This window comes from Taudactylus pleione, unplaced genomic scaffold, assembly GCF_031769625.1.
Source record: "Taudactylus pleione unplaced genomic scaffold, aTauple2 ptg000363l, whole genome shotgun sequence".
Taxonomy (NCBI): Eukaryota; Metazoa; Chordata; class Amphibia; order Anura; family Myobatrachidae; genus Taudactylus; species Taudactylus pleione.
Window position 1 is genome coordinate 2097024 of NW_028284764.1, and position 288358 is coordinate 2385381.

The 288358-nt window shown below is 47.0% G+C and overlaps 1 protein-coding gene and 1 pseudogene across 2 annotated transcripts; both read left to right on the forward strand.

Moving 5' to 3' along the window:
• Positions 1 to 20083: 20083 nt before the first annotated feature.
• LOC148508512 (5S ribosomal RNA) lies at positions 20084 to 20201 on the forward strand (annotated as a pseudogene).
• Positions 20202 to 25511: 5310 nt separating this feature from the next.
• Positions 25512 to 160843, forward strand: LOC148508513 (inositol-trisphosphate 3-kinase B-like). Of its 2 annotated transcripts, none has more exons than XM_088444436.1 (8): positions 25512 to 25870; positions 42067 to 43297; positions 122185 to 122284; positions 122614 to 122827; positions 134726 to 134930; positions 143147 to 143248; positions 145414 to 145485; positions 160277 to 160843. In XM_088444436.1, exons 2-8 carry the CDS (start codon positions 42218 to 42220, stop codon positions 160490 to 160492), a joined length of 1989 nt encoding a protein of 662 aa, XP_088300562.1. In that variant the 5' UTR covers positions 25512 to 25870; positions 42067 to 42217; the 3' UTR covers positions 160493 to 160843. The 2 variants fall into 2 exon arrangements, with proteins under 2 accessions (XP_088300562.1, XP_088300563.1); XM_088444437.1 differs by lacking the exon at positions 25512 to 25870 and adding an exon at positions 41811 to 41874.
• The last annotated feature ends 127515 nt before the right edge of the window (positions 160844 to 288358 follow it).

The following is a 288358-nucleotide window of genomic DNA, read 5'->3' on the forward strand; positions in this document are numbered from 1 at the left end:
GGGGGCGTGCTGTCAATCAACATTGACAGCACGCCCCCTTTGATCGGACACAACGAGCGAAGGAAAGTCCTTCGCTCGTCGTGTCTGGCGCATGCGCACGACGGAGCTCCCTCCGTCGTGCGCATGCTCAGTGCAGACCATCGACCCACTTGCGAGCGTACAGCCGCTCGCGAGTGGGTCTGAATCAGGCCCATGGGCCGGTCAGCTGTGGGCCCATCTGGCCAAATAAAAGCAAAACAACGAGGGGAAGATATATCAAGTCTTTTAGAGTTGCCCAGGGCAACCAATCAGCTTCTGTCATTTATCTAGCACAGTAATGACAGGAGACTGATTGGATGCTTAGGGAAATTTTTCCACTTAATCGCTTTCCAAGGGGTCTATTCAGCAACAGTGATGATGTTGCCCACAATATTATCGGGCAACATCGTCACGAATAATTATCAATTGTCACAGTTTTAGTAAGCTATTCAGCAAGATTTTGAGCAGGGACAGCGGTTGCGGTAACGCGCTGTCCCTGCGATGTTACAGAAAGGATTGTTTTTGGTTTCCAAAAACAATCTCTTCTGTTTGTTCCTCTGTGCATGCTCAGTCATGCGCTCGGGAACAGTCTGCGTCCTGGCCTCCCAGTAACCGCGGGGGTAAGTAGAGCTCCAGTCTGTCCAAATAGATTGACATGTGTATACAGGCTTTATACTAGCCTGTATACATGTATATTTATGTGCTTTTATATTTAAAATGTATATATACATTTTAAATATAATAGCACATAAATATACATGTATACAGGCTAGTATAAAGCCTGTATACACATGTCAATCACTTTCGGCAGGTTTAATAGGCTCTAGTTGGCCTTACCTGCTGGCGGTCACCGGGAAGCAGGGACTGAGACTGGACGGGCTTACAAGATGCTGCAGGGACTTACGGGAAATATTCCCTCTGTCCCTGCAGTTTTCTAGAAATTTAAGGCATTTTCTTCATATAACGCCATTCTGAATGGCGTTATGTAAAGTAATGATTTATCGAGTGATTTAACACTTTTTGCTATGCTGAATAGCAAAAAGCGTTAAAGCACTGTAGAGATCAATGGGAGATCCCTACGGTCCGGTATTCAGCGAGATGGTAATTAGTGGAGAAGATAATTGCATTATCTTCTCCATTAACCCATTGCTGTATAGGGGATTTACATAAAAAATACGGAAATCATAGCTTCCGTATTTTTTATGTAAAAAAAATCAATGCTGAATAGACCCCAGAGGGCTCTATTTATTATCATTAATTTTACTAAAATAAAGTGAAAAAGGTTGTTTTCACACCCTTTTCACATTATTTTATTTTCACCTAAATTTACTAAAGGGCAATTGGAGCACAATTCGTAAAATTCTACTCCAACCCCTAATTATCACATATTTTTAGTAAACTGATCGCATTTCCCATAATTGTAATGGGAAATGCGATCTGTGTGGTAGTTACTAAAAATAAATTGTGAAAAAATACCGGGGGAAGCCCTGGAGGTGACGTTATACAAGGTTTCCCCCAGTTACCTGACTCCTGCTCCGCTCTAACATACAGAGCAGAGCCTGGAGCCGGCCCCAGTGATCAGCTGTGTGGTCTAAACAGACCACATGCTGATCACTGCTGAAAAAAAAAAAAAAAATAGTAAAAAAAAAATAACTTACCTGAGTCCAGGGACCAGAGATCGGGGCTCCGGTGATGTCCTTCCTGCGGTCAGCTGGACTCCCATCAGCTGACCGGGTCCCAGTGCAGGATGGGAGATCAGCTGACTGGAGCCACAGAGGACATCACCGGAGCCCTGATCACCAGAAGCAAGTGTAATTAAGGGGTGCTGCGGGACTCGTGGGGGGGGGGCGCGATCACGCGGGGGGGCTTAGCGGCAGCTGATCGGCACATGCGCGGGCACTTGTCACAGTATTTCTTGCGAAAAATACAGTGATAAGTGTGCGGAGGGGATTCGCAGGGATAGAGCTTTATCACAATTTTTAGTAAATCCCTGAGATATTGACTGAGTCAGTAATATCACACAACAATCTGCATTCTAAGGGCCTCATTTACTAACGAGTTTTATCACCACAACGAGTGATAAATGTCACTGTGTATGATAAATGGTGCTCCAGCCAATCAGCTTCCAACTGTCAACTGTTAGAAAAATGACAGTTGGGAGCTGATTGGCTGGAGCACCCTTTATCATACACAGTGACATTTATCACTCGTTTTGGCGATAAAACTCATTAGTAAATGGAGGTCTCAATGCGGATTGTAGCAAACAGACCCCCAAGGGTTGATGCATCTCACCCTGAAAGTGGAAGCATTCACAAAAAGAGCGTAAATGCACATAATAATAATGCAGGGGCTCTTACTGTATGTGCACATGAAGCCCCTGCATTGGTGTGACTTATCCTCCTGGAGAAATTGTTTCACAAAGCCCATTAAATCCACTTTATGGATCCTAAATCTATAATTGTGCCAGGGCACAGCTATCATAACATCAAGCTGTTCATGTGTTACCGCAGCGCGCTATAGGAGGCGCAGATCTATGGGCTCCTCAGTGATCAGAACTGTGGGCCTATTTATGATTTCCACCCCAACTGCGGCAATAAGTTATTATTATCGCCCGCATTTATGGAAAACATAATGGGGTATATGCGAGTTGCAGGGAGTCGCGAGATGTAGACGATTTAACTGTTAGATTTAAAGCGACACTCATTAAAAAGGCAAAACCAGGCTGCCTACAACTTGCCGGCTATTACATACATGTTCCCCATTGTTGCGGTAACTAAGAGTGGTTCAGCAGCCCCAGCGATATTGACCCAGAGCAGGAAGAGCACAATGCAAAGGGATTTTACTTCTATTGATTATAACAAAAACAAAACAAAAAATCTAAGTACACACTAAAAAAGAAACACATATATATTTTTTTCATTGCTGCAATAAAAAAAGCTATATTTTCAGAATAAAGCATTTTATGAAAGCTTCTGTTCTGTTACCAGCATCCTGAGATCACATAAGAGATATTACGGCTGAGATAAATGTTATGAAGACATTAGATAGAGCAATGCGACTAGAATCGAGCCCTTATTAACTTCAGCGGGTTTTGTATTGAGACGCTCACCAACAGATTTGCAAAACCAAGCGACTGCGCACAAAGATAAAGCATCGGTCGCAGATCAGTCGGTCATCGGACTTCTGAGTAACCCTGTAATTGCGCAGAATTGGCGCAAGAACTGAGATGCTGGAGCCATTTTTAATGGATCGCAGTCGCAGGCTGAGACATGCCCCGGAAATGGTCGCAACATGTCTGTGTTTGAGACCACCTCCCCCCCATTACCGCCCACAATCGGTCTCAGCCTGTTAATCACTTTGCCAATAAATCCTCCCTTGAAGCATGCGCAGTGCGACTCAGACATGCACAGATCACCGATAATCGCTCAACTGCCTAAACAGCGGTGTTGCGTCCATCTGATTCAGAGACGCACGCAATCCGCACGCAATGGCGATGTTCATGTAGTTGAACGATTATTTGCAACTGCACAAATGAATTCAGAAAACCCCTGCGGCGCCTGAGTTACACAGAGTGTGCGCACAAAGGCGCTGTTACGACCGGGACAGGCAGTATCAGATATGGGGTGGTAAAGTGATGGGCGTCCTTGGGCGGTGGCCTAAAGTCGGTGTTATGGGCGTCAGTGAAAACGACCATAGTGAAAAGGAGAAATTGGTGTCTAGGCAAAGCCAGTAAGTGTCCATTGCCAGTGGTGCTGAGAAGGGGATGAGGCAGGTACAACGTACCCAGGCATGGGACTCTTTAGGTATCCTCCAGAATCTGGCATTTTAGGGAGACATCCGGAAAATATTAATTGATAAATAGGCCACAAAGATTGTAAGTCAAGACTTTTTTTTCCCCTCCGAGAGGACCCCACTTGCTTCTCAGCCCATAACACTCGTATGGAAGCAGTCAGGGCTTTATTCAGAGGTGGCCGTACGGTCTACGACCGCACGGCCGCCTCGATGTTTGTCTAGTGCGCATGCGCACGAGGGAGTCGGCTCCTTCGTGTGCATGCGTGAGACCCGCTATGACCGACAGCGCCGGTCGTAGCGGGTCTCTTTCCAAAGGGGACGAGCTGTCGATGTTGATTGACAGCTCGCCCCGTTTGGAAGGCGGGCCAGGGGGGTGGCAGCCCAAATGGAGGCGTTCCCATGGGAACGCCTGCCGTTTGGGGGAGGCCCCACTGACATCACTAGTGATGTCAGTGGCGAACTTCCGGCTCTGACAGAGCCAGAAGCTCTCCGGGGCTTACGACAAGTGAGACCCTACCCTAGGGTCTCGTCGTAAGCCCCGATGGTCGCGATGGTCAATGACCATCGCGACCATCACCCTAGCGATCGTTAGAGCTGTGGGTGTTAACCCACAGCCTAACGACCGAAACAGAGGCGGGCGGTCAGGATGCAAGCGGCCGCCCAGTTTGTGAGCGACCGCTTGCATCCTCCGACCGCCTCTGAATGAGGCCCTCAGAGCCTTGTGTACATGGGATAGTCACACTCCCATTAACGTTGCGGTGAGTCTGCTCTTTCCCTCAGTTGGAGCTGTGTATTGCTGAAGTTGCTTACTCATTTGCACGTACAGGTGTTGGACCTAAGGCTCTGAGCCCCACATTGTGTTTCAGCTCTGAAAAAAAGCATTTTACAAGGGCAGAGGTGGCCGCAGTCTACAAACCCCACCTATTGCTCTCCCCCATGTACCCCTATTAGAATGTATTACTGAGCGGGGATCCCTAGAGCTGCACTAATGACAATCCAACAGCCGCTAAAAAGGAATCGCAAGCACAATAAATGCGAGGAGGATGATGTAAATATCAGATTTAAAATGTGCAGAGAGATTTAGATTTGGGAGGGAGGTGTCCAAACTGACATCTACATTGCAATGTAAGAATAAAGCTGTGCAGTATTTTTGGGCTACATGCAGAAGTAGCCAGTATTTACCCTACATGCCAAATAAATGTATGTATTTACACCCCTTACACTGCAACATGGAATGTCCAGGTTCACAGTTACCTGCAATATCCTTACTCTATGTTAGGATCTGTGTTTTATTGTGGACCGGGGGTGGAAACAGGAGCAGATACCGGTGGAGATTTAAACTGAAAGGTGGGTTGTTCAATGTGACTGTTGGTAGACATGAACAATAATAATACTGATTAACATCTGTGACCGAAGGAACAATAGTGATGCAACGAATGAATGTCCAGATCAGTGACAGAACAAAAATAAAAGTCTTGATTAACTGAGGTTGTGGAGCTAAAGGAAAAGTCCAGTAAGTCAGTGGTAATAGCAGGGTAGGGAATCTGGGAACACTGTGATAACAGCTGAAAGGGAAATCAGGTAATGCTGAGGTGATGGCTGAACAAGGTTAAACCGGAAATGCTGAAAACTCAGGTGCAGGCTGGAGTAGGTAATTGGGCACTACAGGTTCAGGAAGGAATGGGTAGGTTTGGGAACATCAGGTTTAAGAAGGAGTGGGTAGATAGAAGGAGCAGGACTTGATCCACAGGCGGAAGCTAGGCAGGGTAGCATGGTGCAGGGAGCCAGGGACCAACAAGGAGTTAGGGCAAGCACCGTAGCACAAGACTAAGGTCAGGAGCGCAGGAACTCTCTCATAGCTGATGCTGAAACACACGTTGCACTGGCAACTACAGGGAGCTCTAAACCCCCTTAAGTACCCAGCAGCAGAGCGTGACTGGCTGTAGAGATCACCTGACGCATCAGGATAGGCCCACTATGTCAAATGACCTGAGACAAAATAGCCGCTCCCATGTACCTGTGATGCTGAGACACTGCTAGACTTACCCTTGCCAGGATGGCCCAGCGCTGGCAGACTCCCGCACACACACAATGCCAGTCTCCACGCACCAGCTCCCTCACTGGAAGGACCGCGCCACAGCGTCCCCACCGGCAAGGACTGCAACCTCCACACCGCGAAACCCTGGTCGTGACACTCTATTACCAAAGCTGAATCAGGCCCTCAGTCCTTGCACAGTCAGACACAAGGCTGTACACCAGGGAAGGGCTTGTAGCAGCATTTGCATAAAGTCACAGACAACCAACCGGCAAAAGACGCGAGGGCGGGATGCAGCTGCGTCTGATTCAGAATCCGTCTCTACAGTATGTGTCTATTCTGTAATCATTGTACTGTTCTTAAATGTTGCTACAATTGTGCAAACGTGCACACACTGCTACAATTGTGCAAGCAACAGGCATCCCGTTGACTTGCACCTTGCTTTAGCAGACATTATGGAGCCACAAATAAGTGGATGTCTGCAACTGAGCTGTGCACTGGTAAAGATCCATGTGCATCTCCTGGTGAGAATGTGTGAGAGAGGGGGTCTCTCTATTGGATCAAATTGGTAGGGGAGTGGAGAGCATGGATCAACATTGGCATTGACATGACTGGGACAAAGACACTGGTTAGATATAGAAGTGTGTAATGTGCAGTGTGGTGATCCCCAGGGTTATGTCACATTTTTGCTAATATTGTGTGAGATTTGTAGTTCTTATATACAACTAGCTGGAGTACCTGGCGTTGCCCGGGATTTTAAGAATGTTTGTCTACACATCATCCTCCAACAAACCTCTCCTTAGGCAGGCCTCACGAAAAGTGTGACAAACTTCCCCATCTACAGTCCTAAGATCTTCGAAGGAAGTAGGACCTGTAATGGTGTAAAGCAAACTTTGGAGATAGAAGCATTCAAAATTTGTAGGATGTACAGTGTAAACACGGCCAAGAGCTTCTGTTGCTCTGATACCAGGATGACCATCTACAGCGACTCCCTGATTTCTCCGCAGAAAAACTTTTGGAGAAGCATTCCATGTGTAATATTTTGACAGCTCACAGTACAGCAGGGTCCTTGCAAAGTCATAATTTTGACACAGTTGGAAGAAAGAAGTGAATGTTGTTGCGTAATTTGGTATAGTCAGAGAGCTGAGAATGCTGGCAAAGCGTGCTAAAGGTCTTTTGGATAATAAACATTAAGATCATGAGAAAACATGACAACACAAAACGCTCGCTCCGAGGCCCTACCCATATGCCGTGAGGCCCCACAATGAGCGTCCAGCAAAAATTGTGTTTTTTAATTAACTCAAAATTAACAGTAATTAATTTCGATTTAGTAGAGAAGATAGAAAAGAAAAAATAGTAGATAAGTGAAATCCTTTTGTAATTCCGTACCTGACCTGTAGAGGGTGAATGCTATGCAAAAATTGTGGTTTTTCATTAATTCAAAATTAACAGTAATTCATTTCGATTTCAAATTTTTTAATTTGCATACGCTGTGTTTTAATACGCTCGTATGTAAAATTTCACGATCGTGGCTTGTAAACTGTGGATTTGTATAGAAAGACAGAAGGACAAATTTTTGCTTGTATATAGTAGGTAAGAGGGTGCGTCTTTTGATCACTATTTGCCTAGTAGATTTATTTAACCCACATAGATGTTCCAGGTAGGCCAGAGACGAAACATAAGGATGGACTATAGTCAGATTAGTCAGCTGGCATGTGAACAAAAGCAAGACATACCCCAGTACCCTCACAGGAAGTAATTCAGGGTGCTCTCAGACAGGCAGAAATACGCAAACGCGGGATGTAGTCATGAGGCCGGCGGCCATGCTCAAATCCGGCAGCGGAATCCCGTCAAGGGATTGAACATAGGCGTCAAAATACCAAAATACTATGTTAATCCTGACGCCAGAATGCCGAGGACGTCAGCCCGAGCGAAGGTAAGTTCGGGGCACCCTTAGCGTTAGTCGCGGGGGAGGGGGGAGGTTAAGATTAGAGAGTCTAGCGGGGTTAGGGTTAGATTTTGGGGGGGGGATTAGGGTTAGGCACCCATAGGGGGGAGGGTTAGGGTTAGACACCCCCAGGGAGAGATTAGGGTTAGGCACCCCCCAGGGAGGGTTAGGTTATAGGGAGCGGTAAGAGGGGGTTAGGGTTAGGCACCCCCTAAGAGGCAGACATGCTGACAGTACTAGAGTAGAAGACAGGGTTACAGTTCAGACACTCTTACAGGACAGACAGAGACACAAGCAATACTGAGAGACAGTCACACTGACAATGCTAGAGGATGGGTTCACAGATCAGACATACACACTGACAGGACACACACACATACACTGACAGTGCTCACTCACCCCCTTCTTCCTGCAGATTATGCAGCTACTAAGCATGGCCAATGACCATCGATGGTTAGCAACACTTGACAAATTACATTTAACCCTGTACCCGTTGTGCCATGTCACCCCCGCCCCTCCCCTGATTGGCCTGCCTTGGTCACTTGACTCACAGATGCCCATTGATGGTTCAAACCACCATTGGTTTCCTGCCATCGATGGTGATCGCTTCGATGGCCATCCTTAGCAGCTACATACTCTGGTTAGGGGAGTTCCCTCCTCCCTGAGCTGAGTAAAACTCAAAGAAAAAAAGAAGTAGCGCCAAAGCTGCTAATAAACAGAATATAATAACTATATACTCCAATCTGCAATCCTGTATCACAAAGGAGAATATATTATTCAACAATAAAAACATAAAAAAACCTATATAGACATAAATACAACAATGTATCAATAAAAAGGAAATCACTAAAAAAGCTCTAAATTAATTCAAATCGGTTCATACAATGTGCTATGGTGATATAGAAACATGCACAGTGGGCCTGATTCAGAGACGGACGCTTGCTCTGAATCAGGGCTTTTTTTTTTTTTGGAGAGGCCTCCTGGCAGCTCGCATTGCTGTGAGTGACCACCCACAGCTATAGCGAGCGGCCAAGTTGATGGTCGCAATGGTCAAGACCATTGCAACCATCGGGCTTGCGACAAGACCCTTGTGGTAGGGTCTCGTGGCCGCAAGCCCCAGAGAGCTACTGGCTCTAATAAAGCCGGAAGCTCTCCCACTGACATCACTGGTGATGTCAGTGGGGCCGCCCCCAAACAGCAGGCATCCGTTTGGCCAGCCACCCCCCCGGCCCGCCCACCAAACGGGGCAAGCTGTCACTCACCATTGACAGCTCGCCCCCCTTTGGTACAAGACCCGGAGCGACGGAGCACCCGTTGGTAGCCGGGTCTCGCGCATGCGCACGACGGAGCCAGCTCCGTCGTGCGCATGCCCAGTGGGCTAACATCGACCCGGTTGTGAGCGCTCACCGCTTGCGACCGGGTCTGAATCATAGCTGTGGGTGACCATAGCTGTGGGCGAGCGGCCTGGCGATGGTTGCAATTATCGCAACCATCGGGCTTGCGACGAGACCCTTGTGGTAGGGACTCGGTTCCCGCAAGCCCGAGTGAACTTCCTGCTCTAGTAGAGCAGGAAGTTCACGACTGACATCACGAGAGATGTCAGTAGGGGCGTCCACAAACGGCAGGCGTTTCTTCGGGAACGCTTCCAGCCACCCCCCCTTCCCCGCCTGCAAAACGGGGCGAGCTGTCGATCAACATCTACAGCCGCCCCGTTTTGTAGCGAGCCCCGGAGCAAGTCAAGCTCTCACTCGCTCCAGCGCTCGCGAGCGGGTCTGAATCAGGCCCACTTTGTCAAAATATTAAAAACATGTTCAGGAAATGTATACATCGTATCATAAATACTGTAGCAAAATGTGATGGCGAAACAATAAACTGAGTCACTCAGCGCTGTTGGAACAGTCGCTATATGAATTGGTGACCCATAAATACTTAGAAAGTAACCTAAACAGTCAAATTCTTGTAGGGGTAACCACGTCTACGGAGACCCAGTGTGCCCCGGCGCTGTGTACCACCAGCCGCTGCATGCACTGGTATCGGCCAGCTGTATCAGAGGAGACACCCAGTGATGTTGTGCAGCTTGTACATACTGATATAGCCTACTGATAGGGTGGTCACAATCGGTGCAGCGCGGATGTGAAAGTGACTGATAGCGCACAGGGTGAATCCTGAACCAAGATGCTGGGTTTATAAAAATGCAGGTGCGTCAGGACCGTTCTCTGGGTGTGCCCTAGTGAGCCTCTGTGAGCGTCTTAGGTGAGCATAGAGCCGCTCAGATGCTGGATGTGCCACCAATGGCCCTGATTCAGACCCACTCGCGAGCGGCTGTCCGCTCGCAAGTGGGTCGATGTTCTGCACTGAGCATGCGCACGACGGAGGGAGCTCCGTCGTGCGCATGCGCCAGACGCGACGAGCGAAGGAAAGTCCTTCGCTCGTTGTGTCTGATCAAAGGGGGCGTGCTATCGATGTTGATTGACAGCACGCCCCCTTTGGTGGGCGTGCCGGGGGCGTGCCTCCCTGACGGGGGCGTTCCCACGGGAACGCCTCCCGTCAGAAGCCGGCCCACTGACATCACTAGTGATGTCAGTGGGAGTGATTTTGGCTCTGATAGAGCCAAAATCACTCCGGAGCTTGCGGTTGAAAACCTCAACTGCAGGCTCCGGCTCGCAGTTTCGATGGTCGCGATGGTCACGACCATCGCGGCCATCAAACTGCACGCTCGTATAGGCTGTGGGTGGTGACCCACAGCTATATGAGCGTCCAGGAGGACGCTCCATTTTTATGGAGGGCGGCCCTCATTCAGAGCGTGCGCTCTGCTCAGAGCGTACGGCTCTGAATGAGGGCCAATATTCCCTATATTTGGTCTTTTGTACATAAGCGGCAGATGTGCGATGCTGAAGGTGGGCGTCTCTGTGCACAAATCGCCACAGCTAAGTCATTAGCATATTTACGCAAGCCCGCTGCGTCCGAAATCGCAGTTGCATCCACCGCTGTATCAGGCCCATAGACCTTATTTTCCACCTTCTAAAACCTGTTGGTTTCTGCCCTCAGAAAGAATCAGTGACTTTGGGCCTGATTCAGAGCCGCTCGTAAGCGGCCGCTCGTTCGTTCCGAGCTATGTTTACCCAACTGCGCATGCGTACGGATCGTAATATGCATGCGCGAACCAGTCATTGCAGCCGAAAATCGTTTGTTCGCTAAATAGCGAATGCCTGCTATTTTGAGTGACAGGAGGAGGCGTATGTGGGTGGTAACAGGGGAAGGTGCTTGAAAACGGGGAGTGGAGATCTGAACGCAGGCGTGCTTAAAGGTCAAAACGGGCGTTTTATGGGTGTGTATAATTAATACAGCAGCGTCATTGACCACGTCACTGGGTTATTTTATAGTCAGAACTGCTCGCAAGATTGCGGTAGGAAAAAACAACCACAAGAATAGCGAGCAGTTCATACGCTGGTCGATGTACTTGATTAATCTAATAAATAGCGGACATGACATAGGATGCGAGCAGCCAGGGGGCGTAGTTTTCCAAAAAACGACCGCATGAACGGTTCATTTGAATAGCCGGCCCCTTTTTTCTGAACGAGCGAGCGCAAATAGCGTCCGGCTCTGAATCAGGCCCTTTATCTCTACATTGCAGGTTGCTCACAATCCCACGCTGTCATATAGAAATACGCACTAGACTTACGTTCTCCGCACCAGGTGGTTCTCCGCACCAGGCAAGTAGCTGATAATACAGAAGACTAATACATAAATGATCTTACACATGTCCCTACTATAATGCACATGTTACACGCAAACGTTTACAGAAAGGAAAACAGTCATAAGTGGACTTGTTATAAATTGAACACTTTTCATTGCTATAAACAACCTGGAGTGCCAGCGATTTTCACATATACAATAGTGCTGGCACTCAGCATAGGGAAACATACTGTATATAGTTTATATACGCATCCTCTGCTGGTTATTATACTTTCTAGTTTAGACCTGTCATCACCATGTAAATTGGTGTTTTGAAAACCACAAATAACAGTTTGCCTGGATAATTAGCTCCCTAATCCTGCCTGAGCCCTGTACGAGTACAAAGCTTTAATACGCAGCTCTGCCGCACAAATTCCATATGGGTGGCAGTCAGGATGCCAACGGTCCAAATACCGACCGTCGGCATCCCGACTGTCTAATCCTAGCAAGGGTCTAATGACAGGCATCAAATCCCGACGCCTGTCATTTTACCTATGCCGGGAGCCAGACGCCCGGCATACCGATCGAAGGTAAGCCGGGGCGCCAGGCGCGGATAGCCGCAGGGGGGGAGGGTTAGGTTAGGGGCTCCCGGGGGGGGACTTAGGGGAAGGAGGGGTTTAGGGTTAGGCACACCCCCCCCTGTGACGTTTAGGCTGCGGGGAAGGGGGGGGGGTAGGTTTAGGCACTTACAGGGGGGGTTAGGCACTTAGGGGGGAGGTTAGGGTTAGGGGGGGCGTTAGGTTAGCAAATAGAGAAAATACCTGTCGGGATCTTCACTGTCGGTGCATCCGGCGGTGTTCCATACCGATCCCTGCCATATATTGGTGTATATACACCGGGGAAAATTCACATCTTAGTGGATAAATATTGTAATAAAAAAAAGTGTACACTATTGGTCCTTCTGGGAGGGGGAATATAGCTGAAAGCTTTCTCTGTGGTCTCTAATTTTCCACATATTGCTCCCACATACAAAAATAAGATTTCATTGTCCAAGATGAAATATTAAAATGGGCTTCAAATTGTATGACGTGAACTTTTAGGTATAGGGGGTGGGCACAGAGGGGGTCATTCAGAGGCGGTCGGAGGATGCAAGCGGTCGCTCAGAAACTGGGCAACCACTTCCATCCTGACCGCCGCCTCTGTTGCGGTTGTTAGGCTGTGGGTTAACACCCACAGCTCTAATGACCGCTCGGGTGATGGTCGCGATCGGGGCTTACGACAAGACCCTAGGGTAGGGTCTTACTTGGCGTAAGCCCTCGGAGAGCTTCTGGCTCTGTCAGAGCCGGAAGTTCTCCACTGACATCACTAGTGATGTCAGTGGGGCCTCCCCCAAACGGCAGGCCCATGGGAACGCCTCCGTTTGGGCTGCCACACCCCCGGCCCGCCTTCCAAACGGGGCGAGCTGTCAATCAACATCGATAGCTCGCCCCCTTTGGAAAGAGACCCGCTACGACCAGCGCTGTCGGTCGTAGCGGGTTTCACGCATGCGCACGAGGGAGCCGGCTCCCTCATGCGCATGCGCACTGGCAAAACATCGAGGCGGCCGTGCGGTCGTAGACCGTACGGCCGCCTCTGAATAAGGTCCAGAGTCCCCATCATGCCCAATCAAAGCTATATCATACTTGCTTACCCTCCAGGAATGTTCGGGAGGCTCCCGAAAATCGCATGACGCTCCCAGCCACCTGGAAAGGCGGACAAGTCTCCCGAAGGCTGGGGCCCCAGTGAAGTGGGCAGCACAACCGGCCAATGACGCAATACTCGTTGAAACTCGTCACCATGGCTCTGCCCCCTGCCGCACCACAATGCTTTGCATAGTGGGGCTATGATGTCGTGATCGTGTCATCACGCCCCGAGACCTGCCCTTTTCAGTCGAGACGCGCCCACCCCCACCGAACCCTGCCCACCGCAGTGCCGACCTGGCTGTCTCCCCTGGTACATTTCTGCCCTTGTCCTTTAAGAAGTCCCGAACAAGCAAAATTGTACATGAATTAAGGGCGTTCTCATAGCGTGATGGTAGGAGGGACTTTGAAGAGAAGTTTTGATTTCTTCTGTCTGAACCTACAGTCCAGTTAAAGGCTGCACAGATCACCCACCTGGGGCGGTTCCCAAACAGAGGTGTGCAGATATATATGTGCCAAGCGTACCAGCGGGCACATTCTCTGGTTTGTGAATGAGCCCTATTGAGTCTGCAAAGCAAAACAAAGGGGATCGGTATGAAATACTGCTGGACGCATGTCCGGGGGTTCGAATCCCGACTCTTGAAGACCGGCAGAGAAGATCCCGACAGGTAAGTATTTTCTATATTCACTAACCTAACCCCCCCCTAACCCTAACCCTCCCTTAGGGGTGCCTAACCCTAACCTCCCCCCCAAGTGCTTAAACCTAACCCTCCCTTGCCCGCAGACTAAACCTAAGTCTCCCGGGGTGTGCCTAACCCTAACCTCCCCCCGGGGGTGTCTAACCCTAATCTCCCCTAGCCTAACCCTAACCCTCCCGGGGGGTGCCTAACCCTAAGTCCCCCCCAGGAGTCCCTAACCCCCTGCGCCCGGCTTACCTTCGATCGGTATGCCAGGCATCGGGCTCCCAGCGTAGGTAAAATTATACCCCTGCCGGGATTAGACAGACGGAAAGCTGGCGGTCGGCATTTCGACCGTCGGCTTCCCAACTGCATCCTAAACAAAGATTGTCAGATACGGATAAGCTCTCTCACGGAAATGTGTCTGGAGGGTTTCTGCCCAGGAGAGACAGCTAGGAGCTCTCTACAGTGACTGTTGCAAAATCCTCTTTTCTTTTAAAGGTAATAGTTGCTACTGATGCTCCGTGTACCCGAGGCCTGAGCCAAGCTCACATCCGTAGCCGTCTCCTGCATCGCGGAAAGTCATTAGCTGAGACAAGTCCATGCTCATCCCTTTGTTCTGTACAAACAAAGGAGATCTCCGCAGGTGAACGAGCCACACACAATGTCATCACATATGTTCAGCCTGAGCATGGATTCAAATACATGTATTTAGCACTTTCATTCCTAATTTGGATGAGTAGGATTAAAGTTGTCTTAATTTAGCGTAACTTGAATTTGCTTATTACAGCAACATTAACCCTGTCAGTTAAAGCCTGATAGAAGAGGAAAGCAATGGCGATTACGTGCGCAGATCGAGCGCTTGTTTGCCATTGAGCATGCGTGTGAGCCGCACTGCGTGTGCGCTGCGATCGCATTGTGAGTACGGGGGCACATAGGGCAGTCCCTCTAATGTGCACGGCGTAGGCATGTGCTCGCCCCACAAAAGGGGCATGGTCTCACCACAAAGGGACGTGACCGCGAGTAGTGGGGGCGTGGCCTCGCTGCACGCCCCCGTTTTTTAGTGTCCCGGCCGAGCAGAGCGCTGGGAGGCAGCGCTACTCAGCCTGGTTTTGCCGCCGGATCGGCCCATCTGGCCATCGGCCCTTCTGGAATTTGCAAGTCTAGCCCTGGTAACTGTACGTACTATGGGCCTGTTTCAGCAAGGAACGCGAATAAGTTTGCAGCTGTGAAACCGTACGAAACGCAGCTAGGAATGTATGCTAATGTCTGCCACATCGCAGCCGGCATAGACGCCAACTGCTGCTTTCTCACATCCGCAGTACGTCGCACTCCGGCGTATACCATCGTTATCATCAATACACATCGGCCCGTCACGCACACTTTACACCAGGCCTGACCAACCGCAGAAACTGCAATTCTCTGCGCACACAGCAGTGTGTACTCCAGTGGCGTAAGCAATCGCAGTAGCTAATTTATGCACGCCCATGAAACGGCGTTCAAACGGACAAACGCGTCTGCATTTTTATGACCACTCCCCAGTCGCTACCCCCAAACGCTCACAGCTTGTTAATCACTCTGCAATGGATTCCTCAGCGCGTCCGTAAATCATAGTGTGAACGAAGCAGCACGAGCAGTGCGGCTTATATGCATGCGCACTGGTGAACAACCGGTCGATCTGCGTACGCAGTTGCATGTGCGAACGCTGTTGAATCGCTGTTGAGCCTTTCTTATTATAGTGCCTCCACCCGAATGATTTCATGCTTGTGGGGACATGGTTTCTCCCACCAGGGGATGACACGGGAGACCCCTTGTACTGTATACAAGTGTCACTCAATATTATAACACAGTGGGCCTGGTTCAGAGATGGACGCTCTGAAAGAGCGCTCGCTCTGAATCAGGGCGGTTTTTTTTGCTCGGCCTCCTGGCCGCTCACATAGCTGTGGGTGACCACCCACAGCTATTGTGAGAGGCCAGGTTGATGGCCGCGATGGTCAAGACCATCGCGACCATCGGGCTTGCGATGAGACCCTTGTGGTAGGATCTCGTGGCCGGCTCTAATAGAGCTCTAATGGAGCCGGAAGCTCACCCAGTGACATCACTAGTGATGTCAGTGGGGCCGCCCCCAAACGGCAGGCGTTCCTTCGGGAACGCCTCCGTTTTGCCAGCCCCCCCCCCCGTGCCCACCTACCAAACGAGGCGAGCTAGCGATCACCATCGGCAGCTCGCCCCCTTTGGTGCGAGACCCGGAGCGATGGAGCACCCGTCACTAGCCGGCTCCATCGTGCGCATGTCCGGTGGGCAAACATCGACCCGGTTGCGAGCGCTCAGCGCTTACGACCGTGTTTGAATCAGGCCCAGTGTGTATAACGTTGGTGCACATATGATAACACTGGTCATGTATTGGTGGCAATTAACCACAAATGTCTCTGGGTGGAATGGTTGATGCAGGTTTATACAAAGTGTATACTCTGTGCAGACGGCGCTTTAAACTGACTGCTGACTCACAAGGGTCTCGTCGCAAGCCCGATGGTCGCGATGGTCTTGACCATTGCGACCATCAACCTGGCCGCCCACTATAGCAGTGGGTGATCACCCACAGCTATGCGAGCGGCCAGGAGGCCGCTCCAAAAAACAACAAAAAAACACCCTGATTCAGAGCGAGCGCTCTGTCAGAGCGTCCGACTCTGAATCAGGCCCAGAGTCCAGCGGTGGGGGCTCCAGACCAGTCCTCCTTTTGATTGCAGTCCTTTCCCTTGGCAAAACATTGCCCACATCCAATGCACGTGTCAGTAACTATGACAGCTATTTACTTCTAATGACACACAAGGTGAGCGCACAACATGCTGTGTATGTTTTTCCGCTTCCTGTTGTTTTTTTTTTTTATACAGCAAGGACCATTTGTGTACAGTGCACACGCCACAGAAAGAAGTGCGCAAACAGAGCCAGGTAAACACCGGTGAGCAGCTAAGGGCTGCATAATAGGACATACAGTATATAAGAACACATCCAGCACATAAACACACAGCTTCATAAATCAGTGTCTATAGGGTATTCATGGACACCATGGTGCAGATTATATGCTAAAAACACTGCCGTATAAACATAAGAGACTGTATTATAAAAGCCCTCTTCCTTCACTACAGTAATTCTCCCGAGGACATATTCTATGTATAAAGAAATTTATATACAACATAAAAAAATACATGCTCCCAATGACAAAACAGAAATGCAAATATTACTGGCTCTTTATGAGCTATTATGGTGGCTGTAGCGCTTAGTGCTGGCTTGCCGGCGCGCCCTGACTGTCCGGTAGACTTCCCAAATAGTGGGTGATCTTCCGGACTCATGAGGAAGCCTGGCAATCTGTCTAAAGCCAGGTGAGACGGACAAGCGGAACCCAGCATGATGATGCAATGTTCAGCATCGTGCTCCGTAAATTGCGTAGTGGTACTGCGAGTTACATCATCACGCAACTGTGGTGGGGCCAAGCCATACGTCCATACGGCACTCGGCACAGATGAGCTACCCTTCATCTACTTCCAAACTGTGGGCTTGATTCACAGATGTACACTAACGCATTCGCAGCCGGGATCCCGTACGCAGCTGCTGTGTGAAAATCCGTTAATGCTGTAGCCACTTGGAACTGTATTGAGACGCCACCGGCAGCTTCTCAGATCCAAGCAAGCGCGTACAAAGTACACGCAGCGGCAGCCGCAGATCCTTCAATAATTGACCATCTGAGTGACCCTACGGTCGCGCAGAATAGCCGCGGGAACTGAGACACTGGCGCCATGTTTTCTGCGTATGAGATTGCATTTAGAGGCTGATACATGCCCTGAAAACAACAGCGTTTTTCTGTCGCTACCCGTGTCCACCCCCAAACGGTCACTGACTGTCAATCACTTTGCAAAGGATTTCTCACTGCAAGCGGCATTGCTGAGGTACCTTGGCGCATGTGCGCAGTGTGACCGTGACACATGCGTAGTAGACCGGTAATCGCTCCATTAAGATAATAACGCCATTGCGCACATCTGTGAATCCGGCGCTGTGTTCCTTTGGCCATCCCATTTAATTAAATCATCTTTTTTTTATTTTTATTAAATCATCTTTTTTGTGTTTTTGGTTTATTTTTGGGTTCAGTAATTTTTTGCCTCCATAACCCACATTTCTAGTTTATTTTAGACTACTCTGATCTTAATATTAGATGGGAAGTGTTTTGTTCGTACTATCTTTGACGTTACAATGACCTGGGGGGCACTACGGCACTACACATAACCCCCAATCTGACAATGATTTTATGATTTCAACTGAATAATCAAATATGCCCTAACGGAGCCGGACACCCCTGGACTACATTTTAAAATTTGAGGTGGGCCCAGCAATGCCGATCCTCCATCCCCCGGGACTTCGTTGTGCACGCACCCTCCCTGCGGCACAGCAGGCAGCGCCGATAGCTATCAGAGATAGTAATAGCTCTCATCATGCTGGACATTCTAGGACCGTGTTGGCTAACCTTGACACTCCAGCTGTTATGGAACTACATAACCCAGCATGCACTGCTACAGTTTTGCTATTAGGGCATGCTGGGATATATAGGCCCTGATTCAGAGCCGGACGCAAGTGGCTGCTCGTTCGCTCCGAGCGATGTTTGCCCAACTGCGCATGCGTACGGATCGTAATACGCATGCGCGAACCACTCAGTGCGGCCGAAATTCATGTGCTCGCAAAATAGCGAATGCCTGATAATTTGAGAGACAGAAAGAGGCGTATGCGAGCGGCCAGGGGGCGTATTTTACAAAAAAACGACCGCAAGTTTTGTTCGCTCGTTCAGACATAGAGGCGTGAACAGACCACAAAGAGCGAACGGTTCATTTGAATAGCCACCCCTTGTTTTAGAACGAACGACCGCAAATAGCGAGTGGCTCTGAATGAGGGCCATAGTTCCACAACAGCTGGAGTGACAAGGTTAGCCAACACTGTTCTAGGAGATGCTTCATTCATGCTAGAGAGTGAAAAAGATCACACAGGGGGAAATGTACTAAGCTATGAGATAAAAGGGCCTGATTCAGACCCGGTTGTTATAAGCGTACGCTCGCACTAGGCGTATGCAAATTTGTCAAAGTGACGCCACGGGAAGCCAACGCTCGCCAAGGCATAAGCACGCCCACCATGTCTTATAGTTTATCTAAACTATTTCCTGCTGCATAGATCTTCATTCCCAAAATGTTGGGACGTCTTTCCACTGCAGGAGTTATACTTTATTTAGGGGGGCATAGTACTATGCATATGTACTGAGATTGTCAGTCTCATAAATTGTTCCCCTTACTTGCAGATCAAGCTGTATGCATAACATCTATATGAATATTATGACATTGGTGATCGCATATGATACATATTTTCCTTAATGAGTAGCATACTAATTGCTGCCTTGTAACCTCACTCTCCCTCCTGTGTACCTTACTAAATGAATGGACCACATAGTATGGATGTATATTAGGAAACTGAAACATTGAGATAAAAGGGTTCATTTTTTCAAGATATATATCTGCTCCCGAAATTTCCTTTGGAGCTTATTTTATGTTCTATGTTTTTTGTGTATTGTATTTGAATCCCATTCTATTAACTCATTGTACATTCTAACAGCGGATTATTCTGCTACAGTAGTACATGAGGAAACTGTAACATTGAGACTGAAAGGTTCCCTCCAAGATACTTGTGCTTCAGAATTACCCTGGAGCTAATTTTATACCTTCTTGTGCAAATGTATGTGAACCCTAATTTATCAGCTCATTGATAAGATTAATAACAGATTATCTGTGATCCATACATACCAAATAACTTTATTACTGTGATATTTTTATGACATCTTTGACATCTTTGACCAACTGAGAGTGTTTATTTTGCGATACTCTATTATTACTCAGAGTGAGCTACATAGGAGATGTCATTTGTACATATGCGTTACATCCAATTATTGCAGATATCCTACTAGGATTAAAAGGCGTTTTCTTACACTTTCTTGTTACAATAATTATATATCAAGAAAACACCTACTTTGTCAGTACGGTCTATTTCGACAATGTTGACGCACAAATTATAAGTGTAACAATGAAATTATGCTCATGCGTAAACTTTTTTGGTACACGATTTTTATAATAAAAAAGGACTTCTCACTGTACTAGTCCTACATCCATCATTTGGTTGTGTCTCTGCTCTGACCTAGGTGGGGGTATTCTACCCTTCCTCATATGACTATTACTACAGCCATACATCACCAAAATGCCCAATCTCGTCTGATCTTGGAAGCTAAAAGGTGATAGGCCTGGTTAGTACTTGGAAGGGAGACCCCCAGGGAATACCAGGTGCCGTAGATTAAAGAGGAATATTTGGGGACCCCAAGGATGTCAGTCAGAGCACCACGAACCATATCTTTATTCGTATATCCAATTTATGATTAAAACATCTTTACCTTTTTTGACAAAAAATATCATACCCATTGGAATGATTATTAATTGTTAAGTATTTCGCCAGAGGATCACCACAGGATCTCATTAGATCCTTATATATTTATATATTTTTATAGTTTCGTCTTTTTTCGGGGGATTTTGGTACCTTATATTTTATCTATTTATATTCAATAAAAGTTAAATTTTATTATATTTTTCTAAGTGTGCCCCAACAACTAGCCCTACTTTCCTCTCTTTGTGTGTATTGTCTTTTGGGCTATGGGAGCACCACCAACAATTTTCTGAATGATCTTATTTGAAAGCAATGATCACGTATGGTTGGTCCTTTGTGGATACTATTGATCTAATTCGAGAAAACCCGCTCTGTTCAGAATCTTCCCTCTCTTTGTGTGTACTATGACGCTGCCTGTTAATTATGCAAGCCTCAAAAATGGCGTTAGAACACTCGGACACGCCTGCGTTCGCATCTCCAACACATCGCTTTTACTGGACTGCCCCCGTCACCACCCACAAAACGGCCTCTCGTATCACTCACTCTGCTGGGGTGGCTTTGCTGGGCGAGCGAGCGGTCAATAAATGCACTGTGTATTTCGCGCGGGCGCACTGCGATGCATACGCATGCGCAGATTAGCAAACATCGGCAATAGCGAGCGCATTCCAGATACCGTCCGGGTCTCAATCAGGCCCAAAGTGCAGTAAGATAAAGTACCAACCAATCAGCTCCTGTCACTTTACATGCTTGAAAAGTGACAGTTAGGAGCTGATTAGTTGGTACTTTATCTCTCTCCAAGGCTCAGTACATCTACTCCACAGACCTTTGTTCTTTGTGAGGAAATAATACCTACATTGAGCCTAATTTACAGTTGTACCTTATGCTGCAGTTTTCGCAGTTTAGAGATTATCGGAAGTCTGCCCATGCGTCTGAGTCACCTTGTGCATGCGCCAAGGTAAATTACCGTAGTTGCTTGCAGGGAGTATTTATTCGCGGTGTGATTGGCAGTCAGGGAGTGTACGATCCAATTACAGACACATGATCAACCCACGAACATCCCCGTGGCGGCAATTAGCGCTCATTTCTGTTTGGGGGGTGTCAGCAGAAGCGAGTGTTGGCTGGTGTTGCCTGCAAGTTGTGGCGCTGGTTCATTGCAGTTCTGGAACAGAATAGCTCTGGGCCCTTTTCCAGGAAACAGACTGCTGAAACCCGGCAAGGGTTAAATGACAGGCGTCGAAATCTCGACGCCTGTCATTCTACCTACGCCGGGAGACCGGTGCCCGGCATCCCGATCGAAGGGATGCTGGGCGCAGGGCATGAACAGCTGCGGGGGGAGGGGTTAGGTTTAGGGCTCCTGGAGGAAACTTAGGGTTAGGCCCCCCCCCCCCCCGGGAGGTTAGGGTCAGGCTAGGGGGCGTTAGGGTTAGGCACCCCCAGGGGGAGGTTAGGGTTAGGCACCCCCCGGGAGACCCGGTGGGGAAGGGGGGGTTATGTGCCAGGATTTGAACCGTGCGGCTGGCAGGATAACATACTGTTTCCCCTGTTCCCATGGGAATGGACCATGGGATTAAACCTGTGGCCAATTGAATCTGCCCGATAGAGACTGCCGCAGACTTAAATGTACGCCCGTTTATGTGAGTTTCCACTGCGCATGCTGGTAAAATGTACTCATAAAATGAGCAAATGCACACGGAGAAGTGGAACAGAGTGGGTGAAGGGCCCTTCTCGCATAGGTGGCGTTCAGTGACGGTGTGTTCACACAAATGCGCTGTTTCTCCATACAAGTTTCATTTTAGTAAGTATGCTTGTTTTACTTCCAACTTTGCATTGACCTCATAGTAATTACTGTACCTGTACATAACACACTATAACTGCCTGCAGGGGACAGGGAGAACAAAGATGTACAGTATGAGACACAGGAATGTTCTAAGAGAAATATCAGCAAGTTATAAGTTACTACAAGTTTTCAAAGTTGTTTCCCCGATGTTTATCAAGTTAACAACTCTCCGTGGTCCACAGGAACATTGAGAAATAACTTCAGACACCAGCAATGCGGCTGATTAGCTCATCTTGTGAGGGCATTTACAATAGAATGTACAGGAGACAGAAACAGACAGAAAACTAACTGTGAACCCGATTTAGGGGTGTACAAAAGCCCGACGGTTAACGTACATATCCGATTGTTGTGGGTCTGCGCATGTGCAGAACCGGTCCTGCGTCATCGCTTGCAGTCCCCCCTTAGCCACAGAACAATTGACATGCTGCAGTTTTTGAGGGAGGTGGAGTGGGGGCAGCAACCAGGACTGTTGTACAAAACGCGGTCGTGTCGCCCCATTTGTAGGCGTGCCAAGCCCAATGGTCGCGATGGTGATCCGGACGCTGCACTCAGATTGCTGATGAATGCATGGGGTGTTTATTTCCTACAGATGCCTCCTGCTGCATTTGCATTCTAGTCGGACGGTACTGCACAGCTGCTTCCCGCCGCTTCCCTGCGGCTGTGCAGTAGAAGAGCCGTAATGCGGTCGCAATATTTTTCATGTGGCAGAAATACAGAGAGTACTGGCATGTGAGATGTACAGTATTACAGGACAGGTGCCGAGAAAATTTGTCCACAATATAAAGGGGAACGTAAAGTAATAATGCAGTAACACTTATGGCCACCAGGGTGTGATAGAGAGCCTTTTCATTTCATCTTCATTACATAATACAGTTTATTGACTATACTGTGACATGATTTATATATGCTATAATTAGTATATAGTCATTATATTGACTTGGTTGAAATGTCGAAAGTGAAAATGGCCACATTCACAATATCATTTATATTCATGCCACTCTCTACTCCATTCACTGGCTGCCGTTAAGCTGGATAATCTATTTCAAGATTGGCTTACTGACTTTCATAGCCATACATAACCAGGTAACCAGGGCCCAAGGTACCTGAAGCAGTATCTGATTCCTTACTGCTCCATTCAGTTACTGTGATCTGTAGATGGACTATGATTACAGTACCTAGAATCTCCCTGAATTCATCTGTTGGTTGAGCTTTTAGCTTTGAGGCTCCACCTCTATGGAACTCGCCTCCCCGCACAGTTCGAGAGGCCTCCACTCTAGAATGCTGCAAAAATAGACTCAAGACTTTCCTGGTTCTCACGCGTTTCACTAATATCCCTTCACTAATGTTTCTCTTTAAATGTTAAGCATATTTACTGTTTCCTGATGTAAGGGGGACATACAAGGGGAAACAATGATTTTTAGGAGTTCATTAAAGCTGCACCAGCTATCTTTATTACATGAGCTGGAGGCACCAGGCACTGAGAGGGGGCTGGACACAAAGTACAACCCTTACAATGCTGTGACCATGCCACCCTTTGCTTTGGCACACACCATAGGGAAATGGTCTATGACATTAGCCATAACACCCTCCAACAGCCATGCCCCCCAGTACCTGGGAAGGCCTAATGTCTTAGCGGCCCAGGCTTTGTGAAGGCACGGCGCTGGGGGCTTAGCTTCAGATAAAGGATAGCCGTCTGAAGGGTGGCCTAATTTTTGCTGGCATTGTTACTTGCCTGACAATGGTATGTAACCAACATTTCTAAACTATTCGGTGGTTTCAGCCATTAATGGTACACTCCTGCGCTAATGAGAGAGATAGTTTGCGCAAGTGAAAAGCACCACTGCCGCTGGGTTAGGATTTCTCCATACAGTGTATTGCATCACGAAATCTCAGGAGAACACACATGGTAAGGAGGCAATGGCGACAACCAGCTCGGTAATCAACAGGCAACTACCAGAACATACCTAAAAAAACAAATCATATGGACAAACTTGGTTCTACTCACAATTTGTCTGAGTCCTAGAACTGTTGGAATGATGTGTGATCAGGTGTTGATATCGCAGAGTAATATAGGCACACACCAGCGGATGACTCAAACTACGAGCACTGGTGTTGTTCTATTGAAAGATAACATGCAGTTGTACTCACTGTTACATGCACACTAATAATGGAGCGGAGCAGGTTCCTATACAGCACACCAGCCGGTGAGTGTATGCTGCAAATGATATAGGGGGGCAGGGATGTTGGAACAGTTCTATATACAGGTATTAGTCAGGTCTCTCACATGGAGCTAAGGGGAAGACTTCTGTCTCCCACCATGGTGCTTATGTAATAGGGTGTGAGATTGTGCCGCTGCGGGAATTCATGCAAGTGTTCCTGTATTTTTAAAGCAGCAATAATTTTTAAAGGCAGCAGCGGCTGGGACTTGTACTGAGACGCCCACCTGAGCCATCGCAGGTGTCCGCAACATCTGACGCAGATCAGGCAAACATCGACTCCAGAATGGTTGCCATAACTGAGATGCCGGAGCCATGTTAACTGCGTTGGGTGATCGCAGACGCAGGATGTGAGACGTCCACAAAATGGTCAAGTCACACATGCGCACATGGCAAGTTTTTGTATACAGTTCATGCACAGTATACACTTTTATTGCGTATGTCCGTCCTATTTTGAGTCGTATAGAACTTGGCCTGATCCGTCGTCCCGTGATATAGGGCGTTTCATAGTGGGAACTGGGCGGTGACAATGTGTTCGCACATAACCGCCAAGACTGGTGGGAGTGTCGTTGGCGTGTATCTAAAGTTCTGCGCGTCCGGGGAAGGGAAGCCTGTTGCCGCCACTTCCCGTTACCACTCCCCAACGCTGCCGGCCTATCCATCACACTGCGATTAAAAAGTCCCAGCCAGCGACTACGGTAAAGCATTTTGACGCTTTCGCAGTGCGGCTCACAGGCATGCGCAGTTTACCAATAATCGCTCAACTGCGAAAACATCGTCATAGCGTTCATCCCTGAATCAGACCCATAGATTACTCGGAATCCCTGAGCGCCGCTTTCTTGCGCAGGCTGCTTCTTATTACTGCAGAGCATCACAATGTGTCAGTAAAAGAGAAAATAAAATGACAGCTGTCTGTACATTTTCCAGTAATGTCAGAAAAAAAATAAAATAAAATAAATTATATATATATATATATTCCAGACTTTGGCAACCCCAGGAAAATACCCTGGACTTGGGTCAGAGATGCTGCCAGCCCCAGGCAAGGATCTTGCACACCCCCTATTCCTCCCTCCTCTCCCCCCTTCCTGCTGTAATTTAGTGATTGGATAGGAAATGCTAGAAGACTGCTCTGTGCCTCTATCACAGACTCAGGCAGTGGAAACAGGCTGAGGAGGCTGCTGGCTGCTTTGTGTGAGCTGCTGCCTGGGTGCAGCCTCGCTGACTGTGACAATGGAAACTTCTTCAGTTCCCTCCTGACCAGCCCTAGTACAAGGAAGCGAGTTCAGCCCCAGACAAACTTCTCAACTTCCTTCCTGTACTACATTCTGCTACATTGTATACAGCAGCAGCAGCAGCAGCAGCAGCACAGGCTCTGCACAGAGAGAGAGAGGAGCTATGGGCTGCCAGCCTGGGCGAAGAGACTGAGGGACTCTGAAAGCAGGGACTGTGTCACTGGCTGCTGTTATAGGGGACTGAGTGCTGGGGAGGAAGCCCTGCTGCACTGTCCTGGCTAAGGACACTTATCACCCAGGTAAGTGCTGGCTCCATCCTGGGCACAGAGTGGGCAGAACCCTGCAGCGATCACACTCACACACATCTACCTGTGGGGTACATGGTAACATGAGACTTATTTCTCTATCTTGCTTTATCTTCCATGCAAAACAGCATGCACTACAATTCCACCCTGATGTCCCCCTTGCCTGTGGGTAAGGGGGGCATCAGGATGGCATTGCTAATTCCCCATCACATTGCTGGTACAGACACAGGGTTGCTTGCAATCTGGCACTGTTACGTAACTTTACACACAAGGGAAGAGGTTGGGATTTTGCTAAGAACAAGATGATTTTCATGGAAATACTGGAGGCAGCACGTTGGGGGCTGATAGAGCTGCTGGGGGTCCTGTCGCTCCCCCATAAATTATAAAGAACGTGGCCAGTAGCTAAACTTATTTTTAAGGATAATGTGTTTATTTCACTGCAAGAGGTTCTACAGAGTCCGGGGGAAGAGAGGTCCCTAAACCTTGGAAATATGTTTTTACTGATCATTAAATAATAAACTGAATTCAGCAATTTTTACTGACACGCTGGGGGTGATGCAGAATGGTCGCTACGCCAGGTGGCGCAGCGTTGCTTATGTGGATTTGCCCCAAAATTGGGCATACGCAAATGCTCAATCGAAGGAGGGAGAAGGGGGCATTGAGACAGGGGGCGCTGGCATGTAGGCCCAGAACAGAAAAGCGGTGTTGGCGCAAATGCGAACACATTTGCGGGGGAAAAGGTGCAAATGCGCCTGGAGACATATTACATGCGAGAGGTTAATGGCAGGTGCAAATAGATGATGACAGTCATTGGGTCTAGCAAACTGATTGCGATTGCTGGTTTGCCATCATTTTGTTGACACTGATTGGTGGTCTTCATGTCACTCGGGCGCAGATTACACTTTTGCGTTTAAGCAATTTATGATTCTAGTTAGCGAGACGTATATTTAATAAATGGTTTACAACATGGATGTGAGTGGCACAAGAGAGCCTGTGACATGTCCAGGCGTAAACCAGACGCATATGCGGCGGTTGCCGATTGGAGCATAGCTATTCATATAGGTGGAAAATACACCGTTTAGTAATGTGCGTCAAATTTGCATCAATCCCTGTATTTACCTTAAAATGAAAATCTGTTCAGTCTATTTGACATGGGGCGTGTCAGGAATGGCAAATTAGATGTTAATAACCTCACAGTTACAGTACTAGAGCTCAAGTCACTTATGTATTGTATGTTTTGCATGACATTTGGTCTTATCGGTACTATTTTATATGTTAGTTAATATCTTACTTACTAATAAATATATATTTGGTCTTTGACAAAAAATAAAATGGATCGATATTCCTGGCTGTCAGTAAACGTCCTGATATTCAGCAAAATAAAAATAATTGCGACAGCAAAATAAATTGTACTTTATGGTGAAATGTTTCTACCAGCTTTGTGCCCGGCGAGGTGACGTCTATCCAGGTAGATAGATGGATAATCTGCTGATGTTTGTGAATTTATTTATACACTAAGCAGCAATGTGATTTGCAGAACTGCACTAGTCACCGACAATGGGAGGCGTAACTGAGCCAGAAGAAGGGGGACATCATCAGTCTATCGCTACACGAGACATAGACATGATGCGATGACATGTTGCTATGTTACACGGATTGTACACAGAGGTGTAGCGGGCAGCTCTGCATCGTGCAAAGGGCAGGTCTGTAATCTAACCATTGTTCAATAAGACTGGCAAGAAAAGAGTTAAATTGGAATGTGTGAGATAAGTGCCCCTTGGGATTAACCCTTTCTTGCGTTTGCTGTAACACTTTGCAGCCTGCTCTGGAGGCCAATGCACTAATATGGGAGAAATTGCTTCACTCAGAACTCTATAATGCATCTACTAAGCAAAGCGCAGCGCTAAGTAACGTACAAACCGCGCAAACTGGGCCCTTAGTACTCATCCCACAATGATGCAGGATAATGAATAAAACAAACAATGAATCTGGATATATGTTACACACTGAACAAATGAAAAGAAGACGCACTATGCTTCCCAAAAAAACTGCGCAGAGTTTAAGCGATTGCACTGCGCAATAGGTTGGGGCCCAGATAGTTTCATGGCACGTTTTATGTAGCGCTGTGATGGCCATTTTTAATCACACAGGGTCTTATGCTGCATACACACGGGACAATTTTCCTGAACGATAACGATATCGTTCATATCGTTCATTTTTATGCAGTGAACGATCGACCAACGATGCGCGTTCCCAGATGAGCGATAATGATAACGTTCATCGTCCGTACATGCAGGCCAACTTGGACGATATCGTCAACTTTGCCTGTTGAGAGATGTGACAGGATGACTTCACTGACAGATATCTTTCATGTCATTGGTGGTACAGATCGTACTGTGGGCCTGATTCAGAGCCGCTCGTAAGAGGCCGCTCGTTCGCTCCGAGCGATGTTCGCACAACTGCGCATGCGTATGGGTTGTAATACGCATGCGCGAACCAGTCATTGCGGTCGGAAATTGTGTGCTCGCAAAATAGCGAATGCCTGCTAATATGAGTGACAGAATGAGGCGTTTGTGGGTGGTAACAGGGGAAGGTGCTTGAAAACAGGGAGTGGTGATCCGAACGCAGGCGTGCCAAACGGTCAAAACGGGCGTTTTAAGGGTGTGCATAATTAATACAGCAGCATCATTGACCACGTCACTTGGTTGTTTCTTAGCCTGAACTGTTCGCATGATTGCAGTAGGAAAATCCAACCACAAGCACTGCGAGCAGTTCAGACGCCTTTCGATGTACTCGATTAATCTAGTAAATAGCGGAGATGACGTAGGATGCGAGCGGCCAGGGGGCGTGTTTACAAAATAGCGAGCGCATGTTTCGTTCGCTCGCTCAGACATAGAGGCGTCAACAGACCGCAAAGAGCGAGCGCTCAATTTAAATAGCCGGCCCCTTTTTCTGAACGAGCGAGCGCAAATAGCGTCCGGCTCTGAATCAGGCCCTGTGTGTATACAGCTTAATACAGTGGTGCGCGGTTCATGCCCGGCTGCGATTTCTTGCGGATTTTGGCGAATATGCGAATGTCAGCTTGAGCATTCCTCTTGTGTACTTCTGTGCGACGGACTGGGCAGAAATCACCTCCTGTCACTTTACAGGCTGTGGGGCCCATTTATCTAGGAGTTTTATTATATGCCACGAGTTTTGAAATGATAACTGGTGCTCTAGCCAATCGGCTCCCAACTGTTATTTTTCAAATAGATGACAGCTGGGAGCTGATTGGCTGGAGCATCGTTATCATACGCAATGAGTTTTAAAACTCGCTGCGTATGATAAAACTTGTTGATCAATGAGCCTCTGTGTTTGAAAAATGACAGGAGCGTATTGGTTGGTACTTTATCTCTCTCAACTTTATCTCTTTCCAGACTTAGTACATCGTGAGTGTAGGACTTACCATGGACATCGCTGTTTGTGTGCTCAGGTTCTGTCCCGCACACTTCTGCTTACTGTATGGACCTTTTTCATAGGGATCATCGATCCTTATTCTTAGCTCCTTTGTGGACGCGTTGCCCTGCGCTTTCTGAGCATTCAGGGCCTGATTTTGGGTTGCACGCAGTTGCGAATGCGGAGGGTTTTTAGTGGTCTTTAGCAAACTGTGCAAGCGTCACGGCCTGCATACGCCAGTTAAAGCAGTTTTGAGGGATTCCGAATCGTACGTATCTCGGATGCTTCTCGCTTATGGCTGGATCAGTGTTATTATATGGCGACGGGAGCGGTAACGAGCGTTTCCACGTGCAATAAGTTTGCCATGGGTGGGTACCCCTGGGTTGTGTCCAGTGGCGGCTCCAGGGGTGGGGCTGCAGCGCAGTCCAAAATTCAAATAGGGGAACCACACCAACTGCCAGTGGCATTTGGGGTGGCAGTTGGTGTGTTTCATCTATTTGAATTTTGGACTGTGCTGCAGCCCCACCCCTGGAGGCACCGCTGGTTGCGTCCTATCCTGGGGTGAGTGTATACGGAGATCCGTCAGAGTCGTATCCCCTGCTCCAGGGCTAGGGCTGGAACGAATGCAGATGACCGGGATGGCGGCTGCTCTCACAGCTGACGGGCCTGGGGGTGGTGCCGTCACCTAGATGCGCTCGACTCTGAATACCGGCGGATTATCTCAAGCGACTTCCGATCGCAGGATGCGGCTGAAGTTGAGACTGCACTACGTGTGATCCAGAATCTGGAGAGGGGTTGGGGTAATCTGTGCCCCTCTTTGGCCATTGGTCCTAATCAAAATGCGAGATAGCCTAATGGATGGTCCGGCTATGGTCACTAGGTAACACTCTACCTGTACACTTTCTCCGGTAAGTGGCGCTGATGCAGAGTGGTGGACCGTAGGTGGAAGCTGACATTTGTTTTTTTTATCTGCCCTATTTTTCCAGCAGGATCCAATTTATTAGGGAAAAAAATCTGCCTCCTGGTGTCTTCTTGGAAACCCCCCCCCCAAAAAACAACATTTAGCATAGGGATCAGTGATCCCTATCCCGATGTCAGTTAGTCTTCTGTTTATGGCATGATGTTTTTGAAGACTTTAGACATGTTACATTCTGCCCTGTGGATTATGGGCCTGACTCATTACCGATCGCAACTGCGAATGCAATAGCAATTACTCACGCAGTTCCACTGCGATAATATGCTAATCCATTGCGATCGCTATGCCGTCACAGCACAACATAAGGACGCCCGCTTTACCTTACACACATCTGTAATCCTTAGCAAGACTGCGAAACCATCAGTAACAGTGAGTACCATCGCAGCCTCACGCACAGTGGCACAAGCTCTGACTTTACTCAGGAATTGCTAATTGCACGCCTGCGTTTCGCTGATCACCTCCGGTCACCACCCACAAACGGCACTTCCTGTCAATCACCCTGTGATGCAGAGGCGTATCTATAATGGGTGCAGGCTGTGCGGTGCACACTGGCCCCTGGGTTCCGTAGATGGCCCGCACCGCGCACCCTGCACCCATATTATCTAAAACTTACCTCTCCGAGGTCCTGCGTCGGGTCTCTCAGCGCTGCTGAAAATGCTGGAAAATGGCCACCGCGCAGTGTTTTACCCACATGCTGTGAGGAAATCGCCAGGAAACTGGCGGCCACGCCATTTCCCCCGGCGATCTGTGCATGCGCAGTAGACTCTGGGCACACTCTAGTGATGCATCCGCACGCAACAATCGGCAGGTTGTGTGCTTATTAGCAGTTGCGATCCTTGCTGGATCAGGCCCAATGTGTATCCTAAAAATCTCCGACGTTCCCTCTTTCTGGAAAGGAGCAGGTTATGGCTCTTTGTTACGTACTTTGGGTCGCCCCTGACAGGTCCCCTGTATATTACGCTAAACTACGTAGAGAAGACTACCGGGCATTAACTCAACCGGTTATGCAGATGATATAAACTGGTTACCTTATCTGACATCAGGGTTTATTAGAACTATTTTGGTTCACAAGGAACTTCGTAGTGCTGGAGTTTTTTGTTTATGAAACAAGTGCCAGCTGCTGGGGAATTCCTGGTATATCCTGCGCGGGCATAGCTCTCCGCAATACAAACATTAAGTCCTTGTGATAGAACCATCAAACTGGTTCTACCAGTGGTGAGCTGCCAAATTTTAGGTTAGTGTTCTGTGACTGATGAGGGAGAAGACCAGCTATTTCATTTAATGTTCTAAAGGTGGAAATTCTAATAATCTTACAGGTTTATACCTCAGTTTACTACATTTAATTTTGAGCTTCTAAAAATGAGGGCGTTACTGTACCGATATTATATTCCTTGGCCACCCAGATACGTCTTCAGGTTATTTTCTGTTGATGCCAGGTAATGAGCCTTCCTCGAAAATATGCAAATGTTGCAGCCGCCTGTTTTTAAAAACGAGATGCCCACTGGCGCTTCCACAACTCCAAGCGACTGATTAGAAGGTGGGCGCCAGTGCATTCGTAGCTTTAATCCTGTACGCAGCGTGTGTGTGAAAATACGCTAATGCATTCAGCTGCCTGGAAATGTATTGAGACGCCAAATGGCGGATTTAACGCAGGGGTTGCAGATCCTGCGATAATCGACCATCTCAGTAGCCCACTGGTTGTGCAGATTTGGCGCGGAAGCTGAGACACTGGCGCCAAATGTTCTGTGTATGGGCTCTCGATAGTATAATGAGACACCCCCCCAAAACGGCTGCGTTTTTGCCGCCATTCCCCGTAACTGTTCCCAAATGGTTCCTGAAAGTCAATCACTTTGCAAAGAAATCCCCACTGCGAAGCATCGTCGCTAAGGAACCTTGACGCGTGCACAGTGCGACCGTGACACGTGCTCAGTTGGCCGATAATCGCTCAGTGGCGTAAATAGTGGCATCACGTCTAAATGTGAATCAGGCCCAGTTTACAAAGACTCAGCAGTGGTCGGAGATCAAACGATAATCGGCCTTCTGAGTAACCCTGTGGTCCGCGCAGGATGGGCAGCGGGACTGATGAGCCGGAGCCATTTATACTGCATACGGGATCGTAGTCACAGGCTGAAAAAATGCCCCGAAAACGGTCGCACCACCCCTGATTTTGAGTCGCCGCCCCTTGTTCCTGCCCCCAAACGCATCTCTGCTTGCCAACCACTTTGCAAATAAATCCTTACTGCGAGCGACAATGAAAATGAAGCTTGATGCATACGCAGTTAAATATCGCCATTGCGTCCATGTCTGGATCAGGCCCTCAGTTTGCACTTAAACTATAAGTGTGGTTTGCGTTTGAACCCCCTCCCCCCAAAAAAACCAAAAGAACCAATTTGTGGTTGGTTGGATAAGTTTGCGTCCAAATCTTCATGCATGGCAAATCACCATCATCATTTTGTGACTTGCGCCCGTGGTCCATCACCCGCAAGTTTCTCATCTCGTGAGATGCCCATATGTGCCAGTGCCCCAGTCTTCATAAGTCACATCTGCCTCAACACGTCCTCACCGTGATTTAACCATGCTCAACCCCCACCCCCCATCCTTCCTCCTATTCGCCTCTTCCATCGCAGAAAGCCGCAAGTGGTCGTAAGGGCAAGATGCGTCTTACTTATATAATGGGCTAAAAACATGAGTGGTGCTTTGTGAGCAAAATGAGTATTTCACGCAGATAAAACGTGCGTTTCCCCCACTAGCTGCTAAGTGTTATATATTATATCTAATCTCGCTATCTCGGGTGTCCAGCGTGAAATCTGAGTGACAGTAGGAGAATGTAAAATGAATAACCATAGACCTGTGCCCAGATCTGCTAACGTCATCCTCATTTGTAACATTATGTCCTCATTCAGAGCCGTTCGCTATTTGCGGTCGTTCGTTTAAAAACAAGGGGTGGCTATTCAAATGATCCGTACGCACATTGCAGTCTGTTCACACCTCTAAGTCTGAACGAACGAGCAAAACATACGCTCGTTTATTTGTTAAAAACGCCCCCTGGCCGCTCGCACCATACGTCATGTCCGCTATTTATTAGATTAATCGAGTACATCGACCAGCGTATGAACTGCTCGCTATTCTTGTGGTTGGTGTTTGCTACCACAAATTTGCGAGCAGTTCTGGCTATAAAATAACCCAGTGACGTGGTCAATGACGCTGCTGTTTTAAATATACACACCCATAAAACGCCCGTTTTGACCTTTAAGCACGCCTGCGTTCGGATCTCCACTCCCCATTTTCAAGCACCTTCCCCTGTTACCACCCACATACGCCTCATTCTGTCACTCAAAATAGCAGGCACTCGCTATATAGCGTACAAACGATTTTCGGCCGCACTGACTGGTTCGCGCATGCGTACTAAAAACCGTACGCATGCGCAGATGTGCAAACATCGCTCGGAACGAGCGTACTGCCGCTAACGAGCGGCTCTGAATGAGGGCCATAATGTCCCTATTTTTCCTCATTATTTTACTATTGCAGTATAAGATGAAACAAACTAGTTGATTAATCAACGTTAAATGTGATAACATTGATTATAACATCGATTAATCATTCCAGCCCCGGCTGTAGAATATCAAAAAGTGAAATAAATAGGAGACAAATGCTAGAATAACTTACGTAGCTCAGCCAATTGGAAATAGTTACACAAGTAATTAGATTTTATGTACGGAACTGGATATTGCCCATGCAGCCTGCTCCTCGTTACTTTGCAGTATCTTCCTAATCGTTAACACAAATTAACTCCCACGGAGACTCATCTTTAAGACATTTGTAAGAACTCTTCGCTTTCATGTGCATATACGGAATTAAGGAGTGAGTTACAGATGTGTCCACGTACATCTATCCTCCATGTGCTACAAGTCGCATGAACGCCGTGCGGCACGGTAGCACTGAGCGTATTTTCGTGCAGCTTTTTCCCTTAAAAAGTGTGACTTATTCGCAAAGCGAAGCGTTGGACGCACGAGCAGCTTCTGCTGATGTAAACGATGGGTATGCCTATATTCTGTGTGCGACTGCGGCTGCATCTGCATGCGAAACGCTGCGTTACAGTGTGACAGCCGCTGATCGCGTTGCGTATAAGACGCATTAAAAAGTTGCATGAAAAAAAGACGCTTGACGCTACCGAGTCGCAGCATGGCTCACTAAGTGCTGTTTAACGTGGCCAGATGTGTGTGTACCAGGGGCGTATCTATAATGGGTGCAGGGTGTGCAATGTACACGGGCCCCCGGGTTTAGGTGGGGCCCGCACCGCACACCCTGCACCCATATTACTTAAAACTTACATCTCCGAGGTCCTGTGCCCGCCGCAACCATTTTTCCGGTGTTTTGCGCATGTGCAGTAGACTCAGGGCACACTCCAGTGCCCAGAGTTTACTAATGCTCCGGTAGCTGGCCATCCGCATCAGTCGGCTGCCGGCCGCCAGGCAGAGAGGAGGGGGCCCCGGTCGGGAAATTCACACGGGCCCCCTATTCTCTAAAGACGCCCCTGATGTGGACACATCTGTATATATGCCGGAGGTGGGCATGCTATGGCACCTCAGCGGCTGTGGAACTACAAGTCTCAGCATGCATTAACAACAAACATCAGCATGAGGTTCTCGGCTACCTGTGTAGTCTGTGTATTTAGGGCAGCCTCGCCTTTGCAAACAACTATACATAATCCCGATAACATTTTTATATATTTTATACATATTATGCTTGTAGATTCATTTTAAATATGTATATGTATGTACAGTATATGCAGGAAATAAACAGATATAAGAAGAAATACTGTAAAAAGTCTTAGGGGTAAATTTACTAAAGTGAGAGTTTTTAGAAGTGAGTTTAAAAGTGATGTTGCCCATAGCAACCAATCAGATTCTACTTAACATTTAACTAGCACCTTCTAGAAGATAATAGCTAGAATCCTATTGGTTGCTATGGGCAACATCACTTCTAAAACTCACTTCTAACAACACTCACTTTAGTAAATGTACTCCTTAAAGTAAAACCGTGTTATGTGGGAGGAAATATGTCAAAGAGAATTGACCGGGGACTGTGGCTGGAAATTAGGGATATTTTGGTAACTATGTTATGAGATAATTGAATCTGTGAACATTTTCACCGACACCTCATTGCGGGCTCGTTCACACCTGTGCGCTGTCAGTGCGCCCCTCAGCTGTGAGATAACACCTCAAACGTGTGAGAGGCAATAATCATCCGCAACATACCAGCAAAAATATATTGTGATTGGCAATGCCTAGCACATGTAAATACATTGTTAGACATTTCAAGTCCTGTCATATACTGGGGAGATGTATCAAATCTTAGAGAAAGATAAAGTGAAGTTGCCCATGGCAACCAGTCAGCTTCTAACTGTCATTTTATTGACTGTCCTAGATAAATGACAGAAGCCGATTGGTTGCAACTTCTCCACCTTATCTCTCTCGAAGGTTTGATACATCTCCCCCTAAGGTAGGAAAACGTTTGCATATATGTTTGTGACTGTTATTATAAGTTTTTTTTTATTATAGAAGGCAAATTGTATTTTATGTTTAGTGGCTATTTACGTAGAAAGCGCTCACGGAACTATGGGGCTGATTCAGAGCCGCTCGTAAGCGGACGCTCGTTCGCTCCGAGCGATGTTTGCACAACTGCGCATGCGTATGGGTCGAAATGCGCATGCGCCAACAAGTCATTGCGGTCGGAAATCGAGCACTCGCAAAATAGCGAGTGCCTGCTAATTTGAGTGACAGGATGAGGCGTTTGTGGGTGGTAACAGGGGAAGGTGCTTGTAAAACGGGGAGTGGAGATCCGAACGCAGGCGTGCCAAACGGTCAAAACGGGCATTTTAAGGGTGTGCATAATTAACAAAGCAGCGTCATCGGCCACGTCACTTGGTTGTTTCTTAGCCTGAACTGTTCGCATGTTTGCGGTAGGAAAATCCAACCACAAGCACTGCGAGCAGTTTAGACACCTTTCGATTTACTCGATTAATCTAATAAATAGCGGAGATGACGTAGGATGCGAGCTGCCAGGGGGTATGTTTACAAAATAGCGAGCGCATGTTTCGTTCGCTCGCTCAGACATAGAGGCGTCAACAGACCGCAAAGAGCGAGCGCTCAATTTAAATAGCCGGCCCCTTTTTCTGAACGAGCGAGCGCAAATAGCGTCCGGCTCTGAATTAGGCCCTATGTTATAAAGCAGTAAAACGTAAATGGTGACCCAGGGGGAGGGGGAGGTTCTCTTTAAAAGCTAAGTATCTACTATGGTCCCACCCTTACGTGACATATTTGGTTATACAGTATGATCTGCACTCTCCGTGATACAAAGACTGCTGACATTTCTGGCATGGTTCTACAAGTCTCTTCCTGTACCCTGACATCATATATTGTTATATAATTACTGATATTAAGCGCTGAGCAGGTACGTGCCCTTTGTCAGTGCTGAGACATATTCCCCACCTGCTGACAACCTGTTTCACCCCCATTAGAGCTCCTGAGATACAGAGTAATGTTTTCAGTTCAGCTGCCGAAGTTCTGCAGAATTCACAAAGGGAGACTTATCAGGCTTCTTCCATTGCAAAGGACAAAGGTATAAGAAGAATTGCAGTGACTTGATATTCTCATTAATTGTCCTCATTGTTTCATTATAACAATAATAAAGGAACTCCTATTGCTGGGAGTTGCATTATTAATTGATGTTTAAAGCGGCAAACAAGGTCGCTGGAAAAGCCACCTCAGAGCTAATTAGGTCCCTTTATTTTAACCGATGTACGGGAGCAATGTGATAGTACCAGAGAAATGCCAGAATGTTGATACAAATATAACAGAGTTTTGGGCTAGAACCGAGGGCGCATAAACTTCTAGTCAGGGATAGAGGGGTTAATAAAGTTAAGGGGGTGTTGGTGTTTGTTTGACAGTGGGTCGGCAGCTGTGATAGGATGAGAGGTTAGGGGGCGTGTTATGTGAGAGGGTGTGGTGATAGGATGAGAGGTTAGGAGGCGTGTTATGTGAGAGGGTGTGGTGATAGGATGAGAGGTTAGGGGGCGTGTTATGTGAGAGGGTGTGGTGATAGGATGAGAGGTTAGGGGGCGTGTTATGTGAGAGGGTGTGGTGATAGGATGAGAGGTTAGGGGGCGTGTTATGTGAGAGGGTGTGGTGATAGGATGAGAGGTTAGAGGGTGTGTTATGTGAGAGGGTGTGGTGATAGGATGAGAGGTTAGGGGGCGTGTTATGTGAGAGGGTGTGGTGATAGGATGAGAGGTTAGGAGGCATGTTATGTGAGAGGGTGTGGTGATAGGATGAGAGGTTAGGGGGCGTGTTATGTGAGAGGGTGTGGTGATAGGATGAGAGGTTAGGGGGCGTGTTATGTGAGAGGGTGTGGTAATAGGATGACAGGTTAGGGCGCGTGTTATGTGAGAGGGTGTGGTGATAGGATGAGAGGTTAGAGGGTGTGTTATGTGAGAGGGTGTGGTGATAGGATGAGAGGTTAGGGGGCGTGTTATGTGAGAGGGTGTGGTGATAGGATGAGAGGTTAGGGGGCGTGTTATGTGAGAGGGTGTGGTGATAGGATGAGAGGTTAGGGGGCGTGTTATGTGGTAGGGTGTGGTGATAGGATGAGAGGTTAGGGGGCGTGTTATGTGAGAGGGTGTGGTGATAGGATGAGAGGTTAGGGGGCGTGTTATGTGAGAGGGTGTGGGGAATCTGATGTTGTAAAATCTGCATCTTGAATTTGATCTCCCACCCTTCCTCCCCTATTGCGTCTTGTGTCGGCTTTATTTCATAGCAGGGAAAAACCGGCAATATTGAATCGTCCATCTTGCGGCAGTATGAGCGGTGCGCACCCCTTCAATGCACTGATAGGCTGATTCCACCCTATTGGGGTCAGCGGCTCCTCTCGACTGAGCAGGATGAATGGTGCGTTGGCATGAGTGTTGGGTCCGCATCACTTGCTTTGAAAGGGATAGTTGGCCCTTGCAAGTTTTAAGTTCACACTTACCCTTGTCTGGGATAGTTGGCCCTCATAAGTTGTGATATCCTTTTGGCCTAAGACAAGTGGATGCTGGATGTTTGCCGTTCTTTCTCCTGCCACCATACCTACCATGTAACTAAATAAAGCTGACCACTTGTTTTTTAAATGGCATAACTTCGTCTCGTGTGTTTATTTTAATTAAGTATAGTTTAAGTTTATGGGTCACATCTATCATCTGACGATAGAAAGTTTATGTGTTACTGCAAATATCCCCGATACCGATACTTACTGTAGGCTGGTTACACATCAGAACGACTTATATCCCAGGTGACCCTAGGCTCGATGAAACGATATAGCGGTCCGCCATAGACACTGTGTGATTGCACAATATAGCCTTCCATCCTCCACCTACCTGCACGCCGTCAGCGTCGTCCCCCCATTTGGCGCGCGGCACATCCGACAGGGCAACGTCGCTGACGACATATGCACACCCGATTGTGCGTGCACATTAGACGATATGTCATTCCGATCCGTGTCAGAATTATATATTGTCCAAATATATCGTCTAATGTGTACGGGGCCTTACACGTTTTAATTCGTCAGACAATTTCTGTTTACAGGGGATCAATCATTAAAAACAATTAAGGCTTAGGGCGGAATTGAATTAGGCGCGGTAATTTACCGTATGTGGAAAAGGGTGTAAGCCTCGGGCGCTGTTGAATTACAACCCCCTTTTCCTTGTGCAGTAAAATTGCGCCTAATGCGCGTTAACCCATAGGTTCCGGATATGTACACACAGCTATGGGTTAACGCGTTCGTGGCACCTGTCACAAGGGCACTTATTTCTGTTCAGGCCACCCTCTTTGGTGCCTAACTCTAACCCCCCCCCCAAGTGCCTGAATCTATCCTCCCCCTCCCTGCACCCTAAACATAACCCTCTCTCCTTAGTGCCTAATCCTAATCTCCCCCCTAGTACCTGAACCTAACCTCCCCCTCCCTGCACCCTAACCCTCCCCCTAGTGCCTAACCCTAACCTCCCCCCCAGTGCCTGAACCTAACCTCCCCCTCCCTGCACCCTAACCCTCCCCCTAGTGCCTAACCCTAACCTCCCCCCAATGTCTGAACCTAACCTCCCCCTCACTGCACCCTAACCCTCCCCCTAGTGCCTAACCCTAACCTCCCCCCCAATGCCTGAACCTAACCTCCCCCTCACTGCACCCGAACCCTCCCCCCCTAGAGTCTAACCCTGACCTCCCCCCAATGCCTGAACCTAACCTCCCCCTCACTGCACCCTAACCCTCCCCCTAGTGCCTAACCCTAACCTCCCCCCCAATGACTGAACCTAACCTACCCCTCACTGCACCCTAACCCTCCCCCTAGTACCTAACCCTAACCTCCCCCCCAATGCCTGAACCTAACCTCCCCCTCACTGCACCATAATATAACCCTCTCTCCTTAGTGCCTAATCCTAACCTCCCCCTAGTGCCTGACCATAACTCCCCCTCCCTGCACCCTAACCCTCCCCCTAGTGCCTAACCCCTAAACCTAACCCTCCCCCCTACCCTGCTACTTATCTTCAGTATCCTGGCGGTCGGGATGCCTGCGCCGGGATTGTGAGAGGTGTCAGGATTACGGCGCCGGTAATATCAGCGCCGGCATCCCGGCCACGTGGAACATGGAAAGCAGAACTGCAAACAGTGAAATACATATTTCTGTTTTATTTAATATGCCTTAGTATTTTAATTTTTTTTGTAAATATTCCTATAAAAAACAAGCGGTTACCTTTTACTTACACCATCTGACGTAGATCTCCCTGTGCGCTGTGGGGCTGCTGTAATGTACATTACTCAAATAAAAACATTCACAAAAATTGCGTTTACATGCAAAGTGTCTCTAGATGCAGGTGACGTACAGAAGCTCCATCTTTCACCTGCGCTATATTAGGCGCAAATAACACACCTCCTAACTTGCGTATTTGCGCTTCTGTGCTGGTCTATGTGGGCTCGATTTGCGCGACCTCAATATAAATTTTGCGTACAGGAGAACCTCATTCCACTCCAGCCCTTTCTGTCGCATGGATCGATGCGTCCATATTGCGCGTAGCTCATTTTCTGAGCAAACTCATTGTGAACTCGCGCATGGTCTGCTGCGCAAATGTTCAGCCCACATATGCGTAATTGAGGAACAGGCTTTTTCCATGCTGCAATTTGCGCAGGAGAAAACATGTAAACTACAGTATATTGGTATCTCAACTGGGCCACTTAGAGTACATTAATCTGGGACGGTGGGGAAGAGATTTTGCTGCACACAGCTCACTTACACACTTACACACTCAGCAGCTTGGCTGGTGTAAATGCTTCCATGGTGCGTGCATGTGCACGAATGCACACACTTTTATATATATTTATTATTTATTTATGATCAGTTATTTATATAGCGCACACATATTCCGCAGCGCTTTATAGAGAATGTTTGGCCATTCACATCAGTCCCTGTCCCAGTGGAGCTTACAATCTATGGATCTGATTCAGACCCACTCGCTAGGATGCGTTCGCTCGCAGCTAGCCAGTTTTTGCATTGTGTGTGTGCATACGCATCGCAGTGTGCGTGCGCGAACCAGTGCGAGAGAAGGGGAAGCGTTCACTTGCTGCGTATAGACAGCCCAGCAGAGTGAGTGACAGGAGAAGCCGTTTGTGGGTGGTGACAGGGGAGAGTGGAGGTGTGGACGCAGGCGTGCCTGAGCGTCTTAACGCCGTTTCAGAGGTGTACAGAATTTAGAGACAGCGTCATAGTACACGTCACCTGGCTGGTTTTTACACTGAAGTGCTTGCAGTGCTTGCGGTAGGGTATGGTCAGCCACAAGCGCTGCAATCGCATCCGATGGTACTGATGGTTGCATACACTTCCTGAAGATGACGTGCGCAAGTGGACGTCTCAAGACAGGCTGGTATGCGTCTGCATACACAGAGCAATCGCTCGCCAAGACATAGTGGCCATGCGATCGCCTGCCTTCCCAAATTTGCATGTGCATCGCGCGGGCGAGAGCATCGAGCGAGCGGGTCTGAATGGGGTCCTATATTCCCTACCACATGCTCACACACAAACACGCTAAGGTTATTTTTTGTTGGGAGCCAATTAATCTACCAGTATATTTTTTGGCATGTGGGAGGAAACCCATGCAAGCACAGGGAGAATATACAAACTCCACACTGTTAGGGACGTAGTGAGAATCGAACCCACGACCTCAGTGCCGTGAGGCAGTGATGCTAACCATTACACCAACTGTGCTGCCCATATATATATATATTATTTATTTATTATTATTATTATTTTTTTATTATTATTATTTTTATTTATTTTTAGTTTTTATTATTATTATTTTTTCGTATTATTTTTATTTATTTTTAATTTTTTTTTTATTATTTTTTTTTCTTATAGGCAAACTTTTTTCTCTTTAAAAGCTGCTGTCTCGTGCTGTACTTTGCATGTGTGATTATACAGTGTTCTCTGCATTCCCTGTGACATGAACGTTGCTCACATTTCTGACATGGCTCTGCAAGCCCGTTCCTGTACCTCTACAACGCAGGTACTAAGTGCTGGGCAGGTACATGCAAATTGCAAAGGCGATACCTTTTGTCAGCATGATCTGGTCGTCTACTCCTGTAGCTTCAGACTCTTTTTTTTTTTTTTTTATGACCTCTTGCTTAGTCAAAACAGATAGTCGCCCAGTGCCAGAGCTTAGTAATTTACATTTTCCTCTCTCTTTTCTCATTTACAGCTGATTTGTTTATGGAGGTTTGGGCCGGAGACCAGCTCATTTCGTCTCTGCAGAGCTTTCCAAGCAATGTTGTTAAGTCATTGGGATACCTACACGTGAGCCCCTGGTGCACGGCGAGCGCTGCGTCTATAGCTCCCGTCCGCACAGTACTATGGCTGTATATTGCTATGCCCTGAACAGCTTGGTTATGATGAATAACAGCGGTGTGACGAAGACGAGCCAGAGACCAGTGCTGCCTGTGCCGGAGAGACGAAGTACCTATTGCCCACTGTTGGTCCGGCCATCGCTGCCGCTCCACAGCCCCGGGCCATCTAGTCCTGGGATCACTCCTAGGAGCAACAACTCTTTCGTTTTCCCTGATTCGGGAGAGAGACCTACGTCTAGAAGTCGCAGTCCAAGTTGGAATGGCAGAGATGGGTATTCGCCGAGAATGCCCAGGGCTGGGAGGTGCCCCTCCCCACTTCGACTTTACGGTGGTAATGTGGGAGAGGCTGTTTCCGTGATCGACTCACGTTCGGGGAACTTGCTGGGGTTTGGGCAGGGTCATGGCTCTGGATCTGGAACGGGACTTGTTGATTCTGAAGAGAAGCGGCGGATATCTCAGATACAGCGGGAGCTTCAGAACGTCCAAGTCAATCAGGTTGTGGGACTTTTTGAAGCTCACATTCAAGCACAAAGCAGCCCAGTTTCCCCTGGGCTCAGAAGTCCTCGTCTGGGCAGTAGGTCCCCTTCACCTATGCGACGCAACAGGCGGGAGGAGACTGTGTTTTGCTTTGGTCATGATACGGGGCACAAAGCATCTTTGCCAAACCAGGAAGGAGCTTTGGTTCCGTCATCTCCATCGGTGGTTGCTAGAGTTCCGACAGTGGTCGCTGCTGGTGAGAAGGACATTTGTAGAACTAACAATGGAACAAATACAGAGCAAACATTCAACGCTTCTATTCAGCTGGAAGCCACCTGCAAGCCTGGCTCACCTGGGATAACTTCTCCGGGACCTATTCCTGCCGTCATAGTGACTGACCATGGGGAGGAACAAGAAGATCAAGCGGACAGCAATAGCCCTAGCATCGGCCCAACTAACTTGCCTAGGAAATTATCATCTTCTTCTGCTTCTTCTACCGGCTTCTCATCCTCTTGGGACGAGTCGGAAGACGACGTGTCCAGCGATCCCGATCGATCCCCAGAAAACAGCACCCCGTTTCTTCAGACCATTGAGCAGAAGCCCAGGGTGGTAAGTGTACATTAAGATAAAATATGATGTTACTCAGATATTTTTTATATCATACAGCTGGGTGCGGTCTACAGTGAGTATTCAAATCGGTATCTGGATGGTCGATAGACAGTAACTAGAAAGACAGTAACTAGATAGAAATGTTTTAAAAATAAATTAAAACGTAGATAAAAAATATATAATTCACAAAAAGAGACAGTAGATATATCGTGCACTGAGGCCCTGATTCAGAGCCGGACGCTCTGACAGAGCGCTCGCTCTGAATCAGGGCTCCTTTTTTATTTTATGGAGCTGCCTCCTGGCCGCTCGCATTGCTGTGGATTGCCACCCACAGCTAATGCGAGCAGCCGGGATGATGGTCGCGATGGTCAAGACCATCGCGACCATCGGGCTTGCGACGAGACCCTTGTGGTAGTCCCCCAAACAGAGCCGAAAGCTCTCCCACTGACATCACTTGTGATGTCAGTGGGGCCGCCCCCCAGACGGTAGGCGTTCTCATGGGAACGCCTCCGTCTCGGCAGAAACCCCCCCCGGCCCGCCCACCAAAGGGGGCGTGCTGTCACTCAACATCGACAGCACGCCCCCTTTGGTATGAGACCCGGAGCTATCCGGGTCTCGCGCATGTGCACCACGGAGCCGGCTCTGTCATGCGCATGTGCACTGGGCCAACATCGAATGAATCAGGCCCTGAGTCCAAGATTTTCAGTTCAGTGAACGATATATTTTTTATCTCCGTTTTATTTTATTTTTAAAACATTTCTTATTTAATAAATGCTTATGTTTGATGTCTAATCATGTCTCATCACGAAAGACGTGAGCTTAAATTAGCTATTGGTTGTATCTGAGCAGCGCCTATGTACAGGTAACAATCCATTTTAGAAAATGTTGCTGTTATTTTGGTACCACTAGGGAAAGCTTTTTACCCTACACGGCCTGCTTACACTCAGAAGCGCCCAGTTTCACATATACACCACATTTTTAGTAACTAGATAGACACCAGAAGTTAGACAGTGAATAGTTTGACAGGGTTAAAAGGTTGACAAGTAATTGGTCGACAGTGCATAAGGTTGACAGAGTTAAAAGGTCGACATGGTCAATAGGTTGACATGCAAATGGTCGACACAAACAAAAACGGTTGACACATGGTTTTTCGTGATTTTTAGGGTTATGGTTAGGCACTTGGCTGAGGGTTAGGGTTAGATTGCGGAAGGGCAGGGTTAGGCACTGGGGGAGGGTTAGGGTTAGGCACTAGGGGGAGGTTAAGGATTAGGGTTAAAATAACAAAAAAAAAACATATCAACTTTTTAACCTTCGCGACCTTTTGTCCCTGTCGACATGTTGCCTGTCTACCTTCTGGTGTCTATCAAATGTCTGTCTATCTAGAATGATACTATCTATCAATTTACACCCATATGAACTGTAGACCTGGAAAATTTGCTGATGTGTTATGTTTTTTATTTTGCTGGTGCTGTTATATCTGTGAATGTGATTTATTTCAATGTATTTTTTATTTTTTTGGATGTTGAATGGCAGATAGTGGATGGGAAAACTTATTTTAGATGTTTAAGTGCTATGTACAAACAAAGGGCAGGTAATTGTATTATCGATTTGCTTTGCTTGTTTAGTTGTTTGGTATTCTGAGGGGATGAGATTAAAAACTCGGGTATGCAAGTTTAAATGGCCGGTACATGGAAATTCACTAAATATAACAAAAGGGGGCTCATTCAAATGGCAGCGATGTACGGGCAATGCCGTTGAATTGCTGTTCTGGCACCCTATATACTTCGCCCCTACATTGTGTATTTTACCTGCAAGCTCCTTGGGGAAGTACAGAAAAATCTACAATGTAATCCTTTTGTATTTATGTGGTTTGTGCGCACTGCGCATATGACACATTGCACCTAAATAAATTGACCCGAACGTGTTTTGTTACTTTCAAAGGTAGTAAGTGGTCATTTTATTTCATTACCCGTGAGGACATTTAGGGGCCTATTCATCATCGAAGGCAGTATTGAACTCGCTGCGAGGTATACTTAAGTATCCAACTCGCAGCGGGGCAAACGTGACACCGGAGCAATTCGGAGTTTGCTGAATATCAGGGGGTTCTATCGGACCCCTGATGATGAATGCCCCGGTAACTAATATATGTGGAAATGTACCGGGCCATTTATCGTATGATGAATAGGCCCCTAAGTGTTTTTTAGCCCCATGGTGCCCCTGTACATCCAGGACTGTTCTCACCCCCGGAAGAGAGCACGCACTGCAGTGCCTGCAGATCCTGGCCTTGGTCTCCAGGGCTAGCGTGTCCCTCGTTCTGCCTGCAGGTGACAGGCTGTGATTGACGAACTCTTCTGCGATACATCTGCCAGGAATGTTAACGCTGGTTCCCAGGGATGAGAGCCTTCATATGGGGCTGCGCTCTTACAGTCACTTACGGAGCGGAGTCCTGTGTTGACGGCACTGGGCATTTTGGGGGATGGGTGCATGGAACCGCTATAATAGCACAGGTGCGTTATAAGAAATAGGAATGGAGGCGCTAATTGCCGTCTGATGTATTTCCCAAGAGGGAGGAAGCATCACAGACCTGTACAATGCACTGAGGGAAAAGTAAGCTGCTCCAGCGCCCTGATTCTGTGAGGCCCCGTCTGTTGTAGCTCTCTAATTTGGGGGCATAGGCTGGTCCAGTGATCTGATTCTGTTAGGCCCCGTCTGTTGTAGTGCTGCAATTTGTGGATGCAGGCTGGTCCAGCGCCCTGATTCTGTAAGGCCCTGTCTGTTGCAGTGCTCTAATTTGGGGGCCCAGGCTGGTTCATTACCATGATTCTGTAAGGCCCCATCTGTTGCAGTGCTCTAATTTGGGGGCACAGGTTGGTTCAGTACCATGATTCTGTGAGGCCCCATCTGTTGTAGCTCTCTAATTTGGGGTCACAGGCTGGTCCAGTGATCTAATTCTGTTAGGCCCCGTCTGTTGTAGTGCTGCAATTTGTGGACACAGGCTGGTCCGGCGCCCTGATTCTGTAAGGCCCCGTCTGTTGCAGTGCTCTAATTTGGGGGCCCAGGCTGGTTCATTTCCATGATTCTGTAAGGCCCCGTCTGTTGTAGCTCCAACTCTAGGGAGAGTCCTGGTGGTTCCGAACTTCTTCCATTTACGGATGACATTTTTTAGACATTCTGAATGTGTCGGCATTTTAACCATACCGACCTAAGGGTCTCATTCAGACCCGCTCGCAAGCGGGTCAATGTTGAGGCCCTGCGCACGCGCAGCTTCCACACTGCCCGTGCGCATGCCCCGGAGCGAGAGAGAAATTCTCTCGCTCCGGGACTCACTACAAAAGGGGCGGCTGTCAATGGTGATCGACAGCTCATCCCATTTTGTAGGTGGGGCGGGGGGGTGGCTGGCTCTGAACAAAGAAGCGGCCGCCCTCATTCAGAGCGAGCGTTCGCATTTTGCGAGCGGCTCTGAATGAGGTCCTAAGTGTATGTAGGCATATTGGTTGTTGACATAATGTCCATGTTGACCTTCCAAATGTCAACTAGTCATGCCACACTTGACAGGGCACTATTACGTGGTTACCCCATGCATGTTCAGAGGAAATAATAATACAATTTTGCACCTGAGACGGGACGGGTTCTTTTCTGCGGGGCAATCGTATTAATTACAGCCGGCGACTAACATCACTGATGCGGACCCATCCCTACCTATGACTGTTGCTACCTGTGCTCTGTAAAATTATCAAAAATCACACATTGTGCTGCTGTGTCTCAGCGGTCTAGTTACTAAGCAGTGTTAGGAGACAGAGTGAAAAGAGATAAGGTGCCAGCCAATCAGCTCCCAACTGTCATCGCTGTGTCTAAAAATGACAGCTGGGAGCTGATTGGCTGGCACCTTATCACTTTTCACTCTGTCTCCTAACACTGCTTAGTAACTAGACCCCCTCAGTTATTTCCCACTGAGGCTCAGCTGCAATCCAATTGTTAGCAATTCTATTGTTGCTACGTTCGGACGCGATTAGCCGCGGGAGCACACATTTATGCTCGCACCCTCTGGAGATGACGAACAAAAAAGTGCCATAAGTCCGAAGTTTTGAACATATCATATGTGCATTAGAGCTGGGCAGCCTGCCTCACCAGTTTCGGTGGAACTGCACATGTCCCAGCATACACTGCCAATTTGTGACATGCTGGGACTTGTAGTACCACAACAGTTGGAAAGTTACAGGCTAACTGACTCTACTCAATGCCGGTGGTAGGAAACTTGTTATACTTGAAGGTTCTCACGGGTGGCCCTGTAAACTTTAAAAGGGCCACATAGTACCCTTAATGTTAGTAATAAATTAGAACAATTACATATATTAATAAAAAAATCCCCATATCTGTAATACTAAAATATCAGCAGTGTTCCAAGCTATAAGAAAGAAATCTGACAATAAAGCAGGAAAGATCCGGGGGCCCTAGGTGACAGCTCGGAGGACCGTACGCGGTCCCAGTGGCCACCTGTTGGTCATCGCTCCTCTAGAAGAAGCAATTTGTGGAAACTGGCGTTCCCCTTCTCTCTGCCCTCTTATATATAATACTTCTGCTGTAAGTAACAATTAGGCTCCCTCCTCTGCAGCACATTTTTAAACAACAGACTTCATACAGTATGTCACGACGAGACGCGTTTTGACCTCTGAGGGGAAACGGTCGGAGAAAAAATAGAATAAGGCTATTTCTGCTCAAACGTATATAAATCTCTCTATATGAAATTGATGCAATGGGTTTTTAAAGTCCTGCCAAACAAAATATACTTCCACACAAATTGGACTCTGGCCTGGAAATGTCTCTTCAATCCGGCGTGCCCTGTCTGTCACAGGAAGTGTAGCCACCGGTATTTTAAAGGGGAAGTATGTCTTTTAAAACTTTTGTTATGGTACATGGTTTTATCCACTGAGATATGCGAAATGGGAGGAGATTCAATTAGCAGCGTGGTTCCATCCGAGCATCATGTGCTACAATGCGTGATATGCGGCAGTAAAACCTTTTTTGCTCACGAACAAGGCATACTTGCCAACTCTCCCTCATTGTCAGGGAGACTCCCTGAAATAGTAGCAATCTCCCTGTCTCCCTGAAGAGTCTAGCAATCTCCCTCATTTCATCCTTACCCCCATTTTGAAGCTGTTATATTAAAAAACAGAGATATATACATTCAAATGGGATCATTAGTGTCATTTCCTTGCATTGGTTATTATAAGGCACAATGATCCCTATAAATTTCTGAATAGTATCTGTGTGTTTCATCAACAAACAGATCTTACTAACTGCTTTTGGGCTGGTTACATTTGGATGTAAGTCAGGTTTAGGACACGCCTCTCAGATTTATCAGTACACGCCCATCACATGTAGGACACGCCTCTCAGATTTATCAGTACACGCCCACTGTAACACGCGCTCATAGGTGCTGCTCTCACAATCTCCCTGAAATGCTTTTTCAAAAGTAGGCAAGTATGAAACAAGGTTCTCCTCCCGTAATCGTCCACAATGTGCCCATGGAACGCGTTCTTATTTGTACTGGAATTACCGTGCGGCGTTAGCTCCTGGGTTAAATGCCCGAATCTATTCAGTTACGGCCCGTGGTAAGCCTGCGAATAGCGTAGAGGGTGCATTTAATTTTTCCTTGCAGCTCCGGACTAGTCGTGGCAGTAATTTGTAATACCTCTGGAACTTAACCCAGGGACTAAAGCTATTCACGGGCTTACCGAGTGCCGTAGATGAATAGCTCCGGACACTTAACCCTGGGGGCTTAAGCTGCGTGGTAAAGCCTGCCGCTACTTACATCTGCCCCTTTGAATATTATTTTGGTTGCTATGTGAGACACACTTTTGGTTTTATAATTTGAGTTGTCTGGGGAAAAATAGTGCTATGTAAATAAAATGATTAATATCACTATAAATATTCTTGCTATTGTTAAGAGATGTGCGGTTCCCGAAATCCGAAATCCACCCAAATTTCGTGAATCCGGTTCTGATCTCCTGAGGAGATCCGGATAAATTCGAGTCGCGGTTCTGAACTTCCCGCGGTTCGGCATCCAGATTTTAAATCCGGATTTCAGGTTTTGAATTGCAAAAATTGCATGATTTTAACTGGTTTTTTTTTTTAAACTTTTTATCATTTAAATAATAAAAAAAAAAAAAACCCAGATCCAAAACCAAACCTAAACCAAATCACTTTAAGGATGTTTTTTTGCGAAACCAAAACACAAAGATGTATCAAGATCCAAAACCAAAACTTGGGGGTCAGCGCACATCTCCACTATTATTATTCATTGAAAGTTCAAGATGCACGTTAACAAACTCATCCAGCGCCTAGTGTGAGACCCCCAGGGCATTAAGGCTTCAACAGTGCGAGGAGAGCAGGGGGGGCCCTTTAAATTGAAACTAAAGTGTGATGTGTCCCTGTTTTCCGGCACTCCAGTGTAGCATCTCTAAGCTGCCCATCCACTAGATGATTAAGTTGGGCGATTGAACGATAACAATATCGTTATCGTTCAGTCGTTTGCAAATCATTTGCAAAAATGTCTAAAACGACCAGCGATGCGCGCTCCCGCTCGTCATTTAGACATCTATCATCGGGGCAAACATGCTGGACAAGGTCAGGTTGAGCATATTTGCAGATGATTGATGCCCCTACACTGACCGACTGCTCGTTCAGTGTAGGCACGTCACAGACTGACAAACGACTGCACCATTACAATGTCGTAATCGTGCAGTAGTTTGCCAGTCTTCTAGTGGATGGGCACCTTTAGACAGAAAATGCAGCTCACATAACGTAGATTGTGCACAAAATTTGTATTTCCTTTCAAGGAGATATTTGTTGAGGTGCTTGGCGTCCTAGGAGGCTTCTGTGTTCTTGCTCCTTGCCTGGGGGGTGTGTGCCGAGCAGCTTTCACGCAGACAGGCCAGCATGCTCCTTGTACTGGTCACATCACTGTGCCAGATGGGCAGCAGGGCACCAGATTTCCAGATGTGCACTTGTTTATTTTCTTGCAGAGTTTTTTTTTTTTTTTCAATATTTTTTTTAATTCAAAGTACAAGATATACCTTTAGTCTCGCGTTCCTGCTCTGTATAACTCGCTCCAGCATACTTATTTCTTGCAACTGAGTGGATTACAGAGAAAAACTCAATTGAACATTCTGAATTATTTATTATATTTGCATGCAGGGTAAATGCTGGCTGCTTTTGCATGTAGCCACAAATGCTGGACAGCTTTATTGTTTCACTACAACTTAGATCTGAGTTATTACACGCCCCTCCCAAACCTTAATCACCCGGCACATTTTACATCTGTGTCTCTACGTGTGGTACAGTAGCTGCGAGTGACTGTGAGACCAGGGGTGTATCTACCCATTGGCCAGGATGGCATTCGCCAGGGGCGCCGGCCAAGGGGGGGCGCCATCCGGGGGTGCCTCCCGTGGCCAGGGGTAGAATCAACACAGGGCCGCTAGGACTGCAGTCCCGGGTACGCCCCTGGGACAGCAGGGATGAGGCGCACATGACGTCATGCGCGCCTTGTTAAAAAATAAAATAAAATAAAAATATTTATTCTATGTACCAGGCAGCCGCTGGCAAGTGATGGCGACTGCCCGGACCTTGACATCTATGAACTTCGGTATGCGATGGCGGCTGCTTGGTAGGTACATAGAATAAAGCTTTTTTTTTTTGTAACAAGGCGCGCGTGACTTCATGACGTCATGTGCGCCTCATCGCTGCTGCTGCACTGAGGAGCCGCCGAGCCACAGGCTGAAGTTTGTAAGTATTTGTGGGCTGCAGGGGGCCGGTGGCTGGATGATGGGGGCCAGGGACTGGAGCCGGGGGCTGGACGCGTGGGGCCAGGGACTGGAGCAGGGGGGGACAGGGACTGGAGCCCCACATTACAGGCAGGCTAATGGCTGGGGAGACAGGAGGGGGGTGACTGGGGAAATAGAAGTAGGATGGTGGGGCTGGGGAGACAGGAGGGTGATGGCTGGGGAGACAAAAGTGGGATGGTGGGGCTGGGGAGACAGGAGAGGGATGGCTGGGGAGACAGAAGGGGGATGGTGGGGCTGGAGAGACAGGAGAGGAATGGCTGGGAGACAGAATTGGGATGGTGGGGCTGGGGAGACAGGAGAGGGATGGCTGGGGAGACAGGGGGTGACTGGGGAGACAGGAGGTGACGACTGGGGAGACAGGAGGGTGACGACTGGGGAGACAGGAGGGTGATGGCTGGGGAAACAGGAGGGGGATGGTGGGGCTGGGGAGACAGGAGGGTGATGACTGGGGAGATAGGAGGGGGATGGTGGGGCTGGGGAGACAGGAGGGTGATGGCTGGGGAGACAGGAGGGGGATGGTGGGGCTGGGGAGACAGGATGGGGATGCTGGGGAGACAAAAAGGGGTCTGCCTGAAGAAACAGAAGGGGGTGCTGGCTGATAAAACAAGGAGGTTGGCTGGGGATACAGAAGGAGGGTTAGCTGTGGCTGTAGAGACGTTATAAGTACAGAGTAATTATTTAGAAAATATGGGTGGAGGGGGGCGCCAGTCCATTACTTTGCCAGGGGCGCTCGGACCCCTAGATACACCCCTGTGTGAGACGGCCGCCAGTGTTGTCAGTTGTAGAAGACGGAGGAAGTGTTCCGGCTCCTGAGTACGGTGATACCTGTTCCTGTAATTTAGGGGTCAGGGAACTTTTTTACCTTTTACCCCAAAATATATATAGATACGCCGACGTTTCCCCATATAATGCCCCTGTAGTAGTGCCCCATATAGTGCCCCTGTAGCATACTTACCTACCTTTAATAATCTCTTCCCGGGAGAAGCCCGGGTAAGAGAAGCAGCAGGGGACGATGGGGGCGGGGCCTAACGATTTGCGTCATTAAGCCCCGGCCCCTCGCGGCAAAACTGCCGCGATTGGGTAAAATTTACATAGGAGACCCGCGATCGCCGCGGGTATTCACCTCATTCTGCCCACTTCACTAGGAAGTGGGCAGAATGCGGAAGAAATGCCTACCCTTCCAGGGGTGCGGGGGGTTACCCGAAAAATCGTGAGCCTCCCGCGAAAACCGGGAGGGTAGGCATGTATGCCCCTGTAGTAGTGCCCCGATATAATGCTCCTGTAGTAGTGCCCCGATATAATGCTCCTGTAGTAGTGCCCCCATAGAGTGCCCCTGTAGTAGTGCCCCCATATAGTGCCCCTGTAGTAGTGCCCCCATATAGTGCCCCTGTAGTAGTGCCCCATATAATGCCCCTGTAGTAGTGCCCCCATATAGTGCCCCTGTAGTAGTGCCCCAGTAGTAGTGCCCCCATATAGTGCCCCTGTAGTAGTGCCCCCATATAATGCCCCTGTAGTAGTGCCCCCATAAAGTGCCCCCGTAGTGCCGCTTGTACAAAAAAAAAAAAAAACCACTTACCTTATTCCCCGCTCCGGCATTCGCCACCGTCCTGTCCGCCCGGCTGCTTCTCGGAACTATGGGAGAGACGTCATGACGTCTCTCCCATAGTGCGCATGGAGAGAGGCGGAAGCTGGAGTTCAGAAGAGAACTCCAGTCTCTGGCTAACACGGCGCTGCAGGGAAGGAGCCGGGTGCCCGCTGGTAATAACATCCGGCTTAGAGCCCCCCTGCGGCACAGCCGGACATGCATATGAATCATTCTATATTAGAATGATTCATATGCATGCCCGGCTGTCCGTCCATTACCCCCAGGAATTTCATTTATACCCCATGTGGGGCAATTTACCCCTGTTCCCTGACCACTGCTGTAATCGGATATAGTTGAGGAATAACTGTTTCCGAAGAACGCCATAAATAGCCTTACGGGGTCTACGTACTAAGGGCCTAATTCAGGTTGGATCGCAGTTGCTATTAACCACGCAATCGGCCGACTTGCGTACTGCGCATGCATCGCAGTGCGTGAACCGGCCACTGTGATCGGGAGTGCGATCGCAGGGGCTACACAGACCCATCGCAGAGTGATTGACAGTAAGTGCTGTTTGTGAGAGGTGACGGGGGGGGGGGGGGGTTGGCGAAATGCAGTTGTGCCAGTGCATTTGGACGCCGTTGTAGGGGCGTGCATAAATTATCCACTGCGATGCCATACGCAGCTTGGCCTTTCACTACGTGCGATGAGGTTAGCGGGTAAGGTCAGAGCTTGTGCAAGTGTGCGTGAGGCTGCGATGGTTCTCGATAGTACCGATGGTTTCGCAGTCTTGCTAAACATTACGGATGTGTGTAAGGTAAGGTGGGCGTCCTTATGTTGTGCTGCGACGGCATAGCAATCGCAATGGATTAGCATATCATCGCAGTGAGACTCCGTGCGTAATCAGTACCATTAGTGTTCCTTTGTATCTCTTTTGAAATGATTGTGTTGTTTTTCTTAAGAAATTGTGAGGTATTTTCCAGTGGATTGTTGATTTAGGAACTTGCATCATAGAAATCCATCATCTAATGAACGAGAACAGCTAAAGGAGAACAATAATAAAAAAATGAATAAACCAGGTAGTTTTTTTTACTTTTTATTTACTGCTTGAGATTAAATGAATATCTACACATAGCAGCCATTCTCCACTGAGTGCCTCATATTAAAAGTGACATGGTGGTCTATACAAGTGTAGGTTTGGTGTAGGAAACACATGGAAGAGATGTATCAAATTGCCCAATGCAACCAATCAGCTCCTGGCTGTCATTTATGTAGCTCAGTCTATGAAATAACAGTTAGAAGCTGATAGGTGGCTTTGGGCAACTCCCCCACTTTATCTCTCTCCAAGGCTTGATACATCTCCCCTATATTATGATAAACCTAAGCTAATTGGTATCTTAGCATAGCTCATATTTGGGTCAGTAAACTGGATTATCCGTGGTTAATATAAATGAGACTGCTCGCTGAAGGGGCTGCCCAATTTCTGACACTCTAATTATGGAAGGGCCTCTTCATCCTTACCACACTCTACCTTCCATTCGGAGACTTATCAAACCTTCTAAAGACCACAGGTGGAGGCGTTGCCCATATTTAACCAGTCAGCTTCTGGCTATCGTTTTATAGTATGTTCTAGATAAATGATAGCTAGAAGCTGATTGGTCATATTACCAGTATTTTGTGTGTGGGATAGAACTGTCCCAATCAGGTCAGTGGGACAGAGCCTTAAATTTGGGACTGTCCTGCCTATATCTGATCAGTTGGGAGGTACAGTATTCTCTTTGTTAAGGTGAGTATACACGGTACGATTAAAATGCACGATATGAACGATAACGATATCGATCATATCGGTATTGTTCATATCGTGCATTTTTCGGTGCCTCCAACCCACCAACAACCTGCGATGCATAAAGACATAAAGATATCGTTCATCGACCATGCATGCAGGCCAATCTGGATGATATCGACCAGGTTACTATAGGGACCCGCCATTGTTGATCGCGGGTCGCTAGCCGTTATTGGTGAGTTGGTGGTGTGCTGGATGACCGATATCGATCATCCAGCACACCCGGGAGATCATTCAATGATATCGTTGACGATCGTCCCGTTTGTATGCACCATTAGAGAAAGTAGACAATCTACCTTACGAGCGTCTGCTTTGTACCCAGCAGACATTCCTTTGCAGCGGCTGCTGTCCCAAGATGGCGGCATCGCTATTGTCACCGCAAGTATTTGCAATGGGCCTGGCTCCAGCTGTAAGGATAAGGGAAGGGTCAGAGGTCACCAGCGGAACATGAAAATAAATCATTATTTTAAGCCTGGAGAAAACAGCTTCCACAAAATATTAAGATGTAACATGCGCAATGCTGTAAGGCACAAGTATGATATTTATAGAACAGGTTCCATTTAAATTTCAATAATTAATATATTGGCTTAGGGAGGCGAATGAATACTTATATTAAGAAATTAATATTATTTATTAATTATATTAAGTGGGGATTAATATTTTATGAAGACAATATTATTTATTTATTATATTAAGTGGGCAATATTATTTTATGGAGACAATATTATTTATTTATTATATTAAGTGGGGATTAATATTTTATGAAGACAATATTATTTATTTATTATATTAAGTGGGCATTATTATTTTATGGAGACAATATTATTTATATATTAATAATTATTTATTATATTAATAATATTATTTGACTGTTAATGTGGGCAAAAAAATATATAAATTTATGACCGGTGCAACAGATTTTAGTGCTATAAATTAATAAATGGAACCCCTCCTGTTTTCTGGTCATTTGCCTAACTCACAGTTTGGAGGTTGAAACCGCTGGTGATGTGCCGCAATATTGACAACGTGCCGCGATACCGATGCACAAAGCGATGTTTATTACATTTACTCCTTAGATTGTGAGATTTTAAACTCATTTGGTTAAGGACTATCTCCTCCCTCTGTTCCTTGCTATTTGAGTTTGTTTGCAGTATGATCCCCCATAATGTACAGCACTGTGTAGTGAGTCAGTGCTTTATAAATAAAATATAATTATTAATAATAATATAGGATTTAACAGCTGAAAATTGCTGATCACCGGGTTGCTCTTAAGTCACTGATGATTTTTTTTTAAATGTTGAGTCTTACGGGTAAATTTACTAAATTGAGAGTTTTTAGAAGTGAGTTTTAAAAGTGACTGGTTGCAATGGGCAACATCACTTTTAAAACTCACTTCTAAAAACTCTCACTGTAGTAAATTTACCCCATATAGTGTATATATTTGTACTTGTGCTGGGTGGGAGTGGTGGAAAAACCACGGCGATCTTTAATTATTTGTATAATGCATTTTTTAGTATTATTATTATATATTGGATGTGATGGTGGTGGCTGGGGCTGCGAAAGTTTTCGGTGGTAGCTGCATGTTTGCATTGGCAGCTGGGGCTGCACATGTTTGCGCTGGCGGCTGGGACTGCGCATGTTTGCGCTGTCGGCTGGGACTGCGCATCTTTCCACTGATGAGGACAACAGGTGCAAATGGCAAAAATCAACACGAGGAGTCCAAATTTAAATTAGCACCTGCCAGGCCGACGCAATATTGTGTGTTTATGCACGGCAGCCTAATTTGCCTTTGTTGCATTTATTAAACCTTTACGTCTGCCAGTAGAAATGTTTCCAGCTTTGCAGCATCTGACAAGCAGAGAAAGTGAATTATAATGCAGGGCATTCCCTGAGTCAGTTCACCAACACAGAACAACTCTTGTTGTTTGTCCAACCTCCGTGAAGTCGTTTGCAGATTTCATTTGGGTAGCACAGTAGCATTAATTGAGATTTAACAATGAAGCTGGCTGTCTGCCTCTTCTAAGAAAGGGTTAAATGTGTTTACGATGAGGCATTCGCTGTTTTTATGCTCTGACGTTACGTCATACTATATAGCACGGCGGCCTCCTGTATTCGGGTGGGCAGAGCGTGGGTGAGTACGGAGTGAAAACTTCACCTTGCATGTGGTTACCAGCCTTGCAGAAACTTTCTGTGCAATCTGAGCACAGATGCAAAGCACTGAATGCAGGGATGGGGACGTGCCGAGCATCAATTAGAAGCCAGAAAAGATTTCAGCAAGCGGATGGGAGTTCTCAGCCTCTCGGGTGCACGATATTTAGGGTGGCTCAATGCAAATTATAACATTACAGTGTCGTACGGTAAAAGTGTCCAAGGGGGAGATGTTCCAAACCTAAGAGAACAGGGGACAAAACTTAAATATAAAAAAGGGAACATGGGTTCAGTATAGGTCAGCGCCTCAACCATTAAACAAGTCTTGTGCGCATCAAATCTAACTAAACAGATTGTCACTGTGCGCTTATGTATCTGTTAATATAGTAACACAAGAAAACGAGGTGAGCAAGAGACATAATATAATTCTAACGCTGCATACACACACAACGATTTAGTAAACGATTTTCGCTAATTTTTTCAAGGAAATGAAAATCGTTTACTAACATCGTTCATTTACTAAATGTAATGAGCGATTTTTTTTAACTACAAACGATATTTGCATATTCCCTTACTGAAAATCGTTCAGTTGGTCAGTCTGACTGAACTACAAACTACAAACGTGAACGCGCATGAACGATAATCGTTCGTCGTTTTAACTCAGTAAGTGAACGATTTTTTCAACGATTGAACGATAAATGATATCGTTATCGATAATCGTTCAAAAAAATCGTTGTGTGTGTGTATGCACCTTAACACATGCAAAAACCTAATAGATAGATAATAATGTAACATGGGGAAGGGGAAAAAAAACAAGAGGGAAAGAGAGATGGGGAGGGGGTGAGGGGAGTGGTTTGGGATTTAGGGTGATGTATATGAAAAGAGAAGCAGCAAAATATCAAAATGACGTTCACCACACGTTGTATAATAAGACACATAGAAAATAATTAAAATGTAAAAAAAAAGGGTAACCTGGGAGAGGTTACCATAAAGCAGAGGTGGGGAACCATTTTTCTGCCGAGGGCCATTTTGATATATATAACATTATTCACGGGCCGGGTGCAGGCCACACCCTCTCAGTGTGACGTCATACAGGGGTGGGGTCACAATTGCCAGTGAGTACAGCAATGCCTGGAGCATCCTGAGGATGCTCAGGGGAGCTGTAAGGGCAGCGGTGTGACCGTCTGAAGCGTCCTAAGGACGTTCCAGGCGGCACTGCTGCATAGATTCTGGCTACAGGGTGCCATTATAAGCACCCTGCTAGCCAGGTGAGGCTAACAGAAAAAAGCTCCAAGGGCCAGACCAAATGATTCCGAATGCCTTATATGGCCCCCGGGCCTGAGGTTCCCCATCCCTGCCATAAAGGTACCAATCAGTGTTTTCAAATAAATTGAGAATGTGCTGCTGGGTAGAAGTGTCCTCTTTTTCAAACGCAGGTTTGAATCTGCGTTTATTTGCTCGCTGGATGTGACGCTGCAACTATTCATGAAAAACGAGACTATATCTATTTTCAGGTTTCTGCGCAAAAGGTTTGTATCCCTATTGTATTTGGTCTTCAAAGCTGGTCATGTATGGAAATGCACAATATATACCGGTGAGCAATTGAGATTATAATATAGGCTGGAGGCAGAAGTAATGTGCTGGATTGGGCATATCTGTGTTGTACTTGAATAATTACTGGAACTGTCATTTTTCTAATACCCCCTAAGCCACTTGTGATGTAATGGTGTTCGACACTCCCCCTCGGCGCCATGCGCAGAGGAACGCTGAACAAGACATAGCTGACCAGCTTTGGGGGAAATTCAATTCAACGCAAATTGAATGGCGCCGGGAGGGAGCTCCCGGAGCTATTCAATTCAGTGCACTGTTATGTCGGTGAATGCCGGTTCTCGCGACTTAACAAGGGTGTTAAGGCGCAGGAACCAGCATTCTCTGACTAAAGTGCTTAGCACCGCGCTAAGCAGTAAAACAGCTGCGCGCCCGGTACTTTTGCCGGATTTCTCCTCGCATCCCCAGGGGGGGGGTGCGAGAAGAATTCCTTAGACCGCCCAAACAGCGCGGTGTATAGAATAGCTTCGGGAGCTCCCTCCCTCGGCTATTCAACATCGCACTGAATTGAATTCCCCTTTTTGTGGTCTATATGCCAAACCTTGGGCAGAGACAAAATGGATGGAGATAAACGAGATAAAGTACGAATTGCGTTATTGTGCTACCTCTCCCCGCAGTGTAATTGCTGCATTAAACCAAGTGTGTCATGTGTGCAAATCACTTAATAACTATAATATAACAATAAATAAAGGCATGGAGACTTCGGTGGCAAAGAAAGGACGGCCAAGATCAGCCCAATCTACACCAAGGTGTACAAACACAACTATTTAACCCCAATGAACAACAAAGGTATCCACTTGACATTCTAACATGATTACCCACCCGTTTGGCTGATGACACTGCCCCCCCCGCTAGGGTGGTACAGCCAACTGCCAGTCAACAAAGCAAGTACACCTAAATGAAATAATTGCACCCGGACTGGCGACCTGCTGTTCTTTCCTGCCGCAAAATAGCCAACGATCAACCACCAAACCAACATGCTCAAAAAAAGGGAAGGGAGGGTGGGACGACTGGAAGAAAGTGGCTTTGGCCGACAGCCAAAGTCTATTAAATACACTCAGACAACAGAACGCCCTTGCGCTGCCATAAACTGCTAAGTCCAGTGATCAGCGCCTATGTCAGCCCCCATCCTAGAGGTTTAAAACAACTTTTTTTCTTATGTCAGTCATTTGGTTTCTCTTTGAAGCAGAGGCGGGGCAGTGAGGATGCAAACCGTATTGTTACGCCAATTGCGCTTGCCTCTTGGTCCTTCTTAAAAATCGGTTGTTATGGGGGAGATGTATCAAACCTTAGAGAGAGATAAAGTGGAGGGAGATAAACTTGTCTATGTACTAAGCCTTGAAGAGAGATAAAGTACCAACCCATCTGCTCCTAACTGTCATTGTACTGGCTGTGTTTTAAAAATGACAGTTAGGAGCTGATTGGTTGGTCATTTATTTATCTCCACTTTTATCTCTCTCCAAGGCTTAAGGCTCATACACACATAACGATATGCTCCATGAGCGATATCGTTAAGTGTTTCCCCTGCACTACCGGGCTCAGTGTCGTTAACGATATCGTTCAGTTACGGCACGCTCCCTCATCCCCGAACTTGCAGAAATTTATAACGTCAAGGTTGTCTTGCAAGTAGGGGCGGTGAAAGACATCGTTAACGATATCTTGCATACACACTGGACGGTATTGAACGCGATGAACGATAACGATATTGTTATCGTTCAATTTATCGTCTACTGTGTACGCGGCTTAAGTACATCTAGCCCAAAGTACCAACCAATCAACTCACAACTGTCATTTCTCAAACATGGGGGGTAAATGTACTAAGCCTTGAAGAGAGATAAACTGGCAACCAATCAGCTGATAACTAAATAAATCATCAGGAAAATCGGAAAATGGAAAATAGTAATAATAAATAATAATAATAAAACATTTGGTGTGTGTGTCTTGTGATTTTCTTTTTAGCATTTCCACGGTGGGGGTACCAGTGCCAGCAGCCTGTTGGCACTTGTAGTTCTACAAGTGCCGCAGGGCAGGCACGCCGGTACCTGTAGTCCCACTGCTGCAAACAATCCAGGGATGCAAGGGGACCCCATTTATTGGAGGGTACCTACTTTCCGAGCATTGCCAGCACTGGGCTGACCAGTTTGGGGCTGGTTTAATGCTTTGGCAGGAAGACCCCACAGTGTGTGTCTTCCTGGTGTGGCATTGCCACCCTGGCCGGTTCAGCCAAGCCGGTTTATCCCCCCGATTTTCCAGGACCAGACCAGGCTAAAAGGTCCAGGGCTGAGTATGGATTTAGGGGGACCCCACACCATTTTTTTATTTTTAACTGTTTATTTAGTTTTTAAGCTTAGGAAGCTCTTCTTTTTTACGTGTTTAAATTTGTTTAACGGCTTAGGACATATACCCCACAGTCTGTAACACAGGAGCTGAATGGTAGGTACTTTATCTCTCTCTGTATCTCGCTCTAAGTTTTGATACATCTCCCCCTCTATTACGATGATTTGTTTAGGAATATTGACCCAGCCCACAAAAATGGCTGCCTCCGCTGGATATATGCGACGGGTTCACTTTAAGACAAATGGGAACGTGTGCGATGCTATTTACGGAAACTGCTTGTGAAGTTTGATGATGTCGTATTTTGTGCAGTTTGTGATTAAAATCGAAACTTTCTCTTTTACACAAAACACAATAAAAGTGACCTCACCGAATTTCCCGCTGCAGTAACAATATAATGGAAAGCAAAACTTATAATTATAGCTAAAACTATCTCAGATCTTTATAGGCGCCAGGAGAGAAGCCCCTAAGGTACAATTTATCTTATAATAGCTATAAAGCGCTTAACTAGTCCCCTGTCTTAAGTTATTGGAAGTTTATTTTTTTGGTAATAGTAATTCAGATTTAAAGAGTCACTAAACCGACAATACCAACTGATCCTATAGGAAAAGGTTCCTTGTAGCATTTACAAATATATATTCCACTAGTTTATTCACCGCAGTCTCCGCCCCGCCAGCTGTCTTCTGTTCTATACCCTACGCCGCCCCATCCTGCCACTCTTCTCTCAGTCCCCTCCATTCAGTATCCTTCACTGGGCGCTATTACATGAAACGCGTCACAGAGGGGAAATCATTATAAATCAGTTATATACAGCGCCTTGCAAAAGTATTCACACCCTTTGCATTTTTCATGTTTTGTTGCCTCAAAACCTGGAATTAAACTGGATTGTTTGAAGGTGTGCATTATTTCATTCACAGAACATGCCTACAACTGTGACGTTGGGTTCTTTTTTTACATTGTGAATCAAACAACATTTAGGTAACATAACAGAAAACTTCAGCGTGCATAACTATTCACCCCCTAAAGTCAGTACTTTGCCGAGCCACCTTTTGCGGCAATTACAGCTGCAAGTCGCTTTGGATAAGTGTCTATGAGCTTGCCGCATCTTGCCCCTGGGATTTTTGCCCATTCCTCAAGGCAAAACTGCTCCAGCTCCTTCATGTTGGATGGTTTCCACTTGTGAACAGCACTCTTCAAGTCTGACCACAGATTCTCACTTGGATTGAGATCTGGGCTGTGACTAGGCCATTCCAACACATTTAGATGTTTCCCCTTAAACCTCTCGAGTGTTGCTTTAGCAGTATGCTTCGGGTCATTGTCCTGCTGGAAGGTGAACCTCCGTCCCAGTCTCAAATCACCGGCAGATTGAAACAGGTTTTGCTCAAGAATATCCCTGTGTTTAGCACCATCCATCTTTCCCTCGGAATCGGTATGATTTACCGCCGGACCCTTGCAACGCGGTTGGAATCCTGACACCAGGAGGTCGGCAGAGAAGGAAATCCCGACCGTCCCCAGGTAAGTATTAGCTATCCTATTTCTAACCCCATAACCCTAACCCTCCTTTAGGGTGCCTAACCCTAACCCTCCTTTAGGGTGCCTAACCCTAACCCTCCTTTAGGGTGCCTAACCCTAACCTTCCCCACCAGTGCCTAACCCTAATCCCCCCTCTAAGTGCCTAAACCTAACCCTCCCTTCCCCGCCGCCTAAACCTAAGTCCCCCGGGGGGTGCCTAACCCTAACCCTCCCTCCGGGGTGCCTAACCGTAACCCTCCCTTCCCCTAGCCTAACCCTAACCTCCAGGGGGGTGCCTAACCCTAAGTCCCCCCCGGGAGCCCTAAACCTAAGGGTTGTCCACAGCGGCGCCCGGCATCACTTCCATCGGGATGCCGGGCACCGGTCTCCCGGCGTCGGTAAAATGACAGGTGTCTAGATTTAGACGCCTGTCATTTAACCCTCGCCGGGATAAAGCAGTCGGAATTAGGTCCACCGGCTTCCCAACTGCATACCCTTTCCCTCGACTCGAATCAGTTTCCCAGTCCCTGCTGCTGAAAAACATCCCCACAGCATGATGCTGCCACCACCATGTTTCACTGTGGGGATGGTGTTCTTGGGGTGATGGGATTTGTTGGGTTTGCGCCAGACATAGCGTTTTCCATACATTTGATGAGTCGCCCACATGCCTTTTGGCAAACTCAAATCGTGTCTTCTTATTTTTATCACTAAGTGATGGCTTTTTTCTGGCCACTCTTCCATAAAGCCCAGCTCTATGGAGTGTACGGCTTATTGTGGTCACATGCACAGATGCACCAGTCTCTGCTGTGGAACTCTGCAGCTCCTTCAGGGTTACCTTTGGTCTCTGTGCTGCCTCTCTGATTAATGCTCTCCTTGCCCGGGCTGTGAGTTTTGGTGGGGGGCCCTCTCTTGGCAGGTTTATTGTGGTACCATGCGATGATGATGGATTTGATGGTGCTCTGGGGGATCATCAAAGATCTGGATATTTTTTTATAACCCAACCCAGAATTGTACTTCTCAACAACTTTGTCCCTGACTTGTTTGGAGAGCTCCTTGGTCTTCATGGTGTGATGCCTCTTGCTTAGTGGTGTTGCAACCTCTGGGGCCTTTCAGAAAAGGTGTGTTTATACTGACAGATCATGTGACACTTAGATGTCACACAGGGGGGCTTCATCTCACTAATTATGTGACTTCTGAAGGTAATTGGTTGCACCAGAACTTTTGAGGGGCTTCATAGAAAAGGGGGGTGATTACATATGCACATGCCAATTTTCTGAATTTTATTTATAAAGATTCTTTTTTATATATATTTTTATCATTTCACTTCACCAAATTAGACTATTTTGTGCAGATCCATCACATAAAATTCAGATAAAAAAAATAAATTACAGGTCATTATGTAACAAAAAAAGGTAAAAAGCCAAGTTGGGTGAATACTTTTGCAAGGCACTGTACATACTGGTACAATCCTTAAGTTTAGATGATTCATCAGATAATAAAATTAAGTTTTGCAAATCATTTCCAAATCATGAAATGATTCATGCGTTAGGTAAAGCATACTTACAGACCTAAACTTTGGCGCCAGATGAATGGCGCAACAGGTAGCGATTCTCTGACTTATGTACTTTTTCCCAAATTTCACGTCTGTGTCGCATAGTAGCCACAGAGTCATTTATAATGTCCTGGGCACTTAGGGGGTGGCAGTCGGGATGCTGACGGTCCAAATGCCGACCGTCAGCATCCCGACGATCTAATCCTGGCAGGGGTCTAATGACAGGCGTCAAAATCCCGACGCCTGTCATTTTACCTACGCCTGGAGCCCGACGCCCGGCATACCGAATGAAGGTAAGCTGTGCGGCAGGCGCGGACAGCCACGCGGGGGGGAGGGTTAGAATTTGGGCTCCCGGGGGGGGGACTTAAGGTTAGGCACCCCCCCTGGGAGGGTTAGGCTAGGGGAAGGGAGGGTTAGGGTTAGACTAGGCCGGGGAAGGGGAGGTTAGGGTTAGGCACCCCCTGAGAGATTTAGGTTTAGGCTGCGGGGAAGGTGGGGTTAGGTTTAGGCACTTACAGGGGGGTTAGAGTTAGGCACTTGGGGGGGGAGGTTAGGGTAGGCAACCCTAAGAGAGGGCTACGGTTGGGGGGGGGTTAGGTTAGTTAGTACTTACCTTAACAGCTGTCGGGATCTTCACTGGTGGCGGGCTTCCGGCGTCAGGATTTGAACCGCCGGACATAGGTCCGGCGGTATTTCATACCTGTCCCCACTTAGGACTCATATTGTTGTTGAAATGGAGTGTGTATAAAGTTGCAGATTTAACACGAGGATGCGTGGCACGGCTCACTCATATCGGACCTCCGTCTGTAGCCTTTTTACCTAAGTTACCATCTGTAATGACAGACCCGGTATCCGGTGCATCTATGTATTATAATCATGTCTTGAGTGTCTTCAGACACCCCCACCGATCGCGCCATCTAAACTTGCACCCTGCACCCCTGTGCGCAGACAATTGGGACGCATGCGCAGTGGGACTTAGACACACGAGCAGTAGAAAGACATTGTTCCACTCCGTTCGGCATTGGCAGTGCGGGCGACTCAGATGCAAGCCCATTGTCTGCTACATGGCTTTGTGTGGATGACTTTTCTCACCTACGTCTATTCTCAGCGCTATTTTGGTATTATTGAATTCTGATGACTTGAGGGCCCTCCCTTTTTTTTGGGGGGGGGGGAGGAAGTGTGGAGCTATATTTACCATATGAACCAATCAGCTTCTCGTAATTTTCTGAAGTGCCCTTTAGACAAATGACAGCTAGATTATGGTTGCTGTGGGCAACAAATCCATACTTCCTTTTTTATAAAGTTATAGTAAATGTACGCCTTGAACTGTTTCAACTGTTTCTATTTTTTTAACCCTTGGAGAAAGATAAAGTGGAAGGAGATAAATTACCAACCAATCAGCTCCTAACTGTCACTTTACAGGCTGTGGGCCTCATTTATACACGAGTTTTATCATTCATAATGGTGCTCCAGACAATCGGCTCCCAACTGTCATCTGTTTGAAAAATGATAGTTGGGAGCTGATTGGCTGGAGCACCATTTATCATACACAACGAGTTTTATCACTCGTTGTGAATGATAAAACTCGTGGATAAGTGAGGCCCACACCCTGTAAAGTGAAAGGAGCTGATTGGTTGGTACTTTATCTCCATTCACTTTATCTCTATCCAAGGCTTCAAAACAAAATCAGTTCAAGGGGTACATTTACTATAACTTTGTAAAAAAGGAAGTATATTATGCACACTGTAATATAATATTGATTTCGCTAAAATTGCGTCCTGTATTTTCACTAGATTTAAAAAAAAAAAATGAACATAGCACAACGCTAACTTACCGGAATAGACATTATTTGGCAAATGCAGACGGATCTCACGGATATCTGCATACTGCGGGTGCCTCGTTCCATGCATACGCACACGGACGGTGAGTGAACTGTCCCGTTAACGTATCTCCCTTTGCATTAAATCGGTGGATACTGTACGGGCGCACGGAACAGACCCGTCTCAGGGGTGTGTAGGCTGACTTCCTGAAAAGCCCTCACAAAATGCGACCAGCTAATAATCAGCTCCTAATTATTTCACAGTTGTTTTAGGTCTCTGCTTTGCTTTCCCCACAGTACTGCGTGTGAAGCATATCTATCGAGGAAATATTCCCTGAAGGACAACAATCGGTTTTAATCTCCTATATTTATGAATAGATGGAGTCTCGGAAATTCGTGTACTTTTAGCAGCCATCTAAAATTAAAGCTAATTATTTAAATGCGTTCTCGGAAGAGTTGGGATGATTGTTTAACAGAGACTGAATAAGTGTGTAAGGGCACCTACACATTTGACCTGTTTTGGTGATCAGAATTCAGATGACAGATAAACGGGCACCTGATAACTGCCATTACTGTAGTCACTGTTTTTCTTTGAAGCCATTTTTTACGTCCACAATTTTGTGCATTTTTGTAAATCAAGAAGAATAATTGTATCAAATAAACTCCTGGACTATTTTATATCCATGCTTTGGTGCTGGATTTTCTCCTTGTAGGCATTTTATGGGGTCAATCCAATTAGGTGCGAATTGCGAGCAGCAAGTTTGTTTCATGAAACTTACAGACTTTGCACGAATGCCCGCACACAAGAATTCTCCAATCCCATTAAAAATGCTTATTTGCGGTACTCGCGGCAGAGGTTTGCGAATTGACTGCCAAATGTGGTATGAGAGAAGTGTATGAAAAAGTGGGGAGGCCATCCTGAATGCCCCAAAACTGATAATTTCAATAGCAGGACCGTATAGAAGTCTGTTTGTGGGCATTAGGAAAGTACTGAAGATTTTTATAATGGTAATAAAATGGCTGATTTGTGCTTTTTTTTTAAATGCAAAAAAAAATGTTATAAAAGCAAGCATTATTTGTGTAATCTCAAACGAATTAGACGAAAATGCAGAAAAAAAAAAAAACAGGAAAAAAAAATGATTTTGGGGTACTTTGAAAGCACTTTAAAAAATTGTAAAAAAAAAATTTATTTATTTTTTAATTTAAAAAAAAATATATATAATTAAATTTGGGGTGCCTAAACTAATGTAAAAGTTGATTTGGGGGTAATTTGAGGGCATTTTTTTTTTACCACAAAAAATTACATGTAATTATTGGACTAATTAAGATAATTGTAAACTTCCAATTGCCTAGTTAGTCATTAGGGGGGTGTCCAAGGGGTTCGGTACATTGTCTCGACTTTTTAACCTTAATTGGATTTTCCTTTCCATCTCTCACCCTCAGAGAGGTGCGAATTGGTTCAGTGCGAGTTACTAATTGGATTGGAAAATGCAAATTCAAAGAGAAAATAGCAAGTTGCACCTCATAATTCGCTCCTATTTGGATTGACCCCTATATGTTTATTTAGTAGACTTTTATGAGACAAAGTTGGATGAGGCATGTAATAGCCGTTGTTACAAGGTGCATTATTAGGTTTGTGCTTTTTTCATAACCAGATCCGTAAATTTTTTATGTTTTAGCAAAATATTCTCCAGTCAGGCTTCAGCAAATCTCCATTTTTATTAGACATGATGTTTCATTTTTTTGTCAGATTGATATGAAATGTCTTTATATTCAGTTCCTGATAGCCAATATTGGTGGGTGCTGCTAGGGATATAAACCAAGGAATCTACGAGTGAGTGATCCAATTTGATTGGAATGAAAAGTAATTTAAACAGGATCAATTTAAGTTCTTCCTGTCTGTATAGTCATACAAGGAGCGTTTACACAAAGCAAAGCCCGGAGGGTGATGCCCAGGCTGCCATCTTACAGTTATGTACAAAAATGCTTTAAAAATCGGAATCTCCTAACAGGCCGGTCCCTACTGGACATTGGTGGTGCACTAGTTGTTGGTGTGGGCTGTCCTGTGTGCTAATACTCCTGTGACCCAAATCATTCAGAGCCAAGGTCGATAATGTTCTAATTACAATATGCTCGGCTGAATTCAATAATTGCTGTTCAAGATAGCTTGTCAACATGAGTTTCCCAATTCATTGGAGATTATATAAATTACGAATAAATGCGTAAAAAAACAGGAAAAAAAATATTTTTTATGGGCTAAACATATTACAGATACAGAAAAAGAAATATAGGTGTTTATAATAATTTAGACCAATATATGAAAGGAAGACTCTAAAATTAGATAAAGAGAGAGAGAGAGAGAAAAAGAGAGAGAACGAGAGAGAACGAGAGGTATGAGATAGATAGATAGATAGATAGATAGATAGATAGATAGATAGATAGATAGGAGGTAGATCGATCGATTTAACTATCTATCTATCTATCTATCTATATATACTGCTTCGGTTGCATATTACGATACTATACTCAGGGCTCGACAAATCCCGGGGGCCAGGTCGACATGGCTACCAGATATTGCTGCCTGGCTTCCAGATTTTGCAGTGAGGGAGAAAGCAGATCCTCATCAGCTCCGGCGGAGATTCGTGCCTATAGGATTGCGGTGTTCATATCATGCACATGAGTGCATGTGCTGAGTGTCGCCTGCGGTGACTGCTGTGCCTGTGTCCGTCCCGGCCTGCACTGACTCCTCTCCATCCTGGCCTGCTCTGATCCCTGCTGTCTGTCCCAGTCTACGCTGATCCTCCTGTACGTCACGGCTGCCTACTGTCTCCTATCTCCGGCTGCATAGAGCTCTCCTGTAGTAGGGTCTATACGTGGCCAGGGATTGCGGAGCGGCTTCATAGGGATAGTGGTGTGACCATGAGGGGAGGGGGGTTTTGTTGTACATTCTGGCACCATTATTTTAGGTGAAATGTGGTCCGTTATTACTGGAGGGTGGGAGGTGGAGCAGGGGAGCTGTGCAGAGCAGTGAGGGGGCCTCCATGTTACTGTATCCATTCAACTGTGACCATTTTGTGGATTAGTATAGTGTGTATAACAGTTGCATAACACACAGAGCTGTGCTCCTCACTCACTCCTGTCATTTTTTGGGGAGGACGGTGGTCTGGCTCCTACACTTTCATCCTGGCTCCTAGATTTAAGAAAAATTTGTCAAGCCCTGCTATACTACTCAGCTCGTGCATGTCAAATCTACGAATATTCTGATTCCAACGAACCTGGGCCAAGCGGATATTTTGCTGAACGATAATGATTTAAGCTGACAGGAGTAACTCGGTGAAAGAGTAGTTTGAATGGAAGCCAACATTGCACTGACCGTTCCCTGTACAGGGCATCCCTTGTTATGTGGGGTTGCCTGTTCTGTTTGCATAGCTAAATGCATCGTGTGTGCTCAGTCACAGGCTTCTCCACGGAAAGCTTTGACCTTTCATCTGGAAATGTGTGACTTGAGTACAGACTCTGTGAAATTTGAAATTTGTTAAAGTGTCACGACTTTTTTTTTTTTATACTTTCAAACCAGAATTTACCTGCTCAGTATGACATTTACATCATTTCGTATTTGGATGGAAACTGTAGCACGTTTCACTGGTGGAATTTTGCCTTATGTGGTTCTCAGTCCTGACCCAACCGCAAGACACGGCAAAATGGGTTTACTGTTCCAGACAAAATATTTCTAACATAAATCTCAGTGGCAGTCTAGACGATAAAAAGTAAACCTTGTTTTTCTTGGATAGTTTCTTCAGGCTCCTGTGAATGATTTATGGTTCTGCACGGCTTACGCAGTGTCACGTGACTACCATGGCAACCACAGGCACATGATGTAGTGAGCAGAGAGGCTTTGAATAGCCCCTCTGAGCTATATCTTTATTGTATAATAAAAAATGATCACCCTTATTCTACCTCCTCTGCTGTGTTCTGTGTGAAATATTTTAAAAAATGTAGACAATGACTTGCATGTTTAAAGGGTACTTTGCTTCCTATTTAAAGAGAATTGCTGGTTGAAATGAAAGAAATAAGGAAGTTGCTAATCTATATTATTTTGTACTATATTTATTTTTAAAGTGGGAGTTGGAGGGAAGGTAATTGTTTCCTTTCTAGGAGAGTGATGTTAGCAAATGGGAACAGGAGGGAACTACATTATGATTCTGTGTAAGTGAATAACCCAAAAAATCCAGTTTTGGGGGTACTCATTATTTTTGAATAGGAAGGGCCAGGTTCACAGTTGCATGCAAGTTGGTCGCCGATGCGGCCAAATTGTTCGCCCAGAATAAATGTGGACCTTTGCCAGATTCAGAGCTGGCCCCTATCCATCCTATGGTGAAAGTAGCTGCTATCACTCTCAGCACGCATTTACACCAGTCCTATCCTTGGTGCGAGTCGAAATACGTATGAAATCAGCTGGATCACCTCTATATGAGTCGCGAATTAGGCTTCGCGCCCACAGCACGCTCTCTGGACAGTTATCCTGCAGGTGAGAGCCCGCTGCCGCCCATTTGCCCTCAGCTGCATGTGGTGATGCAGCAGAGATGTGTACAGATTGCCTGTAGTTCCTCAAAGCTGAGTCTGACCGGCTACACAGCCCTAACAATCGCAAGATCTTCCCGCAAAACAGACTTGCGTCTCAACCACGATGTGTTCATCAAACTATTTTCACTCCGCAGGCAAATTATTAGTATAATTAGTGTAAAGAGTAAAGGGGAGATTTGCCAAGATGATATGTGAGGGTATCTACATTGTACAACAACAGTGTGTTTCTGGATTTTAAGCAGGCACTTTCAGGCAGAAATATTATTTAAAGTAACTAAGTTATTCCAGTAAGCTTCAGTAACCACCATAACCAGTTCAATTATGTTAAATCATTTTGAATGCTTTGACCTTTTAACAGGCATGCATACAGCCATTAGACTGCAACGCTCCCATTCGACATTTTCTGAAATGATTGCTTTAAATATTGCGCAGATAGTCATTTTAACATCCTTAGCTTATACTATTCTTTTAATAATATCCGTAAATATTAAATATTTTTACAATGTATCAGGGAGACGGATCACCTGGGCGGATTTGCGTAAACGTTGGAATTCTGCAGTTTCCTTCCCATTGCTTCAGTCTAGTAATAATCCTTAATAATAACAGAAACCGTCCTATACATCCCTGCTTTAGGAAATGTGTTTTGTGTGCGCCTCGGACAAAGGAGCGTTTGTCATGTTGAGCGAGCGGCAAATAAATGAGGCTTCTTTCCTGTTGAATGTTTCACTGACAGCTGGACAATTAGCAGCCTATGCTTTGTACACTACAAAGCCCCTGAGAAACGCAGCCAACGGTAATTATTATTATTACTGCTGGCCAGGACGTTACTGCGTATGGACAATATCACTAGTCAGGTTTCATTATCCAGCGAAATGCTAACAGTCGGCTCTCTCTAGTCATCTTAGCACAGTTAAAGAGTTTCTAAGCTGTAAGCAGAAGGCGTCTCATCTCATCGCACCTCATAGAAGTCACTAACGCAGTTATGTCATATATTATCCTGAAAGATTGACTAAAAATAAGTTAGCGGTGCTTGCTATTTATACTGAACCACTGCTTCAAATCTCCCGCTGCCTGGCTCAAGTCGGGGACTTATCAGGTCAGCCATGGATTTGAAAACAGCGTATGACGCAGTCACATGACACAGCTTTTACAGATGCCACTGTCACTCATTAGCCTCTGAGCCAGCCCATCCTACAGAGAGAAGACTGTGCCGGCCCACCCTACAGAGAGAAGACTGAGCCGGCCCACCCTACAGAGAGAAGACTGAGCCGGCCCACCCTACAGAGAGAAGACTGAGCCGGCCCATCCTACAGAGAGAAGACTGAGCCGGCCCACCCTACAGAGAGAAGACTGAGCCGGCCCACCCTACAGAGAGAAGACTGAGCCGGCCCACCCTACAGAGAGAAGACTGAGCCGGCCCACCCTACAGAGAGAAGACTGAGCCGACCCACCCTACAGAGCCAGCTGCTCTCTAGGGTGAGAGCCAGTCCTATTGTGATGCCCACCGGGTTCTGCAAAAGGAGCACTATCGATCGGACAACGGCCACATCATGGGACATTCGATTAACCGTATGGTTGCTCAGAATGTCCATTGGTACATGGCCGTCCGTACTAGTGGAAATGCGTCTTGCAATGCAGTCCTTGACACCGGCATGGCCCAGACACTCCTGCTGACAAAACCACCCCTCAGCTCAGGAAATTGCATGGGTCTCCATGCAATTCTAAAGTACGTCCCCCTGCACCAGCCATCGTTGGTGCAGGGGGACGAGTGACCACATATTCTAGCACAGGGGAGGAAGTGACACGACATTAGAGCAGATTGCTGTATCTCAGGGCTGGAGCACAAGTACAGCCCATCCTCCTCCTCCTTGTGACGCCTGTATTAATAATGAGCACTAATTTAGTGTTTAGCATATAATGCGTAATAATGCATCCCAGCTCATGGTCAGAAGAGGCCTCCGCAGGGCAGGGTACTCAGTATAGGGATGGCCATATGAAGAGCGGGACTGAATTGTTCCCGTTTTGCCATCATTGATACATGCCTAACGATGGTATGTAGCCACCATTTTTAAACAATTGAAACCGTGTGCGCAAATTTCAGAGATAACTTGCGCATGCATTATACAGCTCGGACATGTCTCCATTTGGCGAACACAGCAGAAAACAGTGTAAAATCCTCCAAGCTCATGCCATACAATAAACCCTACCCCAAGCATGCTGTCAAAGTGTCATCCTTGACTCTGAACTGTCCTACCCAGCAAGTAACTTTGCACCTGGACAAAACCATGCTGCACTGCAGATGGGGCAGATGTAACGTGCAGAGAGAGTTAGATTTGTCAGTGGGGTGTCCAAAACTCAGATATAAATTGCAGTGTAAAAATAAACCTGTCCAGAATTTGTGGGCTACTTGCAATACAAACATAATAAATTATATTTTTTTTTTTATATAAATTTGCACACCTTGTATTGCAGCATAGTTTGTCTCGATGCAAAGTTACTTACTCGTTATTTTTGCCTTGCTCCCAACTCATAAAAATCCGTCCCCAGAATCTTCTACTTTTCTTATAGAAACTACTCGGGATGTTTACAAATATAATTGTAAACATCTGTCGGAAAGAAATTCAAAATGTAAATATTTACAACTCAAAAATGACTTAAAATAAAGTGCAAAGTGGACACAACTCTTAATATAACATTAATATCAAACCGATGTGAGACTCCCTCGGAGCGTATGGAAAACCCAGCAAGAAACATACAAATATATAAATGAAGATGTGGTAATAATGTCTCAGTGTAGCGTATAATATGTTCCTGAAACAAAAAGGCATTAAAACAACATAGCAGTGAAATTGTATCCAGTCAATAAAATCAATAGCCTGAAAACTGGTTTCGTAATATTTTTCAAACCAGCGTAATTGTGTAACAGCAGTTGTATGCTTATGGTGCGTACACACTACCCGATATTTTGAACGACTGAACGATAACGATATCGTTATCGTTCAGGACCCACTAGACGATATCGCTCATGGAGTGAATTGTGTAGCGTGTATGCCCCTTTAGACAGAGAGAGGTTGCTTATAAAATTAAGGGAAATGCATGGTTCTGTTAGTAAACCCTCCACAATCACATTAAGGCATTATAATGCATTAGATCGATTTGTATCACAGCTGATCACCACGAGATAGGGTAACCGAAAGCCGCCTGGCCTGCCCCTCTGGGCCTTCTCTGCTTTCGGTGGCGTTTCTATGTCTCGCTGTGTTCATCGGAAAATTAATATAAATATTGACAAATTTACACAGTACCTTTTCTAGATCCCTCTTCTGAATTGGTTTGATGTTGCCCATCTCGATAAAAAGTCCGGCCCCAGAAAAATCCCCAAAGAAACCCCCCCCTCCCACCGCAGAGTATCATGGAAGACAGTAATGGATCAAATCTAGGAGTCCATTTTGTTAAAAACTTTTTTTGGTGTAATGGAGAGAGACTTGTGTTGAATTTACTTGGACCAGCGTCCATAATACCGCACCGCTGGGCTGTCAGTGGTACTTACTCTTGTTCATTACATAGCCTAGGCCGGGTGATCTGTTTTTTTCAGTATGGGGCAGTTAGCCTCTGTGATTGGGGAGGTGGGGGGATTTTTAGTTCACTCCCATCCAGAGCCGTAACTAGGCTTTCTACTTCAGGGTCCATAGGGGATCCACAGGATACCTTGGGTATAGGTGTGACGTCAGTCGCAGGGCACCAAAGAGTTAAGCTTTCAGCCTCCCAGGATGCACTAGGTCCCCCTCCTATACCCCGCCCCCGGGCCAAGGCACCTCAGTTTAGTTTGGTGCCCGGCCGGCGTCAGGTGCACCTGTCGGAGTGGGGGCTAGAAGAGCCCCTGAAGCTTTCTTCAGTGCAGCTGTGGCTGCACATCTGGATGTACAGCATGGACAGTCAGTCCTGACGTCCATGCTGTCTTCCCTACACCCCCGCCGGTACCAGAACGCCGGTACCGATCCGGGGATGCTGGTGAGCATCTGGGGTCACAGCTAGCGGTGACCCCAGATGTTCGGACCATGGCCGGATCCAAGGGGGACAAAGGTAAGCAGCGGGGTCCCGCGGTGGGTCCCCGCTGGTCACATGGTCCTAAGTCCCCAGGCAGGGGGCTCCCTGGGGACTGGCTGCAGCGTGGAGCCAGGTACTGAACCTGCGCTTTCCACTACCCCCTGGGACAGCGGACCGCAGCAGAGCGGTAGCGCTGCGGCGTCCCAGGGATTAAATGCATGCCAGGGGAGCGCGCCTTCCCTGTCTCACAGCCGGCGCCTCCCCCGCTGCACACAGCCCTCTCTGCACTGTGCTGACTGGTCCTGTGTCAGCGCTCCTCCCCCAGGCCAGCTTCTCTCTGCTCCTCGGCGGCCATCTTCTCTGCAACGCATGGTGAACGCTGCTGGAAGCCTGGAAGGAAGCATCGTGGTCTGGGTCCCCCCGCATACCTCTCCTCCGCTGTGGCTCAGGTCTGTGTATGCAGCGCTGTGTCCTACCAGGCCCTGTGTCTGTGTAGTTGAGTGATCAGCGCTGTTAGTGCAGGAATTGTTATTTCTCTGCATTGTATGTGACTGTGCTAGCGCTGCTGCCTGTAACTTTATCTTCTCAAAACTGTCAGCTTTATTACTGTCCCTGTTCTTTCTGCTAAAGCCCTTGCAGTGCGGTGCTGCAGGGTGGTCTCTCGCCTATTTAATACTTAATTGGTGAGAGAGGTCACATACGTGGTGCCATCATGTCTGAAAGTGATTTTCCCCTCCGGCTACAGTGTACTACGTGCAAAGTACCGTTAGCGGAGGGGGAGGGTAGCGCGGAGGGCCTTTGCCGGCAGTGTTTGTCCATGGCGCGGCCTATTACGGTTACAGCACCGGTACAGGAGCCGCCCTGGGCTTGTTTCGCTCAGGCGTTAACAGCTTTAGTGGGCCAGTTAGCTCCGCAGCCCGCGTTTACTCCTATGGGTTTGTCCCAGCAGTCTGTGGTGTCGTCACCCATGCAGGGGTTCCCACGACAATTGGTGGTACCCCACAGTCTCCCTATTTCCCCGCTCCCGGGTTCTCAGGAGCCAGCGTGGGTTAACTCCCTGACGAGTTCTGTACAGCACTTGTCGGATGTGTTGCAAGGGGAGTCTGTGATGCGGCCTCATAAAAGGCCGGTGGCGTCTCTGTCCGCTCCTTATGAGGATGACGAAGGGACGTCTGATGATGGGGAGATTCTGGATCCTTACAATCAGGAACCTCTCCATACTAAGGACGCTGATGCTAAGTCCAAAGTATATATTCCTGGACTTATTCGGGCGGTCCGCACAGCCTTGGTGATTGAGGACGAAGTTCCCCCAGCGGCTAAATCTAAGTATGCCTTTTTCAAAGATGTGAAGGGCGATGCCACAGTCTTTCCTCTTTCGGGTCAGTTGGTGGACCATTTAGAGGAGGCGTGGAAACAACCTGGCAAAAGATACCAGCAGCAGAGACGCCTGGCGGTGGCTTATCCGTTCGCGGATAATTATTTTGCTAAGTGGGAATCCCCTCCACAGGTGGATTATCACGTGACCCGTCTTGTCCGTAGTGCCACATTGCCGATGCCATCCATGTCCTCCCTTAAGGATGCTACGGACCGCAAGGTAGAAATCTGCCTGAAGTCCGCTTATTCCCTTGCAGGGGGGGCAGCACGGCCGGCTATGGCCATTTGCTGGGTTGCCAGAGCGATGGAGCGCTGGGCGGATTCATTAGAGGCTTCTTTTGAATCCGACTGTCCGGCCGAACAGGCGGAGTTGATTGGCAATCTCCGTGATTCGGCCACCTACATCAACGAGGCGGCTCTAGACATTAGTACTCTGGTGTCTAGAATTTCTTCAGCAGCGGTAGCTGCTCGTCGCACCTTGTGGCTGCGATCCTGGAAGGCGGACGCAGATTCCAAGAAAGGTCTGGAAGCGTTGCCGTTTACCGGAGAAGTTCTCTTCGGTCCGGATCTGGATAAGATTGTGGCCACGCTGGCGGCAGCCAAATCTGCTTGTCTCCCGTCGGCCGCTGCTCCTTCTGGTTCTGGACCATCGTCCTTTCGGTCATCTAGGGCCCAGGGCAGGCCCAAACCACAGTCGTTTCCTCGACAGGCTGGCCCTAAGAAATCGGTCAAGCCCCGGAAACAGGCATGGAGTACCAGACGTCCGGCCCCCAAGCCAGATGACAAGCCTGCGGCCTGACGGTCCGGGCCTCCCTTTGGGGGATCCCAGGGTGGGAGGCCGCCTGCTGCAGTTCTCCCGGTGTTGGTCATTCACTACGTCAGACACTTGGGTTCTGGAGGTGGTTTCCCACGGGTACGCCCTCTCCTTCCGGCACAGACCCCCGGCTCGATTCTTCACCACGGGTCTACCATCAGACCGGAACAAGGCTACGGAGCTGCGGAAGGTATTGCACACTATGCTCCAGGCTGGAGTTATAGTGCCTGTTCCATTCTCCCAGAGGGGCCAGGGTTTCTATTCAAATCTATTTTTGGTACAGAAACCCAATGGGTCATATCGTCCGATTCTCAACCTCAAAGCACTCCACAAGTCTTTGCGGGTCCCGAAGTTTCGGATGGAGACCCTACGGTCCATCATTCTGGCGCTGGAACCTGGGGACTACATGGTGTCATTGGACATACAGGACGCTTACCTGCATGTCCCTATTCTTTTGCGCCATCAAGAGTTCCTTCGGTTTGCAATCCGCAGCGACCACTTCCAGTTTCGGGCGTTACCTTTTGGCCTGGCGACAGCACCACGTGTTTTCACCAAGGTGATGGCGGTCATGGCGGCTTCTCTGGGGCTGCAAGGAGTCCGCATGTTGCCGTACTTGGACGACCTGTTATTGGTGGCAGGATCTCCAGAGCTCCTGTTACACCACTTGGACCTGACCATTGCACTGCTGCAACGGCACGGCTGGCTAATCAACTGGCAGAAGTCCACTCTAATCCCGTCTCGGAGGATTCTGCATCTTGGAGCCTTATTGGACTCGGGACAGCAAAGGATCTTCGTGACGGAGGACAAGATCTCTGCTTTACAGTCAAGGGTGTGCAGTTGTCTGCACAGCCGCCGGGTGTCCTTACACTCGGCGATGAGGTTACTGGGCTCCATGGTGTCGGTGTTCGACATGGTGGAATACGCCCAGTTTCACTCCAGACCTCTGCAGCACCTGATCCTGTCCAAGTGGAACGGGCTGCCTCAGTCTCTGATGTTCCAGACGATTGTGCTCACCCCGGAGGTTCGCCTGTCCCTTGCGTGGTGGTTAAAGACGACCCACCTCAACAAGGGACGTCCGTTCTGGGTTCCAAATTGGGTCCTGTTGACAACGGACGCCAGTCTTCGGGGCTGGGGAGCAGTTTCGGGTCCACACTTGTTCCAGGGCAGGTGGACGCCGACAGAAGCGGAGCTTCCAATAAATATCTTGGAACTCCGTGCGGTCTTCAATGCTCTCCTGCAGGCACAGCGGTTTCTCCAGGGTCACCCGGTGCAGGTCCAGTCGTACAACGCTACCACCGTGGCCTACATAAACAGGCAAGGAGGAACTCGCAGTCGGGCGGCTCTCGTAGAGGTCTCTCGGATCCTGGTTTGGGCGGAGCGCAATCTTCCGGCCATATCAGCGGTCTTCATCCCGGGAGTGCTAAATTGGGAGGCGGACTTTCTAAGTCGCCAGGACGTTCATCCAGGGGAATGGTCCCTGCACCCGGACGTTTTTCAACTACTGGTGGACAGGTGGGGTCTTCCAGAAATCGACCTCATGGCGTCCCGGCACAACAACAAGTTGCCGGTGTACGGGTCTCGCACAAGAGACGAAGGGGCGTCTCTGGTGGATGCTCTGTCCGTCCGGTGGACGTTCCGGTTCGCATACCTGTTCCCTCCGGTCTCCCTTCTTCCACGGGTAATCCGGAAATTCAAACAGGAAGGAGGGACGCTCCTGTTGATAGCTCCCGCGTGGCCCAGACGGCACTGGTTCTCAGACCTTCAGGGTCTGTCCGTGGACAGTCCTCTGCGGTTGCTGCTACGACCGGACCTTCTGTCTCAGGGTCCTTGCCTTCACCCGGACCTGACTCGGCTGTCTTTGACGGCGTGGCTGTTGAGACGGCCATGCTGAGGTCCTGGGGGTTTTCCAGCTCTGTGGTGCGTACCATGTTACGAGCTCGGAAACCGTCTTCCGCGAGGATATACCATCGCGTGTGGCATACGTTCTTCCAGTGGTGTCAACCGAGAGGTTATGCACCGCGGGAGTTTCGTCTGTCTCGGATTCTCGCCTTCCTGCAAGCGGGACTAGATCAGGGGCTTCGCCTTGCTTCTTTGAAGGTACAGGTTTCGACCCTATCTGTCTGGTTTCACCGTAGGATTGCTACAATCCCGGATGTGCGCACCTTTATGCAAGGTGTTCTCCGTATTCAGCCGCCCTTTGTTCCACCTGTGGCGCCTTGGGATTTGGCTGTGGTCCTGAGGGCTCTCCAAGGACCGCCGTTTGAACCACTGGGCTCAGTGGATATTAAATGGCTAACAGCTAAGACTGTTTTCCTTCTGGCCATTGCTTCGGCCAGACATGTTTCTGAGTTAGGGGCTCTTTCTTGTAGACCCCCTTTCTTGGTTTTGCATGGGAACAGGGCAGTGCTCCGCACTCGGCCCGAGTTTCTTCCCAAAGTTGTTTCCCAGTTTCATGTTAATGAGGAAATAGTTGTTCCGGCCTTTAACTCACCAGGATTTTTCCGTGGGTGAGGCCTCTTTGGATGTTGTGCGGGCCTAAAGGACTTATGTTGACCACACTTCTTCGTTTAGGAAGTCGGACGCTTTGTTTGTCCTCTATGGCTTCCGTAAAAAGGGTTGGCCTGCTTCAAAGCAAACTTTGGCAGCCTGGATCCGTATGGCTATTTCTGAAGCTTATCTTCATGAAGGCCTACCGGTCCCTCCTTCTCTGAAGGCTCATTCCACTAGGTCTGTGGGTCCTTCGTGGGCAGCTCGACGTGGTGCCTCGGCAGTTCAGATCTGCAAGGCTGCTACGTGGTCTTCTGTCCATACCTTCGTGAGGTATTACAGGTTTGACACCTTCGCCTCTCAGGATGCTTCCTTCGGGCGGCGGATTCTCCTTTCTGCACAGGAGCGTCCCCACCCTTAAAGGATACTGCTTTGGGACATCCCCAAGGTATCCTGTGGATACCCTATGGACCCTGAAGTAGAAAATATGAGATATGGTAAGAACTTACCCTTGTTATCTCTATTTCTACGAAGTCCATAGGGTTCCACAGGACTCCTGTCGCACCTGTGCTGCAGATGGGCTTTGCTCTGGTCACCGGTTTTCCGTCTCCCTCTGGTGAGAATGTGATTCTTGTATGTGTCCAGATCTTTGTTCTCTCTCTTCCTTCTCCTCCTCCGGCCTATGGCTTGGTAACTAACTGAGGTGCCTTGGCCCGGGGGCGGGGTATAGGAGGGGGACCTAGTGCATCCTGGGAGGCTGAAAGCTTAACTCTTTGGTGCCCTGCGACTGACGTCACACCTATACCCAAGGTATCCTGTGGAACCCTATGGACTTCGTAGAAATAGAGATAACAAGGGTAAGTTCTTACCATATCTCATATTTTTTGGTGCCCTGTGCCAGAAAGAGCATTGGCGCCCCCCTCATTTTTCAAAGGGACATAATACACCCAAAAAAGGGCCATGGCTTCATGGGGAAGGGCCAGGGAAGCGATAGGAGAAGCCAGGAGATGCTGGGGATGAAATAAGAGGAAGCTACAAGCAAGAATGATAATAAACAGAAATTTGATAGGCCCAAACAGCGCCCCCTGCCCTGCGGTGCCCTGTGCCATGGCACCGGCCGCACTACCCTAGCTACGGCCCTGCTCCCATCCAATGGCACCAGCTCTGTGCTGATCAGCCTGGTTAATAATATTGCCACCTCCGTGTTATAGTGGTTACCAGTCCAGGCTGTCAGGCATTGGGGCTCATTAAGGAATTATTTCTTATTTATGTATATATTTTTTAATTTTAGCAAGGCAGTGAAGGGACATGGGGACCGTATTACAGATGATAATATTACATGTATCAATGGCTTTTTGGAAAGATGATTTTCCAACCCAATACAATATGGAGGCGCAGAACAGGTCCCATTTAGAGTACGTCGTCACAGAGCTGCGCGTAAAAGAAGGCCCCTAAAAATACACCCTCCCTTTTCATTGTAATAATCTTGCTTCCTATACTAAGAGTTTGTTTCTGCACCGCTACATAAATCGAGGCGTCCCTTCTTTGTACATCTCTAGGAACGTTGTTGCTCCGCCTCCAGGCAACTCCTTCCCTCAGCTGGTGAAACCGGCGATCCTCTACGAATCAACATGCGGAGTGGTGCCAACACTGCATCCGCACGGTGAGGGAGCCATTTTGTGCTTCATAAATGACCGCCACAGTGTGCAGGTCAAACTGGGTTTCTTACTGGTAAGTGCACGTCAGCGTGTGTTCCTACCAGTTTTGCAGTACGGTCTGTGAGCATGGACGGGGTCTCTGTATAAAATATATGTTCTCTCTCTGAAGTGATAGAAAATTCACAGTAAACGCCGGTTCATCAGTGGATTGTGTGTGCACCGCTACAATGGAAAATGAAGGGTTCCATTTTCCTGTTTCAAACGAGTGTTTCCCCTTGGGGTGAGAAACCACTTCCTCCTGAGCATCAAATAACACAATATTCAGAAATACATTATGAATTTCTCAGTGTTCTCCCTGTGTTCCGCTGAATAAAGAGATGGAATGATATTACATAATGGAAAATTTACTTAAATGTAGCACAAGAAAAGAGAATATATTGTTAATTTGTTAAAGTTTTGTTACTTAAATTCATGTCAGCGTAGATTGCAGTAAACTTAACAGGGACTCAAAAGCCTCCAGTTATATAGCTCAGCTCAGAGCTGCTAAACCATGCAATATTTTAGGTCAAAAATGCAAAAATGTTTTTGATTGAAAGGGTATGTACTAAAGGAGAAGGAAGTTGGGCTTTGATGCGACTTAAGATTGTTCCACCTATCGCACAATTTTTACTAAAGTGCAGGGTTTTTAGAAGTGGAGTTGTTGCCCATAGCTACCGATCAGATTCTACTTATCATATATCTAGCACCTTCTAGAAGACAATAGCTGGAATCTGATTGGTTGCTATGGACAACAACTCCAGTTCTAAAAACTTGCACTTTAGTACATATACCCCTAAGAGGCATTTTAAGGTTTAGGAGGTGGCTTCTCAACATGTAGATTAGGCTACCAAGGTGCAATCCCTGCTCTCATAGTTGCTGCCCATGCAAACTAGCAGTGCATTTATGTCACATCAAAAGTCAAACCTTCGAGCAAATTAGAACCACCTCACTCAGGGGCCTATTCATCATAACTAATAATTCTCTGGAGGTAATTAGGTTTAGAACTCACATGGAGTTCTACCTAATTACCGGAGGAATTCATCATTCCTCCTCCCTATAACTATCTATTCCGAAAAGCTGTCATTTTTGCGATGGCAGCTTTTCGGGAAACAGATATTTTTCCCTGTCTGCTGTAACTTACCGCAGCTGTAATCAGTGCTGCGCATGCGCCGTTACATCCGTAAAAGCAGCGCATGCGCAGCACTGCCTACAGCTGCGGTAATTGTGTGTGCCTCCCCCCAACCATTCCCCCTCCCCTGCACTCACCTCCCCCCTCCCCCCAACTTACCTGTCCGCTGCAGCCGCCTCCGGCTCCGTCTGCTGTGCTGACACTGTGTTCTCCCGGCAGAAAACAGTAAAGTTCAGAAAAAGCAAAAAAAAAAAGGGAGAACACAGTGTCAGTAAAGCAGACGGAGCCTGAGAAGCGACCAGGGAGCGCCAGAGGGAGCTCCGGAGGACCTGCCCAGCTGACAGCAGGTAAGTGTAACTATAGTAACACCATCAAGTGTGCTATAGTAACACCATCAAATTCCGAAAATACATAATTTTCGGAATTTGATGAATAGCATAATTTTCATATCCCCATACTAATGTACTAATGTATGGGGAGTGTGGAAATTAACGCAGGCGGACTTAACCAGCAGATATTAGTGATATCTCCTGTGTTAAGTGTCTTCATGAATACTAAAATAACGGTAATTAAGAAAAATGTCCTTAAAACCGTTATTTTAGTGTTGATGAATAGGCCCCTCATTCATTTAAACTGTGCAGATTTTCCCCTAAAACACAGCTGGGTTGAGTCTTGTTTGAAGCTTAAATTAACTATGAAGGTGATGAGAAGTGGGAATCTGTGAATCACACATCTTCATTATGTGTATCTGAATTTACATTGTGCAAAGTGTGCAAAGAATGGATGGTGCAAAAATGTATCTGTGTTATTTGTGACCTGGGACAAAAGTGAAGTGCTTTTTTTTGTTTTCTTTTCTTTTTGGAGTGGAAATGGTTTTGCAGCCCCCACAGTGCAAGAAATGCCACTAAATGTGGCTCTTTATCTTATTTCAGTACTATCTCTACGGAAGATGAAATCTAGTTTTTATACTCGTTTGCCAAACTGCGCCCTTCGGCCAGCGAAACCGCCCTCTGCTCCGCAATTGCAGACATCTCGCCCCACGTCTCTATGCAAAATGTCTCCCTGCGCTCTGTATGTGCATTGGGTCCACTTTAAACATGTCTCACAATGCAGCTCCCTGATTCTGAGGGGACAGCCCCCCGGTGGCCAGGACTGCTGGGAATGTTGTGAGGTAAGTCCCACCGACAACTGGTGTGTGCAACAGTGCAAGTGCAAGTGCACTCCTCCATCACTACATGGCCACGCCCCCATCATGGGTAGCCACACCCCCAAAAACTAGAATGTTGGCTAGTGCGCTTTAACTGTGAGCGAATTCAATGTTTATTTTTTTCTTTATATTTTTTTTATTTTGCGCAAAGTATATTACAGAGTAAAGGGGCGTACACACTAGATGATATGCTCCCTGAGCGATATCGTCTAGTGTGTCCCCGGCAGGCTGTGCTCAATGTCGTTCATGACATTGAGCACACCCGCTGAACGATATCATTAACGATATCGTTCAATGCCGGGCTCTCTCCCCCATTCTCCAACATGCAGCAACCTGACGACATCGTCAGGTTGGCCTGCATGTTTACTCGATAAATGATAATGACGAACGACCCGCGGGAACGCGCGTCATCGTTATCGTTCATCGTTTTGGTGTTAAAAATGGACGATAAAGTGGACGACTGAATGATAACGATATCGTTATCGTTCAGTCGTCCACTTTAATCGCCCAGTGTCTACGCACCTTAACAGCAGTGAGGAAAATGCGTTTATCCATTAATATGCTCCACTGGGACTGACTACATTGATGATGTGACCAGTGTTTCGCATTAATAGGGATTGTATCTCTCCTAATATTGCAGGTATTTGCCTGGGATGCGGGCAGTTGTTATGATGGGAGGAGCTTTAATGTTAACTACATCCGCGTTCCCATGACATGAGATGTTCAGAATAGCGGTGTTTCCACTCACCCTGGCCATGGGATAATGGATAATTCCACTGTTTAAAATGTGATTTAACACATTGGATGAATGACCTTCGTGTCATATAGAGCCTGAGGCATCTAACACCACAATCCTCCTGCATCAGTGTGGCCGGAATCTCACCTAGGGGCACCCTCCTCCTCCTTCCTCCATCAATGGACAGTGCCATCTGGCACAATTCACTGAACATTTAAAGCACAACCTTTAAACGTTCCAAATGGAAATATGTAATTCCTATAAGTAAATGAGAGGAGAAGCCGGTTGCAGTGTACAGGAGACTTACTGTAAGAGTTATATTCCGGAAGGACAATTATCCAAAACGCACAGCAAAATAGATGTAATGGTTAAATAATATTATTATTGTTTATTTATATAGCATGTACATATTACGCTGATTTTGACAGAGGGTGTGATCCAGAGCCGGACGCTCTGACAGAGCGCTCGCTCTGAATCAGGGCCGGCCCTCTGGTTTTGCAGAACCGGTCCTTGCCGCTCGCATAGCAGTGGGTATAGCGAGCGGCCATGATGATGGTCGCGATGGTCAAGACCATCGCGTCCATCGTGCTTGCGACGAGACCCTTGTGGTAGGGTCTCGTTGCCGCAAGCCCAAGAGTGCTTTCAGCTCAAACAGAGCCGAAAGCTCTCCCACTGACATCACTTGTGATGTCAGTGGGGCCGGCCACAGACGGTAGGTGTTCCCATGAGAACGCCTCCGTCTGGGCAGCCATGCCCCTGGGCCGCCCACCAAAGGGGGCGTGCTGTCACTTAACATTGACAGCACGCCCCCTTTGGTACAAGACCCGGAGCAACGTCCGGGTCTTGCGCATGCGCACGACGGAGCCGGCTCCGTCGTGCGCATGCACACTGGTCCACCATCGACCCGCTTGCGAGCGCATAGTACTCGCGAGCGGGTCTGAATCAGGCCCAGAGACCAATTACCATTATGTGTTCGGATTGTGGAAGGAAACTGGAGTATCCGTAGGAAACCCATATATGAGATACATATCTGATACATCAATATTCAATACAAAAATAGATATAAAATAAAGTTACATAGATAGATAGATAGAGAGAAAGAGAGAGATAGATAGATCGATAGATAGATAGATAGATAGATGTGAGATAGATAGATAGATAGATATGAGATAGATATATAGATATGAGATAGATAGAGAGATAGATAGATAGATAGATAGATAGATAGATAGATAGATAGATAGATATGAGATAGCTAGATAGATAGATAGATAGATAGATATGAGATAGATAGATAGATAGATAGATAGATATGGGATAGATAGATATGAGATAGATAGATTGATGGATAGATATGGGATAGATAGATAGATATGATATAGATGAGATAGATAGATAGATAGATATATAGATATGGGATAGATAGATAAACATACAGACAGATATGAGATAGATAGATAGATAGATATGAGATAGATAGATGAACATGCAGACATCCTCCCTTAATGCTGTTTGTGTTCCTGTACCTGGATGACCTCGCTGAAGTCCCCGATGTGAGATGGCCGTGTCTAGGAATACTTGCAGGAAGTTCGCATAGTCATTGTAGTTGTGCTCTGTCCAACAGGCTGTTGACATAAAATTCGGCCACAGATTAAAACAAAGGAAATGTTGGCTCTATAGTTTATAGTGTACAGAGGTTATTCTCTCTGGAAAACACATTTAATGAAAAAAAATATATATTTGTATCTCGGTAGATAGAAGATAGAGGATTTCTACGTTCTAAGTCCTTGTGATCTGTATATGTGCAGCACTGCGTGTGTGCGAGCATATATTACACTGTATGTAACCTCATTGCCGGTCTTGCTGCTTTTCTTCTGGTGAGCCGGCTGCCGCACATGGTGCCATTGGGATAGTCAGCTTGGCTGCTTCCAAACAAATTATACCAACATACAGCTGTGTCCTCGTAGTTGTTGCAGTCCCGCTAAGCAGGCCCTCTCTGCGCACCAGGTCTTGCGCGATTCTATTTCCGCTGAGCATCTTTTTTTGCTCCGTTTTTGTTTGCACCAGGAGACTGCGCTGATTGATTTGACGTGCGACACTTGTATATATCTCTGTGTGACTGAGTCTCTGAATCTGTATAGAAAGCGCTAAGATGCAGCAGCCGCGTTTTTTTTCCACGCCAAGTTCCGTTGTGCTTCATTTACAGACTCAGTCGCACACAGGTATACAAGTCTCACATATCACATTAATCTGTGCAGTCTCCTGTTGCGTCCTAGTTGCTCAACATTGCGAGTAAAACGCATTTCTCGGAGAAAAAGACGCTCGGCGCAAGCTGAGCCGGACGGGACCTGGAGACTCATTCACGCAAGGCGTATTAAAGCTAGGTGCATGAGGAAACATCTGTAGCTACATCCAGGGCGGGATGTATCAAACCTTATTGTTACGGCCAGCTCTGGAATCCCGTGGCGTTTCTGTTATCGCAAATGTATCAACAAAGTTTCAGGAAAAAAAAAAGATCACGTCTTTGTAATCTCGCAGTACTTCCGTGACGTTTGGCACCCCATAGTATTGTGACGGCATTACCGCGTTTGCAGATGTATCAAACTGTGCGGTGGTGTTTACAGTAGATTAATAGCTCTAATAATATCGCTATCTTGAGCTGGCGAATTTAATGGAAGTTCCGATTGCTTTGTATAGTCTAGTCCTATTTCTGCAAGTTAATATTTTTATATGTGTCTAGTGTGTAATAAAACAAATTTGTCCATTGTCTTGTGTGTTTTTTGTAAATAGTACCTAAATATATGTCTGTATTGTGTATGTGTGTGTATATGTGTATATATATATATATAAATATATATATATAGTGTATATGTATAAATGTGTACATATATATATATATATATATATATACATGTATGTATGTATATATATATATATATATATATATACTAGCTGAAGTGTCTGGCATTGCCCGGGATTTTAAGAACGTCTGTTTACACATCATCCTCCAACAAACCTCTCCTTATGCTGGGCATACACTACCAGATAAAATGTCTGTCAGACCGACAGACATTTTATCTGGCCGGCTGCCAGCCGCAGATGTCACCGGCATACACTGAGATTTCTCTCACAGTGTATTCGGCAGACATCTGCGCTCCGCCCCCAGGGGAGGAGACATTTCCCTGTAATGTCTGTCTGTTGGCTGCGCTGGGCATACACTGCCCGATGCGGCCGACAGTTTACCGTGAAATATCGCATCGGACGGGCATGCTGGACAATCCAGCATGCCCGACCGAGCAATATTTAACCCTTGGTCGCCCCCCCCACATGCTACAATTGTCGCGGCGATCCGCCGATATCGGGCGGATCGTCCCGATAATTGTAGCGTGTATGGCCAGCATTAGGCAGGCCTCACGAGAAGTGTGACAAACTTCCCCATCCACAGTCCTAAGGTCTTCGAAGGAAGTAGGACCTGTAACGGTGTAAAGCAAACTTCGGAGATAGAAGCATTCCAAATTTGTTGGATGTTCAGTGTAAACACGGCCAAGAGCTTCTGTTGCTCTGATACCAGGATGACTGTGTGTTCTCCTGGTTCCTGGATCGCATTACGAAATGCACAGCAACTACTTCCAGTTCCTTGTGCAGCTGTTTCCGGCATTCAGGGTCTTCACGGTGTATAAGATTATTCCAATCAGTTTTACCCTTCAGGGGCTGACAAAGGAATGAACCGGAAGTAGCTTCTGTGCGTTCCATAGTGCGGTCCAGCAGCCAAGGAGGTAGACAAAAAATTTTGGTCGCCACTGTTGACACCATCTAGTTGTGTAACCTCATGCATGAGCAAGTATAAATAAAAATTTGTGCTGCATAGCTGCGTTTTTGCATCCCAGTATAGTTGCCATCTTTATGGGCCTGATTCTAAATCAGATGGATCTTTCCTCCTGGATGCAGATAGCATTTCTTACCATATTCAGACTCATAATAAGCCTGGATTCAGTGGTGCAACTATGAATTTTGATCCCCCCTGCCAAAAAGTTTCTGATGCCTATGGCATTTTGGTAGAATGAATACAGGGCCGTTGATATGCAATTTGGCTCCCAGTGCAAAATTAAAAATGTGCCCCCACCCCCATAGACAGTTTACAGTATTTTTCATGTTCCTCGTTATAATAATGCCCCTTACGCATTATGCCACACACCATAATGCCCCTTACACATTATGCCACACACTGTAATGCCTATTACCCCCACAAAGGGTTGCTGCTAGATCCTATGTGGAGAAAGGACCTCTGTGATGTTGCAGTCACGTGACCGCTGCAGGAGGGCCAGATCGCTCCTGTGTTACCATCCACATGGGCATACAGGGTGAAACGGCGAGCGTAGCGAGCCCGCGAGGGGACAGCTTTTGACCCTCGTTATCATCACTGCCCCTCCCCCTTTGATGACAGGTCACGTGGGTGTGATGTCACTGGTCCCTTGGAGCTGTGTAGTCTAGACCTAACCATTACCAAAGTGCCACTTAAATATTTGCCCCACAGTAAGGCTTCTAAATACTTTTAAATTACCTGCCCATTGTCAGGGGTCTCATGCTTGTTGTCAGGGGTCTCATGCTCGTTGCCAGGGGTTTCAAGCTCATTGCCAGGGGTTTCACACTCGTTGCCAGGGGTTCTATGCTGGTTGTCAGGGGATCTATGCTCGTTGCCAGGGGTTTCATGCTCGTTGAAAGGGGTTTCATGCTTGTTGTCAGGGGATCTATGCTAGTTTCCAGGGGATCTATGCTTGTTGCCAGGGGTTTCACACTCGTTGCCAGGGGTTCTATGCTCGTTGCCAGGGGTTTCACGCTCGTTGCCAGGGGTTTCACACTCGTTGCCAGGGGTTCTATGCTCGTTGCCAGGGGATCTATGCTCGTTGCCAGGGGTTTCATGCTCGTTGCCAGGGGTTTCATGCTTGTTGTCAGGGGTTTCACGCTCGTTGCCAGAGGTTTCACGCTCGTTGCCAGGGGTTTCAAGCTCGTTGCCAGGGGTTTCACACTTGTTGCCAGGGGATCTATGCTCGTTTCCAGGGGATCTATGCTTGTTGCCAAGGGTTTCACACTGGTTGCCAGGGGTTCTATGCTCGTTGCCAGGGGTTTCACGCTCGTTGTCAAGGGTTTCACGCTCGTTGCCAGGGTTTCTATGCTCGTTGCCAGAGGTGCTATTCTCGTTGCCAGGGATTTTATGGGAGAAGATGCAGCTTTCTGCATCTTCTCCCGGCAGCGCCAGTGTTCACGGTGCTATGCACTTGCCTAACAGACGCTAGAGATCCAGTAGGACCTCTAGCATCTGTCTCCTCCTAGGCGGCGGCCATTTTTGGAGGGCCGTTTTCAGCAGATTCCAATACGGACGGCTAGTCTGCATGGAATCTACAGCCCCAAAGCCATCCCGGCCCACAAGCCTCCGCTCCCCCAAGCCAACGCAGGGTCTGCGGGGGCAGTAGTTACGCCACTGCCTGGCTTAATATCAATATTGGTTATAAATTAATACAGCATTTAAAATGTACTGTAAGCTCCTCGCGAGAGCCATAGTGAATGATGTTCAAAGACTTAGATTATATGCTACAGAATAAAATTCCATAATTCCTTAGTATGTAGCAAAATGCATGTTATAAAATCAAATTATGAAATGAAACAAAAATAACATTTTAATATTTTTATTATTGACATTGCAGATTACCCAAGGAGAATGGTGTCCAAATCTGCATCTAACAATAAACCAAACAGGACAATGCTTTTATTCTTCTTTGGTGTTTTAGGTGTAGAACCATGAGAGATCTTGGCTTATAAACTGTGGCTTGTAGATAGTAGAGACAGAAAAGAAAAATTAGTAGATAAGCTAAATCCCTTTCTAATTCCATACCTGACCTGTAGAGGGCGATTGCTATGCAAAAATTGTGTTCTTTAATTAATTAAAAATGAACAGTAATTAATTTTCATTTAAAAATTGTTTTAGTTGCCTTCGCCGTGTTTTAATACGCTCGTATGTAAAATTTCACGATCTTGGCTTGTAAACTGTGGATTTGAAGACAGAAGGACAAATTTTCGCTTTTATATAGTAGAGATATATGTATGTATATATATATATATATATATATATATATATAGTAGATATATATACACAGCAGTTGCAGCTGGCACTCCATAGGGCTGAAGAAAATATATAGCGTCTGGTGCCTTCCTTAATTACCTATCCCAAAGGTGGGAAGGAAATCATATTACTTTCAACAGTGGACGGCCCTGACGACGACTTCACAGAGGGCCTGATTCAGAGGCGCTCGCAAAAAGCGAGCGCTCGCTCTGAATCAGGGCGTGCGCAGGTTTTTTTAGTTGCGGCCTCTTGGCCGCCCGCATAGCTGTGGGCTACCACCCACAGCTATTGCGAGCGGCCATGATGATGGTCGCGATGGTCAAGACCATCGCGACCATCGGGCTTGCGACGAGACCCTTGTGGTAGAGTCTCATGGCTGCAAACCCCAGAGAGCTTCTGGCTCAAATAGAGCCGGAAACTCTCTCACTGACATCACTGGGAACGCCATGGGAACGCCTCCGTTTGTGAAGCCACCCCCCCCGCCACGCCTACAAAATGGAGCGAGCTGTTGATCAAGATCGACAGCCGCCCCTTTTGTAGTGAGTCCCGGAGCGAGCGCTTTTTGCGCTCGCTCCGGGGCTCGCGCACGCGCAGGGCACACGCCACGCGTGCGCACTGTGCCACCATCGACCCGCTTGCGAGTGCAATTCGCTTGCAAGCGGGTCTGAATCAGGCCCTGAGGACAATTCATTTATTGTATCCTGAGGAAACAACTAATACAAGAGTTTTGAAACGTTGATATTATTAATATGAGTACGTCCTCTGTGAAGTCGTCGTGAGTGCCGCCACTGTTGCATATATATATATATATATATATATATACCATATTTTGGTGCATGGAGATAAAAGTCGCATGACCACAGGGTTTCAGATGACCAGATAGCCGTTCCAGAATCCCGTCACTCTCATCCCACAACCAGCGTCACCTAAATTAAATAGCAGGTTTTGGTTGTTGGTCTCTGTTTGTGTTCTTCAATAGGGGGAAGGGTTAGGGTTAACGTGCACGGAGGGTTAGGTTTGGGCATATCGTCTTCACTACATGTGACCGAAACGGATAACCTCACTTCCTTTTATTAATACATACTACTATAAGCACTGCGGTAATTACAGTAATCCGGGACGATACAGATATGAAGGTAATGCGGTACTATTGCACAAGTTATGCAATATTTTATACATCCCGCCCATAGTAATTGTAATCCGCGCAAAACAGAATATGCTGGCGCCATAAAAAATAAATAATTATTAATAAATACTTGGCATGTTTTAATTATCGGGCACGCTGGAAAATGCAGATCTACAGCTTAGGATATATGTTGTGCTGTGATTAACTCTGGCTCCCCACAATCTTCCCCTGATGCCCCAATCTGTAATTCTGCCTGCTGGCCAAATCAGACACAAACCAGATTGCTGTAATGTGCATCAGTGGCACCGGGAGCTCAGCTACTGTAGCAAGGTGAGCCGCGGTCTTTGCCTTCAGACATCCGATTTTCCCTTAGAACTTAGAGGCCTATAGTACCAACCAAGCAGCTGCTAACTGTCATTTTTTTTGTCAGTAAAGTGACAGGAGCTGAATGGTTGGTACTTTATCTCTGTCCATTTTGTTTCCCTCCAAGGCTCAGTACATAGACCCCTTTTAAGTGTTCACCGGTACTCAGTTACCACCATATTATAGCTTATAGTCGCTAACTAGTAAATACAAGGTGGGGCCATTAAATAACGAGTCTGTACTTGTAAAAAATAAACCATACTGCGTGAGTTAAAAGGGAGTGGGGGGAACATTGACCTTGGGCTATCCCCAAACGGTCCTGCAGCTTTCGCCCCTCTCGCACAGATAGTTTGCTGTCACACAGCGTTCAAAGAAGTTATGTTTTTTTCCCGTGCGTCATAAAAATGCTTAGTTCAAAAGTAGAACATGGTAACTTAAAATGTTTCCTTATGCTAACCGAGGCAGATTGTATGTCGGGTAGACGTGTGTTTCAGTGGCATACAAGATTTGGTGACGGTCGTGAGGGTGTCGAGGATGACAAGCGTCCCGGAAGACCTTGCACATCAAAAACTGATAAAAATTTAGAAAAAATGTAGAAAACCGTTCGAATTGACCATCGACTCAGCATCTGAATGATGAAACAACTTTTCTACAAAAATGTTCTAGCAACTTTGCGGGAAAGAATGAGAAGACAGAGGCCGGAACTGTGGAAAAATGGTTCCATCCTCCATCAGGACAACGCACCAGCCCCCACAGCTCTCTCTGTGACGCAGTGTCTGGCTGAGATACAGATAGCAGAGCTAGAACACCCTCCATACTCGCCAGGCCTAGCACCGTGTGACTTCTTTCTTTTGCCTAAAGTCAAATCTGTGGGAACCCGTTTTGCATCTGTTACTGAGGTAAAGAAGAAAACGACGGAGCTGACGAGTTCAAATGTACTTAATACAATTAAACATAAATTATAGCATCAGTCTCGTTACTTAATAGCCTCACCTCGTATGGCTGCAGCTCATTAGGAACAAATTGGCCAGAGTGGTCTATAAATAGAGGTGTCTTCCACACTGAACGTTTTTACAACATTTGGCGCAAAGGCTACAGACGCGAATGAGGCGCTCCAAGATGAGTACTGTATTTTTCTTTAAATTTTGCTAACTCGCATCACAAATGCAACAAAAATCCACTCGCAGTGCGCCAGAGACGCTGGCGTAGGAATTGGCAGATACCTACCTGCTGTGAAAATGTTATTTGTTGTAAAACGTCTTGCTGTAATCAATACATATAATTAACATTGCAACTTAGAGCCGTATTCAATTTGAGCGGACCCGCAATACTTTTTCGCCTCCCAGGACTTTTCACATACTTTGCGTGTTTTGCAGGCGGAAAAGTATCGTGCGCGTGCCCGCATATCGCCATATTCAATTTGAAAGTAGGCAAAAACGGGATCCGGCGAAACTTAAACAAGCGGAAAGTCCTGTCAGATTTGGGGAAATCAGCCTGACAGCCCACAAAAGATGCTCTGACTTGGTATGGTACCCCCCTGATTTGGCTTGCTGAAGGTATTTGGTGTTTTTAAACGGGCTCAATAGCTGCTAAATAGCGTTTTTGTATAAGTTGTACAGAATAGTATTCTGGGTTTTTTTTGCAGAAAATAACTTATCCCAGCAAATTTGGGTATTTGAAAATGGGGGCCAGCATATTTTAAAGTTTAGTTAAGTTTAAAAAAACGTAAAAAATCCACCTGCCACAAGCCCCTGCAATCAAAAAAACACCTGGGGCATACTTGGGGCCCCCCCCAGAGTCAAGTTCGCTAGTTTTTAACTTTGTCCCCCAACGTTTTTTTTTTTCGCCCCCAAATTAAAAGTAATTTTTTGGGGTGTCATTAAGTGTGTTTTTTTTATTTTTTGACACAGTTTACCTTTGGGGGACTGTCTGAAGGCTGCACGGGGGTTCCCAATTCTGCACTTTTTTCCGCCTGCTATTCATAAGCGAAAACTTTTTCGCGTATTACATTGCATTAACTTTCCGCCCAGGCGGAAAGTCTTTCAAATTGAATACGGCGATACTTTTCCGCCTGGCGAAATGACGTCATCGGCGAAAAGTTTCTGCCAAAAACACACGAAAACGGCTTTTCGCCTCAAATTGAATACGGGCCTTTGTCTGTAATTTAAAGTTTTAAGGCATTTTGAACTTAGACATGTAATTTATAGGGTACCTAGACCAATTTACCAGGGCCGAAACTAGCTATGGGCGACCGGTGCCATCTCATAGACAGCAGAGGCACTGTCGCCGCCCAACGGCCGTTGCTCGTAGCTAGCAGGGTGCCCCGGATGGGCGCCCTGCAGCCAGCTTGCTGCCAGGATTGCTGTTGCAGCACCTGCAGACCCTCCAGACGGGAATCCTGCACACTATATGCAGCCTATCGGGCAGCGCTGCACTTACCTGAGCTGCCGGTCACGTTCCCTTTGTACGACTTCATGATGTCGCAGACGCAGTGGGCGGGACTGGCACAGGTCACTGATGTGCCCAGTTACGGTCCTGCAAATTAGGCATTCTAAGAATTAGATTGTCTGTCTGGTTTGTTTGTTCCGGGTTAAATAAAAAACTACTGAACTGATTTTGATAAAACCGTCACTGTTCTATTTAGTCTATATCAGGGAATACAGAGGGCTACTTATCATTGTGCCTGTACTCAAAGGGGGTAAGTAGTAACGAAAAAAACACAACTGTGCAAAGGGCCGGATGGCTTTTACTTTAAATGAAAGCTTTATACCCGCCCAATTCATATGACAAAATCACTGTGTTAGAATAAGTTAATATTTCCTGCTCTTGCAGTGCATCAACCGATAACTTCAATGTAGCAATGACGTCTTTTATTGTATCTTGATTATCAATGTGATTTACAATGACGTTATACAAGCTACTTAATATCACGTACGCAGGGTTGTACCAGGGTAAACATTTCTGTCGTCTGTCCACTAAGCATGTTACATGTTATTGGAAATTCAGATAAAATAAATATTAGCAGTCACTTTCCTGTACATGGAAATTCCATTTCTGTGGTTAGTAAAACTGTCACTTGTTAAACATTTTACTTTTTAAAAAAATTTTTTTTTTTAAAAGCACTTGTTAAATTAAATAGCCATAAAAATAAAGTATCCGTTTATCGTACAGGTACATGAATGTTTTGTGACAGGTCCTGGTAGTGATTTTTTTATTTTTTTTTTGAGGTAAGTAAAATATATTTTACATTAACTACAGACACATCAGTAAAAATCTAAATTTTACTTAAAAGCGCAGTAAACTGAGCTTCCCCTGCAGGTAATGGCAGAAATAGTTGTTTCATTTGGAATTAGCACAGGCCATTGGGCCCGTTCTGAGTTGCAGTCCGCCCCGATTGCATACGCTTTGCATGTACAGGACTGATTTTGGCTTTTTCCCAAGTGCATCTATGCACCACCCTTACCCATGCGCTTGGTTTTATAGCAGTCACCATCATTGGTGCGTACCTGTACCAAGCCTATGACGGGCGTAAGACATGCATCTAAAAACCGCTATGCATACGGCTTCAGACGGTCTCAAAGCCACGCGATAAACGTTTTGGACATGTGTAATGTGGCCATGCGCCTTGTCACCGCGAATTGGAAGTAGCCTTCGGTACCATGTCTTGCTGCTGTTATTAACAAGATATGGTACATTGCTTCTATGGAAGATGTAGCAGGTCTCTCTCTGGACTATGGGGGTCATTCAGACCCGCTCGTGAGCGGCAGTACGCTCGCAAGCGGGTCGATATCCCCCACTGCGCATGCACAGGACGGAGGGAGCTCCGTCGTGCGCATGCGCGAGACCCGGAGAGCGACGGGCTCTCCATCGCTCTGGGTCTCGCACCAAAGGGGGCGTGCTGTCGATGTTGATTGACAGCACGCCCCCTTTGGTGGGCGTGCCTGCCAGACGGAGGCGTTCCCATGGGAACGCCTAACGTCTCAAGCCGGCCCCACTGACATCACTAGTGATGTCAGTGGGAGTGATTTTGGCTCTGATAGAGCCAAAATCACTCCAGGGCTTGTGGCAGGGAAACCCTACCGCAGGGTCTCCGTCACAAGTCTGATGGTCGCGATGGTCTTGACCATCGCGACCATCATCATGGACGCTCGCATAAGCTGTGGGTGGTAACCCACAGCTATGCGAGCGTCCATGAGGACGCTCCTAAAACAGGTAGGAGGGCCCTGATTCAGAGCGAGCGCTCTGGTCAGAGCGTTCAGCTCTGAATCAGGCCCTATATCGCAGTATACCATGGTGTTTGGGAACCATAACAACTGACCCCGACCCCTATCTGGGATGATATATAGGGGGTAGATTTACTAAAATGTCAATAAAAGGAAAAGTTCTGTTACCAATTGTAAAACGCAACGGAATATGCTGGTGTTATAGCCAATTGTAACCAGATTAGAGCTATCATTTATCAAGTAGCAAGTACAAAATAATTGCTGGAATGGTAGAATCTGATTGGACATAGGATCTCATTCAGAGTCTCTCGCTAGATGCGATTTCTCGCCCCCAGCGTATGCAATTTGTCAAAGTGACGACATGGAAAGCGATCGCTCGCCAAGGCATAAGCACGCCCACCATGTCTTAGCAAGCGGCCAGCGTACGCCCAAACGCACAGGCAGAGCCGCCCACCAGCACACGTCATCTCCAGGAAGTGTATTAAAACATTGGTACATCGAGGACAATTGGAAGCAATCGCAGCGCTTGTGGTAGCCTTACCCTACCGCAAGCACTGCGAGGACTTCAGTGTAAAAAACAGGCATGTGACGTGTACTATGACGCTGCGTGTTAATTATGCCTCTAAAACGGCGTTGAAACACTCAGGCACGCCTGCGTTCCCACGTCCACTCCCCCGTTATTAGTGTCTGGCACCTGTTACCACCCAAAAATGGCCTCTCCTGTCATTCATTTCCCTGGGCTGTCTTTGCTGGGCGAGCGAGCGGCCTGCGATCGCACAGAGTAGTTCACGCACGCGCAGAGCAAAGCATCGGGCCGCTGGCGAGCGCACAGCACTAGCGAGAGACTCTGAATGAGGTCCATACTCTCCTTGTTTCCTTTTTAGAAGTTCAGGAGAGTTTTGCTCCATCTAGACTGTTGCACCCATACACAGAGATACATACACATCTTTATTCTTTATTGGGAGGGATGGAAGGGCATATAATGACCCCCACCAACCCCAGCCACATGTGATGGTTACTGTTGCATGCTAGATACAGATGTGTCCTCATTCATCTAACCTCAATACGCCACACAGCGCGACTTGCCTGGAGAGAGTGAGCCGCCAGATCCTGTGTTACTTTGCTAGCATCAGGCGTCTTTTAATACTGAAAATGTGTCTAAACGCAATGCGATGCGACCATGACGCACCAGCAGACTGTGCTGATTCATTTGATATGCGACACTTGTATATCTGTCTATAACTGAGTCTGTATATGAAGCACAACGGAACTTGGAATAAAAAAAGCTGCAGCCGTACATTGCAGCACTTCCTATACAGGGCCTGATTCAGCACAGATCACAAGCGCCAAAGCGCACACAGACGGCCAATGTTTACGGTCTGCGCATGCATATGTACCACAGTGCGCGTGCGCGAACTCTTCACTGCGATGAGAATAGTAGGCGAAGGCTGGATAAGCGTGAGAATGTGTAAGATTCTGGTGTTTTTGCTGTATGGCTGTTTGACGGGCAGTTTTTGGTGCTGTATGGTCAGCTGGTTGGTAGAGCCAATGATATTGCTCGAGGGAGTGGTCAGATGATCAGTATATATTGGCTGGTTTGTATGTAGACGGCCTCTTTTTCTGTAGCTTTGAAACCCTCCATCCCAGCCGTTACTGGTTTTTGTTGTGTCACACTAACCTTTCTTTTCCAAATTTAGGGGAGGCGCAGCATGGCGGGAGTACGCTGCAGCTCAGTGGCTTTATGTGGCGCAAGATAACTTTGTGGGGGCACTTGCCCTCAATGAACCCAGCAAATTTGTCCTTCTCCGTGCAGGGGGACCCGGGCGCTTTTGTACGGAAGCGTCTTGGATTGGCCCAGGAGGGAAGTGGGACCCTCGCATCGTTAGTGCGTCTAGAGGGGGGATGTTTCAGTCGTTCCCCAAGTATTTGAGCGAAGTGAAAGCTGGAACTGAGGGCCTGATTCAGAGCCGGACCACCCAGAGCTTATGCGAGCGGCCAAAAAGATGGTCGCGATGGTCAAGACCATCGCGACCACCGGGCTTGCGACGAGACCCTGCGGTAGGGTCTCGCTGCCGCAAGCCCAGGAGTGCTTTTGGCTCTATCAGAGCCAAAAATATAGCCATAGCTATGTGCAGTCCCAGCTATTCATAGGCGAAACTTTTTCGCCGGGTCCATTGCTTTGACTTTCCGCATGGGCAAAAAGTATTTTGAATTGAATACGGGGATAAGTTTCCACCTGGCCAAATGCCGTCATCGGCGATGCTTTTGTAAATGCGTGTATGTGGCAGATGCGATTGCCCCATGTAAATCTAGCTCCATGTAACGCAACCCTCGCTGGTTCTTATTCACATTAATTAACAGAGCAACGGCCATCGTAGCTCCCACTAATTGTACTTCAGCAAATCCGAGTATGTAGGGGAATGAGGCCATGCTTTGTCCAGTGGCTTATGTAAGTTATACAGCTCCTGCCAACTTTCATCCATTCTCTGCGCAAATCCAGCGTGAGCTGCCCGGCAGGCCTGTGAATCCCGTGAAATATGGATCTGTTGACATATGTAGCATAGGATGGAAACGTAAACTGAGGCTCAGCTGAACAAGTGTGCTTTGTGCACCGCTGGCAAACATTGCTGCTATTTATAAAGCCAGGGCTCCGACACAAAGCAAACGCTGTCGGTGTGTGTTCGCTGACCGGTGGGAGTTCCCTCATTGGTGCTGTGTACGGGACACCCATTGTGGTGACATAAGAGGGAGACAATGGCTCCCAGCAGTAACGCTGCTTCCGTCATCTTTGTGGGGGAAATGTCATGCGGCTTCAATGTGCGATTCATTCTGGCAGATGATGTGGTACAGTTATTAAAGGGCCAGCGTTCTCCGGAGGAATGACTCAGGGATAGAGTCTAGGCTGAGTTCCTATTTATAAATATATCATTGTACATTTTGCTGCACAGCCGGGCTGACATAGAGATGAAAGTCTGCCGGCTTGCGAAGCGTTTCTTGCATACGTTTGCACTGCGCGCACGCCCTGAAAAAGGTCTGCACGGAAGTACGGGGCGATGCAGATTCATGCGCATTTTGATTGCATATACATTTACAACCGAGCCTTTCGTGTGAAGGGGCGATCTCACGTAGGAAGGGACGGAAATTGAGTATTCTGCTCACATGGACGTAAGTAAAAATATGCCTGTTAGGAGGCGTGCGTATTGTGGGCCTGATTCAGAGGCGCTCGCTAAAAGCGAGCGCTCGCTCTGAATCAGGGCGGCCGCTTTTTTTTTTTTTTTTTACCCGGCCTCCTGGCCGCTCGCTAAGCTGTGGGTGACCACCCACAACTTTTGCGAACTGCCAGGTGATGGTCGCGATTATTGCGACGAGACCCTTGTGGTAGGGTCTCGTCAGCCGCAAGCCCCAGTAAGCTTCCTGCTCAAATAGCCCACAAACGGCAGGCGTTCCTTCAGAAACGCCTGTTTGTTCAGCCACCCTCCCTCCTTGCTTCCAAAACAGGGCGAGCTGTCGATAAACATCGACAGCCGCCCCGTTTGTAGCGAGCCCTGGAGCGAGTGAATTTCTCACTCGCTCCGGGGCTCGCGCACACCGCCCCTGCGCAGTGCCCCACCATCGACCCGCTTGCGAGCGCATAGCGCTTGCGAGCGTGTCTGAATGAGGCCCTTTTTCTGGTATAGGATGGGTACAAGTTCACATTGCTGCTCATGACTTGCAGCAAACCAGGCGAATATGCACATTTTACATCTGCCCCACCTGCAGTGCAGCAAGGTGCAAACTTCCTTTTCTCCCAACTCAGAATCAATTCCTCTATAATCTATATAATAAAGGGGATCCGTCACCATCGTGCCCCCACACCTAACCCTCCCCCTCCCCCACCACTTGCCAACGGTTCCCACTGTTGCTATAGTAGGACCCGGACACCATACGAGAGTTCGCGGCTGGGCGAGGAGACGTCCGCGGTCAGGGGAGGCAGAGACTAGCGATATTTCGAATAATGGGTCACAAATACTAATAAGTAATAAGCTAATGAGAAATCCAAAGCAGCCTTCCCTTTAAGTTTCATTTTCACATGTGCTTTTGTTAGTGCGAGGTAACGCACCCGAGGACTGGAGGGCGACCACTTGTTATTATAGGGATACTTGGAGAATTATAACTCTGATGATGGCTAGTGTAAAAGCAGGCGCATATACTACACATTTTATGCATGCTTCTCTTGTGCAATACATTCTCAGTTTCAACTCTACATCCGACTCATTATGTTTATTTATTTACAGCAGATATTATTATTATTATTATTAAATTATTAATATTATCTACAATTGTAATAATGTGTGGTTGCAATCATCCCCCATTGCTTTTAAATAACTGGTACATTAATATTGGAAGAAATTTCTGATGACGCTGCAGCTGTCCAAGTGGAACTGTCCAATGTGAGATAACTGCTGGGAAAATCCTCGGCCGATCAGCGGTATAATTCCCCCGGCCTCATAGGCTGGAGCATGTTACTCCACCACTTGCCAGAACAGCCGAGACGCACCGGCCCCTGGATCAACTATACCGGCACCTGCATCATTTCTACAGCAATCTCATTGTGCCACTTTCCATTGGGCGCAAGGCGATGGGTACATTCTCTGATTACCCTCCTGTATTTTCTTACAGTCTCTAAGAGGTATATAGCACCAGCCAGCTTTAATATGGAAGGATAAAATAGAATTAGTGAGTGTATCTAACCCCTCCTGAGAAGGAAATCTACCGATGCAGACCCTGGCCTCGTCGCTCTCGGAAAACAAGGTTGACGTGCCCACTTTTTTGGGAATGCAGGCCGTCATTGCCCCCCAAATGCTTCTGCCTGTCAATCAGGCAGGGGCTTGGGGGAACCTCATTTGTGGAATTTGATGGTGAGAGCGGACGCCATTCTCTTATGGTGTCCGTTCTTGATCCCCTGCTTCTGCCTATGGGAAGGAGTCCCAGTTTGCGAAGTGGCATCCATCCGGATCCCTCCACCCTTGTTCTGCTCTCTGTCGCTGCTGGGTTCAGGCATGCATACAACCACTGCCATGTCAGACTTGGCAGTGCTAACTTTCACTGCTACCCCCCTACACACCCCTCACTTCTGCCAAAGGGAACGTCCAATTTAATGAGTTATTTTGTGGTAGCAATTTCTTCGCTTTTGCAACTGGATTGGACCTTTTGTGACTTCTGCGGGGAGTCTGATGTGTTCAAAATAAATGCATAGGGCTGCGTAGCTCAGATCCTCAGACATGTCCTCAGCTGGGATGAATTGCTAGTTGTGTCCCTGTATTTGTGTTTTCCCAGTCACTTCTATCTGCTTGGAAAGACATGCCAGGCGCTGGTTGGGGTAAAATCTGAGTTGTACATCTCCTTTTCTGCCTGTTACATGCTGTACCAGGGAAGAGCGTTGAGCCTGATTGTCCTGTTGAGGCTTGCACTCCAGTTACAATAAGAGTAGGGGGGAGTTAGGGGGATAAGCAAAACAAAGTTGTCCTTATCTTTTTCCATTCTTTACCTGCGCACGGTAAGAATAGTCGCTCAGGGAAACCCTTTCAGAGATGAAGAAAGCACTGGCAGGGATGGAAAATTCAATAGTGATTTGTTCTGCTATTTTAAGGGCAGAGTAAATAGACGGAGGCTTGCGGGATTGTTCTCAGGGGCAATGGCTGTGACATTTGTTAAATTAGAGCCTTACAACGCAATGTTTGACCAAGGATTGGGGATCACGTTTTTTTTTTTTTGTTCTCGGTATATGTCAAATGCTTGTCAGGTCTATATCTAGAGCAAGGGTATCCAACATGCGGCCCGTCAGCTGCTATGGAACTGCACATCTCAGCATACCCTGCTACAGTTGTAGCATGTCTTAATAGCATGACATGCTGGGATTTGTAGTACCACAGCAGCTGGAGTGCCGCATGTTGAACACCCCTGATCTACAGAGTGAGGCTTGTGGGGTCTGTAATATCGGAAACCTCGTTTACAAGAACAAAGAGAAACTGTTATGTAAGCGATGACATGGTGGGATTGATGTAATTAACCACCAGACAACAACAAGTTTTTCGAGGAACAAATACCACATGACAGTCTTATATGGATATGTCATTGTACATGCAGATCCACGGACGCCGCTATTTGGCATTCATTTATAGAAAAGACTATGGGCCTGATTCAGCAAAGAACGCAGTTGCTAACACGCCTGCAATTGGTCGATAAATTTGCATTGCGCATGCTCATGCATTGCAGTGCGCGTATGCGAACTAGCAGTTTCGATGGGAACTGCGATTGCAGAGGCTGTGCAGTCCCAGCGCTGAGTAATTGACAGGAAGTGCCGTTTGTGGGTGGTTACGGGGGGTGGTCGGGCGAACGCAGGCGTGCCAGTGTGTTTCAACGCCGTTGCAGGGGTGTGCATAAAATTATCCACTGCATGGCCATAAGCAGCCATAGCACTGATAGCGTGCGTGGATGTTAGCAATTTCTGAGTAAGGTCAGGGCTTGTGCAGGTGTACATATGGGTCCGATGTTACCGATGATTTCACTATGGGCCTGGTTCAGAGCCACTCGTAAGCGGCAGTTCGTTCGCTCCGAGCGATGTTTGCCCAACTGCGCATGCGTACGGATCGTTATATGCATGCGCGAACCAGTCAGTGCGGCCTAAATTCATGTGCTCGCAATTTGAGTGACAGGGTGAGGCGTATGTGGGTGGTAACGGGAAGGTGCTTGAAAACGGGGAGTGGAGATCCGATCGCAGGCGTGCTTAAAGGTCAAAACAGGCGTTTTATGGGTGTGCATAATTAAAACAGCAGCATCATCGACCACGTCACTGGGTTATTTTATAGCCAGAACTGCTCGCAAAATTGTGGTAGCAAAAACCAACCACAAGAATAGCGAGCAGTTCATACCCTGGTCGATGTACTCGATTACTCGATTAATCTAATAAATAGTGGACATGACGTAGGATGCGAGCGGCCAGGGGGCGTAGTTTCCCAAAAAACGACCGCAAGTTTTGTTCGCTCGTTCAGACCTAGAGGCGTGAACAGACCGCAAACAGCGAACGGTTCATTTGAATAGCCACCCCTATTTTCTGGACGAGCGAGCGCTAATTGCGTCCGGCTCTGAATCAGGCCCTATGTCCCTACAGTAGTATACAGATGTAAGGGGAAATGGGCGTCCTTATGTCAGGATGCAAACGCAATGTGAATGCAAACATTTATATATCACCGCTGATATTAGCAACTGCAGCGCGTGCGTATAAGCAGAATAGCGAGCCGTGCTAAATCAGGCCCTATGAGCTAAACAATATACTGTATGTGATAGATGCTCTCGTGTACAGTTTCTCACTCCCTACGGTTTACTGATGCTCCCTGTATTGATCAGTCTGAAGCTGCCTAAAGCGTTAACCAAACAAAGACCCTGTTGTGGTTACTATGACAGCAGCCACAGTCTGATCGCTAGAGGGAGCTTCAGTGAACTGTAGGAGTTTTTCAGCATCACTGCTGCTGCACGGGCCACCGCCAGGGTTACTGAGGAGAATACGGAACCCGCGGCAGCTGCACCACTATTGTACATTATGCTCTCAGGTTTTCATGTTAGCCTGAGGCGCTTCTCCAACTAAACAGGCATACAATGACTGACTGTCAGGAAAACTTGCTTATATCAGGATTGCACTCTGCGCTGTCACAGTAGCCTAAATGATATGCAAAAGATTTGATCAGGACACTGTCCTACAGATGACGGCGTTTCTTCAGCTGTGAAGCGATGCATTCTACCATCTGGGTTCTGTTTGGAAATTGGTCCGGACACAAAATGACTGCATTGTTAGTACACCGTGTAGACAAAAGTGATTGGACACTGCAAATAGATCAACCAGATGTTAGTGACGTCAGTACTGTGTAGGCCCGCCATGTGCTGTGATTACTGCAAACACCCTTCTTGACAAACTGCCCACAAGTTCCTGGACAGCAGCAGGCGGTATGTTTTGCCATTCCGCCTTACGTACGGTGACCAACTGGGACACTGAGGAAGGTCGAGTTGGCCTAGAACGCACCCGTCGCATCAATTCATCCCAGAGGTTCTCAATGGGGTTAAGATCTGGACTTTGAGCTGGCCAGTCCATCTGGGTTACAGAATATTCTGTATACCAGTCCAGTGTTGCCCTGGAAACATGACAGGTGCCATTGTCGCCCTGATAAACACATTTGTTGTTTCCGTAGAACTGCCCCAATGTAGGGAGCACAGAGTTATCGAGATCATCTCTATACTTCTCAGAGTTGCATTATGACTAGTGGAACATACCCAGGGCTGTAGAGAGCCACGGCGGGCCCAGGTACAGAGGGGGCGTGGCCTAATCGCGGGAGGTGTGGCCATGCTCCCTCAAGCAAAACAAAAACAAAAAAACAGTTTTGCAGTAAGCCCCTCAGCCCGGCGCAAAGCCAGGGGGGCGTGATCAGTGTGATCGCTCCCCCCCACAGGCAAAGGAGATTGCTGTGGCTGCAGACGAGCAGTCTCCCACTGCAGCTCAGCACACGCTGTGTGCTGGGCTGCTGAGTAAGAGAGAAGGGTGGGGGGAGCGGCGCCGGACCTGGCCCCCGCCAGGCCCCTCAGGAAGCCCGGACCCGGGTAATCTGTACCCGCTCCCCCCCCCTCTCGGCGCCACTGACCATACCAAACCAGCTGAAACGCAGGGGTGGATACCTTTCCAAGAATAGCTAGATGCAAGGGTTGAAGTTTATGAAAAAATTACGTTTTAATCTGATATCCCAGGAAGAGGAGTTATATTGTGCAGATGCTCACATACATACACAAATACACACATACACGCATACATACATATACACACATACATACATACATACATTACGTACACACACATACTTACATACATACACACATACAGTACATACATACAGATTTAGGCACTAGGGGTGGCAGGTTAGGTTTAAGGAGGGAGGGGTAGGGAGTGGGGGAGGTTTAGGATACCGACCAACAAGTGTCTGTATCCTAACCCTGTTGGGATGTCGACGTCGGAATTCTGACCGCCGGGCAGTGTCGGACTGGAGCATGAAAGGCCCACCAGGGGAATGCAATGGTAGGGGCCCATGCTTTGGGGTGTGGTCAGTTAATACAGGGGATGAGGTCAGCCCCCCACAGTGGCTTGGACTGACATTGGCCATGAAACTGACCCTACAATAGAGTAACAATGTATAATTTGAGTGCACAGTCTGGAACCTGACATTAGAGCAAGTGTTGGGGCCCTGAGGCAGTGGGGCCCACCGGGGATTTCCCCTGTACCCCTGTGGTCCAGTCCAACCCTGCCGCCGAGATCCCATGTCCAGCAGACCCATTGCAGGGTGATTGAGAGGAAGTGCCGTTTGTGGGTGGCAAGGGGGGGGGGTCGCCCGAACGCAGGCATGCCAGTGCGTTTGCACGCCGTTGCAGGGGCGTGCATAAATTATCCTCTGCGATCCCATACACAGTGTGAGGTTTCATAGCGTGCATGGCTGTTAGCAATTCCTGAGTAAGGTCAGGGCTTGTGCAAGTGTGTGTATGAGTCCGATGGTACTCCATTGTACCGATGCTAAGCATTACGGATGTGCTGAGTTTGCATTGCAATCACAGTGGTTTGGCTTGCTATCGCAGTTGAACTGCCTGTGTGCGCAGTATTGCGATCCGTAGTGAGGCAGCCCTACAAAGTGGGACTGTCCACGGAAATCAGATGCCCTGTTTTACACTAATACTAAGGGCCGGCTGAATGAAACCTTTCTATACCTCCTGTACAGTGCACTTGTTTCCAGATCACACTTTTTAACTGTAAAATCTATACAGAGAAAAGGTAAATCGTCTTCCCATAGGAAGAGACACTATAATGAGATTTGCAATTAGTTTAGTATCAGGGAACGGCGGCTCGTGAGCATCCTTTCTCCTCGTACAGATGGCGCGCTACTCTCTGCTCACCCCGACACTGCGGGCAGTCATCGCTCTGTATATTGTCGGCCTCCTCAGAGAAACAAATGACCTATTTCATGTATTTTTCCCTGTCATTTTAATCGCTGTCTCTTTTATGTATTAATTAGCTGATTAAAAAAGACCTTTTTATAGCCGCCGCCCTCTAATTCATTTATTGATATAAATAAATTCTGCCATCAATTATTTATACCCACTGATCAAGAGTAGGGCCAGGTGGCGTATTCATGCGATAGAGAACATTTACCCCCTCCCATGTTCTGGCATGGATATAACGCATCTGTTATCAAACATAGAATTTAGAATACATGAGCAGATGACAATCGATGGCTGGAAATCGCATTTCTCAAATGTTTTCCTATTAAATTAAAATGTATTCATTTATTTTAAATATAATTTTTTTAAAAATTTTTTTATTTATCATTCAACTAATTAATCAGCCAACTTTTACTCGTTATGAAATGGTTCACTCACTTAATGGACAGACTAATTGTACATTTTCTTAGTTTTAGATTTAAGTCCACCGTGCTCTCCTTAAATCCTTGGCTGCAGCTTGTAATGTTCGTAGAAAAGGGCTCCTCTAACAGAGCAGACACAATGTGACTGACAGCTTGGCGGACTTGCTTTTTCCCATGCATCAATGTGGCAGATTCATACACAGTTGCAGGACCAGTGATGTCACAGCAGCTCGCATGACTGCATGCTGGGCTATATGACCTCTACCTGAGGTCTAGGTACAATCCATTCAGCTCCTAACTGTCACTTTACAGGCTATGTTTGAAAAATGACAGTTAGGAGCTGATTGAATGGTACTCTTGCCAACTGATTACTTCCTCCCACTCCCGCCTCCAAGATTTTGCCAGCGCTGCTTCCTAACTCTGGAACTCTCTCCCTATCAGACTCTCCACTTCTCAACACATATTCAAACGGGCTCTCAAAATTCACTACTTCATCAAAGCCTTCCAGCTCTCATCCTAACCTGCTGCTCCATGCTTCTTCCTCATTGTCTACCCCATCTGTGTCACCCCTGTTTGTATGCCCCTCCCCTTTATAATGTAAGCTCTCACGAGCAGGGCCCTCTTCCTTCATGTGTTTCTCCTTCTCCCCACAAGGGCACCTAACACTTGGTGTCTGACGCCCTGCTGCTTATTCTGGGTGCTATGATCGCTATTGCAGCAATATTTATAAACTTTGCCCTTGTCCTGCATTGCTTGGTACTGTAAGTCGATGTTTTTGCTCATTTGTTTATGTACTTTGTGAGGCGCTGCGGAACCCTAGGGGGCGCCATATAAATAAAGGATAATAATAATAATTATAGTACATAGACCCCTTGATTTGGACAGTGGGCCTAATTCAGACCCGCTCGCGAGCGTAGGACGCTCGTAAGCGGGTCGATGGTGCCCTAATGCGCATGCGCACGACAGAGGGAGCTCCGTCGTGCGCATGCGCGAGACCCGGAGAGCGACAGACAAGCTGTCGCTCGTGGTCTCGCACCAAAGGGGGCGTGCTGTCGATGGTGACTGACAGCACGCCCCCTTTGGTTGGCGTGCCGGGGGCGTGGCTGCTAGACGGAGGCGTTCCCATGGGAACGCCTACCGTCTGGGTCCAGCCACACTGACTTCAGTAGTGATGTCAGTGGGAATGATTTTGGCTCTGATAGAGCCAAAATCACTCCAGGGCTTGCGGCCACGAGACCCTACCGCAGGGTCTCGTCGCAAGCTTGATGGTCTTGACCATTGCGACCATCATCATGGACGCTCGCTATAGCTGTGGGTGGTAACCAACAGCTATGCGAGCATTCAAGAGGCCGCTCCATTTTCAGGTAGGAGGGCCCTGATTCAGAGCGAGCGCTCTGGTCAGAGCGTCCGGCTCTGAATCAGGCCCAGTGTCCTAAAGAAGAGGGAGGAGCTAAAGCTGTCTATAATGGAGTAGGGGGGTAATACTTTAGGTTTATCCTAATCTGGAGTGGTATGTTAGGGTAACGCTAAACAGCGCAATCTATCTGATCATTCATATAGGAAGATTTTCCATTTTTGGAGTTCACCGATCCCTTAAAGCAGACTCCTCACCTATACACCTCATACTTGTCAACTTTTAATTTCTCCAGGAGAAGCCCATAGAGGAGTTGCAGATGACCTCTCTTTTGCAGGGCCGGGCTCTTCATATGATTAGGCCCCGCCCCATTGCATCAAAATGCCACGAAACGTGGTTCCCCATCCTGCCCTCATCGGTGGGAGATCTACCCATTATTCTGGGGTCCATGGGACTGAAAAATCGGAAGCCTCCCGGACCCTCCGGGGGAGAATAGGTAAGTGCATTTACCATTTTGTATGCTGAGCCAGTTATTCAACCACAGTTCACTAGGAGCTAGTGACAGAACTGAGGCTTAGCGCCTCATGTATCAATGCTGCTACTAGTACTCAGTGAAATGATAAGCTGTACTCTCGTCGCTATTGGCTCAGCCAACAAAATGGCTGTCTTTGTGCCTCATGCCTAAACGTCATAAATAAAATCATAGACTGCATGCTGGTAAATGTTGCTCGCAAAGCAGCTGCCTCCGCTGTGTAGGAGACGTATGTGTTTTAGTGGGTGTGGTATAAAATGTCGACACCAGGATGTTGACATGGTCTGAATGTTATGTGCACAGTGTCTTACCCTAGCACTGACATGTCGAGATAGTGACAATATCGTCATTTTCACTGTCGACATTCATGCCATGTTGATTTTTTCTGGTGTCGACATTCTGAATGAAGACATAATGACTACTAACAATTCTACCTTTGAACCTCTATATACCCTTGCCTATACCTTCTAATATCCTACCTATAAACCTCTAAGTATGACGCTAATTTGCGTACGCAGTCATACAGTAAATAAAGACTCCAGACCTAGAACCTGTGGTTCCAAAGCACAAAGTATTATTCAAGTAAAAGTACAGCAGTTACACGCTATGATCCTCATATAATCTTAGCGCAAAGAGATTATACAGACCCAAGTACAATTATACATACGCAGCGCTCTCTGGTCCAGATGTTAGGCATCAGCAAGAAACCTCTCGTCAATCAGCATTCAGCACAAAGACCAGGAACCCAGGGTCAGAGTACACATATTTATACCCCCCAGGAATAAACAACACAATAGAGAAGTTTGTTGCTAATACCATTGGTCCTAAAGGAGAGGGCATATGTTACAAGGCATCTAACAGGTTGGTTCAAATAGACACAACCCAGCCTCTAACAACTGGTGGTCTCTGGTTTCCTGCCTCATGCAACATCCTAACAGTTGTTCATATAATGTACATTTTGTTGCTTGAAGTCTCTGCGGTCCATAAGTTGAGAATGCATGTTGCGATCTCTCCATCGATATTACCGGAATACTGGTGAGAGAGTACGCATCAGTACAATTCCAAACATGGCTTACTTATCATGTATAAAACCTTAGTTACGAAATAACCTTTATTTCATAGCAATTATAGTAAATGTGCATACTTGAATCTTATACCTTAAAGCTTATGGAACCTTGTATGTGAATATGTAAGGTGTGAGTATGTGGGGTTAGATGCGTGTGCATGGAGCTAATATTCAGCGTTTTCATACAGGGTCTTATGCATTCGCTAATATGCGACTAGTTAACAGCGCAATTGTGCGTATTAATGTGTGTATGAGAAATGGTGCACTTAAATCTCACTTAAACTAAGTGAACACCTAGCAGTGTAGAATGCTGAGCCTTATAGTTCCATGACTCGCTCATGCCCCAGCAGACCCTACCCTTTTCAGGCTACAAAATACTGGTCTTTGTTCTCCCAGGGCCTGTGTGAATGCAAATTAGCACAGCTACAAGACCCAAACCTCAGATAACACTCTTGGCTTTGAAGGTATTTTATTGTAGGAAGCCTGCTAATGTAAGGTGCTACAAATGACCCTCTTGCTATATTCGAGCAGGGCCACCTGGAGTGAGAGCAGACGTTATGTCCATGAAGCTTGTCTTCACAGGCTAGTTGTCACGTAGCCATTTGCTCTGTTTAGCTAATGCAATCCAATTTTGACATACTGTACAGTCGTTTCTGAAATATATCCTTTAGGGGAATTATAATAATACACACACTTTGTCCAGAGCATCCAAACTACGTAAAGTCATGAAATGGGCTTTTGATGAATCGCCGTAACTTATGGCGATGGTCACAGATGCAATCGCATGGTGCTAATAGTAATATCGCCACATGTACTAAAGTGTGAGTTTATCTAAAATGGCGCTTAGGCGGCCATTCGCAAAATTCCAGCTTCGACACTACATACCAGCTTTAGCATGTTATTGGAAGCGGTAGGTAGATATATAGCACTTGTTGCAGAGTGACGTTTGGGTTATGTCGGTCGGGTTTAGCCTTTCATTATCCTGCCTTGGCAATCTATATGCATTAGCATCCTGTATGGAAGCAGACTCTATGACAGGGGCTCGTAAGTAGGGAACATACTGTATGGCCCGTATTCAATTTGAGCTGAGCAGCGATACTTTTTCGTCTCCCAGACTTTTCGCCTACATCGCGTGTTTTGCAAGCGGAAAAGCATAGCACGCGTATCGCCGTATTCAATTTGAAATTAGGCAAAATCGGGACCCGGCGAAACATAAACAAGCGGAAAGTACTGTCAGGTTTGGGGAAATCAGCCTGACACCCCCCAAAAGATGCTCTGACATGGGGGTTCCCTATGGTACCCCCCGATTTGGCTTGCTGAAGGTATTTGGTGTTTTTAAACGGGCTCAATAGCTGCTAAATAGCGTTTTTGTATAAGTGGTGCAGAATAGTACTCAGGAGGTTTTTTTGCAGAAAATAACTTATCCCAGCAAATTTGGGGTACTTGAAAATGGGGGTCAGCATATTTTAAAGTTGCTAAAGTTAAGTTGAAAAAATCATGAAAAAACCACCTGCCGCAAGCCCCTGCAATGGTAAAAACTCCTGGGGCATACTAGGGGACCCCCCCAGAGTCTAGTTCACTAGTTTTTATCTTTGTCCCCCAACTTTTATTTTTTTCGCCCCCAAAATCAAAGTGATTTTTTGGGGTGTCCTTAAGTATTTTCTTTTATTTTTTTTACAGTTTACCTTTGGGGGACTGTCTGAAGGCTGCACGGGGGTTCCCGCAACGTTGCACCCCAAAACCCCAATTCTGTACTTTTTTCCGCCTGCTATTCATAGGCGAATCTTTCTCGCCTATTACACTGCATTGAGGCGGAAAGTCTTCCAAATTGAATAGGGAGTAAAATCAAAACAGGCGAAAATGACGTCATTGGCGAAAAAGTTTTCGCCAAAAACACACAAAAACTAGTTTTTGGGTGTAAATTAAATATACGGCCCTATGCCTCTGATTTAAATACTGTTTAACGGTGTTCTTACATTTGCTGAAAAGAGCTATAAACTGTCCTCTCCTGTAACTTGCGCTGATCTTATATATACATCTTGGAATCTCTCCAACCATCTGATAACACTTTGTGCTCGCATGTCTGTATGTGGCAGTGTAGCATTCCTAGAAAACAGCATCCCAGGGATTATCGCAGCCAAATACACAACGAGTGTCAGCGTGCAGGAAGCTTTGTGTAACCGCAGCATAATGTGAGTGGGAATCCTGCGTCTGTACCCAATACCCTCCGGTGACATGAGGAAAAGCTGTGCTGGGAGGCTGCAGCAGTGACATGGAGCAGAGTTAGGGTCCCCTCTATGGGTACATGAGGTGGGGTGTTATTGTATTATACATGTATAGGCGACGGCAGGTAAGGAGAGGGTCTCCCAGCTTTATAATATAGATAGAAAATGTAGAATGAATAAGGGGCAGACAGAATAATAAAGGGGAAAGGAAAAGGCTTGTTAGACTAACGTTACATCTCTTGCACGTATTAGAGCGTTTTTTGCGATACTTATAATGTGATGAGAGGACAGCGGCACAAATCATGAAAGTCTCTCTGTACAGATGGGATGCAGCTTATTGCAGTCACTGTTACTGCTGGTGGGTCATTTGGCTCCAGCGGTGTCATCTGGGTCCAGTGGTCAGCTGATGGCGACTTTGGGCATCCAGCGGTAATGAGCACCCCTAACCCTCCTCTAGTGCCCTGCCCTAACTTTTCCCCTATTGCTAAACCCTAATTTTTCCCCCCTGCAGCCTAACCCTCCCCCTAGTGATTAACCCTCCTCTCCCGAAGCATAACCTTTCCCCTAGTGCCTAACCCTACTCTCCCGTAGCCTAACCCTCCCCCTAGTGACTAACACTCCTCTTCCGTAGCCTAACCCTCCCCCTAGTGACTAACACTTCTCTCCCGTAGTCTAACTCTCCGGCTAGGGACTAACCCTCCTCTCCCGTAGCATAACCCTCCCCCTAGTGCCTTGCAATCTTCTCCCATAGCCTAAATCTCCCCCTAGTGCCTAACCCTCCTCTCCCGTGGCCTAACCCTCCCCCTAGTGCCTAACCCACCTCTCCTGTAGCCTAACCCTCCCCCTAGTGCTTAACCCACCTCTCCCATAGCCTAACCCTCCCCCTAGTGACTAACACTCCTCTCCCGTAGCCTAACCCTCCCCCTAGTGACTAACCCACCTCTCCTGTAGCCTAACCCTCCCCCTAGTGCCTAACCCACCTCTCCCATAGCCTAACCCTCCCCCTAGTGACTAACACTCCTCTCCCGTAGCCTAAACCTTCCCCTAGTGACTAACCCACCTCTCCCGTAGCCTAACCCTCCCCCTAGTGACTAACCCACCTCTCCTGTAGCCTAAACCTCCCCCTAGTGACTAACACTCCTCTCCCGTAGCCTAACCCTCCCCCTAGTGTCTAACCCACCTCTCCCGTAGTCTAACCATCCCCGTAGTGACTAACCCTCCTCTCCCATAGCCTAAATCTCCTCCTAGTTCCTAACCCTCCTCTCATATAGCCTAACCCTCCCTCTAGTGCCTAACCCTCCTCTCACATAGCCTAACCCTCCCCCTAGTGCCTAACCCTCCTCTCCCATAGCCTAAATCTCCTCCTAGTGCCTAACCCTTCTCTCCCGTAGCCTAAACCTCCCCCTAGTGACAAACACTCCTCTCCTGTAGCCTAACCCTCCCCCTAGTGACTAACACTCCTCTCCCATAGCCTAAATCTCCTCCTAGTACCTAACCCTCCTCTCCTGCAGCCTAACCCTCCCCCGAGTGCCTAACCCTCCTCTCCCATAGCCTAACCCTCCCCCTAGTGCCTAACCCACCTCTCCCGTAGCCTAACCCTCCCTCTAGTGACTAACCCTCTCTCCCGTAGCCTAACCCTCCCCCTAGTGACTAACCCACCTCTCCCGTAGCCTAACCCTCCCCCTAGTGCCTAATCCTCCTCTCCCACAGCCTAAGGCTCCCCCTAGTGCCTAACCCTCCTCTCCCGTAGCCTAACTCTCCCCCCAATGCCTAATCCTCCTCTCCCGTAGCCTAACCCTCCCCTAGTGCCTAACCCTACTCTCCCGTAGCCTAACCGTCCCCCTAGTGCCTAATCCTCCTTTCACGTAGCCTAACCCTCTCCTGTAGCCTAACCCTCCCCCTAGTGCCTAACCCACCTCTCCCATAGCCTAACCCTCCCCCTAGTGCCTAACACTCCTCTCCCATAGCCTAAATCTCCTTCTAGTGCCTAACCCTTCTCTTCCACAGCCTAACCCTATCCCACCCACTAGTACCTACAGATGTGTCCTTATACATCTAGCCTCCATATGCCTGGCGTGAGTGAGCCGTCTAGGACGCACAAACAGACTGCGCTGAGTAATGTGATATGTGACACCTGTATATCTGTGTGCTCCTGAGTCTGTACATGGGAGACTGCGCTGGGTAATGTGATATGTGACACCTGTATATCTGTGTGCTCCTGAGTCTGTATATGGGAGACTGTGCTGATTAATGTGATATGTGACACCTGTATATCTGTGTGCTCCTGAGTCTGTATATGGGAGACTGCGCTGAGTAATGTGATATGTGACACCTGTATATCTGTGTGCTCCTGAGTCTGTATATGGGAGACTGCGCTGAGTAATGTGATATGTGACACCTGTATGTCTGTGTGCTCCTGAGTCTGTATATGGGAAACTGCGCTGAGTAATGTGATATGTGACACCTGTATATCTGTGTGCTCCTGAGTCTGTATATGGGAGACTGCGCTGAGTAATGTGATATGTGACACCTGTATATCTGTGTGCTCCTGAGTCTGTATATGGGAGACTGCGCTGAGTAATGTGATATGTGACACCTGTATATCTGTGTGCTCCTGAATGTGTATATGGGAGACTGCGCTGAGTAATGTGACATGTGACACCTGTATATCTGTGTGCTCCTGAGTCTGTATATGGGAGACTGTGCTGAGTAATGTGATATGTGACACCTGTATATCTGTGTGCTCCTGAGTCTGTATATGGAAGACTGCGCTGAGTGATGTGATATGTGACACCTGTATATCTGTGTGCTCCTGAGTCTGTATATGGGAGACTGCGCTGAGTAATGTGATATGTGACACCTGTATATCTGTGTGCTCCTGAGTCTGTATATGGGAGACTGCGTTGAGTAATGTGATATGTGACACCTGTATATCTGAGTCTGTATAAGGGAGACTGCTCTGAGTAATGTGATATGTGACACCTGTATATCTGTGTGCTCCTGAGTCTGTATATGGGAGACTGCTCTGAGTAATGTGATATGTGACACCTGTATATCTGTGTGCTCCTGAATGTGTATACGGGAGACTGCGCTGAGTAATGTGACATGTGACACCTGTATATCTGTGTGCTCCTGAGTCTGTATATGGGAGACTGCGCTGAGTAATGTGATATGTGACACCTGTATATCTGTGTGCTCCTGAATGTGTATATGGGAGACTGCGCTGAGTAATGTGACATGTGACACCTGTATATCTGTGTGCTCCTGAGTCTGTATATGGGAGACTGTGCTGAGTAATGTGATATGTGACACCTGTATATCTGTGTGCTCCTGAGTCTGTATATAGGAGACTGCGCTGAGTAATGTGATATGTGACACCTGTATATCTGTGTGCTCCTGAATGTGTATATGGGAGACTGCTCTGAGTGATGTGATATGTGACACCTGTATATCTGTGTGTTCCTGAGTCTGTATATGGGAGACTGCGCTGAGTAATGTGATATGTGACACCTGTATATCTGTGTGCTCCTGAGTCTGTATATGGGAGACTGTGCTGAGTAATGTGATATGTGACACCTGTATATCTGTGTGCTCCTGAGTCTGTATATGGAAGACTGCGCTGAGTGATGTGATATGTGACACCTGTATATCTGTGTGCTCCTGAGTCTGTATAAGGGAGACTGCGCTGAGTAATGTGATATGTGACACCTGTATATCTGTGTGCTCCTGAGTCTGTATATGGGAGACTGCGTTGAGTAATGTGATATGTGACACCTGTATATCTGAGTCTGTATAAGGGAGACTGCGCTGAGTAATGTGATATGTGACACCTGTATATCTGTGTGCTCCTGAGTCTGTATATGAGAGACTGCTCTGAGTAATGTGATATGTGACACCTGTATATCTGTGTGCTCCTGAGTCTGTATATGGGAGACTGCTCTGAGTAATGTGATATGTGACACCTGTATATCTGTGTGCTCCTGAGTCTGTATATGGAGACTGCGCTGAGTAATGTGATATGTGACACCTGTATATCTGTGTGCTCCTGAGTCTGTATATGGGAGACTGCGCTGAGTAATGTGATATGTGACACCTGTATATCTGTGTGCTCCTGAGTCTGTATATAGGAGACTGCGCTGAGTAATGTGATATGTGACACCTGTATATCTGTGTGCTCCTGTGTCTGTATATGGGAGACTGCGCTGAGTAATGTGATATGTGACACCTGTATATCTGTGTGCTCCTGAGTCTGTATAAGGGAGACTGCGCTGAGTAATGTGATATGTGACACCTGTATATCTGTTTGCTCCTGAGTCTGTATATGGGAGACTGCGTTGAGTAATGTGATATGTGACACCTGTATATCTGAGTCTGTATAAGGGAGACTGCTCTGAGTAATGTGATATGTGACACCTGTATATCTGTGTGCTCCTGAGTCTGTATATGGGAGACTGCTCTGAGTAATGTGATATGTGACACCTGTATATCTGTGTGCTCCTGAGTCTGTATATGGAGACTGCGCTGAGTAATGTGATATGTGACACCTGTATATCTGTGTGTTCCTGAGTCTGTATATGGGAGACTGCGCTGAGTAATGTGATATGTGACACCTGTATATCTGTGTGCTCCTGAGTCTGTATATAGGAGACTGCGCTGAGTAATGTGATATGTGACACCTGTATATCTGTGTGCACCTGAGTCTGTATATGGGAGACTGCGCTGAGTAATGTGATATGTGACACCTGTAGATCTGTGTGCTCCTGAGTCTGTATATGGGAGACTGTGCTGAGTAATGTGATATGTGACACCTGTATATCTGTGTGCTCCTGAGTCTGTATATGGGAGACTGCGCTGAGTAATGTGATATGTGACACCTGTATATCTGTGTGCTCCTGAGTCTGTATATAGGAGACTGCGCTGAGTGATGTGATATGTGACACCTGTATATCTGTGTGCTCCTGAGTCTGTATATGGGAGACTGCGCTGAGTAATGTGATGTGTGACACCTGTATATCTGTGTGCTCCTGAGTCTGTATATAGGAGACTGCGCTGAGTAATGTGATATGTGACACCTGTATATCTGTGTGCTCCTGAGTCTGTATATAGGAGACTGCGCTGAGTGATGTGATATGTGACACCTGTATATCTGTGTGCTCCTGAGTCTGTATATGGGAGACTGTGCTGAGTAATGTGATATGTGACACCTGTATATCTGTGTGCTCCTGAGTCTGTATATGGGAGACTGTGCTGAGTAATGTGATATGTGACACCTGTATATCTGTGTGCTCCTGAGTCTGTATATGGGAGACTGTGCTGAGTAATGTGATATGTGACACCTGTATATCTGTGTGCTCCTGAGTCTGTATATGGGAGACTGCGCTGAGTAATCTGATATGTGACACCTGTATATCTGTGTGCTCCTGAGTCTGTATATAGGAGACTGTGCTGAGTAATGTGATATGTGACACCTGTATATCTGTGTGCTCCTGAGTCTGTATATGGAGACTGCGCTGAGTAATGTGATATGTGACACCTGTATATCTGTGTGCTCCTGAGTCTGTATACGAAGCACAACGGTACTTGGAATGAAATAAGCTGCACTGCTACATTTAATACTTCGTATACAGATTAAAGGGGCCGAGTTCAATTCAATTTGAAGCTGAATAGGTGCGGCAGGGAGCTCCCGAAGCTATTCTATACACCACACTGCTTGTGGCGGCTAAAGGATTTCTTCTCGCAACGCACTTTAGTCAGAGAATGCCGGTTCTCGCGCCTAAACACTCAGGTTATATCGCGAGAACCGTTATTCTCTGACTTAACATTCCCGAAAAAGGCACACAGCGCGTTGTATTGAATAGCTCCCTCCCGCGGCTATTCATCTTCGCATTGAATTGAATTCGGCCCATAGACTCAGTCACACACAGATATACTTCTGTCACATATCAAATTAATCAGCACAGATTGCTGGTACGTCCTAGTCACATCGCATTTAGGCAAAAAAAGGACACCCGACGCTAGCAGAGTCTTACAGGACCAGGCGCGCCGAGAGGGGCTTTTTGCCGTCACTGCGGCAAAGACGAGTGAGGGCACAACTGTTACTCTAACCCACCCCCTAGTGCCAAACCCTAACCCTCCGCACCCGCAGCCTAGTCCTAACTGTTGGCATTCCGAGACTCTGGGATTTCACGTGTCGACATTTCAGTTATCGACATTGTGAACATGTCAACTGCAGATGTCAACGTGTTACATATCGACATTTCATCATTGTCGACATAATAACTGTCGGTATCGACATGTCGGCATTACGATTGTTGACATTGTAAATGTCGACGCGATGACTGTCTCCCTGTATCCATAATTACACGAGTAGGCCTAGTTAATGCATGTACCTATAGGCTGAGCTAATGTACCTTACATGATGGATGGAAGACAAGGGGAGGGAGGGACCTGCTTTCTAACATTCTAAAAGAGACCCAGTACTACAGCCTTACAATTAATATGTACTGTAGATGACATTGCTCCTGGTACCGATTTCTGATAGTGTTTGTGTGTTCTTGAAGGTGTTAAACTTCGCTAGATCTGGTGCAGATCACACCAGGACAATACTGAGACTTGTAACTCCCAGGACTGTCTCAGTGATCCTTTCCCTATGAAGATACACATCTTCCAGGATTCTCTCAACCCTGGAAACAATAGGTGTGGCTGGGAAACAACATGTACAAACAACACCCAAAGACAACAATGGCCTAAAGCTTCGGAAGATTTCAGCCGCTGTGGCTATTGAGCTGGAATATCAGATTTAATGTCATCGCATTCTGTAATCACAATACTGGACGTGTACGGTTACATGTTATTTAAAGTGTATACTTTATTGCGGATGCTAGAGAGGTGCGCAGACCGCCGTGTTTTGGTTGTGGTTTTGGATCTGGAGTCGTCTTCATGTTTTGGTTTTGGGTCTGAGTTTTTTTTTCTTAAATTGATAAAAAGTTTAAATAAAAACAAAAAACAGCTAAATTCATGTAATTTTTGCAATCCAAAACCTGAAATTCGGATTTAAAATCCGAATTCCGAACAGCAAGAAGATCAGGTCTCGGGTCTGTCTGCAACTCATCAGGAGATGAGAAACTCCACTTTTCGGGTGAATTTAGACAACCACGGGAGGATACCGTTACCAAAACAAGCATTAAAATGAAAACAAAATGCCTTACTCTGGTAATTAGACAAACAGAGTGATTTTGAGAGAATTCGGTGGGATCAACCAATCAGGTTCTAATTGTCATGTTTGAAACATGACAGTTAGGAGCTGATTGGTTGGTACTTTATTTTTTCCACTTTATCTCTCTCCAAGCTTTGATACATCTACCCCTTAAAATTTTGTAGTTTTGCAAAATAACCAATCATCTTCTGTCATTTCAAAGACTGCTAAATAAATGAGTTGGATCTGTATCAAGGCTTGGGGGTAAATTTACTAAGATTCGAGTTTGGTCGATCTCGGGTGAGTTTAGGCATTTTTTTCAACTCGCAAATTTACTAAAGACAAACTCGGGTGAGATTTCTCTCTTTTCAATGAAAAACGGGTGAGATTGCAAACTCGGATAAACTCACCATCGGCCAAACTCGGAAGTTCTTTTCATGAAAAGATACAACTCAGGAATTTACCAAGATTCGAGATTACAATCTCGGGTGTAATTGTAGCAAACTCGCAGCTAAATTGAAGTTTCAAACAATTCCTGAGCTGCGAGTTTGGCAGAAACATACACAGATCAATGTGTTTCATGTATGTTTCTGCATGGAAATACTATCTAAAGGGTTAACATAACAAAAAAATGACGTATGGTCCCCCCCCCCGAAAAGCATGACCAGCCCCAAACTGCTTAGCCAGTCCTGGTTCCTAAAAATACAAAAAAAGAACTAGTAGGGTCCCCCTAATTTTAAAACCAGCACTGGACTCAAATCTGGCCAGGGTATAATGCCACATCCAGGGGACCCTTTCACTGGGTCTCCCCAGCCAAAGCATTATCACCCCAAGCTGGTCAGCCCAAGCCGGGGACCTCCTCAATAAATGGGTCCCCCTCTCCCCAGCACCTTCCATTGTTATTTTGTAAAGACCCGGGGATGCTATGGAGAGCAACGCAAGGACGGAGGTGAGTATAGGATTTTTTTTTACAGGTACACCCATTGAATTGCTACTTGGAGAAAGGGACCACGTTGTGTGTTAATTTTATTTTTTTTACAGTGGGGGTATGGGTGCCGGTCGCCTGCTGGCGCTTGTAGTTCCACTAAGTGCCAAAGGCAGGCCCGCTGGCACCTGTAGTTCCACGGTAAAAAACAATAGTTACTATCTATTTTCACCACTATTATCCCCGTACCGACAGCCTAGGGGTGTGGGGAAGAGACCAGGACCAACCTAAGCCTGGGGTCCTCGGGAGAGGGGGACCCCTTTATTGGGGGTCACCTTCCCTGAGCTGACCGGCTTGGGGTGATAATGCTTTGACTGGGTAGACCTGGTGAAAGGGTCCCCTGGCTGTGGCATGACACCCCTGCCGTATTTGAGTCCGGTGCTGGTTTTAAAAATAGGGGGACCACTACGTATTTTTCCCAACTATGTTATGCTAATTATGTATTCAACATGTGAGTGCAGTTTGCTTATTACTGCACTATGAGGCCTGAAGGAGGATCCCTCCTCGCACTCCGGACCCTCCTCTCATAGGTTGTAGTGGGCTGCCACCATCTGCAGATGGCGCTAGTTCCCGCATTCAATCTCCGAAAACTTTTCTTTTTCGGATATTGATACATCGAACATTCTTAAAATGACCATAGAAAGGTATTGTGGGTCTTTGGGCCGAGTGTGCGCTATGATGCGCTTCATTGGCGCAGGAAATATTTGCATTGGGGTTGATTGTTCATACATAGGTCCCATACTGAAGTTACATTTCAGGAAATTACGGGCAAACTCTTGTTTCCACAGGATTACAGAGTGAGGAGAGTTTGATAAATAGGCCCCTAATTATATTAATTTGTGGGAGGGGGATGTGTTCTGTCGATGCTGCAACCTGTGTGTAAATATCCCATATTAGGATTGGACGGCTGGGTGTAGAGTGAGTACACTGTGTACAGCAGGTCGTACATAAGAGGTGATGTAACACTGCAGTTCCAGCCAGCATGTTGTTTCCGGCATACGGGGGGATACACATTCCATGCCGGGTTACGTATCCAGACCGCTGTTATTCTCTGCATGTTCCCCTCCAAGAATCAGCCTTTAATCTCCTTTGTTTGAGTTGCAAACTGTAACACTGCTACAATTCTTTATTTGGTACTTGTGGTTTATTTCATGTCATTTTTTTTTTTTCTTGTTGCATTCTCTTTGAAGTAATTTTATATACTCTCCATCATAGACCTTATTTCTCAGTCTCCGTATTCCTAATTCTGTTTTTTCCTGAAAGATCTTCTTACATAAACAGTGTGGCGGTAAAAATGCGCTGTTGTTAGTAAAGTCTTATAATGTTGGCTATTGGTTAGTAGCTCCAGTGATGTTCTCAGTTATTCGCCATCGGTCATGTCAGTGGCGTTATTCATTTATGCGCCAGCTCTACAGATACACCAAACATCTGTGTGGCTGAGGACTATAATTAAATGAAGACTCTAATGCTTGCTCTTTAATCATGATTATAATGAATGATACAGGGGGAGATGTACTAAGCTCTGAAAAATGATAAACTGGAGAGTGATAAACCACCAGCCAATCAGCTGCCAACTGTCATTTTTCAAACACAGCCTGTAACATGACAGTTAGGAGCTGAGTGGCTGGTCGTTTATCACTCTCCAGTTTATTACTTTTCAGAGCTTAGTACATCTCCCCTAAGATACATAAAGTGGACAGAGATAAAGGCCAGAATGTACTAAAGGAAAAATGCGGTAAAAACCCTCTTTTCAACGTTTTTACCGCATTTCCATATGTACTAAGCCCCGGACGCACTTTTATCGGTGCAGAGTGTAATGCCAGAAAAACCTGGCATTACCCTATAGAAGCCTATGGGCTTCTTACCACACCCCGCACCCGACGCTTCGCCGCCGCCACGCAGTCGCCCAGCACTGGACCCCACTAACCTGCTCTCCATGGTTGCCGTCCCGTGCTCCGGCTGGGTCCTCCGCCTCCTCCTAATCTTCCGGGTGCAGGGAGGAGGAGGAGGTGCCCGGGGCTTCCTGCACAGGTCACCAGCAGGAAGCTCCCGGAGCTTGAAAGGGGCGGGGTCACCCTTCAAGCTGTCCTTTGCGATACTAATCGCATATGTTAGTACATATGTGATTAGTAAGGTTGCGGTGACTAGCTGAATGGTCACCGCAACCTTAGTACATCCCGGCCAAAGTACCAACCAATCAACTCCTAACTGCCATGTTACAGGCTGTGCTTGAAAAGTGACAGGAGCTGATTGGTTGGTGCTTTATCTCTGTCCAAGGCTTAGTACATCTCCCCCACAGTGGGCCAGATTCAGAGGGACACGCAGATAGAATCGTGACTGCATTTATTGTGCAGCAGTGCCTGCGTCTTATGCTAATGCAGCCACCGATTTCTTTAAAACTGAGACACCCACATGCAGCGCTTTGCACCTGTGGAAAGACGACACCATTGAATGCGCCATGGAAACTTGCACGAGCACTATGGCAGGTGTAATTTCTCAGCCTCAGAGTATGGCATTCTGTAGCAAACGTTGCAAACGCAAACGCTGTCAGCGACACGCCCGTGTCTGGTTGGCCACCCCCCTGTCTCACCTTCCGGGAATCCAAGGCTCTTGCATCAAACTTCGTTCTGCGTCTCCCTGCGGTAACCATGGGGACTCGTGCGCAGTACTTCCAGCATCGGCCAGCTGCGTGCGTACTGACATATGCTTGCAGTTAGTGTGCACCACTGAATCAGCCTAGGTATGTATTATGAAAGCAATTTGTACTGTAAATAGTGTTGAGTTTAGGTATTGTCACTAGGGGATATAATCAGAGTTTGTGCTCGGATTTACATTGTTCTGCGTTTTTTCCATGGAAATTCTGTTTTTTTTAATTTGTTCATAAATTTCACCGTAGTAGTTTCTTTGTGCAAGTGGTGTCAGAGAGTGTAATGTTTTCCCATGTTCTTTTTTTCAGAGCAAATCATGGAGGAAAATCAAGAACATGGTACACTGGTCGCCCTTCGTTATGTCATTCAAGAAGAAATACCCCTGGGTACAGCTGGCAGGACATGCAGGTACCATACACAAATACATCACAGTGCACCTCGTCCTCTACACACATTGGAGGTGGCCATTTTGTTGGCTGAACCAATGTTCATGAGACCGCAATTCACTAGGAACCAGTGACATCACTTGTGCCCTTCCAGACAGCCATTTTTTTGGGGGGTAAACCAATATTCTTGTGAACGCGGTATCATTTGTATAAGAAGTAGTGACAACACTATAAGTTGAGCTCCAACAAAATGGCTGCCCGACAGTGTGTGGACAAAGATGTGCTACAGTGAATCGCGTGCTACAGAGGGTCTAACTGAATGACTTTGACTTTGTTTTCTTGGATTTTCAGGTAGTTTTAAGTCTGCAGCCAATGGTAAAATCCTGAAAAAGCACTGTGAGTGCGAGCAGCGATGTCTGAGCCAGCTGATGAGCGATGTGCTGAGAGCGTACGTTCCTGCCTACCACGGGGACATTCTGAAAGATGGAGAGAGGTACAACCAGATGGATGATCTGCTCTCCGAGTTTGAGAGTCCTTGTGTCATGGATTGCAAGATGGGTGTCAGGTGAGGCTTGTTTAACATTTATACAGCTCACCCTGCAATGTTCAGGGTGGGTTTAAGGTTATAGGTGCATACACACGTAACGATTTTGTTACCAACGATTTTCTGAACGATTTTCTGTCAGATTATCTGTCAGATTTTTTAAAGTGTAATGAACGATTTTTTTGAACTACAAACAATTTTTGCATATTCCCTTAATGAAAATCGTTCAGTTGGTCAGTCTGACTAAACTACAAACGTGAACGCGCATTAACGGTAATCGTTCATCATTTTAACTCAGAAAGTGAACGATTTTTTCAATGATTGAACGATAAACGATATCGTTATCGATAATCGTTCAAAAAATCGTTGTGTGTGTATGCACCTTTAGTGGTAGAAAGAAAAGCTCCTTTGGTGACCTGCCTGCATAGGTAGGGATCATATTGAAGAGGTAGGGATCAGAGAGACAGGCTTATGGTTAAGGCATGCAGTTTTGCTTACATACATACTGTAAATAATGATAATATATACCTACACTTACATCTAGCATACAGAACAAGAGAAGTTGTACTGTGCACTTAATGAATGAATACAGCTACAATGCATTCCAGTATACAAAGCTAGGGAAGTGGTGCTGTGTACTTGGTCATTATGCACAAACAGCCCAGGACCCAACGATATAACGGTCTTTGTAAATAAGGGCCCGCTGACTATAGTCTCGCACTGTGTGCCTCGGATACGGACAGATCTGTGCTGCATTCTGGTTTTGCTGTCAGTAAGCAAGGACTCAATTTCACTTCAGGTTTTCATTGGATTCCTCCAGAAAGATTTATCGCCTGAAAATGTGATCAGGGTTATACAAATTATTTGAGCGGGGCAGTAGCCGTTCCCTCACAGCGGTGCAGAGTATTTACAGGTGTCAGCTGAGATAGAGATGCCCAGCATGGGGAGAGTTAATGGAGCTGTCGGAGGCCTGTCAGAGCGTGGGTGGGCGCTGTATATAGACGGAGGAAGCTGCTGTGCATGTGTGATATCTGCGTCCTTGTGCTGCCCGACCACAGTCTTTAATACACACCCATGGATAGAATGAAAGGGGGACCATAGAAATGTGTATTACTGTCGTTTGTAGGAGAGAAATATCAGCTATGTATCACGCCCACTGTTCATTCTCCTGCTTAAGCGCTCTCTCTCTCTCGATTTGGTTACCAGGAGATGGCTTGTGAAACCCCCTTTACTCTAACATCACCAATCCCCCCATGCATGTACACTGAATATAATTTGAAAAGAGAGCCACCTCTCTGCAAAACTTCAAACGGGCCCATCTGTGTCACTGCTGTTTGTCTACCCTTTAGAACAGGGATGGGGAACCTCAGGCCCGGGGGGCCGTTTAAGGCCCATGGAATCATTTGTTCTGGCCCTTTGAGCTTTTTCTGCAGCGTGCCTATAATGGCCCCCTGCAGCCAGAATCTATGCAGCAGTGCCGCCTGGGGCGTCCTTAGGACGCTTCATACGGTCACACCGCTTCCCTTACAGCTCCCCGAAGCATCCTCAGTATGCACCAGGCACTGCTGTAATCACTGGCGATAGTGGCCTCGCCCCCGTGTGACATCACACAGAGGGGGCAAGGCCTGCACAAGGCCCGCAAATAATGTTCTATATATCAAAATGGCCCTCGGCAGAAAAAAGGTTCCCTACCCCTGCTATAGAATGTAAGCTCTCAAGAGCAGGGGCCTCTTCTCCCATGTGCTTTTTCTTCCCCTACTATTATTTACGGAACCTGACCCCTGACTCCTGCCACCGTACTACTTATTGGAGTGTTATGACCGCTGTTTCAGCAATGCATATATATCATGTACTTGTAATGCATTGTCTTCCTCTGTTCTCTTGTTCTGCTGAATTGTTTATGAACTTTGTTAGGCGCTGCGGAACCCGTGTAGCGCCATATATACAGTGCATCCGGAAAGTATTCATAATGCTTCACTTTTTTTCCACATTTTGTTATGTTACAGCAGTGATTTTCAACCTTTTCCAACTTGGGGCACACAGCGTAAGATTTGAAATTTGCCAAGGAACACCATCCGGCAATGCGTCGTGCGAGACAGATGAAAAAACATACACATTGGCCTCCGCAGGAATAAAACACACATACATTGGCCTCCGCGGGAATAAACACACATACATTGCCTCCGCAGGAATAAAACACACATACATTGGCCTTCGCAGGAATAAAACACACATACATTGGCCTCCGCAGGAATAAACACACATACATTGGCCTCCGCAGGAATAAACACACATACATTGGCCTCCGCAGGAATAAACACACATACATTGGCCCCAGAAAAATAAAACTCACATACTTTGGCCCCCACAGGAATAAAACACACATACATTGACCCTCACAGAAAAAAATAACATTGGCTGGCCCCCACAGAAACAAAAACACTCCCACAGAAAAACATGCCTGATCCCTACTAACACATAAAACATGGCTGGACCCCAAAGACTCAAAAAACAACACATTGCTCTCCACTAACAACCGGCCACGGCACACTAGTGTGCCGCGGCACATCGGTTGAAAACCGCTGTGTTACAGCCTTATTCCAAAATGGAATAAATTAATTTTTGTCCTCAAAATCCTATACACAATACAAAATCCTATACACCTATACATAATGACAACGTGTAAAAAGTTTTATTGATATTTTTGGAAATTTAATAAAATGAAAAAACTAAGAAATCACATGTACATTAGTATTCACAGCCTTTGCCATGAAGCTCAAAATTGAGCTCAGGTGCATCCTGTTTCCACTGATCTTCCTTGAGATGTTCCTACAGCTTAATTGGATTCTACCTGTGGTAAATTCAGTTGTTTGGACATGATTTTGAAAGGCATACACCTGCCTATATAAGGTCCCACACTTGACAGTGCATGTCAGAGCACAAACCAAGCATGAAGTCCATGGAAATGTCTGTTGACCTCCGAGACAGGATTGTCATCTGGGGAAGGGTACAGAAAAATATCTCTGCTTTGAAGGTCCCAATGAGCACAGTGGCCTCCATCATCTGTAAATGAAAGAAGTTCGGAAACAACAGGACTCTTCCTAGAGTTGGCCGGCCGTCTAAACTGAGCGATCGTGGGAGAAAGGCCCTAGTCAGGGAGGTGACCAAGAACCCGATAGTCACTCTGTCAGAGCTTACAGCATTCCTCTGTGGAGAGAGGAGAACCTTCCAGAAGGACAACCATCTGCAGAAATCCATCAATCAGGCCCGTATGGTAGAGTGGCCAGTTGGAAGCCACTCATTAGAAAAAAGCACATGGCAGCCCATCTGGAGTTTGCCAAAATGCATCTGAAGGACTCTCAGACCATGAGAAACAAAATTCTCTGGTCTGATGAGACAAAGATTGAACTCTTTGACGTCAATGCCAGGCGTTATGTTTGGAGGAAATCAAGGACCGCTCATCACCAGGCCAATACCATCCCTACAGTGAAGCATGGTGGTGGCAGCATCATGCTGTGGGGATGTTTTTCAGTGGCAGAACTGGGAGACTAGTCAGGATAGAGGGAAAGATGAATGCAGCAATGTACAGACACATCCTGGATGAAAACCTGCTCCAGAGCACTCTTGACCTCAGACTGGGGCGACGGTTCATCTCTCAGCAGGACAACGACCCTAAGCACATAGCCAAGATATCAAAAGAGTGGCTACAGAACAACTCTGTGAATGTCCTTGAGTGGCCCAGCCAGAGCCCAGTCTTGAATCCGATTGAACATCTCTGGAGAGATCTGAAAATGGCTGTGCACTGACCCTTTTTGTATATGGCATCACATACAAAAAGACTCGAGGCTGTAATTGCTGCCAAAAGTGCATCAACAAAGTATTGAGCAAAGGTTGTGAATACTTATGTACATGTGATTTCTTAGTTTTGTTTTTTTTAAATTAAATTTGCAAAAATCTCAAAAAAACTTTTTACACGTTGTCATTATGGGGTATTGTGTGTAGAATTTGAGGACAAAAATTATTGTATTCCATTTTGGAATAAGGCTGTAACATAACATAAAATGTGGAAAAAGTGAAGCGCTGTGAATACTTTCCGGATGCACTGTAATAATAATTAAACAAACAATATTTACATGAAAGATAAAATAATAATCACAATACAATTACTACATCAGTGTATTTGAAATTAATTAATGTTTAAGTCAACTTCCTTAGACAGTGTTAAATAATTACTTAAATTATATATAATTACTGAGCCCATCCTACTTACATACTTGCTAACACCTCTGTGTACACACACCCAATTCAATCCCGAATAATCAAATAATACGTAATGCCTGCCCTAACCATAACTAGAACAATAAGACAGTTGTAATGTGAACTCACGTTGCCGCTGGTGTTGGTGCGCTATGACCCGGGTTGTAGTTATAATTCTGTTGAAGACTTTGGGGGGAGGGGGATGTAATAGCCTCCAATTAAAAACAAAACTGGCGAATTTCCGGCAAGTTTTAAATAAACCTATGTAATCGAATGTGACTAGAGGCAAACTCTCCAGAAATCCACCAGACATAGGGGCCTATTCATCATAACTAAAAATTCGATGGAGGTAATTAGGTTTAGAACTGGCATGGAGTTCTACCTAATTCCCGGAGGAATTCATCATTCCTCCTCTCCATAACTATCTATTCCGAAAAGCTGTCATTTTTGCGATGACAGCTTTTCAGGAAATAGATAGTTATCACTATCTACACTAACTTACCGCAGCTGGAATCCGTGCTGCGCATGCGCTGTTACATCTGTAAAACCAGCGCATGCGCAGCACTGCCTACAGCTGGGGTAATTTTGTGTCCCCCCAACCCCTCCTCCTCCCTCCCCCCTCCGCATACCTCCCCCCTGTCCCGCACTTACTTGCCCGCTGCAGCGCCTCCGGCTCCGTCCTGCTGTTCTGACACGTGTTCTCCCAGCAGCACACTGTACAGTTTAGAGGGAAAAAAAAAATGGGTTTTTTTTCTAAACTTTATTGTGTTCTGCTGGGAGAACACAGTGTCCAAGCAGCCTCCGGAGCCAGAGAACGTACCAGAGCACCGGAGGGAGACGCCGGGGGACCTGCCCACGCTGACACAGGTAAGTGTCACCTGCTATACACCACCTCACAGTGGCGAATAGTAACTCCATCAAATTCCGAAAATACATAATTTTCGGAATTTGATGAATACCATAATTTCCACATCCCCATACTAATGTACTTATGTATGGAGAGTGTGGAAATTAAAGCAGGCGGATGTAACCAGGAGATATCAGTGATATCTCCTGTGTTAAGTCTCTTCATGATTACTAAAATAACATTAATTAAGGAAAATGTCCTTAAAAACGTTATTTTAGTGTTGATGAATAGGCCCCTCACTCTTCATTAGATACAAGTCGCCATCTTGGCCGGCAAGATTGCCCAGACTGCAATGCATTTTATGCTATCCATCTGGGCAGAGCATAATAGAGAGCCAAATTAAACATATGTATTACTTTACCACTAATATACACTCAATTACGGGGGATATAGAATATCTTGATGGGTCATAATTATTTACTCAGTTTATAATTATTCCCTGCCTCTGTCTCTTGTTTTCTGGCGATGACCTTCTTAGAAGTCCCCTGTCGCTTGTTTACTTGCTGTGTGACACGGGGGCTACACACGTACTAACTGTTCTTTCTGGCGCAATCCCCCTAATGCATAAAGGTAGGAGGAGATGTATCAAACCTTCGAGAGAGATGAAGTGGAGAAGTTGCCTATAGCAACCAATCAGCTTATAGCTATCCTTTATCTTGCACAGTCTATAAAGATGACCGTTAAACCGGTTGAACACTATACGATACGATATATATTGTCTGATCTTGCGATCTGTGACGGATCGCAATAGCCATCTTCTAATGTGTACGGGCAAATCCACTCAATTGATGAATTGGGTGGTTGCATTGTCACATCTGACATTCTGCACATCAGATGGGACGTTTCCACGGATGACGCGGTGTTGTTACATGAAGCAAGTGACGATATATATGGCATTGTCGAACGGCGGAGCGTGTAGTATGTACGGCGATGTGTTCTATATCGTTACATTGCGTCTCTGGGTCACACCATCGACCATCGGTGTATACCCAGCTTTAGACGCTGATTGGTTGCCCAAGGTTTGATACATCTCCCTTCCCCAGTAGGTTTTTTAGAGAAGTACGTGAGTAATAATACTTCCTTCTGCTTATAGATTAGTCAAAGAAATCCGAGGAAACTGTAATATCCATATTAGCTTACACCAGGGCGAGCGTTATTCCTTATAATGAACACTGAAGTGATGTCACTCACAGATTGCAAGTGATGACATCATCGCTCAGCATTTGTACAGATATTATTTACAGGAGTTTACACACAAATATTGTGATTTATATTTCATACTGGCCTACGTTTCATTCCTCGCTTCCAGGGGATGCGGAGGCGTTGTGTGACAGAAGACTTGGGCTGACCTTAATGTGTTATAAATGTATATTATAATAAAATATGATATATACGCCCGGTCAAACAGGTGTGATATAAATTGGCGAGGACCTTGACTTATGCCTTGCAGCTACAATTCCTCTCGCCTGTTACTCACTTATCTGCTCGACTCTCTTCCTGTTTGCCGTACGGAGACTTCTTCCTTGTTAGTACAATTACACAGGCTATTGTTGTGTGCTAAATGCATCACTCTCCATTTTCCATTGTCAACAATACCCTATCCAAATGACGTGGATAAGAAGGCCACACACCCCGTCCTTCCGTACAGCCCGCCATGAGGACCAGTCCTCAGCTAGCGAGATACAAGGGCCTTAACACACGTGGAAATGGGGTCTGGCTTTCATTAGCATAGAGTAAGGTGGTTTCTGTTGCCCGGGAGGGGAGGGGGTGTTCTTTTTTAGGAGGCATTTAGAAAGCAGTATGGACAGAATGCCTGTGACTTACCCCAATGTTTCCATGTCCTGCTGATATATTAACTAGGTGCAGATGTCTGAGGGATGCGTTGGCTGGCACAGGGTACTGGGTCACCCCACAGCACAGTCATTAAATCACAATTCAATACTGTACAGACTGTTACTGTCAGCAGCCAAAATATCACCTCCGAGAGTTAAAGAGAAATGTAAAAAAAAAAAAGATTAATTTATGACTAAAGTCTTAGAGATGGGACCATTTCTAAACTCGCCCATCCTCATGGACGCTACTAACCACCTTGCTGAATTCTGCCCCAAATTATTTTACAATAGTGGTAAGCGGAAACCCTGCGTCAGTATGATCAGTAAGGGCAGCGCTGTTTTAACGCATTGCTGGATTTTATTTCATTCACAAATTGTCTCTCTCGACCTCCGCCATGAATATACACGACGCAGTTTGTAGACATCAGAAGTGAGAGCTACTAAAGGGCCGTTACGTAAAACCGACAGTTTTTGGCGTATTTTTTTTTCTAAATGGTTTAAAAATTTTCAGAATGGGGGAAGGGGCAAACCGCGGTAAACTGGCCATAAAATTACATTGGTTACGTTTGGAGAAAATTCTATCTTTAAGTTATAAAGCATTTTTTCCTCTACAGAACCAACGCTGTCACCATCGCCTCAGTGAGAGAATTGCGGGGGTACTTGACGATCATTTCTAAATAGCTCTTGCCGGGAGGACTGTAGTTGGCCTGGTTGTTATTTGAATATGTTTTCGCTGGATTTAGGACTTTTCTCCCTATCATAAATAGGCCTCATAGTCTGTACCAGTTCCAAAATTCTGAAAATTAACATTAATAGTTAGGCTAACACTGGTTCTACCAGCAAGCAGTTTATATGATACTCCTATATGCTAATTTTATGCAGCGAATACTGTATATTGGAATTGGCAATCACATATCGCAGTATCACACATCTTACAGTATGTCATTTTCCATCTGTGTGCGCTGTATTGCAGATAGTTATTCTGCCTGTGCTGTATTACAGACTGTTATTCCGCCTGTGCTGTATTGCAGATTGTTATTCTGCCTGTGCTGTATTGCAGATTGTTATTCTGCCTGTGCTGTATTGCAGATAGTTATTCTGTCTGTGCTGTATTACAGATTGTTATTCTGCCTGTGCTGTATTACAGATTGTTATTCTGCCTGTGCTGTATTACAGATTGTTATTCTGCCTGTGCTGTATTACAGATAGTTATTCTGTCTGTACTGTATTACAGATTGTTATTCTGCCTGTGCTGTATTGCAGATAGTTATTCTGTCTGTACTGTATTACAGATTGTTATTCTGCCTGTGCTGTATTGCAGATTGTTATTCTGCCTGTGCTGTATTGCAGATTGTTATTCTGCCTGTGCTGTATTACAGACTGTTATTCCGCCTGTGCTGTATTGCAGATAGTTATTCTGTCTGTACTGTATTACAGATTGTTATTCCGCCTGTGCTGTATTGCAGATTGTTATTCTGCTTGTGCTGTATTGCAGATTGTTGTTCTGTCTGTGATGTATTACAGATTGTTAGTCCTCCTGTGCTGTATTGAAGATTGTTATTCTGCCTGTGCTGTATTACAGATTGTTATTCTGCCTGTGCTGTATTGCAGATTGTTATTCTGCCTGTGCTGTATTGCAGATAGTTATTCTGTCTGTGCTGTATTACAGATTGTTATTCTGCCTGTGCTGTATTACAGATTGTTATTCTACCTGTGCTGTATTACAGATTGTTATTCTGCCTGTGCTGTATTACAGATTGTTATTCTGCCTGTGCTGTATTACAGATTGTTATTCCGTCTGTACTGTATTGCAGGTTGTTATTCTACCTGTACTGTATTGCAGATTATTATTCCTCCTGTACTGTATTGCAGATTATTATTCCTCCTGTGCTGTATTGCAGATTGTTATTCCGCCTGTGCTGTATTGCAGATAGTTATTCTGCCTGTGCTGTATTGCAGATTGTTATTCCTCCTGTGCTGTATTGCAGATTGTTATTCTGCCTCTGCTGTATTGCAGATTGTTATTCTACCTGTACTGTATTGCAGATTGTTATTCTGCCTCTGCTGTATTGCAGATTGTTATTCTGCCTGTGCTGTATTACAGATTGTTATTCCGTCTGTACTGTATTGCAGGTTGCTATTCTACCTGTACTGTATTGCAGATTATTATTCCTCCTGTACTGTATTGCAGATTGTTATTCCTCCTGTGCTGTATTGCAGATTGTTATTCCGCCTGTGCTGTTTTGCAGATTGTTATTCCGCCTGTGCTGTATTACAGATTGTTATTCCGCCTGTGCTGTATTGCAGATTGTTATTCCGCCTGTGCTGTATTGCAGATTGTTATTCCGCCTGTGCTGTATTGCAGATTGTTATTCCGCCTGTGCTGTATTGCAGATTGTTATTCCGCCTGTGCTGTATTACAGATTGTTATTCCGCCTGTGCTGTATTGCAGATTGTTATTCCGCCTGTGCTGTATTGCAGATTGTTATTCCGCCTGTGCTGTATTGCAGATTGTTATTCCGCCTGTGCTGTATTGCAGATTGTTATTCCGTCTGTGCTGTATTGCAGATTGTGATTCCGCCTGTGCTGTATTGCAGATTGTTATTCTGCTTGTGCCGTATTGCAGATTGTTATTCTGCCTGTGCCGTATTACAGATTTTTATTCCGTCTTTGCTGTTTTGCAGATTGTTATTCCGCCTGTGCTGTATTGCAGATTGTTATTCTGCCTGTGCTGTATTGCAGATTGTTATTCCGTCTGTGCTGTATTGCAGATTGTTATTCCGCCTGTGCTGTATTGCAGATTGTTATTCTGCCTGTGCTGTATTGCAGATTGTTATTCCGCCTGTACTGTATTGCAGATTGTTATTCTGCCTGTATTGCAGATTATTATTCCTCCTGTACTGTATTGCAGATTGTTATTCTGCCTGTATTGCAGATTGTTATTCCGCCTGTACTGTATTGCAGATTGTTATTCTGCCTGTATTGCAGATTATTATTCCTCCTGTACTGTATTGCAGATTGTTGTTCTGTCTGTGGTGTATTACAGATTTTTATTCCGTCTTTGCTGTTTTGCAGATTGTTATTCTGCCTGTGCTGTATTGCAGATTGTTATTCCGCTTGTGCTGTATTGCAGATTGTTATTCCTCCTGTGCTGTATTGCAGATTGTTATTCCGCCTGTGCTGTATTGCAGATTGTTATTCCGCCTGTGCTGTATTGCAGATTGTTATTCTGCCTGTGCTGTATTGCAGATTGTTATTCCGTCTGTGCTGTATTGCAGATTGTTATTCCGCCTGTGCTGTATTGCAGATTGTTATTCTGCCTGTGCTGTATTGCAGATTGTTATTCCGCCTGTACTGTATTGCAGATTGTTATTCTGCCTGTATTGCAGATTATTATTCCTCCTGTACTGTATTGCAGATTGTTATTCTGCCTGTATTGCAGATTATTATTCCTCCTGTACTGTATTGCAGATTGTTATTCTGCTTGTGCTGTATTGCAGATTGTTATTCTGCCTGTGCTGTATTGCAGATTGTTATTCTGCCTGTGCTGTATAGAAGATTGTTGTTCTGTCTGTGATGTATTGCAGATTGTTATTCCGCCGGTGCTGTATTGCAGATTGTTATTCTGCCTGTGCTGTATTACAGATTGTTATTCTGCCTGTGCTGTATTGCAGATTGTTGTTCTGTCTGTGATGTATTGCAGATTGTTATTCCTCATGTGCTGTATTGCAGATTTTTATTCTGCCTGTATTGCAGATTATTATTCCTCCTGTACTGTATTGCATATTGTTATTCTGCTTGTGCTGTATTGCAGATTGTTATTCTGCCTGTGCTGTATTGCAGATTGTTATTCTGCCTGTGCTGTATTGCAGATTGTTGTTCTGTCTGTGATGTATTGCAGATTGTTATTCCGCCTGTGCTGTATTGCAGATTGTTATTCTGCCTGTGCTGTATTGCAGATTGTTATTCCACCTGTGCTGTATTGCAGATTGTTATTCTGCCTGTGCTGTATTGCAGATTGTTATTCCTCATGTGCTGTATTGCAGATTGTTATTCCTCATGTGCTGTATTGCAGATTGTTATTCTGCCTGTGCTGTATTGCAGATTGTTGTTCTGTCTGTGATGTATTACAGATTTTTATTCCGTGTTTGCTGTTTTGCAGATTGTTATTCTGCCTGTGCTGTATTACAGATTGTTATTCCGTCTGTGTTGTATTGCAGATTGTTATTTCTCATGTGCTGTATTGCAGATTGTTATTCTGCCTGTATTGCAGATTATTATTCCTCCTGTACTGTATTGCAGATTGTTATTCTGCCTGTATTGCAGATTATTATTCCTCCTGTACTGTATTGCAGATTGTTATTCCATCTGTGTTGTATTGCAGATTGTTATTCCGTCTGTGCTGTTTTGCAGATTGTTATTCTGCCTGCTCAGTGTTTATCTTTGTTTCATTGTAATTACAGACATTTGGGCATGTGATAGATGGAATTATAGACATTTGGGCATGTGATAGATGGAATTATAGACATTTGGACATGTGATAGCTGTACCCAAGCCTTCTCTACTCCTCTAAAAGTTACCATGATGAACAGCGACATACTGTACAGTACCTCATAATTTCCCATAGTCAGGACAAACGGGACAGTCCCTCAAATTGGGACTGTCCAGGCTAAATTGAGACTGTTGGTAGGTAAGGCCTATTCTCATGAATATTAATGTTAATATTAACCCACAAAATGGCTGCCTCCACTGCACGTAGGCTTTGACTGCACTTTAGATCCACAGGCGCAAGGTACTATTTTCAAGGCTAGGACAGGCAAACCAATAAACTGACATATATGCATTACAAGTACAGGTTCCATTTTCCATTGTGTATGGCCATAATAACTTTTGGATGAAATCTTTCTGTGTCGCAACATTCAGGACCTACTTAGAGGAAGAGCTGACCAAAGCCAGGAAGAAGCCCAGTCTCAGGAAGGACATGTATGTCAAGATGATTGAGGTGGACCCCCTTGCCCCAACCGAAGAGGAGAACCGCCAACGTGCAGTCACCAAACCGCGTTACATGACATGGAGGGAGACGATCAGCTCCACCTCCACGCTCGGCTTCAGAATCGAGGGCATAAAGGTACAGATTTATTATGACGACATTCGTAAGAAAGATAAAGTATACAGGTGGTTCCAAAATATGGATAATGACGTCTCTTAGCCCCCTGCCCCTGGTTCCACCAGCTGCTGAGACAGGATCCTGTGCTCCCGTTCTATAGTGTATATAGCTTCAAGGTGAAATTCTAGAGATGGATAACTGTATAATGTACATATAAGATTCTGTCATGTAGAAATGAATTCAGAGGGGGTTATAGACACAAAACACATGCGATAGAATCATTTGACAACAATGAACATCAACGAGTTTAGGAGCCAGCACTGCTCAGATTGCAAATAAGAAGTCTGCCCATGTATACGGCTGCATGTACAGTATTATATGTCTCTTTATTTCTTTTTGCAAAGTTAATTACTTTACTGTTTAGGGCTACGTTCTCAAAATAACTTAAAAGAGGAACCAAAATGACCTTTAAAGTGTGTAGGCAAACATGATGTATCTCAGCGGTAATAACACACACACACATATCACAAAAAACACTCAACAAAAAGTGTAAACGCAAAATCGGCAAAAAGCGAAGGGCACGGAAACAGAGGTGGACGCAGCGCAAGGGCTGAGACGCACACTATTGCTTCTGTAGATACTGCAATACCGATTGGTGCGTCTAAAGACGCCGCCATCGGTCGCAACATTGAAACTTGCACCAGTTCTATGGCGGGTGCAGATTTTGTGTCTAAGAATGACCTACAAAGTGATCGACTTAGCATCTGAGTCACCTCCCAGCGCTTTGCCAAGACATTCCTGATACCGTGCGTCTCGTTTGCAATAGCGCCGTTGTGCGCACGCTCTGTATGACGCATGTGCCATACAAGTTTTTAGGGATCTTCACGCGCGCACAGTAGCAAAAAAAGTCGCTCAACTACGTGACTATAGGCATCGCTCGCGGCTCAGAATCACGCCCTTTGTCGTTCTTGCATTCTTTTGACAGATTATGGGTCTGATTCAGACCCACTCGCGAGCGGCTGTCCCCTCGCAAGTGGGTCGATGGTGTGCACTGCGCATGCGCACGACGGAGGGAGCTCCGTCGTGCGCATGCGCGAGACGCGACGAGCGAAGGACTTTCCTTTGCTCGTTGTGTCTGATCAAAGGGGGCGTCCTGTCGATGTTGATTGACAGCACGCCCCCTTTGGTGGGCGTGCCGGGGGCATGCCTCCCAGACGGGGGCGTTCCCAAGGGAACGCCTACCGTCAGAAGCCGGCCCCACTGACATCACTAGTGATGTCAGTGGGAGTGATTTTGGCTCTGATAGAGCCAAAATCACTCCGGGCCTTGCTGTTGAGAAACTCAACCGCAGGCTTCTGCTCGCACTGGCGATGGTCGCGATGGTCAAGACCATCGCGACCATCATCCTGCACGCTCGTATAGGCTGTGGGTGGTGACCCACAGCTATACGAGCGTCCAGGAGGACGCTCCATAATTATGGAGGTGGGCCCTGATTCAGAGCGAGCGCTCTAATCAGAGCGTCCGGCTCTGAATCAGGGCCTATATTTTATTTCATTGACTGTTTACTTCTTTTTAACCGTCTGTTGTTTATAAAAGGCACTTTACAGGGGGATGCCTGACATACGGGATTGTTCTGTGTCTTCCGTGGAATATAAATTGAGCAGTATTGGTGTGATTATTTTTCCTGTGACTATTATTATTATATCACAAATACCGTCTAGGATGTCGTTATGTAATTACACTGGGCTATTTCCACCGGGCTGGTCATACGTGACCAGCCGGCGTGTCTCAGGAAGGATGTATGTAGCAATAGATCTCATAGGATGTGCTTTTGTCCTTTGTCTTTTTGTCATGATGTCGTTGCGCTTCCCTTAGCAAACTGTCTGGGGAGTACGTATTTTAATAATGTTGCTTATGGTGAGAGCAGAGGTTCCCCCATCTGGAGCTGAACTAGACGGAGTGTGGGGAGGCGGTAGGGGAACATTGCGATTGGGGGCCTCATTCAGCACACTGATAAATGACACAGCGCTCCAAATGGGAATAGGAACGGCGACGTTTGAAACCCAACGTGCTGGTGCAGAGTTGCGCGCAAGTTAGCTGCAATTGCTTCCGCATTGCATTGACAGAATGAATGCGGATATTGGCCTGAATGCCATGTTGTGTGCATCTATGCGACTGTCCCGCTCCTATCCGTACGCCTGGTTTCATAGCCGTACAAACTTGGCATAGCATGCACTCCGGCGACACCCCCTCAGGGCCCTTGGCTTATGTGCTTCAGCTGCAAGTGGAGATGCAACTGAGTCACATATGACTTTGGCGCAGAAGCGCGCCCTCGGCTCTGGAGCATGCACAGTGCGATAACATGCACGATCCAGCCGCAAAGTGTACTGGCACGCAGGTCCATATTGTGGACGGATGCCCCTATCTCTATGTTTTATGCACTGGTTCTTTACTGGAATTGTTCTGCTCTCTATCTGTAAACGCTAATCACACTTTCAGAAGGATCCACTCACAGCCAATCAGATGCCGTCTGCCTAAGTCAAGACGCCACCGCTTTAGAAAGTTCTGCTGCTGATCCCTACCAAGATCTGTAATAGGCAGTTACAGAACGGAGGGGGAACCGCCTTTTTATGTAGTGTTCTCGTCTAGAAAAATGACCCCTGCTCCCGCGCCTCTAACACAGAGCTATAGGGAGAGTGTTAGCCCTCTGGACAAATGTTTTAAGCCTATTAGTAGAAGTTCACATTAATATGAATACATTTCTGAACAATTAGTTAACATGTAAAAAATGTACTTTAAATAACGTCTCTTGTATCCTCATGGATATAACAGAGAGGGTTTTGGCAAATAGGAAATATATTCAATTTACTGGGATGCCTGCAAACAGCCCATACATGGAGCACAATGTTAACGCTGCCAGGAGCTAAACACATGGAGATTTAATAAAGAAATACCTGTGTTTAATGCTGCATGCCAAGGAAGAAATGTGATTTCTCATCATTATAGTCATTGCCCCAGAGTTCAATTTCTAGCTCTGTTTTATAGATTTACTCTATGTAAGTCCTTGCAGGGCTGTGACTCCCAGTTGGCCAGGATGTGACTTGCCAGGGGGCGCCTGTTGATGAGGGGGGGTGCCTCCCTGCTTTGCCACCCACAAATTTTAACCCCTGGGTGGCCCACAGTCATCCAATGGTGAGCAAAGGTCTCCAGAATTACCCCAACCTTGCCTTTGGGTCCGAGGTCCTGGCTATGGGCTCTGTCCTCCATGTTGTTGTGGATCACTAGATCCGCTACTGAGAATTGTTGTAATACCTTGGTTTAAATACAATTTAGATGAATACCTGACACATGATTTATTTATATTCCAATGGAAATAAAATTAATTTATATACTTCATTTATAGGAGTCTTTAGCTGGCGGTTAGATTACTTTTTCCATTTGTACTTCAAACCTGGGTATACATGGACATGCAGGAGATAAAGTAGGTGGGCTTACAAGAACCTGTGGCCGATCAGAGCATTAGAATGTGAACAGCAGCACAGAGTGTTTCCAGGCAGCCAACCGCATAGATAGGCCCATTTGTAGTGGGAGGAACTATGCCAACATGTAGCCAATCAGAACAGCAGCACAGAGTAGCAGTAGTAGGCTCTTGTTAGACTATTGTGCGAAGACTGTGGCGCCAAACGTCTCCTTAATAAGATTCCAAGTCTATGCCCCCATCCTGCTGCGTTCCATCTTTAACGTTAAACGTGCCCTATCCATTGTCTAACACATGGAGTGCAAACATCGTCCATGTGTACTACTATAGTATCTGTCTCAGTTGATGATCAGAGTATGCTTCTATTAGAGCTATTAAATGTGGGTAATATTGACATTTATATCACCAGCTGAATATTGCACTTTTTTATTTTATTTACTATACATGAAAGATCACTGATCATTTGCACCCCTTAATGGCCAATTAGTGATTTATTAGATTTTGGTCAAAGGCCTAGACTGCGCTAGTAATCTTTATCTGCAATCTGTTGGGTGCAGCCGCAGCTCGCGTGCGACCTGTCGGCGTAAGACAACCGCTAGTTCATTGCTTGGACCTGCGGCTGCGTGCGACATCTCCCCCGTGAGAATTGCTTGCGTCACAGAGCGTTCACAGCTAAGCATATCTAATTGGTTGCTATGGAATGAATACATATTATTTATGCTGTGTGTGATAGTTGCATAAGTGCAAAGCGGTTCTCAATCCAAAAGTGAGCAGGAATCACATTGTGGGGTTGGATAGAGACAAGTCGACGCGTTTCATTAATACTGTATTGATCCATGCTGTAGATATAGGATCCCCACTTCGTCACCTACTAATTCACATAGAAATTGAATGGACAGGAAAGTTAGTTTCTATTAATAATTCTGTGCAGGAGCAGCATTTCCAGTAGAAATGCAACAGTTAAACGCGAAACCTGACTTAAAATCTTTCTGGTTTCCATTTGTAAGAATATGTTTGCAAAAAATATCAATATGTAGTTAATTAAAACAAGTCAATGTTCTGCAAATTTTAGAAATGATCACATTTATAATCACGAGGAAAACACAAAGCACCTATTTACTCCCTTTAACTCAGTGGTTCTCAAACTCGGTCCTCAGGACCCCACACAGGTCACCCAGCAGGTACATAGGTGTATTCATTACTCACTGACACATTTTAAAAGATCCACAGGTGGAGCTAATTATTTCACTTGCGATTCTGTGAGGAGACCTGGAAAACATGCACTGTTTGGGGTCCTGAGGACCGAGTTTGAGAACCTGTGCTTTAACCCATAAGACAACAAGAAAAAATGTTAACTTTCTTTAATTTTGCATAATGCATATAAATTATAATATATGCTGTATATATATTTATTATTTTGTTACTTGCACTTTAAACTATTAGATATCCCTGCCGGAAAAAAAAGTGATGTTTTTTTTTTTTTTGCTTGGACAGGAAGTAACCGCCAACCACAAAACCACCAGTGACCTTTAAAATCAGCTCCTGCCAGCGATAAAATGTACTAAGAGATTCAAATAATAGATTTTAATTCTTTTGTATTTAATTTATTAAATATCAGCAGAACTGTGCGTTTGTTGTTGAGAAACATTTAAACAAACATGTAACACATGACAGGGAACATGTCAAATACTTGTTCCACTTTATTTTCTACAGTGCATTTGGTTGCTTACTGAGTAATGAAAGTTGTTGGGTTTTTTTTCGCTATTTTTGCATTTTACCATGGCAAAATATGATGTGTAATTTTTGTTAGCTATTCTCCTACAAATCATTATCTCCATTTCGAAATCTTTCTGGAGGGAAAGAAAGTATTGCTGTCAGATTCCCAGACTCTCAGCACGTCTTGTGTTGAGGAAGAAGGAGGGGAGGATGTCACGTTGCTGCTAGAGCTCAGAGGGACATGCCAAAGCATCTCTGCTCACTACATCATAGGGCAGATTCAATTAGAATTAAGCACAATTACAGTAGCTAATTTCTGTTCCTGCCACCTTAGTCTGTGATCAAAATTCAAGAAAAGAGACACATCCCTTAAAGCTGCCCTTCCAGCGGTAATTTAATCGGCATCCATTTGTCATGTGACTGTGGTTACCATGCTAGTCACATGGCACTGCGAAAACTTTGCAGAATTCATAATCATTAATAGCAGTGAAGAAACAAAGCAAATAGTAATTTGAACATTTTTCGTATAGCCTGCCACAGTGATTTATATTAAAAACATATCTGATTTTTATAAGGAGTTGTTGCTTTAATTGTCATGATAATAGTAAGATAATAGAGAGAGGCTTAACCAATGATGAAAGATTCATCTTCCTCATTAAACCAACAGCTTTTCATTGCACATACGTTTACGCGTTGTCTATTCTATAGGTGGAAGCATTGTTATGGCTTGTTACCTATAATTTTTTGTGTGCAGCTTAATTGCCACCTCTGTTGACTTTGGAGGAGATGTACTAAGCCTTGAAAAGTGATAACGTACCAACCAATCAGCATCTGTCATTTTTCAACCATAGCCTGTAAAGTGACAGGAGCTGATTGGTTGGTACTTTTTTTTGCACCTTATCACTTTTCAAGGCTTAGTACATCTCCCCGTGTGAGATTTTCTTGTCTAGTTACAAACATGTCCAGTACCTCCTGATCCTGCTGCAGGTGGGCCGTGCTGGTGACAGCTCACTTATGCGAACGTTGTCTCTTAGAACTCTATCATTTAATGCACATCAAAGTTGCGTTACCACCTACACTCCTCCCCAGCGGCTGTGCATCTTGCAGGTGTAAACTCCTTCCATGGTTCCGTGGGTCTTCTCATAACCTAGCTGATATCCAGGGTTAATTGATTTTGTAAATGGGTGTGTATGTATATGTACACGTAATGTAAATTAATGATGATCTTAAGAAGTTGATTTATAATATTTATATTGCATGAGTTTACCTAATTTCTATAAATCCTCATATCTCCTCCCACAAACCTTACTGTCAATCTTAATCATGTGACAATCCTGTAACAATGACATCACAGAGGAGCACTGGATCCGGCCATTTTGTGGTCTGGACCAATATTCATGAATGCGGCCTATCAATTCACTAAGAAGAAACTGTGAAATTATCAAGGAAGGGAACGGGTTTTCACTAAATCCCAGTTTCCATTGTTTACCCATTTGCTCCCAACTATTATGAAATAAAAAGGCAGAATGGCGGCAGTTTTGGCATCTAGTTGATAGCAGTAGGTCACAAACACTTGAAAGTAAATTAGATGGTGGCTTGGGATTGGTCACGAGCCTCAGCTGATCAGTGCACTCCTTTCAAAAGTCTCCTGTCCAATCACTGTGAATTACAGAACTGTTAATAATACCCTAAGCAAATCGGTTTGTGTCTGCTTCAGGGGCCCGAACACCCTTGGCTATTTACCAAACTAACCCTTATAAAAAAATATATACAGAATATATATGGTTTATTTACCCCAAGCTCTTTTACTGGAACACCAGGAACCATCCCAAAACATTAATTGGCGGACCATCCATCTCATCTTTCACCTGATTTCGCTTTATAATGAACTACCTGACTTGATCAAAGCCTGCAAACAAAATGGCCGCCTTGTTATGTTGAAGATTGCCCTTCACCTTCTCACATTGAAGGCCACCATTTTGTGGATTGAGCCAATTAATTCCCCAGTACTCGTCATTGGTTCCTATTAAATTGATTGTCACGTCAGAGTATTGGACTCCCTCACAATATACCTCCTTCCTCTGTGTGTAAGAGACAGCAAGGTGCGCTATAACACGAGTGTACTGCAAAAACAAATGTCGGGGGGTGAAATGACACATTATTCAAATTATTAGATTTTTCGTTAGCTACTTCCTTTGTGAAGTATGTTCCCCCTGTAGAATCAACTTTGTGTCCTGTGAAGTCTGACAACTGGAAACAGAACAGCTTTATCTGACTATTGGCCGGGTCTGTTTCCCAATCCGCGGATTATTCCTGGTTTACATGCGCCTGCCAAGAAGACTGATTTACATTTAGTCAGTTTTCTGTGGTAACTGATGTAGGTGAGGCTGTCTGTGGCTTTTGTGGGGACTTTTGTTTAATAATTGAGGGAGGGGTGTGGGTGTAAAAATCTGGCAAAGTGTTGGAATTTTACATTTGTATGTTAACTTTTTTTTTTTAATTCCCATGGCCAGAATATGAGGGGGAGTGGGGCGGGTGTTTGCACCCCATGTAACTATATTGCCTAAATGTTATATATTACTTTGCAAGTCTTTTCAGTCATCTAGAATTTATAGATTATAGAAATGTAAGAATTGAGGATGATTGTATATATCTCCGCCAACAATGTATTTGTGCGTATAGCCATCCCCCCGGTCTCCCACTCCCCACCAGAGGCATAGATTCCTGATGCTGCAGTTTATGTGCAATCATTATACTGTACAATTAGAAAGTTTAGGTACTGTATAGTTCTTTTACAACATGAAAGATTTAGCTGCTTTTCTTAAGTATTGTGGACACGTGTGTTATTAACCTGGCAGTGTTCAGTGTTTATTGGACATCAGTTCCTTTGGGGATCAGTGATCCCCTATATAGAGAGAGATACAGAGGTTCCAACAGAAAACATTTGATGATGGAACACAAATAGATAATCGAGCAAGTGGTACATGTTCCTGTTGGGTGATACACCTCTTTTTTTTTAAGTATTTTAAATTTTTTTTCGTAGAAAGAAGATGGAACAGTGAACAAAGACTTTAAAAAGACGAAAACCCGGGAACAGGTGATGGAGGCCTTCAGAGATTTTACAAAAGGAAATGAAATTATCCTGGTAAGTGTGACAATGATTCTCCCGCGCGCACGTAGGTGTGCCACGTGCAATCCGCTTTACACCTGTCACCTATAAACAGGTATCTGAACAGACAACATAAAAGTAAACATGTTACATGTACTGCATGTTCCAGCTTCATGGGTTTGTCCGAGGTCCACCTATTTACCTGCCAGAAGAACCAGGATAGCCATCACCTGGGCAGCTATGAATATTCATGAGTATTAATGAGAGGGGAACCGCCCATGTACTGGCAGGAGCATGCTCAGTGCGCTTGTAAGACACTTTCCCCGGGAAAAATATCATCAAACTGCTGGCTTTCAGCAAAAGGTCCTGATTGGCTGACAAACTTATACAGGGCACCGCAGGGCAGGCGGCGCTACATTTTCTGTTTATAATCATTCTCCTTTTCTTTTATCCCCGGTATCTTCTGGCCGCCCCTATCACCTCCCTTGCCAACTCCCCCCGTTGATATTTGCTGCAAATAAACTGCAAGCAGCAATCTTTCTATACCTTCAGTCGGCGAGGGTGCACGGCTGTTCTGACGGATAAAACTTGCTGCAGGTGCAGCTTCACCAGCGCTCTCCTACATATAGAGCTGCGTAGTTATACTGTATAATTATTGTATCATCATTGCAGTCATTGGATTCACACTGTATTTAGCATTGACACTCGGATAACAGTGGTACAACAGGATCGTAGCTCCTTCGTCATTGTACGGGACGAATCAGACTTGTCATGCCCCTTCCCCATGAGGCCACACCCCTTTCTGTGTGTGTGTGGGGGGGTGGGGCATCTTATGTCTCTGTTTAAAAAATGGGGAGGGCGGCTCAGGGCGCCAATGCTCTTTCTGGCCCAGGGCACCAAAAAGTCTAATTATGGCTTTGGCTAGTAATATCCCAGCAGCTGATGTGACTGCAGCCTCAGTGGCTTGATGCGGTAGAATGTCAAGTTAACAGCGAATTGCCCGTGAAGTTTAGGAAGTGCGAAGGGGGGGTGGCGCAGTGAGGAATTGTTTGTCACTCCTCAGTTTACATCGGGGCACCTAGATTTTTATCCGATGCTCGCGTGTAAGTTTCTGATGCTTGCAGTCGAATGAATCTTGCGCCTGCATCAATTCCATAGTGCTGCTTGTGCTTCACCTCTTAAAATGAAAAAAAAGATGGCAACCCTAATGTTATCAGTTCCTCGGTAAACCGCATGCTGTGCGCTGACAGGATGGAGGGGGCGGGGGTCACCTTTAAAGATCTCCCTTCCTCAGCAAGTACTAGTTCAAATTGTACTCAGAGAAATGTGTCCTGCAATGGAACATTGCTATAGAGAAAGTCTTATCTTCTAATCAAAGTGCGGGGGCTGTCGTGTACATTTCACGTTCCCTTTATATAGGAGCGATGTCTGTAAGTGAAACTCCCTGTTTAGAAGCTATGGGGTTTACGTATCAAGCAGTGAAAACCGTGGGGAAGTGGACTAGTGGAGAAGTTGCCCATAGCAACCAATCAGCTTTGAAGTAGCATTTATCAACTGCAGTCTATAAAATAATAGGTAGGAGCTGATAGGTTGCTATGGGCAACTTCTCCACTGGTCCGCTTCTCCACGCTAGGTCGATGTACTAAGCCTTAGAGAGAGATAACGTGGACGCAGATAAAGTACCAACCAATCAGCTCCTAACTGTTACTTTGCAGCCTGTGTTTGAAAAGTGACAGTTAGGAGCTGGTTGGTTGGTACTTTATCTCTGTCCACTTTATCTCTCTCTCCAAAGCTTAATACATAGACCCTAATGTGTCACTTAACCTGGAGCATCTGTAACCGTTAAATCATCAAATGGGTTTTTCTGGTTTGTTTACTGCATTAGATAAATGAGAGCTAGAATTTGCCTCAGTGCATTAATGCCCTTTTTCCTCCGTGCCGGCAGCCATAAATGTATAACTAGACCTCAGGGGCTCTTTTCCAGTTTTGTCTGTGAATATTATATACTTAGACCTAAGGACAATATTGATGTTTGCGGCATGTCGCCCCACTATACTGTAAGCGATTCACACCCTACGCCCTGTAACATCTATAGGAAAATGATGTGATTGTGGCTTCAGGAACTGTTTCCCTGTTATTGTTGCGGAACGTTTTGGGTACATATAAAGGACAAGACTCATTCGTGTACTCTGTGTTTGCAGAAGTCGTACCTGAATCGCCTAGAGGAGATACACGGAACCCTGGAGGAGTCCTCTTTCTTTAAGACCCATGAGGTGAGTTGTGTAGCCAATGCCTGTGGTTTACCAGCTGTTGTGGAACTGCAAGTCCCAGCAAGATATCCAAAAGTTGCTTACATCTGCTGTAATGAAAAGCGCGGAGCTTTTTCGCCTTTTTTTGTGGACAGGAAGGGGCGGGGCATATGCAACTTTCTACCCCTACACTGATATATTGATGGTGGTGGGACGGCTGATCTCTCAATACAACCATATCCTTCTAAAGAGGAGAAGTAATCTGAAGCAACCAATCACATTCCAGCTATCTATTTTATAGATGGTACTTGATAAATGATAGTTTTTGAAGCTGATTGGTTGCTATAGGTAACTTCTTCCACTTGTCCTAGAGGCGAGTATTACTATTACTAAAGTCCTCCAGAGGGGTCGCTGAGCAGGCCGTAGGGGTAACATGGGGAGGGGAGGTTTGAAACAAACCCATTTGTTGCGGTCATTGGATAAAGGGATTATAGAAGACACTTAATCTGGGCTATGACCTGTGACGACGGTCAGTGGGTCATTATTCTGATCGAGTCACCGATAATGGAGGGGTTCTTGACAAACAACATTGATGTCTCGTTTTCGGAATGCGGTGACATCAGCCTCTTAAAATACCGTAACTACTGTTCTTGAAAACCTACAGCTGCTCGCATGGCAACAAGCATAACAAATATTGTTTAAGCTGATAAAAATGAAAATCCTCTCCATGACTGAATGTTTATTTACACTCATGCACAAAATGAATGTTCCCCAGTGTTTTAAATATGCGGGAATTTTCCCCAAGACCTAGGGCCTGATTCAGCTTGGATCGCAAGTCTGCGGACGCACGCACCCTGGCCGATGTTTGTGTTCTGCGCCTGCATATGCATCGCAGTCCGCGTCCGCGACCATGCCGTCCAAGTGCTAAGTGATTGACAGGAAGTGACCATTTGGGGGTGGTGACAGTAGGGTGAAACGCAGCTATGTCAGTGCATTGGAACGCCGTTACAGGGGCGTGCATAAATTAGCACCTGCGACGGCACACGCAGCCTGAGTACTCACTGCGTGCAGAAAGTTTAGCAGTTTGTGAGTGAGGTCTGGTCAGGTCCGATGGTTCTCGATGTTACCGATGTTTTCGCTGTCTTGCTAGCTGTTGGGATGTGCGTAAAGGGAAGGGGGCGGCTTTATGTAGCGCTGGACGTCTTCATCTTGTGCTGCGTCGGCAGTGTGATCGCATTCATTTGCATAATTTTGCAGCGGCCAGGTGCGTGTGCGTCCGCAGACATGCGATCCGTGCTGAGGGGTCATCCAGAGCCGGCATCTCTTATAGTGAGGACTTCTGCACGAGCTAAAATTCCAAAGGGAATATCCCCCAGAAGGATCATTAATAAGTGATGGTGTACTTATTTACCTAAATTCATTTGTCTGCTCTCATGTCTTTAAGTGAAAGGTCTCTGTCAATGTGTGTGTCTGTGTGTGTAGTTTTGTCAGTGTGTCTGGGAGCCTGATTCAGACCCGCTCGCGAGCGTAAAGCGCTCGCAAGCGGGTCAATGTTCCCCCACTGCGCATGCGCCACCTTCGGCGTGCGCCTGCACGAGCCCCAGCGAGCGACGGCAGCTCTGTCGCTTCGGTCCTCACTATAAGACGGGGCGGCTTTCGATGTTGATTAACAGCTCGCCCCTTTTTGTAGGCGGGTACACTCGTGATGTCAGTAATGAACTTCCTGCTCTATTAGAGTAGGAAGTCCACTCTGGCTTCCGGGAGCCGAGACCCTGCCGCAGGGTCTCGCCGCAAGCCCGATGGTCGTGATAATCGCGACCATCGCCAGGCCGCTCGCACAAGCTGTGGGTGGTCACCCACACCTGTGCGAGCGGCCAGGAGGCCAAAAAAAAAAAAGAACGCCCTGATGCAGAGCGAGCGCTCACAAACAGCGAGCGCCTCTGAATCAGGCCCTGTGTCCGTATGTCTGTGTGCGTGTCTGTGCCAGTTTATGTCAGTATCATTGTTTTTGTACTGCCGAACTGTCCATTAAATACATATATAGGGAATATTTATTGTGATTAGATTTTTTTTTTTATTGGAAACCCCCCTTTCAAAATCCTGCGTTTGCCACTGACACCCCCATCGTCTCACCCACTGTAAATATATGGCGTTAACAGGTTAAATTGGAAAAAACACGGCAAAAAGTAAACTTGTATTTTAGGTCTTTGTGGTTCTTTTGAAGTTTGCAGCAGTTTGCCCCGCTAGCTGAGTACGAGGCCTGTACATGATGTCATGTGGTAATCCTAGATTATTCCCTTTATATGGAAATCAGGAGAAATCTGAAAGCTACGGGGAAAGACTTGGCATCCTCGCTCTTTGCAGAACTGAAGTCACCTGTCTATAACTCAGAGCAGGAGACGCAGACAGCTGCGCAAGCCCCCTTAGCACACAAAGTTATTTTCCTATTTACCTTATTTAATGTCAGCTGTGTACAATCTGTTGCATGCTCCGAATAAATGTTTATGGGCCAGATTCAGCAAGGAACGCAGTTGTTTATTCGCGCGCAATCGTACGGTGGTTGTGTTCTGGGGCGTGCATAAATTATCCACTGCGATACCATACGCAGCCAGAGGCCTGATAGCGTAAGCTAAAGTAAGCAATTCCTTAGTGTGGACTGACCTGCCTTACTGACCGCCCTTAACTGTGCGTATGGGTCCGATGTTACTCGATGAAATGACTTGAGGTCCCCCCCAAAAGCATCACCAGCCCCGGATTGGTCAACCAGTCCTGGTGCCTAAAATAGCAGGAGGAAAAACGTGTATGGTTCCCCCATAGTTTAGGAACCAGTACCTGGCTGCAGGGCCAGTCCTGGTTTTAAATATAGGGGGGGAAATGGGTAGGGGTCCCCCTATATTTAACACATTATGTATCACTAATGAGAGACGCCGTACACATAATGTATCGCTAATGAGAGACACCGTACACATAATGTATCGCTAATGAGAGACACCGTACACATAATGTATCACTAATGAGAGACGCCGTACACATAATGTATCGCTAATGAGATACACCGTACACATAATGTATCGTTAATGAGAGACACCGTACACATAATGTATCGCTAATGAGAGACACCGTACACATAATGTATCGCTAATGAGAGACACCGTACACATAATGTATCGCTAATGAGAGACGCCGTACACATAATGTATCGCTAATGAGAGACACCGTACACATAATGTATCGCTAATGAGATACACCGTACACATAATGTATCGCTAATGAGAGACACCGTACACATAATGTATCGCTAATGAGAGACGCCGTACACATAATGTATCGCTAATGAGAGACACCGTACACATAATGTATCGCTAATGAGAGACACCGTACACATAATGTATCGCTAATGAGAGACACCGTACACATAATGTATCGCTAATGAGACACCGTACACATAATGTATCGCTAATGAGACACCGTACACATAATGTATCGCTAATGATAGACACCGTACACATAATGTATCGCTAATGAGAGACACCGTACACATAATGTATCGCTAATGAGATACACCGTACACATAATGTATCGCTAATGAGACACCGTGCACATAATGTATCGCTAATGAGACACCGTACACATAATGTATCGCTAATGAGAGATGCCGTACACATAATGTATCGCTAATGAGAGATGCCGTACAATGAGAGACACCGTACACATAATGTATCGCTAATGAGACACCGTACACATAATGTATCGCTAATGAGACACCGTACACATAATGTATCGCTAATGAGAGACACAGTACACATAATGTATCGCTAATGAGACTCTGTACACATAATGTATCGCTAATGAGAGACACCGTACACATAATGTATCGCTAATGAGACACCGTACACATAACGTATCGCTAATGAGACACCGTACACATAACGTATCGCTAATGAGAGACACCGTACACATAACGTATCGCTAATGAGAGACACCGTACACATAACGTATCGCTAATGAGAGACACCGTACACATAACGTATCGCTAATGAGACACCGTACACATAACGTATCGCTAATGAGAGACACAGTACACATAACGTATCGCTAATGAGAGACACCGTACACATAAATGTATCGCTAATGAGAGACACAGTACACATGACGTATCGCTAATGAGACACCGTACACATAATGTATCGCTAATGAGACACCGTACACATAATGTATCGCTAATGAGACACCGTGCACATAATGTATCGCTAATGAGACACCGTGCACATAATGTATCGCTAATGAGAGACACCGTACACATAATGTATAGCTAATGAGACACCGTACACATAATGTATCGCTAATGAGAGACACCGTACACATAATGTATCGCTAATGAGAGACACCATACACATAATGTATCGCTAATGAGAGACACCGTACACATAATGTATCGCTAATGAGACACCGTACACATAATGTATCGCTAATGAGACATCGTACACATAATGTATCGCTAATGAGACATCGTACACATAATGTATCGCTAATGAGACATCGTACACATAATGTATCGCTAATGAGAGACTGTACACATAATGTATCGCTAATGAGAGACACCGTACACATAATGTATCGCTAATGAGACACCGTATACATGAAATATTGCTAATGAGAGACACCGTACACATAATGTATCGCTAATGAGAGACACCGTACACATAATGTATCGCTAATGAGACATCGTACACATAATGTATCGCTAATGAGACACCGTACACATAACATATCGCTGAGAGACACCGTACACATAATGTATCGCTAATGAGAGACACAGTACACATAACGTATCGCTAATGAGACACCGTACACATAACGTATCGCTAATGAGAGACACCGTACACATAACGTATCGCTAATGAGAGACACCGTACACATAACGTATCGCTAATGAGAGACACCGTACACATAACGTATCGCTAATGAGAGACACCGTACACATAACGTATCGCTAATGAGAGACACCGTACACATAACGTATCGCTAATGAGAGACACCGTACACATAACGTATCGCTAATGAGACACCGTACACATAACGTATCGCTAATGAGAGACACAGTACACATAACGTATCGCTAATGAGAGACACCGTACACATAAATGTATCGCTAATGAGAGACACAGTACACATGACGTATCGCTAATGAGACACCGTACACATAATGTATCGCTAATGAGACACCATACACATAATGTATCGCTAATGAGACACCGTGCACTTAATGTATCGCTAATGAGACACCGTGCACATAATGTATCGCTAATGAGAGACACCGTACACATAATGTATAGCTAATGAGACACTGTACACATAATGTATCGCTAATGAGAGACACCGTACACATAATGTATCGCTAATGAGAGACACCGTACACATAATGTATCGCTAATGAGAGACACCGTACACATAATGTATCGCTAATGAGACACCGTACACATAATGTATCGCTAATGAGACATCGTACACATAATGTATCGCTAATGAGACATCGTACACATAATGTATCGCTAATGAGACATCGTACACATAATGTATCGCTAATGAGACATCGTACACATAATGTATCGCTAATGAGAGACTGTACACATAATGTATCGCTAATGAGAGACACCGTACACATAATGTATCGCTAATGAGACACCGTATACATGAAATATTGCTAATGAGAGACACCGTACACATAATGTATCGCTAATGAGAGACACCGTACACATAATGTATCGCTAATGAGACATCGTACACATAATGTATCGCTAATGAGACACCGTACACATAATGTATCGCTGAGAGACACCGTACACATAATGTATCGCTAATGAGAGACACCGTACACATAATGTATCGCTAATGAGACACCGTACACATAATGTATCGCTAATGAGACACCGTACACATAATGTATCGCTAATGAGAGACACTGTACACATAATGTATCGCTAATGAGAGACACTGTACACATAATGTATCGCTAATGAGACACTGTACACATAATGTACCTCTAATGAGAGACCGTACACATAATGTATCTCTAATGAGAGACCATACACATAATGTATCGCTAATGAGAGACACCGTACACATAATGTATCGCTAATGAGACATCGTACACATAATGTATCGCTAATGAGACACCGTACACATAATGTATCGCTGAGAGACACCGTACACATAATGTATCGCTAATGAGAGACACCGTACACATAATGTATCGCTAATGAGACACCGTACACATAATGTATCGCTAATGAGACACCGTACACATAACGTATCGCTAATGAGAGACACAGTACACATAACGTATCGCTAATGAGAGACACCGTACACATAAATGTATCGCTAATGAGAGACACAGTACACATGACGTATCGCTAATGAGACACCGTACACATAATGTATCGCTAATGAGACACCGTACACATAATGTATCGCTAATGAGACACCGTGCACTTAATGTATCGCTAATGAGACACCGTGCACATAATGTATCGCTAATGAGAGACACCGTACACATAATGTATAGCTAATGAGACACTGTACACATAATGTATCGCTAATGAGAGACACCGTACACATAATGTATCGCTAATGAGAGACACCGTACACATAATGTATCGCTAATGAGAGACACCGTACACATAATGTATCGCTAATGAGACACCGTACACATAATGTATCGCTAATGAGACATCGTACACATAATGTATCGCTAATGAGACATCGTACACATAATGTATCGCTAATGAGACATCGTACACATAATGTATCGCTAATGAGAGACTGTACACATAATGTATCGCTAATGAGAGACACCGTACACATAATGTATCGCTAATGAGACACCGTATACATGAAATATTGCTAATGAGAGACACCGTACACATAATGTATCGCTAATGAGAGACACCGTACACATAATGTATCGCTAATGAGACATCGTACACATAATGTATCGCTAATGAGACACCGTACACATAATGTATCGCTGAGAGACACCGTACACATAATGTATCGCTAATGAGAGACACCGTACACATAATGTATCGCTAATGAGACACCGTACACATAAATGTATCGCTAATGAGAGACACCGTACACATAATGTATCGCTAATGAGACACCGTACACATAATGTATCGCTAATGAGACACCGTACACATAATGTATCGCTAATGAGAGACACTGTACACATAATGTATCGCTAATGAGAGACACTGTACACATAATGTACTGTACACATAATGTATCGCTAATGAGAGACACTGTACACATAATGTATCGCTAATGAGACACTGTACACATAATGTACCTCTAATGAGAGACCGTACACATAATGTATCTCTAATGAGAGACCGTACACATAATGTATCGCTAATGAGAGACACCGTACACATAATGTATCGCTAATGAGAGACACCGCACACATAATGTATCGCTAATGAGAGACACCGTACACATAATGTATCGCTAATGAGAGACACCGTACACATGACGTATCGCTAATGAGACACCGTACACATAATGTATCGCTAATGAGACACCGTACACATAATGTATCGCTAATGAGAGACACCGTACACATAATGTATCGCTAATGAGACACCGTACACATAATGTATCGCTAATGAGACATCGTACACATAATGTATCGCTAATGAGACACCGTACACATAATGTATCGCTAATGAGACACCGTACACATAATGTATCGCTAATGAGACACCGTACACATAATGTATCGCTAATGAGACATCGTACACATAATGTATCGCTAATGAGACATCGTACACATAATGTATCGCTAATGAGAGACACTGTACACATAATGTATCGCTAATGAGAGACTGTACACATAATGTATCGCTAATGAGAGATACCGTACACATAATGTATCGCTAATGAGACACCGTATACATGAAATATTGCTAATGAGAGACACCGTACACATAATGTATCGCTAATGAGAGACACCGTACACATAATGTATCGCTAATGAGAGACACCGTACACATAATGTATCGCTAATGAGACACCGTGTACATAATGTATCGCTAATGAGACACCGTGCACATAATGTATCGCTAATGAGAGATGCCGTACACATAATGTATCGCTAATGAGAGATGCCGTACAATGAGAGACACCGTACACATAATGTATCGCTAATGAGACACCGTGCACATAATGTATCGCTAATGAGACACCATACACATAATGTATCGCTAATGAGAGATGCCGTACAATGAGAGACACCGTACACATAATGTATCGCTAATGAGACACCGTACACATAATGTATCGCTAATGAGACACCGTACACATAATGTATCGCTAATGAGAGACACAGTACACATAATGTATCGCTAATGAGACTCTGTACACATAATGTATCGCTAATGAGACACCGTACACATAACGTATCGCTAATGAGAGACACCGTACACATAACGTATCGCTAATGAGAGACACCGTACACATAACGTATCGCTAATGAGAGACACCGTACACATAACGTATCGCTAATGAGACACCGTACACATAACGTATCGCTAATGAGAGACACCGTACACATAACGTATCGCTAATGAGAGACACCGTACACATAATGTATCGCTAATAAGAGACACCGTACACATGTATCGCTAATGAGAGACACAGTACACATGACGTATCGCTAATGAGACACCGTACACATAATGTATCGCTAATGAGAGACACCGTACACATAATGTATCGCTAATGAGAGACACCGTACACATGACGTATCGCTAATGAGAGACACCGTACACATAATGTATCGCTAATGAGAGACACAGTACACATGACGTACCGCTAATGAGACACCGTACACATAATGTATCGCTAATGAGACACCGTACACATAATGTATCGCTAATGAGACACCGTGCACATAATGTATTGCTAATGAGACACCGTACACATAATGTATCGCTAATGAGAGACACCGTACACATAATGTATCGCTAATGAGAGACTGTACACATAATGTATCGCTAATGAGACACCGTACACATAATGTATCGCTAATGAGACATCGTACACATAATGTATCGCTAATGAGACATCGTACACATAATGTATCGCTAATGAGACATCGTACACATAATGTATCGCTAATGAGACATCGTACACATAATGTATCGCTAATGAGAGACACCGTACACATAATGTATCGCTAATGAGAGACTGTACACATAATGTATCGCTAATGAGAGACACCGTACACATAATGTATCGCTAATGAGACACCGTATACATGAAATATTGCTAATGAGAGACACCGTACACATAATGTATCGCTAATGAGAGACACCGTACACATAATGTATCGCTAATGAGAGACACCGTACACATAATGTATCGCTAATGAGACACCATACAAATAATGTATCGCTAATGTGAGACACTGTACACATAATGTATCGCTAAGGAGACACTGTACACATAATGTACCGCTAATGAGAGACCGTACACATAATGTATCGCTAATGAGAGACACCGTACACATAATGTATCGCTAATGAGAGACACCGTACACATAATGTATCGCTAATGAGAGACACCGTACACATGACGTATCACTAATGAGACACCGTACACATAATGTATCGCTAATGAGACACCGTACACATAATGTATCGCTAATGAGAGACACTGTACACATAATGTATCGCTAATGAGAGACACTGTACACATGACGTATCACTAATGAGACACCGTATACATGAAATATCGCTAATGATACACCGTACACATGATGGATCGCTATAGTGGCATCCACAACTCTTTGCCATATATCCGGGGAGTCTGAAATACAGATGTTTCGCGACCATATTTGGGTTGTGTCTCAGCCTTTGATCGCGATCCTATACTCAACAAAAATGGCTTCAGCGTCTCAGTGCCCACGTCCTCGCTGCACAACAATAGGGTTACTCAGAAGGCCGGATATCGCCTGAACTGCAGAATCAGTGATTGTCGCAAAACTTTGTGCCGTACCCATCAACACATGGAAATCCGCACTGCGGAAAGTGTAAAGAAGACGGCAAACAAAGGTTAATCAAAACTGAGTCGGTAATTATTACATGTTTCTAATAGGTACTACTTGTAGGAGCATAATCCGAATGTTCTCTGGTTTGGCTGCCAAGCTAATAAACACTGTGCAAATCTGCTGGTCGGGAGGTCTGGCTTTTATTGACTACAGTAAGCGGTTAAATATTGCTCTTTGTTAGATCAAAATTATCTTAATCCTCTTTGATGACTCATTTATTGTACAACAAAAGATCTAATTGTCTGTTTATGAATGTTAATAGTTTTATGTCTGCTGCGTACAAGTCCAGGGGTGGTGCCAAGTGCATAATCTTAGGGCATACCAGGTCTCTGAAGATAATTGGGCAGTGATACAGTATTTAAACTGTATCAATTGTTTACCTAGAGGACAGAACATGACTCCACGTGCCACGCAGTGGATCTGGGGACCGATTCAGAGCCGCCCGCTAGGCTGCGTTCGCACGCAGTCTGACGATGTTTGCCATCTGCGCATGCGTATAAGTTGCAGTGAGCGTGCGAGAATTAGTCCATGCGATCGGGAAGCGTTCGCTCGCTGCGCATAGCCAGCTCGCTAGAATGAGTGACAGGACATGCCATTTATGGGTGGTGATAGGGGATGGTCGATGAAAATGGGGGGGGGGTGCAAACGCAGGCGTGTCTGTGCATCTTAACGCCGTCGTCTGGCGTGCGTAATTAAGACGCAGCGTCATAGTACACGTCACATGGTAGTTTTATACACTGAAGCACTCGCAGCGCTTGCGGTAGGGTATGGTCAGCCACAAGTGCTGCGTACGCTTCCGATGCTACTCGATGTTACTGATTGGTGCATACACTTCCTGGAGATAACGTGGGAAAGTGGCCATCTTAAGACAAGGCTGGTGGGCATCTAAATACACACCGCGATCGCACGCCAAAACATAGTGGGTGTGCTAATGCCTTGGCATGCGAAGGCGGAATTTGCCTACTTTGACAGCTGCGTGCGAACGCATCTAGCGAGCGGGTCTGAATTAAGCCCCTGGTTGGGAGTCACACGCAAAGTAACTGTAATTGCGGTCTGCCGCTTAAACCTGATATTCTAACTTATGCTAATGCAAGGATCCATAGGGCTAATGCGGGGATTTGTGCGCCTGCAAGCGGAAACCCGTGCTGCCCACGGATGTCACGCTGGCTGCCCTTACCCACATCAGTAGTATCTGCATTTGCACTGGCGTTATGCTGGCTGTAAGAGATCCATCGGTTACAGGCTTCCCTTCCCCATACATACGACACAGAATAGCATGAGGCTTTGGATACATGCCCATGACGGTCTCACTAGACAGGGCGGTTCCATTTCCTCGCAGTGTTATGTAAGCGGTTATGTGAGCAGTCAGAACAGCGATGTCCATGTGACAATTAGATTGCCCCCATTATGTCTTTTTTACCTAGATCTGATCATACTTTGTGGGTACAGTTAGTGTTGAGGGGGTGGATATTGTGCTGATAGCCTTATGGTAACTCATGTTATCTGTCCCAGAGCAGGATGATGGGCTGGTGCCCCTGTAGATCATGGCTTGCAGAGTGCCCCGGGCAGAACTATTGAAAATACCTCTCCGTCCCTTAGGTAGAACCTAGTATCTCTTATTAATCTATTATTATTATTATTATTATTATTATTATTATTACCAGTTATTTATATAGTGCACACATATTCTGCAGCGCTTTACAGAGAATAGTTGGCCATTCACATCAGTCCCTGTCCCAGTGGAGCTTACAATCTATGGCCCTCATTCAGAGCAGTACGCTCTGAGCAGAGCGCACGCTCTGAATGAGGGCCGCCCTCCATAAAAATGGAGCGTCCTCCTGGACGCTCGTATAGCTGTGGGTCACCACCCACAGCCTATACGAGCGTGCAGTTTGATGGCCGCGATGGTCGTGAACTGCGAGCCGGAGCCTGCGGTTGAGGTTTTCAACCGCAAGGCCCGGAGTGATTTTGGCTCTATCAGAGCCAAAATCACTCCCACTGACATCACTAGTGATGTCAGTGGGCCGGCTTCTGACGGTAGGCGTTCCCTTGGGAACGCCCCCGCCAGGGAGGCACGCCCCCGGCACGCCCACCAAAGGGGGCGTGCTGTCAATCAACATCGACAGCACGCCCCCTTTGATCAGACACAACGAGCGAAGGACTTTCCTTCGCTCGTCGCGTCTGGCGCATGCGCACGACGGAGCTCCCTCCGTCGTGCGCATGCTCAGTGCAGACCATCAACCCGCTTGCGAGTGGGTCTGAATCAGGGCCTATGGGCCTGATTCAGACCCACTCGCGAGCGGCTGTCCGCTCGCAAGTGGGTCGATGTTATGGACTGAGCATGCGCACGACGGAGGGAGCTCCGTCGTGCGCATGCGCCAGACGCGACGAGCGAAGGAAAGTCCTTTGCTCGTTGTGTCCGATCAAAGGGGGCGTGCTGTCAATGTTGATTGACAGCACGCCCCCTTTGGTGGGCGTGCCGGGGGCGTGCCTCCCTGACGGGGGCGTTCCCACGGGAACGCCTCCCGTCAGAAGCCGGCCCACTGACATCACTAGTGGGCCGGCTTCACTAGTGATGTCAGTGGGAGTGATTTTGGCTCTGATAGAGCCAAAATCACTCCGGAGCTTGCAGTTGAAAACCTCAACCGCAGGCTCCGGCTCGCAAATTCGATGGTCGCGATGGTCTCGACCATCGCGACCATCACAATGCACGCTCGTATAGCCTGTGGGTGGTGACCCACAGCTATACGAGCGTCCAGGAGGACGCTCCATGAAAATGGAGGCCGGCCCTCATTCAGAGCGTGCGCTCTGCTCAGAGCGTACAGCTCTGAATGAGGGCCAATGTTCCCTATCACATGCATACACACATACACACTAGGGTTAACTTTTTTTTTTTTGTTGGGAGCCAATTAACCTAGCAGTATATTTTTGGAGTGTGGGAGGAAGCCGGAGTACCCGGAGGACACCCACACAAGCACAGGGAGAATATACAAACTCCGCACAGTTAGAGCCGGGGTGGGAATCTAACCCACGACCTCAGTGCTGTGAGTATAAATCTCTCCAACTGCCATACTAAGTATAATTCTATCTCCAGCTGCCATACTGAGTATAAATCTATTTCTAGCTGCCATACTCAGTATAAATCTATCTCCAGCTGCCATACAGAGTATATATCTATCTCCAGCTGCCATACTGAGTATAAATCTATTTCTAGCTGCCATACTCAGTATAAATCTATCTCCAGCTGCCATACTGAGTATACATCTATCTCCAGCTGCCATACGGGTATAAATCTATTTCCAGCTGCCATACAGCATATATATCTATCTCCAGCTGGCATACGGAGTATAAATCTATCTCCAGCTGCCATACGGAGTATAAATCTTTCTCCAGCTGCCATACTGAGTATAAATATATATCCAGCTGCCATACTAAGTATACATCTATCTCTAGCTGCCATAATTAATATAAATCTATCTCCAGCTGCCATAGCTCCTAAGAGTTAAGGGAGGGAATTGAGGGCCTGATTCAGACCCGCTCACTAGCCTGCCGATGTTTGCAATTTGCGCATGCGTACGCATTGCAGTGCGCGTGCACGAACTAGTCCATGTGATCGGGAAGCGTTTGCTCATTGCGCATAGACAGCACGCTAGCTAGAGTGACAGGACAAGCCGTTTGTGGGTGGTGACGGGATGGTAGATGAAAACGGGGGAGTGGTGGTGCGAACGCAGGTGTGCCTGATCGTCCTAACACAGTTTCAGGGGCATGCATAATTAAGACGCAGCATCATAGTACACGTCACATGGTTGAATTACACATTGAAGTGCTCACGGTAGGGTATGGTCGACCACAAGTGCTGCGTTCGCTTCCGGTGGTACTCGATGGTTGCATAAATATCCTGGGGATGAGGTGCATAAATGGCGTCTTAAGACAGGTTGGTGGGCGCTTGCATGCACATCGCTTGCTGCAAGCGATCGCTCTGAATTAGGGCGGCCACTTACTTCTTTTAAGTGCCGCCTTCTGGTCGATCGCTAGGCTGTGGGTTACCACCCACAGCTCTAGCGACCGACCAGGGTGATGGTCGCGATGGTCATCACCATCGCGACCATCGGGGATTACGACCAGACCCTAACGTTGGGTCTGGGCTCTCGTAAGCCCCAGGGAACTTCCTGCTCTGTTTGAGCATGAAGTTCCCCACTGACATCATCAATGATGTCAGTGGGGCCGCCCCCAAATGGCAAGCGTTCCGGCTGGAACGTCTCCGTTTGGCCGGGCACGCCCCCGGCCCGCCCAGCAAACGGGGCGAGCTGTCACTCAACATCGACAGCTTGCCCTGTCTGCTACGAGACCCCTAGCGACTGAGCGCCCGTCGCTAGCCGGGTCTCGCGCATGCACACGACGGAGCCGGCTCCATCGTGCGCATGCTCTGTGGGGACCATTGACCCGGTTGCGAGCGTATCGGCGCTCTGAATGAGACCCATCGAGCCAAAATGAAATCCCCCACAATTAACAATTTATATGTTAAGTGCTACAACCACAGGCAACAGTAAAATGGACTATCTGGATTTTGAAACCATTATCGGCCACTTTGAAGGTGTTTTGGTACCAACATAAAAATACAGAACTTTACCATAAAGACTTGTAAGTACTAAAGGAAATGTCTTCATATTCTACAACTGTTTTCTGTTTTCTTTCCTCCCGCAGGTAATTGGCAGCTCTCTGCTGTTTATCCACGACAAGAGGGAACAAGCCAAAGTGTGGATGATTGACTTTGGAAAAACCACCCCACTGCCCGAAGGCCAAGTCCTGAACCACAATACGGCTTGGGTGGAAGGGAACCGGGAGGACGGATACCTGTATGGACTAGATAACTTGATTCTCATCCTCAGAGAGATGGCAAGTGAGGATGACACCCGTTAACGGTTTCATCCCGCCCTGGCAGACAGGCCGTAAATGCACTACAGATCCCTTTCAAAGGGTCACCTACCCCTTTATCTCTGCAAGCGAATATTGCGCTGTGGGCAACCTGCGCTCCCACCGTAGTACAGGCTACAGATAACCTATTTTTATATTGATGCCGTGAGCTTACGTTCTGTAAATAGTTACTTGCCAGAACAAAGAGACTTTTTTTTTTTTTTTAACTTACATATATAGATTTGCAAGTGGCTTATTGTGTATATAGGAAGCAGCTTTTCACAGATGGATCTGTGGTTTTTTTTCCTGACATTGTCTTTGCTCCTACAATGTATATATATATATATATATATATATATATATTATTTTCTATTCATTTCTTTGCATACCTCCCAGCATGACCCTCTCCAGGAGGGACACAATGCTCCGGTCCTGGACTTCCCTGGTAAGAGGCGGGGCTGCAGCACAGTCCAAAATTAAAATAGGGGAGCCACACCAACTGTCATTTCACACACTGCCCAACATCACTGGCTGGGACTCACTGGCAGTTGGTGTGACTCCCCTATTTGAATTTTGGACTGTGCTGCAGCCCCACCTCTGGAGCCACCACCAATCATAACTTACCAGGGAAGTCCAGGACCAGAGCATTGTGTCCCTCCTGGAGAGGGTCATGTTGGGAGGTATGCCTTTGGGTTGACTGTACTAGAGTAATGAGGCGAAACGCATTGGACGTTGTATCCAGGAGCGGGCAACCTGCTGCTCTCCCGCTACACGTTCCAGAACACCTTGCCTTCCTTAGCTTGATGTATCCTCCAGGCTGTAGCAAGAAATGCATTTAAATCCCTGTGACAGATCATCCTGGGATAAATCTCACTTTGCCTTTACAACGCCATAATTAGACTGTAAGCTCTGGAGCCCATGGATTCACTAGATTACATCGGTGTGCATTGCTGCAGTTCCTGGCCCTCTTCCCTCTAAAGGCCCCCATACATCAGAGATTGATTGCAGCAATCGTGCAATTTGCAATCGATTGTGTATAAAAAAAAATCTTTCCCTTTTTCAATCGATTGTGGCAATTCTGCAATCGATTGTAAAAAAGGGAAAGATTTTTATACACAATCGATTGCAAATTGCACGATTGCTGCAATCAATCTCTGATGTATGGGGGTCGCCTTTAGTGTGTGCATGTTACACCTAATGTGCATAGTGAGGTGATTGGTGCCAGCTGATGGCCTGGTGCAGTTAAACGTCCCGAAAAAGAACACACACTGGAAGTGCAATAAATATATTGATCGGCAGTATATTATTATTAATACATTACATAATAAGGTATATTACCTTAAGTCGTTGTCATTTCTCTGAAAGAAAATGAGAATTGTAAAATAACAGCAAATTAATACAGATATCTGGAAACTGTCATTTTAATTTGACGTTTAAGTAGCAGCTGTTTCTATTAGGATCCAACAGACAGACATAATGGTAGCTGATTCCAAAAGGTAAAGGTGGATCCAGTCGCCCTGCATTCACACGCGCCTCTGGCCCGCATTCAATTTGAGCCGAGCCGCAATACTTTTTCGCCTCCCGGACTTTTCGCCTACTTCGCCTGAAAAGTATCGCGCGCGTGTCCGCGTATCGCCGTAGTGAATTTGAAAGTAGGCGAAAACGGGACCTGGCGAAATTTAAACAGGCGGAAATTACTGTCAGATTTGGGGAAATCAGCCTGACACCCCCCAAAAGATGCTCTGACATGGGGGTTCCCTATGGTACCCCCCGATTTGGCTTGCTGAAGGTATTTGGTGTTTTTAAACGGGCTCAATAGCTGCTAAATAGCGTTTTTGTATAAGTGGTGCAGAATAGTATTCTGGAGGGTTTTTAAAAAAAAAAAAAAAACTTATACCAGCAAATTTGGGGTACTTGAAAATGGGGGCAACATATTTTAAAGTTGCGAAAGATAAGTTGAAAAAATCGTGAAAAATCCACCTTCCGCAAGCCCCTGCAATGAAAACAACACCTGGGGCATACTTGGGGACCCCCCCAGAGTCAAGTTCGCTAGTTTTTATCTTTGTCCCCCAACTTTTTTTTTTTTTGCTCCCAAATTCAAAGTGATTTTTGGGGTGTCCTTAAGTCTTTTTTTTTTTTTTTTGACACAGTTTACCTTTGGGGGACTGTCTGAAGGCTGCACGGGGGTTCCCGCAACATTGCACCCCAAAACCCCAATTCTGCACTTTTTTCCACCTGCTATTCATAGGCGAAACTTTCTCTCCTATTACTTTCTCTCCTTATTACATTGACTTTCGAAAGTCTTTCAAATTGAATACGGCGATACTTCTCCGCCTGGCGAAATGACGTCATCGGCGAAAGTTTTCGCCCAAAACACGCGAAAACGGCTTTTTGCTCCAAATTGAATACGGGCCTCTGTCTCAGGCTGTTCCCCCTGTTGCTGGTGTAATATATTTTTCCTACGTCTGAAAAACATTAATGATGTGTTTGACTGCCACCTAGTGGCAAAAGCAAGTACCAATATTCATAGAGAGCAAATGTTGTTGGCTTCCTCCAGGATTCATGGCTCCTGCCCTTAGGGATTCCTGACCTTGTGGGATTGCAGGATATCCTCACACATTCACTGGAGTCACTAAACGGTCTCTCTACTCATTACAGGATTTCCGGGTTACCTCCGCACCTAGGCAGCTGGAGAGAGATGTCGCTGTTTATACTGCTTTCCAAAAAGACAATGCAGAGGAATGCATCAGATCACGTTCTGTAATATCCTCCCGTAGCGCCATAATAAATCCTGATGTCAAGGGCTTGTAGGCCTGATTCTGATTTGCACACATCTTTATGCTAGGATGGCGTCCTGCGTGAGCGGCCAAGTGACACGCCCGCCTCTGCCTAGCCACCCCCGTTAGCTCTCGGGAACGCCCACTGAAATCCACATTCCCTGCGTCCAAATCCGTTCTGCTTCTCCGTAACAATTGTGACGCATTGGCGCAGTGCGACAATGCTTAAAACATAGGCCAACTGCGCTCATCTCAGCAGAGGGTGCGCTTCTGAATCAGGCCCGATGTTTCCTATAGCCTGTGACTCGCTGTATCAAGGCGATTAGCGCTAAGGTGAACTCAGCCGTACCAAGCCTACTGGCGCCACGTGTGCCCAGCGCTCTTCTGGCAAGAGACGATTTCGTTTTTGTTCTCTTAGCTAAACATTTATATTTTATTTTAGTGTATTTTACGTGTAACTGCTGGATCACAGTCAAAGGGGCAAATGTAATGGAGCGCAATTCAATCGACGGCAGTTTTGGCCTTCAAACCCCCGGAGTGAGCTCCCAGGAGTTTGGAAGTACTGAGTCCGAATCGCGGTTGACGCACGGCATATTCGAAAGGACAAATTTGCAGAAAAAAAATATGAGCCCAAACCCTCAGAAATGACGAGATTGCCGAAACTGTTTGCACAATGAATTAACTAATTAATGATTTTTATTATTATTATTTATTTTTAATCTGCCCCCAACGATAATGATATATCCATTAAATAATTGTGCCTTAAAGATATTTTACTTGTTTGTGCCCCGAAAATGAAGTGTTAATTAGTAACAACATACAACGTGTGTTTAATGTGTCTCGTTATGTTGTTCCGACTGGGCAGATGAATCATACTGTGGGCGTGATTCAGCAAAGATCGCAACTGTTTCTCGCCGCACAGGTGTATGCATCGCAGTGTGCGTGCGCGAAGGTAACGCTGTGATAGGGACTGCTGTGACTACGCTGACCCATCGCAGAGAGATTGTCAGGAAGGGCCGTTTGCGGATGGCTAAGGTGTGGGGTGGAGAATCGCAGGCGTGCCAGTGCGTTTGAATGCCGTTACAAAGGGGTGCATAAATTCGCCACTGTTTCGGTATACGCAGCCTGAGCTCTGCGTGCAGGAAAGTTAGCAATTTAGTGGTAGGGTTAGACCTGCTTTAAATGTGTGAGTGGCTCTGATGTACTTCGATGTTACCGTTGTTTTGGCTGGATTACAAGGTATTACGGATGTGCGAGAGGGGAAGTGGGCGTCTCCATTTCAGTGAGAGCGCTTTGCGATTGCAACTATTAGCATACTTTCACAGCAGAAAGTGCGTGGGCGATTGCTGTCACGATCGCAATTAGCGACCCTTGCTGAATTAGGCCCTGCATGCTTTTCCAGTAATCTCAATGGGCAGAGGCGCTATTTTTTTAGTGTTCTTATTGCATACGATGCTATATTTAGATTATATTGAAACAATAGAGATGTGTTAGGAAATGGCGGTTCCCCGTCCGATTTCACGGTGATTTCGCCTCGCAGATCATCCTTAAAAAATTGCTGAAGAGCGTAGATTTGGCCAAAGCGCTCTCCGAAACACTCTCACCCCTGTGCTGAAATATCCGATTTCCATAGCAACAGCGCCACCTGCAGGCATAGGGGAACAACAGCACCAAAGCACTGAAATGCATGGACCCTCGCGTTCATTGGGCCTGATTCAGAGTTGGGAATACAGAGTTATCTCTCTCAACTGATCATCTTGGTGACACCATGCTGCACTGCAGGAGGAGCAGATTTATAATGTGCAGAGAGATTTAGATTTGGGAGGGAGGTGTCCAAACTGACATCTAAATTGTAGAGTAATAATAAAGCTGTGCAGTATTTGTGGGCTACATGTAAAAGCAGCCAGTATTTACCCTACATGCAAAAAAACAATTATGTATTTACACCCCTTGCAATGCCACATGGTTTGTCCATGTACGCAGTTAAGTGCTATCTCTGTCTTTATTCCCAACTCCTGGGCCCTGATTTAGAGCCGGACGCTCTTTCAAAGCGCTCGCTCTGAATCAGGGCGTTTTTTTCTTTGGGAGCCGGCCTCCCACGGCTTTTGCGAGCAGCCAGGTGATGCCACGACCCTTGTGGTGAGACTCTTGTGGCAAGCCCCAGGGAGCTTCCTTCTCTAATAGAGCAGGAAGCTCACTACTGACATCACTCGTGATGTCAGTAGGGCCGCCCCCAAACGGCAGGCGTTCCTTCGGGAACGCTTCCGTTTGGCCAGCCACCCCCCCTCCCCGCCTACAAAAACAGTAGTGAGTCCAGCAGCGAGTAAATTCTCGCTCGCTGCAGGGCTTGCGCGTGTGTACACTTCCCGGCCATCGACCCGCATAGCGCTTGCAAGTGGGTCTGAATCAGGCCCCAGGCCCATTATCTGACTTAGAATAGGATAATTAAACTAACAGCTGATTGGGTATCTGTTAATTGTAAAATTTGCTCCTACAGTCTCCACGCAACGTTAGTAAATTAACCGTATAAAGTTTCCTACGGTAATTTATCCTTCAGAAGCAGAAGTGGAATTATTTTACTAAGCAGAAAATAACTATCTACTAAACTTCCTTTATCAAGTGGAAAACACTTTTTTTTATTTATATATCACTGGTCTTTCCTGTTTAACATAAGTTCCACAGAAGTATCTGGTATTAACGAACTTGGCGTTTACCAGCCTTGGCGACCAGTGTACAAAGCAGGTTATTATATTTACGTTACTACCGTTGAGGGTCAATGTAATCCACCCCAAAATGTTATTCTTTTTTCCTGTTAAGATCTGTGCTTTGACTTATCCAAAAACGTTGGTAAATAAGGTTCTAGGATGAATCCTAATTAACATTCTAGGGCAGGATTAATTGAGAGGCATTATGTGAGATGTGCCAGATGACATCTGAACTTAGTGGGATCTGTTAACTAAATGGCACAAGGAAAACAGGTGCTGTAACCCATAGCAACCAATCAACGTCAACAGTCTTGACAGAACAAAAAAGCAAGCATCTGATTGGTCGTTATGAGTTACGGCACAATGTCATTCTTTGAACCTCTGTCTTGAATAAGCCCCTATAGGTGACGGCAACGCCTTTTCCAGGTGTGTGTTTTTCTATTTGTTTATACGTCACTTTCGCATCATGTTACGTTATTTAGATTATTCCAAGTTTACAATGTTACATGTAGAATAGCCTATATATATATATTAAAAGTGCCTTATCAACTTTTTTTTATGTTTTTAATTTATATTTATTTCAGGTTTTTTTTTAATTGCACAGGACACTAAAACTAACAGCATGGCAAAATATTTTGTGTTTTTTATATCTTTTCTTCATTAGTAGTGTACTTTCGGCATGCCTTGTGTATTTTTGCTTTGCTTATTTGGTTATTGTTCCCGCTGCCTGTACAGTAGGTGGTGAAATTCCTATACCATGTGGAGGGCGATTCATTTGAAAGTGTGTTTATTTGCTGTGAATATTCCTTGGTACATGCTTCAGTGTGAACAATGTATAAACCGGACACCAATACGGTGCCTCTACTCCCATTTCTTAAATAAAGGCATTTATTATCATTTTGTTCCTGTGTTATTATTGTGAGATCAGAGGAGTCGATAGTAAAGGGCTGGTTCCACCTTAGAGGACGCAGTCTAATTGCATTTAGTCACTGTCAGATAACACTATCCAACCTAGTCAACTGCCCAAGGCCTGACAGCGTTACATGGAAGCAAACCCTCGGACTGGGTGTTGCTCTATGGTTGCAGTATCCTGGATTTCCCAAAATGACTCTGTGCTGCACCTGCCCCTATTATGGGAAAAAGGGCATACCTACCCAACTGCCCAGCTAATCAGGGCTATGTATATTGTGACAGCAGGGCAGAACCCTCAAACTGGCACAGCTCCTTTGACATCGGGATGGCTGGGAGATGTCTTTGTACAGAGCGTATACTCTTTTAGTTTGATTGTATTGTATCTGCACTTACAGTTTACAGACAGTATGGCTCATTTATTATATTGAGAATACTGTAAATATAAGAGGAAGTTTTGCATCGTAAAGTATGTCAGTAAGTAACGGAGCTTTTGTGCTTCTTTTGTTAAAAACAAAACATCATCTCAGAATGGCGCTATGCTTACCCAAACGCTTTCCGATGTCCGACTCACCAACTAGACAGCACATTACTAAATTGTTACTGCGCATGCCCAGACTCACCCTATTGCCCATTCGCAAAACGCACATTACTAAATTGTTACTGCGCATGCCCAGACTCACCCTATTGCTCATTCCCAGAACGCACATTACCAGATTGTTACTGCGCATGCCCAGACTCACCCTATTGCCCATTCGCAGAACGCACATTACCAGATTGTTACTGCGCATGCCCAGACTCACCCTATTGCCCATTCGCAGAACGCACATTACTAAATTGTTACCGCGCATGCCCAGACTCACCCTATTGCTCATTCCCAGAACGCACATTACCAGATTGTTACTGCGCATGCCCAGACTCACCATCTTACTCATTCCCAGAACGCACATTACTAAATTGTTACCGCGCATGCCCAGACTCACCCTATTGCTCATTCCCAGAACGCACATTACCAGATTGTTACTGTGCATGCCCAGACTCACCATCTTACTCATTCCCAGAACGCACATTACTAAATTGTTACCGCGCATGCCCAGACTCACCCTATTGCTCATTCCCAGAACGCACATTACCAGATTGTTACTGCGCATGCCCAGACTCACCATCTTACTCATTCCCAGAACGCACATTACTAAATTCTTACTGCGCATGCCCAGACTCACCCTATTGCTCATTCCCAGAACGCACATTACCAGATTGTTACTGCGCATGCCCAGACTCACCCTATTGCCCATTCGCAGAACGCACATTACTAAATTGTTACTGCGCATGCCCAGACTCACCATCTTACTCATTCCCAGAACGCACATTACCAGATTGTTACTGCGCATGCCCAGACTCACCCTATTGCTCATTCCCAGAACGCACATTACCAGATTGTTACTGTGCATGCCCAGACTCACCCTATTGCTCATTCCCAGAACGCACATTACCAGATTGTTACCGCGCATGCCCAGACTCACCATCTTGCTCATTCGCAGAAAGCACATTACCAGATTGTTACTGCGCATACACAGACTCACCCTCTTGCTCATTCGCAGAACACACATTACCAGATTGTTACTGCGCATGCCCAGACTCACCATCTTGCTCATTCGCAGAACACACATTACCAGATTGTTACTGCGCATGCCCAGACTCACAATCTTGCTCATTCGCAGAACACACATTACCAGATTGTTACTGTGCATGCCCAGACTCACCACACCATCTTGCTCATTCGCAGAACACACATTACCAGATTGTTACTGCGCATGCCCAGACTCACCATCTTGCTCATTCGCAGAACGCACATTACCAGATTGTTACTGCGCATGCCCAGACTCACCATCTTGCTCATTCGCAGAAAGCACATTACCAGATTGTTACTGCGCATGCCCAGACTCACCATCTTGCTCATTCGCAGAACACACATTACCAGATTGTTACTGCGCATGCCCAGACTCACCATCTTGCTCATTCGCAGAATGCACATTACCAGATTGTTACTGCGCATGCCCAGACTCACCATCTTGCTCATTCGCAGAAAGCACATTACCAGATTGTTACTGCGCATACACAGACTCACCCTCTTGCTCATTCGCAGAACACACATTACCAGATTGTCACTGCACATGCCCAGACTCACCATCTTGCTCATTCGCAGAAAGCACATTACCAGATTGTTACTGCGCATGCCCAGACTCACCATCTTGCTCATTCGCAGAACACACATTACCAGATTGTTACTGTGCATGCCCAGACTCACTATCTTGCTCATTCGCAGAACGCACATTACCAGATTGTTACTGCGCATGCCCAGACTCACCATCTTGCTCATTCGCAGAATGCACATTACCAGATTGTTACTGCACATGCCCAGACACCCTCTTGCTCATTTGCAGAACGCACATTAATAAATTGTTACTGAGCATGCCCAGACTCACCATCTTGCTCATTCGCAGAACGCACATTACCAGATTGTTACTGCACATGCCCAGACTCACCCTCTTGCTCATTTGCAGAACGCACATTAATAAATTGTTACTGAGCATGCCCAGACTCACCATCTTGCTCATTCGCAGAAAGCACATTACCAGATTGTTACTGCGCATGCCCAGACTCACCCTCTTGCTCATTCGCAGAACGCACATTACTAGATTGTTACTGCACATGCCCAGACTCACCCTATTGCCCATTCGCAGAACGCACACTACTAAATTGTTACTGCGCATGCCCAGACTCACCCTATTGCTCATTCCCAGAACGCACATTACCAGATTGTTACTGCGCATGCACAGACTCACTCTATTGCCCATTCGCAGAACGCACATTACCAGATTGTTACTGCGCATGCCCAGACTCACCCTATTGCCCATTCGCAGAACGCACATTTCTAAATTGTTACCGCGCATGCCCAGACTCACCCTATTGCTCATTCCCAGAACGCACATTGCCAGATTGTTACTGCGCATGCCCAGACTCACCATCTTACTCATTCCCAGAACGCACATTACTAAATTGTTACTGCACATGCCCAGACACCCTCTTGCTCATTTGCAGAACGCACATTAATAAATTGTTACTGAGCATGCCCAGACTCACCATCTTGCTCATTCGCAGAACGCACATTACCAGATTGTTACTGCACATGCCCAGACTCACCCTCTTGCTCATTTGCAGAACGCACATTAATAAATTGTTACTGAGCATGCCCAGACTCACCATCTTGCTCATTCGCAGAAAGCACATTACCAGATTGTTACTGCGCATGCCCAGACTCACCCTCTTGCTCATTCGCAGAACGCACATTACTAGATTGTTACTGCACATGCCCAGACTCACCCTATTGCCCATTCGCAGAACGCACATTACTAAATTGTTACTGCGCATGCCCAGACTCACCCTATTGCTCATTCCCAGAACGCACATTACCAGATTGTTACTGCGCATGCACAGACTCACTTTATTGCCCATTCGCAGAACGCACATTACCAGATTGTTACTGCACATGCCCAGACTCACCCTATTGCCCATTCGCAGAACGCACATTTCTAAATTGTTACCGCGCATGCCCAGACTCACCCTATTGCTCATTCCCAGAACGCACATTGCCAGATTGTTACTGCGCATGCCCAGACTCACCATCTTGCTCATTCGCAGAATGCACATTACCAGATTGTTACTGCACATGCCCAGACACCCTCTTGCTCATTTGCAGAACGCACATTAATAAATTGTTACTGAGCATGCCCAGACTCACCATCTTGCTCATTCGCAGAACGCACATTACCAGATTGTTACTGCACATGCCCAGACACACCCTCTTGCTCATTTGCAGAACGCACATTAATAAATTGTTACTGAGCATGCCCAGACTCACCATCTTGCTCATTCGCAGAAAGCACATTACCAGATTGTTACTGCGCATGCCCAGACTCACCCTCTTGCTCATTCGCAGAATGCACATTACTAGATTGTTACTGCACATGCCCAGACTCACCATCTTGCTCATTCGCAGAACGCACATTACCAGATTGTTACTGCGCATGCCCAGACTCACCCTCTTACTTATTCCCAGAACGCACATTACTACATTGTTACTGCGCATGCCCAGACTCACCATCTTGCTCATTCGCAGAACGCACATTACCAGATTGTTACTGCACATGCCCAGACTCACCATCTTGCTCATTCGCAGAACGCACATTACCAGATTGTTACTGCACATGCCCAGACTCACCATCTTGCTCATTCGCAGAACGCACATTACTAGATTGTTACTGCACATGCCCAGACTCACCATCTTGCTCATTCGCAGAACGCACATTACCAGATTGTTACTGCACATGCCCAGACTCACCATCTTGCTCATTCGCAGAACGCACATTACCAGATTGTTACTGCGCATGCCCAGACTCACCCTATTGATCATTCGCAGAACGCACATTACCAGATTGTTACTGCACATGCCCAGACTCACCCTATTGCTCATTCGCAGAACGCACATTACTAAATTGTTACTGCACATGCCCAGACTCACCCTCTTGCTCATTCGCAGAACGCACATTACTACATTGTTACTGCACATGCCCAGACTCACCATCTTGCTCATTTGCAGAACGCACATTAATAATATGAGATATGGTAAGAACTTACCCTTGTTATCTCTATTTCTACGAAGTCCATAGGGTTCCACAGGATACCTTGGGGTATAGGTGTGATGTCAGTCGCAGGGCACCAAAGAGTTAAGCTTTCAGCCTCCCAGGATGCACTAGGTCCCCCTCCTATACCCCGCCCCCGGGCCAAGGCACCTCAGTTAGTTACCAAGCCATAGGCCGGAGGAGGAGAAGGAAGAGAGAGAACAAAGATCTGGACACATACAAGAATCACATTCTCACCAGAGGGAGACGGAAAACCGGTGACCAGAGCAAAGCCCATCTGCAGCACAGGTGCGACAGGGCGGGAGTCCTGTGGAACCCTATGGACTTCGTAGAAATAGAGATAACAAGGGTAAGTTCTTACCATATCTCATATTTTCTACTTCAGGGTCCATAGGGTATCCACAGGATACCTTGGGGATGTCCCAAAGCAGTATCCTTTAAGGGTGGGGACGCTCCTGTGCAGAAAGGAGAATCCGCCGCCCGAAGGAAGCATCCTGAGAGGCGAAGGTGTCAAACCTGTAATACCTCACGAAGGTATGGACAGAAGACCACGTAGCAGCCTTGCAGATCTGAACTGCCGAGGTACCACGTCGAGCTGCCCACGAAGGACCCACAGACCTAGTGGAATGAGCCTTCAGAGAAGGAGGGACCGGTAGGCCTTCATGAAGATAAGCTTCAGAAATAGCCATACGGATCCAGGCTGCCAAAGTTTGCTTTGAAGCAGGCCAACCCTTTTTACGGAAGCCAAAGAGGACAAACAAAGCGTCCGACTTCCTAAATGAAGAAGTGCGGTCAACATAAGTCCTTAAGGCCCGCACAACATCCAAAGAGGCCTCACCCACGGAAAGACCCGGTGAGTTAAAGGCCGGAACAACTATTTCCTCGTTAATATGAAACTGGGAAACAACTTTGGGAAGAAACTCGGGCCGAGTGCGGAGCACTGCCCTGTTCCCATAAAAAACCAAGAAAGGGGGTCTACAAGAAAGAGCCCCTAACTCAGAAACACGTCTGGCCGAAGCAATGGCCAGAAGGAAAACAGTCTTAGCTGTTAGCCATTTAAGATCCACTGAGCCCAGTGGTTCAAACGGCGGTCCTTGGAGAGCCCTCAGGACCACAGCCAAATCCCAAGGCGCCACAGGTGGAACAAAGGGCGGCTGAATGCGGAGAACACCCTGCATAAAGGTGCGCACATCCGGGATTGTAGCAATCCTACGGTGAAACCAGACAGATAGGGCCGAAACCTGTACCTTCAAAGAAGCAAGGCGAAGCCCATGATCTAGTCCCGCTTGCAGGAAGGCGAGAATCCGAGACAGACGAAACTCCCGCGGTGCATAACCTCTCGGTCGACACCACTGGAAGAACGTATGCCACACGCGATGGTATATCCTCGCGGAAGACGGTTTCCGAGCTCGTAACATGGTACGCACCACAGAGCTGGAAAACCCCCGGGACCTCAGCATGGCCGTCTCAACAGCCACGCCGTCAAAGACAGCCGAGTCAGGTCCGGGTGAAGGCAAGGACCCTGAGACAGAAGGTCCGGTCGTAGCGGCAACCGCAGAGGACTGTCCACGGACAGACCCTGAAGGTCTGAGAACCAGTGCCGTCTGGGCCACGCGGGAGCTATCAACAGGAGCGTCCCTCCTTCCTGTTTGAATTTCCGGATTACCCGTGGAAGAAGGGAGACCAGAGGGAACAGGTATGCGAACCGGAACGTCCACCGGACGGACAGAGCATCCACCAGAGACGCCCCTTCGTCTCTTGTGCGAGACCCGTACACCAGCAACTTGTTGTTGTGCCGGGACGCCATGAGGTCGATTTCTGGAAGACCCCACCTGTCCACCAGTAGTTGAAAAACGTCCGGGTGCAGGGACCATTCCCCCGGATGAACGTCCTGGCGACTTAGAAAGTCCGCCTCCCAATTTAGCACTCCCGGGATGAAGACCGCTGATATGGCCGGAAGATTGCGCTCCGCCCAAACCAGGATCCGAGAGACCTCTACGAGAGCCGCCCGACTGCGAGTTCCTCCTTGCCTGTTTATGTAGGCCACGGTGGTAGCGTTGTCCGACTGGACCTGCACCGGGCGACCCTGGAGAAACCGCTGTGCCTGCTGGAGAGCATTGAAGACCGCACGGAGTTCCAAGATATTTATTGGAAGCTCCGCTTCTGTCGGCGTCCACCTGCCCTGGAACAAGTGTGGACCCGAAACTGCTCCCCAGCCCCGAAGACTGGCGTCCGTTGTCAACAGGACCCAATTTGGAACCCAGAACGGACGTCCCTTGTTGAGGTGGGTCGTCTGTAACCACCACGTAAGGGACAGGCGAACCTCCTGGGTGAGCACAATCGTCTGGGACTTCAGAGACTGAGTCAGCCCGTTCCACTTGGACAGGATCAGGTGCTGCAGAGGTCTGGAGTGAAACTGGGCGTATTCCACCATGTCGAACACCGACACCATGGAGCCCAGTAACCTCATCGCCGAGTGTAAGGACACCCGGCGGCTGTGCAGACAACTGCGCACCCTTGACTGTAAAGCAGAGATCTTGTCCTCCGTCACGAAGATCCTTTGCTGTCCCGAGTCCAATAAGGCTCCAAGATGCAGAATCCTCCGAGACGGGATTAGAGTGGACTTCTGCCAGTTGATTAGCCAGCCGTGCCGTTGCAGCAGTGCAATGGTCAGGTCCAAGTGACGTAACAGGAGCTCTGGAGATCCTGCCACCAATAACAGGTCGTCCAAATACGGCAACATGCGGACTCCCTGCAGCCGCAGAGAAGCCGCCATGACCGCCATCACCTTGGTGAAAACACGTGGTGCTGTTGCCAGGCCAAAAGGTAACGCCCGAAACTGGAAGTGATCGCTGCTGATTGCAAACCTGAGGAACTGTTGATGGCGCCAAAGAATAGGGACATGCAGGTAAGCGTCCTGTATGTCCAATGACACCAAGTAGTCCCCAGGTTCCAGCGCCAGAATGATGGACCGTAGGGTCTCCATCCGAAACTTCGGGACCCGCAAAGACTTGTTGAGTGCTTTGAGGTTGAGAATCGGACGATATGACCCATTGGGTTTCTGTACCAAAAATAGATTTGAATAGAAACCCTGGCCCCTCTGGGAGAATGGAACCGCCACTATAACTCCAGCCTGGAGCATAGTGTGCAATACCTTCCACAGCTCCGTAGCCTTGTTCCGGTCTGATGGGAGACCCATGGTGAAGAAGCGAGCCGGGGGTCTGTGCCGGAAGGAGAGGGCGTATCCGTGGGAAACCACCTCCAGAACCCAAGTGTCTGTCGTAGTGGTCGACCAACACTGGGCGAACTGTAGCAGGCGGCCTCCCACCCTTGGATCCCCCAAAGGGAGGCCCGGACCGTCCGGCCGCAGGCTTGTCATCTGGCTTGGGGGCCGGACGTCTGGTACTCCATGCCTGCTTCCGGGGCTTGACCGATTTCTTAGGGCCAGCCTGTCGAGGAAACGACTGTGGTTTGGGCCTGCCCTGGGCCCTAGATGACCGAAAGGACGATGGTCCCGAACCAGAAGGAGCAGCGGCCGACGGGAGACAGGCAGATTTGGCTGCCGCCAGCGTGGCCACAATCTTATCCAGATCCGGACCGAAGAGAACTTCTCCGGTAAACGGCAACGCTTCCAGACCTTTCTTGGAATCTGCGTCCGCCTTCTAGGATCGCAGCCACAAGGTGCGACGAGCACCTACCGCTGCTGAAGAAATTCTAGACACCAGAGTACTAATGTCTAGAGCCGCCTCGTTGATGTAGGTGACCGAATCACGGAGATTGCCAATCAACTCCGCCTGATCGGCCGGACAGTCGGATTCAAAAGAAGCCTCTAATGAATCCGCCCAGCGCTCCATCGCTCTGGCAACCCAGCAAATGGCCATAGCCGGCCGTGCTGCCCCCCCTGCAAGGGAATAAGCGGACTTCAGGCAGATTTCTACCTTGCGGTCCGTAGCATCCTTAAGGGCGGACATGGATGGCATCGGCAATGTGGCACTACGGACAAGACGGGTCACGTGAGAGTCCACCTGTGGAGGGGATTCCCACTTCGCAAAATAATTATCCGCGAACGGATAAGCCACCGCCAGGCGTCTCTGCGGCTGGTATCTTTTGCCAGGTTGTTTCCACGCCTCCTCTAAATGGTCCACCAACTGACCCGAAAGAGGAAAGACTGTGGCATCGCCCTTCACATCTTTGAAAAAGGCATACTTAGATTTAGCCGCTGGGGGAACTTCGTCCTCAACCACCAAGGCTGTGCGGACCGCCCGAATAAGTCCAGGAATATATACTTTGGACTTAGCATCAGCGTCCTTAGTATGGAGAGGTTCCTGATCGTAAGGATCTAGAATCTCCCCATCATCAGACGTCCCTTCGTCATCCTCATAAGGAGCGGACAGAGACGCCACCGGCCTTTTATGAGACCGCATCACAGACTCCCCTTGCAACACATCCGACAAGTGCTGTACAGAACTCGTCAGGGAGTTAACCCACGCTGGCTCCTGAGAACCCGGGAGCGGGGAAATAGGGAGACTGTGGGGTACCACCAATTGTCGTGGGAACCCCTGCATGGGTGATGACACCACAGACTGCTGGGACAAACCCATCAGAGTAAACGCGGGCTGCGGAGCTAACTGGCCCACTAAAGCTGTTAACGCCAGAGCGAAACAAGCCCAGGGCGGCTCCTGTACCGGTGCTGTAACCGTAATAGGCCGCGCCATGGACAAACACTGCCGGCAAAGGCCCTCCGCGCTACCCTCCCCCTCCGCTAACGGTACTTTGCACGTGGTACACTGTAGCCGGAGGGGAAAATCACTTTCAGACATGATGGCACCACGTATGTGACCTCTCTCACCAATTAAGTATTAAATAGGCGAGAGACCACCCTGCAGCACCGCACCGCAAGGGCTTTAGCAGAAAGAACAGGGACAGTAATAAAGCTGACAGTTTAGAGAAGAAAAGATTACAGGCAGCAGCGCTAGCACAGTCACATACAATGCAGAGAAATAACAATTCCTGCACTAACAGCGCTGATCACTCAACTACACAGACACAGGGCCTGGTAGGACACAGCGCTGCATACACAGACCTGACCACAGCGGAGGAGAGGTATGCGGGGGGACCCAGACCACGATGCTTCCGTCCAGCGCTTCCAGCAGCGTTCACCATGCGTTCTGGAGAAGATGGCCACCGAGGAGCAGAGAGGAGGCTGGCCTGGGGGAGGAGCGCTGCCACAGGACCAGTCGGCAGCATGCAGAGAGGGCTGTGTGCAGCGGGGGAGGCGCCGGCTGTGAGACAGGGAAGGCGCGCTCCCCTGGCATGCATTTAACCCCTGGGACGCCGCAGCGCTACCGCTCTGCTGCGGTCCGCTGCCCCAGGGGGTAGTGGAAGCGCAGGTTGGTCGCCTGGCTCCACGCTGCAGCCAGTCCCCAGGGAGCCCCCTGCCTGGGGACTTAGGACCATGTGATCAGCGGGGACCCACCGCGGGACCCCGCTGCTTACCTCTGTCCCCCTTGAATCCGGCCATGGTCCGGAGCATCTGGGGTCACCGCTAGCTGTGACCCCAGACGCCCACCAGCATCCCCGGATCAGTACCGGCGTTCTGGTACCGGCGGGGTGTAGGGAAGACAGCATGGACGTCAGGACTGACTGTCCATGCTGTTCATCCAGTTGTGCAGCCACAGCTGCATGAAGAATAAGCTTCAGGGGCTCTTCTAGCCCCCACTCCAACAGGTGCACCCGACTCCGGCCGGGCACCAAACTAAACTGAGGTGCCTTGGCCCGGGGGCGGGGTATAGGAGGGGGACCTAGTGCATCCTGGGAGGCTGAAAGCTTAACTCTTTGGTGCCCTGCGACTGACGTCACACCTATACCCCAAGGTATCCTGTGGATACCCTATGGACCCTGAAGTAGAAAAATTGTTACTGCACATGCCCAGACTCACCCTATTGCTCATTCGTAGAACACACATTACCAGATTGTTACTGCGCATGCCCAGACTCACCATCTTGCTCATTCGCAGAACGCACATTACTACATTGTTACTGCGCATACACAGACTGACCATCTTGCTCATTCGCAGAAAGCACATTACCAGATTGTTACTGCGCATGCCCAGACTCACCATCTTGCTCATTCGCAGAAAGCACATTACCAGATTGTTACTGCGCATGCCCAGACTCACCATCTTGCTCATTCGCAGAATACACATTACCAGATTGTTACTGCGCATGCCCAGACTCACCATCTTGCTCATTCGCAGAATGCACATTACCAGATTGTTACTGCGCATGCCCAGACTCACCATCTTGCTAATTCGCAGAAAGCACATTACCAGATTGTTACTGCGCATACACAGACTCACCCTCTTGCTCATTCGCAGAACACACATTACCAGATTGTTACTGCGCATGCCCAGACTCACCATCTTGCTCATTCGCAGAAAGCACATTACCAGATTGTTACTGCGCATGCCCAGACTCACCATCTTGCTCATTCGCAGAACACACATTACCAGATTGTTACTGTGCATGCCCAGACTCACTATCTTGCTCATTCGCAGAACGCACATTACCAGATTGTTACTGCGCATGCCCAGACTCACCATCTTGCTCATTCGCAGAATGCACATTACCAGATTGTTACTGCACATGCCCAGACACCCTCTTGCTCATTTGCAGAACGCACATTAATAAATTGTTACTGAGCATGCCCAGACTCACCATCTTGCTCATTCGCAGAACGCACATTACCAGATTGTTACTGCACATGCCCAGACTCACCATCTTGCTCATTTGCAGAACGCACATTAATAAATTGTTACTGCACATGCCCAGACTCACCCTATTGCTCATTCGCAGAACACACATTACCAGATTGTTACTGCGCATGCCCAGACTCACCATCTTGCTCATTCGCAGAACGCACATTACTACATTGTTACTGCGCATACACAGACTCACCATCTTGCTCATTCGCAGAAAGCACATTACCAGATTGTTACTGCGCATGCCCAGACTCACCATCTTGCTCATTCGCAGAAAGCACATTACCAGATTGTTACTGCGCATGCCCAGACTCACCATCTTGCTCATTCGCAGAACACACATTACCAGATTGTTACTGCGCATGCCCAGACTCACCATCTTGCTCATTCGCAGAACGCACATTACTACATTGTTACTGCGCATACACAGACTGACCATCTTGCTCATTCGCAGAAAGCACATTACCAGATTGTTACTGCGCATGCCCAGACTCACCATCTTGCTCATTCGCAGAAAGCACATTACCAGATTGTTACTGCGCATGCCCAGACTCACCATCTTGCTCATTCGCAGAACACACATTACCAGATTGTTACTGCACATGCCCAGACTCACCCTCTTGCTCATTTGCAGAACGCACATTAATAAATTGTTACTGAGCATGCCCAGACTCACCATCTTGCTCATTCGCAGAAAGCACATTACCAGATTGTTACTGCGCATGCCCAGACTCACCCTCTTGCTCATTCGCAGAACGCACATTACTAGATTGTTACTGCACATGCCCAGACTCACCCTATTGCCCATTCGCAGAACGCACATTACTAAATTGTTACTGCGCATGCCCAGACTCACCCTATTGCTCATTCCCAGAACGCACATTACCAGATTGTTACTGCGCATGCACAGACTCACTCTATTGCCCATTCGCAGAATGCACATTACCAGATTGTTACTGCGCATGCCCAGACTCACCCTATTGCCCATTCGCAGAACGCACATTTCTAAATTGTTACCGCGCATGCCCAGACTCACCCTATTGCTCATTCCCAGAACGCACATTGCCAGATTGTTACTGCGCATGCCCAGACTCACCATCTTACTCATTCCCAGAACGCACATTACTAAATTGTTACCGCGCATGCCCAGACTCACCCTATTGCTCATTCCCAGAACGCACATTACCAGATTGTTACTGCGCATGCCCAGACTCACCCTATTGCTCATTCGCAGAACGCACATTACCAGATTGTTACTGCGCATGCCCAGACTCACCATCTTGCTCATTCGCAGGAAGCACATTACCAGATTGTTACTGCGCATGCCCAGACTCACCATCTTGCTCATTCGCAGAACGCACATTACTACATTGTTACTGCGCATACACAGACTCACCATCTTGCTCATTCGCAGAACACACATTACCAGATTGTTACTGCGCATGCCCAGACTCACCATCTTGCTCATTCGCAGAACGCACATTAATAAATTGTTACTGAGCATGCCCAGACTCACCATCTTGCTCATTCGCAGAACACACATTACCAGATTGTTACTGCGCATGCCCAGACTCACCCTCTTGCTCATTCGCAGAACGCACATTACTGGATTGTTACTGCACATGCCCAGACTCACCATCTTCCTCATTCGCAGAACGCACATTACAAGATTGTTACTGCGCATGCCCAGACTCACCCTCTTACTTATTCCCAGAACGCACATTACTACATTGTTACTGCGCATGCCCAGACTCACCATCTTGCTCATTCGCAGAACGCACATTACCAGATTGTTACTGCGCATGCCCAGACTCACCATCTTGCTCATTCGCAGAAAGCACATTACCAGATTGTTACTGCGCATGCCCAGACTCACTATCTTGCTCATTAGCAGAACGCACATTACCAGATTGTTACTGCGCATGGCCAGACTCACCCTATTGCTCATTCGCAGAACGCACATTACTACATTGTTACTGTGCATGCCCAGACTCACCCTCTTGCTCATTCGCAGAACGCACATTACCAGATTGTTTCTGTGCATGCCCAGACTCACCCTCTTGCTCATTCGCAGAATGCACATTACTACATTGTTACTGCGCATGCCCAGACTCACCCTCTTGCTCATTCGCAGAACGCACATTACCAGATTGTTACTGCGCATGCCCAGACTCACCATCTTGCTCATTCGCAGAACGCACATTACCAGATTGTTACTGCGCATGCCCAGACTCACTATCTTGCTCATTCGCAGAACACACATTACCAGATTTTTACTGCACATGCCCAGACTCACCCTATTGCTCATTCGCAGAATGCACATTACTACATTGTTACTGCACATGCCCAGACTCACCATCTTGCTCATTTGCAGAAAGCACATTAATAAATTGTTACTGCACATGCCCAGACTCACCCTATTGCTCATTCGCAGAACACACATTACCAGATTGTTACTGCGCATGCCCAGACTCACCATCTTGCTCATTCGCAGAACGCACATTACTACATTGTTACTGCGCATACACAGACTCACCATCTTGCTCATTCGCAGAAAGCACATTACCAGATTGTTACTGCGCATGCCCAGACTCACCATCTTGCTCATTCGCAGAAAGCACATTACCAGATTGTTACTGCGCATGCCCAGACTCACCATCTTGCTCATTCGCAGAACACACATTACCAGATTGTTACTGTGCATGCCCAGACTCACCATCTTGCTCATTCGCAGAACACACATTACCAGATTGTTACTGCGCATGCCCAGACTCACCATCTTGCTCATTCGCAGAACGCACATTACCAGATTGTTACTGCGCATGCCCAGACTCACCATCTTGCTCATTCGCAGAAAGCACATTACCAGATTGTTACTGCGCATGCCCAGACTCACCATCTTGCTCATTCGCAGAACACACATTACCAGATTGTTACTGTGCATGCCCAGACTCACTATCTTGCTCATTCGCAGAACGCACATTACCAGATTGTTACTGCGCATGCCCAGACTCACCATCTTGCTCATTCGCAGAATGCACATTACCAGATTGTTACTGCACATGCCCAGACACCCTCTTGCTCATTTGCAGAACGCACATTAATAAATTGTTACTGAGCATGCCCAGACTCACCATCTTGCTCATTCGCAGAAAGCACATTACCAGATTGTTACTGCGCATGCCCAGACTCACCCTCTTGCTCATTCGCAGAATGCACATTACTAGATTGTTACTGCACATGCCCAGACTCACCATCTTGCTCATTCGCAGAACGCACATTACCAGATTGTTACTGCGCATGCCCAGACTCACCCTCTTACTTATTCCCAGAACGCACATTACTACATTGTTACTGCGCATGCCCAGACTCACCATCTTGCTCATTCGCAGAACGCACATTACTACATTGTTACTGCGCATGCCCAGACTCACCATCTTGCTCATTCGCAGAACGCACATTACCAGATTGTTACTGCACATGCCCAGACTCACCATCTTGCTCATTCGCAGAACGCACATTACTAGATTGTTACTGCACATGCCCAGACTCACCATCTTGCTCATTCGCAGAACGCACATTACCAGATTGTTACTGCGCATGCCCAGACTCACCATCTTGCTCATTCGCAGAACGCACATTACCAGATTGTTACTGCGCATGCCCAGACTCACCCTATTGATCATTCGCAGAACGCACATTACCAGATTGTTACTGCACATGCCCAGACTCACCCTATTGCTCATTCGCAGAATGCACATTACTACATTGTTACTGCACATGCCCAGACTCACCCTCTTGCTCATTCGCAGAACGCACATTACTACATTGTTACTGCACATGCCCAGACTCACCATCTTGCTCATTTGCAGAACGCACATTAATAAATTGTTACTGCACATGCCCAGACTCACCCTATTGCTCATTCGCAGAACACACATTACCAGATTGTTACTGCGCATGCCCAGACTCACCATCTTGCTCATTCGCAGAACGCACATTACTACATTGTTACTGCGCATACACAGACTGACCATCTTGCTCATTCGCAGAAAGCACATTACCAGATTGTTACTGCGCATGCCCAGACTCACCATCTTGCTCATTCGCAGAAAGCACATTACCAGATTGTTACTGCGCATGCCCAGACTCACCATCTTGCTCATTCGCAGAATACACATTACCAGATTGTTACTGCGCATACACAGACTCACCCTCTTGCTCATTCGCAGAACACACATTACCAGATTGTTACTGCGCATGCCCAGACTCACCATCTTGCTCATTCGCAGAAAGCACATTACCAGATTGTTACTGCGCATGCCCAGACTCACCATCTTGCTCATTCGCAGAACACACATTACCAGATTGTTACTGTGCATGCCCAGACTCACTTTCTTGCTCATTCGCAGAACGCACATTACCAGATTGTTACTGCGCATGCCCAGACTCACCATCTTGCTCATTCGCAGAATGCACATTACCAGATTGTTACTGCACATGCCCAGACACCCTCTTGCTCATTTGCAGAACGCACATTAATAAATTGTTACTGAGCATGCCCAGACTCACCATCTTGCTCATTCGCAGAACGCACATTACCAGATTGTTACTGCACATGCCCAGACTCACACTCTTGCTCATTTGCAGAACGCACATTAATAAATTGTTACTGAGCATGCCCAGACTCACCATCTTGCTCATTCGCAGAAAGCACATTACCAGATTGTTACTGCGCATGCCCAGACTCACCCTCTTGCTCATTCGCAGAACGCACATTACTAGATTGTTACTGCACATGCCCAGACTCACCCTATTGCCCATTCGCAGAACGCACATTACTAAATTGTTACTGCGCATGCCCAGACTCACCCTATTGCTCATTCCCAGAACGCACATTACCAGATTGTTACTGCGCATGCACAGACTCACTCTATTGCCCATTCGCAGAACGCACATTACCAGATTGTTACTGCGCATGCCCAGACTCACCCTATTGCCCATTCGCAGAACGCACATTTCTAAATTGTTACCGCGCATGCCCAGACTCACCCTATTGCTCATTCCCAGAAGCACATTGCCAGATTGTTACTGCGCATGCCCAGACTCACCATCTTACTCATTCCCAGAACGCACATTACTAAATTGTTACCGCACATGCCCAGACTCACCCTATTGCTCATTCCCAGAACGCACATTACCAGATTGTTACTGCGCATGCCCAGACTCATCATCTTGCTCATTCGCAGAACGCACATTACCAGATTGTTACTGCGCATGCCCAGACTCACCATCTTGCTCATTCGCAGGAAGCACATTACCAGATTGTTACTGCGCATGCCCAGACTCACCATCTTGCTCATTCGCAGAACGCACATTACTACATTGTTACTGCGCATACACAGACTCACCATCTTGCTCATTCGCAGAACACACATTACCAGATTGTTACTGCGCATGCCCAGACTCACCATCTTGCTCATTCGCAGAACGCACATTACTACATTGTTACTGCGCATACACAGACTCACCCTCTTGCTCATTCGCAGAACACACATTACCAGATTGTTACTGCACATGCCCAGACTCACCATCATGCTCATTCGCAGAAAGCACATTACCAGATTGTTACTGCGCATGCCCAGACTCACCATCTTGCTCATTCGCAGAACACACATTACCAGATTGTTACTGTGCATGCCCAGACTCACTATCTTGCTCATTCGCAGAACGCACATTACCAGATTGTTACTGCGCATGCCCAGACTCACCATCTTGCTCATTCGCAGAATGCACATTACCAGATTGTTACTGCACATGCCCAGACACCCTCTTGCTCATTTGCAGAACGCACATTAATAAATTGTTACTGAGCATGCCCAGACTCACCATCTTGCTCATTCGCAGAACGCACATTACCAGATTGTTACTGCACATGCCCAGACTCACCCTCTTGCTCATTTGCAGAACGCACATTAATAAATTGTTACTGAGCATGCCCAGACTCACCATCTTGCTCATTCGCAGAAAGCACATTACCAGATTGTTACTGCGCATGCCCAGACTCACCCTCTTGCTCATTCGCAGAACGCACATTACTAGATTGTTACTGCACATGCCCAGACTCACCATCTTCCTCATTCGCAGAACGCACATTACCAGATTGTTACTGCGCATGCCCAGACTCACCCTCTTACTTATTCCCAGAACGCACATTACTACATTGTTACTGCGCATGCCCAGACTCACCATCTTGCTCATTCGCAGAACGCACATTACCAGATTGTTACTGCGCATGCCCAGACTCACCATCTTGCTCATTCGCAGAAAGCACATTACCAGATTGTTACTGCGCATGCCCAGACTCACTATCTTGCTCATTAGCAGAACGCACATTACCAGATTGTTACTGCGCATGGCCAGACTCACCCTATTGCTCATTCGCAGAACGCACATTACTACATTGTTACTGCGCATGCCCAGACTCACCCTCTTGCTCATTCGCAGAACGCACATTACCAGATTGTTTCTGTGCATGCCCAGACTCACCCTCTTGCTCATTCGCAGAATGCACATTACTACATTGTTACTGTGCATGCCCAGACTCACCCTCTTGCTCATTCGCAGAACGCACATTACCAGATTGTTACTGCGCATGCCCAGACTCACCATCTTGCTCATTCGCAGAACGCACATTACCAGATTGTTACTGCGCATGCCCAGACTCACTATCTTGCTCATTCGCAGAACACACATTACCAGATTTTTACTGCACATGCCCAGACTCACCCTATTGCCCATTCGCAGAATGCACATTACTACATTGTTACTGCACATGCCCAGACTCACCATCTTGCTCATTTGCAGAACGCACATTAATAAATTGTTACTGCACATGCCCAGACTCACCCTATTGCTCATTCGCAGAACACACATTACCAGATTGTTACTGCGCATGCCCAGACTCACCATCTTGCTCATTCGCAGAACGCACATTACTACATTGTTACTGCGCATACACAGACTGACCATCTTGCTCATTCGCAGAAAGCACATTACCAGATTGTTACTGCGCATGCCCAGACTCACCATCTTGCTCATTCGCAGAAAGCACATTACCAGAGTGTTACTGCGCATGCCCAGACTCACCATCTTGCTCATTCGCAGAACACACATTACCAGATTGTTACTGTGCATGCCCAGACTCACTATCTTGCTCATTCGCAGAACGCACATTACCAGATTGTTACTGCGCATGCCCAGACTCACCATCTTGCTCATTCGCAGAATGCACATTACCAGATTGTTACTGCACATGCCCAGACACCCTCTTGCTCATTTGCAGAACGCACATTAATAAATTGTTTCTGAGCATGCCCAGACTCACCATCTTGCTCATTCGCAGAACGCACATTACCAGATTGTTACTGCACATGCCCAGACACACCCTCTTGCTCATTTGCAGAACGCACATTAATAAATTGTTACTGAGCATGCCCAGACTCACCATCTTGCTCATTCGCAGAAAGCACATTACCAGATTGTTACTGCGCATGCCCAGACTCACCCTCTTGCTCATTCGCAGAATGCACATTACTAGATTGTTACTGCACATGCCCAGACTCACCATCTTGCTCATTCGCAGAACGCACATTACCAGATTGTTACTGCGCATGCCCAGACTCACCCTCTTACTTATTCCCAGAACGCACATTACTACATTGTTACTGCGCATGCCCAGACTCACCATCTTGCTCATTCGCAGAACGCACATTACCAGATTGTTACTGCACATGCCCAGACTCACCATCTTGCTCATTCGCAGAACGCACATTACCAGATTGTTACTGCACATGCCCAGACTCACCATCTTGCTCATTCGCAGAACGCACATTACTAGATTGTTTCTGCACATGCCCAGACTCACCATCTTGCTCATTCGCAGAACGCACATTACCAGATTGTTACTGCACATGCCCAGACTCACCAACTTGCTCATTCGCAGAACGCACATTAGCAGATTGTTACTGCGCATGCCCAGACTCACCCTATTGATCATTCGCAGAACGCACATTACCAGATTGTTACTGCACATGCCCAGACTCACCCTATTGCTCATTCGCAGAACGCACATTACTACATTGTTACTGCACATGCCCAGACTCACCCTCTTGCTCATTCGCAGAACGCACATTACTACATTGTTACTGCACATGCCCAGACTCACCATCTTGCTCATTTGCAGAACGCACATTAATAAATTGTTACTGCACATGCCCAGACTCACCCTATTGCTCATTCGCAGAACACACATTACCAGATTGTTACTGCGCATGCCCAGACTCACCATCTTGCTCATTCGCAGAACGCACATTACTACATTGTTACTGCGCATACACAGACTCACCATCTTGCTCATTCGCAGAAAGCACATTACCAGATTGTTACTGCGCATGCCCAGACTCACCATCTTGCTCATTCGCAGAAAGCACATTACCAGATTGTTACTGCGCATGCCCAGACTCACCATCTTGCTCATTCGCAGAATACACATTACCAGATTGTTACTGCGCATGCCCAGACTCACCATCTTGCTCATTCGCAGAATGCACATTACCAGATTGTTACTGCGCATGCCCAGACTCACCCTCTTGCTCATTTGCAGAACGCACATTAATAAATTGTTACTGAGCATGCCCAGACTCACCCTATTGCTCATTCGCAGAACACACATTACCAGATTTTACTGCACATGCCCAGACTCACCCTATTGCTCATTCGCAGAACGCACATTACCAGATTGTTACTGCACATGCCCAGACTCACCATCTTGCTCATTCGCAGAACACACATTACCAGATTGTTACTGCACATGCCCAGACTCACCCTATTGCTCATTCGCAGAACACACATTACCAGATTTTACTGCACATGCCCAGACTCACCCTATTGCTCATTCGCAGAACGCACATTACCAGATTGTTACTGCACATGCCCAGACTCACCATCTTGCTCATTCGCAGAACGCACATTACTACATTGTTACTGCACATGCCCAGACTCACCCTCTTGTTCATTCGCAGAACACACATTACCAGATTGTTACTGCGCATGCCCAGACTCACTATCTTGCTCATTCGCAGAACGCACATTACCAGATTGTTACTGCGCATGCCCAGACTCACCATCTTGCTAATTTGCAGAACGCACATTAATAAATTGTTACTGAGCATGCCCAGACTCACCCTATTGCTCATTCGTAGAACACACATTACCAGATTGTTACTGCGCATGCCCAGCCTCACCCTATTGCTCATTCACAGAAGCACATTACTACATTGTTACTGCACATGCCCAGACTCACCCTATTGCTCATTCGCAGAAAGCACATTACTACATTGTTACTGCACATGCCCAGACTCACCCTATTGCTCATTCGCAGAAAGCACATTACTACATTGTTACTGTACATGCCCAGACTCACCATCTTGCTCATTCGCAGAACGCACATTACTACATTGTTACTGCACATGCCCAGACTCACCATCTTGTTCATTCGCAGAACACACATTACCAGATTGTTACTGCGCATGCCCAGACTCACTATCTTGCTCATTCGCAGAACACACATTACCAGATTGTTACTGCGCATGCCCAGATTCACCCTATTGCTCATTCGCAGAACACACATTACCAGATTGTTACTGCGCATGCCCAGCCTCACCCTATTGCTCATTCGCAGAAAGCACATTACTACATTGTTACTGCACATGCCCAGACTCACCCTATTGCTCATTCGCAGATAGCACATTACTACATTGTTACTGCACATGCCCAGACTCACCCTATTGCTCATTCGCAGAAAGCACATTACTACATTGTTACTGCACATGCCCAGACTCACCATCTTGCTCATTCGCAGAACGCACATTACTACATTGTTACTGCACATGCCCAGACTCACCCTCTTGTTCATTCGCAGAACACACATTACCAGATTGTTACTGCGCATGCCCAGACTCACCATCTTGCTCATTCGCAGAACGCACATTACTACATTGTTACTGCGCATACACAGACTGACCATCTTGCTCATTCGCAGAAAGCACATTACCAGATTGTTACTGCGCATGCCCAGACTCACCATCTTGCTCATTCGCAGAAAGCACATTACCAGATTGTTACTGCGCATGCCCAGACTCACCATCTTGCTCATTCGCAGAATACACATTACCAGATTGTTACTGCGCATGCCCAGACTCACCATCTTGCTCATTCGCAGAATGCACATTACCAGATTGTTACTGCGCATGCCCAGACTCACCCTCTTGCTCATTTGCAGAACGCACATTAATAAATTGTTACTGAGCATGCCCAGACTCACCCTATTGCTCATTCGCAGAACACACATTACCAGATTTTACTGCACATGCCCAGACTCACCCTATTGCTCATTCGCAGAACGCACATTACCAGATTGTTACTGCACATGCCCAGACTCACCATCTTGCTCATTCGCAGAACACACATTACCAGATTGTTACTGCACATGCCCAGACTCACCCTATTGCTCATTCGCAGAACACACATTACCAGATTTTACTGCACATGCCCAGACTCACCCTATTGCTCATTCGCAGAACGCACATTACCAGATTGTTACTGCACATGCCCAGACTCACCATCTTGCTCATTCGCAGAACGCACATTACTACATTGTTACTGCACATGCCCAGACTCACCCTCTTGTTCATTCGCAGAACACACATTACCAGATTGTTACTGCGCATGCCCAGACTCACTATCTTGCTCATTCGCAGAACGCACATTACCAGATTGTTACTGCGCATGCCCAGACTCACCATCTTGCTAATTTGCAGAACGCACATTAATAAATTGTTACTGAGCATGCCCAGACTCACCCTATTGCTCATTCGTAGAACACACATTACCAGATTGTTACTGCGCATGCCCAGCCTCACCCTATTGCTCATTCACAGAAAGCACATTACTACATTGTTACTGCACATGCCCAGACTCACCCTATTGCTCATTCGCAGAAAGCACATTACTACATTGTTACTGCACATGCCCAGACTCACCCTATTGCTCATTCGCAGAAAGCACATTACTACATTGTTACTGTACATGCCCAGACTCACCATCTTGCTCATTCGCAGAACGCACATTACTACATTGTTACTGCACATGCCCAGACTCACCATCTTGTTCATTCGCAGAACACACATTACCAGATTGTTACTGCGCATGCCCAGACTCACTATCATGCTCATTCGCAGAACACACATTACCAGATTGTTACTGCGCATGCCCAGACTCACTATCTTGCTCATTCGCAGAACACACATTACCAGATTGTTACTGCGCATGCCCAGATTCACCCTATTGCTCATTCGCAGAACACACATTACCAGATTGTTACTGCGCATGCCCAGCCTCACCCTATTGCTCATTCGCAGAAAGCACATTACTACATTGTTACTGCACATGCCCAGACTCACCCTATTGCTCATTCGCAGAAAGCACATTACTACATTGTTACTGCACATGCCCAGACTCACCCTATTGCTCATTCGCAGAAAGCACATTACTACATTGTTACTGCACATGCCCAGACTCACCATCTTGCTCATTCGCAGAACGCACATTACTACATTGTTACTGCACATGCCCAGACTCACCCTCTTGTTCATTCGCAGAACACACATTACCAGATTGTTACTGCGCATGCCCAGACTCACCCTATTGCTCATTCGCAGAACACACATTACCAGATTGTTACTGCGCATGCCCAGCCTCAACCTATTGCTCATTCGCAGAAAGCACATTACTACATTGTTACTGCACATGCCCAGACTCACCCTATTGCTCATTCACAGAAAGCATATTACCAGATTGTTACTGCGCATGCCCAGACTCACCATCTTGCTCATTCGCAGAACGCACATTACCAGATTGTTACTGCGCATGCCCAGACTCACCCTATTGCTCATTCGCACAAAGCACATTACTACATTGTTACTGCACTTGCCCAGACTCACCAGCTTGCTCATTCGCAGAACGCACATTACTACATTGTTACTGCACATGCCCAGACTCACCCTCTTGTTCATTCGCAGAACATACATTACCAGATTGTTACTGCGCATGCCCAGACTCACCATATTGCTCATTCGCAGAACGCACATTACCAGATTGTTACTGCGCATGCCCAGACTCACCCTCTTGCTCATTCGCAGAACGCACATTACCAGATTGTTACTGCGCATGCCCAGACTCACCCTTTTGCTCATTCGCAGAAAGCACATTACTACATTGTTACTGCACATGCACAGACTCACCATCTTGGTCATTCGCAGAACGCACATTACTACATTGTTACTGCACATTCCCAGACTCACCCTCTTGTTCATTCGCAGAACACACATTACCAGATTGTTACTGCGCATGCCCAGACTCACTATCTTGCTCATTCGCAGAACGCACATTACCAGATTGTTACTGCGCATGCCCAGACTCACCATCTTGCTAATTTGCAGAACACACATTAATAAATTGTTACTGAGCATGCCCAGACTCACCCTATTGCTCATTCGTAGAACACACATTACCAGATTGTTACTGCGCATGCCCAGCCTCACCCTATTGCTCATTCACAGAAAGCACATTACTACATTGTTACTGCACATGCCCAGACTCACCCTATTGCTCATTCGCAGAAAGCACATTACTACATTGTTACTGCACATGCCCAGACTCACCCTATTGCTCATTCGCAGAAAGCACATTACTACATTGTTACTGCACATGCCCAGACTCACCATCTTGCTCATTCGCAGAACGCACATTACTACATTGCTACTGCACATGCCCAGTCTCACCATCTTGTTCATTCGCAGAACACACATTACCAGATTGTTACTGCGCATGCCCAGACTCACTATCATGCTCATTCGCAGAACACACATTACCAGATTGTTACTGCGCATGCCCAGACTCACTATCTTGCTCATTCGCAGAACACACATTACCAGATTGTTACTGCGCATGCCCAGACTCACCCTATTGCTCATTCGCAGAACACACATTACCAGATTGTTACTGCGCATGCCCAGCCTCACCCTATTGCTCATTCGCAGAAAGCACATTACTACATTGTTACTGCACATGCCCAGACTCACCCTATTGCTCATTCGCAGAAAGCACATTACTACATTGTTACTGCACATGCCCAGACTCACCCTATTGCTCATTCGCATAAAGCACATTACTACATTGTTACTGCACATGCCCAGACTCACCATCTTGCTCATTCGCAGAACGCACATTACTACATTGTTACTGCACATGCCCAGACTCACCCTCTTGTTCATTCGCAGAACACACATTACCAGATTGTTACAGCGCATGCCCAGACTCACTATCTTGCTCATTCGCAGAACACACATTACCAGATTGTTACTGCGCATGCCCAGACTCACCCTATTGCTGATTCGCAGAACACACATTACCAGATTGTTACTGCGCATGCCCAGCCTCAACCTATTGCTCATTCGCAGAACGCACATTACTACATTGTTACTGCACATGCCCAGACTCACCCTATTGCTCATTCGCAGAAAGCATATTACCAGATTGTTACTGCGCATGCCCAGACTCACCCTCTTGCTCATTCGCAGAACGCACATTACCAGATTGTTACTGCGCATGCCCAGACTCACCCTATTGCTCATTCGCACAAAGCACATTACTACATTGTTACTGCACTTGCCCAGACTCACCATCTTGCTCATTCGCAGAACGCACATTACTACATTGTTACTGCACATGCCCAGACTCACCCTCTTGTTCATTCGCAGAACATACATTACCAGATTGTTACTGCGCATGCCCAGACTCACTATCTTGCTCATTCGCAGAGCGCACATTACCAGATTGTTACTGCGCATGCCCAGACTCACCCTCTTGCTCATTCGCAGAACGCACATTACCAGATTGTTACTGCGCATGCCCAGACTCACCCTATTGCTCATTCGCAGAAAGCACATTACTACATTGTTACTGCACATGCACAGACTCACCCTATTTCTCATTCGCAGAACGCACATTACCAGACTGTTACTGCACATGCCCAGACTCACCATCTTGCTCATTCGCAGAACGCACATTACTACATTGTTACTGCACATGCCGAGACTCACCCTGTTGTTCATTCGCAGAACACACATTACCAGATTGTTACTGCACATGCCCAGACTCACTATCTTGCTCATTCGCAGAACGCACATTACCAGATTGTTACTGCGCATGGCCAGACTCACCCTATTGCTCATTCGCAGAACGCACATTACTACATTGTTACTGAGCATGCCCAGACTCACCCTCTTGCTCATTCGCAGAACGCACACTACCAGATTGTTACTGTGCATGCCCAGACTCACCCTATTGCTCATTCGCAGAACGCACATTACTACATTGTTACTGCGCATGCCCAGACTCACCCTCTTGCTCATTCGCAGAACACACATTACCAGATTGTTACTGCGCATGCCCAGACTCACCATCTTGCTCATTCGCAGAACGCACATTACCAGATTGTTACTGCGCATGCCCAGACTCACTATCTTGCTCATTCGCAGAAAACACATTACCAGATTGTTACTGCACATGCCCAGACTCACCCTATTGCTCATTCGCAGAACGCACATTACTACATTGTTACGGCACATGCCCAGACTCACCATCTTGCTCATTTGCAGAAGGCACATTAATAAATTGTTACTGCACATGCCCAGACTCACCCTGTTGCTCATTCGCAGAACACACATTACCAGATTGTTACTGCGCATGCCCAGACTCACCCTATTGCTCATTCGCAGAAAGCACATTACTACATTGTTACTGCACATGCCCAGACTCACCCACTTGCTCATTCGCAGAACGCACATTACCAGATTGTTACTGCGCATGGCCAGACTCACCATCTTGCTCATTCGCAGAACGCACATTACTACATTGTTACTGCACATGCCCAGACTCACCCTCTTGTTCATTCGCAGAACACACATTACCAGATTGTTACTGCGCATGCCCAGACTCACTATCTTGCTCATTCGCAGAACGCACATTACCAGATTGTTACTGCGTATGCCCAGACTCACCCTCTTGCTCATTCGCAGAACACACATTACCAGATTGTTACAGCGCATGCCCAGACTCACCCTCTTGTTCACTCGCAGAACACACATTACCAGATTGTTACTGCGCATGCCCAGACTCACTATCTTGCTCATTCGCAGAACGCACATTACCTGATTGTTACTGCGCATGCCCAGACTCACCCAATTGCTCATTCGCAGAACGCACATTACCAGATTGTTACTGCACATGCCCAGACTCACCCTCTTACTCATACGCAGAACGCACATTACCAGATTGTTACTGCGCATGCCCAGACTCACCCTATTGCTCATTCGCAGAACGCACATTACTACATTGTTACTGCGCCTGCCCAGACTCACCATCTTGCTCATTCGCAGAACGCACATTACTAGATTGTTACTGCACATGCCCAGACTCACCCTATTGCTCATTCGCAGAACGCACATTACTACATTGTTACTGCGCCTGCCCAGACTCACCATCTTGCTCATTTGCAGAACGCACATTACTACATTGTTACTGTGCATGCCCAGACTCACTCTATTGCTCATTCGCATCATGCACATTACCAGATTGTTACTGCACATGCCCAGACTCACCCTCTTACTCATACGCAGAACGCACATTACCAGATTGTTACTGCGCATGCCCAGACTCACCCTATTGCTCATTCGCAGAACGCACATTACCAGATTGTTACTGCGCATGCCCAGACTCACCCTATTGCTCATTAGCAGAACGCACATTACTACATTGTTACTGCGCCTGCCCAGACTCACCATCTTGCTCATTTGCAGAACGCACATTACTACATTGTTACTGCACATGCCCAGACTCACCCTATTGCTCATTCGCAGAAAGCACATTACCAGATTGTTACTGCGCATGCCCAGACTCACTATCTTGCTCATTAGCAGAATGCACATTACCAGATTGTTACTGCGCATGGCCAGACTCACCCTATTGCTCATTCGCAGAACGCACATTACTACATTGTTACTGCGCATTCCCAGACTCACCCTCTTGCTCATTCGCAGAACACACATTACCAGATTGTTACTGCGCATGCCCAGACTCACCCTGTTGCTCATTCGCAGAACGCACATTACTACATTGTTACTGCGCATGCCAAGACTCACCCTCTTGCTCATTCGCAGAACGCACATTACCAGATTGTTACTGCGCATGCCCAGACTCACCATCTTGCTCATTCGCAGAACGCACATTACCAGATTGTTACTGCGCATGCCCAGACTCACCATCTTGCTCATTCGCAGAACGCACATTACTAGATTGTTACTGTGCAAGCCCAGACTCACCCTCTTGCTCATTCGCAGAACGCACATTACCAGATTGTTACTGCACATGCCCAGACCCACCCTATTGCTCATTCCCAGAACGCACATTACTACATTGTTACCGCGCATGCCCAGACTCACCCTATTGCTCATTCCCAGAACGCACATTACCAGATTGTTACTGCGCATGCCCTGACTCACCATCTTGCTCATTCGCAAAACGCACATTACCAGATTGTTACTGCGCATGCCCAGACTCACCCTCTTGTTCATTCGCAGAACACACATTACCAGATTGTTACTGCGCATGCCCAGACTCTCCCTATTGCTCATTCGCAGAACGCACATTACCAGATTGTTACTGCGCATGCCCAAACTCACCATCTTGCTCATTCGCAGAACGCACATTACCAGATTGTTACTGCACATGCCCAGACTCTCCCTATTGCTCATTCGCAGAACGCACATTACAACATTATTACTACACATGCCCAGACTCACCGTATTGCTCATTCGCAGAACGCACATTTCAACATTGTTACTGCACATGCCCAGACTCACCCTCTTGCTCATTCGCAGAACGCACATTACCAGATTGTTACTGCACATGCCCAGACTCACTATCTTGCTCATTCGCAGAACGCACATTACCAGATTGTTACAGCACATGCCCAGACTCACCATCTTGCTCATTCGCAGAACGCACATTACCAGATTGTTACTGCGCATGCCCAGACTCACCCTATTGCTCATTCATAGAATGCACATTACCAGATCATTACTGCGCATTCCCAGACTCACTGTCTTGCTCATTCGCAGAACGCACATTACCAGATTGTTACTGCGCATGCCCAGACTCACCCTATTGCTCATTCGCAGAACGCACATTACTACATTTTTACTGCACATGTCCAGACTCACCATCTTGCTCATTCGAAGAAAGCACATTACTACATTGTTACTGCGCATGCCCAGACTCACCCTATTGCTCATTCGCAGAACGCACATTACCAGATTGTTACTGCACATGCCCAGACTCACCCTATTGCTCATTCGCAGAACGCACATTACCAGATTGTTACTGCACATGCCCAGACTCACCCTATTGCTCATTCGCAGAACTCACATTACCAGATTGTTACTGCGCATGCCCAGACTCACCCACGTGCTCATTCGCAGAACGCACATTACCAGATTGTTACTGCACATGCCGAGACTCACCCTATTGCTCATTCGCAGAACGCACATTACCAGATTGTTACTGCACATGCCCAGACTCACCGTATTGCTCATTCCCAGAACGCACATTACCAGATTCTTACTGCACATGCCCAGACTCCCCACTTGCTCATTCGCAGAATGCACATTACCAGATTGTTACAGCACATGCCCAGACTCACCCTATTGCTCATTCCCAGAACGCACATTACTACATTGTTACTGCGCATGCCCAGACTCACCCTCTTACTCATACGCAGAACGCACATTACCAGATTGTTACTGCGCATGCCCAGACTAACCATCTTGCTCATTCGCAGAACGCACATTACCAGATTGTTACTGCGCATGCCCAAACTCACCATCTTGCTCATTCGCAGAATGCACATTACCAGATTGTTACTGCGTATGCCCAGACTCACCATCTTGCTCATTTGCAGAACGCACATTACTACATTGTTACTGCGCATGCCCAGACTCACCATCTTGCTCATTCGCAGAACGCACATTACCAGATTGTTACTGCGTATGCCCAGACTCACCATCTTGCTCATTCGCAGAACGCACATTACTACATTGTTACTGCGCATGCCCAGACTCACCCTATTGCTCATTCGCAGAATGCACATTACCAGATTGTTACTGCGCATGCCCAGACTCACCCTATTGCTCATTCGCAGAACGCACATTAATAAATTGTTACTGAGCATGCCCAGACTCACCCTATTGCTCATTCGCAGAACGCATATTACCAGATTGTTACTGCGCATGCCCAGACTCACCCTATTGCTCATTCGCAGAAAGCACATTACTACATTATTACTGCACATGCCCAGACTCACCCTATTGCTCATTCGCAGAACGCACATTACCAGATTGTTACTGCACATGCCCAGACTCACCATCTTGCTCATTCGCAGAACGCACATTACCAGATTGTTACTGCGCATGCCCAGACTCACCCTCTTGCTCATTCGCAGAACGCACATTACCAGATTGTTACTGCGCATGCCCAGACTCACCCTCTTGCTCATTCGCAGAACGCACATTACCAGATTGTTACTGCGCATGCCCAGACTCACCCTCTTGTTCATTCGCAGAACACACTTTACCAGATTGTTACTGCGCATGCCGAGACTCACTATCTTGCTCATTCGCAAGAACGCACATTACCAGATTGTTAATGCGCATGCCCAGACTCACCCTATTGCTCATTCGCAGAATGCACATTACCAGATTGTTACTGCGCATGCCCAGACTCACCCTATTGCTCATTCGCAGAATGCACATTACCAGATTGTTACTGCGCCTGCCCAGACTCACCATCTTGCTCATTCGCAGAACGCACATTACTACATTGTTACTGCGCATGCCCAGACTCACCCTATTGCTAATTCGCAGAAAGCACATTACCAGATTGTTACTGCGCATGCCCAGACTCACCATCTTGCTCATTAGCAGAACGCACATTACCAGATTGTTACTGCGCATGCCCAGACTCACCATCTTGCTCATTCGCAGAACGCACATTACTACATTGTTACTGCGCCTGCCCAGACTCACCATCTTGCTCATTCGCAGAACGCACATTACTACATTGTTACTGCGCATGCCCAGACTCACCCTCTTTCTCATTCGCAGAACGCACATTACCAGATTGTTACTGCGCATGCCCAGACTCACCCTCTTGTTCATTCGCAGAACACTCAATACCAGATTGTTACTGCGCATGCCCAGACTCACCCTCTTGCTCATTCGCAGAACACACATTACCAGATTGTTACTGCGCATGCCCAGACTCACCCTCTTGCTCATTCGCAGAACTCACATTACCAGATTGTTACTGCGCATGCCCAGACTCACTATCTTGCTCATTCGCAAGAACGCACATTACCAGATTGTTACTGCGCATGCCCAGACTCACTATCTTGCTCATTAGCAGAACGCACATTACCAGATTGTTACTGCGCATGGCCAGACTCACCCTATTGCTCATTCGCAGAACGCACATTACTACATTGTTACTGTGCATGCCCAGACTCACCCTCTTGCTCATTCGCAGAACGCACATTACCAGATTGTTTCTGTGCATGCCCAGACTCACCCTCTTGCTCATTCGCAGAATGCACATTACTACATTGTTACTGCGCATGCCCAGACTCACCCTCTTGCTCATTCGCAGAACGCACATTACCAGATTGTTACTGCGCATGCCCAGACTCACCATCTTGCTCATTCGCAGAACGCACATTACCAGATTGTTACTGCGCATGCCCAGACTCACTATCTTGCTCATTCGCAGAACACACATTACCAGATTTTTACTGCACATGCCCAGACTCACCCTATTGCTCATTCGCAGAATGCACATTACTACATTGTTACTGCACATGCCCAGACTCACCATCTTGCTCATTTGCAGAACGCACATTAATAAATTGTTACTGCACATGCCCAGACTCACCCTATTGCTCATTCGCAGAACACACATTACCAGATTGTTACTGCGCATGCCCAGACTCACCATCTTGCTCATTCGCAGAACGCACATTACTACATTGTTACTGCGCATACACAGACTCACCATCTTGCTCATTCGCAGAAAGCACATTACCAGATTGTTACTGCGCATGCCCAGACTCACCATCTTGCTCATTCGCAGAAAGCACATTACCAGATTGTTACTGCGCATGCCCAGACTCACCATCTTGCTCATTCGCAGAACACACATTACCAGATTGTTACTGTGCATGCCCAGACTCACCATCTTGCTCATTCGCAGAACACACATTACCAGATTGTTACTGCGCATGCCCAAACTCACCATCTTGCTCATTCGCAGAATGCACATTACCAGATTGTTACTGCGTATGCCCAGACTCACCATCTTGCTCATTCGCAGAAAGCACATTACTACATTGTTACTGCGTATGCCCAGACTCACCATCTTGCTCATTTGCAGAACGCACATTACTACATTGTTACTGCGCATGCCCAGACTCACCATCTTGCTCATTCGCAGAACGCACATTACCAGATTGTTACTGCGTATGCCCAGACTCACCATCTTGCTCATTCGCAGAACGCACATTACTACATTGTTACTGCGCATGCCCAGACTCACCCTATTGCTCATTCGCAGAATGCACATTACCAGATTGTTACTGCGCATGCCCAGACTCACCCTATTGCTCATTCGCAGAACGCACATTAATAAATTGTTACTGAGCATGCCCAGACTCACCCTATTGCTCATTCGCAGAACGCATATTACCAGATTGTTACTGCGCATGCCCAGACTCACCCTATTGCTCATTCGCAGAAAGCACATTACTACATTATTACTGCACATGCCCAGACTCACCCTATTGCTCATTCGCAGAACGCACATTACCAGATTGTTACTGCACATGCCCAGACTCACCATCTTGCTCATTCGCAGAACGCACATTACCAGATTGTTACTGCGCATGCCCAGACTCACCCTCTTGCTCATTCGCAGAACGCACATTACCAGATTGTTACTGCGCATGCCCAGACTCACCCTCTTGCTCATTCGCAGAACGCACATTACCAGATTGTTACTGCGCATGCCCAGACTCACCCTCTTGTTCATTCGCAGAACACACTTTACCAGATTGTTACTGCGCATGCCGAGACTCACTATCTTGCTCATTCGCAAGAACGCACATTACCAGATTGTTAATGCGCATGCCCAGACTCACGCTATTGCTCATTCGCAGAATGCACATTACCAGATTGTTACTGCGCATGCCCAGACTCACCCTATTGCTCATTCGCAGAATGCACATTACCAGATTGTTACTGCGCCTGCCCAGACTCACCATCTTGCTCATTCGCAGAACGCACATTACTACATTGTTACTGCGCATGCCCAGACTCACCCTATTGCTAATTCGCAGAAAGCACATTACCAGATTGTTACTGCGCATGCCCAGACTCACCATCTTGCTCATTAGCAGAACGCACATTACCAGATTGTTACTGCGCATGCCCAGACTCACCATCTTGCTCATTCGCAGAACGCACATTACTACATTGTTACTGCGCCTGCCCAGACTCACCATCTTGCTCATTCGCAGAACGCACATTACTACATTGTTACTGCGCATGCCCAGACTCACCCTCTTTCTCATTCGCAGAACGCACATTACCAGATTGTTACTGCGCATGCCCAGACTCACCCTCTTGTTCATTCGCAGAACACTCAATACCAGATTGTTACTGCGCATGCCCAGACTCACCCTCTTGCTCATTCGCAGAACACACATAACCAGATTGTTACTGCACATGCCCAGACTCACCCTCTTGCTCATTCGCAGAACGCACATTACCAGATTGTTACTGCGCATGCCCAGACTCACCCTCTTGCTCATTCGCAGAACTCACATTACCAGATTGTTACTGCGCATGCCCAGACTCACTATCTTGCTCATTCGCAAGAACGCACATTACCAGATTGTTACTGCGCATGCCCAGACTCACTATCTTGCTCATTAGCAGAACGCACATTACCAGATTGTTACTGCGCATGGCCAGACTCACCCTATTGCTCATTCGCAGAACGCACATTACTACATTGTTACTGTGCATGCCCAGACTCACCCTCTTGCTCATTCGCAGAACGCACATTACCAGATTGTTACTGCACATGCCCAGACTCACCGTATTGCTCATTCCCAGAACGCACATTACCAGATTCTTACTGCACATGCCCAGACTCCCCACTTGCTCATTCGCAGAATGCACATTACCAGATTGTTACAGCACATGCCCAGACTCACCCTATTGCTCATTCCCAGAACGCACATTACTACATTGTTACTGCGCATGCCCAGACTCACCCTCTTACTCATACGCAGAACGCACATTACCAGATTGTTACTGCGCATGCCCAGACTAACCATCTTGCTCATTCGCAGAACGCACATTACCAGATTGTTACTGCGCATGCCCAAACTCACCATCTTGCTCATTCGCAGAATGCACATTACCAGATTGTTACTGCGTATGCCCAGACTCACCATCTTGCTCATTCGCAGAAAGCACATTACTACATTGTTACTGCGTATGCCCAGACTCACCATCTTGCTCATTTGCAGAACGCACATTACTACATTGTTACTGCGCATGCCCAGACTCACCATCTTGCTCATTCGCAGAACGCACATTACCAGATTGTTACTGCGTATGCCCAGACTCACCATCTTGCTCATTCGCAGAACGCACATTACTACATTGTTACTGCGCATGCCCAGACTCACCCTATTGCTCATTCGCAGAATGCACATTACCAGATTGTTACTGCGCATGCCCAGACTCACCCTATTGCTCATTCGCAGAACGCACATTAATAAATTGTTACTGAGCATGCCCAGACTCACCCTATTGCTCATTCGCAGAACGCATATTACCAGATTGTTACTGCGCATGCCCAGACTCACCCTATTGCTCATTCGCAGAAAGCACATTACTACATTATTACTGCACATGCCCAGACTCACCCTATTGCTCATTCGCAGAACGCACATTACCAGATTGTTACTGCACATGCCCAGACTCACCATCTTGCTCATTCGCAGAACGCACATTACCAGATTGTTACTGCGCATGCCCAGACTCACCCTCTTGCTCATTCGCAGAACGCACATTACCAGATTGTTACTGCGCATGCCCAGACTCACCCTCTTGCTCATTCGCAGAACGCACATTACCAGATTGTTACTGCGCATGCCCAGACTCACCATCTTGCTCATTCGCAGAACGCACATTACCAGATTGTTACTGCGCATGCCCAGACTCACCATCTTGCTCATTCGCAGAACGCACATTACTAGATTGTTACTGTGCAAGCCCAGACTCACCCTCTTGCTCATTCGCAGAACGCACATTACCAGATTGTTACTGCACATGCCCAGACCCACCCTATTGCTCATTCCCAGAACGCACATTACTACATTGTTACCGCGCATGCCCAGACTCACCCTATTGCTCATTCCCAGAACGCACATTACCAGATTGTTACTGCGCATGCCCTGACTCACCATCTTGCTCATTCGCAAAACGCACATTACCAGATTGTTACTGCGCATGCCCAGACTCACCCTCTTGTTCATTCGCAGAACACACATTACCAGATTGTTACTGCGCATGCCCAGACTCTCCCTATTGCTCATTCGCAGAACGCACATTACCAGATTGTTACTGCGCATGCCCAAACTCACCATCTTGCTCATTCGCAGAACGCACATTACCAGATTGTTACTGCACATGCCCAGACTCTCCCTATTGCTCATTCGCAGAACGCACATTACAACATTATTACTACACATGCCCAGACTCACCGTATTGCTCATTCGCAGAACGCACATTTCAACATTGTTACTGCACATGCCCAGACTCACCCTCTTGCTCATTCGCAGAACGCACATTACCAGATTGTTACTGCACATGCCCAGACTCACTATCTTGCTCATTCGCAGAACGCACATTACCAGATTGTTACAGCACATGCCCAGACTCACCATCTTGCTCATTCGCAGAACGCACATTACCAGATTGTTACTGCGCATGCCCAGACTCACCCTATTGCTCATTCATAGAATGCACATTACCAGATCATTACTGCGCATTCCCAGACTCACTGTCTTGCTCATTCGCAGAACGCACATTACCAGATTGTTACTGCGCATGCCCAGACTCACCCTATTGCTCATTCGCAGAACGCACATTACTACATTTTTACTGCACATGTCCAGACTCACCATCTTGCTCATTCGAAGAAAGCACATTACTACATTGTTACTGCGCATGCCCAGACTCACCCTATTGCTCATTCGCAGAACGCACATTACCAGATTGTTACTGCACATGCCCAGACTCACCCTATTGCTCATTCGCAGAACGCACATTACCAGATTGTTACTGCACATGCCCAGACTCACCCTATTGCTCATTCGCAGAACTCACATTACCAGATTGTTACTGCGCATGCCCAGACTCACCCACGTGCTCATTCGCAGAACGCACATTACCAGATTGTTACTGCACATGCCGAGACTCACCCTATTGCTCATTCGCAGAACGCACATTACCAGATTGTTACTGCACATGCCCAGACTCACCGTATTGCTCATTCCCAGAACGCACATTACCAGATTCTTACTGCACATGCCCAGACTCCCCACTTGCTCATTCGCAGAATGCACATTACCAGATTGTTACAGCACATGCCCAGACTCACCCTATTGCTCATTCCCAGAACGCACATTACTACATTGTTACTGCGCATGCCCAGACTCACCCTCTTACTCATACGCAGAACGCACATTACCAGATTGTTACTGCGCATGCCCAGACTAACCATCTTGCTCATTCGCAGAACGCACATTACCAGATTGTTACTGCGCATGCCCAAACTCACCATCTTGCTCATTCGCAGAATGCACTTTACCAGATTGTTACTGCGTATGCCCAGACTCACCATCTTGCTCATTCGCAGAAAGCACATTACTACATTGTTACTGCGTATGCCCAGACTCACCATCTTGCTCATTTGCAGAACGCACATTACTACATTGTTACTGCGCATGCCCAGACTCACCATCTTGCTCATTCGCAGAACGCACATTACCAGATTGTTACTGCGTATGCCCAGACTCACCATCTTGCTCATTCGCAGAACGCACATTACTACATTGTTACTGCGCATGCCCAGACTCACCCTATTGCTCATTCGCAGAATGCACATTACCAGATTGTTACTGCGCATGCCCAGACTCACCCTATTGCTCTTTCGCAGAACGCACATTAATAAATTGTTACTGAGCATGCCCAGACTCACCCTATTGCTCATTCGCAGAACGCATATTACCAGATTGTTACTGCGCATGCCCAGACTCACCCTATTGCTCATTCGCAGAAAGCACATTACTACATTATTACTGCACATGCCCAGACTCACCCTATTGCTCATTCGCAGAACGCACATTACCAGATTGTTACTGCACATGCCCAGACTCACCATCTTGCTCATTCGCAGAACACACATTACCAGATTGTTACTGCGCATGCCCAGACTCACCCTCTTGCTCATTCGCAGAACGCACATTACCAGATTGTTACTGCGCATGCCCAGACTCACCCTCTTGCTCATTCGCAGAACGCACATTACCAGATTGTTACTGCGCATGCCCAGACTCACCCTCTTGTTCATTCGCAGAACACACTTTACCAGATTGTTACTGCGCATGCCGAAACTCACTATCTTGCTCATTCGCAAGAACGCACATTACCAGATTGTTAATGCGCATGCCCAGACTCACCCTATTGCTCATTCGCAGAATGCACATTACCAGATTGTTACTGCGCATGCCCAGACTCACCCTATTGCTCATTCGCAGAATGCACATTACCAGATTGTTACTGCGCCTGCCCAGACTCACCATCTTGCTCATTCGCAGAACGCACATTACTACATTGTTACTGCGCATGCCCAGACTCACCCTATTGCTAATTCGCAGAAAGCACATTACCAGATTGTTACTGCGCATGCCCAGACTCACCATCTTGCTCATTAGCAGAACGCACATTACCAGATTGTTACTGCGCATGCCCAGACTCACCATCTTGCTCATTCGCAGAACGCACATTACTACATTGTTACTGCGCCTGCCCAGACTCACCATCTTGCTCATTCGCAGAACGCACATTACTACATTGTTACTGCGCATGCCCAGACTCACCCTCTTTCTCATTCGCAGAACGCACATTACCAGATTGTTACTGCGCATGCCCAGACTCACCCTCTTGTTCATTCGCAGAACACTCAATACCAGATTGTTACTGCGCATGCCCAGACTCACCCTCTTGCTCATTCGCAGAACACACATAACCAGATTGTTACTGCACATGCCCAGACTCACCCTCTTGCTCATTCGCAGAACGCACATTACCAGATTGTTACTGCGCATGCCCAGACTCACCCTCTTGCTCATTCGCAGAACTCACATTACCAGATTGTTACTGCGCATGCCCAGACTCACTATCTTGCTCATTCGCAAGAACGCACATTACCAGATTGTTACTGCGCATGCCCAGACTCACTATCTTGCTCATTAGCAGAACGCACATTACCAGATTGTTACTGCGCATGGCCAGACTCACCCTATTGCTCATTCGCAGAACGCACATTACTACATTGTTACTGTGCATGCCCAGACTCACCCTCTTGCTCATTCGCAGAACGCACATTACCAGATTGTTTCTGTGCATGCCCAGACTCACCCTCTTGCTCATTCGCAGAATGCACATTACTACATTGTTACTGCGCATGCCCAGACTCACCCTCTTGCTCATTCGCAGAACGCACATTACCAGATTGTTACTGCGCATGCCCAGACTCACCATCTTGCTCATTCGCAGAACGCACATTACCAGATTGTTACTGCGCATGCCCAGACTCACTATCTTGCTCATTCGCAGAACACACATTACCAGATTTTTACTGCACATGCCCAGACTCACCCTATTGCTCATTCGCAGAATGCACATTACTACATTGTTACTGTACATGCCCAGACTCACCATCTTGCTCATTTGCAGAACGCACATTAATAAATTGTTACTGCACATGCCCAGACTCACCCTATTGCTCATTCGCAGAACACACATTACCAGATTGTTACTGCGCATGCCCAGACTCACCATCTTGCTCATTCGCAGAACGCACATTACTACATTGTTACTGCGCATACACAGACTCACCATCTTGCTCATTCGCAGAAAGCACATTACCAGATTGTTACTGCGCATGCCCAGACTCACCATCTTGCTCATTCGCAGAAAGCACATTACCAGATTGTTACTGCGAATGCCCAGACTCACCATCTTGCTCATTCGCAGAACACACATTACCAGATTGTTACTGTGCATGCCCAGACTCACCATCTTGCTCATTCGCAGAACACACATTACCAGATTGTTACTGCGCATGCCCAAACTCACCATCTTGCTCATTCGCAGAATGCACATTACCAGATTGTTACTGCGTATGCCCAGACTCACCATCTTGCTCATTCGCAGAAAGCACATTACTACATTGTTACTGCGTATGCCCAGACTCACCATCTTGCTCATTTGCAGAACGCACATTACTACATTGTTACTGCGCATGCCCAGACTCACCATCTTGCTCATTCGCAGAACGCACATTACCAGATTGTTACTGCGTATGCCCAGACTCACCATCTTGCTCATTCGCAGAACGCACATTACTACATTGTTACTGCGCATGCCCAGACTCACCCTATTGCTCATTCGCAGAATGCACATTACCAGATTGTTACTGCGCATGCCCAGACTCACCCTATTGCTCATTCGCAGAACGCACATTAATAAATTGTTACTGAGCATGCCCAGACTCACCCTATTGCTCATTCGCAGAACGCATATTACCAGATTGTTACTGCGCATGCCCAGACTCACCCTATTGCTCATTCGCAGAAAGCACATTACTACATTATTACTGCACATGCCCAGACTCACCCTATTGCTCATTCGCAGAACGCACATTACCAGATTGTTACTGCACATGCCCAGACTCACCATCTTGCTCATTCGCAGAACGCACATTACCAGATTGTTACTGCGCATGCCCAGACTCACCCTCTTGCTCATTCGCAGAACGCACATTACCAGATTGTTACTGCGCATGCCCAGACTCACCCTCTTGCTCATTCGCAGAACGCACATTACCAGATTGTTACTGCGCATGCCCAGACTCACCCTCTTGTTCATTCGCAGAACACACTTTACCAGATTGTTACTGCGCATGCCGAGACTCACTATCTTGCTCATTCGCAAGAACGCACATTACCAGATTGTTAATGCGCATGCCCAGACTCACCCTATTGCTCATTCGCAGAATGCACATTACCAGATTGTTACTGCGCATGCCCAGACTCACCCTATTGCTCATTCGCAGAATGCACATTACCAGATTGTTACTGCGCCTGCCCAGACTCACCATCTTGCTCATTCGCAGAACGCACATTACTACATTGTTACTGCGCATGCCCAGACTCACCCTATTGCTAATTCGCAGAAAGCACATTACCAGATTGTTACTGCGCATGCCCAGACTCACCATCTTGCTCATTAGCAGAACGCACATTACCAGATTGTTACTGCGCATGCCCAGACTCACCATCTTGCTCATTCGCAGAACGCACATTACTACATTGTTACTGCGCCTGCCCAGACTCACCATCTTGCTCATTCGCAGAACGCACATTACTACATTGTTACTGCGCATGCCCAGACTCACCCTCTTTCTCATTCGCAGAACGCACATTACCAGATTGTTACTGCGCATGCCCAGACTCACCCTCTTGTTCATTCGCAGAACACTCAATACCAGATTGTTACTGCGCATGCCCAGACTCACCCTCTTGCTCATTCGCAGAACACACATAACCAGATTGTTACTGCACATGCCCAGACTCACCCTCTTGCTCATTCGCAGAACGCACATTACCAGATTGTTACTGCGCATGCCCAGACTCACCCTCTTGCTCATTCGCAGAACTCACATTACCAGATTGTTACTGCGCATGCCCAGACTCACTATCTTGCTCATTCGCAAGAACGCACATTACCAGATTGTTACTGCGCATGCCCAGACTCACTATCTTGCTCATTAGCAGAACGCACATTACCAGATTGTTACTGCGCATGGCCAGACTCACCCTATTGCTCATTCGCAGAACGCACATTACTACATTGTTACTGTGCATGCCCAGACTCACCCTCTTGCTCATTCGCAGAACGCACATTACCAGATTGTTACTGCACATGCCCAGACTCACCGTATTGCTCATTCCCAGAACGCACATTACCAGATTCTTACTGCACATGCCCAGTCTCCCCACTTGCTCATTCGCAGAATGCACATTACCAGATTGTTACAGCACATGCCCAGACTCACCCTATTGCTCATTCCCAGAACGCACATTACTACATTGTTACTGCGCATGCCCAGACTCACCCTCTTACTCATACGCAGAACGCACATTACCAGATTGTTACTGCGCATGCCCAGACTAACCATCTTGCTCATTCGCAGAACGCACATTACCAGATTGTTACTGCGCATGCCCAAACTCACCATCTTGCTCATTCGCAGAATGCACATTACCAGATTGTTACTGCGTATGCCCAGACTCACCATCTTGCTCATTCGCAGAAAGCACATTACTACATTGTTACTGCGTATGCCCAGACTCACCATCTTGCTCATTTGCAGAACGCACATTACTACATTGTTACTGCGCATGCCCAGACTCACCATCTTGCTCATTCGCAGAACGCACATTACCAGATTGTTACTGCGTATGCCCAGACTCACCATCTTGCTCATTCGCAGAACGCACATTACTACATTGTTACTGCGCATGCCCAGACTCACCCTATTGCTCATTCGCAGAATGCACATTACCAGATTGTTACTGCGCATGCCCAGACTCACCCTATTGCTCATTCGCAGAACGCACATTAATAAATTGTTACTGAGCATGCCCAGACTCACCCTATTGCTCATTCGCAGAACGCATATTACCAGATTGTTACTGCGCATGCCCAGACTCACCCTATTGCTCATTCGCAGAAAGCACATTACTACATTATTACTGCACATGCCCAGACTCACCCTATTGCTCATTCGCAGAACGCACATTACCAGATTGTTACTGCACATGCCCAGACTCACCATCTTGCTCATTCGCAGAACGCACATTACCAGATTGTTACTGCGCATGCCCAGACTCACCCTCTTGCTCATTCGCAGAACGCACATTACCAGATTGTTACTGCGCATGCCCAGACTCACCCTCTTGCTCATTCGCAGAACGCACATTACCAGATTGTTACTGCGCATGCCCAGACTCACCCTCTTGTTCATTCGCAGAACACACTTTACCAGATTGTTACTGCGCATGCCGAGACTCACTATCTTGCTCATTCGCAAGAACGCACATTACCAGATTGTTAATGCGCATGCCCAGACTCACCCTATTGCTCATTCGCAGAATGCACATTACCAGATTGTTACTGCGCATGCCCAGACTCACCCTATTGCTCATTCGCAGAATGCACATTACCAGATTGTTACTGCGCCTGCCCAGACTCACCATCTTGCTCATTCGCAGAACGCACATTACTACATTGTTACTGCGCATGCCCAGACTCACCCTATTGCTAATTCGCAGAAAGCACATTACCAGATTGTTACTGCGCATGCCCAGACTCACCATCTTGCTCATTAGCAGAACGCACATTACCAGATTGTTACTGCGCATGCCCAGACTCACCATCTTGCTCATTCGCAGAACGCACATTACTACATTTTTACTGCGCCTGCCCAGACTCACCATCTTGCTCATTCGCAGAACGCACATTACTACATTGTTACTGCGCATGCCCAGACTCACCCTCTTTCTCATTCGCAGAACGCACATTACCAGATTGTTACTGCGCATGCCCAGACTCACCCTCTTGTTCATTCGCAGAACACTCAATACCAGATTGTTACTGCGCATGCCCAGACTCACCCTCTTGCTCATTCGCAGAACACACATAACCAGATTGTTACTGCACATGCCCAGACTCACCCTCTTGCTCATTCGCAGAACGCACATTACAAGATTGTTACTGCGCATGCCCAGACTCACCCTCTTGCTCATTCGCAGAACTCACATTACCAGATTGTTACTGCGCATGCCCAGACTCACTATCTTGCTCATTCGCAAGAACGCACATTACCAGATTGTTACTGCGCATGCCCAGACTCACTATCTTGCTCATTAGCAGAACGCACATTACCAGATTGTTACTGCGCATGGCCAGACTCACCCTATTGCTCATTCGCAGAACGCACATTACTACATTGTTACTGTGCATGCCCAGACTCACCCTCTTGCTCATTCGCAGAACGCACATTACCAGATTGTTTCTGTGCATGCCCAGACTCACCCTCTTGCTCATTCGCAGAATGCACATTACTACATTGTTACTGCGCATGCCCAGACTCACCCTCTTGCTCATTCGCAGAACGCACATTACCAGATTGTTACTGCGCATGCCCAGACTCACCATCTTGCTCATTCGCAGAACGCACATTACCAGATTGTTACTGCGCATGCCCAGACTCACTATCTTGCTCATTCGCAGAACACACATTACCAGATTTTTACTGCACATGCCCAGACTCACCCTATTGCTCATTCGCAGAATGCACATTACTACATTGTTACTGCACATGCCCAGACTCACCATCTTGCTCATTTGCAGAACGCACATTAATAAATTGTTACTGCACATGCCCAGACTCACCCTATTGCTCATTCGCAGAACACACATTACCAGATTGTTACTGCGCATGCCCAGACTCACCATCTTGCTCATTCGCAGAACGCACATTACTACATTGTTACTGCGCATACACAGACTCACCATCTTGCTCATTCGCAGAAAGCACATTACCAGATTGTTACTGCGCATGCCCAGACTCACCATCTTGCTCATTCGCAGAAAGCACATTACCAGATTGTTACTGCGCATGCCCAGACTCACCATCTTGCTCATTCGCAGAACACACATTACCAGATTGTTACTGTGCATGCCCAGACTCACCATCTTGCTCATTCGCAGAACACACATTACCAGATTGTTACTGCGCATGCCCAGACTCACCATCTTGCTCATTCGCAGAACGCACATTACCAGATTGTTACTGCGCATGCCCAGACTCACCATCTTGCTCATTCGCAGAAAGCACATTACCAGATTGTTACTGCGCATGCCCAGACTCACCATCTTGCTCATTCGCAGAACACACATTACCAGATTGTTACTGTGCATGCCCAGACTCACTATCTTGCTCATTTGCAGAACGCACATTACCAGATTGTTACTGCGCATGCCCAGACTCACCATCTTGCTCATTCGCAGAATGCACATTACCAGATTGTTACTGCACATGCCCAGACACCCTCTTGCTCATTTGCAGAACGCACATTAATAAATTGTTACTGAGCATGCCCAGACTCACCATCTTGCTCATTCGCAGAAAGCACATTACCAGATTGTTACTGCGCATGCCCAGACTCACCCTCTTGCTCATTCGCAGAATGCACATTACTAGATTGTTACTGCACATGCCCAGACTCACCATCTTGCTCATTCGCAGAACGCACATTACCAGATTGTTACTGCGCATGCCCAGACTCACCCTCTTACTTATTCCCAGAACGCACATTACTACATTGTTACTGCGCATGCCCAGACTCACCATCTTGCTCATTCGCAGAACGCACATTACTACATTGTTACTGCGCATGCCCAGACTCACCATCTTGCTCATTCGCAGAACGCACATTACCAGATTGTTACTGCACATGCCCAGACTCACCATCTTGCTCATTCGCAGAACGCACATTACCAGATTGTTACTGCACATGCCCAGACTCACCATCTTGCTCATTCGCAGAACGCACATTACTAGATTGTTACTGCACATGCCCAGACTCACCATCTTGCTCATTCGCAGAACGCACATTACCAGATTGTTACTGCGCATGCCCAGACTCACCATCTTGCTCATTCGCAGAACGCACATTACCAGATTGTTACTGCGCATGCCCAGACTCACCCTATTGATCATTCGCAGAACGCACATTACCAGATTGTTACTGCACATGCCCAGACTCACCCTATTGCTCATTCGCAGAACGCACATTACTACATTGTTACTGCACATGCCCAGACTCACCCTCTTGCTCATTCGCAGAACGCACATTACTACATTGTTACTGCACATGCCCAGACTCACCATCTTGCTCATTTGCAGAACGCACATTAATAAATTGTTACTGCACATGCCCAGACTCACCCTATTGCTCATTCGCAGAACACACATTACCAGATTGTTACTGCGCATGCCCAGACTCACCATCTTGCTCATTCGCAGAACGCACATTACTACATTGTTACTGCGCATACACAGACTGACCATCTTGCTCATTCGCAGAAAGCACATTACCAGATTGTTACTGCGCATGCCCAGACTCACCATCTTGCTCATTCGCAGAAAGCACATTACCAGATTGTTACTGCGCATGCCCAGACTCACCATCTTGCTCATTCGCAGAACACACATTACCAGATTGTTACTGCACATGCCCAGACTCACCCTCTTGCTCATTTGCAGAACGCACATTAATAAATTGTTACTGAGCATGCCCAGACTCACCATCTTGCTCATTCGCAGAAAGCACATTACCAGATTGTTACTGCGCATGCCCAGACTCACCCTCTTGCTCATTCGCAGAACGCACATTACTAGATTGTTACTGCACATGCCCAGACTCACCCTATTGCCCATTCGCAGAACGCACATTACTAAATTGTTACTGCGCATGCCCAGACTCACCCTATTGCTCATTCCCAGAACGCACATTACCAGATTGTTACTGCGCATGCACAGACTCACTCTATTGCCCATTCGCAGAATGCACATTACCAGATTGTTACTGCGCATGCCCAGACTCACCCTATTGCCCATTCGCAGAACGCACATTTCTAAATTGTTACCGCGCATGCCCAGACTCACCCTATTGCTCATTCCCAGAACGCACATTGCCAGATTGTTACTGCGCATGCCCAGACTCACCATCTTACTCATTCCCAGAACGCACATTACTAAATTGTTACCGCGCATGCCCAGACTCACCCTATTGCTCATTCCCAGAACGCACATTACCAGATTGTTACTGCGCATGCCCAGACTCATCATCTTGCTCATTCGCAGAACGCACATTACCAGATTGTTACTGCGCATGCCCAGACTCACCATCTTGCTCATTCGCAGGAAGCACATTACCAGATTGTTACTGCGCATGCCCAGATTCACCATCTTGCTCATTCGCAGAACGCACATTACTACATTGTTACTGCGCATACACAGACTCACCATCTTGCTCATTCGCAGAACACACATTACCAGATTGTTACTGCGCATGCCCAGACTCACCATCTTGCTCATTCGCAGAACGCACATTACTACATTGTTACTGCGCATACACAGACTCACCCTCTTGCTCATTCGCAGAACACACATTACCAGATTGTTACTGCACATGCCCAGACTCACCATCTTGCTCATTCGCAGAAAGCACATTACCAGATTGTTACTGCGCATGCCCAGACTCACCATCTTGCTCATTCGCAGAACACACATTACCAGATTGTTACTGTGCATGCCCAGACTCACTATCTTGCTCATTCGCAGAACGCACATTACCAGATTGTTACTGCGCATGCCCAGACTCACCCTCTTGCTCATTCGCAGAACGCACATTACTAGATTGTTACTGCACATGCCCAGACTCACCCTATTGCCCATTCGCAGAACGCACATTACTAAATTGTTACTGCGCATGCCCAGACTCACCCTATTGCTCATTCCCAGAACGCACATTACCAGATTGTTACTGCGCATGCACAGACTCACTCTATTGCCCATTCGCAGAATGCACATTACCAGATTGTTACTGCGCATGCCCAGACTCACCCTATTGCCCATTCGCAGAACGCACATTTCTAAATTGTTACCGCGCATGCCCAGACTCACCCTATTGCTCATTCCCAGAACGCACATTGCCAGATTGTTACTGCGCATGCCCAGACTCACCATCTTACTCATTCCCAGAACGCACATTACTAAATTGTTACCGCGCATGCCCAGACTCACCCTATTGCTCATTCCCAGAACGCACATTACCAGATTGTTACTGCGCATGCCCAGACTCACCCTATTGCTCATTCGCAGAACGCACATTACCAGATTGTTACTGCGCATGCCCAGACTCACCATCTTGCTCATTCGCAGGAAGCACATTACCAAATTGTTACTGCGCATGCCCAGACTCACCATCTTGCTCATTCGCAGAACGCACATTACTACATTGTTACTGCGCATACACAGACTCACCATCTTGCTCATTCGCAGAACACACATTACCAGATTGTTACTGCGCATGCCCAGACTCACCATCTTGCTCATTCGCAGAACGCACATTAATAAATTGTTACTGAGCATGCCCAGACTCACCATCTTGCTCATTCGCAGAACACACATTACCAGATTGTTACTGCGCATGCCCAGACTCACCCTCTTGCTCATTCGCAGAACGCACATTACTGGATTGTTACTGCACATGCCCAGACTCACCATCTTCCTCATTCGCAGAACGCACATTACAAGATTGTTACTGCGCATGCCCAGACTCACCCTCTTACTTATTCCCAGAACGCACATTACTACATTGTTACTGCGCATGCCCAGACTCACCATCTTGCTCATTCGCAGAACGCACATTACCAGATTGTTACTGCGCATGCCCAGACTCACCATCTTGCTCATTCGCAGAAAGCACATTACCAGATTGTTACTGCGCATGCCCAGACTCACTATCTTGCTCATTAGCAGAACGCACATTACCAGATTGTTACTGCGCATGGCCAGACTCACCCTATTGCTCATTCGCAGAACGCACATTACTACATTGTTACTGTGCATGCCCAGACTCACCCTCTTGCTCATTCGCAGAACGCACATTACCAGATTGTTTCTGTGCATGCCCAGACTCACCCTCTTGCTCATTCGCAGAATGCACATTACTACATTGTTACTGCGAATGCCCAGACTCACCCTCTTGCTCATTCGCAGAACGCACATTACCAGATTGTTACTGCGCATGCCCAGACTCACCATCTTGCTCATTCGCAGAACGCACATTACCAGATTGTTACTGCGCATGCCCAGACTCACTATCTTGCTCATTCGCAGAACACACATTACCAGATTTTTACTGCACATGCCCAGACTCACCCTATTGCTCATTCGCAGAATGCACATTACTACATTGTTACTGCACATGCCCAGACTCACCATCTTGCTCATTTGCAGAACGCACATTAATAAATTGTTACTGCACATGCCCAGACTCACCCTATTGCTCATTCGCAGAACACACATTACCAGATTGTTACTGCGCATGCCCAGACTCACCATCTTGCTCATTCGCAGAACGCACATTACTACATTGTTACTGCGCATACACAGACTCACCATCTTGCTCATTCGCAGAAAGCACATTACCAGATTGTTACTGCGCATGCCCAGACTCACCATCTTGCTCATTCGCAGAAAGCACATTACCAGATTGTTACTGCGCATGCCCAGACTCACCATCTTGCTCATTCGCAGAACACACATTACCAGATTGTTACTGTGCATGCCCAGACTCACCATCTTGCTCATTCGCAGAACACACATTACCAGATTGTTACTGCGCATGCCCAGACTCACCATCTTGCTCATTCGCAGAACGCACATTACCAGATTGTTACTGCGCATGCCCAGACTCACCATCTTGCTCATTCGCAGAAAGCACATTACCAGATTGTTACTGCGCATGCCCAGACTCACCATCTTGCTCATTCGCAGAACACACATTACCAGATTGTTACTGTGCATGCCCAGACTCACTATCTTGCTCATTCGCAGAACGCACATTACCAGATTGTTACTGCGCATGCCCAGACTCACCATCTTGCTCATTCGCAGAATGCACATTACCAGATTGTTACTGCACATGCCCAGACACCCTCTTGCTCATTTGCAGAACGCACATTAATAAATTGTTACTGAGCATGCCCAGACTCACCATCTTGCTCATTCGCAGAAAGCACATTACCAGATTGTTACTGCGCATGCCCAGACTCACCCTCTTGCTCATTCGCAGAATGCACATTACTAGATTGTTACTGCACATGCCCAGACTCACCATCTTGCTCATTCGCAGAACGCACATTACCAGATTGTTACTGCGCATGCCCAAACTCACCCTCTTACTTATTCCCAGAACGCACATTACTACATTGTTACTGCGCATGCCCAGACTCACCATCTTGCTCATTCGCAGAACGCACATTACTACATTGTTACTGCGCATGCCCAGACTCACCATCTTGCTCATTCGCAGAACGCACATTACCAGATTGTTACTGCACATGCCCAGACTCACCATCTTGCTCATTCGCAGAACGCACATTACCAGATTGTTACTGCACATGCCCAGACTCACCATCTTGCTCATTCGCAGAACGCACATTACTAGATTGTTACTGCACATGCCCAGACTCACCATCTTGCTCATTCGCAGAACGCACATTACCAGATTGTTACTGCGCATGCCCAGACTCACCATCTTGCTCATTCGCAGAACGCACATTACCAGATTGTTACTGCGCATGCCCAGACTCACCCTATTGATCATTCGCAGAACGCACATTACCAGATTGTTACTGCACATGCCCAGACTCACCCTATTGCTCATTCGCAGAACGCACATTACTACATTGTTACTGCACATGCCCAGACTCACCCTCTTGCTCATTCGCAGAACGCACATTACTACATTGTTACTGCACATGCCCAGACTCACCATCTTGCTCATTTGCAGAACGCACATTAATAAATTGTTACTGCACATGCCCAGACTCACCCTATTGCTCATTCGCAGAACACACATTACCAGATTGTTACTGCGCATGCCCAGACTCACCATCTTGCTCATTCGCAGAACGCACATTACTACATTGTTACTGCGCATACACAGACTGACCATCTTGCTCATTCGCAGAAAGCACATTACCAGATTGTTACTGCGCATGCCCAGACTCACCATCTTGCTCATTCGCAGAAAGCACATTACCAGATTGTTACTGCGCATGCCCAGACTCACCATCTTGCTCATTCGCAGAATACACATTACCAGATTGTTACTGCGCATACACAGACTCACCCTCTTGCTCATTCGCAGAACACACATTACCAGATTGTTACTGCGCATGCCCAGACTCACCATCTTGCTCATTCGCAGAAAGCACATTACCAGATTGTTACTGCGCATGCCCAGACTCACCATCTTGCTCATTCGCAGAACACACATTACCAGATTGTTACTGTGCATGCCCAGACTCACTTTCTTGCTCATTCGCAGAACGCACATTACCAGATTGTTACTGCGCATGCCCAGACTCACCATCTTGCTCATTCGCAGAATGCACATTACCAGATTGTTACTGCACATGCCCAGACACCCTCTTGCTCATTTGCAGAACGCACATTAATAAATTGTTACTGAGCATGCCCAGACTCACCATCTTGCTCATTCGCAGAACGCACATTACCAGATTGTTACTGCACATGCCCAGACTCACACTCTTGCTCATTTGCAGAACGCACATTAATAAATTGTTACTGAGCATGCCCAGACTCACCATCTTGCTCATTCGCAGAAAGCACATTACCAGATTGTTACTGCGCATGCCCAGACTCACCCTCTTGCTCATTCGCAGAACGCACATTACTAGATTGTTACTGCACATGCCCAGACTCACCCTATTGCCCATTCGCAGAACGCACATTACTAAATTGTTACTGCGCATGCCCAGACTCACCCTATTGCTCATTCCCAGAACGCACATTACCAGATTGTTACTGCGCATGCACAGACTCACTCTATTGCCCATTCGCAGAACGCACATTACCAGATTGTTACTGCGCATGCCCAGACTCACCCTATTGCCCATTCGCAGAACGCACATTTCTAAATTGTTACCGCGCATGCCCAGACTCACCCTATTGCTCATTCCCAGAACGCACATTGCCAGATTGTTACTGCGCATGCCCAGACTCACCATCTTACTCATTCCCAGAACGCACATTACTAAATTGTTACCGCACATGCCCAGACTCACCCTATTGCTCATTCCCAGAACGCACATTACCAGATTGTTACTGCGCATGCCCAGACTCATCATCTTGCTCATTCGCAGAACGCACATTACCAGATTGTTACTGCGCATGCCCAGACTCACCATCTTGCTCATTCGCAGGAAGCACATTACCAGATTGTTACTGCGCATGCCCAGACTCACCATCTTGCTCATTCGCAGAACGCACATTACTACATTGTTACTGCGCATACACAGACTCACCATCTTGCTCATTCGCAGAACACACATTACCAGATTGTTACTGCGCATGCCCAGACTCACCATCTTGCTCATTCGCAGAACGCACATTACTACATTGTTACTGCGCATACACAGACTCACCCTCTTGCTCATTCGCAGAACACACATTACCAGATTGTTACTGCACATGCCCAGACTCACCATCTTGCTCATTCGCAGAAAGCACATTACCAGATTGTTACTGCGCATGCCCAGACTCACCATCTTGCTCATTCGCAGAACACACATTACCAGATTGTTACTGTGCATGCCCAGACTCACTATCTTGCTCATTCGCAGAACGCACATTACCAGATTGTTACTGCGCATGCCCAGACTCACCATCTTGCTCATTCGCAGAATGCACATTACCAGATTGTTACTGCACATGCCCAGACACCCTCTTGCTCATTTGCAGAACGCACATTAATAAATTGTTACTGAGCATGCCCAGACTCACCATCTTGCTCATTCGCAGAACGCACATTACCAGATTGTTACTGCACATGCCCAGACTCACCCTCTTGCTCATTTGCAGAACGCACATTAATAAATTGTTACTGAGCATGCCCAGACTCAACATCTTGCTCATTCGCAGAAAGCACATTACCAGATTGTTACTGCGCATGCCCAGACTCACCCTCTTGCTCATTCGCAGAACGCACATTACTAGATTGTTACTGCACATGCCCAGACTCACCATCTTCCTCATTCGCAGAACGCACATTACCAGATTGTTACTGCGCATGCCCAGACTCACCCTCTTACTTATTCCCAGAACGCACATTACTACATTGTTACTGCGCATGCCCAGACTCACCATCTTGCTCATTCGCAGAACGCACATTACCAGATTGTTACTGCGCATGCCCAGACTCACCATCTTGCTCATTCGCAGAAAGCACATTACCAGATTGTTACTGCGCATGCCCAGACTCACTATCTTGCTCATTAGCAGAACGCACATTACCAGATTGGTACTGCGCATGGCCAGACTCACCCTATTGCTCATTCGCAGAACGCACATTACTACATTGTTACTGCGCATGCCCAGACTCACCCTCTTGCTCATTCGCAGAACGCACATTACCAGATTGTTTCTGTGCATGCCCAGACTCACCCTCTTGCTCATTCGCAGAATGCACATTACTACATTGTTACTGTGCATGCCCAGACTCACCCTCTTGCTCATTCGCAGAACGCACATTACCAGATTGTTACTGCGCATGCCCAGACTCACCATCTTGCTCATTCGCAGAACGCACATTACCAGATTGTTACTGCGCATGCCCAGACTCACTATCTTGCTCATTCGCAGAACACACATTACCAGATTTTTACTGCACATGCCCAGACTCACCCTATTGCCCATTCGCAGAATGCACATTACTACATTGTTACTGCACATGCCCAGACTCACCATCTTGCTCATTTGCAGAACGCACATTAATAAATTGTTACTGCACATGCCCAGACTCACCCTATTGCTCATTCGCAGAACACACATTACCAGATTGTTACTGCGCATGCCCAGACTCACCATCTTGCTCATTCGCAGAACGCACATTACTACATTGTTACTGCGCATACACAGACTGACCATCTTGCTCATTCGCAGAAAGCACATTACCAGATTGTTACTGCGCATGCCCAGACTCACCATCTTGCTCATTCGCAGAAAGCACATTACCAGAGTGTTACTGCGCATGCCCAGACTCACCATCTTGCTCATTCGCAGAACACACATTACCAGATTGTTACTGTGCATGCCCAGACTCACTATCTTGCTCATTCGCAGAACGCACATTACCAGATTGTTACTGCGCATGCCCAGACTCACCATCTTGCTCATTCGCAGAATGCACATTACCAGATTGTTACTGCACATGCCCAGACACCCTCTTGCTCATTTGCAGAACGCACATTAATAAATTGTTTCTGAGCATGCCCAGACTCACCATCTTGCTCATTCGCAGAACGCACATTACCAGACTGTTACTGCACATGCCCAGACACACCCTCTTGCTCATTTGCAGAACGCACATTAATAAATTGTTACTGAGCATGCCCAGACTCACCATCTTGCTCATTCGCAGAAAGCACATTACCAGATTGTTACTGCGCATGCCCAGACTCACCCTCTTGCTCATTCGCAGAATGCACATTACTAGATTGTTACTGCACATGCCCAGACTCACCATCTTGCTCATTCGCAGAACGCACATTACCAGATTGTTACTGCGCATGCCCAGACTCACCCTCTTACTTATTCCCAGAACGCACATTACTACATTGTTACTGCGCATGCCCAGACTCACCATCTTGCTCATTCGCAGAACGCACATTACCAGATTGTTACTGCACATGCCCAGACTCACCATCTTGCTCATTCGCAGAACGCACATTACCAGATTGTTACTGCACATGCCCAGACTCACCATCTTGCTCATTCGCAGAACGCACATTACTAGATTGTTTCTGCACATGCCCAGACTCACCATCTTGCTCATTCGCAGAACGCACATTACCAGATTGTTACTGCACATGCCCAGACTCACCAACTTGCTCATTCGCAGAACGCACATTAGCAGATTGTTACTGCGCATGCCCAGACTCACCCTATTGATCATTCGCAGAACGCACATTACCAGATTGTTACTGCACATGCCCAGACTCACCCTATTGCTCATTCGCAGAACGCACATTACTACATTGTTACTGCCCATGCCCAGACTCACCCTCTTGCTCATTCGCAGAACGCACATTACTACATTGTTACTGCACATGCCCAGACTCACCATCTTGCTCATTTGCAGAACGCACATTAATAAATTGTTACTGCACATGCCCAGACTCACCCTATTGCTCATTCGCAGAACACACATTACCAGATTGTTACTGCGCATGCCCAGACTCACCATCTTGCTCATTCGCAGAACGCACATTACTACATTGTTACTGCGCATACACAGACTGACCATCTTGCTCATTCGCAGAAAGCACATTACCAGATTGTTACTGCGCATGCCCAGACTCACCATCTTGCTCATTCGCAGAAAGCACATTACCAGATTGTTACTGCGCATGCCCAGACTCACCATCTTGCTCATTCGCAGAATACACATTACCAGATTGTTACTGCGCATGCCCAGACTCACCATCTTGCTCATTCGCAGAATGCACATTACCAGATTGTTACTGCGCATGCCCAGACTCACCCTCTTGCTCATTTGCAGAACGCACATTAATAAATTGTTACTGAGCATGCCCAGACTCACCCTATTGCTCATTCGCAGAACACACATTACCAGATTTTACTGCACATGCCCAGACTCACCCTATTGCTCATTCGCAGAACGCACATTACCAGATTGTTACTGCACATGCCCAGACTCACCATCTTGCTCATTCGCAGAACACACATTACCAGATTGTTACTGCACATGCCCAGACTCACCCTATTGCTCATTCGCAGAACACACATTACCAGATTTTACTGCACATGCCCAGACTCACCCTATTGCTCATTCGCAGAACGCACATTACCAGATTGTTACTGCACATGCCCAGACTCACCATCTTGCTCATTCGCAGAACGCACATTACTACATTGTTACTGCACATGCCCAGACTCACCCTCTTGTTCATTCGCAGAACACACATTACCAGATTGTTACTGCGCATGCCCAGACTCACTATCTTGCTCATTCGCAGAACGCACATTACCAGATTGTTACTGCGCATGCCCAGACTCACCATCTTGCTAATTTGCAGAACGCACATTAATAAATTGTTACTGAGCATGCCCAGACTCACCCTATTGCTCATTCGTAGAACACACATTACCAGATTGTTACTGCGCATGCCCAGCCTCACCCTATTGCTCATTCACAGAAAGCACATTACTACATTGTTACTGCACATGCCCAGACTCACCCTATTGCTCATTCGCAGAAAGCACATTACTACATTGTTACTGCAAATGCCCAGACTCACCCTATTGCTCATTCGCAGAAAGCACATTACTACATTGTTACTGTACATGCCCAGACTCACCATCTTGCTCATTCGCAGAACGCACATTACTACATTGTTACTGCACATGCCCAGACTCACCATCTTGTTCATTCGCAGAACACACATTACCAGATTGTTACTGCGCATGCCCAGACTCACTATCATGCTCATTCGCAGAACACACATTACCAGATTGTTACTGCGCATGCCCAGACTCACTATCTTGCTCATTCGCAGAACACACATTACCAGATTGTTACTGCGCATGCCCAGATTCACCCTATTGCTCATTCGCAGAACACACATTACCAGATTGTTACTGCGCATGCCCAGCCTCACCCTATTGCTCATTCGCAGAAAGGACATTACTACATTGTTACTGCACATGCCCAGACTCACCCTATTGCTCATTCGCAGAAAGCACATTACTACATTGTTACTGCACATGCCCAGACTCACCCTATTGCTCATTCGCAGAAAGCACATTACTACATTGTTACTGCACATGCCCAGACTCACCATCTTGCTCATTCGCAGAACGCACATTACTACATTGTTACTGCACATGCCCAGACTCACCCTCTTGTTCATTCGCAGAACACACATTACCAGATTGTTACTGCGCATGCCCAGACTCACCATCTTGCTCATTCGCAGAACGCACATTACTACATTGTTACTGCGCATACACAGACTGACCATCTTGCTCATTCGCAGAAAGCACATTACCAGATTGTTACTGCGCATGCCCAGACTCACCATCTTGCTCATTCGCAGAAAGCACATTACCAGATTGTTACTGCGCATGCCCAGACTCACCATCTTGCTCATTCGCAGAATACACATTACCAGATTGTTACTGCGCATGCCCAGACTCACCATCTTGCTCATTCGCAGAATGCACATTACCAGATTGTTACTGCGCATGCCCAGACTCACCCTCTTGCTCATTTGCAGAACGCACATTAATAAATTGTTACTGAGCATGCCCAGACTCACCCTATTGCTCATTCGCAGAACACACATTACCAGATTTTACTGCACATGCCCAGACTCACCCTATTGCTCATTCGCAGAACGCACATTACCAGATTGTTACTGCACATGCCCAGACTCACCATCTTGCTCATTCGCAGAACACACATTACCAGATTGTTACTGCACATGCCCAGACTCACCCTATTGCTCATTCGCAGAACACACATTACCAGATTTTACTGCACATGCCCAGACTCACCCTATTGCTCATTCGCAGAACGCACATTACCAGATTGTTACTGCACATGCCCAGACTCACCATCTTGCTCATTCGCAGAACGCACATTACTACATTGTTACTGCACATGCCCAGACTCACCCTCTTGTTCATTCGCAGAACACACATTACCAGATTGTTACTGCGCATGCCCAGACTCACTATCTTGCTCATTCGCAGAACGCACATTACCAGATTGTTACTGCGCATGCCCAGACTCACCATCTTGCTAATTTGCAGAACGCACATTAATAAATTGTTACTGAGCATGCCCAGACTCACCCTATTGCTCATTCGTAGAACACACATTACCAGATTGTTACTGCGCATGCCCAGCCTCACCCTATTGCTCATTCACAGAAAGCACATTACTACATTGTTACTGCACATGCCCAGACTCACCCTATTGCTCATTCGCAGAAAGCACATTACTACATTGTTACTGCACATGCCCAGACTCACCCTATTGCTCATTCGCAGAAAGCACATTACTACATTGTTACTGTACATGCCCAGACTCACCATCTTGCTCATTCGCAGAACGCACATTACTACATTGTTACTGCACATGCCCAGACTCACCATCTTGTTCATTCGCAGAACACACATTACCAGATTGTTACTGCGCATGCCCAGACTCACTATCATGCTCATTCACAGAACACACATTACCAGATTGTTACTGCGCATGCCCAGACTCACTATCTTGCTCATTCGCAGAACACACATTACCAGATTGTTACTGCGCATGCCCAGATTCACCCTATTGCTCATTCGCAGAACACACATTACCAGATTGTTACTGCGCATGCCCAGCCTCACCCTATTGCTCATTCGCAGAAAGCACATTACTACATTGTTACTGCACATGCCCAGACTCACCCTATTGCTCATTCGCAGAAAGCACATTACTACATTGTTACTGCACATGCCCAGACTCACCCTATTGCTCATTCGCAGAAAGCACATTACTACATTGTTACTGCACATGCCCAGACTCACCATCTTGCTCATTCGCAGAACGCACATTACTACATTGTTACTGCACATGCCCAGACTCACCCTCTTGTTCATTCGCAGAACACACATTACCAGATTGTTACTGCGCATGCCCAGACTCACCCTATTGCTCATTCGCAGAACACACATTACCAGATTGTTACTGCGCATGCCCAGCCTCAACCTATTGCTCATTCGCAGAAAGCACATTACTACATTGTTACTGCACATGCCCAGACTCAACCTATTGCTCATTCGCAGAAAGCATATTACCAGATTGTTACTGCGCATGCCCAGACTCACCATCTTGCTCATTCGCAGAACGCACATTACCAGATTGTTACTGCGCATGCCCAGACTCACCCTATTGCTCATTCGCACAAAGCACATTACTACATTGTTACTGCACTTGCCCAGACTCACCATCTTGCTCATTCGCAGAACGCACATTACTACATTGTTACTGCACATGCCCAGACTCACCCTCTTGTTCATTCGCAGAACATACATTACCAGATTGTTACTGCGCATGCCCAGACTCACCATATTGCTCATTCGCAGAACGCACATTACCAGATTGTTACTGCGCATGCCCAGACTCACCCTCTTGCTCATTCGCAGAACGCACATTACCAGATTGTTACTGCGCATGCCCAGACTCACCCTTTTGCTCATTCGCAGAAAGCACATTACTACATTGTTACTGCACATGCACAGACTCACCATCTTGGTCATTCGCAGAACGCACATTACTACATTGTTACTGCACATTCCCAGACTCACCCTCTTGTTCATTCGCAGAACACACATTACCAGATTGTTACTGCGCATGCCCAGACTCACTATCTTGCTCATTCGCAGAACGCACATTACCAGATTGTTACTGCGCATGCCCAGACTCACCATCTTGCTAATTTGCAGAACACACATTAATAAATTGTTACTGAGCATGCCCAGACTCACCCTATTGCTCATTCGTAGAACACACATTACCAGATTGTTACTGCGCATGCCCAGCCTCACCCTATTGCTCATTCACAGAAAGCACATTACTACATTGTTACTGCACATGCCCAGACTCACCCTATTGCTCATTCGCAGAAAGCACATTACTACATTGTTACTGCACATGCCCAGATTCACCCTATTGCTCATTCGCAGAAAGCACATTACTACATTGTTACTGCACATGCCCAGACTCACCATCTTGCTCATTCGCAGAACGCACATTACTACATTGTTACTGCACATGCCCAGTCTCACCATCTTGTTCATTCGCAGAACACACATTACCAGATTGTTACTGCGCATGCCCAGACTCACTATCATGCTCATTCGCAGAACACACATTACCAGATTGTTACTGCGCATGTCCAGACTCACTATCTTGCTCATTCGCAGAACACACATTACCAGATTGTTACTGCGCATGCCCAGACTCACCCTATTGCTCATTCGCAGAACACACATTACCAGATTGTTACTGCGCATGCCCAGCCTCACCCTATTGCTCATTCGCAGAAAGCACATTACTACATTGTTACTGCACATGCCCAGACTCACCCTATTGCTCATTCGCAGAAAGCACATTACTACATTGTTACTGCACATGCCCAGACTCACCCTATTGCTCATTCGCATAAAGCACATTACTACATTGTTACTGCACATGCCCAGACTCACCATCTTGCTCATTCGCAGAACGCACATTACTACATTGTTACTGCACATGCCCAGACTCACCCTCTTGTTCATTCGCAGAACACACATTACCAGATTGTTACAGCGCATGCCCAGACTCACTATCTTGCTCATTCGCAGAACACACATTACCAGATTGTTACTGCGCATGCCCAGACTCACCCTATTGCTGATTCGCAGAACACACATTACCAGATTGTTACTGCGCATGCCCAGCCTCAACCTATTGCTCATTCGCAGAAAGCACATTACTACATTGTTACTGCACATGCCCAGACTCACCCTATTGCTCATTCGCAGAAAGCATATTACCAGATTGTTACTGCGCATGCCCAGACTCACCCTCTTGCTCATTCGCAGAACGCACATTACCAGATTGTTACTGCGCATGCCCAGACTCACCCTATTGCTCATTCGCACAAAGCACATTACTACATTGTTACTGCACTTGCCCAGACTCACCATCTTGCTCATTCGCAGAACGCACATTACTACATTGTTACTGCACATGCCCAGACTCACCCTCTTGTTCATTCGCAGAACATACATTACCAGATTGTTACTGCGCATGCCCAGACTCACTATCTTGCTCATTCGCAGAGCGCACATTACCAGATTGTTACTGCGCATGCCCAGACTCACCCTCTTGCTCATTCGCAGAACGCACATTACCAGATTGTTACTGCGCATGCCCAGACTCACCCTATTGCTCATTCGCAGAAAGCACATTACTACATTGTTACTGCACATGCACAGACTCACCCTATTTCTCATTCGCAGAACGCACATTACCAGACTGTTACTGCACATGCCCAGACTCACCATCTTGCTCATTCGCAGAACGCACATTACTACATTGTTACTGCACATGCCGAGACTCACCCTGTTGTTCTTTCGCAGAACACACATTACCAGATTGTTACTGCACATGCCCAGACTCACTATCTTGCTCATTCGCAGAACGCACATTACCAGATTGTTACTGCGCATGGCCAGACTCACCCTATTGCTCATTCGCAGAACGCACATTACTACATTGTTACTGAGCATGCCCAGACTCACCCTCTTGCTCATTCGCAGAACGCACATTACCAGATTGTTACTGTGCATGCCCAGACTCACCCTATTGCTCATTCGCAGAACGCACATTACTACATTGTTACTGCGCATGCCCAGACTCACCCTCTTGCTCATTCGCAGAACACACATTACCAGATTGTTACTGCGCATGCCCAGACTCACCATCTTGCTCATTCGCAGAACGCACATTACCAGATTGTTACTGCGCATGCCCAGACTCACTATCTTGCTCATTCGCAGAAAACACATTACCAGATTGTTACTGCACATGCCCAGACTCACCCTATTGCTCATTCGCAGAACGCACATTACTACATTGTTACGGCACATGCCCAGACTCACCATCTTGCTCATTTGCAGAAGGCACATTAATAAATTGTTACTGCACATGCCCAGACTCACCCTGTTGCTCATTCGCAGAACACACATTACCAGATTGTTACTGCGCATGCCCAGACTCACCCTATTGCTCATTCGCAGAAAGCACATTACTACATTGTTACTGCACATGCCCAGACTCACCCACTTGCTCATTCGCAGAACGCACATTACCAGATTGTTACTGCGCATGGCCAGACTCACCATCTTGCTCATTCGCAGAACGCACATTACTACATTGTTACTGCACATGCCCAGACTCACCCTCTTGTTCATTCGCAGAACACACATTACCAGATTGTTACTGCGCATGCCCAGACTCACTATCTTGCTCATTCGCAGAACGCACATTACCAGATTGTTACTGCGTATGCCCAGACTCACCCTCTTGCTCATTCGCAGAACACACATTACCAGATTGTTACAGCGCATGCCCAGACTCACCCTCTTGTTCACTCGCAGAACACACATTACCAGATTGTTACTGCGCATGCCCAGACTCACTATCTTGCTCATTCGCAGAACGCACATTACCTGATTGTTACTGCGCATGCCCAGACTCACCCAATTGCTCATTCGCAGAACGCACATTACCAGATTGTTACTGCACATGCCCAGACTCACCCTCTTACTCATACGCAGAACGCACATTACCAGATTGTTACTGCGCATGCCCAGACTCACCCTATTGCTCATTCGCAGAACGCACATTACTACATTGTTACTGCGCCTGCCCAGACTCACCATCTTGCTCATTCGCAGAACGCACATTACTAGATTGTTACTGCACATGCCCAGACTCACCCTATTGCTCATTCGCAGAACGCACATTACTACATTGTTACTGCGCCTGCCCAGACTCACCATCTTGCTCATTTGCAGAACGCACATTACTACATTGTTACTGTGCATGCCCAGACTCACTCTATTGCTCATTCGCATCATGCACATTACCAGATTGTTACTGCACATGCCCAGACTCACCCTCTTACTCATACGCAGAACGCACATTACCAGATTGTTACTGCGCATGCCCAGACTCACCCTATTGCTCATTCGCAGAACGCACATTACCAGATTGTTACTGCGCATGCCCAGACTCACCCTATTGCTCATTAGCAGAACGCACATTACTACATTGTTACTGCGCCTGCCCAGACTCACCATCTTGCTCATTTGCAGAACGCACATTACTACATTGTTACTGCACATGCCCAGACTCACCCTATTGCTCATTCGCAGAAAGCACATTACCAGATTGTTACTGCGCATGCCCAGACTCACTATCTTGCTCATTAGCAAAACGCACATTACCAGATTGTTACTGCGCATGGCCAGACTCACCCTATTGCTCATTCGCAGAACGCACATTACTACATTGTTACTGCGCATTCCCAGACTCACCCTCTTGCTCATTCGCAGAACACACATTACCAGATTGTTACTGCGCATGCCCAGACTCACCCTGTTGCTCATTCGCAGAACGCACATTACTACATTGTTACTGCGCATGCCCAGACTCACCCTCTTGCTCATTCGCAGAACGCACATTACCAGATTGTTACTGCGCATGCCCAGACTCACCATCTTGCTCATTCGCAGAACGCACATTACCAGATTGTTACTGCGCATGCCCAGACTCACCATCTTGCTCATTCGCAGAACGCACATTACTAGATTGTTACTGTGCAAGCCCAGACTCACCCTCTTGCTCATTCGCAGAACGCACATTACCAGATTGTTACTGCACATGCCCAGACCCACCCTATTGCTCATTCCCAGAACGCACATTACTACATTGTTACCGCGCATGCCCAGACTCACCCTATTGCTCATTCCCAGAACGCACATTACCAGATTGTTACTGCGCATGCCCTGACTCACCATCTTGCTCATTCGCAAAACGCACATTACCAGATTGTTACTGCGCATGCCCAGACTCACCCTCTTGTTCATTCGCAGAACACACATTACCAGATTGTTACTGCGCATGCCCAGACTCTCCCTATTGCTCATTCGCAGAACGCACATTACCAGATTGTTACTGCGCATGCCCAAACTCACCATCTTGCTCATTCGCAGAACGCACATTACCAGATTGTTACTGCACATGCCCAGACTCTCCCTATTGCTCATTCGCAGAACGCACATTACAACATTATTACTACACATGCCCAGACTCACCGTATTGCTCATTCGCAGAACGCACATTTCAACATTGTTACTGCACATGCCCAGACTCACCCTCTTGCTCATTCGCAGAACGCACATTACCAGATTGTTACTGCACATGCCCAGACTCACTATCTTGCTCATTCGCAGAACGCACATTACCAGATTGTTACAGCACATGCCCAGACTCACCATCTTGCTCATTCGCAGAACGCACATTACCAGATTGTTACTGCGCATGCCCAGACTCACCCTATTGCTCATTCATAGAATGCACATTACCAGATCATTACTGCGCATTCCCAGACTCACTGTCTTGCTCATTCGCAGAACGCACATTACCAGATTGTTACTGCGCATGCCCAGACTCACCCTATTGCTCATTCGCAGAACGCACATTACTACATTTTTACTGCACATGTCCAGACTCACCATCTTGCTCATTCGAAGAAAGCACATTACTACATTGTTACTGCGCATGCCCAGACTCACCCTATTGCTCATTCGCAGAACGCACATTACCAGATTGTTACTGCACATGCCCAGACTCACCCTATTGCTCATTCGCAGAACGCACATTACCAGATTGTTACTGCACATGCCCAGACTCACCCTATTGCTCATTCGCAGAACTCACATTACCAGATTGTTACTGCGCATGCCCAGACTCACCCACGTGCTCATTCGCAGAACGCACATTACCAGATTGTTACTGCACATGCCGAGACTCACCCTATTGCTCATTCGCAGAACGCACATTACCAGATTGTTACTGCACATGCCCAGACTCACCGTATTGCTCATTCCCAGAACGCACATTACCAGATTCTTACTGCACATGCCCAGACTCCCCACTTGCTCAGTCGCAGAATGCACATTACCAGATTGTTACAGCACATGCCCAGACTCACCCTATTGCTCATTCCCAGAACGCACATTACTACATTGTTACTGCGCATGCCCAGACTCACCCTCTTACTCATACGCAGAACGCACATTACCAGATTGTTACTGCGCATGCCCAGACTAACCATCTTGCTCATTCGCAGAACGCACATTACCAGATTGTTACTGCGCATGCCCAAACTCACCATCTTGCTCATTCGCAGAATGCACATTACCAGATTGTTACTGCGTATGCCCAGACTCACCATCTTGCTCATTCGCAGAAAGCACATTACTACATTGTTACTGCGTATGCCCAGACTCACCATCTTGCTCATTTGCAGAACGCACATTACTACATTGTTACTGCGCATGCCCAGACTCACCATCTTGCTCATTCGCAGAACGCACATTACCAGATTGTTACTGCGTATGCCCAGACTCACCATCTTGCTCATTCGCAGAACGCACATTACTACAATGTTACTGCGCATGCCCAGACTCACCCTATTGCTCATTCGCAGAATGCACATTACCAGATTGTTACTGCGCATGCCCAGACTCACCCTATTGCTCATTCGCAGAACGCACATTAATAAATTGTTACTGAGCATGCCCAGACTCACCCTATTGCTCATTCGCAGAACGCATATTACCAGATTGTTACTGCGTATGCCCAGACTCACCATCTTGCTCATTCGCAGAAAGCACATTACTACATTGTTACTGCGTATGCCCAGACTCACCATCTTGCTCATTTGCAGAACGCACATTACTACATTGTTACTGCGCATGCCCAGACTCACCATCTTGCTCATTCGCAGAACGCACATTACCAGATTGTTACTGCGTATGCCCAGACTCACCATCTTGCTCATTCGCAGAACGCACATTACTACAATGTTACTGCGCATGCCCAGACTCACCCTATTGCTCATTCGCAGAATGCACATTACCAGATTGTTACTGCGCATGCCCAGACTCACCCTATTGCTCATTCGCAGAACGCACATTAATAAATTGTTACTGAGCATGCCCAGACTCACCCTATTGCTCATTCGCAGAACGCATATTACCAGATTGTTACTGCGCATGCCCAGACTCACCCTATTGCTCATTCGCAGAAAGCACATTACTACATTATTACTGCACATGCCCAGACTCACCCTATTGCTCATTCGCAGAACGCACATTACCAGATTGTTACTGCACATGCCCAGACTCACCATCTTGCTCATTCGCAGAACGCACATTACCAGATTGTTACTGCGCATGCCCAGACTCACCCTCTTGCTCATTCGCAGAACGCACATTACCAGATTGTTACTGCGCATGCCCAGACTCACCCTCTTGCTCATTCGCAGAACGCACATTACCAGATTGTTACTGCGCATGCCCAGACTCACCCTCTTGTTCATTCGCAGAACACACTTTACCAGATTGTTACTGCGCATGCCGAGACTCACTATCTTGCTCATTCGCAAGAACGCACATTACCAGATTGTTAATGCGCATGCCCAGACTCACCCTATTGCTCATTCGCAGAATGCACATTACCAGATTGTTACTGCGCATGCCCAGACTCACCCTATTGCTCATTCGCAGAATGCACATTACCAGATTGTTACTGCGCCTGCCCAGACTCACCATCTTGCTCATTCGCAGAACGCACATTACTACATTGTTACTGCGCATGCCCAGACTCACCCTATTGCTAATTCGCAGAAAGCACATTACCAGATTGTTACTGCGCATGCCCAGACTCACCATCTTGCTCATTAGCAGAACGCACATTACCAGATTGTTACTGCGCATGCCCAGACTCACCATCTTGCTCATTCGCAGAACGCACATTACTACATTGTTACTGCGCCTGCCCAGACTCACCATCTTGCTCATTCGCAGAACGCACATTACTACATTGTTACTGCGCATGCCCAGACTCACCCTCTTTCTCATTCGCAGAACGCACATTACCAGATTGTTACTGCGCATGCCCAGACTCACCCTCTTGTTCATTCGCAGAACACTCAATACCAGATTGTTACTGCGCATGCCCAGACTCACCCTCTTGCTCATTCGCAGAACACACATAACCAGATTGTTACTGCACATGCCCAGACTCACCCTCTTGCTCATTCGCAGAACGCACATTACCAGATTGTTACTGCGCATGCCCAGACTCACCCTCTTGCTCATTCGCAGAACTCACATTACCAGATTGTTACTGCGCATGCCCAGACTCACTATCTTGCTCATTCGCAAGAACGCACATTACCAGATTGTTACTGCGCATGCCCAGACTCACCCTATTGCTCATTCACAGAATGCACATTACCAGATTGTTACTGCGCATGCCCAGACTCACCCTATTGCTCATTCGCAGAATGCACATTACCAGATTGTTACTGCGCATGCCCAGACTCACCCTATTGCTCATTCGCAGAATGCACATTACCAGACTGTTGCTGCGCATGCCCAGACTCACCCTATTGCTCATTCGCAGAACGCACATTACTACATTGTTAATGCGCCTGCCCAGACTCACCATCTTGCTCATTCGCAGAACGCACATTACTACATTGTTACTGCGCATGCCCAGACTCACCCTATTGCTCATTCGCAGAAAGCACATTACCAGATTGTTACTGCGCATGCCCAGACTCTCCCTATTGCTCATTCGCAGAACGCACATTACCAGATTGTTACTGCGCATGCCCAGACTCACCCTCTTGCACATTCGCAGAACACATATTACCAGATTGTTACTGCGCATTCCCAAACTCACCATCTTGATCATTCGCAGAACGCACATTACCAGATTGTTACTGCACATGCAGAATCACTATCTTGCTCATTCGCAGAAAGCACATTACCAGATTGTTACTGCACATGCCCAGACTCACCCTATTGCTCATTCGCAGAACGCACATTACCAGATTGTTACTGCGCATGCCCAGACTCACCCTATTGCTCATTCGCAGAACGCACATTAATAAATTGTTACTGAGCATGCCCAGACTCACCCTATTGCTCATTCGCAGAACGCACATTACCATATTGTTACTGCGCATGCCCAGACTCACCCTATTGCTCATTCGCAGAAAGCACATTACTACATTGTTACTGCACATGCCCAGACTCACCATCTTGCTCATTCGCAGAACGCACATTACCAGATTGTTACTGCACATGCCCAGACTCACCATCTTGCTCATTTGCAGAACGCACATTACCAGATTGTTACTGCGCATGCCCAGACTCACCCTCTTGCTCATTCGCAGAACGCACATTACCAGATTGTTACTGCACATGCCCAGACTCACCATCTTGCTCATTCGCAGAACGCACATTACCAGATTGTTACTGCACATGCCCAGACTCACCATCTTGCTCATTTGCAGAACGCACATTACCAGATTGTTACTGCGCATGCCCAGACTCACCCTCTTGCTCATTCGCAGAACGCACATTACCAGATTGTTACTGAGAATGCCCAGACTCACCCTCTTGCTCATTCGCAGAACGCACATTACCAGATCGTTACTGCGCATGCCCAGACTCACCCTCTTGTTCATTCGCAGAACACACATTACCAGATTGTTACTGCGCATGCCCAGACTCACTATCTTGCTCATTCGCAAGAACGCACATTACCAGATTGTTACTGCGCATGCCCAGACTCACCCTATTGCTCATTTGCAGAATGCACATTACCAGATTGTTACTGCGCATGCCCAGACTCACCCTATTGCTCATTCGCAGAATGCACATTACGAGATTGTTACTGCGCATGCCCAGACTCACCCTATTGCTCATTCGCAGAATGCACATTACCAGATTGTTACTGCGCATGCCCAGACTCACCCTATTGCTCATTCGCAGAACGCACATTAATAAATTGTTACTGAGCATGCCCAGACTCACCCTATTGCTCATTCGCAGAACGCACATTACCAGATTGTTACTGCGCATGCCCAGACTCACCCTATTGCTCAATCGCAGAAAGCACATTACTACATTGTTACTGCACATGCCCAGACTCACCCTATTGCTCATTCGCAGAACGCACATTACCAGATTGTTACTGCACATGCCCAGACTCACTATATTGCTCATTCGCAGAAAGCACATTACCAGATTGATACTGCACATACCCAGACTCACCCTATTGCTCATTCGCAGAAAGCACATTACCAGATTGTTACTGCGCATGCCCAGACTCACCCTATTGCTCATTCGCAGAACGCACATTAATAAATTGTTACTGAGCATGCCCAGACTCACCCTATTGCTCATTCGCAGAACGCATATTACCAGATTGTTACTGCGCATGCCCAGACTCACCCTATTGCTCATTCGCAGAAAGCACATTACTACATTATTACTGCACATGCCCAGACTCACCCTATTGCTCATTCGCAGAACGCACATTACCAGATTGTTACTGCACATGCCCAGACTCACCATCTTGCTCATTCGCAGAACGCACATTACCAGATTGGTACTGCGCATGCCCAGACTCACCCTCTTGCTCATTCGCAGAACGCACATTACCAGATTGTTACTGCGCATGCCCAGACTCACCCTCTTGCTCATTCGCAGAACGCACATTACCAGATTGTTACTGCGCATGCCCAGACTCACCCTCTTGTTCATTCGCAGAACACACTTTACCAGATTGTTACTGCGCATGCCGAGACTCACTATCTTGCTCATTCGCAAGAACGCACATTACCAGATTGTTACTGCGCATGCCCAGACTCACCCTATTGCTCATTCGCAGAATGCACATTACCAGATTGTTACTGCGCATGCCCAGACTCACCCTATTGCTCATTCGCAGAATGCACATTACCAGATTGTTACTGCGCCTGCCCAGACTCACCATCTTGCTCATTCGCAGAACGCACATTACTACATTGTTACTGCGCATGCCCAGACTCACCCTATTGCTCATTCGCAGAAAGCACATTACCAGATTGTTACTGCGCATGCCCAGACTCACCATCTTGCTCATTAGCAGAACGCACATTACCAGATTGTTACTGCGCATGCCCAGACTCACCATCTTGCTCATTCGCAGAACGCACATTACTACATTGTTACTGCGCCTGCCCAGACTCACCATCTTGCTCATTCGCAGAACGCACATTACTACATTGTTACTGCGCATGCCCAGACTCACCCTCTTTCTCATTCGCAGAACGCACATTACCAGATTGTTACTGCGCATGCCCAGACTCACCCTCTTGTTCATTCGCAGAACACTCATTACCAGATTGTTACTGCGCATGCCCAGACTCACCCTCTTGCTCATTCGCAGAACACACATAACCAGATTGTTACTGCACATGCCCAGACTCACCCTCTTGCTCATTCGCAGAACGCACATTACCAGATTGTTACTGCGCATGCCCAGACTCACCCTCTTGCTCATTCGCAGAACTCACATTACCAGATTGTTACTGCGCATGCCCAGACTCACTATCTTGCTCATTCGCAAGAACGCACATTACCAGATTGTTACTGCGCATGCCCAGACTCACCCTGTTGCTCATTCACAGAATGCACATTACCAGATTGTTACTGCGCATGCCCAGACTCACCCTATTGCTCATTCGCAGAATGCACATTACCAGATTGTTACTGCGCATGCCCAGACTCACCCTATTGCTCATTCGCAGAATGCACATTACCAGACTGTTGCTGCGCATGCCCAGACTCACCCTATTGCTCATTCGCAGAACGCACATTACTACATTGTTACTGCGCCTGCCCAGACTAACCATCTTGCTCATTCGCAGAACGCACATTACCAGATTGTTACTGCGCATGCCCAAACTCACCATCTTGCTCATTCGCAGAATGCACATTACCAGATTGTTACTGCGTATGCCCAGACTCACCATCTTGCTCATTCGCAGAAAGCACATTACTACATTGTTACTGCGTATGCCCAGACTCACCATCTTGCTCATTTGCAGAACGCACATTACTACATTGTTACTGCGCATGCCCAGACTCACCATCTTGCTCATTCGCAGAACGCACATTACCAGATTGTTACTGCGTATGCCCAGACTCACCATCTTGCTCATTCGCAGAACGCACATTACTACATTGTTACTGCGCATGCCCAGACTCACCCTATTGCTCATTCGCAGAATGCACATTACCAGATTGTTACTGCGCATGCCCAGACTCACCCTATTGCTCATTCGCAGAACGCACATTAATAAATTGTTACTGAGCATGCCCAGACTCACCCTATTGCTCATTCGCAGAACGCATATTACCAGATTGTTACTGCGCATGCCCAGACTCACCCTATTGCTCATTCGCAGAAAGCACATTACTACATTATTACTGCACATGCCCAGACTCACCCTATTGCTCATTCGCAGAACGCACATTACCAGATTGTTACTGCACATGCCCAGACTCACCATCTTGCTCATTCGCAGAACGCACATTACCAGATTGTTACTGCGCATGCCCAGACTCACCCTCTTGCTCATTCGCAGAACGCACATTACCAGATTGTTACTGCGCATGCCCAGACTCACCCTCTTGCTCATTCGCAGAACGTACATTACCAGATTGTTACTGCGCATGCCCAGACTCACCCTCTTGTTCATTCGCAGAACACACTTTACCAGATTGTTACTGCGCATGCCGAGACTCACTATCTTGCTCATTCGCAAGAACGCACATTACCAGATTGTTACTGCGCATGCCCAGACTCACCCTATTGCTCATTCGCAGAATGCACATTACCAGATTGTTACTGCGCATGCCCAGACTCACCCTATTGCTCATTCGCAGAATGCACATTACCAGATTGTTACTGCGCCTGCCCAGACTCACCATCTTGCTCATTCGCAGAACGCACATTACTACATTGTTACTGCGCATGCCCAGACTCACCCTATTGCTAATTCGCAGAAAGCACATTACCAGATTGTTACTGCGCATGCCCAGACTCACCATCTTGCTCATTAGCAGAACGCACATTACCAGATTGTTACTGCGCATGCCCAGACTCACCATCTTGCTCATTCGCAGAACGCACATTACTACATTGTTACTGCGCCTGCCCAGACTCACCATCTTGCTCATTCGCAGAACGCACATTACTACATTGTTACTGCGCATGCCCAGACTCACCCTCTTTCTCATTCGCAGAACGCACATTACCAAATTGTTACTGCGCATGCCCAGACTCACCCTCTTGTTCATTCGCAGGACACTCATTACCAGATTGTTACTGCGCATGCCGAGACTCACCCTCTTGCTCATTCGCAGAACACACATAACCAGATTGTTACTGCACATGCCCAGACTCACCCTCTTGCTCATTCGCAGAACGCACATTACCAGATTGTTACTGCGCATGCCCAGACTCACCCTCTTGCTCATTCGCAGAACTCACATTACCAGATTGTTACTGCGCATGCCCAGACTCACTATCTTGCTCATTCGCAAGAACGCACATTACCAGATTGTTACTGCGCATGCCCAGACTCACCCTATTGCTCATTCACAGAATGCACATTACCAGATTGTTACTGCGCATGCCCAGACTCACCCTATTGCTCATTCGCAGAATGCACATTACCAGATTGTTACTGCGCATGCCCAGACTCACCCTATTGCTCATTCGCAGAATGCACATTACCAGACTGTTGCTGCGCATGCCCAGACTCACCCTATTGCTCATTCGCAGAACGCACATTACTACATTGTTACTGCGCCTGCCCAGACTCACCATCTTGCTCATTCGCAGAACGCACATTACTACATTGTTACTGCGCATGCCCAGACTCACCCTATTGCTCATTCGCAGAAAGCACATTACCAGATTGTTACTGCGCATGCCCAGACTCTCCCTATTGCTCATTCGCAGAACGCACATTACCAGATTGTTACTGCGCATGCCCAGACTCACCCTCTTGCACATTCGCAGAACACACATTACCAGATTGTTACTGCGCATTCCCAAACTCACCATCTTGCTCATTCGCAGAACGCACATTACCAGATTGTTACTGCACATGCAGAATCACTATCTTGCTCATTCGCAGAAAGCACATTACCAGATTGTTACTGCACATGCCCAGACTCACCCTATTGCTCATTCGCAGAACGCACATTACCAGATTGTTACTGCGCATGCCCAGACTCACCCTATTGCTCATTCGCAGAACGCACATTAATAAATTGTTACTGAGCATGCCCAGACTCACCCTATTGCTCATTCGCAGAACGCACATTACCATATTGTTACTGCGCATGCCCAGACTCACCCTATTGCTCATTCGCAGAAAGCACATTACTACATTGTTACTGCACATGCCCAGACTCACCATCTTGCTCATTCGCAGAACGCACATTACCAGATTGTTACTGCACATGCCCAGACTCACCATCTTGCTCATTTGCAGAACGCACATTACCAGATTGTTACTGCGCATGCCCAGACTCACCCTCTTGCTCATTCGCAGAACGCACATTACCAGATTGTTACTGAGCATGCCCAGACTCACCCTCTTGCTCATTCGCAGAACGCACATTACCAGATCGTTACTGCGCATGCCCAGACTCACCCTCTTGTTCATTTGCAGAACACACATTACCAGATTGTTACTGCGCATGCCCAGACTCACTATCTTGCTCATTCGCAAGAACGCACATTACCAGATTGTTACTGCGCATGCCCAGACTCACCCTATTGCTCATTTGCAGAATGCACATTACCAGATTGTTACTGCGCATGCCCAGACTCACCCTATTGCTCATTCGCAGAATGCACATTACGAGATTGTTACTGCGCATGCCCAGACTCACCCTATTGCTCATTCGCAGAATGCACATTACCAGATTGTTACTGCGCATGCCCAGACTCACCCTATTGCTCATTCGCAGAACGCACATTAATAAATTGTTACTGAGCATGCCCAGACTCACCCTATTGCTCATTCGCAGAACGCACATTACCAGATTGTTACTGCGCATGCCCAGACTCACCCTATTGCTCAATCGCAGAAAGCACATTACTACATTGTTACTGCACATGCCCAGACTCACCCTATTGCTCATTCGCAGAACGCACATTACCAGATTGTTACTGCACATGCCCAGACTCACTATATTGCTCATTCGCAGAAAGCACATTACCAGATTGATACTGCACATACCCAGACTCACCCTATTGCTCATTCGCAGAAAGCACATTACCAGATTGTTACTGCGCATGCCCAGACTCACCCTATTGCTCATTCGCAGAACGCACATTAATAAATTGTTACTGAGCATGCCCAGACTCACCCTATTGCTCATTCGCAGAAAGCACATTACTACATTATTACTGCACATACCGAGACTCACCCTATTGCTCATTCGCAGAACGCACATTACCAGATTGTTACTGCACATGCCCAGACTCACCATCTTGCTCATTCGCAGAACGCACATTACCAGATTGGTACTGCGCATGCCCAGACTCACCCTCTTGCTCATTCGCAGAACGCACATTACCAGATTGTTACTGCGCATGCCCAGACTCACCCTCTTGCTCATTCGCAGAACGCACATTACCAGATTGTTACTGCGCATGCCCAGACTCACCCTCTTGCTCATTCGCAGAACGCACATTACCAGATTGTTACCGCGCATGCCCAGACTCACCCTCTTGTTCATTCGCAGAACACACTTTACCAGATTGTTACTGCGCATGCCGAGACTCACTATCTTGCTCATTCGCAAGAACGCACATTACCAGATTGTTACTGCGCATGCCCGGACTCACCCTATTGCTCATTCGCAGAATGCACATTACCAGATTGTTACTGCGCATGCCCAGACTCACCCTATTGCTCATTCGCAGAATGCACATTACCAGATTGTTACTGCGCCTGCCCAGACTCACCATCTTGCTCATTCGCAGAACGCACATTACTACATTGTTACTGCGCATGCCCAGACTCACCATCTTGCTCATTCGCAGAACGCACATTACTACATTGTTACTGCGCCTGCCCAGACTCACCATCTTGCTCATTCGCAGAACGCACATTACTACATTGTTACTGCGCATGCCCAGACTCACCCTCTTTCTCATTCGCAGAACGCACATTACCAGATTGTTACTGCGCATGCCCAGACTCACCCTCTTGTTCATTCGCAGAACACTCATTACCAGATTGTTACTGCGCATGCCCAGACTCACCCTCTTGCTCATTCGCAGAACACACATAACCAGATTGTTACTGCACATGCCCAGACTCACCCACTTGCTCATTCGCAGAACGCACATTACCAGATTGTTACTGCGCATGCCCAGACTCACCCTCTTGCTCATTCGCAGAACTCACATTGCCAGATTGTTACTGCGCATGCCCAGACTCACTATCTTGCTCATTCGCAAGAACGCACATTACCAGATTGTTACTGCGCATGCCCAGACTCACCCTATTGCTCATTCACAGAATGCACATTACCAGATTGTTACTGCGCATGCCCAGACTCACCCTATTGCTCATTCGCAGAATGCACATTACCAGATTGTTACTGCGCATGCCCAGACTCACCCTATTGCTCATTCGCAGAATACACATTACCAGACTGTTGCTGCGCATGCCTAGACTCACCCTATTGCTCATTCGCAGAACGCACATTACCAGATTGTTACTGCGCATGCCCAGACTCACCCTATTGCTCAATCGCAGAAAGCACATTACTACATTGTTACTGCACATGCCCAGACTCACCCTATTGCTCATTCGCAGAACGCACATTACCAGATTGTTACTGCACATGCCCAGACTCACTATATTGCTCATTCGCAGAAAGCACATTACCAGATTGATACTGCACATACCCAGACTCACCCTATTGCTCATTCGCAGAAAGCACATTACCAGATTGTTACTGCGCATGCCCAGACTCACCCTATTGCTCATTCGCAGAACGCACATTAATAAATTGTTACTGAGCATGCCCAGACTCACCCTATTGCTCATTCGCAGAAAGCACATTACTACATTATTACTGCACATACCGAGACTCACCCTATTGCTCATTCGCAGAACGCACATTACCAGATTGTTACTGCACATGCCCAGACTCACCATCTTGCTCATTCGCAGAACGCACATTACCAGATTGGTACTGCGCATGCCCAGACTCACCCTCTTGCTCATTCGCAGAACGCACATTACCAGATTGTTACTGCGCATGCCCAGACTCACCCTCTTGCTCATTTGCAGATCGCACATTACCAGATTGTTACTGCGCATGCCCAGACTCACCCTCTTGCTCATTCGCAGAACGCACATTACCAGATTGTTACTGCGCATGCCCAGACTCACCCTCTTGTTCATTCGCAGAACACACTTTACCAGATTGTTACTGCGCATGCCGAGACTCACTATCTTGCTCATTCGCAAGAACGCACATTACCAGATTGTTACTGCGCATGCCCAGACTCACCCTATTGCTCATTCGCAGAATGCACATTACCAGATTGTTACTGCGCATGCCCAGACTCACCCTATTGCTCATTCGCAGAATGCACATTACCAGATTGTTACTGCGCCTGCCCAGACTCACCATCTTGCTCATTCGCAGAACGCACATTACTACATTGTTACTGCGCATGCCCAGACTCACCCTATTGCTCATTCGCAGAAAGCACATTACCAGATTGTTACTGCGCATGCCCAGACTCACCATCTTGCTCATTAGCAGAACGCACATTACCAGATTGTTACTGCGCATGCCCAGACTCACCATCTTGCTCATTCGCAGAACGCACATTACTACATTGTTACTGCGCCTGCCCAGACTCACCATCTTGCTCATTCGCAGAACGCACATTACTACATTGTTACTGCGCATGCCCAGACTCACCCTCTTTCTCATTCGCAGAACGCACATTACCAGATTGTTACTGCGCATGCCCAGACTCACCCTCTTGTTCATTCGCAGAACACTCATTACCAGATTGTTACTGCGCATGCCCAGACTCACCCTCTTGCTCATTCGCAGAACACACATAACCAGATTGTTACTGCACATGCCCAGACTCACCATCTTGCTCATTCGCAGAACGCACATTACCAGATTGGTACTGCGCATGCCCAGACTCACCCTCTTGCTCATTCGCAGAACGCACATTACCAGATTGTTACTGCGCATGCCCAGACTCACCCTCTTGCTCATTCGCAGAACGCACATTACCAGATTGTTACTGCGCATGCCCAGACTCACCCTCTTGCTCATTCGCAGAACGCACATTACCAGATTGTTACTGCGCATGCCCAGACTCACCCTCTTGTTCATTCGCAGAACACACTTTACCAGATTGTTACTGCGCATGCCGAGACTCACTATCTTGCTCATTCGCAAGAACGCACATTACCAGATTGTTACTGCGCATGCCCAGACTCACCCTATTGCTCATTCGCAGAATGCACATTACCAGATTGTTACTGCGCATGCCCAGACTCACCCTATTGCTCATTCGCAGAATGCACATTACCAGATTGTTACTGCGCCTGCCCAGACTCACCATCTTGCTCATTCGCAGAACGCACATTACTACATTGTTACTGCGCATGCCCAGACTCACCCTATTGCTCATTCGCAGAAAGCACATTACCAGATTGTTACTGCGCATGCCCAGACTCACCATCTTGCTCATTAGCAGAACGCACATTACCAGATTGTTACTGCGCATGCCCAGACTCACCATCTTGCTCATTCGCAGAACGCACATTACTACATTGTTACTGCGCCTGCCCAGACTCACCATCTTGCTCATTCGCAGAACGCACATTACTACATTGTTACTGCGCATGCCCAGACTCACCCTCTTTCTCATTCGCAGAACGCACATTACCAGATTGTTACTGCGCATGCCCAGACTCACCCTCTTGTTCATTCGCAGAACACTCATTACCAGATTGTTACTGCGCATGCCCAGACTCACCCTCTTGCTCATTCGCAGAACACACATAACCAGATTGTTACTGCACATGCCCAGACTCACCCTCTTGCTCATTCGCAGAACGCACATTACCAGATTGTTACTGCGCATGCCCAGACTCACCCTCTTGCTCATTCGCAGAACTCACATTACCAGATTGTTACTGCGCATGCCCAGACTCACTATCTTGCTCATTCGCAAGAACGCACATTACCAGATTGTTACTGCGCATGCCCAGACTCACCCTATTGCTCATTCACAGAATGCACATTACCAGATTGTTACTGCGCATGCCCAGACTCACCCTATTGCTCATTCGCAGAATGCACATTACCAGATTGTTACTGCGCATGCCCAGACTCACCCTATTGCTCATTCGCAGAATGCACATTACCAGACTGTTGCTGCGCATGCCCAGACTCACCCTATTGCTCATTCGCAGAACGCACATTACTACATTGTTACTGCGCCTGCCCAGACTCACCATCTTGCTCATTCGCAGAACGCACATTACTACATTGTTACTGCGCATGCCCAGACTCACCCTATTGCTCATTCGCAGAAAGCACATTACCAGATTGTTACTGCGCATGCCCAGACTCTCCCTATTGCTCTATCGCAGAACGCACATTACCAGATTGTTACTGCGCATGCCCAGACTCACCCTCTTGCACATTCGCAGAACACACATTACCAGATTGTTACTGCGCATTCCCAAACTCACCATCTTGCTCATTCGCAGAACGCACATTACCAGATTGTTACTGCACATGCAGAATCACTATCTTGCTCATTCGCAGAAAGCACATTACCAGATTGTTACTGCACATGCCCAGACTCACCCTATTGCTCATTCGCAGAACGCACATTACCAGATTGTTACTGCGCATGCCCAGACTCACCCTATTGCTCATTCGCAGAACGCACATTAATAAATTGTTACTGAGCATGCCCAGACTCACCCTATTGCTCATTCGCAGAACGCACATTACCATATTGTTACTGCGCATGCCCAGACTCACCCTATTGCTCATTCGCAGAAAGCACATTACTACATTGTTACTGCACATGCCCAGACTCACCCTCTTGCTCATTCGCAGAACGCACATTACCAGATTGTTACTGAGCATGCCCAGACTCACCCTCTTGCTCATTCGCAGAACGCACATTACCAGATCGTTACTGCGCATGCCCAGACTCACCCTCTTGTTCATTCGCAGAACACACATTACCAGATTGTTACTGCGCATGCCCAGACTCACTATCTTGCTCATTCGCAAGAACGCACATTACCAGATTGTTACTGCGCATGCCCAGACTCACCCTATTGCTCATTTGCAGAATGCACATTACCAGATTGTTACTGCGCATGCCCAGACTCACCCTATTGCTCATTCGCAGAACGCACATTACCAGATTGTTACTGCGCATGCCCAGACTCACCCTATTGCTCAATCGCAGAAAGCACATTACTACATTGTTACTGCACATGCCCAGACTCACCCTATTGCTCATTCGCAGAACGCACATTACCAGATTGTTACTGCACATGCCCAGACTCACTATATTGCTCATTCGCAGAAAGCACATTACCAGATTGATACTGCACATACCCAGACTCACCCTATTGCTCATTCGCAGAAAGCACATTACCAGATTGTTACTGCGCATGCCCAGACTCACCCTATTGCTCATTCGCAGAACGCACATTAATAAATTGTTACTGAGCATGCCCAGACTCACCCTATTGCTCAGTCGCAGAACGCATATTACCAGATTGTTACTGCGCATGCCCAGACTCACCCTATTGCTCATTCGCAGAAAGCACATTACTACATTATTACTGCACATGCCCAGACTCACCCTATTGCTCATTCGCAGAACGCACATTACCAGATTGTTACTGCACATGCCCAGACTCACCATCTTGCTCATTCGCAGAACGCACATTACCAGATTGGTACTGCGCATGCCCAGACTCACCCTCTTGCTCATTCGCAGAACGCACATTACCAGATTGTTACTGCGCATGCCCAGACTCACCCTCTTGCTCATTCGCAGAACGCACATTACCAGATTGTTACTGCGCATGCCCAGACTCACCCTCTTGCTCATTCGCAGAACACACTTTACCAGATTGTTACTGCGCATGCCGAGACTCACTATCTTGCTCATTCGCAAGAACGCACATTACCAGATTGTTACTGCGCATGCCCAGACTCACCCTATTGCTCATTCGCAGAATGCACATTACCAGATTGTTACTGCGCATGCCCAGACTCACCCTTTTGCTCATTCGCAGAATGCACATTACCAGATTGCTACTGCGCATGCCCAAACTCACCATCTTGCTCATTCGCAGAACGCACATTACCAGATTGTTACTGCACATGCCCAGACTCTCCCTATTGCTCATTCGCAGAACGCACATTACAACATTATTACTACACATGCCCAGACTCACCGTATTGCTCATTCGCAGAACGCACATTTCAACATTGTTACTGCACATGCCCAGACTCACCCTCTTGCTCATTCGCAGAACGCACATTACCAGATTGTTACTGCACATGCCCAGACTCACTATCTTGCTCATTCGCAGAACGCACATTACCAGATTGTTACAGCACATGCCCAGACTCACCATCTTGCTCATTCGCAGAACGCACATTACCAGATTGTTACTGCGCATGCCCAGACTCACGCTATTGCTCATTCATAGAATGCACATTACCAGATCATTACTGCGCATGCCCAGACTCACTGTCTTGCTCATTCGCAGAACGCACATTACCAGATTGTTACTGCGCATGCCCAGACTCACCCTATTGCTCATTCGCAGAACGCACATTACTACATTTTTACTGCACATGTCCAGACTCAACATCTTGCTCATTCGAAGAAAGCACATTACTACATTGTTACTGCGCATGCCCAGACTCACCCTATTGCTCATTCGCAGAACGCACATTACCAGATTGTTACTGCACATGCCCAGACTCACCCTATTGCTCATTCGCAGAACTCACATTACCAGATTGTTACTGCGCATTCCCAGACTCCCCACTTGCTCATTCGCAGAATGCACATTACCAGATTGTTACAGCACATGCCCAGACTCACCATATTGCTCATTCCCAGAACGCACATTACTACATTGTTACTGCGCATGCCCAGACTCACCCTCTTACTCATACGCAGAACGCACATTACCAGATTGTTACTGCGCATGCCCAGACTAACCATCTTGCTCATTCGCAGAACGCACATTACCAGATTGTTACTGCGCATGCCCAAACTCACCATCTTGCTCATTCGCAGAATGCACATTACCAGATTGTTACTGCGTATGCCCAGACTCACCATCTTGCTCATTCGCAGAAAGCACATTACTACATTGTTACTGCGTATGCCCAGACTCACCATCTTGCTCATTTGCAGAACGCACATTACTACATTGTTACTGCGCATGCCCAGACTCACCATCTTGCTCATTCGCAGAACGCACATTACCAGATTGTTACTGCGTATGCCCAGACTCACCATCTTGCTCATTCGCAGAACGCACATTACTACATTGTTACTGCGCATGCCCAGACTCACCCTATTGCTCATTCGCAGAATGCACATTACCAGATTGTTACTGCGCATGCCCAGACTCACCCTATTGCTCATTCGCAGAACGCACATTAATAAATTGTTACTGAGCATGCCCAGACTCACCCTATTGCTCATTCGCAGAACGCATATTACCAGATTGTTACTGCGCATGCCCAGACTCACCCTATTGCTCATTCGCAGAAAGCACATTACTACATTATTACTGCACATGCCCAGACTCACCCTATTGCTCATTCGCAGAACGCACATTACCAGATTGTTACTGCACATGCCCAGACTCACCATCTTGCTCATTCGCAGAACGCACATTACCAGATTGTTACTGCGCATGCCCAGACTCACCCTCTTGCTCATTCGCAGAACGCACATTACCAGATTGTTACTGCGCATGCCCAGACTCACCCTCTTGCTCATTCGCAGAACGCACATTACCAGATTGTTACTGCGCATGCCCAGACTCACCCTCTTGTTCATTCGCAGAACACACTTTACCAGATTGTTACTGCGCATGCCGAGACTCACTATCTTGCTCATTCGCAAGAACGCACATTACCAGATTGTTACTGCGCATGCCCAGACTCACCCTATTGCTCATTCGCAGAATGCACATTACCAGATTGTTACTGCGCATGCCCAGACTCACCCTATTGCTCATTCGCAGAATGCACATTACCAGATTGTTACTGCGCCTGCCCAGACTCACCATCTTGCTCATTCGCAGAACGCACATTACTACATTGTTACTGCGCATGCCCAGACTCACCCTATTGCTAATTCGCAGAAAGCACATTACCAGATTGTTACTGCGCATGCCCAGACTCACCATCTTGCTCATTAGCAGAACGCACATTACCAGATTGTTACTGCGCATGCCCAGACTCACCATCTTGCTCATTCGCAGAACGCACATTACTACATTGTTACTGCGCCTGCCCAGACTCACCATCTTGCTCATTCGCAGAACGCACATTACTACATTGTTACTGCGCATGCCCAGACTCACCCTCTTTCTCATTCGCAGAACGCACATTACCAGATTGTTACTGCGCATGCCCAGACTCACCCTCTTGTTCATTCGCAGAACACTCATTACCAGATTGTTACTGCGCATGCCCAGACTCACCCTCTTGCTCATTCGCAGAACACACATAACCAGATTGTTACTGCACATGGCCAGACTCACCCTCTTGCTCATTCGCAGAACGCACATTACCAGATTGTTACTGCGCATGCCCAGACTCACCCTCTTGCTCATTCGCAGAACTCACATTACCAGATTGTTACTGCGCATGCCCAGACTCACTATCTTGCTCATTCGCAAGAACGCACATTACCAGATTGTTACTGCGCATGCCCAGACTCACCCTATTGCTCATTCACAGAATGCACATTACCAGATTGTTACTGCGCATGCCCAGACTCCCCCTATTGCTCATTCGCAGAATGCACATTACCAGATTGTTACTGCGCATGCCCAGACTCACCCTATTGCTCATTCGCAGAATGCACATTACCAGACTGTTGCTGCGCATGCCCAGACTCACCCTATTGCTCATTCGCAGAATGCACATTACTACATTGTTACTGCGCCTGCCCAGACTCACCATCTTGCTCATTCGCAGAACGCACATTACTACATTGTTACTGCGCATGCCCAGACTCACCCTATTGCTCATTCGCAGAAAGCACATTACCAGATTGTTACTGCGCATGCCCAGACTCTCCCTATTGCTCATTCGCAGAACGCACATTACCAGATTGTTACTGCGCATGCCCAGACTCACCCTCTTGCACATTCGCAGAACACATATTACCAGATTGTTACTGCGCATTCCCAAACTCACCATCTTGATCATTCGCAGAACGCACATTACCAGATTGTTACTGCACATGCAGAATCACTATCTTGCTCATTCGCAGAAAGCACATTACCAGATTGTTACTGCACATGCCCAGACTCACCCTATTGCTCATTCGCAGAACGCACATTACCAGATTGTTACTGCGCATGCCCAGACTCACCCTATTGCTCATTCGCAGAACGCACATTAATAAATTGTTACTGAGCATGCCCAGACTCACCCTATTGCTCATTCGCAGAACGCACATTACCATATTGTTACTGCGCATGCCCAGACTCACCCTATTGCTCATTCGCAGAAAGCACATTACTACATTGTTACTGCACATGCCCAGACTCACCATCTTGCTCATTCGCAGAACGCACATTACCAGATTGTTACTGCACATGCCCAGACTCACCATCTTGCTCATTTGCAGAACGCACATTACCAGATTGTTACTGCGCATGCCCAGACTCACCCTCTTGCTCATTCGCAGAACGCACATTACCAGATTGTTACTGCACATGCCCAGACTCACCATCTTGCTCATTCGCAGAACGCACATTACCAGATTGTTACTGCACATGCCCAGACTCACCATCTTGCTCATTTGCAGAACGCACATTACCAGATTGTTACTGCGCATGCCCAGACTCACCCTCTTGCTCATTCGCAGAACGCACATTACCAGATTGTTACTGAGCATGCCCAGACTCACCCTCTTGCTCATTCGCAGAACGCACATTACCAGATCGTTACTGCGCATGCCCAGACTCACCCTCTTGTTCATTCGCAGAACACACATTACCAGATTGTTACGGCGCATGCCCAGACTCACTATCTTGCTCATTCGCAAGAACGCACATTACCAGATTGTTACTGCGCATGCCCAGACTCACCCTATTGCTCATTTGCAGAATGCACATTACCAGATTGTTACTGCGCATGCCCAGACTCACCCTATTGCTCATTCGCAGAATGCACATTACGAGATTGTTACTGCGCATGCCCAGACTCACCCTATTGCTCATTCGCAGAATGCACATTACCAGATTGTTACTGCGCATGCCCAGACTCACCCTATTGCTCATTCGCAGAAAGCACATTAATAAATTGTTACTGAGCATGCCCAGACTCACCCTATTGCTCATTCGCAGAATGCACATTACCAGATTGTTACTGCGCATGCCCAGACTCACCCTATTGCTCAATCGCAGAAAGCACATTACTACATTGTTACTGCACATGCCCAGACTCACCCTATTGCTAATTCGCAGAACGCACATTACCAGATTGTTACTGCACATGCCCAGACTCACTATATTGCTCATTCGCAGAAAGCACATTACCAGATTGATACTGCACATACCCAGACTCACCCTATTGCTCATTCGCAGAAAGCACATTACCAGATTGTTACTGCGCATGCCCAGACTCACCCTATTGCTCATTCGCAGAACGCACATTAATAAATTGTTACTGAGCATGCCCAGACTCACCCTATTGCTCATTCGCAGAACGCATATTACCAGATTGTTACTGCGCATGCCCAGACTCACCCTATTGCTCATTCGCAGAAAGCACATTACTACATTATTACTGCACATGCCCAGACTCACCCTATTGCTCATTCGCAGAACGCACATTACCAGATTGTTACTGCACATGCCCAGACTCACCATCTTGCTCATTCGCAGAACGCACATTACCAGATTGGTACTGCGCATGCCCAGACTCACCCTCTTGCTCATTCGCAGAACGCACATTACCAGATTGTTACTGCGCATGCCCAGACTCACCCTCTTGCTCATTCGCAGAACGCACATTACCAGATTGTTACTGCGCATGCCCAGACTCACCCTCTTGTTCATTCGCAGAACACACTTTACCAGATTGTTACTGCGCATAACGAGACTCACTATCTTGCTCATTCGCAAGAACGCACATTACCAGATTGTTACTGCGCATGCCCAGACTCACCCTATTGCTCATTCGCAGAATGCACATTACCAGATTGTTACTGCGCATGCCCAGACTCACCCTATTGCTCATTCGCAGAATGCACATTACCAGATTGTTACTGCGCCTGCCCAGACTCACCATCTTGCTCATTCGCAGAACGCACATTACTACATTGTTACTGCGCATGCCCAGACTCACCCTATTGCTCATTCGCAGAAAGCACATTACCAGATTGTTACTGCGCATGCCCAGACTCACTATCTTGCTCATTCGCAAGAACGCACATTACCAGATTGTTACTGCGCATGCCCAGACTCACCCTATTGCTCATTCACAGAATGCACATTACCAGATTGTTACTGCGCATGCCCAGACTCACCATCTTGCTCATTAGCAGAACGCACATTACCAGATTGTTACTGCGCATGCCCAGACTCACCATCTTGCTCATTCGCAGAACGCACATTACTACATTGTTACTGCGCCTGCCCAGACTCACCATCTTGCTCATTCGCAGAACGCACATTACTACATTGTTACTGCGCATGCCCAGACTCACCCTCTTTCTCATTCGCAGAACGCACATTACCAGATTGTTACTGCGCATGCCCAGACTCACCCTCTTGTTCATTCGCAGAACACTCATTACCAGATTGTTACTGCGCATGCCCAGACTCACCCTCTTGCTCATTCGCAGAACACACATAACCAGATTGTTACTGCACATGCCCAGACTCACCCTCTTGCTCATTCGCAGAACGCACATTACCAGATTGTTACTGCGCATGCCCAGACTCACCCTCTTGCTCATTCGCAGAACTCACATTACCAGATTGTTACTGCGCATGCCCAGACTCACTATCTTGCTCATTCGCAAGAACGCACATTACCAGATTGTTACTGCGCATGCCCAGACTCACCCTATTGCTCATTCACAGAATGCACATTACCAGATTGTTACTGCGCATGCCCAGACTCACCCTATTGCTCATTCGCAGAATGCACATTACCAGATTGTTACTGCGCATGCCCAGACTCACCCTATTGCTCATTCGCAGAATGCACATTACCAGACTGTTGCTGCGCATGCCCAGACTCACCCTATTGCTCATTCGCAGAACGCACATTACTACATTGTTACTGCGCCTGCCCAGACTAACCATCTTGCTCATTCGCAGAACGCACATTACCAGATTGTTACTGCGCATGCCCAAACTCACCATCTTGCTCATTCGCAGAATGCACATTACCAGATTGTTACTGCGTATGCCCAGACTCACCATCTTGCTCATTCGCAGAAAGCACATTACTACATTGTTACTGCGTATGCCCAGACTCACTATCTTGCTCATTTGCAGAACGCACATTACTACATTGTTACTGGCGCATGCCCAGACTCACCATCTTGCTCATTCGCAGAACGCACATTACCAGATTGTTACTGCGTATGCCCAGACTCACCATCTTGCTCATTCGCAGAACGCACATTTACTACATTGTTACTGCGCATGCCCAGACTCACCCTATTGCTCATTCGCAGAATGCACATTACCAGATTGTTACTGCGCATGCCAGACTCACCCTATTGCTCATTCGCAGAACGCACATTATAAATTGTTACTGAGCATGCCCAGACTCACCCTATTGCTCATTCGCAGAATGCATATTACCAGATTGTTACTGCGCATGCCCAGACTCACCCTATTGCTCATTCGCAGAAAGCACATTACTACATTATTACTGCACATGCCCAGACTCACCCTATTGCTCATTCGCAGAACGCACATTACCAGATTGTTACTGCACATGCCCAGACTCACCATCTTGCTCATTCGCAGAACGCACATTACCAGATTGTTACTGCGCATGCCCAGACTCACCCTCTTGCTCATTCGCAGAACGCACATTACCAGATTGTTACTGCGCATGCCCAGACTCACCCTCTTGCTCATTCGCAGAACGTACATTACCAGATTGTTACTGCGCATGCCCAGACTCACCCTCTTGTTCATTCGCAGAACACACTTTACCAGATTGTTACTGCGCATGCCGAGACTCACTATCTTGCTCATTCGCAAGAACGCACATTACCAGATTGTTACTGCGCATGCCCAGACTCACCCTATTGCTCATATCGCAGAATGCACATTACCAGATTGTTACTGCGCATGCCCAGACTCACCCTATTGCTCATTCGCAGAATGCACATTACCAGATTGTTACTGCGCCTGCCCAGACTCACCATCTTGCTCATTCGCAGAACGCACATTACTACATTGTTACTGCGCATGCCCAGACTCACCCTATTGCTAATTCGCAGAAAGCACATTACCAGATTGTTACTGCGCATGCCCAGACTCACCATCTTGCTCATTAGCAGAACGCACATTACCAGATTGTTACTGCGCATGCCCAGACTCACCATCTTGCTCATTCGCAGAACGCACATTACTACATTGTTACTGCGCCTGCCCAGACTCACCATCTTGCTCATTCGCAGAACGCACATTACTACATTGTTACTGCGCATGCCCAGACTCACCCTCTTTCTCATTCGCAGAACTCACATAACCAGATTGTTACTGCACATGCCCAGACTCACCCTCTTGCTCATTCGCAGAACGCACATTACCAGATTGTTACTGCGCATGCCCAGACTCACCCTCTTGCTCATTCGCAGAACTCACATTACCAGATTGTTACTGCGCATGCCCAGACTCACTATCTTGCTCATTCGCAAGAACGCACATTACCAGATTGTTACTGCGCATGCCCAGACTCACCCTATTGCTCATTCACAGAATGCACATTACCAGATTGTTACTGCGCATGCCCAGACTCACCCTATTGCTCATTCGCAGAATGCACATTACCAGATTGTTACTGCGCATGCCCAGACTCACCCTATTGCTCATTCGCAGAATGCACATTACCAGACTGTTGCTGCGCATGCCCAGACTCACCCTATTGCTCATTCGCAGAACGCACATTACTACATTGTTACTGCGCCTGCCCAGACTCACCATCTTGCTCATTCGCAGAACGCACATTACTACATTGTTACTGCGCATGCCCAGACTCACCCTATTGCTCATTCGCAGAAAGCACATTACCAGATTGTTACTGCGCATGCCCAGACTCTCCCTATTGCTCATTCGCAGAATGCACATTACCAGATTGTTACTGCGCATGCCCAGACTCACCCTCTTGCACATTCGCAGAACACACATTACCAGATTGTTACTGCGCATTCCCAAACTCACCATCTTGCTCATTCGCAGAACGCACATTACCAGATTGTTACTGCACATGCAGAATCACTATCTTGCTCATTCGCAGAAAGCACATTACCAGATTGTTACTGCACATGCCCAGACTCACCCTATTGCTCATTCGCAGAACGCACATTACCAGATTGTTACTGCGCATGCCCAGACTCACCCTATTGCTCATTCGCAGAACGCACATTAATAAATTGTTACTGAGCATGCCCAGACTCACCCTATTGCTCATTCGCAGAACGCACATTACCATATTGTTACTGCGCATGCCCAGACTCACCCTATTGCTCATTCGCAGAAAGCACATTACTACATTGTTACTGCACATGCCCAGACTCACCCTCTTGCTCATTCGCAGAACGCACATTACCAGATTGTTACTGCACATGCCCAGACTCACCATCTTGCTCATTTGCAGAACGCACATTACCAGATTGTTACTGCGCATGCCCAGACTCACCCTCTTGCTCATTCGCAGAACGCACATTACCAGATTGTTACTGAGCATGCCCAGACTCACCCTCTTGCTCATTCGCAGAACGCACATTACCAGATCGTTACTGCGCATGCCCAGACTCACCCTCTTGTTCATTCGCAGAACACACATTACCAGATTGTTACTGCGCATGCCCAGACTCACTATCTTGCTCATTCGCAAGAACGCACATTACCAGATTGTTACTGCGCATGCCCAGACTCACCCTATTGCTCATTTGCAGAATGCACATTACCAGATTGTTACTGCGCATGCCCAGACTCACCCTATTGCTCATTCGCAGAATGCACATTACGAGATTGTTACTGCGCATGCCCAGACTCACCCTATTGCTCATTCGCAGAATGCACATTACCAGATTGTTACTGCGCATGCCCAGACTCACCCTATTGCTCATTCGCAGAACGCACATAAATAAATTGTTACTGAGCATGCCCAGACTCACCCTATTGCTCATTCGCAGAACGCACATTACCAGATTGTTACTGCGCATGCCCAGACTCACCCTATTGCTCAATCGCAGAAAGCACATTACTACATTGTTACTGCACATGCCCAGACTCACCCTATTGCTCATTCGCAGAACGCACATTACCAGATTGTTACTGCACATGCCCAGACTCACTATATTGCTCATTCGCAGAAAGCACATTACCAGATTGATACTGCACATACCCAGACTCACCCTATTGCTCATTCGCAGAAAGCACATTACCAGATTGTTACTGCGCATGCCCAGACTCACCCTATTGCTCATTCGCAGAACGCACATTAATAAATTGTTACTGAGCATGCCCAGACTCACCCTATTGCTCATTCGCAGAAATCACATTACTACATTATTACTGCACATACCGAGACTCACCCTATTGCTCATTCGCAGAACGCACATTACCAGATTGTTACTGCACATGCCCAGACTCACCATCTTGCTCATTCGCAGAACGCACATTACCAGATTGTTACTGGCGCATGCCCAGACTCACTATCTTGCTCATTCGCAAGAACGCACATTACCAGATGGTTACTGCGCATGCCCAGACTCACCCTATTGCTCATTCGCAGAACACTCATTACCAGATTGTTACTGCGCATGCCCAGACTCACCCTCTTGCTCATTCGCAGAACACACATAACCAGATTGTTACTGCACATGCCCAGACTCACCCTCTTGCTCATTCGCAGAACGCACATTACCAGATTGTTAATGCGCATGCCAGACTCACCCCTCTTGCTCATTCGCAGAACTCACATTACCAGATTGTTACTGCGCATGCCCAGACTCACTATCTTGCTCATTCGCAAGAACGCACATTACCAGATTGTTACTGCGCATGCCCAGACTCACCCTATTGCTCATTCACAGAATGCACATTACCAGATTGTTACTGCACATGCCCAGACTCACCCTATTGCTCATTCGCAGAATGCACATTACCAGATTGTTACTGCGCATGCCCAGACTCACCCTATTGCTCATTCGCAGAATGCACATTACCAGACTGTTGCTGCTCATGCCCAGACTCACCCTATTGCTCATTCGCAGAACGCACATTACCAGATTGTTACTGCGCATGCCCAGACTCACCCTATTGCTCAATCGCAGAAAGCACATTACTACATTGTTACTGCACATACCCAGACTCACCCTATTGCTCATTCGCAGAAAGCACATTACCAGATTGTTACTGCGCATGCCCAGACTCACCCTATTGCTCATTCGCAGAACGCACATTAATAAATTGTTACTGAGCATGCCCAGACTCACCCTATTGCTCATTCGCAGAACGCACATTAATAAATTGTTACTGCGCATGCCCAGACTCACCCTATTGCTCATTCGCAGAACGCACATTACCAGATTGTTACTGCACATGCCCAGACTCACCATCTTGCTCATTCGCAGAACGCACATTACCAGATTGATACTGCGCATGCCCAGACTCACCCTCTTGCTCATTCGCAGAACGCACATTACCAGATTGTTACTGCACATGCCCAGACTCACCCTCTTGCTCATTCGCAGAACGCACATTACCAGATTGTTACTGCGCATGCCCAGACTCACCCTCTTGCTCATTCGCAGAACGCACATTACCAGATTGTTACTGCGCATGCCCAGACTCACCCTCTTGTTCATTCGCAGAACACACTTTACCAGATTGTTACTGCGCATGCCGAGACTCACTATCTTGCTCATTCGCAAGAACGCACATTACCAGATTGTTACTGCGCATGCCCAGACTCACCCTATTGCTCATTCGCAGAATGCACATTACCAGATTGTTACTGCGCATGCCCAGACTCACCCTATTGCTCATTCGCAGAATGCACATTACCAGATTGTTACTGCGCCTGCCCAGACTCACCATCTTGCTCATTCGCAGAACGCACATTACTACATTGTTACTGCGCATGCCCAGACTCACCCTATTGCTCATTCGCAGAAAGCACATTACCAGATTGTTACTGCGCATGCCCAGACTCACCATCTTGCTCATTAGCAGAACGCACATTACCAGATTGTTACTGCGCATGCCCAGACTCACCATCTTGCTCATTCGCAGAACGCACATTACTACATTGTTACTGCGCCTGCCCAGACTCACCATCTTGCTCATTCGCAGAACGCACATTACTACATTGTTACTGCGCATGCCCAGACTCACCCTCTTTCTCATTCGCAGAACGCACATTACCAGATTGTTACTGCGCATGCCCAGACTCACCCTCTTGTTCATTCGCAGAACACTCATTACCAGATTGTTACTGCGCATGCCCAGACTCACCCTCTTGCTCATTCGCAGAACACACATAACCAGATTGTTACTGCACATGCCCAGACTCACCCTCTTGCTCATTCGCAGAACGCACATTACCAGATTGTTAATGCGCATGCCCAGACTCACCCTCTTGCTCATTCGCAGAACTCACATTACCAGATTGTTACTGCGCATGCCCAGACTCACTATCTTGCTCATTCGCAAGAACGCACATTACCAGATTGTTACTGCGCATGCCCAGACTCACCCTATTGCTCATTCACAGAATGCACATTACCAGATTGTTACTGCGCATGCCCAGACTCACCCTATTGCTCATTCGCAGAATGCACATTACCAGATTGTTACTGCGCATGCCCAGACTCACCCTATTGCTCATTCGCAGAATGCACATTACCAGACTGTTGCTGCTCATGCCCAGACTCACCCTATTGCTCATTCGCAGAACGCACATTACCAGATTGTTACTGCGCATGCCCAGACTCACCCTATTGCTCAATCGCAGAAAGCACATTACTACATTGTTACTGCACATGCCCAGACTCACCCTATTGCTCATTCGCAGAACGCACATTACCAGATTGTTACTGCACATGCCCAGACTCACTATATTGCTCATTCGCAGAAAGCACATTACCAGATTGATACTGCACATACCCAGACTCACCCTATTGCTCATTCGCAGAAAGCACATTACCAGATTGTTACTGCGCATGCCCAGACTCACCCTATTGCTCATTCGCAGAACGCACATTAATAAATTGTTACTGAGCATGCCCAGACTCACCCTATTGCTCATTCGCAGAAAGCACATTACTACATTATTACTGCACATACCGAGACTCACCCTATTGCTCATTCGCAGAACGCACATTACCAGATTGTTACTGCACATGCCCAGACTCACCATCTTGCTCATTCGCAGAACGCACATTACCAGATTGGTACTGCGCATGCCCAGACTCACCCTCTTGCTCATTCGCAGAACGCACATTACCAGATTGTTACTGCGCATGCCCAGACTCACCCTCTTGTTCATTCGCAGAACACACTTTACCAGATTGTTACTGCGCATGCCGAGACTCACTATCTTGCTCATTCGCAAGAACGCACATTACCAGATTGTTACTGCGCATGCCCAGACTCACCCTATTGCTCATTCGCAGAATGCACATTACCAGATTGTTACTGCGCATGCCCAGACTCACCCTATTGCTCATTCGCAGAATGCACATTACCAGATTGTTACTGCGCCTGCCCAGACTCACCATCTTGCTCATTCGCAGAACGCACATTACTACATTGTTACTGCGCATGCCCAGACTCACCCTATTGCTCATTCGCAGAAAGCACATTACCAGATTGTTACTGCGCATGCCCAGACTCACCATCTTGCTCATTAGCAGAACGCACATTACCAGATTGTTACTGCGCATGCCCAGACTCACCATCTTGCCCATTCGCAGAACGCACATTACTACATTGTTACTGCGCCTGCCCAGACTCACCATCTTGCTCATTCGCAGAACGCACATTACTACATTGTTACTGCGCATGCCCAGACTCACCCTCTTTCTCATTCGCAGAACGCACATTACCAGATTGTTACTGCGCATGCCCAGACTCACCCTCTTGTTCATTCGCAGAACACTCATTACCAGATTGTTACTGCGCATGCCCAGACTCACCCTCTTGCTCATTCGCAGAACACACATAACCAGATTGTTACTGCACATGCCCAGACTCACCATCTTGCTCATTCGCAGAACGCACATTACCAGATTGGTACTGCGCATGCCCAGACTCACCCTCTTGCTCATTCGCAGAACGCACATTACCAGATTGTTACTGCGCATGCCCAGACTCACCCTCTTGCTCATTCGCAGAACGCACATTACCAGATTGTTACTGCGCATGCCCAGACTCACCCTCTTGCTCATTCGCAGAACGCACATTACCAGATTGTTACTGCGCATGCCCAGACTCACCCTCTTGTTCATTCGCAGAACACACTTTACCAGATTGTTACTGCGCATGCCGAGACTCACTATCTTGCTCATTCGCAAGAACGCACATTACCAGATTGTTACTGCGCATGCCCAGACTCACCCTATTGCTCATTCGCAGAATGCACATTACCAGATTGTTACTGCGCATGCCCAGACTCACCCTATTGCTCATTCGCAGAATGCACATTACCAGATTATTACTGCGCCTGCCCAGACTCACCATCTTGCTCATTCGCAGAACGCACATTACTACATTGTTACTGCGCATGCCCAGACTCACCCTATTGCTCATTCGCAGAAAGCACATTACCAGATTGTTACTGCGCATGCCCAGACTCACCCTATTGCTCATTCGCAGAATGCACATTACCAGACTGTTGCTGCTCATGCCCAGACTCACCCTATTGCTCATTCGCAGAACGCACATTACCAGATTGTTACTGCGCATGCCCAGACTCACCCTATTGCTCAATCGCAGAAAGCACATTACTACATTGTTACTGCACATACCCAGACTCACCCTATTGCTCATTCGCAGAAAGCACATTACCAGATTGTTACTGCGCATGCCCAGACTCACCCTATTGCTCATTCGCAGAACGCACATTAATAAATTGTTACTGAGCATGCCCAGACTCACCCTATTGCTCATTCGCAGAACGCACATTAATAAATTGTTACTGCGCATGCCCAGACTCACCCTATTGCTCATTCGCAGAACGCACATTACCAGATTGTTACTGCACATGCCCAGACTCACCATCTTGCTCATTCGCAGAACGCACATTACCAGATTGATACTGCGCATGCCCAGACTCACCCTCTTGCTCATTCGCAGAACGCACATTACCAGATTGTTACTGCACATGCCCAGACTCACCCTCTTGCTCATTCGCAGAACGCACATTACCAGATTGTTACTGCGCATGCCCAGACTCACCCTCTTGCTCATTCGCAGAACGCACATTACCAGATTGTTACTGCGCATGCCCAGACTCACCCTCTTGTTCATTCGCAGAACACACTTTACCAGATTGTTACTGCGCATGCCGAGACTCACTATCTTGCTCATTCGCAAGAACGCACATTACCAGATTGTTACTGCGCATGCCCAGACTCACCCTATTGCTCATTCGCAGAATGCACATTACCAGATTGTTACTGCGCATGCCCAGACTCACCCTATTGCTCATTCGCAGAATGCACATTACCAGATTGTTACTGCGCCTGCCCAGACTCACCATCTTGCTCATTCGCAGAACGCACATTACTACATTGTTACTGCGCATGCCCAGACTCACCCTATTGCTCATTCGCAGAAAGCACATTACCAGATTGTTACTGCGCATGCCCAGACTCACCATCTTGCTCATTAGCAGAACGCACATTACCAGATTGTTACTGCGCATGCCCAGACTCACCATCTTGCTCATTCGCAGAACGCACATTACTACATTGTTACTGCGCCTGCCCAGACTCACCATCTTGCTCATTCGCAGAACGCACATTACTACATTGTTACTGCGCATGCCCAGACTCACCCTCTTTCTCATTCGCAGAACGCACATTACCAGATTGTTACTGCGCATGCCCAGACTCACCCTCTTGTTCATTCGCAGAACACTCATTACCAGATTGTTACTGCGCATGCCCAGACTCACCCTCTTGCTCATTCGCAGAACACACATAACCAGATTGTTACTGCACATGCCCAGACTCACCCTCTTGCTCATTCGCAGAACGCACATTACCAGATTGTTAATGCGCATGCCCAGACTCACCCTCTTGCTCATTCGCAGAACTCACATTACCAGATTGTTACTGCGCATGCCCAGACTCACTATCTTGCTCATTCGCAAGAACGCACATTACCAGATTGTTACTGCGCATGCCCAGACTCACCCTATTGCTCATTCACAGAATGCACATTACCAGATTGTTACTGCGCATGCCCAGACTCACCCTATTGCTCATTCGCAGAATGCACATTACCAGATTGTTACTGCGCATGCCCAGACTCACCCTATTGCTCATTCGCAGAATGCACATTACCAGACTGTTGCTGCTCATGCCCAGACTCACCCTATTGCTCATTCGCAGAACGCACATTACCAGATTGTTACTGCGCATGCCCAGACTCACCCTATTGCTCAATCGCAGAAAGCACATTACTACATTGTTACTGCACATGCCCAGACTCACCCTATTGCTCATTCGCAGAACGCACATTACCAGATTGTTACTGCACATGCCCAGACTCACTATATTGCTCATTCGCAGAAAGCACATTACCAGATTGATACTGCACATACCCAGACTCACCCTATTGCTCATTCGCAGAAAGCACATTACCAGATTGTTACTGCGCATGCCCAGACTCACCCTATTGCTCATTCGCAGAACGCACATTAATAAATTGTTACTGAGCATGCCCAGACTCACCCTATTGCTCATTCGCAGAAAGCACATTACTACATTATTACTGCACATACCGAGACTCACCCTATTGCTCATTCGCAGAACGCACATTACCAGATTGTTACTGCACATGCCCAGACTCACCATCTTGCTCATTCGCAGAACGCACATTACCAGATTGGTACTGCGCATGCCCAGACTCACCCTCTTGCTCATTCGCAGAACGCACATTACCAGATTGTTACTGCGCATGCCCAGACTCACCCTCTTGCTCATTCGCAGAACGCACATTACCAGATTGTTACTGCGCATGCCCAGACTCACCCTCTTGCTCATTCGCAGAACGCACATTACCAGATTGTTACTGCGCATGCCCAGACTCACCCTCTTGTTCATTCGCAGAACACACTTTACCAGATTGTTACTGCGCATGCCGAGACTCACTATCTTGCTCATTCGCAAGAACGCACATTACCAGATTGTTACTGCGCATGCCCAGACTCACCCTATTGCTCATTCGCAGAATGCACATTACCAGATTGTTACTGCGCATGCCCAGACTCACCCTATTGCTCATTCGCAGAATGCACATTACCAGATTGTTACTGCGCCTGCCCAGACTCACCATCTTGCTCATTCGCAGAACGCACATTACTACATTGTTACTGCGCATGCCCAGACTCACCCTATTGCTCATTCGCAGAAAGCACATTACCAGATTGTTACTGCGCATGCCCAGACTCACCATCTTGCTCATTAGCAGAACGCACATTACCAGATTGTTACTGCGCATGCCCAGACTCACCATCTTGCCCATTCGCAGAACGCACATTACTACATTGTTACTGCGCCTGCCCAGACTCACCATCTTGCTCATTCGCAGAACGCACATTACTACATTGTTACTGCGCATGCCCAGACTCACCCTCTTTCTCATTCGCAGAACGCACATTACCAGATTGTTACTGCGCATGCCCAGACTCACCCTCTTGTTCATTCGCAGAACACTCATTACCAGATTGTTACTGCGCATGCCCAGACTCACCCTCTTGCTCATTCGCAGAACACACATAACCAGATTGTTACTGCACATGCCCAGACTCACCATCTTGCTCATTCGCAGAACGCACATTACCAGATTGGTACTGCGCATGCCCAGACTCACCCTCTTGCTCATTCGCAGAACGCACATTACCAGATTGTTACTGCGCATGCCCAGACTCACCCTCTTGCTCATTCGCAGAACGCACATTACCAGATTGTTACTGCGCATGCCCAGACTCACCCTCTTGCTCATTCGCAGAACGCACATTACCAGATTGTTACTGCGCATGCCCAGACTCACCCTCTTGTTCATTCGCAGAACACACTTTACCAGATTGTTACTGCGCATGCCGAGACTCACTATCTTGCTCATTCGCAAGAACGCACATTACCAGATTGTTACTGCGCATGCCCAGACTCACCCTATTGCTCATTCGCAGAATGCACATTACCAGATTGTTACTGCGCATGCCCAGACTCACCCTATTGCTCATTCGCAGAATGCACATTACCAGATTATTACTGCGCCTGCCCAGACTCACCATCTTGCTCATTCGCAGAACGCACATTACTACATTGTTACTGCGCATGCCCAGACTCACCCTATTGCTCATTCGCAGAAAGCACATTACCAGATTGTTACTGCGCATGCCCAGACTCACCATCTTGCTCATTAGCAGAACGCACATTACCAGATTGTTACTGCGCATGCCCAGACTCACCATCTTGCTCATTCGCAGAACGCACATTACTACATTGTTACTGCGCCTGCCCAGACTCACCATCTTGCTCATTCGCAGAACGCACATTACTACATTGTTACTGCGCATGCCCAGACTCACCCTCTTTCTCATTCGCAGAACGCACATTACCAGATTGTTACTGCGCATGCCCAGACTCACCCTCTTGTTCATTCGCAGAACACTCATTACCAGATTGTTACTGCGCATGCCCAGACTCACCCTCTTGCTCATTCGCAGAACACACATAACCAGATTGTTACTGCACATGCCCAGACTCACCCTCTTGCTCATTCGCAGAACGCACATTACCAGATTGTTACTGCGCATGCCCAGACTCACCCTCTTGCTCATTCGCAGAACTCACATTACCAGATTGTTACTGCGCATGCCCAGACTCACTATCTTGCTCATTCGCAAGAACGCACATTACCAGATTGTTACTGCGCATGCCCAGACTCACCCTATTGCTCATTCACAGAATGCACATTACCAGATTGTTACTGCGCATGCCCAGACTCACCCTATTGCTCATTCGCAGAATGCACATTACCAGATTGTTACTGCGCATGCCCAGACTCACCCTATTGCTCATTCGCAGAATGCACATTACCAGACTGTTGCTGCGCATGCCCAGACTCACCCTATTGCTCATTCGCAGAACGCACATTACTACATTGTTACTGCGCCTGCCCAGACTCACCATCTTGCTCATTCGCAGAACGCACATTACTACATTGTTACTGCGCATGCCCAGACTCACCCTATTGCTCATTCGCAGAAAGCACATTACCAGATTGTTACTGCGCATGCCCAGACTCTCCCTATTGCTCTTTCGCAGAACGCACATTACCAGATTGTTACTGCGCATGCCCAGACTCACCCTCTTGCACATTCGCAGAACACACATTACCAGATTGTTACTGCGCATTCCCAAACTCACCATCTTGCTCATTCGCAGAACGCACATTACCAGATTGTTACTGCACATGCAGAATCACTATCTTGCTCATTCGCAGAAAGCACATTACCAGATTGTTACTGCACATGCCCAGACTCACCCTATTGCTCATTCGCAGAACGCACATTACCAGATTGTTACTGCGCATGCCCAGACTCACCCTATTGCTCATTCGCAGAACGCACATTAATAAATTGTTACTGAGCATGCCCAGACTCACCCTATTGCTCATTCGCAGAACGCACATTACCATATTGTTACTGCGCATGCCCAGACTCACCCTATTGCTCATTCGCAGAAAGCACATTACTACATTGTTACTGCACATGCCCAGACTCACCCTCTTGCTCATTCGCAGAACGCACATTACCAGATTGTTACTGAGCATGCCCAGACTCACCCTCTTGCTCATTCGCAGAACGCACATTACCAGATCGTTACTGCGCATGCCCAGACTCACCCTCTTGTTCATTCGCAGAACACACATTACCAGATTGTTACTGCGCATGCCCAGACTCACTATCTTGCTCATTCGCAAGAACGCACATTACCAGATTGTTACTGCGCATGCCCAGACTCACCCTATTGCTCATTTGCAGAATGCACATTACCAGATTGTTACTGCGCATGCCCAGACTCTCCCTATTGCTCTTTCGCAGAACGCACATTACCAGATTGTTACTGCGCATGCCCAGACTCACCCTCTTGCATATTCGCAGAACGCACATTACCAGATTGTTACTGCGCATGCCCAGACTCACCCTATTGCTCATTCGCAGAAAGCACATTACCAGATTGTTACTGCGCATGCCCAGACTCTCCCTATTGCTCTTTCGCAGAACGCACATTACCAGATTGTTACTGCGCATGCCCAGACTCACCCTCTTGCACATTCGCAGAACACACATTACCAGATTGTTACTGCGCATTCCCAAACTCACCATCTTGCTCATTCGCAGAACGCACATTACCAGATTGTTACTGCACATGCAGAATCACTATCTTGCTCATTCGCAGAAAGCACATTACCAGATTGTTACTGCACATGCCCAGACTCACCCTATTGCTCATTCGCAGAACGCACATTACCAGATTGTTACTGCGCATGCCCAGACTCACCCTATTGCTCATTCGCAGAACGCACATTAATAAATTGTTACTGAGCATGCCCAGACTCACCCTATTGCTCATTCGCAGAACGCACATTACCATATTGTTACTGCGCATGCCCAGACTCACCCTATTGCTCATTCGCAGAAAGCACATTACTACATTGTTACTGCACATGCCCAGACTCACCCTCTTGCTCATTCGCAGAACGCACATTACCAGATTGTTACTGAGCATGCCCAGACTCACCCTCTTGCTCATTCGCAGAACGCACATTACCAGATCGTTACTGCGCATGCCCAGACTCACCCTCTTGTTCATTCGCAGAACACACATTACCAGATTGTTACTGCGCATGCCCAGACTCACTATCTTGCTCATTCGCAAGAACGCACATTACCAGATTGTTACTGCGCATGCCCAGACTCACCCTATTGCTCATTTGCAGAATGCACATTACCAGATTGTTACTGCGCATGCCCAGACTCACCCTATTGCTCATTCGCAGAACGCACATTACCAGATTGTTACTGCGCATGCCCAGACTCACCCTATTGCTCAATCGCAGAAAGCACATTACTACATTGTTACTGCACATGCCCAGACTCACCCTATTGCTCATTCGCAGAACGCACATTACCAGATTGTTACTGCACATGCCCAGACTCACTATATTGCTCATTCGCAGAAAGCACATTACCAGATTGATACTGCACATACCCAGACTCACCCTATTGCTCATTCGCAGAAAGCACATTACCAGATTGTTACTGCGCATGCCCAGACTCACCCTATTGCTCATTCGCAGAACGCACATTAATAAATTGTTACTGAGCATGCCCAGACTCACCCTATTGCTCATTCGCAGAACGCATATTACCAGATTGTTACTGCGCATGCCCAGACTCACCCTATTGCTCATTCGCAGAAAGCACTTTACTACATTATTACTGCACATGCCCAGACTCACCCTATTGCTCATTCGCAGAACGCACATTACCAGATTGTTACTGCACATGCCCAGACTCACCATCTTGCTCATTCGCAGAACGCACATTACCAGATCGTTACTGCGCATGCCCAGACTCACCCTCTTGTTCATTCGCAGAACACACATTACCAGATTGTTACTGCGCATGCCCAGACTCACTATCTTGCTCATTCGCAAGAACGCACATTACCAGATTGTTACTGCGCATGCCCAGACTCACCCTATTGCTCATTTGCAGAATGCACATTACCAGATTGTTACTGCGCATGCCCAGACTCTCCCTATTGCTCTTTCGCAGAACGCACATTACCAGATTGTTACTGCGCATGCCCAGACTCACCCTCTTGCATATTCGCAGAACGCACATTACCAGATTGTTACTGCGCATGCCCAGACTCACCCTATTGCTCATTCGCAGAAAGCACATTACCAGATTGTTACTGCGCATGCCCAGACTCTCCCTATTGCTCTTTCGCAGAACGCACATTACCAGATTGTTACTGCGCATGCCCAGACTCACCCTCTTGCACATTCGCAGAACACACATTACCAGATTGTTACTGCGCATTCCCAAACTCACCATCTTGCTCATTCGCAGAACGCACATTACCAGATTGTTACTGCACATGCAGAATCACTATCTTGCTCATTCGCAGAAAGCACATTACCAGATTGTTACTGCACATGCCCAGACTCACCCTATTGCTCATTCGCAGAACGCACATTACCAGATTGTTACTGCGCATGCCCAGACTCACCCTATTGCTCATTCGCAGAACGCACATTAATAAATTGTTACTGAGCATGCCCAGACTCACCCTATTGCTCATTCGCAGAACGCACATTACCATATTGTTACTGCGCATGCCCAGACTCACCCTATTGCTCATTCGCAGAAAGCACATTACTACATTGTTACTGCACATGCCCAGACTCACCCTCTTGCTCATTCGCAGAACGCACATTACCAGATTGTTACTGAGCATGCCCAGACTCACCCTCTTGCTCATTCGCAGAACGCACATTACCAGATCGTTACTGCGCATGCCCAGACTCACCCTCTTGTTCATTCGCAGAACACACATTACCAGATTGTTACTGCGCATGCCCAGACTCACTATCTTGCTCATTCGCAAGAACGCACATTACCAGATTGTTACTGCGCATGCCCAGACTCACCCTATTGCTCATTTGCAGAATGCACATTACCAGATTGTTACTGCGCATGCCCAGACTCACCCTATTGCTCATTCGCAGAACGCACATTACCAGATTGTTACTGCGCATGCCCAGACTCACCCTATTGCTCAATCGCAGAAAGCACATTACTACATTGTTACTGCACATGCCCAGACTCACCCTATTGCTCATTCGCAGAACGCACATTACCAGATTGTTACTGCACATGCCCAGACTCACTATATTGCTCATTCGCAGAAAGCACATTACCAGATTGATACTGCACATACCCAGACTCACCCTATTGCTCATTCGCAGAAAGCACATTACCAGATTGTTACTGCGCATGCCCAGACTCACCCTATTGCTCATTCGCAGAACGCACATTAATAAATTGTTACTGAGCATGCCCAGACTCACCCTATTGCTCATTCGCAGAACGCATATTACCAGATTGTTACTGCGCATGCCCAGACTCACCCTATTGCTCATTCGCAGAAAGCACTTTACTACATTATTACTGCACATGCCCAGACTCACCCTATTGCTCATTCGCAGAACGCACATTACCAGATTGTTACTGCACATGCCCAGACTCACCATCTTGCTCATTCGCAGAACGCACATTACCAGATTGGTACTGCGCATGCCCAGACTCACCCTCTTGCTCATTCGCAGAACGCACATTACCAGATTGTTACTGCGCATGCCCAGACTCACCCTCTTGCTCATTCGCAGAACGCACATTACCAGATTGTTACTGCGCATGCCCAGACTCACCCTCTTGCTCATTCGCAGAACGCACATTACCAGATTGTTACTGCGCATGCCCAGACTCACCCTCTTGTTCATTCGCAGAACACACTTTACCAGATTGTTACTGTGCATGCCGAGACTCACTATCTTGCTCATTCGCAAGAACGCACATTACCAGATTGTTACTGCGCATGCCCAGACTCACCCTATTGCTCATTCGCAGAATGCACATTACCAGATTGTTACTGCGCATGCCCAGACTCACCCTATTGCTCATTCGCAGAATGCACATTACCAGATTGTTACTGCGCCTGCCCAGACTCACCATCTTGCTCATTCGCAGAACGCACATTACTACATTGTTACTGCGCATGCCCAGACTCACCCTATTGCTCATTCGCAGAAAGCACATTACCAGATTGTTACTGCGCATGCCCAGACTCACCATCTTGCTCATTAGCAGAACGCACATTACCTGATTGTTACTGCGCATGCCCAGACTCACCATCTTGCTCATTCGCAGAACGCACATTACTACATTGTTACTGCGCCTGCCCAGACTCACCATCTTGCTCATTCGCAGAACGCACATTACTACATTGTTACTGCGCATGCCCAGACTCACCCTATTGCTCATTCGCAGAACGCACATTACCAGATTGTTACTGCGCATGCCCAGACTCACCCTCTTGTTCATTCGCAGAACACTCATTACCAGATTGTTACTGCGCATGCCCAGACTCACCCTCTTGCTCATTCGCAGAACACACATAACCAGATTGTTACTGCACATGCCCAGACTCACCCTCTTGCTCATTCGCAGAACGCACATTACCAGATTGTTACTGCGCATGCCCAGACTCACCCTCTTGCTCATTCGCAGAACACTCATTACCAGATTGTTACTGCGCATGCCCAGACTCACCCTCTTGCTCATTCGCAGAACTCACATTACCAGATTGTTACTGCGCATTCCCAGACTCACTATCTTGCTCATTCGCAAGAACGCACATTACCAGATTGTTACTGCGCATGCCCAGACTCACCCTATTGCTCATTCACAGAATGCACATTACCAGATTGTTACTGCGCATGCCCAGACTCACCCTATTGCTCATTCGCAGAATGCACATTACCAGATTGTTACTGTGCATGCCCAGACTCACCCTATTGCTCATTCGCAGAATGCACATTACCAGACTGTTGCTGCGCATGCCCAGACTCACCCTATTGCTCATTCGCAGAATGCACATTACTACATTGTTACTGCGCCTGCCCAGACTCACCATCTTGCTCATTCGCAGAACGCACATTACTACATTGTTACTGCGCATGCCCAGACTCACCCTATTGCTCATTCGCAGAAAGCACATTACCAGATTGTTACTGCGCATGCCCAGACTCTCCCTATTGCTCATTCGCAGAACGCACATTACCAGATTGTTACTGCGCATGCCCAGACTCACCCTCTTGCACATTCGCAGAACACACATTACCAGATTGTTACTGCGCATTCCCAAACTCACCATCTTGCTCATTCGCAGAACGCACATTACCAGATTGTTACTGCACATGCAGAATCACTATCTTGCTCATTCGCAGAAAGCACATTACCAGATTGTTACTGCACATGCCCAGACTCACCCTATTGCTCATTCGCAGAACGCACATTACCAGATTGTTACTGCGCATGCCCAGACTCACCCTATTGCTCATTCGCAGAACGCACATTAATAAATTGTTACTGAGCATGCCCAGACTCACCCTATTGCTCATTCGCAGAACGCACATTACCATATTGTTACTGCGCATGCCCAGACTCACCCTATTGCTCATTCGCAGAAAGCACATTACTACATTGTTACTGCACATGCCCAGACTCACCATCTTGCTCATTCGCAGAACGCACATTACCAGATTGTTACTGCACATGCCCAGACTCACCATCTTGCTCATTTGCAGAACGCACATTACCAGATTGTTACTGCGCATGCCCAGACTCACCCTCTTGCTCATTCGCAGAACGCACATTACCAGATTGTTACTGAGCATGCCCAGACTCACCCTCTTGCTCATTCGCAGAACGCACATTACCAGATCGTTACTGCGCATGCCCAGACTCACCCTCTTGTTCATTCGCAGAACACACATTACCAGATTGTTACTGCGCATGCCCAGACTCACTATCTTGCTCATTCGCAAGAACGCACATTACCAGATTGTTACTGCGCATGCCCAGACTCACCCTATTGCTCATTTGCAGAATGCACATTACCAGATTGTTACTGCGCATGCCCAGACTCACCCTATTGCTCATTCGCAGAATGCACATTACGAGATTGTTACTGCGCATGCCCAGACTCACCCTATTGCTCATTCGCAGAATGCACATTACCAGATTGTTACTGCGCATGCCCAGACTCACCCTATTGCTCATTCGCAGAACGCACATTCATAAATTGTTACTGAGCATGCCCAGACTCACCCTATTGCTCATTCGCAGAACGCACATTACCAGATTGTTACTGCGCATGCCCAGACTCACCCTATTGCTCAATCGCAGAAAGCACATTACTACATTGTTACTGCACATGCCCAGACTCACCCTATTGCTCATTCGCAGAACGCACATTACCAGATTGTTACTGCACATGCCCAGACTCACTATATTGCTCATTCGCAGAAAGCACATTACCAGATTGATACTGCACATACCCAGACTCACCCTATTGCTCATTCGCAGAAAGCACATTACCAGATTGTTACTGCGCATGCCCAGACTCACCCTATTGCTCATTCGCAGAACGCACATTAATAAATTGTTACTGAGCATGCCCAGACTCACCCTATTGCTCATTCGCAGAACGCACATTACCAGATTGTTACTGCGCATGCCCAGACTCACCCTATTGCTCATTCGCAGAAAGCACATTACTACATTGTTACTGCACATGCCCAGACTCACCCCATTGCTCATTCGCAGAACGCACATTACCAGATTGTTACTGCACATGCCCAGACTCACCATCTTGCTCATTCGCAGAACGCACATTACCAGATTGTTACTGCGCATGCCCAGACTCACCCTCTTGCTCATTCGCAGAACGCACATTACCAGATTGTTACTGTGCATGCCCAGACTCACTCTCTTGCTCATTCGCAGAACGCACATTACCAGATTGTTACTGCGCATGCCCAGACTCACCCTCTTGTTCATTCGCAGAACACACATTACCAGATTGTTACTGCGCATGCCCAGACTCACTATCTTGCTCATTCGCAAGAACGCACATTACCAGGTTGTTACTGCGCATGCCCAGACTCACCCTATTGCTCATTCACAGAATGCACATTACCAGATTGTTACTGCGCATGCCCAGACTCACCCTATTGCTCATTCGCAGAACGCACATTAATAAATTGTTACTGAGCATGCCCAGACTCACCCTATTGCTCATTCGCAGAACGCACATTACCAGATTGTTACTGCGCATGCCCAGACTCACCCTATTGCTCATTCGCAGAAAGCACATTACTACATTGTTTCTGCACATGCCCAGACTCACCCTATTGCTCATTCGCAGAATGCACATTACCAGATTGTTACTGCACATGCCCAGACTCACCATCTTGCTCATTCGCAGAACGCACATTACCAGATTGTTACTGCGCATGCCCAGACTCACCCTCTTGCTCATTCGCAGAACGCACATTACCAGATTGTTACTGCGCATGCCCAGACTCACCCTCTTGCTCATTCGCAGAACGCACATTACCAGATTGTTACTGCGCATGCCCACACTCACCCTCTTGTTCATTCGCAGAACACACATTACCAGATTGTTACTGCGCATGCCCAGACTCACTATCTTGCTCATTCGCAAGAAAACGCACATTACCAGATTGTTACTGCGCATGCCCAGACTCACCCTATTGCTCATTCACAGAATGCACATTACCAGATTGTTACTGCGCATGCCCAGACTCACCCAATTGCTCATTCGCAGAATGCACATTACCAGATTGTTACTGCGCATGCCCAGACTCACCCTATTGCTCATTCGCAGAATGCACATTACCAGAATGTTACTGCGCATGCCCAGACTCACCCTATTGCTCATTCGCTGAACGCACATTACTACATTGTTACTGCGCCTGCCCAGACTCACCATCTTGCTCATTCGCAGAACGCACATTCCTACATTGTTACTGTGCATGCCCAGACTCACCCTATTGCTCATTCGCAGAAAGCACATTACCAGATTGTTACTGCGCATGCCCAGACTCACCATCTTGCTCATTAGCAGAACGCACATTACCAGATTGTTACTGCACATGCCCAGACACCCTCTTGCTCATTTGCAGAACGCACATTACTACATTGTTACTGCGCATACACAGACTCACCATCTTGCTCATTCGCAGAAAGCACATTACCAGATTGTTACTGCGCATGCCCAGACTCACCATCTTGCTCATTCGCAGAAAGCACATTACCAGATTGTTACTGCGCATGCCCAGACTCACCATCTTGCTCATTCGCAGAACACACATTACCAGATTGTTACTGCACATGCCCAGACTCACCCTCTTGCTCATTTGCAGAACGCACATTAATAAATTGTTACTGAGCATGCCCAGACTCACCATCTTGCTCATTCGCAGAAAGCACATTACCAGATTGTTACTGCGCATGCCCAGACTCACCCTCTTGCTCATTCGCAGAACGCACATTACTAGATTGTTACTGCACATGCCCAGACTCACCCTATTGCCCATTCGCAGAACGCACATTACTAAATTGTTACTGCGCATGCCCAGACTCACCCTATTGCTCATTCCCAGAACGCACATTACCAGATTGTTACTGCGCATGCACAGACTCACTCTATTGCCCATTCGCAGAATGCACATTACCAGATTGTTACTGCGCATGCCCAGACTCACCCTATTGCCCATTCGCAGAACGCACATTTCTAAATTGTTACCGCGCATGCCCAGACTCACCCTATTGCTCATTCCCAGAACGCACATTGCCAGATTGTTACTGCGCATGCCCAGACTCACCATCTTACTCATTCCCAGAACGCACATTACTAAATTGTTACCGCGCATGCCCAGACTCACCCTATTGCTCATTCCCAGAACGCACATTACCAGATTGTTACTGCGCATGCCCAGACTCATCATCTTGCTCATTCGCAGAACGCACATTACCAGATTGTTACTGCGCATGCCCAGACTCACCATCTTGCTCATTCGCAGGAAGCACATTACCAGATTGTTACTGCGCATGCCAAGATTCACCATCTTGCTCATTCGCAGAACGCACATTACTACATTGTTACTGCGCATACACAGACTCACCATCTTGCTCATTCGCAGAACACACATTACCAGATTGTTACTGCGCATGCCCAGACTCACCATCTTGCTCATTCGCAGAACGCACATTACTACATTGTTACTGCGCATACACAGACTCACCCTCTTGCTCATTCGCAGAACACACATTACCAGATTGTTACTGCACATGCCCAGACTCACCATCTTGCTCATTCGCAGAAAGCACATTACCAGATTGTTACTGCGCATGCCCAGACTCACCATCTTGCTCATTCGCAGAACACACATTACCAGATTGTTACTGTGCATGCCCAGACTCACTATCTTGCTCATTCGCAGAACGCACATTACCAGATTGTTACTGCGCATGCCCAGACTCACCCTCTTGCTCATTCGCAGAACGCACATTACTAGATTGTTACTGTGCATGCCCAGACTCACTATCTTGCTCATTCGCAGAACGCACATTACCAGATTGTTACTGCGCATGCCCAGACTCACCCTCTTGCTCATTCGCAGAACGCACATTACTAGATTGTTACTACACATGCCCAGACTCACCCTATTGCCCATTCGCAGAACGCACATTACTAAATTGTTACTGCGCATGCCCAGACTCACCCTATTGCTCATTCCCAGAACGCACATTACCAGATTGTTACTGCGCATGCACAGACTCACTCTATTGCCCATTCGCAGAATGCACATTACCAGATTGTTACTGCGCATGCCCAGACTCACCCTATTGCCCATTCGCAGAACGCACATTTCTAAATTGTTACCGCGCATGCCCAGACTCACCCTATTGCTCATTCCCAGAATGCACATTGCCAGATTGTTACTGCGCATGCCCAGACTCACCATCTTACTCATTCCCAGAACGCACATTACTAAATTGTTACCGCGCATGCCCAGACTCACCCTATTGCTCATTCCCAGAACGCACATTACCAGATTGTTACTGCGCATGCCCAGACTCACCCTATTGCTCATTCGCAGAATGCACATTACCAGATTGTTACTGCGCATGCCCAGACTCACCATCTTGCTCATTCGCAGGAAGCACATTACCAGATTGTTACTGCGCATGCCCAGACTCACCATCTTGCTCATTCGCAGAACGCACATTACTACATTGTTACTGCGCATACACAGACTCACCATCTTGCTCATTCGCAGAACACACATTACCAGATTGTTACTGCGCATGCCCAGACTCACCATCTTGCTCATTCGCAGAACGCACATTAATAAATTGTTACTGAGCATGCCCAGACTCACCATCTTGCTCATTCGCAGAACACACATTACCAGATTGTTACTGCGCATGCCCAGACTCACCCTCTTGCTCATTCGCAGAACGCACATTACTAGATTGTTACTGCACATGCCCAGACTCACCATCTTCCTCATTCGCAGAACGCACATTACAAGATTGTTACTGCGCATGCCCAGACTCACCCTCTTACTTATTCCCAGAACGCACATTACTACATTGTTACTGCGCATGCCCAGACTCACCATCTTGCTCATTCGCAGAACGCACATTACCAGATTGTTACTGCGCATGCCCAGACTCACCATCTTGCTCATTCGCAGAAAGCACATTACCAGATTGTTACTGCGCATGCCCAGACTCACTATCTTGCTCATTAGCAGAACGCACATTACCAGATTGTTACTGCGCATGGCGAGACTCACCCTATTGCTCATTCGCAGAACGCACATTACTACATTGTTACTGTGCATGCCCAGACTCACCCTCTTGCTCATTCGCAGAACGCACATTACCAGATTGTTTCTGTGCATGCCCAGACTCACCCTCTTGCTCATTCGCAGAATGCACATTACTACATTGTTACTGCGCATGCCCAGACTCACCCTCTTGCTCATTCGCAGAACGCACATTACCAGATTGTTACTGCGCATGCCCAGACTCACCATCTTGCTCATTCGCAGAACGCACATTACCAGATTGTTACTGCGCATGCCCAGACTCACTATCTTGCTCATTCGCAGAACACACATTACCAGATTTTTACTGCACATGCCCAGACTCACCCTATTGCTCATTCGCAGAATGCACATTACTACATTGTTACTGCACATGCCCAGACTCACCATCTTGCTCATTTGCAGAACGCACATTAATAAATTGTTACTGCACATGCCCAGACTCACCCTATTGCTCATTCGCAGAACACACATTACCAGATTGTTACTGCGCATGCCCAGACTCACCATCTTGCTCATTCGCAGAACGCACATTACTACATTGTTACTGCGCATACACAGACTCACCATCTTGCTCATTCGCAGAAAGCACATTACCAGATTGTTACTGCGCATGCCCAGACTCACTATCTTGCTCATTCGCAGAACACACATTACCAGATTGTTACTGCACATGCCCAGACTCACCCTCTTACTCATACGCAGAACGCACATTACCAGATTGTTACTGCGCATGCCCAGACTCACCCTATTGCTCATTCGCAGAACGCACATTACTACATTGTTACTGCGCCTGCCCAGACTCACCATCTTGCTCATTCGCAGAACGCACATTACTAGATTGTTACTGCACATGCCCAGACTCACCCTATTGCTCATTCGCAGAACGCACATTACTACATTGTTACTGCGCCTGCCCAGACTCACCATCTTGCTCATTTGCAGAACGCACATTACTACATTGTTACTGTGCATGCCCAGACTCACTCTATTGCTCATTCGCATCATGCACATTACCAGATTGTTACTGCACATGCCCAGACTCACCCTCTTACTCATACGCAGAACGCACATTACCAGATTGTTACTGCGCATGCCCAGACTCACCCTATTGCTCATTCGCAGAACGCACATTACCAGATTGTTACTGCGCATGCCCTGACTCACCCTATTGCTCATTAGCAGAACGCACATTACTACATTGTTACTGCGCCTGCCCAGACTCACCATCTTGCTCATTTGCAGTACGCACATTACTACATTGTTACTGCACATGCCCAGACTCACCCTATTGCTCATTCGCAGAAAGCACATTACCAGATTGTTACTGCGCATGCCCAGACTCACTATCTTGCTCATTAGCAGAACGCACATTACCAGATTGTTACTGCGCATGGCCAGACTCACCCTATTGCTCATTCGCAGAACGCACATTACTACATTGTTACTGCGCATTCCCAGACTCGCCCTCTTGCTCATTCGCAGAACACACATTACCAGATTGTTACTGCGCATGCCCAGACTCACCCTGTTGCTCATTCGCAGAACGCACATTACTACATTGTTACTGCGCATGCCCAGACTCACCCTCTTGCTCATTCGCAGAACGCACATTACCAGATTGTTACTGCGCATGCCCAGACTCACCATCTTGCTCATTCGCAGAACGCACATTACCAGATTGTTACTGCGCATGCCCAGACTCACCATCTTGCTCATTCGCAGAACGCACATTACTAGATTGTTACTGTGCAAGCCCAGACTCACCCTCTTGCTCATTCGCAGAACGCACATTACCAGATTGTTACTGCACATGCCCAGACCCACCCTATTGCTCATTCCCAGAACGCACATTACTACATTGTTACCGCGCATGCCCAGACTCACCCTATTGCTCATTCCCAGAACGCACATTACCAGATTGTTACTGCGCATGCCCTGACTCACCATCTTGCTCATTCGCAGAACGCACATTACCAGATTGTTACTGCGCATGCCCAGACTCACCCTCTTGTTCATTCGCAGAACACACATTACCAGATTGTTACTGCGCATGCCCAGACTCTCCCTATTGCTCATTCGCAGAACGCACATTACCAGATTGTTACTGCGCATGCCCAAACTCACCATCTTGCTCATTCGCAGAACGCACATTACCAGATTGTTACTGCACATGCCCAGACTCTCCCTATTGCTCATTCGCAGAACGCACATTACAACATTATTACTACACATGCCCAGACTCACCGTATTGCTCATTCGCAGAACGCACATTTCAACATTGTTACTGCACATGCTCAGACTCACCCTCTTGCTCATTCGCAGAACGCACATTACCAGATTGTTACTGCACATGCCCAGACTCACTATCTTGCTCATTCGCAGAACGCACATTACCAGATTGTTACAGCACATGCCCAGACTCACCATCTTGCTCATTCGCAGAACGCACATTACCAGATTGTTACTGCGCATGCCCAGACTCACCCTATTGCTCATTCTTAGAATGCACATTACCAGATCATTACTGCGCATGCCCAGACTCACTGTCTTGCTCATTCGCAGAACGCACATTACCAGATTGTTACTGCGCATGCCCAGACTCACCCTATTGCTCATTCGCAGAACGCACATTACTACATTTTTACTGCACATGTCCAGACTCACCATCTTGCTCATTCGAAGAAAGCACATTACTACATTGTTACTGCGCATGCCCAGACTCACCCTATTGCTCATTCACAGAACGCACATTACCAGATTGTTACTGCACATGCCCAGACTCACCCTATTGCTCATTCGCAGAACGCACATTACCAGATTGTTACTGCACATGCCCAGACTCACCCTATTGCTCATTCGCAGAACTCACATTACCAGATTGTTACTGCGCATGCCCAGACTCACCCACGTGCTCATTCGCAGAACGCACATTACCAGATTGTTACTGCACATGCCGAGACTCACCCTATTGCTCATTCGCAGAACGCACATTACCAGATTGTTACTGCACATGCCCAGACTCACCGTATTGCTCATTCCCAGAACGCACATTATCAGGTTCTTACTGCACATGCCCAGACTCCCCACTTGCTCATTCGCAGAATGCACATTACCAGATAGTTACAGCACATGCCCAGACTCACCCTATTGCTCATTCCCAGAACGCACATTACTACATTGTTACTGCGCATGCCCAGACTCACCCTCTTACTCATACGCAGAACGCACATTACCAGATTGTTACTGCGCATGCCCAGACTAACCATCTTGCTCATTCGCAGAACGCACATTACCAGATTGTTACTGCGCATGCCCAAACTCACCATCTTGCTCATTCGCAGAATGCACATTACCAGATTGTTACTGCGTATGCCCAGACTCACCATCTTGCTCATTCGCAGAAAGCACATTACTACATTGTTACTGCGTATGCCCAGACTCACCATCTTGCTCATTTGCAGAACGCACATTACTACATTGTTACTGCGCATGCCCAGACTCACCATCTTGCTCATTCGCAGAACGCACATTACCAGATTGTTACTGCGTATGCCCAGACTCACCATCTTGCTCATTCGCAGAACGCACATTACTACATTGTTACTGCGCATGCCCAGACTCACCCTATTGCTCATTCGCAGAATGCACATTACCAGATTGTTACTGCGCATGCCCAGACTCACCCTATTGCTCATTCGCAGAACGCACATTAATAAATTGTTACTGAGCATGCCCAGACTCACCCTATTGCTCATTCGCAGAACGCATATTACCAGATTGTTACTGCGCATGCCCAGACTCACCCTATTGCTCATTCGCAGAAAGCACATTACTACATTATTACTGCACATGCCCAGACTCACCCTATTGCTCATTCGCAGAACGCACATTACCAGATTGTTACTGCACATGCCCAGACTCACCATCTTGCTCATTCGCAGAACGCACATTACCAGATTGTTACTGCGCATGCCCAGACTCACCCTCTTGCTCATTCGCAGAACGCACATTACCAGATTGTTACTGCGCATGCCCAGACTCACCCTCTTGCTCATTCGCAGAACGCACATTACCAGATTGTTACTGCGCATGCCCAGACTCACCCTCTTGTTCATTCGCAGAACACACTTTACCAGATTGTTACTGCGCATGCCGAGACTCACTATCTTGCTCATTCGCAAGAACGCACATTACCAGATTGTTACTGCGCATGCCCAGACTCACCCTATTGCTCATTCGCAGAATGCACATTACCAGATTGTTACTGCGCCTGCCCAGACTCACCATCTTGCTCATTCGCAGAACGCACATTACTACATTGTTACTGCGCATGCCCAGACTCACCCTATTGCTAATTCGCAGAAAGCACATTACCAGATTGTTACTGCGCATGCCCAGACTCACCATCTTGCTCATTAGCAGAACGCACATTACCAGATTGTTACTGCGCATGCCCAGACTCACCATCTTGCTCATTCGCAGAACGCACATTACTACATTGTTACTGCGCCTGCCCAGACTCACCATCTTGCTCATTCGCAGAACGCAGATTACTACATTGTTACTGCGCATGCCCAGACTCACCCTCTTTCTCATTCGCAGAACGCACATTACCAGATTGTTACTGCGCATGCCCAAACTCACCCTCTTGTTCATTCGCAGAACACTCATTACCAGATTGTTACTGCGCATGCCCAGACTCACCCTCTTGCTCATTCGCAGAACACACATAACCAGATTGTTACTGCACATGCCCAGACTCACCCTCTTGCTCATTCGCAGAACGCACATTACCAGATTGTTACTGCGCATGCCCAGACTCACCCTCTTGCTCATTCGCAGAACTCACATTACCAGATTGTTACTGCGCATGCCCAGACTCACTATCTTGCTCATTCGCAAGAACGCACATTACCAGATTGTTACTGCGCATGCCCAGACTCACCCTATTGCTCATTCACAGAATGCACATTACCAGATTGTTACTGCGCATGCCCAGACTCACCCTATTGCTCATTCGCAGAATGCACATTACCAGATTGTTACTGCGCATGCCCAGACTCACCCTATTGCTCATTCGCAGAATGCACATTACCAGACTGTTGCTGCGCATGCCCAGACTCACCCTATTGCTCATTCGCAGAACGCACATTACTACATTGTTACTGCGCCTGCCCAGACTCACCATCTTGCTCATTCGCAGAAGGCACATTACTACATTGTTACTGCGCATGCCCAGACTCACCCTATTGCTCATTCGCAGAAAGCACATTACCAGATTGTTACTGCGCATGCCCAGACTCTCCCTATTGCTCATTCGCAGAACGCACATTACCAGATTGTTACTGCGCATGCCCAGACTCACCCTCTTGCACATTCGCAGAACACACATTACCAGATTGTTACTGCGCATTCCCAAACTCACCATCTTGCTCATTCGCAGAACGCACATTACCAGATTGTTACTGCACATGCAGAATCACTATCTTGCTCATTCGCAGAAAGCACATTACCAGATTGTTACTGCACATGCCCAGACTCACCCTATTGCTCATTCGCAGAACGCACATTACCAGATTGTTACTGCGCATGCCCAGACTCACCCTATTGCTCATTCGCAGAACGCACATTAATAAATTGTTACTGAGCATGCCCAGACTCACCCTATTGCTCATTCGCAGAACGCACATTACCATATTGTTACTGCGCATGCCCAGACTCACCCTATTGCTCATTCGCAGAAAGCACATTACTACATTGTTACTGCACATGCCCAGACTCACCATCTTGCTCATTCGCAGAACGCACATTACCAGATTGTTACTGCACATGCCCAGACTCACCATCTTGCTCATTTGCAGAACGCACATTACCAGATTGTTACTGCGCATGCCCAGACTCACCCTCTTGCTCATTCGCAGAACGCACATTACCAGATTGTTACTGAGCATGCCCAGACTCACCCTCTTGCTCATTCGCAGAACGCACATTACCAGATCGTTACTGCGCATGCCCAGACTCACCCTCTTGTTCATTCGCAGAACACACATTACCAGATTGTTACTGCGCATGCCCAGACTCACTATCTTGCTCATTCGCAAGAACGCACATTACCAGATTGTTACTGCGCATGCCCAGACTCACCCTATTGCTCATTTGCAGAATGCACATTACCAGATTGTTACAGCACATGCCCAGACTCACCATCTTGCTCATTCGCAGAACGCACATTACCAGATTGTTACTGCGCATGCCCAGACTCACCCTATTGCTCATTCTTAGAATGCACATTACCAGATCATTACTGCGCATGCCCAGACTCACTGTCTTGCTCATTCGCAGAACGCACATTACCAGATTGTTACTGCGCATGCCCAGACTCACCCTATTGCTCATTCGCAGAACGCACATTACTACATTTTTACTGCACATGTCCAGACTCACCATCTTGCTCATTCGAAGAAAGCACATTACTACATTGTTACTGCGCATGCCCAGACTCACCCTATTGCTCATTCGCAGAACGCACATTACCAGATTGTTACTGCACATGCCCAGACTCACCCTATTGCTCATTCGCAGAACGCACATTACCAGATTGTTACTGCACATGCCCAGACTCACCCTATTGCTCATTCGCAGAACTCACATTACCAGATTGTTACTGCGCATGCCCAGACTCACCCACGTGCTCATTCGCAGAACGCACATTACCAGATTGTTACTGCACATGCCGAGACTCACCCTATTGCTCATTCGCAGAACGCACATTACCAGATTGTTACTGCACATGCCCAGACTCACCGTATTGCTCATTCCCAGAACGCACATTACCAGATTCTTACTGCACATGCCCAGACTCCCCACTTGCTCATTCGCAGAATGCACATTACCAGATAGTTACAGCACATGCCCAGACTCACCCTATTGCTCATTCCCAGAACGCACATTACTACATTGTTACTGCGCATGCCCAGACTCACCCTCTTACTCATACGCAGAACGCACATTACCAGATTGTTACTGCGCATGCCCAGACTAACCATCTTGCTCATTCGCAGAACGCACATTACCAGATTGTTACTGCGCATGCCCAAACTCACCATCTTGCTCATTCGCAGAATGCACATTACCAGATTGTTACTGCGTATGCCCAGACTCACCATCTTGCTCATTCGCAGAAAGCACATTACTACATTGTTACTGCGTATGCCCAGACTCACCATCTTGCTCATTTGCAGAACGCACATTACTACATTGTTACTGCGCATGCCCAGACTCACCATCTTGCTCATTCGCAGAACGCACATTACCAGATTGTTACTGCGTATGCCCAGACTCACCATCTTGCTCATTCGCAGAACGCACATTACTACATTGTTACTGCGCATGCCCAGACTCACCCTATTGCTCATTCGCAGAATGCACATTACCAGATTGTTACTGCGCATGCCCAGACTCACCCTATTGCTCATTCGCAGAACGCACATTAATAAATTGTTACTGAGCATGCCCAGACTCACCCTATTGCTCATTCGCAGAACGCATATTACCAGATTGTTACTGCGCATGCCCAGACTCACCCTATTGCTCATTCGCAGAAAGCACATTACTACATTATTACTGCACATGCCCAGACTCACCCTATTGCTCATTCGCAGAACGCACATTACCAGATTGTTACTGCACATGCCCAGACTCACCATCTTGCTCATTCGCAGAACGCACATTACCAGATTGTTACTGCGCATGCCCAGACTCACCCTCTTGCTCATTCGCAGAACGCACATTACCAGATTGTTACTGCGCATGCCCAGACTCACCCTCTTGCTCATTCGCAGAACGCACATTACCAGATTGTTACTGCGCATGCCCAGACTCACCCTCTTGTTCATTCGCAGAACACACTTTACCAGATTGTTACTGCGCATGCCGAGACTCACTATCTTGCTCATTCGCAAGAACGCACATTACCAGATTGTTACTGCGCATGCCCAGACTCACCCTATTGCTCATTCGCAGAATGCACATTACCAGATTGTTACTGCGCCTGCCCAGACTCACCATCTTGCTCATTCGCAGAACGCACATTACTACATTGTTACTGCGCATGCCCAGACTCACCCTATTGCTAATTCGCAGAAAGCACATTACCAGATTGTTACTGCGCATGCCCAGACTCACCATCTTGCTCATTAGCAGAACGCACATTACCAGATTGTTACTGCGCATGCCCAGACTCACCATCTTGCTCATTCGCAGAACGCACATTACTACATTGTTACTGCGCCTGCCCAGACTCACCATCTTGCTCATTCGCAGAACGCAGATTACTACATTGTTACTGCGCATGCCCAGACTCACCCTCTTTCTCATTCGCAGAACGCACATTACCAGATTGTTACTGCGCATGCCCAAACTCACCCTCTTGTTCATTCGCAGAACACTCATTACCAGATTGTTACTGCGCATGCCCAGACTCACCCTCTTGCTCATTCGCAGAACACACATAACCAGATTGTTACTGCACATGCCCAGACTCACCCTCTTGCTCATTCGCAGAACGCACATTACCAGATTGTTACTGCGCATGCCCAGACTCACCCTCTTGCTCATTCGCAGAACTCACATTACCAGATTGTTACTGCGCATGCCCAGACTCACTATCTTGCTCATTCGCAAGAACGCACATTACCAGATTGTTACTGCGCATGCCCAGACTCACCCTATTGCTCATTCACAGAATGCACATTACCAGATTGTTACTGCGCATGCCCAGACTCACCCTATTGCTCATTCGCAGAATGCACATTACCAGATTGTTACTGCGCATGCCCAGACTCACCCTATTGCTCATTCGCAGAATGCACATTACCAGACTGTTGCTGCGCATGCCCAGACTCACCCTATTGCTCATTCGCAGAACGCACATTACTACATTGTTACTGCGCCTGCCCAGACTCACCATCTTGCTCATTCGCAGAAGGCACATTACTACATTGTTACTGCGCATGCCCAGACTCACCCTATTGCTCATTCGCAGAAAGCACATTACCAGATTGTTACTGCGCATGCCCAGACTCTCCCTATTGCTCATTCGCAGAACGCACATTACCAGATTGTTACTGCGCATGCCCAGACTCACCCTCTTGCACATTCGCAGAACACACATTACCAGATTGTTACTGCGCATTCCCAAACTCACCATCTTGCTCATTCGCAGAACGCACATTACCAGATTGTTACTGCACATGCAGAATCACTATCTTGCTCATTCGCAGAAAGCACATTACCAGATTGTTACTGCACATGCCCAGACTCACCCTATTGCTCATTCGCAGAACGCACATTACCAGATTGTTACTGCGCATGCCCAGACTCACCCTATTGCTCATTCGCAGAACGCACATTAATAAATTGTTACTGAGCATGCCCAGACTCACCCTATTGCTCATTCGCAGAACGCACATTACCATATTGTTACTGCGCATGCCCAGACTCACCCTATTGCTCATTCGCAGAAAGCACATTACTACATTGTTACTGCACATGCCCAGACTCACCATCTTGCTCATTCGCAGAACGCACATTACCAGATTGTTACTGCACATGCCCAGACTCACCATCTTGCTCATTTGCAGAACGCACATTACCAGATTGTTACTGCGCATGCCCAGACTCACCCTCTTGCTCATTCGCAGAACGCACATTACCAGATTGTTACTGAGCATGCCCAGACTCACCCTCTTGCTCATTCGCAGAACGCACATTACCAGATCGTTACTGCGCATGCCCAGACTCACCCTCTTGTTCATTCGCAGAACACACATTACCAGATTGTTACTGCGCATGCCCAGACTCACTATCTTGCTCATTCGCAAGAACGCACATTACCAGATTGTTACTGCGCATGCCCAGACTCACCCTATTGCTCATTTGCAGAATGCACATTACCAGATTGTTACTGCGCATGCCCAGACTCACCCTATTGCTCATTCGCAGAATGCACATTACGAGATTGTTACTGCGCATGCCCAGACTCACCCTATTGCTCATTCGCAGAATGCACATTACCAGATTGTTACTGCGCATGCCCAGACTCACCCTATTGCTCATTCGCAGAACGCACATTAATAAATTGTTACTGAGCATGCCCAGACTCACCCTATTGCTCATTCGCAGAACGCACATTACCAGATTGTTACTGCGCATGCCCAGACTCACCCTATTGCTCAATCGCAGAAAGCACATTACTACATTGTTACTGCACATGCCCAGACTCACCCTATTGCTCATTCGCAGAACGCACATTACCAGATTGTTACTGCACATGCCCAGACTCACTATATTGCTCATTCGCAGAAAGCACATTACCAGATTGATACTGCACATACCCAGACTCACCCTATTGCTCATTCGCAGAAAGCACATTACCAGATTGTTACTGCGCATGCCCAGACTCACCCTATTGCTCATTCGCAGAACGCACATTAATAAATTGTTACTGAGCATGCCCAGACTCACCCTATTGCTCATTCGCAGAACGCATATTACCAGATTGTTACTGCGCATGCCCAGACTCACCCTATTGCTCATTCGCAGAAAGCACATTATTACATTATTACTGCACATGCCCAGACTCACCCTATTGCTCATTCGCAGAACGCACATTACCAGATTGTTACTGCACATGCCCAGACTCACCATCTTGCTCATTCGCAGAACGCACATTACCAGATTGGTACTGCGCATGCCCAGACTCACCCTCTTGCTCATTCGCAGAACGCACATTACCAGATTGTTACTGCGCATGCCCAGACTCACCCTCTTGCTCATTCGCAGAACGCACATTACCAGATTGTTACTGCGCATGCCCAGACTCACCCTCTTGTTCATTCGCAGAACACACTTTACCAGATTGTTACTGCGCATGCCGAGACTCACTATCTTGCTCATTCGCAAGAACGCACATTACCAGATTGTTACTGCGCATGCCCAGACTCACCCTATTGCTCATTCGCAGAATGCACATTACCAGATTGTTACTGCGCATGCCCAGACTCACCCTATTGCTCATTCGCAGAATGCACATTACCAGATTGTTACTGCGCCTGCCCAGACTCACCATCTTGCTCATTCGCAGAACGCACATTACTACATTGTTACTGCGCATGCCCAGACTCACCCTATTGCTCATTCGCAGAAAGCACATTACCAGATTGTTACTGCGCATGCCCAGACTCACCATCTTGCTCATTAGCAGAACGCACATTACCAGATTGTTACTGCGCATGCCCAGACTCACCATCTTGCTCATTCGCAGAACGCACATTACTACATTGTTACTGCGCCTGCCCAGACTCACCATCTTGCTCATTCGCAGAACGCACATTACTACATTGTTACTGCGCATGCCCAGACTCACCCTCTTTCTCATTCGCAGAACGCACATTACCAGATTGTTACTGCGCATGCCCAGACTCACCCTCTTGTTCATTCGCAGAACACTCATTACCAGATTGTTACTGCGCATGCCCAGACTCACCCTCTTGCTCATTCGCAGAACACACATAACCAGATTGTTACTGCACATGCCCAGACTCACCCTCTTGCTCATTCGCAGAACGCACATTACCAGATTGTTACTGCGCATGCCCAGACTCACCCTCTTGCTCATTCGCAGAACTCACATTACCAGATTGTTACTGCGCATGCCCAGACTCACTATCTTGCTCATTCGCAAGAACGCACATTACCAGATTGTTACTGCGCATGCCCAGACTCACCCTATTGCTCATTCACAGAATGCACATTACCAGATTGTTACTGCGCATGCCCAGACTCACCCTATTGCTCATTCGCAGAATGCACATTACCAGATTGTTACTGCGCATGCCCAGACTCACCCTATTGCTCATTCGCAGAATGCACATTACCAGACTGTTGCTGCGCATGCCCAGACTCACCCTATTGCTCATTCGCAGAACGCACATTACTACATTGTTACTGCGCCTGCCCAGACTAACCATCTTGCTCATTCGCAGAACGCACATTACCAGATTGTTACTGCGCATGCCCAAACTCACCATCTTGCTCATTCGCAGAATGCACATTACCAGATTGTTACTGCGTATGCCCAGACTCACCATCTTGCTCATTCGCAGAAAGCACATTACTACATTGTTACTGCGTATGCCCAGACTCACCATCTTGCTCATTTGCAGAACGCACATTACTACATTGTTACTGCGCATGCCCAGACTCACCATCTTGCTCATTCGCAGAACGCACATTACCAGATTGTTACTGCGTATGCCCAGACTCACCATCTTGCTCAGTCGCAGAACGCACATTACTACATTGTTACTGCGCATGCCCAGACTCACCCTATTGCTCATTCGC

Bases quoted from the DNA above. Each gene is read 5' to 3' on its own strand.
- LOC148508513 (XM_088444436.1), top strand. From the start codon at position 42,218: ATGGCTGTATATTGCTATGCCCTGAACAGCTTGGTTATGATGAATAAC. The intron at 122,285-122,613 runs GTACCATACACA...TTGGATTTTCAG, and splicing joins ACAGCTGGCAGGACATGCAG to GTAGTTTTAAGTCTGCAGCC. The intron at 143,249-145,413 runs GTAAGTGTGACA...CTGTGTTTGCAG, and splicing joins AAGGAAATGAAATTATCCTG to AAGTCGTACCTGAATCGCCT.